The 288,358-nt window shown below is 39.9% G+C and overlaps 7 protein-coding genes across 13 annotated transcripts; 3 read left to right on the top strand and 4 right to left on the bottom strand.

The window, feature by feature from the left end:
• Positions 1-37,678: 37,678 nt before the first annotated feature.
• Positions 37,679-58,438, bottom strand: KCNS3 (potassium voltage-gated channel modifier subfamily S member 3). Its single transcript, XM_063150879.1, has 2 exons — positions 58,376-58,438; positions 37,679-39,863 (listed from the first exon to the last, which is right to left on the bottom strand). Exon 2 carries the CDS (start codon positions 39,812-39,814, stop codon positions 38,333-38,335), a length of 1,482 nt encoding a protein of 493 aa, XP_063006949.1. The 5' UTR covers positions 39,815-39,863; positions 58,376-58,438; the 3' UTR covers positions 37,679-38,332.
• Positions 58,439-78,128: 19,690 nt separating this feature from the next.
• Positions 78,129-88,904, top strand: LOC134415327 (zona pellucida sperm-binding protein 2-like). Its single transcript, XM_063150559.1, has 19 exons — positions 78,129-78,216; positions 79,449-79,576; positions 80,258-80,401; positions 80,996-81,079; positions 81,669-81,836; positions 81,906-82,002; positions 82,094-82,317; positions 83,062-83,215; positions 83,296-83,504; positions 83,592-83,709; positions 83,857-84,062; positions 84,537-84,654; positions 85,207-85,376; positions 86,153-86,226; positions 86,305-86,432; positions 87,241-87,430; positions 87,842-87,983; positions 88,482-88,578; positions 88,885-88,904. The coding sequence occupies exons 1-19, from the start codon at positions 78,129-78,131 to the stop codon at positions 88,902-88,904; spliced, it is 2,559 nt and encodes an 852-aa protein (XP_063006629.1).
• An 8,145-nt stretch (positions 88,905-97,049) lies between these two features.
• Positions 97,050-97,571, bottom strand: MSGN1 (mesogenin 1). The gene has a single exon (XM_063153416.1). It carries the CDS (start codon positions 97,569-97,571, stop codon positions 97,050-97,052), a length of 522 nt encoding a protein of 173 aa, XP_063009486.1.
• Positions 97,572-112,343: 14,772 nt separating this feature from the next.
• Positions 112,344-133,360, bottom strand: GEN1 (GEN1 Holliday junction 5' flap endonuclease). Its single transcript, XM_063150878.1, has 14 exons — positions 133,272-133,360; positions 130,226-130,423; positions 128,149-128,335; positions 126,605-126,781; positions 123,882-123,992; positions 122,763-122,836; positions 122,183-122,274; positions 121,228-121,378; positions 121,091-121,127; positions 120,909-120,989; positions 120,000-120,130; positions 117,076-117,137; positions 116,396-116,539; positions 112,344-116,193 (listed from the first exon to the last, which is right to left on the bottom strand). Exons 2-14 carry the CDS (start codon positions 130,384-130,386, stop codon positions 114,788-114,790), a joined length of 2,814 nt encoding a protein of 937 aa, XP_063006948.1. The 5' UTR covers positions 130,387-130,423; positions 133,272-133,360; the 3' UTR covers positions 112,344-114,787.
• Positions 133,361-133,673: 313 nt separating this feature from the next.
• Positions 133,674-172,414, top strand: SMC6 (structural maintenance of chromosomes 6). 6 transcript variants are annotated; one of them, XM_063150874.1, is made up of 28 exons: positions 135,273-135,616; positions 139,168-139,313; positions 141,189-141,306; positions 143,221-143,326; positions 146,851-146,987; positions 147,554-147,615; positions 148,474-148,554; positions 151,405-151,506; positions 151,691-151,810; positions 151,898-151,993; positions 153,148-153,294; positions 153,655-153,743; positions 154,263-154,427; positions 155,112-155,290; positions 156,361-156,562; positions 156,680-156,794; positions 158,126-158,286; positions 159,281-159,416; positions 160,337-160,417; positions 161,046-161,216; positions 163,317-163,454; positions 164,195-164,340; positions 165,011-165,136; positions 165,803-165,908; positions 167,689-167,841; positions 169,529-169,626; positions 170,849-170,976; positions 171,985-172,414. In XM_063150874.1, the coding sequence occupies exons 2-27, from the start codon at positions 139,173-139,175 to the stop codon at positions 170,955-170,957; spliced, it is 3,285 nt and encodes a 1,094-aa protein (XP_063006944.1). In that variant the 5' UTR covers positions 135,273-135,616; positions 139,168-139,172; the 3' UTR covers positions 170,958-170,976; positions 171,985-172,414. The 6 variants fall into 6 exon arrangements, with proteins under 6 accessions (XP_063006941.1, XP_063006942.1, XP_063006945.1 ...); XM_063150871.1 differs by lacking the exons at positions 135,273-135,616; positions 171,985-172,414 and adding an exon at positions 133,674-133,738 and having other exon boundaries at positions 170,849-171,291; XM_063150872.1 differs by lacking the exons at positions 135,273-135,616; positions 171,985-172,414 and adding an exon at positions 134,107-135,240 and having other exon boundaries at positions 170,849-171,291.
• Positions 172,415-176,713: 4,299 nt separating this feature from the next.
• Positions 176,714-263,414, bottom strand: VSNL1 (visinin like 1). Of its 2 annotated transcripts, none has more exons than XM_063150876.1 (4): positions 263,307-263,414; positions 223,280-223,448; positions 178,667-178,882; positions 176,714-177,763 (listed from the first exon to the last, which is right to left on the bottom strand). In XM_063150876.1, exons 2-4 carry the CDS (start codon positions 223,439-223,441, stop codon positions 177,566-177,568), a joined length of 576 nt encoding a protein of 191 aa, XP_063006946.1. In that variant the 5' UTR covers positions 223,442-223,448; positions 263,307-263,414; the 3' UTR covers positions 176,714-177,565. The 2 variants fall into 2 exon arrangements, with proteins under 2 accessions (XP_063006946.1, XP_063006947.1); XM_063150877.1 differs by lacking the exon at positions 263,307-263,414 and adding an exon at positions 262,443-262,582.
• LOC134415326 (basic salivary proline-rich protein 1-like) lies at positions 261,370-262,467 on the top strand. The gene has a single exon (XM_063150558.1). The coding sequence runs from the start codon at positions 261,370-261,372 to the stop codon at positions 262,465-262,467; it is 1,098 nt and encodes a 365-aa protein (XP_063006628.1).
• Positions 263,415-288,358: the final 24,944 nt, after the last annotated feature.

The following is a 288,358-nucleotide window of genomic DNA, read 5'->3' as shown; positions in this document are numbered from 1 at the left end:
CAAACTCATTCCTCAGGTCCGTCTGGCTTGAATGCTTCACGGTGTGATGGGGTCTGGATGATTTGCTGACCATTTGCTGTTTCCCTCTGTGTACAGCAAGACCCACGAGGCTCTTCCTCACGGCCCTGCACTCACTTTGCATTTTTGCTATTAAAAGTATCCCCACAGTCTTAGTACTCTGCTATGGCTTATTCATATTTGAGTTAACCACTTGAACACATCCAGTGAAACAGGTACCACAACCTTTCCAGGCAGCTGCTGAACCACAGTTTCAACAGAAAGCTAAGGAAAAATAAGTTTATTAATATCCAGCATAAATATCTCTTTCAAATACAAACAATTCCTGTTTTCTTCTACCAGTAAGATACTTGGAAAATAATCTATCATTGTTTCCTTTCTAACCACTTTTTCCAGACATGGAAACAGTGAAGAACATTTTTTTTCCTCTTAAGAAAATAAATCCATTTCCTCATATCTTTAAGCTGATTTGCCTGTTACAGGCAAAGTTGCTGTTATTTGACATACCCTTCATTTAAAATTGGAGGGGGGGGATAAATTAACATATAATAGAAGATGGCGCTAATAAATGAGAAATGGTTTAATCCACCAATTAGATACCAATTTCTGCCAGGTTATCTCAGGAGATGTTGGCCTGCTGCCTGTAAGCTACTTCTCAAACACTTTGCATGCCTTTGACAACATATACAGAATGATGAAGCTTTCAAAAAGAAAATATCTTCTGAATGTCAGAAGGGACTAATTTTCTCAGTATCCTGAACAATTTTCCAAAGCTGTAAAGTAGTATACAGGAGAATTAGCTCATAGCTGTGCTGTTATTTCCCTAGCCAGTAAATTCAAGATCTATCTCTGCATTTTAAAATTTTTTATAATAGGAAGTGAACTCCATAATTCATAATCCCTTTCTCTCCTTATATGAGTTTAAAATTCAGCTCTTCATCTTTTGTGAGGCAGATAAGCAACAGTGAAATCAAAATAAACTTTTTCATTATTTGTAAGAATTGTTGTATCCTTAGAAGGGTTATCTGAAAAACAAAAAAAAGAGCTTGTGGGTTACAATAGTTTAGAAAATGTAATTCAATCCTCATACTCAAAAGACAAGTGATACACCATATAAATGAAAAATGCCTGTTGAGAAACTACTTAAGCTGGTGTAGCCAGCTTTAGACACCAACAAGACACTTGCTGATAAAAAAAGCATATCAAAAACTTTCTGGCTTGAAGGACTTGGAAGAGGGAGTAGAGATATGCTTCAGATAGTTTTTGCCACAGTAATGTTGACTTTCTTTCTTTCTTTGGAACTGCATGTAAGACAAGGATCAGAAAAGAATATGTGGCTTCAGTGATGGAAACGATTATTCATTTCATATTAACAGAGTGGCAGCTGATTTTGTGGAAAAACAAAATAGCAAAAGAGTCACAAAAGAAAATATGATTTTTTTTTCAATGAAAACAACTTACAGAGCAAAAAATCTGATCAAACAGGAAAATGAAAAAAAATTTCTGCCTTTTGGAAAAATAAAAAGAAAAATATGTTTCCTGACCAGCTGTGATCAATTCATGCACACAGATATTGGTGAATAAAGGAATATATGGCATTACTTTGTGGAATGCATTACTTTCAGGCATGATAAAAATGCCATGTTAGGCCTTTTTAACAGACCTTGAAAAAATATACATTATTATAGCATTTAATGTTAGAGATCATTTTCTCCTTGTTGTATATAGTCATAGAAGTTCTGTCTTAAAATGTACATTTCACCCAGTTTTCTTTAGGCTTAACAAATGATTTGCCAACAATTATACTGAAGAAAGCTAAAAGGATCAGTTAATCTTCTGTAACACATGGGATCTCCCCAGTGGTCTGCTACTGGGAAAATGCAATGCTACCAAAATAAAACAAATCATAATGGCAAATTTGTACAACCACACTTCTTTTTTTTTTTTTTCTGTATAAAGTTCTTGTTTTTTCTGCACATTTACATCAAACAACATTTTAGACTTTTAGGATATTTCAAAGGGAAAGCAGAAAGCAGGAGTACCCATTTTCCTTTGGAAACAAACTTTATGCAATCCCTGTCTATCAACACTTCACCTTTCCTCCCCAACAAGAACTCAAACCTAGTTGCTTATCAATAATTAAATGCTGCAAGGTAGAATGGCAAGACCTGTAAAAGCCTGACACCATGTTGCTGCCATGTAGTAGGCACAAAAACAATTCCTTTCTGTCATGGTCCCAAAATGCTATGAGATTTTTGCAAGTACAAAGTTCATGGTGTTACTATTAATATAGAGCTGAATAGATCCAAATGGGCAGTGTAGTCAGCATGTGGAACCTATAGAATATGGCCTAAACAAAGTTGAACCTGAAAAATGCTCTTCAGTTTATGTAAATTATACAGCTCCAACAACGCTAAAGAATTTACAAACTTACGTCAAATCCCACTTGTCAACCAACTGATTCATAATCTGTACACTTCCCCTAAAGACTAAAAGATTGTGGTTGACGTGCAGAGAAAATGCACTAAGCAGTAAATAACACCTATTGCTTGACAGATATTTTCTTCTTACACATAATATCTAAATAAATAATAACATAAGAGTCTTATTTTCTTGAGGATCTCCCATGCAAATGAAAGAAACATATATGTTACTTAGGTTGTTCAGAATATCCAGTTCTGCAGTATGCCAGCAAAGCCCAGCTCATCTAGCTGATTCAGTGAGCATTAATATTCATTAAAAGGAATAATTAAGTGATAAAGCTCTGATTTAGATGTCTGGCAGGAAGATGATGGTGGCAAGAGTCAAAGCTGGCCCCAAATGCCCTGTCTTAATCCTGACCCAAGCAGGTGCGTGCACCAGCCCACAGCTCACTAGGTCCTGCTGTTCAAGTCTGCTCCCCATGAAGAGCAATGGGGTCAGGGTGAAAACCACTTCCATCCTCGTGACTTTTCACTATGACATGAAGCTGTGGCTTGCCATGGACTTGACAGTGTGCTTCACTGGCACACTGGGGCCAAAGTTTTAAAGACTGGGGAATGAGATGCTGGAGAGCAGTGCCATGGAAAAGGACCTGGGGGTCCTGGTTGATACAAAGTGGAACACGAGCCAGCAGTGCCCTGGCAGCCAGGAGGGCCAAACCTGTCCTGGGGCATCAGGGACAGCATGGCCAGCTGGGCAAGGGAGGGGATTGTCCTGCTCTGCTCTGCTCTGGGGCAGCCTCACCTCCTGTGCTGGGGCAGCTCTGGGTGCCACAAGGTAAGAACAACTTTAAACTATTGCAGTGTCCAAAGAAGGGCAACAAAGATGGTGAAGGGCCCTGAGGGGAAGCTGTGTGAGGAGTGACTGAGGTCATTTGGAGGAGGCTGAGGGCAGAGCTCACTGCAGTTATAGCTTTCTTGGGAGGGGAGAGGAGGGGCAGACACTGATCTCTGCTCTGTGGTCACAGTGACAGGACCCGAGGGAATGGCCTGAAGTGTCAGGAGAGGTTTAGGTTGGATATTAGAAAAACATTTTTCGCCCAGAGGGTGGTTGGGCTCTGGAGCAGCTCCCCAGGGAAGTGGCCACAGCACCAAGCCTGACAGAGCTCAAGGAGCATTTGAACAACACTCTCAGATACATTGACCCTTGGGGATGGTGCTGTGCAGGGCTGGGAGCTGGACTGGATGACCCTTGTGGGTGTCTTCTGACTTGGCACTGGGTGTGGGTCCCTTGATTCTCAGTAAGCAAGGTTCAGCCTTGAGCTGGGAACAGAATCTCTTTGTTACACACCAGGGGATACTTGTAGGCCTAGGATATTCTTATACCCACTTCCCAGTAAAGATTCTTAGATGGCAAGCTAGAAGTCATTTTGTTCTCAGGGTGTCCTGAATTTCTGCAGCAAGGAAGATTATCTGGGCCATCAGTAACACCAAAGCTCTCTGCCTTGAAGTCACAGGTTCCAGTCCCAGCTCTCTAGCACGTTTCTTTATTTTATCCAGTAGCTGTTTAATATTTAATATATAAATACTATTTAGGACAAGAACAGGGATTTGTAATTTACCCTTTTTAGGCAAATTTCCTCATAACATTATTAAAGACTTTTGCAGTTGTTGTGTTTTCTGGCTTTTTTAGTGGGTCTTAATATCTTTGCTACAAAAAGGGGAAGGGTCTCACAGATGCCAAGATCATCTCTAGTTTGGATAGTTTCCTGATTAATAGTTTGGCCTTCCTCATCATTAAGAGGTTTGTGTGAGGGTGTTGACTGTCCCCAGGGTGAATTACCCCTGACACCTGATCCAGGTGAACCACAAATTAGGTAATTTCTCTTTCCTGTAAATTAATAAGATGGTCTCATAAAAGTAGGTGATGCTTTTTTTCTCATTTTCACAGATATACTATAGGTATATTTTAAATACCTTTGATTGAGTTTTTCAAGAAACTAGATAGCAAAGCAAAACAAAAGATCTCTGAGCTTGGACTCACATAAGACACAGAGATGAAGGAAGGAGCATTTGGTGGGATGAACTTCAGATACCTTTGCAACTTCATCAGCATTTGCAGACCTGAGGATTTCTGATTTTTCCTCCTTAGGTGGCATCCTAATTTCCAACTACATGTTTTTTTAAAATTCAGATGAGAAGCCTTCAATGATCCCATGTTCCTCTGTATCAGTTTTCTGGTTGCATATAGCTAGCACCATTTCCTGCTTCTGGGTGGGGGTTTAAGAAAAACTACTGAAAATTTGGAAGCTTTTGTTGTGTTTAACATTTCCCAGGATGCAATTTTCCTTAAGCTTGCTGGAGTTTGACTGTTGCTGTTAAGTTAGATCAATATCAGAAGCAAGGACAAAGATTGAGAGAGAAAAGTGAAGGAAGAAGTGGGACAGTTTTGTCCTTCTGAGTCCTAGAAGCTCATATCCACAGCAATAACTTACTCATGCAATGCTTGGTCTTTTTAGATGGTAAAAAATAGTTTCCTGCAAAACTTGACTTTTCATGGTACTGCTTCAAGTGTGGTCCTCAATTTGAGTTGGAAATATAAACACTTATTGCCGTGATTGCACTGGAATGACAAATTGAAAGAAACATGAGATGGAAAAACAAAAAGTATGTGTTAAGAATGCTCAACTGAATTGAGAAAACAAGGTAGCATCCCTGCAGAAGAGACCACCTGATATCTCAGTCCTTACTGCTAGTAAGATGCTGAAAAGGTCCGAAAGCAAATTTTTCCAATTTATTCCAGCTGGATGATAAAAGTACAGCCTGTGCAGGAAGTGTATTCTACCAGTGCTCATTAAAGGAACTGAATTTAAGAAGAGTGCTTTGGTCCTGCATTTAAAAAACAAACTTGAGAAATGTTTCCCATATGAAAACTGATAGGATTGTACTTTGAAGAAAAAAATCCCTCCCAAACTAAACCAGACCTGTCCAGTCCTGTTCTAACCTGAGGTTAGAGGAATATTTTGCGTGGTTCCCTAAGATACATTACTTCTAGGATTCTTTCCCCATTTTAAGTAAGGAAGGCTGGAAGACAGTCCATCTGATTTAAGCTATTTTACTGAGAATTTCTGCCATATTTTGAGCATGTTCCAAGTAGCAGTTTAGATATAAATAGCAGAATAAACAAACAGCTGCGCAAGCAAAGTTGAAAAGTCAGAGACCAACAAGATTATCAGTTGTTTCTGCAGTACTTCCAGACTGCTAACATACCAAATGTGATATCATGTGACAAACAAAATCTGTATTGCCAGCAGCTAGATTTGGCATTTCTTCATTCCCTACTTACTCATTCTGAAGACTTTTTTCCATATTTTCCTCCTGAAAATAGAGAAAATTATATTAAAACCACTGACAATGAAAATCCCAATTTGCTTTGGTCAAAAATCCTGGCTTGTACTTTGCATTTCACTTGCTTTATGGTATAGTTATAAATATAAGGCAGTTATATGTTGAGAAATTAAAGTCCAGAGGTGAAATAAAATGTTCCCTCCCTTCCAAATCCACCTTTATTTAAGAAGTGGGAATATGTCTTTTATCCAGTATTTGTGTGCAAATACTGTTTATGATAATGAGCGGGCATAAGAATCTCTGTAACTCATATTTGATTATGAATACTACTCATTTGGCATTTCTTCCTGACTATAAACGCTAAGAAATAGACAATCCTGCATAATGAAACAGCTAGAATAATGAGAACACCAGTCTTTTAATGCTCTCTAAAAATGCAAATAAGTTAAAATGTATTTACTGATTTCTGAATAACTACCTGTCTTCACTGGGTTTCAATCTGAGTTTATGTCCTCTAGTTCACAGGAAATTTTTTTTCATTAAACTGAGTCAAAGCCTTTTGGTTTTTAATGGGCTATAGTGTATGTGACCAAAATGTTTAGATCTGTTAACATTTTCCAGAGCTCTGGTGCAGAAGATGATTTATGATTCTTACTTACAAGGACCAAAGTCTCTGCTGAAAGTACTGTGAAGAATCACATTCACTTTAATGCCTTGAAATTAAGCATAAAATTGAGCTTCTTTCATTTATTTTACTGCCACTTTCAATAGTGTAGTAGCAGCATCTGAATGCATTGCATTGGTGTTCAGGCATTTATGTGCAAAGGAAGTTAAAATGTATTTTAAAGACTCATTCCCCAAAAGTAACTTTTAAGCTGTTTTGAAATTCTTCATGTTTTGACATTATTTATGTGTTTTGACTTATTTATTTCAGTGGAAATGGTCATTTGCCCTTTAAATATCCCTGTCCTTTTCAGAATCCTGGTGGTTCATTTTCTAACTTGATTGTAAGTGTCCTCTGATTCAGGTTCTCATGTTGACACTGAAGTGCTCTTTCATTGTTGTTTTCTTGAGTGATGGTGGCATTTGTGACTCCTGTAAGCATGACTGCAGTTTGAAATTGGAGAGAGTTAATCTAGGAACACTTATTCTGCTACTATTATACCACAGTCTCATGGGATGAGCTGAGAGGAAAGTACAGGATGCCCAAAACATTTACTATATTGGACAAGAAATTGGAGCCCTTTGAGCTCTTTCCAAGTACTTGTGATGTTTGACCTATCCATTAGTCATATTTGGTCTATGATCTCCGGAGTATCTTTTATAGGAGGTGAGCTAATAACCGCAAAAGATGGAGAGTCAGCTAAAACACTTAAAGGGATACAGCCTATCAAAACAAGATGGAGTTTCTCTATATTAATAGTTGAAGTAATACACTAATATGCCAATTACCAATCTCAACATACTTAGAGAGGGAATGGGTTTTATTATTCCCCTCTGACAAAAATGATATCCAGCCTCCCAAGGTCACCCATGCCATACATCGCAGAGTTAAGAATAAAATGAAGGTGTAAGAACACATTGCTTGTGATCAGCCAACAACAACAGCCTCTGTAAGAAACTACTTACTATCTAAAGAGTTAAGGCATGGGGGAAGGAGGGGAGCAGAGCAGTGCAGTGAAGAGACAGAGAAGCAAAATGAGGTGACTTCCCCAAGGAAATTCAGTGACCTGAACTTCAGTGACCTTCCTTCAAGGAAATTCAAACTCAGAATTTGTGCCACCACTGGGGCATCCATGGTACAGTGCAGGAGAATGTGTTGTCCTGAGTGTTGATGTTTGTGGCACTGAATATCCAGGCCACCAGATATTTTAGAGGACTGTCCTCAGACAGTGTCAGGCAAGAGCTGGAAGATATTTCCATTACTTTACTCAAGGTCCTATAAATATTAATTTTTATCCCAGTCTCTCTGTGCTAGTTGCTATTCCCCTTTCATTGTCAAGAGCTTTCCTCTCTCCTCAGAAAACACCGTCAGTGAGTTCTCAGCTTAGGGTCCTTCACATTGCTCCTGAGACTTTTATTACTTAGAAATACCTTTATAAAATTGCAAAATTCCACTCAAAGCTTTTCTTTGCCAGAACACCTTACAGTAGTTAAGAAACAGCCTTCCCTTTTTAAATCTTGCTGCACAACTAAGTGTTAAAATATTTATCTTCTGTCTGTGCCTGGCAGTGTTCCCCAGATTTATAAACACTTCATACAAGACAATCCAGGTTAAACAAAAGAGTATCTGCGCACTATTGAAATACAGATATGCATTTGTTCATGTTTCTCTCTCTATAAATCTGTTTAATCCAGAGCATGATCTTTGGATACAGTCAGCCAAATATGAGATTTGTGTCAAAAGCACTGACTCAGAATTGTTCCTCAACCCTTACTGGGCAGGATATGCCACTGAGAAATGAACAGAACTTCAAGAACAACCAGTTTCCTCAGGTAATCTAACTTGGCAGAAAGAATCAGAATTGGGTCTGGTCAGACCTGTCAGGAGAACATTCTTTTTTGGTAGAAATGGTTTAGACTAACAGTAAATATAGATTATTGATGGCATGTTTCTCCTGATACTGGAACTAGAAACTAGTAGAATTAAGAGAAAATGAAGTTTTCTTAAACATTTTAAAAATTATTTCAAATATTTAATGTTTTTTACATAGCCATGTGCACTGTGTTGATTTATTCTGTTTACAGCAGCTAAGATATCTTCAAGATGATGATTCTAATCATAATGTTATATGTACCAGGACTCTTGTTTTGTAGACAGAAATTAGGTTAAAATTTGAAAATGCTGAATTTTTTGTTCTTCAGTGCATAATTTTGGTCACAAATATTGAAAATAAACACACGCTTTGACCTCTTAGTATAAAGTTACAAAACCAAAATTATCACAGACTTCTTTCTCTAGAGACATGATTGATATTATCAGGCAGAGAAACTTTCTGGTAGTATGGATACATCCTGACTCTAGGATAGCTAAAATCCATTTATAGAATTTTTCTTATGTCAGAACAGGCACAACAGCATGGCGAATCTGACACCTAGTGTAGACTTTAATTCTCATATAAAAGTAGAGTAAAAATCTTGAGATTTGCTTACTGGAAGATTTTCTCATCTTCCATAATTTAAAATATTTATTACTGTAATCTTTTGTCTATTCTACTTGAATGTCTGAAGCTCACATATCTGTATGAGAGACAAGATGATGTACCTCATGAAAAAACAAAGCTTAACACTTTGTCCAAAACAGAAGCATGTCATGCATGCCTGGGAAAGGGAGCCTGGCACTTTTTCTTCTAAACCCTCAATATCATAACATTCCCAGTAATGAGCCACTTTACACAGGGCTTTGATTACCTGGATGAGAAGGGAATGTAATAGCTGAGGTGGATATCACTGCACTGAGCTCTTCAGATATTATCTCTTCCTATCAAATGCAAATCTCCAGCCAGATTAGGATTTTCTATGTCTCTCTTTCTATACATTGCAGTAAATCATCTGAGACAGTTAAAGGAAGCAGAATTTTAGATTTTATTTCCTTTCACTAATCTTGTGGCCTACATTCATCTCAGCTTAAATCAAGCACTCAAACTGAGCTGTCTGTTTAGCATGCTGCTCTGCCTGTTGTCAGCAGCAAGCTGAATGGAAATCAAAACCTGTATTTCAATATTAGAGCAACTGTTGTTGTAAATAATTGCAGGAGTGCAGCCTCTTAGAGAATGACTAGATATTGAAGGTATGAGTGTTGTGCCTCTGAAGTGCTTACGCTGCTGCTTGTAGACAAATGAAAGACAGAACATATCAATGCAACAAACAAGACAGAAAGAAGAAACAAGTAATAAAATTTTCACAGTTCACATAAATATTTAAATGCCACCTATGGTGAGAATTGTCAATAACAAGGTTAATATCAGTAGCATTTCCAGGAAGAAGCTCCGATAAAGTTTGGAGGAAAATGTCACCCCGTGTCTTGTCATTTGCTCAAGTTAATCTGAAGTCCCAAGATGAAACTTAACCTAAAGAATTCAATCTTGTTTCATACAATATTAGGGCATTTTTTGTGACTATAATTTGGTCTCAGTTGACTTGAAAATTGCTCCAGGCCACCATAAAGTGTTTAAAGTTGATAATGCAAAATACTAAAAATCCACAACATCTGTTTCTCAATTTGATTGTTTTGCATAGTTCATTTTTCTCCATTCCCAGGCACTAACATGAATTTTTCAGGTCTGACAACACAATGTATCTTTTCAGGTTATAATAATAGAGAATAATATAATGGAGAATAATAGCTTTGTTTTTTAAAGTCAGCAAGGGGCTTGCATGTTGAAAGTGAATAATGTCAAATGAGCCAGACAAAATAAATACTTATCATTGGCTAACACAGACTGAATTCTGAATGGAAAGCAATTTTCAATTAACTGGTCATGCTGCACTTACCTGAGGTTATGTTGCATAATCAGTCATGAAGAAGTGTTATTTGCCTACTGTTTATGAGCCAATGGTCCCAATACTTATTTTAAAACTAAAATATTATTTTTAAAAGGTGGTGACTCAATGGCCAAACTTGACTCCCACTGCAAAAATTGAATAAAAGAAGTCTGTTGACTCTGTTAATGTAAAATTTCAAAATATTTTGAAAATAAAAAATTAGAGATGGTGGCATCTAACAGCAGAAAGCAACATGGCATTATCCTTCTGAACCAATTCCATGGTTACTTTTATAAAGAAAATTATTTCACTCTTGTTAATTACTGCAGACTGTGAAAGTCAAAAGAGGCCATTAAAGTGGTGTGTAAAGGGATGCATGTATATGTTCTGTATTCCCTCTTTGTATGCTGAAAGATGATCAACAGTCCCCTAGAGCAGCATTTATATTGCTTCATTTGTTGTCTTTTAGCATATGTCCTGAAGTGGTTTCTCTCCTAGGGGAACCAAAATTTCACTCCTCTGCCATGTAGAACTGCTTTGCAATGCTGCTTTGAGGCTTTGTGTTGCCTCTCCATGAGCCTGAAATTTTATGGAAAAAAGGCAACAAACTTGATGAAGGGTCTGGAATACAAGTCTGGGGAGGAGCAGTTGAGGGAGTTAGAGGTGCTTAGCCTGGAGAAAAAGGCTCAGGAATGATCTTATCACTCTCCACAACTGCCTGAAAGGAGGCTGGAGGCAGGTGGGGGTCAGTCTCCTCTCCCAAATAACAATTGATAAGACAGGAGAAAACACCATCAGGTTGTCCCAGGGCAGGTTTATATTGGATATAAGGAAAAATTTCTTCAATGAAAGGTTAGTCAAGTATTTGAACAGGCTGCCCAGAGAAGCAGTCTCACCACCCCTGGGGATGTTTAAAAGATGTGTAGATGTGGCACTTGGGGACATGGGTTAGTGGTGGACTTGGCAGTGTTGGGTTAACAGCTGGACTTGAGGGGCTCAGAGTTCTTCTCCACCCTAAAGGATTCACACAGTAAATTCTGTGACTGTAAGATGGAAAGGACTCCAGGAACAGCCATACATAAATCTGCTTTGCAGCACCTTAGACAGGTGCATGGCTGAGACCAGCAATGCTGCAGACACCACTGATGGTAAAGATGTCCTGGTACCCCAGTGGATCACCCCACACCCCACAGGCTGTTCTCACACAGAGACAGATGCAGCTGCAGGCACAATATCACACATTCCTGTACAACACAGACATAGTGCCCCATCCTGCATCTCCTTCCAGAGGGGCACACTCAAGCTTGATGGAATCAAGATTTGTCAGAAGGGATCAATGACTGGGGGTTCCTCTTGAACATAACTGTGCTGAGCTCATTCCTTCCCAAATTTAAAGCCTTTACAGTAATAGGGTCAATGGCAATTTATCACTGAAGGTATGTGTCAGACCTGATTGCTTTTCAGTCTCTTGAGCTTCCTTACTAGTCACCTTCAGAATTTCAGCCTATTGCCTACTTTTCACTAGTTAAACAAACATATTCTGCACTCAGGAGCACAGAATGCAATTTGTGCTGACTTTACAATTGCTTAGGGCAAAGAGGTTTTGTCTTGTAAAAAAGAACTCTCAAAACCTTTGTAATACAAACAAATATTAATAATGCTCATGTCTTAGAGCAGTCTACACTTCCCATGTCTGCCAGAGTATTCAGTTAAAAATTGATATATGCATGAGGCAATGGAAGATGATGTTCATAATAATTTAAAACATTCATAAAATTCAGCTTGCTTCAAGTAATAAATATAATAGATAATGGTATTGTTTTGATTTAATAAGTATATATATAAAGGTACAAGTGACTGTATTTGTAAAATATCAAAGAGGAATTCTGTTTTTTTTAAAATATAAATATTCCAAATAAGTTGAGAGGAACTGCCCATGTACTTACTTGTAAGCATGTGCACAAAGATCTGAGGAATGTTTACATAGTTGGAGTCATTCTTTTCAGAAGGCAGCAAAGATTATTTTTAATACAACCACTGAAACACCCTAGAATTTCCAGCATTTTATAAAAACTAGTTAATTATACTTCTTGTTTACTGAACTCTTAATCAGAAGAGCTCAACATCTTTTGCAGTAATTAATTTTCTCTTCTGACACCACAGTGAGGCAGGAAAATATTATGATTCCCTCTTATAATTCGAGCAGTGCCTCTTTTCAGTGATGCTGCAGTCTGTGCTGCCTCCAGGAGCTGCCTCAGCAGCACACTGAACACTACTCACTTGCTGTGTGCTTTTTGCAGGTAATGGAACTGTTTTCAGGCAGTGATATGTAAGAAAGTCAGAAACGGCACCTGACAGTGATGACTTTGAATCCCTGAGCTAAGCAGTAGGAGAACATTTTTGCTAAAGAATTAACGAACTTGTAAGGAGTTCTAGTCTCTTCTGCAACATCTTTATTAAAGGCAGCTTCAGACACTTAGCAATTGCTGGTAACAGTTCATTGACACCAAGGTGAAGAGAAGGGTGGTGCTAACAGAGACAAGATGTGTTACAAAGGGAGCTGAGCCCTGTGAAATAGAGAATTTCCCCAGGAAGTGCTAATGGGTGAAAGACATGCCTGCATCCCAGGATGTCCTGTGGCTGAAACCGTCCTGCTAACTGATGTTGTGCTAATTAAATAAGATGCAGTAAGTTTAGTGCCATGGTTATTGTGCATCAGAAACCACTTATCTCAAAACTTATGCAAGAATTTCAAAGTACTGGTGAAAGTGCGGTTGGTATACAAGGACATACACAGGAAACACACATTGTGTTTTGTTGGGCTGGAACAGCTTTTGTGACAGAACAGGAATAGACATTTTCCTTTAGACCCTGCCTGCAGGTACCAAAGGCTTGAGTCGCACACCTCAGTAGTTTTGGTTACTGAGTATTGTTCTTCAGCTGCTGGGCAGCACATCAGTGATGGGTCTGATGTAACTCACAGGCAACTTGCCTGGTGCATCCACTCACGCCTGCTGCAACATCTTCAGGCAGGACTTAGGGACTGCTTTACAAAACCGCCTTGATCTCACTGCTAATATGTTTCATTCCCCATTTATCCTTCTGTGCAGTTTTCTACAGCTACCACTAAGGAATGCCAGCAGTTTGGGAGATGAAAGGAAAAGCAATCCCTACATTCCTGATATTCCTGAAAATAATAGGCAATCATTGCTTATCTTCTGCTGTTAGCTGTCACCACAGCTTCCCTTAGGCACCTTTGCAGGGAAAGGGCAGAAATTCTGACTTGTCTCACCTCATAAAATAGCAGGTCTTTGTCTTCTAACTTCTGTACAAGGTCACACACAGGGAATATTTGATAAGAGTTAGCCAGTAATCTTCTCAGAGATAAGGATTCCCTCCTGCAACTGGATACTACAGGGGTTTCAGTGGCAGAAGAGGATCTCATCTGCTTTGCCTCTCCTATTTTTCCATCTTCCAAGAATGGAGCCATAAAAATAGCTTTGGATGCTTACAAAAATCCTTTGAACATTTCTGGGAGTCAATGGCTGACATGATCCAAGACTCTGTGGAGAAGAGAGAAAGTGTTTCCTGGGGTGATGTCAATCAAATACCTTTAGAAAAAGTGTCTTTGGCTCATGGCCAGCATAGGACAGCCTCTATTGCTGGCCCACTTAGATGGGGTTCATTGTTCAAGGTTGTCACATACCTTTCTCCACTCTTTTTTCACTCAAACCAACTCTGAACAATTGATACACTTTTCTTGCAAATACAGAATGGCACCTAATTGAGACATCATTGATGAATGTAAGGGACTTCTTTCTCTTCACATCCAAAGGTATATAAAGCCCTGATAGAAAAGATTATGCTATATATATCAAAAAATTAGAAAAAGTAGTTGGGGAAAAAAGATCTATAAGACTGTTTTGGAGCTTGATCCTCACCAAGTTCAGTCCTAGCTCTGCTGCAGAGTTTCTTTTAGGTCATGAAGAATTCTACAGTTCATACTGAATGAAGAATTTTCTAAAAACTCTCTTCCATCAAGCCATTTACATGAATTTCAGAGAAATAATTTAAAAGGTTCTTAAGAGTAGAAGTTTATTTTATGTGCATTTACTAAGTCAATTAAATACACCATACTCATGCAAAAATGTTGTATATATGTATGGGTATATGTATATGGATATGCAAATATATAATAGATGTAATAAATAAAAATCATCCCTCTATTTCATGATGGGTATTCCAGTCAGAACAGTCTAATACTCTGCCTTTTTTAAACTTTCCACTTTGAATTCAAAGAGCAGAAATGGAATTGCATTTCTTTTCAATTGTAAAGCTTATTCAGCACCTTTGGTTTCAGAGATGGGATTGGTACTTTGTCAGAGCAGTAATTTAATGCAGCTCCACATGCAGAAGCTCAGACTAAAAATGCTTCATCAACAATGCACTGTTCCCTTCTCCTGCAGTGTAACTGCTCTTCAATTTACTGAAACCCGAAGGTGATTCAGTAGTGGGAAGAGAGAAAAAATAATCTTGTTTTGACAGTTATTCATAACCCTAAAGATACAGGGACAAAGCCAAAGAGATCTTAAGGACCCAAACCAGTCATTTGAAGGACTGAGCTACAAAGATACAAAAGTACTGCACTGTAGTAACTTAAACTGGATTATCTACGTCCCCTCAGTGGCAACAAGGACATGTAAGTGCATTGAAAGCTGCAATAGGCCTAATTGTGTATTCTTTGAACTTGACTAATTATATTAAACATTCAGACCCTCCTTCTGTAATTCACCTGATAGTGTTGTAGAGAAAACTAGCTTGTGATTAAAAATAAAATTAATACTTAATACACAAAATCAATACTATCACTCTACTACTTGTATTTAGCCTGACAAGCTGTATGGTTTCTTTTTCAAGCAGTAAGATTCATGATTCAGCACAATCTTCACAGAATTTACTGTTTCTACATCATCTGAGCACCTTGCTTCAGAATTCTTAGATAAATGTGTGTACATGCATAGATGTGTGCCTGTAATTAATTAACAAGGGGTTTTTTGGTAGGATGAATCAAAAAACACAACCTAGGAGAAAGGTTCTTGTGGCTATTTCAGGGCCTTGATAAAGGTGCTTTACTTTGTATTTTCTCCACAACAGACATGCATAGCAGAAGAGCTGCCCAAAAAATTGTGAGAAACTCAGTTGTGAGAAACTTCTATTTCCCTCACTACCCTCCTAATGCTCTCCCTGCCTGAACATATCTGTAGCTGGATATAAGCTCTATTGTGACATGGCCTCTCAACAGGTTTTCCACAGGGAGACCTTGTTCCTGTGTTTAAATCCTCTCACAGGGTGTGCATGTTTAGGCTTAAGATTGTTAAATCCCTGGCTGAAGAGAATTTGTGCCTGGTTCACATCACTGCTCTTCAGGAGGCTTGAACTCATCAGTTATTCAACTCACCTCTTTTGCAGGCCTTTCCAAGGTCCTTCCAGCCTGAATCTCTTGCCTGACTCTTCTGTCCATCAAAGATGATGCCCTCCAAGATACCCTTTTTAGGAGATTCCTCAGCATCCATGCTGAAAACACCATGGAGACATGAAGCCAACTTATTCCATCACCACTCATTCTGTGAAGCTGCAGCACAGAGTCTGGAAGACACTCTATCCACACACTTTATTCAGGGGCAGAAACACATGGCTTTGGGAATGAAAGCAATTCTTCAACTCCCCCTGTGCCTGGATCACTGGGCTGGGAGGGCAACCACCCTATCTGCAACAGATTGGTGTAGGCAATGTTGTAGGCTGTGTCCAGGCCTTCTCTGTAGTAAATCAGGGCAACCCCCATGGCAGGGAGAAATGAGGTGGACTCCCTCTTATCAGAAGGCTAATTAATTACTTTATTATACTATATTATTCTATACTACATTACATCTAAGCTAAATCTGCACAAGCACTCAACTGCCCAGAATCCCGTGACTGTCATCCAACAGTCCCGACACACACACATGGATTTAATTGGTCCATGAATCAAAACACACCAGGATGCAATCACCAATTCCCCGTGAGGTAAACAATCTTCCACAATGCATTCCACTTTGGCACAACACAGGCACAGCAAATGAGATAAGAATTGTTTTGATTGTTCTTTTCTCTGCTTCTCTCAGGTTCAGAGAATGTGAATCCCACACTTCTCCTCCCTCTACAGTGCACTGAACACCTCTGGGGGAAGACTTAGCACTTATGGAAATACTGATCTTCTGGGACAAGAACTCAACAGGAAAATGCCCAAAGTCAGCACTCTGCTGGAAATGTGTTATCTATCAAGTAGAACCTACTCACAAAAGTTAGTATTTTCCAAGGTTACATGGCACAGCAGATGCTTGTCTGCACCTTTGGTTGCAAAGACAGATTAGGGGCTTATGAAAAGGAGAGTGACAGAGCCATTGTGAGAGCTCCAAACACAGGCAGTTCCCCTGTAAACAGTATCCTAACAAAATCCACTTTGAGTCTTGTTGAAGTTTGATCCTGTATTTGTAGTCTGAGAGTGTATTCAAAACATCTCATGCAGCCTGTGTGCCCACTTGACTCTGTCTGCAGCCATCAGCCAAATTAGTACCATAAAGTAATTTTTTTCTGTGAGTTCTGGCTTTGAATGATAACAGAAATGTGTGCAATTCCAGAGTGTCACTGAAGAGTATCAAGGAGGCCAGTTTTGGCCAGATTGTTTCCAGGATGATCAGCTTGTTTGCTGAAAAGAGTGACAATTCTGTCTGAGGATCTGATTTTCTTTCCAGGATCATCAGGCCACCTAAACTGCTATCACCACCAGTAATTAGAAAACTGGTTTGCAGGACACTGGATGCAATGGATGGCATAGTTTGGTATGGGAGGAGAGAGCAGGAACTGAGACTGAGAGGCTACAACACAATTCAGGACTGTAACAGGGCTCTGGACAAGCCAATACAAATTGGTCAAGCACTGCTCACCTTTGACACCTTCGAGATGCCTACATGATCCTGCTGTCCCACTAAGGCATTCTTTTTATCATGTTTTTTTTTTTTCTGCCTGTTCACAAGTTTTCAACAGAAAGATGAGTTTCAGGTGAGGGCTGGCCTGGGAGCTAATTTTTGAAACCACTGTGGCTGAAGGGAAAGTCAGACTTGGCTTTCCTGCTTCCTAGGGGAACACTGGAAGCATCAGGCTATTAGTTAGAGTTAAATATTGCAAAAAGACTGCAGCCAGCTTCCCCCATTTTCCTGTCTTATCCACAAAGCTGTGACTGAATTGTCAGAAAGACTCCAATACAGTTCACACAGAGTGTCCCATTAACTGAAGTTCAGGCATTTGGGAAAGACAGGCAGATCCACATTAGCTACAAGGCAGGCAAAATGTGGCTGGATATGAAATCACTTTAAACCCCCTCAAAACACACAACACCACACAGGTACTACTGCAAGAAAGTATCAGGTGAAGTTCAGTATCCTAAGTGCATACACTGGGAAAACTTAATCACCATTAAACCTATGCAGAAGACAGTTTTAGTGGTTTAATTAACAGTTAGTACAGCAGCTTTATTGATAAGTCATACACAGTTCACAAAACAAATTAAAGAAAAATGCTCTGTGAGTCACTGACCCCCCTGAAAATCCCATACTGTGATCCTTCATTTTTAGTCCTGTCTTTATTGTCCTTAAATATAAATATAGATTTGCTTTCATAAAAGTTCCAGAATTTGGCCCAGAATAACACTGTTGTAGACCAAATAACAAGGTTGGGTTTACCTCAGCAGTGACATCAAAGAGAATCGACAATTCACTAAAAAACACAGGGGAAAATACACAAAGAAAGTAAACACAGCATTTTGTTTGTGCTGAGGTAGCTTGTGGAATAGTCAGCTGAGATATTTGCAGTTTGTATAGTGGCATTTTCCAGTTTTATTGAGATTTTAAACAGTAGGAACAAGGAAATAGCAAGCAGCATCATTTACATGTCAGAGCACATCCAGATCACAGGGAGGCAGCAGCAAATGGCAGCAGTTACAGTTTGAGCAGCTGCAAAAACCCAGAAGCTCCGTCAGTCACACGAGCACTGCCAGTCATGCAAGCACCAGGAAAGTGACGCAAAAAAGGGAGATTTCTGATTTCATGTGAGCCCTCTCCTGACAAGGGAGAAGGATGCTTGCAGTAGTGAAAGGTGCATTATTGGATGGAGAAGTGGGTATTGGCAACAGGTTTTACTGGTGAATGGATCGTACCCATCACTGCTGCCCTCCTCACACCATTTCTGGACTGTGATTTTGGCCAACAAAGATGGGCTACACTGCTCTGCTGGATACTGGAATGGGAAGGTGCTGCTGGTTCTCTTCAGGTGCTGAGGAAGATTTTGCCTCAGTTTATGAGCAAGTTTATGATTCAATCACAGGTGGGCCCTAAAAGAGACTAAAGATGCTCTATGACAAAACAAACTCAAAACAAACACACTTTTAAAATGGACATCTGACATCTAAAGAATTAAAAACCCAATGTATCTTGCAGCTTCTATGACTTACTGGAGGAGGAGAAAACTGAAAGTATTTCAGTTTTCTGACAAAAAAACCTGAAATACTTTCAACAAAAAAAGCACTAAATTTAACCTCCTTGCTTATTTTTATGCTTTGTGCAAAGGAAATGATGCAGCTTACATTAATTTAGTAGAATTAGCATCCATAGTGTCTAAAGTAGTAGGACAAGCATGTGCAATTACATCTGACTGCAGAAAAAGAGCACGCAATCATTTTTTAATCTCTTCTTCATGTTAAAGAAAGAGCTGCAATTCTATTTTTTTTAGTGCTAGTGAATTTTTGCTGTTTGTAAAGCTAAATAAATGGTTACAAATGAGCCCTCATGTAACTTTTCTCAGACTAAGCTACAGAGAATAAATATTTAAATATTCTTAGCTTTCTGGTATTAATTCTGGATAAGACAGATGGAGACAGTAAAGTTTATTTTCAAAATTTAGATGTAAGCATTGTTATGTGCCTAAAACCTACTCTTTTCCTTCTCTACTCCTTAAAAACTTCTCTTCATTCAGGTGCATTACATAAACAAATTCAAAAATTGCTTATTCACATAAATATGGATATCAAACAGCTCATAAGATGATTACTATAGAACAACTACTGGGATTTTTTTGCAAATTATTGCTATTAATTAAGATGAATTCTTAAAAAGAGATATTGCCATTCCCTATGGCTAATTCTAAAATAAATAAAGTGATAAGTGCTGGATCAATTTTTGAAAGGTTAAATAGTCAAAAAACTTTGATCACATTTGAAAATCCACACTTAGACTCCTGCTTAGGAAAGTGAATTGGAAATTTCCCTAAACTTACAGCAATTACTGATTGCTCTTAGACTACTGCTAACTTAGAAGTAGTACTTTTTGGTATTTTTTAACCATATCCGAATGAAGAAATTCTTTGATGAGAAGCAGCGGAGCAAAGTTGTAACATGGCCAGATTTTAAGCCTCATAATTTGCTCCATTTATTAGTAACTCTTATCCTACAATATCAATTTCTCTGAAAGCAATGACACTTTAAGAACTCGACATCTTCTAAAGCTCTGGATGTAGTCAGTGGGTTTTGCATGGGAATTATCTGAAGGATTCCAAAGGAAAGGGGATCTTCAAGGTGGTGGCGAGTGTAACAAAGTGCTGAGCAACTTGTCAACCTACCCAAAATTATCCAGTCCATCACTATCCCTGCAGGACATTTCTTTGGGAATTACTAGCACCTCACTCCAGATTTCAAGATCAAAAGTACCATCAGTATCCCCACACACAGACTGTAGCTGATGTCATTATTTTTTTATTGTACTCAATATTGGGAAAAATAAAAAAAAGAGCTAGAAATTACATAAATTGCCAAGTTGGCAGAACACTACTCATAGGTGCACTGCCATCTTCTGGGAGATTTTATCCAATTTTTAGTCAGATGCATTTGTCACTTAGTCCAGTCTCTATCCAGTGAAGATGTTGATTTCCAGTTAGCCACCAGTACAGCTAAAAGCTTTGTATTTTGATTTTATGATCTCTTGCTTGAGTCAGCACCAAGAAATAATCACAGGCACAAACTAGTGCACCAACTAATGAGCACTAATGCACCAGACTGCTTAGAAAAAATCTCTCTCATGGCCACAGAAGTCAAAAGATCACTGTAAAACATTATTTTCAAACAAAGTGCTTAGAATTTTTAACTAGTGGATCTCCTATCCAACCAACCAAAGGAAAACATTAGAAAGTATTCACACCCAGTGAGAGATTCATTATGACTTTGAGACATGTTAGCCAATCTCAAAATAATTGAAGTTATTTTTCTTCATGATACACAGTGACCCTCTGGAGAAGGGTGTTAATGTACATTCTTGGACATATCAGTTGTAAATCAGCTTCATGAAGGGGTGTGTGCCTCTAAAAATATTTTAATTCTGCAAATAAAAAGTCTGGATGTCTCAGATGAAAAACAAACACTCCAGTCTTTTCCAACATTTTTTTTTCTCAAAATAATTCTGTTCTTTTTTTTTTTTTAGAGAATGTAGAAAAACACTGCCTAAAATCTCTTGCAGAAATCACATTAATCTGTAAAATCTTTAAAGCTAATGTATACCAAGTCTCCTCTTTACTAGGCAGGCTACGGAAGTTCAGTTTGTCAACCCTGCAGTGCAGATGTAAGGAAATAGAGAAAAGAAAATTTTACTCCATCCTACCAGGTAAGTGTTATTAAGTGAAAACCTGTTTAACAAACTTAAAATATCCATTTTACTGAGTTTCAAAGTCCTTTAGTAACAATGTATCTTGCTGCTTATATTGATAAGCAATGGACAGACCAGTTACTATCAGTAATACTAAAAAAAAACCCCCAAAAATTATTACAGTCTGATTTATTTATAATCAACAGGTTTCTTAACTCAAACTCCTTCTATGTCCTTTAGTCATGGGCTGGCTGGGTGTTTGTAGGGTGAGGAGTTGGAAGGACTGCCACTGGCTGCTGCTGAATCTCCATGCTAACGAGCCATTCCCAGGGCGGTTTAGCAGTCACTGCACTCAGACTCAGCCACTCCAACAGGAATCGCACTCATCAGAAGAGTTCTGAAAGGAAATGCCTTGTCTTGAAGTGAAATGAAATGTACAGCCAGTACAGCTGACAAATGCTGGTAAGCTCAGGACAGGATGCAAAGATCCCAGAGGGGTCAGCGACGCCTCCTCTGCCACCACCTCGTCACAGCTCAGGCTCTGACCAGGAACAAGCTTTCATTTGTTTAGCGGCTTTCTGCTTCCAGCTGCTTTTTCCATGTCTTCACTAACTCTGACCTCCAGAGAAGTTCAGCTGGGGTCTCTGCCCTGTGTCTTGAGGGCAAAAGTTAATTACAATCAGTTAGGCTACAAGGATGGCTTCTAATGAAAGCGTCCCAGGCACGAACCTTCAGACTTTCTGTGACCAAGAACATCTGTGATGTTCAGAGATGTCAACTAGAGGTCTGTTCCAACCACTGCTTTGTCAGCAACTTTGACCATTTTGTTCCTGAAAATGGGAGTCTCTGGGAAGCTCACAAAGATGAGTGTTAACTAATGGAAAAGGCTGCCAGATCCAAATAGCCAACACTTGTAAAATACCTTCTTATTCTCTACACAGTCAAAAGAACCTTGCAAAGAATGGCAGTCACTGGGCATAAAGAGAAGTTCACTGATAATATCAGGAATTAAATCCAACATCAGTGTTTCCAAGGAAAGCTTATGCACACAAATAGGAATTCACTGAAGGAGGCATGTTTTCCTGAACAGTTATTCTGTGCCATAAATACCCTTCAGAAAATTTAGAACCAACAGCTACAGTTGAAAAGTACAAAAGTTTGTTTTGGGAATGGAAGAGGACTGGGAAGAGTGGATTGTGATGCACAGAAATGAAATTATGATCCAAGTGTCCATGCTCACTCATGTCAAATAAAATGAGACAATTCAATTTGAAACTGGGACCAGATGCATTTCCAAGATCCAAGCAGGTTTCCGGGGCTGCAGATGAATGGAAATAATTTGTTGACCAGATAAAATCAATCCATTGTTTTTTCAAAGCCAGCCATCAAAAAGTAACAAAGCAAACAAAAATTGTATTTTTCTAATGCTGATAGAGTGCTGCTATCCACACTCTCTCAGGAAAGAAAAACAACTAACAAAAAAAAAAAAAAAAAAAAAAAAACAAGATTAAAAGGATTTAGAATTTAGAGACTAATTTCATTAAAAGAGGGATATAGAAGAGTAGGAAGAGTAGTAGATCTGGTTTTGTTTCCCAGACAGTATTACAGTAAGCCATAATGCCCTTCCCCTGGAAAGGCCAACATGTCCTGTGGGACAGCTTTAATATTCTCCTCTGTTGAGAGATGTAGGAACCGTGATGGACTAAGACACTGGCCCTTTCCAAAACCAAATTTACAAACACTTCCCATCCAGAGGGATCAGAAACAGAAGGACTGGAGTAGTCTGTAGTATGGGGATTCTTAAAATGACCAAAACTATGACTACTTGGGCTCCTCATCCCTCTTGGTTTCATCTGTAAATCTGATGGTCTTTGTACCAACAGTTCCAAAATTCAAGCAGTTTTTCTACTGTAGATGGCAGCTAACAAGAAAAGTTCTGAAAAGACTGCAGTTTGTAAAATAATTACAAATTGATTTTCTTGTTCATGGACAATTAACTGCTGATATCACTCTTTGGTTCCAGACTACATTTGCCTCTCTAAAGGCTTTGTCCTGGGCTTCCAAAACCACAAAGCTTCAGCTTTGTAGTGTGCTAGAATATTTTTAAGCAAGGGTCAGATAAAAATAAAGATGTTTTCATACAAAGTATTCGTAATTATTCTAACGCCTACAGTATTTATTAAAGGTACGCATTCATTTGGTACACAATGAAAATTCTGGGGTTTAAGAATTATTTGAGCAACACCTACCTGAATATGTAAAGAGATGAAAATGAAGCATCAAAAATCATTAGATACTTAAGCAAAAGAAGCAGTATATTTTTTGCTGGCATTTGATGTTATACCGTAAATAGCTTCCCAGTATTCCTTAAAGGAAATATTTTATGACTGAATAGGAATAGATGCTGGAAAAATAGTTGTTTCTTTACACCTTCAGAAATTGGAGTTGTTATTTTAAATGTTTACAAAGGCATGGACTGGAATACAGTTTCACAGTTTCTAGTGAACTAATCTAGAACAAAAATGATTGCTCACTTTCCCACAGGAAGAAATCCTTATGTTTCACCCATGCTCCCTTTCCTGCATGATTAACGGATACTTCTGAACCAACAACAGATGACCTCCAGTAACCATTCACAAGGGGCTAAAGTCATAAATAGATACAGACTTAAAAACACTTATCTAAAAGAAAAACAACTCTCAAATCAGCTGAGTGACATGATAGGTTTGCTTGGCACGCATTAAGATATAAGGACTGACTCTTCCCACAACTTAGAGCCTATGCAATTTTCTCAGCTAATCCATGCAAGAAAAGCAATAAAAGATCTAACAACTAAGAAAAACAAATCAGATACAGTTATAAATATCTAAGCTGGTAATGAATACAAGCTGGTTATATTTCACTGAGAGCAAAAAATAAAATTGCAGAGAAGCTTTATCATGACTTTCAAACAGTAGTGCAGAGTGCATTATTAAGCTCAGATCGCAACATTAACAGAAAACTCATCTGTATCAGAATCAACAAAGTCTATATTATATATACATCTATTAATAATAAGCAACTACAACAAAGGCATAGATAAATATAGCAAAAGACTATAAATAAAAAAGACTGCATATAACTGCCCAAATAGGCAATGCTGGAAGTTAAATCTTATTAATGCCTTAATGAAATGAAAGTTACCTTCTATCAGCACAACATGCTCTAAAAGTTAGGAAGCACCTGGAAATGCCTGTTGTGGGTACCAGCTGTCCTCTGAAGAGGCAATCTATCCCCAGAAGCTGTATTCCAAGCAGATCCATTTTTTCAGTTTTTCCCTTAATTCTATGATTGTTGTGGTGACAAAGCAGAGTTCAAAGGTTTGCACTGCCCCAATAATTCACTCTGGGCTTTATCCTGTTGCCAGTAACTCACATGTCAGGGTTGCTGGCTCTTCTCTCCTTTATCAAAGTGAGGCAGAAAGAAGATCTGCACAGGCAGGTGCTATGAGTGCTGCCTTGATTTGGTCTGGCAGAGAAGGAGTAATGAGTAGGGGAAGGTATGGGGACCTATTAGAAATATCTTCCTCTCTAATTAAGGAGCCATATATGTATTCCAGCTCAGCTGGAAAAGAACTGAGCAAGAAAACTGGCTAGGCTCAGAGAGGTACAACAGCATTTACAGTGTAAGTCACATTAAATACTGGCTGGTGGGACACCGAGATGGAACTTATTTCACTGATGCTTGTGGAAGGAGCTAAACAGGTAGGCAAAGGACAGAAGAGTAAGACTGTCATGTCCCTGACTTTCTCCTATCCATCTTTCACATTCAAACTTTAGAGCCTGCTTGAATTTAAACCATGGATCTTGAAGCTTTCTAGTACTTATGGCAGAGGTGACATCAGATGTTAGATGCAATCATCCTTTATACAGTGAATGATGAAGGTCTGCATACCGCAGATGTCTGGCATCTATTCAGGAATTAATTGAAGTATTTTGTTGAAAATCACAGGAGACTCAGTGCAAAGTTTAATGATTATGTAGCTGGCACTCTTCAAGCACACTCGTGGACTGGCTGATGAACATGTCAAACAATGCAAGATACATGAATTTACGCAAAACATGACAAAGAAAGTTAGGTCCGGACTTTAAAATTAAAATCGTCGTATTCCACAACCTTGAAACTAGATTTGAAGTAACTTCTGTGCTTAGAAGTAATCTAAAAAGTAATTATTTCCTCTAAGGAAAGAATTGAACTCCTAAGTATAAAATGTGGCTTGTATTTCTGCTATCAGCACACTGAACCGAACTGTGTCTGAAAAATAAAGAAAGTATGGAAAAGAAACCTGTCCTGACTAAGGAAAAAGATTTCACAGAACTAAAAGGAGTCAAAGGGTGAAAGGACAGGGGTTCAAAACACTTGAGGGGATAAAATGTAAACCGATGTATTCAAAAGAGCCCAGGGAAATTAGACTTTTGTATTCAAACACTGTCAGAAAACAAATTTTTCTGTTGCCATGGAAATTGAAACAAAACCAAAACCCATTCACAATCACAATGGAAGGGCAGGATTTGGAAATTTCCTCTGGAAGAAAGCTTCCAGGGAAAAACAAAAAAACTAATTCAGAGCCATAAAAATACATTGCTTCTGGCAGATGAAACACATACAGGTAAGGCTCAGGATTTCCTTTCAGTAGTCCAGCTCACCTCAATTTACATAATTAAAATGTTAATAGCTATATGATAACAAATAAACTATAAAAAATTTCTCAGTACTACATGCAAATATGTGCATGATAAATTGAACAGATCAAAAAGAAGGGGATTGATTGCACTTTGACTATTAAAATCAGAGAGGAAATAGGATTCTTAGTGATTCCTTACAACTGTGCTGAGGGCAAGACAAATCATGTGTGTATAGTGCTCACATATCAAAAATCATCTATAGCAAGAAAAATTAGGCAAATTCATTGAAGACTGGTAGTAGCTGTAGAATCTGCTCTCATGGCAGATTGTCCCTGTGTCTCACTCAAGTTCCCAAGGACCGTTTTACTGAGTAAAAAATTATTTCACTTTTTATCGACATGTATTCCCAGTTTTATCCTCAAAAGTCCTTCTTCCTTTTCCATGGGAAAATACTGGCCCATATCACCAAGTACATGAACTCCTCCCTTGGAGTCAAGACAGAGCGACAACAGCAATGCAATGTACAAGGCTGGGTCCCATCATCCAGCTGTTTTATCCTGGGCACAACTCAAGTTCTGAGGCAGGGACACCTCTGGACACAGGTAGGTAGCCCAGTGAAGTCCTTACTGAAGCCACAGAGTCAGAACCTCAGTGGAGCACATTTTCCTACCCCCAGTAAACTGAAAATTATTCAAGTCATATGTCAGACTCAATGGTCCTGGTCAGAGGTGTTTTCCAGCCTCACTGATTTTGTGATTCTGTAATTTGGTCTGCTGCTGCAAGTATGGAGTCACCGAAAAAAGAGTTGGGTCTCCATCAAGAAGGCAGTGATCCAGGGCCTTTTCAACTGCTCAGACTCACACCTGCCTTCTCCCACTCAGCAGAGAATTATTATTGTTATTCTAAACGTGGGTCATTGCAGCAATCTGCTCTACCTTTACCCAGATGTGGTTCAGCTTGACTGAGATAGCGAGCAGCTGGAGCTGGGGCTGAGCAAGGGGCCCCAGGCAAACAGGAGGAGTTCTTGAGCCACTTCTACCACCAACCCTACATCTTCATTCTCCTTGGCTTGAGCTTTGTGCCCTAAACAGTGCAGGAGAAAACCACAAACCTATCGTTTTCTTGCAAAAGGCTTTCATATACAACAAGATTACTCTAACTGCCCAAGCCTTCTCTTCTCTAGACTAAACAGCATGAGTTTTAAGTAATAATATTATAACATTCCCTCTTGAGCTGAGACATCCATTTAAGAACACTACAGTTTACCAGCCATTAAGCAGTTACTGGTTGGTGCAAGTTTATTTTCTGAAGAGTACTCTATTCAAAACATACTTGCTAATTAATGAAGAATACACATACCCATTTGTAATTATTACTTAAAAGAAACAATGAATTTCTCTCTGATCAGCCTTCAGTTAGATTCCCATCAGAGGAATCATATGAACAGATGGGGTCCACCAGGCTTTTCATGTGTTTTCTTTTTTTTTGCTTCATAATGAAGCTCTCCCTCATAAACTTGTTAAAATGGACTCACTTCCTTTACCAGGATGTGATTTTCTGGTAACTGCTTTTCATTTTCTGCCTTGAACAAAGCAGATAGTTCATTTCTCTTTACCAATAACCTGAGTGATTGGTAAAGTGCCACAGGCATCAATGGATCCGTGACAGCAATCATGGAAGGGACCAAGATTTTCCTTTTTTTTTCTCTGACTTCTCCAAGGAAAATGAGCATTGTCCAAAGAATACAGCTAAAACTGGATGAGAACAATTTTTTGTGAATAGAAAATTCATTGAAAAAAGCTGTGACAGAGAGAGAAACTGTATCTGAATCCAGCCCACAGTTGGTGGGAATTTTCTACAAAACAAACAAACTGAACAAAAACAAAACAAAAAAGGCAGGAGGGATTTTGGAACACTGCATATTTCATTGTGAAATTTTCTGAGAGCTTCTTGTTTCCAATGATGCTGAAATCTTGCATTTCAACATATTCTAAAAAAAATACTTTTTCATTGTGAAACTTTTTTTTCATGTCAAACCAGTCTAAGTTTAATTAGATGCAAAAGAATTAACTCCTCCAAATCAAATGAAACATTGAATCAAAGAAAAAAAGCTCAAAGGGTCTTAAATTACAGATTTTTTTTTAAATGAGTTGGTTCAGCAACCAAGCAAAAAGAAAAAAATCTATTGTTTGGTGTAATCAATTATACTATTTTTTATATAACTATGACAGGACAGCACAATTACTTTTCTTCCCCCTCAAACTAGTATGTCTTCCTTTTTTCTCATAGACATTTCATTAAAGACAGTTAATGTTAAATAACTTGGGAAAAGCAAAAATCAATTCTTCCAATAAGCATTCAACCTTTTCCACTTCTCTACACCTAAGTCACCGTTTTCCCAGTGATGAGCACTTGACTGCCTCTCCTTTGAGCACCACATACCCCTGCTAGGGATGGAATGCACAGACTGAGATCACTGCCACCCTACGTAGCTCAAAGGTCAGAAACAGAGGCAGAAGACATGACAGAGACCAGAAGTGTGAGATGACAGAATGGCTGGCACAGGATCACATGGAACTTGAGGCAGGGCTGCAGTTTGGTAGCCCTGAGCTGTCTCACCATGGGAAGTGATCCTTGTTCCGGATCTGTCCTGATGCCCTGAGCCGCTGTATCGCAATTCCCACCGTGGTCTCCTCCTGGTGGAAGCAGGATTGGCTGCTGATCCCTTCAGTACTCTTGTTCCCAAAGGACCACAATAAAATGCTTAGTGTCCACTTTTCCAGCAATTGAGCTGCCCTCACTCTGTCAAAGATAACTTTTAATTAAGGTGCCAAAAGCTGACAAGATTGATCACGGAAGTGGTTTCCTCCATGCTGAGCTGTCTCAGACTCCAAGCTCCTCTTTCAACTATACCTTTCAACCACTTAATTAACAAATGGTTCATCATCAGACTTGCCAAGAAAAAGGAATCTCAATCTCCACAAAAAGAGTCAGAGAGAGAAAAGAGGCAGCAACTTTTTTTTACTTTTCCTTGTGTTTATGTTCAAATGTCTATATAGCTTCTTTTTTGATGATTTCACCAAACAATGATCACTTTCATAACTGTGGAATTATTTGGCCATGAGAGTTACTATTCAAATATTTTTGCTTGCCTTTTTGCACCCCGAAGAAGCCAAGCATTTTTCTCTCTTTTTCATCTTCATCTGAAAATAAACAATCATTCAGCCCATGTAAGGCCTATTCCAATTTTTTTTTTTTTTTTTTTTTTGTATGGTGGACTAGATTTTTGATGGGGAAGTCATCTGCATTTTAAAGGAATGGGAAACTGAAATTATATGCAGAACAGGATTTTAGCAATACAAAGCATTTCTTCTGACCTTATTCTCTTCACCCTTTCTTTTAGTTTGCTGAATAGCTGGGAACATTGGATGGATTATAAAGCCTGGCACATACTGCAGGCAAAGAAGGGGAGTGTTTGTTGCCAAAGCCCACTTGGATGCAAAGAAGTACAGAGGCAAAAGGAAAACAAAGACCACAGAGCGAGCTAGACTGTTCCCTTCCCAAGACAAATTTATCTCCCAGGTTACATTCCACAGTGGTTTATCTGTTCCATAATGACCATAAGAAGGGAGAAAGCACTTTGCAAAAGCTGTGCTAAGACACACAGCCCTTTTACTTCCAAGCACAAGTGCAGGCTGGGCAGAGACTGGATTTAGAACAACCCCAAGGGGAAGGACTTGGGGGTGCTGATGGATGAGAAGCTCAGCATGGCTCTGCAATGTGCCCTGGCAATGGCCAATGGCACCTTGGGCTGCAGCCAAAGCACTTTGGGCAGCAGAGAGGGAGGGCAGCTCTGCTTCACTCTCATGAGACCCCCCCTGCAGGACTGCATCCAGCTCTGGGTCTCCAGCAGAGGAAGGGCATGGACCTGCTGGGGCAGGTCCAGAAAAGTCTACAAGGATCATCAGAGGGCTGGAGCACCTCTCCTGTGAAGACAGAGAGACAGCTGGGTTATTGAGCCTGGAGCAAAGAAGGCTCAAAGATGACCTTAACTGTGCCCCTGAGTAGACAAAGGGGAACTGCAAGAGAGCTGGAGAGGGACATTTTACCTGGGTAAACAGGATCAGGGAGAATGACTTTAAACTGACAGAGGGTAGATTTAAATTGGATGTAAGGAAAAAATTCTTTACTGTGAGGGTGGTGAAACACTAGCACAATTTGCCCAGAGAACCTGTGGATGTCTCATCTCTGGAAATGTTCAAGGAGAGATGGGATGGGGCTTTGGGCCACCTGGTTTAGTGGAAGTTGTCTCTGTCCATGGATGGGACTGTGAACTGAATGATCTTTAAGATCTCTTCCAATCAAAACCACTGTTTGATTCTGTACAGAAGATGAAGAAAGGAAAAGCTTCAAGACATGGAAGATAGGATTTTCCAACAAAGCATCTTTGCAGCATGTCCTCTCCACAGACATGGCTCTTGCCATCAGCCCCTCTTTACTACTTCAGCAGCCTTTCACCTCTTGTCTGTTTTCAGGTCTGAGGAAGCATTTTAACACTTGCAAAAATTGGCATTGGACTGAGAAGGACATTGTGGAGAGGGCACAGAAGGCTGCAGTAGTCAGTGCCACCTGAGCAGCAGAAATCCAGTGGTGCAGAGATGTTTTCTTCCCACCCATCACCTGGAGCACAGAGCACAAAACAGCTGTGTGGCACATCCTGCACACAGATCCCCTACCCCAGTCCCCAGATTCCTTCACTGCTTATTTTCATATGGACTCTCAGTGGCCCTAAAGTCTCTTGGAACTCTACAGTTTGTTATGCCATTCCCTTTCTTGCCCAGTCATTACTCCTATGACAAGGCAGAAAAGCCAGGGCAAGAGAGTTTTGAGCCACCTCTCCAGCCTCAGGTCAGTATTTGATTTCAAGGAACACTTGTGTTTTATAAACCCTTTCCAGATACCATAAATCCTCTTGGGATTAATTGACACATTAAATGGAGAACAGAAATGTCTTCAGCAGGTGACAAGACAGCGAAAGCAGGCCAACAAAACCCAGCAGTTCTGCTGCAAGTGCCTTTGGCAAAGCCCCACAGTCCCACTTGCCTGTTCTCCCTGCACGCCTCTGGAATGCAGCAGCTCCTGGCAGAATGGCAGAGGTTACCTTTGCTGACAGGCAGCTAAAAGCCTGCACAATAATGCTCTGACAGCTGTCCAGTCAGTCTGTATAAGGCTAGATATATGAAATTCCAGAAGCACTAGACTCCCATTTAGAGGCAGCCTAAGAGCCAAGAGTACATTACTGCACCAGAATATGCAACTAGAACAGAACCAGATTAACAGTTGAATTTTTATTAACCTTTCATTCACTGAACACTGCCAGAACTTTAGCTTTGTGGCTTGAGATACATTAAATGTGTCATACTTATGTGTAAATTTTTACGTTGCTTAGGAATGCTTTGGATGAATTTTTAAATTCACTGTCAAGACTGAAATGCTGAAATCTAACTTTTCCTTCACATTCAGTGGCCTAAAAAAAATCTACAGATAAAGACTGTCTATTATTTATTTTGATTCTTCAGCCAATTAAAAAAAATCCAGTGAAAAAGTGTGTGATGCCAAAGGCAAAAGCATTGAATATAAAAATAAATTATAAAAATTCCACACACACATACCCCCCTCCCTCCTACCCACCAGCCAGCTCTCTTTCTATAACTCTAACTGGAGCTAATTTAATCTTTAACATACCCAGCAAGGAAAACCAGTGGGGGTTTGGGTATCTGTGTTTTTGCCTTAAAGAAAAAAAATCTTGGAACAACATGAAAATTACTGTCCCAAGGGAAGCGAGGTGTTTACAAAAAAGTCATGCTCCCCTTTAACCACCTTAAGTTCATTGCGCCCTTCATTTCATTCAATGTTCTCCATCACCACAGAACAGCAAGGGTGTTATTCCACACCCCCAAAATATTTAGAGAAATAAGGAAAGTGTTTTGCTTTCCACAGAAGAGACTCATAAAGCCATGCTGTGTGACACCAGGATCATTCTGGTTCATAAGGAATTTGCTCAATGAGCATTCAACCAGCTTTTTGGCATTTGGAATTATTTATTCACTACTTTTTCCCCCAAAGATACACAATCCAAATATGTAAGTTTGAAACTGTGTAAACTGAAGAAATGAATACTTAGTTGTGTACTTGAGGTTACACTGCCTGGCATAAAATTACATCTCAGGACCTAAGCTGCTCTTAAAATACTTTATTTTAAAAAATACCTAATATACAAAGTTCAGGGGCAGGGAAAATCTCTTTCCATGAAATGCATGTCATTTGGTGCTGTCAAAAAATAACATTGAACCAGAGAAACTACTTTGCGCTCTTTCATGCTTATAGTTTCCAGGTTTCTAGGAAATGGGGTAGAAGCTGCAAGGATGATTTATGGCACATGCAACGCTTCAGAAAGATCCAAAGTCCAGTCAGCCTGAAAGGCAGCAACAGCATCACATCTAGAAACTGGCTCAGAGAAAAGCACATATTGTAGCTGTAACTCAAACACTGCGGGAAGACAATACATTATTCCACCTCATGGAATGGGTTCAAGGCTAAATACAGGATTCTATATTACCTGTGATTCAGTAAGAGCCCTTGGATTAACATAACACAAAGTAGCCTTCAAATGGCTGCTGTTAAATATCTGACCCTTCAACTTCTTCCTCATTTCTGCTTTCTCTCCCAGGTCTCATAGGAGGGTGGCAACCCCAAAGTCAGTGATACTATTTTACCTCCCCAAAGGCTATTTCATACAGACCTCATTATTTTCCTGCACAAGCACATTCCTCACTAGGGACAAGTGGCTCCACACTGGGCCCCAGGAAGGGTCTGCTGAGCAGCCCTTGATGCTACAGGGGTCTCTGAGCCTGTATGTTCAATGTTAAACAGGCAATGGAAGAAAGGGAAGCCTGCATACCACTTGTGCATGGTCCCTTGCTCCTTCTCAACACTGATGCAGCCGATGCAGCTGCAACAATAAAACAGCAGTGGCAGCTAAACAGTATTCCTGCAATTTCCCCAAGCCAAGATTTTTTTTTTCCATCTTTAATGCTGCAATTCCAGGACTTGGCTCCATTATTCTATTTGTATTAATGCACAGTGGCAGATTTTGCAACACATGACAAAGTAAGAATATTTTATATGGCTTACAAGCCAAGAAATAATGCAAATTTGGTTCATAAAAGTACTGTCAGCATATTGCGCCTGCCTCTTTGCCAGCACCAGTTTGCTCCCTCTCATATTTTATTATGTGTTTTTTTTAAATTACTACAGGAGGCTGCAGTAATTTCCTACAGGAGGAATTTCCACTTGCAGGTCATTACTGACTCTTAACAGACAGCTAGCTTTTTGGGGGAGTCCAAATGAGATCACATGAAATCACACAGCATTGCTTCTCCCTCACTTAATATTCCTCCAAAACCACCAGCCCTCATCCTGGGAACCCAAATCTTTGGCTAAAGATTCATGGATCTGTTGGGGATGCTGCAAAGTCTCTCCCTCCCAATGTGATTTGGAGAAAACTGATGGATGGGTTATGAGAAAACTGATGGATTAAAGAACCCTTGAGCTACAGTCCTTGACCTGATAAAAACACAAGCAAAGGTTTCTCTCTGCAATATATTCATTAAAAAGATATGAGATGTAGGTGTTTTCTCAGCAAAAGTGTCATACCTTATCTGATACTATATACCTAAATGAGCTCTGTCCAGAGGGCAGATACAATTACATATAAATTACATCCATCCCCAAGGAGCCCTGCCTTGACTCACCTACCTGTAACAGCCAGCAGCCCATTCCACAGTGAATTACCACTCTGTGCACCACCTGAGTTGTGCCAGTGAGCCGGGAGGGCATTGCCCTGAGTTAAAGTCAGGAACATCTTTTAACTCATCTAGAAAAGGTCACACACAGTGACCTTTACTTCTGCTAGATTGTGCCTGGACCATAGGCTCACCAGAAAAAAATAACTACAACTATGCACAAAATTAAAAGAGAAGGTCTCAGCAAGCCATGACATTTTGCTGTGCTTGGAAGAGACGCTGCAATTCTTGTGCAGCTGGAAAGTGCTGAGATGGTTTTAATGGCATCTGCTGTCTCTTGATTGACAGAGCATAAACATTTCAGAAATACAGGCAACAGCACTGCAGCCACACAGCACCAGACAGCATTATTTACTGACTGTGACCGAGCTCCTGCTATCAGTCACAAACTGCACATCCAACTCAGGGTTATTGTGATTTCATTTGAGAAATGTCCTCTTCTGGATGAAGAAGTATTAGCAGCTTCACAAACACTGTCAGCTAATCAAAAAATATTAGAGAAGCTCTCCACAGCTTAGTGGTTTTTTGTCACTTGCTCTAGATGTTAGGAATATGGGGAAATGAATAAATGCATTAATAACAGCAGCCTGTCAGGAGCCCTTGGCACGCTGTGAGCCCGTGGACTGCATTTGCCAGTCAAATCTGCCCGATACTCTCAGCAGTCCCTGACAGCAACCCATTCACATGGGAATCAACAACAAGTCTGCTTTTAAATGGTAATATCTGGCATTATCACAGAATCACAGAATCAGCTGAGCTGGAAGGGACACACAAAGATAATGTAGTCCAACTCCTGCCCCTGCACAGGACACCCCAGTTATCACATCCTGTGCCCAAAAGTATTGTTCAAATTCTTCTGGAGCTCTGTCAGGATTGGTGCTGTGACCACTTCCCTGGGGAGCCTGTTCAGTGCCCAACCATGTCTCTGGGTGACCATGTCTCTGGGTGATAAACCTTTTCCTGATATCCAACCTAGACTTGCCCTGACACCACTTCAGGCCATTCCCTCTGGTCCTGTCACTGTCACCAGAGTGAAGAAATCAGTGTCTGCGTCTCCTCTTCCCTTCAGAAGCAAGTTGTGGACTGTGAATTTCTACCTAAGCCATAAGTGGTATTTCATTTACAGGCCTGACACAAATGTGATGTTTATTTACCCCACATTTATGTTCCACAATGTGAGCAACACCCTGACTCTTCCTACAAAAAGCACTGCCTCTGCTTGCTAATTACATGCTGATAAATTCTGCTTGCTGCTACCCGGGTGGATGGAACATGCCTTTTTGGATTCAGAAAGACATACATGTATTTTTGGACATAAACAGACTGCTGGAGTACAGGCTGGTTGGGAAGGGGGGCCAGGGCAGGAGCAGGATGGGATGGAAGGGAGAAGGAAGGAAAGGGGAGAAAAGCACTGGTGAAAAAAACAAAGGAAAACAGGAAATAAGTGAAAAAATATGAGGACTCTTTCTGTCAACTTCTTCTTTTCCTTGCTTCTGAGGTTCTCTCATGCTTCTCTACTACCCTTCTTGACTGCTTCCTGCCTTCTCCCACTTCTCTTTTCTAATTACTTTACACGGAATTTTTTTCCTCTACTAACAAACCCCCAATGCCAATGCCAGAGCCTGCCCCAGCAAGGCAGGAGCTGTGGGCAGTGGGGTGATGCCCCTGCCAGCTGGAAACCTCTCAAAGAGAGCGGCAATGCACTGCAGTGCTGCCTTCCCTTTATACACTAGGGAAAGCCAGGCAAAGGTGGATGCTCCTGTGGAAATGATTTGTGGATATCAAAAGGGAAGAGTTTGGCATCAAAACAAAGAAAGCAACAACATGCCAGTAAACTCTTTTGTATAAAAATGAACAAATCTCTCCCATACAAAAAGGGATGCATGTCTAAATGGAAATCTCTGTGCTTTGGTGTCTGAAACAGAGCAGCTGGGTGGTGAGAATTTAGGAAGCATTTCTAAAGCAAAAAATGTGGTTCAGGAAAAAGAAAAACAATATCCAATATACTTCTGTTGACACTGATATCACAAATCAACAATATGCCACTGTAGACCAGGGAAGAAGAAAAATTCAATAAGAAACAGCCCCCTAGAATGTGCAGTATCTCAGACTTTGCTCTCATCTCTTCCTTCTGGCACTCGAGGCTTGTGGCACTGTCTAGCACCAGTGCATGTCAAGCACTGCAGTTCTGCCTTGAGAGGAAAATCCTTTGGCATGAAACACAGCTCACATCATGCTCACAGTCACACCTGTGTGAAAACAAGGCGCTGGATTTATTCCAGCAAGGGGTAAGGATACAAGGAAGCCATTTTTACGGTACAACTGATTCGAAAAAGACCAAGATCTCAGCACAGAAATCAAAAGTGTGTACACTAAATGATACATGGATATGTACTTCACCTTCTGATGTGTTCCCAAAGATATCTCACTTTGCTGCAAGCTGTATCAATGCATAAAGTCAGAGCACTTAAAAAGTGTAACAGCCTTAGGACTGATTCATGGGATCAATCAAAAGCTTATCCATTTTAGGGAAAATTGCCAGTCATAAAATTTAATCCACAAACTTGTATATTTAGTGATCCTTGAGTAATGCCTGATACACAAAACTAAATTTTTCAGTAGCACTTTTTCAACTATTTAATACAATTTCTTGCAGGTTTTATTGCATTACAGTATTTTCATCGCTTTTGATCTTCAGTGGCAATGTAAGATATATATATCTATACATATATCTTTACATGGACACCAAAGAAAGAGATTTTCTTTGCACAGTAACTTTTTCCTGTTATTCTGTTGGTTCCTATTAGATTCACATGAACATACATATTTAGTATTTTGTTATCATTGCATCTTTTTAATGTTAATTGTTCAGCAAGAACAAATCACATTTAGGCTAACTTTGCCTTTTGCTATTCCTACAAGAAATATGGGAGAATTATCTTTAACTGTCTGTGAAGCATCACATACCCTTACAACAGTCAGCAAGTAACAAACCAAATTTTGAGATTCCTCCAAAGCTCAAAATATTTTCTTTAAGTTCTACATCACTATATTGATGCACAGCAGTCCTGAGAGACACATCTTTACAATGTATAGGTTGATCCTGTTTTCTTGTTTCTCCATCTCAGAAAGAGGTTAGAGCTGGTGCCTCAGCAAATTTAAGTGCACCTCAGTTACTTACTTAATGCATTTGGCAGATACACGAAAAATCAAGTTTCTGCAGTGGCCAAAATCGTCATTTTCTGGCATCTTACTCAGTTCTGAAGTCAATTCCTATGGAGCTTAATCTTCTTGAATAGAAGTTCAGTACAGGCTTCTATATTTGACCCAATAATATTTAAAAAAATAAAATAGTCAAACCTCTCTTCAAGGCAAATATTGACATCACAGTGTCTTCGTTTCTCCGTTGCCCAGCATCTGATTTAGTCACTAGACAAATGAAAGAAAATGAGTGTTCAGAATCACTATGGACTATATGGTCCACATGACACTCTAAGGTCCTTGAGCTTCTCCAGCACTGCTCGAAACAGAGCAGAGTGAGCTGGCTGCTTAAGAAATCCCTGGAGAGGAGAGGAATGCACAGAGCTGCAGGACTCTGCCAAGCAATGAGCACGGCTCCAGCACATGGCACACGACAGGAAAGCTGCCACCACCAGCAGATGAGCTTTAGGAAAATGAGCTGAAATAGTCCCAATACAGATGCCCAGGTGCAATTCCCACCCTAGGTACCTGATGGGCAACACATGGCAGAGAAGAGGATGTCCCACATCTCCACTGCTCGGCACCTCAGCCCTGGACAGAGACCCAGCACAGCGGCCGAGCTGCTGCTCCCACCACCGAGGCAGCAGCCCCAGCAAGGGGCAGCTGGGCTGGCACTGGGGAGCAGACTTTTAAAGACCAGCACAGATGTTTGCTTCAGTGCCCAGAAATCAAAGTCCCTGGGGAAGCCACCAAGGTGGCCTTAACCACAGTGGGATCCCCTCCAGGCACCAGAATCGCTCAGGGTCACACCAGCATGAGAGGTGGCTAAATGGAATAAAAAGCTTCTATCCTGCTCACACTTCATCCTGGGACTTATGACTAAAAACCTTTATGACCTGATAGAGCTTGGCCATGGCTGGATCCTAGGAAAAATACAGGCACAATGGGAATAATTTATTTTAACAAACTAAAAATGTATTGTGCTTTTGGAAAGAAATTAATAAATATTATGCTTCCATGGAGTGAAAACAATATGTACCAATATATTTTCTGCCCCAACTTAGGAAATGGGTTCCCAACTCTAAAATTACACAAATTTGTTAGTGAACACAGTGTTACATGTACACAATTCCTTCATTTATCTAATGTATTTGCAGGTGAAAACTTCACTAACTTGTGCAATAGTTCTTACACATTTTTAATGTATCTCTACCAGAAGAGCAGCAAATTATAAAAGCAAATTCTGTGTAAGATATGAGACTGCTGCAGGGGAAAAAACAATGAACAAATCAAACAACAATACTCACAAATCAAAAAGACCCCACTTATCTCACATGTAAAACTCTGTAAAACTCTTTTCCCAGCTTTTTGTCCCCAAAAATGCATAACACTAGTTGTGTAAAAACTAAACCACTGTATGAGGCATATTTTAAAACCTCATATAAACAATGAAGCTTTTATGGCATCCTCAGAGCAAAGAATGTCCAAATATGGCTGAGAGTTAAGTACCCTGAGAATCAACTGCTCTTAATGAATTCACTGAAGTCTGTCAGTCCACATTTACCAAGAATCAGAAGAGAAATAAAGAGAAGCAAACGTGATTCAACTCATTTTCCTGTACCATTCTCTAAAGATACTGTGTTATAAGCATCCTCCATATCTTGGATACTGGAGGCATCTGTTGACTCTTGGTCGCTGACCACAATTCCTACCGAAGAAAGGCTAGAAATGAAGGAGTGCATCTTTTTTGCATAAATATCCCTAATGTTAAAATAGGGTAGGTCATTGCTTTTCTCTTTGCGATCATTGTTGCACTGGTCTCTATCAATAGCTTTTTGCTTTTGGTAGTACTTAGAAAACTTATTGAAAATAATGGTGATTGGAAGTGCTACCACCAGAATCCCACAGATGATGCAGAGGGTGCCGAGCAGCTTTCCAGCAAGCGTGACCGGGTAAGTGTCCCCATAACCAACAGTGGTCATGCTGATGGTTGCCCACCACCAGCAAATAGGGATGCTCTGCAGCTCTGATGAGTCATCATCTTTCTCCACTGAGTAGACAAGCACTGAAAAAATAGAAATCCCAACTGACAGAAACAAAAGCAGAAGTCCAACTTCTTGGTAGCTGTGTCTCAAAGTGGCGCCCAAAGACCGCAGTCCTACGGAGTGCCTGGCCAGCTTCAGGATGCGAAATATCCTCATTAACCGCAGGATCTGAACCACCTTCCCCATGTTCTCAATATCTTCACTCTCTTCTTCCTTCGTGTCCACAGCCAGTGTGGCGTAAAATGGGATAATAGAGACAAAATCAATGATGTTCAGTGGTTTCTTCCAGAACTTCTTCTGACTTGGAGCAGTGAAGAGCCTGATCACTAGCTCAGCAGTAAACCAGATGATGCATGTAATCTCCACAGCTTCCAGCACAGGGTCTCCAATCTCCCTGTCATTGGCATCCAGCCTTTGAAATTCTGGCATGCTATGAATGCACATGGCTACAATTGATGCCAGAACAACACTCAGGGATGACACGGCAATTAACTTGGCAGACAAGCAGTATGCAGGATTTTCCATCCTGACCCAGATCTTCTTTCTTATTTCACCAAAACACAGATTATCAAACTTTTCTAGCTCTTTGTCAAATATGGATGACTCTTCATTGGAGGAGTCCATACTGTCGTTGCTCTTCTGATCCCAGTCTTTTTCAGGACCTTCCTCTTTCCGTTCTTGGTACCGATTGCTGCAGCAGGAATCAATAAACAGCTCGTTTATCCCCCAGTACTCTATTTCCTGGCAGAAGGAAAAGACACAAAGTTCTTCCATAACGTGAAGTTTGCCCGTATAGTAGAAGTTCAGAACATATCGGAACAAGGAAGGATTCCTGTCAAAGTAATATTCCTTGTCCGCCACACTATAATCATCACACAGTTCTAGAATAGCCTCTTCTGAATGGCATTTGAGAAGTTTTCCAAGTCTGGTATGGGGAAATCGGAGCAAGGTGCTTTGATCCACTGATTGCTTAAAGCCACCCACATTCAAATTGATAAGTTCTGCATCTTTGCCAGGTCTGCGGAAAAATTCACCATAAACCATTTTGGACAGACGAATTCCACTGCTGTTGCCCAATGAGATTACATAGAACCTGAAAAGAACATAAGATATTGTTAGAGCATTTAATTCAGTTTTGCTCTTGTGACACATTCTTTTCTCCATCTCTAGGTACTGTGAAATGCTGTAACAAAACAAATAAAAAAAGAAATAAAATTATGAATACCCTTATTCAGCATTTCACAGGTGTAGTTTTAAATTAGGTTGGTTTACAGCTTTAGCAAATCTGAAACCAGTAGGTTCTGGTTTAGGTCTCCTTTTCACCAGGGTAAAGGAAGACTGCCAAATTCATCTGCAAATCAGTCTCTGTTTCACTACCACACTGAAATTAATAGTCACAAAATCCATGTACTTCAGTTATGTAAAAAATCTTTAAAGAGAAAACTTATCAATCAATCAATTTAGGATCAAACTTTTGAGCAGGTTTCTCTCAATTACAGTTTCAGCTGAGTTGTATTCATTTACATGATGTTGCAATTTATAATCCACTAATTCCAATGTTATTTCCTTGAATGTAGACTGCAATTACTTTTGCTGACAATTCATTTACTTCTAAGGTGATCCACACATCAGCATTCTGTGCTCTTGAAAACATATCACGACTTCTTTTGAAGATTTTCAATTCCTGACTTCAGAATGCTGTGGTAGATATTTGGATATCTGCACTCCCTCAGGCATTTTTCTATCTGCCTTCCTACTCACCTGAAGTGTCACAACCCTGTTACAACCTTGGTCAGTTCCAGAGGCAATTCCTGTTCTGCCACAGCCTAGCTACAACCCTACAGCAATGCTGAAAAGTTGGAAATATCATCTCTGGAAAAGGGGCTTTCAGAGATGGAACTTCCACAGTAGTTCTTCCTCAACAACTAACTGGACACCTGCAGATGGACAGAAGGGCATTTAAATGTTTCTATATTTTACTATCAGTATAATAAATAAATATAAATATAATTCAGCTGAAACTGAATTCAAAAGGCAGTTACAGTTACTAGTGAGTAAGTTAACTTTTACAGAACTGCTTTCTTGCTTTCCTTCCAAGGAGAAGCTGTTGTAAAGCCAAAACTGGCAGTTCTTACACTTGCCATCAGATTATATGTAACTTAATATCATGAGGAGAGCAAATGTTTTTGATCTCTGACACTTAAACACTAATTGACGCACACTAAGCTAATTTATTTCAATTTAGTATGGAAATCAATTCATTTTAAATGTGACAAGATAGTATCAAAATTCTCCTGTCCTAAAAGAAGTCACCTTATGGTGTCATGCTCAGCATGTAGAGCTGGGGGAAGAAGAGGGAAAGAGAGGTGACACTCGGAGTGATGGTGTTTGTCTCCCCAAGTCACCATTCAATGGGATGGAGCCCTGCCTTCCTGGGGATGGCTGGACACCTGCCTGCCCATGGGAAGGGGTCAATGAATTCCTTGGTTTGCTTCACTTTTGCTTTACCTATTGAATGCTTTTCATCTCAACCACAATTTTTGCCATTTTACCTCTCTGGTTCCCTGCCCCATCCCACAGGGGGTGGGTGAGCATGGGGTTGAGCTGCCAGTTGAGATTAAATCATAACAACATAGAAATGATTTTGCACCTTTAGATTTAGTTTGAAGGCAGGTATTTGCTAACTAATAGAGTGGTTGTAAGACACGTTTGCTCCAGGCATTTCCCAAGGCTCCAGTTCTTAGGAATCATTAAGAGGTCAAATAAGACCATTGATCTCTCCTCACAGAGGAAGGGCAGCAAGACTCATCTGATAAACATCACCACACTTCACTCATGATCTAGAGCCAAGCTCTGTTTTATAGCACTATAAATAATAATAAAAAAAAGACATAAATCTGGACTGGGGTGACTGGAAGTCAAAGTATATTCAGACCCAAGAAACCTCTAGTTATTGATTCATTTTAGTCAATAAAATCTCCACTTCAAGCAACTCATTAACATGAGAACCCTGGCAGTGTAAGTGAGCACTATAAAAACCAGGCAAGATCTCAGATCATGGAGTCATGGACCAATAGAATTGCGAGGGTCAGAAGGGACCTTAAAGATCATCTCATTCCCACCCTCTCTGACAGGGCCAGGACCACCTTCCACTAGACCAGATTGCTCAGAGGTCCATCCAATCCAACCCTGAAGAATTCTGGATGAAGTAGGATGAGACATCCACAGCTTCTCTGGGCAACCTGTGCCAGTGTCTCACCAACCTCACGGTAAAGAACTCCTTCCTAATACCCAATCTAAATCTACCCTCCTTCAGCTTAAAGCCATTACCTTCCTGTCTGGGGACACTTCTGATCATGGCAAATAATGACAAATACAAAGCAAGTTTTACTCAGAAATAACTAAAGCAAGAACTTAGTGCCCAGTAAATTCTTAGTACACTACACTGACTTACAGATGAGACAGCAATATAAAACCATATCGATGATGCAGATTATATTCATAATGGTACCTCCATGAAATTGTTCTGTATAATAAATTCAGTGGGCAATATTTTACTGCTTTATTTTGAGGGTACTGTAGTCATAATTTGTGCAAGATACAGAAAGAAAGTGGATCTTGCTTAGTAAGACCATGGTCCAGAACCTCCTTAATGTGTTACTACTATGAAGTGATTTTTAGACTACAGAAAGAGTGTACAGGAAAGATTCACAATAACTGTGTCAAGAGGAGCTTGATCATCTGAAGAATGAGTTGTTTGACTTGCAGAGACCCTGACTCCTCAGCCATGGACCGGGAGATTGTTCTGCTAGTTACTATCAGAACAACTTTAACAAGTGACTCAAGCCACAGGGCAATGACCACAGATAACAACTCCTGTCTCAGCACAACTTGCTCTCTACTTAAGGAAACCCTTCACTCACTCAGGAACCTTTTTTTCCTCAAGGGTAAAACTGTGTTCAGCTGGAAATGGTATTTTCCTGGAGTGCCAAGGCCTGTGTCATGAACATCCTAAGAACACAGAAATACCACAAACTTTGCAAAACTCAACTTGATGTGCAACATTAACCTCTCTGACCTTCTTCAAATATAGATAACATAATGAACTGGAAACCATTCCAAATCACACAATTCTTGCCCCGGAGAGAGTATAACAGAGCAAATAAACACATACCAGATGTTAGTTACTTGTTTGCTTTAATTGCTTCAGCTGTTTCAAGGAGCTACTGGCTAAGAATTCATATAGAATAGAAAATGAAACAAGACACAGAACAAAGATGGTAACTGGAAGAATGAACATTATTTTCCAAGATAACGAAAAAAACCCCCAACAAATAGAAGTTCCAAATGCTAGGCTTCAGGGCTAAATAAAAACCAGTCATTAGGAAAGCTGTGTGAAAAGGATACAAACTTTAGAATAAAAACCAGAATGACAGAATCTTCCCAGTCCAATTTGGAGATGGGCTCTAGCCAGTGCTTCTGCAGTCACACATTGTTGGTGAGGCCACAGGCCCATTGTCTTGGAAGGAGAATTGCAAATTTCTGGGCTTTTAGCACGCTGTGAAATCCCTAAAGCTCTCAAAAGAGGAGTCACGGAGACAGTTTGCAGATACAGTCCCTTTGAGACAGCTATGCCACAGATGTGTAACATATCACAAAGTGCTGTGGTTTCCAACCTCCTCTGGAACAAACCACTAAGAGATTTTTACTGACCACACGGATCCCCATACTACACATTTATTTGTCAGCAAAGTTCCTCTTTCTCAGTTATGTTTTGCATAGTATCTGCACACAGTCTCCATTCTTTGTGAGGTCATACACCACAAGCTTCAGAACATTTTTTTTGACGAGCTGAATTTTTGAACATGGTACCACATTGGTACCACTGGTAACTCCAAATTGGGGCAGTTTCATCTTTTGTTAGCATTAATCTGTGATTATCCAGGCACAACAGAAAGGAAGTTAAACTGGTTTACAATGGTTGAGCTTGGCTACTTAAAATACTCAAAGAGAGCTCATGCCTACAGATTTTCTACCAGTTTCTTTCAAGGCTATGTTGTTTTAGCCTCACCTCCTTCTTCCTGCACAATTACACTCCATAAACCTCTCAAGATTAAGTTCACATTTTAGCGTGGTTTCCTCTAAGTTGAAGGAACATTAATTAAAGGGCCTAGTCCTGCTCACAGTGAAGTCACAAGGGATGTAACACTGATGTGAACCTGAAAGGGCACACAAATCCTGGTAACTCTACGAAGTATTTCCAGAGCTCAAAGACATTTTTTCCCTAAGGAATCTGATGATCTTGGCAGATTTCCATTTTAGGGTTCCAAACCCAGGAAATTCAGCTGTGAGTAAATTCCCTCTAAAGAATCTTACTTTGACGCTCAGCCATGCCCAGGATGCAGATTTTGTCTCCTAATGATGCAGACAAGCACCCGGGCTGTTACTTCTGCTAATTTCCCCAGAATTGAGAGCTTTTACCAATCATCCAAGCTACACACGTGCAGATTTTGACACCAAGTACTTCTAAAATGCTGTGGATAACAAACCAAAACAACCTTCAGCTCAGGATCAACATTTCACTGATTTTTTAAGTGTTTGAATTTCTCCACTCATCATAGGGCAAACACTTGTCTAATGCACCACCTAGAAGTACTGCCTACATTTTCTGACTCACTGAGCAGAGAAAAACATTTAAATGCATGTATAATTTACTTGATCAATCATAATTAGGGATTTGGACTGAAATCCAGTTAGCATGACTTAAGTTGTTGTCTGTCAGCTGGACAGTAGTAACTGCTTTAGCACACTTAATTAAGCCTGGAAAAAAAAGGAAGGTAATACTGGCACAGCCTCTTTCACTATGATATAAGCTGCAACACTCAATTCATTGTAATACTTGACACAGCTAATTGCAAAGTCATTCACAGACTATGGAGGTGGAGGTTAACTTTAAAAAGTCATCTAGCACAAATAGCAAGACCATCTGAAGAAACCACTCTGTGGTTATGGACACTCTGTGAGGCAAAGAGGATAAATTAATCAGCTAAATTATTTTCTCAGCTGTAATTTATTTTTTGTATTCCACTGGCAGTGCCATCCTTTATCCAGAATATTGCATTAAAATGCCATGAAAATAATAAAATTATGCAACTACATTTCTTTTAAAATTGATTCAGTACAACCTCCAGAAGACCTCAGGTAAATAAAGTTTGAGTTGAATTTTGTTCTGATGCTACTCCCATGTAAGCCTATTTGGCTATGGTCACCCCAGTACACTTCTACTGTCACCAGGCTGTTTCAGACACTGAGCGTGTGCCAAATGTTTGTGCAACTTTGCAATACAATGAAGATCAGAAAGAAATGATCATCATCTGTAAACAACTACAGCTGTTAGAAGCACTACAGACATTCAAATGTAAAATTATTTAAATATTTATACCATTTTATTTAAATATTCATACCTGTAAAAAAAAACGGTCTTCAAATATAGGGGGTTAAAAAAAATCACTTCCACCAAAAGACTGATTAGGAAGAAATTAAGCTGTTACAACTGAGAGTAAAAGAACACAAGCAAGAATAGAAGAAGCATCTCTAGCCCATGGTTCTCACCACTCATCCAGGCACAGGTTTTTGGGAGTGAATCACCAGAGGTGGGGCTCACCTCTGCCATGACTAGATAAGCAGCCTATATGAGCAGTGCCATAAGGGGTGTAACTTCCATGGGACTAATACAACGTAAAATGAATCCTCCCAAAGTGAAATTCTGCTATTTCCACTATGAGGACGCTGGTAAGGACAGAGGATATGCCAAGGGTTGGATATGAGAAAGGGGCAAGGGAAAACACACCAGCTGTAGCCTGCACATGACAGAAGCTCCTTGGGAATGCAGTATGTGATCTCTCATATACATAAAGAACAAGGAGCAACACCTAATACCACCCAGTTATCAGAATGTCACCTTGTAAAATGATTAAAGTAAAAAAAAAAAAAAATTAAAGTTATTCTCTGACTTGAAAAGGCTCTGGAGATACACATTATGAGAGTTAACAAGGCTTGCACCTTGCAATATTCCCAAAGGCTCTGCAATTTATATTCTGTTCATATAAATTAAAAGATCATTATCCGCAGCTAAGGGGAAGTGACAGATTAAAATGTGCTGGCTTGAGAACCAACCTGTAAATCCCCACACTGAAGCACAGTTAGAATGCTGCAGTTCCCAAACCTGTTCCACAGCCAGCCCAGACAGACAGCTGGCCACACTAAACACTTCCTTGTGTTCTATCATCCCAAGGGCTGAAGTTCACAGAAATATTTGAGAAGATACCAAAGGCATTGTTACAAGCAGGTCAGCACTGCTGTGGTTGATGGTGAAATAAATTGTTTCTCTCCAGGTTATTTTGGCAATAATCTTGTTTGACAGGTCATACTAATGGCACCCATCAAGAGCACAGCCTCAGAACACAAAATACTATCTGAAGTGGACATTGCAACTTGTAGATCTAGGTACCTCTGTAATGAGCACAATTTCAAAGGATCCCTTCCCCAAATTATTTTTTGCACCCCATTTTCCACTGAGTTCTCAATTTTTTCCATTCAAGTACTTCTCCAGTGATCACAATGAACATAAAATCCTATTGTTACACTTACTGGAGTAATTTGTTGTCAAAAATATTTGATACATGATCCCAAAGTCAAATACTTCCATATAGGAAAAAATTATGCAGAATAAAAATATATCATTATACTTCTTAAAAATAATTCTTCATTCTCCATCATTGATTAGTCTAGAATCTAAGAAGAACCTCAGTGAAACTGTAATTCACTTATAAATGTTGTTTGATTTTGAAAGGTTACCTATCTAAGCAAGGAAAATAATGCAGATACCCAGACACAGAGAGCAGTGTCCCTGAAGTCACACAGCAGATCAGCTGCCCACAAACAAGCCCACATCCCTCTCACACCATTAGCTCCTTCACAGTCTCCCCGAAAGCTGTCACACACCACTCCAGGTACTGGTACACTGAGACATGCGGGCCTAGAGCTGCATTCTGACAGTTCAGTTAATAAAAAACAACAAAAACAACAACAATATTTATCTAGCATAGAAAATCTAAATACCATTCCTGTATTTACAGGGCTGTTTCAATGCCCATGGTTGTATCCAGGGGCTATGATGAGAGAGGTGAGAAACTGCTCCATCTATCCCACCACAACGTCTCCAGGCCTAACATAAAGGGATGAACAATTAGACAGGATATATTTTCTCCAATACACAGATCCATGAACCACTGAAGACTTTCCTGAGTTTTTAAGGAGGGTGTTAATGGTTCACAAGCACAGTGACAAATTTTACCCACATAGAGCCATAACTCTTCCATGTTTAGGAAAGGAATGCTGACATTGGTGCAATTCAGAATACTCTTATCTCTTGTGAAAGGCATACAGAGTTGAAAATAAGATTTAGCTCACTGCCAAGAAGACTGATCTGATACTCAAAATCTTCTATTTGTTTGTCCATCATACACTTTCTGATTTCTCATTCTGGAGTCTGAGGACCTGTCCTCCTATTCCTAGTACAGACGGCAGAGCTGTTGATCAATTCTGCTCCCAAATTATCTCTTCCCACTCATAATTTCTTTACCTTTTTTTAAATTGTTTTTTTTTTTGGAAGCAAGGTAATATTTTTAAAGGACACAAATCCAATCACAACAGTCAATTGCACTGGGTGAAAAAGTTGTTCTGAACAATCTAAAATCTATGCAGCACATAAAGTAGGACTTATCCTCCCTAAACTGGGAAGAGACAATAACATAAACAGCAGGATTATGTTGCAACACATTACAGCAGTAAAAACTGCAAGGGGACCTGAAACCAGTCCTGTCTGTGCTACCACAACACCTCCACTAGCAGCAGCCACAGGAGCAGCAGAGCTAAAAGGGCAATTCAGCTGCAGAGCACTCACCTGGCTACACACGACTTTTGAATCCATTAAACCTTTATTCTGCAAAGTCCTGGCTTTGGGATAAGCTGCTTGAACAAAATTTATCTCACTGTAATTCTGTTCTGGGTGTACCTCAGCCCATTTGTTGGAACCTTTTTAATTTATTTAGAAATAAGATGCTTACATTAGTAACATACCCCTGAATACAGAAAACAGGCTTAGAAGGGACCTTGAAGAGTAATATAATTCAGCTTCTCCCCCTCCTCAAGGCAGGATCAGCTACTTCTAGACCAATTTTGGCAGATGTTTATTTCATGTCCAATGATAAAGACTCTCCAGAGAGGTTTTGGAATCTGGTCCAGTACTCGAATGCCTTTGTTCTCCCAAAATTATTTTTCTAACATCTATTTAAGTACACTGTGCTGCAGTCCAGGCCCATGGATGCGTACATGTGCAGCAAATTTGGAATGGGATGGAGTCACTGAGGATGGACAGCAGAAACTGACTATCTACAAATTCTCCACAAGTCAGTTCCTTCCTTTGCTATATATTTAATTTTACTTGGCAGCCTAAGTAGATAAAGTTACGTTGTATTTATTTTTTAATGTGTTGAAAAAATTCTATTAATTTCAGAGATAAACAAAGGTTTTCCTGACCACAGTGAAGTTCTCCAAGATATTCATAGTCTCTTAGGCAACAAGAACACAAGCAATTGTTATTGTGAATATTCTGACTGAAACCTTCAGCTGAAAATCTGTAAAAACACTTGTGTTTGCAGCATGTTAATCTCACTAAAGGAGTCAGTACTGTTCAATATAAATTCTCTTGACCCCAGACAACTCTGAAGCAGAGCTCTAAATCTCACTTATATAAAATTTCTGCAGTCTGCTGTGATCCAACATTCACTTTCAAAGCATCCAAGTAAGTTTTACAATGTGCTAGCATGCGGGATTTGAGGCCACAGACTAAGGAAGGATATGTGGAGGCAGCTGGAAAAAAATATCTGCAAGGGACATCGGGTTCAGAGCCACACTGCAAATCTTACCCACACTGAGGCCTCTAGGAGCCTCCATTTCTTGGAGCACTCAGATTTTGGTACATGCTCAGCACTCAGATTTTGGTACTTGCTCACGGCTCCTACACTGGACATCATTTGGTTACACCACTCCCCTTGACTTTCCAGGAAGCATAACAAACGAATTTGTGGTGAAAGGATCCTTTGGAGGTCACCTTGTCCCACCCAGTCTCAAAGCTGGCTCAGTGAAAGAAGGCTGCTCAGGGCCAACTGTTTATTTTTTAACATCTCCAAAATTTCCCAAACTCTCTGGTACCCTGGTCAAGTCAGAGCTCTCTTACAGGGAAAATATTTCTCCTAAAGCCTAGTTAGACACTCTTCTGCTCCAGTCTGGGTTCAGTGACCCCTTCTGTGGACCTGCTGGCTACAGCCTTGCTGACAAAGCCCAGGAGGCAGCTGGCCCTCACTGTGAGGGCACAGTGCTCATTTGAGTTCTGCATGCTCCTTACCCCAATGCTCATGTCCTTCTCTGAGAGCTGCTTTCCATTCAGTCAGCCCCCAAACTGCTGCATGGGGCTACTTCATCCCAGATGGAGTTTCTCCAGGATGCCGACAGCCCTTTTAACAGCATCCCATCAGTCAACCAGTGTATTATTAGTCATCTCAGTCCCTAAAAAACAAAGGTGTTTTCCCTATTTGTTTCAACCAGGCTGTGCCCACAGAGCATTCAGGAAAAAAGGACATTTGCCAGAAAATGTGTGAAGTGAGGACGTGACAGGCTAAGACACAGAATTGCATCACTGCACCACTATTCAACTGAATACTCACAGAAGCTGAGGCATTGTCATTGCACACAAAAAGGAACAGCCAGCAACTAAGTTTTTTTCACAAAATAAATGTCAGTCCTAACTACTGCAATTCATTTCAGCACTTGTCAGCATTATTACCCATTATTTTTTCAGGAAGTGTTGAGTGGACACTATCACCTGGATTTACATATGCAAAGTAATATCACACATTGGCACAATTTGTAAGGTACTGGGGGTGCTGTGTGTGTGGGCTGGATTCTGGCTAGTACATGTGTTTGCACAGCCCTTAACAATACAGCCATTTAACTCAAAGGCAGACCTTATAAAATTACTCTGGTGCCATTTTCGCTATTGTCTTCCAATGGCAGAAAGTCTGGAACAGATATAAAGCCCAACTAAATTAGAAGAAATTCCAGAAGTCACAATCCAGCCCCTTCTCTCCTTACTTCTCCCAACTTTTTTTTGCAAATATATTTTTCTAACTTTTAAAATGACCCACACAAATGTCCAGAGAGAGAAAACTGAAGGTGTGTGGCTGCATAAATCCTAATCCCACAAAATTAGCAGATGTTTTGTGGAAGACTTTAAGGGACAAGGGATTTCTTAGGTTTTTGCCTGGGCTAAACATCAACAGATAGATTCATAAACTCCCACAAAAGGCCCCCAAGATTTTGAAGGCACCACACACCAAGAGGTCCAGAGGAAGATTTGAGATCCTAACTACATGTCTTCCAAGAAAGAATTAAGAGTTTATTAAGCATATATGCAGTGCATTAGAAGAAACTAAGAGCAAAATAGATTTGGGAGTTGTTGGTAGTTCCCCTTAATATGCTGCTGATGGAAGCAAAGCACCACTGAACATCAGTGTAAGCAAAAACTTGTTTAGCCTTAAGGGCAGTGCTAATCTAAAACTCTCTAGAAGAAAAAGAAGATAGAAAAAAGTATAATTTCAGCTTTCTGTCTACGTTTGAATGAGGTACTTCATTCAAATTCAATGAGGTACATTCACTACAGTATGTGCTCAGTAAAACTATGGAGAGAAAAATAACAACTTCTGCTTCTCACTTCATTTGTGAGGCAGTTTTACCACAGCCCTCAGACTTACTATCTGAATATATAAACCCTTGATATCATCTGAAATCAGTAATACTCATCTAAGAGAACATGTCTGATTGCCTAAAACCCAAGTCTCGAGGCCAGGAGCTTTTAAAGATGCCAGCTGAGACTCAGTCCAAATTTTCCAGAGAATTGGTCCACAGTTTTCAAATAGAGTTGAATACACACAAGCAAAAGGAGACTCTTCAAGTCACGTTGGACTTCTTACAAGTCTGTGCCTGAGTATTGCCTCAAGCCAGGGCTTTTGCTCAGCTCCAAGGATAAGTGATAGCCTAAGAAGACTGAAACACATCCCCTGCCTCTAGCAGTTACAGAAGACCTCAGGAAAGACTGGCTTCATGGTCAGGAAATGGACGGAGCATCCCAGAGAGCCAGGACCAAGCACTTTGCCTACCAGCAACTGCTTGCAGATTAAGCTTTTCTCACTTTCAAGATTCACAGGTTTCAATGTGAATCCACAATAACTCTTATTTGACCACCAAACATGCCATGAGCTAATTTTCCCTTTGTTTTGTTCTTTTCTGTCATCGTAACAAATTAATCAAAGTAAGTGGGAAAAACTTCTTTCTGCCTGGCCTAACATCCAGCAAACTGTAAAACAAAATCATGACTCCCTAAAAAGAACAGCTTACAATGAAAACATAAACACCATTACTGTTTCCAGACTAATAGCACTGAGTTAAAATACCACCAAGAACTCATTCTATCCCCCTTGTCCAGCTCAAGCTTTTACCAATTTAATGGGCGAATTAAAAGAGCAGTATTGATCTATGCTGGCTGCCCTTTTCAGAGCAAACATTGCACTGGACAGGAAGACACACAGATCTTCTTAGCTTAAGAAGAATATACAAGGCAGCATCATTTTCAGCAGCGTATTCAAGGGAAAAGGTGTCTGCCCCTAAAATGTGATGCTGAAACCATCATTCAATGCTTGTCACTAGCTACAGCTAAACCATGGAGGGCTGATTTACATTTGTGCTGCAGTAATGAGTGAGCTGTTTACAAAATGAAAACCTAACTTATGGTTCTATTTGCTCTTCTCTCAATGGGCAATAAAAGGAGTTCATAAAATTACCAAGCAGCTTTGGAATGGTAACCCAATTAAATCAGCAGTAACTGATTGAAATAACTGAAGAATTATATATATATATATATAAAAGATAAAGCCTTTATTAAAAAGGAGTCTTCTTTGGGACATACCCAGTCTTCCACCAGCCCTGTTTTAAACCTACTGATTGACAACAATTGTCCACAAAATAAATATTCTATATTTATAATTGCATCTCACAAACTATGAGGGTGATTCTTCTCTCACTGAGGCCAGGAGTGAGAACCCCCTTGCTCCCTGTAACACACACCACCATGGTACCAAAAAGGTTTTAGAGCTGAAGCCTCCACAGCAGTTAACACCACTGGAAGCAGCAACAGCTCCTGTCTGCTGAAGGAGAGGAGGTAGAAGAGAAGCAAGAAGCATGGCAGAGCAATCAGAAGTGCTTCCAATTTTTATGAAACTACCCAGGCTGTGTTGTAACTCCTCCATGCAAATCAAAGCTGTTATAGATTCTTCCTGAGTTGGTTATCTGCCTCCCACAGGTAACCTGCCTGTACTTATATGAACATCAACAGTCAATTTGTTAGGCTCAAACAACAAAAAAACAGAGAAATATGAAACTCTATATGGGGCACTAAATTGCCAATACTAACTTTTACAAGATTGATGTACAAGACAGTTTTTGTCCATAAATCTCATAGCACTTTATTAAGAGCTGTGAGGCAGATGCCTTGGGCTCCATGCTTTGGAAGCTGCCCCTGAGACTTGAGATGTGACCTTCTCGATGTCATGTAGCAGGTCAACATGTTCTACTTCAACATTGCCAAGTCCATGATGTCTGCCATTGCTTTGAGGAGAAGACAAGCAGTCCTCTGCACAAGCTGAGCTCTGAGCCTGTCATTAGAGCAGCACTGGGCTAGAATGACTAAACATGTGGAAGAATCAACCAGTTTTTAAGACATCGGTTGGCATCTGAACTGCTTGTCCAAGCCGATGAACAAAGGAGAAAAACGTAAAAAAGGAAGAAAAAGGAGGAAGCAACATTCTGCCCCAGATCATAAATAACCTGTCCTCCTTAAACCACCCACACTCCATTTTGTCCATGTGGCCTTTGCTGGTTTTTACTGACAGGCTGGTAAGACCAAAAAATTCCAAAAATGGAAAAAAGAGAAGTTAATTTCTTAGCCTTTACCCTGTTCAGAGCATACACAGCTCCAGCTGCACAGATGCAGCTCCAGAGAACTCACACAGCACAACACCTCACAGGACAAGAAGGGACAACTGCATCTCTTGCTGCTGCTGGCACAGGTGAGGATGAGTCAGGACCCAGGACATCCCCTCTGGCTATCCTGAGTAGCCAAGACCCCTGCCACGGGGCTCAGAGACCCTGGCACAGGGCCCAAAATGCCTGTGGTTTTGATTATGACCCGTGGAGCAAGTTACCAACCTTTGATGAAGATCTGCAAGCCATGACAAATTAAATAGAATGATAGTGAATTTAACTCAAGGTGAAAAAGTAGATTTTGGGGTTTTTAGATTGGGGCTCCAGAGGGGCAAGATGGAGGGATCTGGGCATGTCCAACCTTTCTTCTTCTTCTTCTTCTTGGCCTCCATCTTCTGCTGTGATGTTGGCACTTTTAGATTGGTTTAGAGTAGAAGCCCACTGTCTAACATAGGTGATAGATATTGGAAAGTAATTGTAAACACTGTATATGTAGTTTTTAGTATAAAGACATAACACCGCCCGGGGGCAGACAGGATGCCTCGGACTGTCTTGCTGAACGGACCTCGGCAGGCCAGGAGAAAGAATTTTATAGATAACATACAATAAACAACCTTGAGACTGAGAAATGAAGAGCCCCGACTCTTTCTTCAAGTGCCGGGCTGGGAAAGAGACTTTCTAACTTTCCTCAGGGTCACTCTGAGCATCTAGAGATCCCGACAAGGATGGTGCCAGGCTGCCCATCTGCCACCGTCTGCCCGTGGATTGATTCTGGATTCACAGTCCAGCAGCTCTGCATGTCCAACATCAACCTTTAAGACATAAACCTGCCTGGAGGAGATGGCAACAGACACTGCAGGCCAAAGTCAGGCTGATCTCTGCAGCCAGGGCAGGTGGCTGCTCTGAACAAAAGGGAGTCTGAATGGCTGAGCTGCAGTGGCCTCTCCTGGAGCCCCCTCCCAGAAATTCCTCAGCAGCTATGAGAGCTGGTACACCAAGACCCCTCACCTCAGTCCCCACTCACCTGTCAGGGATGGGAAGGCAAAATGGGTAAGACACCTTAGTGTGAAGGGCAAGAAGATGAGTTGGAGAGTTTGTGGACAAAAGAAAGGAGAACAAAAATTTATGCTATGACAAGGGACATCAGGAATATCCAGCAGACAGACAGCAGTGACATAAACAATTTAGAGAGGGCAAAATGACTGAACCCTTCCACACCTTTATATCAACCTAACCAGCACACAGAGACCAATATGTTTACTCCAGACTTACCTGAGCTCCTTGCTGAACAGTGCAAGAAAATCAAGGTCTCAGGCTTTACCTGTAACACAGCAAATGGCCCCAAATGTGCAGCAAAGTAAGCAGAACAAGAACAGTGACCACAATGGGACCTTCTAATACAAATCATAAAGCTCATCTTGCCAGAAGACAGATGTCTCTTGAAAATTACTGTGGAATGAGCTCCCTCAGAAACTAAGGACCAACACAGTCAACATCATCTTCCTTTGCAATAGAGATAAATATTCTAGAAGTCATCTCCTTTAAAATAGAATGAAAAAGCAAAAGAAAACCATTACAAGCAAGTGTCACATGCAGAACACCCTTGCAAGAGAAATGAGCCAGTTATCCACAAATGACAGATGACAGCAGTTTAACACACTGCAGTTAGATCGTCAGGTATAATATGAATGAGGCAAAACCAGCAGAACACATTCCCATAAAATGGAAAGTACAGTAATAAGGAAAGAAGCATCAGTAAAATATGGGAAAATGAAAAGGACCAGAAGGAAATGAGGTATAAAAAAGAAAAAATGGTAAAGAATGGAGCAACATACTGAGGTAGCATATTGAAGCAGATGACCCTCTAGCATTAACTGGTGCAGAACCATTGTCTGGAACAGGTCAAGGACAGTTTCTGTCAGCTGAGCATTTGGTCCTCCACACAGAACCAGGCAATGGCAATGACAGCATCCTGCCTGGTTTCCTTGGGATGCGTTCCCCCTCAGAAAATGAAGAGACAAGGCAGGAAGAAAATAAGATGATGCCATAAATTAAAAGGCAAGGCTTAACAGAAATAAAAAATTATATGAAGAACAAGAATAAAAACAAAGAGATGGGAGAAAGGCAAGATAAAAAGAAAATATCCACAGATTAGTGGAGTACATTTTATTTATTCATGATCTCTGTTTTATTATGTGTCCTTGGCAGATGTCCCACAACTGAAAATTTGCAAGGCAGATATTGATGCGAGTTTAGAGACTTGAGCCTTGTTTCTAGTCATTAGCCTTGGGCAGATCTTTTTAATAGATGTACCCCAATAGGAAGTAAACAAGTTCCTTAAATCAAGAGTCTTTGGACAGGAGACACGCTGCAAACAAATGGGCTGAGACGGGGACTCCAGGAGGTAAGACCAAAAGCACGGTCTCGACCTGTTTTCAAGTAACCAAGCTGAAGGTCAGGCTGCTCATACAGATATTGCCTATCAGGATACAGACTGCTCTGACAAACTCACAGCAGACCCTGCCTGTCACACACCCTCCCTGTTAAGCAGCACTTATTTCACCTGAGAGGTGCAGGCTGAGCCTGCCCAGCTGGCAGGACAGGGATGCCAGCACAGGCAGCCATGGCAGCCGTCTCTGGAGCCATCCCAGCAGCGAGGCAGGACACGGCAGGACACGGCAGGACACGAGTCCAGCACCAGCCTGGCCAGGGCCCAGCCAGAGCAAAAAGCTCACCTCTGGCAGAGGCAGCAGTGCTGAGAGCAGAAAGCTCAGCTGCCTCACTCCTCAGGCAGGTTTAAGGTGCCTCAGCAGCTCAGTCACTGCAGAACAGAACCTTGTTCTGCACTGAGGCTGGATGGCCTTGGCACTGAGTGTGAGTAGTTGATTTTATCCTGCCTGTGGGTGTAATTGCACAGCTAAGGTGATACTGGTGGCCAGACACCCGTTTACCATGTTTTCAGGTTTAAGGTGGTTTTATTCTTCTTGCACTGGGCAAGTTGCTAAGTGCTAGAGAGGGTGAGCAAAGATCTGCTCCTCCTTCAGGACCTCTCTGTTTCTACAAAGGGCATTCTAGTAAAACATCCGACCTCACCTGTCCCAGGAACAATTCCAGGAGTCACACTGCAGTTTGTATCAGCTCAGCTGAAAGCTGATTATTGATTTTCTTTTGCCCACACTCGCAAATAGGAAGTTGAAAGGCTGCTACAACTTCTGTGGGTTGCCTTAGTGCTGACACAGGTAACAAGACACAGACATTTATAGACAAGGAAAAAGGTCTCTCAAAAAAGAGCTTTAATGTCCTCTGCAATGAATACATATAGATTTACTCTTTTTTTTAATTGCAAGACCCACTTAAATCTGTCCAGACAGTATAAAGTACATCTAATAGACAAGTAAAGAACCGTAATTTAGGAGATCTGATATTACTTCTGGACCTTCCCCATACTTTAATTCCTGAAATTGAAATAAAAATCTAATGATACTGTGCCTCTTTTTAAAGAAAACCGTTTTGAAACCTACAGCTAAGAAACACCCTTGTAAAAGCTAGGTATGACTACTGTCAATTAAAGTTCTTTTATCATCATTTAGCTACCTACCTTTATTTAAATAACTTACACAATTTCAGAACATAAAATCATTTTTGTCTACCCACAGTGCTATCTCAGCAGAGATTTAGATACAGAAGCTAAAAAGTTTCTTCCTTACAATCCTTGTAATTGTCTTTCATTCCCCCAAATGACTACTGGTTTCAACACTACTGCAATGGGCAGCTTCCCCCCAGTAGCAGATATTAAATACATCATGCAAAGTTGAAAAGCCACCTCTACTTCATGGCTTAGGATATGAACTCAGATCAATTCCTACCAAAATTCTACATTATTTAACCCTAACTGATTAGAGGAGAGAAAGACTATGGGAAAGGCTGCAATTTTGACTGAGGAAAGCAAGAATGAGTGGTCCAGGACATGTTTCTGAAAATGAGGTCTGCCCCAGGTATCCCAAGTCAGACACCTAGAACTTGACTCATACATCCCCTCTGGAACTCCTGGCTCCCTACAAAAGGCATCTCTCTGCTCCCTCTGTCCCCTCAGGACGGTAGCCTGAGTGCCTTATGCCATCTATTGGCCTAGACCAGTGACAGGCGCTCGGAGGAGAACTTTAATTCTGGGAAAGCGACTGTGTTAAAAGGAATCTGTCGGCAGATCTGTAAATCCCGCTAATGGAATCAATACACTGCCGCTGCTCAGATCTTGAGATCTACCTTGCCTAGCAGACACACTGAGCTCAGCTCCCAGAATAACCAGCAGCTGGGCTTTGCATTAGGCAAATGAAAAATGGTACACAGCGATCTCGCAGGCAAGAAAAACCAGAAAATCCAAAAATAAGCGGTGAGAATTTTCACTGTCCTACACATGAACATTTAAAAAGTCATTCATAAAAAAAGAAAGTTCCTTCAAAGTCCACTTAGTTCCAAAATCTCGTTAACTATCCCAAACTTAGTAAAGTTTACTTTAAACAGGACGTACACAGTTAACAAACTTCTTCCACGTTTCCTTACCCACAGAGGCTGCTGTAGCCATTCACGGCGGCTTAAATCTAGTTTACTTTTTAACCTAAACGAGTTTCTAAAAGAGAAGGCAGAGCTGTGCCATGCGAAAGGAGTCAGAGGCATCGCTATTGACCCTCTCCCGCGCAGGCCATTACAGAGCAGCGGCGGAGACCCCGGCAGGACGCGTCCCCTCCGAGGGCCAGAGCGGTGCCCGCGCCCCCGCTCCGCAGCCGCCTCCCTGCGGAGGGAGTCCCGAGCAGGCCGGAGCAGGGCAGGACATCGCCGGGGCAGCGAACGCGCCGAGGCTCCCCCTCCCCAGGTGGCTTCCTGTGCACCCCTCTTCTTCCTCCTCCTCCCCCGCCTGTTTGCCCCGCGAAACGCGAGGAGAAGACACCGCGCCTCACTCCGCGCTGTCCCCTCCGAGCCGCAGCCGCTCCCGGGGCAGCGCTGCCTACCTGGAGCCGCGGCCGCCGCCGCCCCGCCGCGCTCCGCCAGCTCCGCGGGGCCGCCCGACGTGGGAGGGGAACACCGGCGGCGGCAGGCGGGCTCAGCCGAGTCCCCTCCCCGGCCCGGGCATCCCCCGGCCCCGCTCCCGTCCCGCAGCGCCCTCGGGGGCCCCGCTCCGCTCCCCGTGGTTCCGCACCGCGCCCGAGCGGTGCCGCCCTGCCGGTCGGTGTTCCCCCCCAAGTCCCGCTCCACGCCCCGGGGATCCCGCTCTCTGGCGGAGTCCCACCCCCACGGTTTCCTCTTCTCTCCCGGAGCGTCCCCGCACTTCGCCCGTCGGTCCCGCACAGCACCCCTGGCGTCTCCCCCGCTCCCGGGGCCGTCCCGCTCGGTTCCCCGGGGCAGTCCCGCAGCCGCCCGGAGCCCGTGCCCGGAGCCGGCGTCGCCACCTACCAGGCACGCCCAGGCAGCCCCGTTTCCCCGCGGCTCAGAGGGGGCAGCCGGTGCCGAGGGGCGATGCTGCCGAGGCGGAGGGGCAGGGCAGGGCTGGGCCGGGCCGGCCGCCTCCCGCCCGGGGCTGCGGTAGCTGTGCCCGCAGTGCCCGCAGTGCCGGCCGTGCCGCGCTCTGGCCGCGGGGCTCGCCCCGTCCCGCTTTTGTGCGGCGGCGGGGCCGGCGCTGCGCGCTGAGCTGTCAGCGCCGGGGGATTGATCTGCCATCGATTCCCAGGCGCTGCGCTGAAGTGGCACACGCGGCTTGATTAGCCGGCGGTGCAGCCTGAGATGCGGAGTGCCCTCCGCACGCTGCAGGGCGCTCCGCTTTATGGTTTGTGCTCCGTGTTATGCCCCAGAGTAGTTGCCTGCTTGTGTCGGGGCTCAGTTCTGCCCGAGTTAAAGTCAGAGGGCAATGGGAAGCCAGGCCAGCTCCCAGCGTAACTCGAAAGCACAGCTGCGACAGCGTTCCACGATTAAACACTTTGTCTGTTTCAGCGGTGTCGTTTCGAAAATTGCCGATAATGAACGGGATGGTTTATTCCTTCATTACAATTTCTGCACTTTTGCCAAACTTTTCAAAACTTTTGTCTAAGAAACTCTAAAACATCATCATCATCATCATCATCATCATCATCATCATCATCATCATCATCATCATCATCATCATCACTAACTGCAGGATTGGGGGGGGAGAATCTGTTTCATAACTATTTCTGTCAGTTATTTTTCTAATCAATTTTAGCTTGAAAAAAAATCTTGCACAAATATTGCATAAAATTCTCCTCTATTTTAGGGGGAGATTTTGTTGTAGTGATTGTTTTTAGAATTCATTACATATTTTAAGGAGAATAATTCAACAACCTGTTTTTCAGAAGCAACACAAATACTTACTATGCTGATGTGTTCTTGTTGCGGTAATAATTTTTTAGTCTTATAAGAGTCCTCAGTTGTGAAGACGGAGGAGAGGGAGGATCCTAAGAGAATACATTTCTCTCTGTGTTTACTGTTGTTCCCTTAAGATACTATTGCTCTGCAGAGAGAATTCATTTTATTACATGTTATGGCGTATAATAGCATTAATAAATTAAAAATTTTATATCATTTCTCTTTCATTAATCACAGAAGTTTTAATCACTGCAGAATATGTTTTGTCCAGATATTACATCAACACTTCAATGTTGTGCACTGCAATGTGCATTTATGCTACACATCTTTTTCAAAAACCGTAATTAAGCAGGAGTACAGAATGACATTTAGTTACAGAAAGTTCGTGAGAAAGCCATGCCCTGAGTGCAAAGTGAGTTCCTCAGAACTGTTCAAATACAAGAATGTGAACAGAATACTTCCCGAAGACGAATGAGGTCATCTTAGTGGGTCATTTGGAGATTTCAGCATAACATTTGAAAGATCCTGCAGAAATATTGTTACTGACTCTTGGAAATGACACTGCAGCACTGCAGCCCATCAGATGGTTACACAACCTCAAGTCATCACAGGCAAGAATGTGAGGTGCTGGAAATTGCCCAGGAAGGTGAGAGCTGCAGCTGCCTGGGCAGCAAGGACACACATGTTCCTAACACACAGGGACATCTGTAGTGACAGAGGGGCAAAAGGTAGGTTTATTGCCTGTGTCAACACGCCTGGTGACACTGGCGACTGTCCTCAGAGCCTGTTGTGGGCACTGGATGTGTCCCATGGTGCTGCTCTGCCTGGCAGGGAGGGCAGAACATGCTGTCTTGGCTGCTCATCAAGCCTGTCGAGCTGCAATCTGCATTATCATAACTTAGAGCTCCTTACATCAGCATCATCCTGCACTGCTCTTTTCTAAACAACAGACCCAGTCCCCTGAGGGCAGCACATTTAGAAAAGCCAGTTCTTTCCTCCCAGTGTTCTGCAGACCCAGGCATCTTCTCTATTTTATCTGCATCAAGAAATACCACAAAACAGGGATTGCATTTATTTTTGTATTTGATGCATCATGGTTTCTTTTTACATAAGCAGTGTATGAGCACTGAGATGTCTGAGGAAATATCTTCCCTTTTAAAGCAGTTTTTCACATGCTTCCTCTAAAACACAGCAGCTCCTCTGAGCTGTGATCATGCTTTTACATGGAGGGCTGACTTGTGGGGTTCTGGCAAGTTCTAGCAACTTCATTTTAAAATATGCCTTGGAATTTGCTTGACTCAATCATCTGGAGAAGGAGAGATTTCTATCTTCCTGATGCAGAAAAACTTATTGGCAGCTGTTTATGGTGGGCATGAGCCTAGTTCCTGGCAGTGAGAAAAAGAACTGAAGGGAAATCTAAGCTATAACGCCATCATCTTCATTGCCCTGCAGTGGTTTATAATATTGCAAAATGGTGTTAACTGTTGCTCACCAGCTTAAAAGGACTGTAAGACAAAGGCTGTTAAGGAAAGTGGCATGCATAAGGATGGCTCATCTTGTGCTCTAGCCAAGGGTCAACCAGAAATATTATTCAGGAACAAATAATTACAAAATGTCCAGATTAGTCTTTAAAAATATTAACTCCTTCAAAGTTGCTGTAAGAAGTTAATTCAAGACAAAACTGTTGCTTTAAATTTCTCTTAAGAGGCTTTTCACCAGTGGAGTGAATGGAGTGAGGAGTGAACATATGGCTGCATGGGAAGGGATTGTCACCCCCCATAAAATAGCTTACATCCTTTTTATGGCTCTTTAAAGCACGCAGTGGGCCTATCCAAAGTGAAGCTGCCACTGGCTAATCTAAACTGGAAACAGCAGTGCCCTGCCTGAGCACTGTTGTGCCTGTGTTTGTTGTGTTTGTGTAACATTTCCATCCCTAGGGACTGGCCATTATCCCCCCCCATTTGTTTTCTTCCCTGAATTGCCTTCATCCAACCAAAATATGTCAGCAGTTACACCAGGGGGACTCTATTAAAGACAAATGGACTCAATGTTCTTCCTGAAGAAATACTCATAATTTAAGCTGCACAGCTGTGGGACAAATTTAGAGTAACTCTGCCTTAGGTACTTTCTTGGAGGGAAAAGGAAAAAAAAGGTGATTAGAATGGCAACCCTCCTGACAGTGAGAGCTGAATCTGCTCCACTCTGCCTGCTGCAATCCCACCCTTTCCAGCCTGCCAGGGACACATGGGACAGGGACTGCAGCACCACTTGCAGCCCCTGCAGTGACCATCCACAGCCACCACAGCAGCCAGCACAGGGATTTCCACTTGCTGCACAGAAACAGATACAAATCACAGCTTTTCACATTCCCACTGACTTACCTGTGCCCCAGTGCAGGACTCTGGCTTTCATTTGCACCCTCTCTGGATGAAAACTCTTTCATTCAATGGAGTTTTACACGGGGTTTGCAGTACCTCCTCCAAAAGCTCAGTCCTGCCTCTCATACAAATCAGAGGAACTGCTGTTGCAGTATTTTGTTTTTGCATTGTCACAGGTAAACTGACCACAGGTAAACAGAGGTAAACTGAGCCCTCTTGTACTTGCTTTTGTATTCCAGACCCGGGGACTGTCTTATGCAGTTTTGATTTAAGAAAGTCAGTGGTAATTTTCAATTCATTTTATTCAGTTCAAGAAGATAAAACTTTATCTGTGAATGGCAGGGCCTCTCCTTAATTATCCTGAAAAAATGACTTCATATAATACAACATAGTGCCTTCAATTCATTAAATAGAATATTTCTAATAATAAAAAAAGTATTACCAGAAGAAAGTCAAAGGGGTTTAAATGGTTTGTGCGGCAGCATGATCCAGTAACTTGAGGAAAACCTGCATCTGCTGCAGAGCCAGGAACAGAACTTAGAGCTCTGGGGTTTTTTTTACTATTTTTTAATGCTGAAATTGTTAGTAAAGTATGAATAGTCAGAGGACAACACTGCATTTGAATTTAAAAGCATCTGCAAGTGTTGCTAGGAATATGTGAACCATAACAGATCTTCAATTAAGCAGAAGGTAAGAAATTTATCAGTGTCAGCTCCCTGGTTACCAGGCTATTGACACAGTTCTTAGAAAGATAAGTCAAATGTACATGTGCATTAAACATATTGCATTTCTGAAAATTATTTTTTCCATTAATTATGAAAACATATTAACACAGAACCTTGTTTAACAAAAGATGAACAGTAAATTACTGAATCACTACTCAGCAAAGTAGGTAGGAAATTCCTGGTACATTTTCTAACTCAAAGCAATTTCAAATTACAATGTGACCTGTAGCAGGATGTGTCTAAAGTGAGCACAATGTATAAACAACTCCTGTGGAAATGTTGAATGCAGCAGCTGTCATTACACAGGCTACCAGTACAGTAATTACACTTCAGATGTGTAACCTGACTTGCCTGTCACAGCTGAATTCTTGTTTACAACAAATACACTGGGGTTTACAGAGCTGTGCCTTTTTCAAAAATAATGGGAAAACATAGTTCCTAAGGTAAAAGATGAAAAGGTCTTTCAGTGGGAAAAGAATGTCTATAAAGAATGGTGAAAATGGCTTGTATGTAATCTTTTAATTCCTATTTACACATTTATGGCAGGGGAAGGAGTGGGTGTGTGTGCTTAGGAAGCTGCAGCAGAAGGTGGGGGCTTCTTTTGTCAACCTTTTTTCTCTTACTTTTTCTTTTCTCCTTTGCTGTCTTTCTTGTCCATTTTCAACTCCATTACTATTTGGCATTACTAAGGTAGTCCCACAGGAACCTCAGTCCAGGCACATAATTTCATTTGGATACTTGGGATACAGTCAAGTACAAAGGAAGAAATTCTGAAGATTGAATAAGACAGGGCTATATAAGAAACTAAAGATCAGGGTTTGGAAGGCAAGATAATACTAAAATGAATAGAACAATAGTAAAGCTACAGCAGTGTTTCAATTTTCCTTAATTATTTTCTTTTATTTCTCTTCAAATCTATAATACTTTTTCTTCTAGTTCTAGTTTCTTTTCATTCCTTGTGGGGATTTTTCATTATTTTGCATTTATGCTCAGCTCCAAAGTCCTTGACATGTCCATTTCTCTGACTTTCTGTCACCACCTGTGTAGGTGAAAAATAGGATTGCAAAGATTTTCTTCAGTACTTCAGAGAAAAATGGGCCAGGAATCAATATTGCTATACTGGCATAGTAAGGGTATTTACATCTGAAAGCATTCTACCTTGCTCTTCTCATGAATAATGAAAGAAATCATGGCATTCTTGTGGGGCTGGGCTAGCCAAAAAAATCTTTGGAGAACATGAAGGGACTGCTACATTTCCATCCTTTGTTCACTTATTGTGTTGTGGGGAAAAAAAATAGAACACTAAAAGGTAAGAATTTTGTCCCCATTTTGGAAAGTCTATATTCTGAAGAATCTATGGATGCAGACCATTGACACCACGACTACAGAAATTCCAAAGAGGTTTGATACAGAAGTCTTTCAGTTCTAGAGACACTGCATTTTAGTGAAATGATAAGAAGTTCTCCTATTTGCATCCCTTCAAAGGCTAGGTCTTCAACCTAAGATAAACAGGACCTTATTTTTATCAGTGATAAGTGGTTTATGTATTCTATGTATCTTAAACATGCCCCTGATAAGAAGAATTGTTTTTTTGGGGGGATGCTCATCTTCATGTGATTGAGTACAGGACAAGCTTTAGCCTAATGTCTTGGGCTAGGAACTTAAAATCAAAGGATTAAAAGTAATGTAGAGGAAATCACGTTCTATGTGATTAAAAAACAGGGAAATCTTTTTCTGATTAAGACAAAGGATATTTACATGACTTTGTTTTTGTAATGAAGCAGTTGCACAAGAAGCACTCACCAAAAAAGGCAGCATCAACAAAATGACTGCACAGCTCGTTGCAGATGAGACAGTAACATGTTCTTGATGACAAAAGAAGAAACACTGACATTCAAGAAGGAATGCTTGTTCTGCCCTCAAAAGAATTGATAACCGTCCTCATCACTGTATCTACAAACAGGGTTAAAATGTAGATGTTGAGTGGAGAAAGTGGATTAAATGAGGTGTCTTACTCTGCTTTGCCAAAGTCTCCTTTGGCTGCTATCTAATTTTCCATCAAACAGCAGTATAATCTGTTGCATTATGCTTTACAGTCTCCCCAGAAATCTCCCTGAACCCAGGACATGAACATCTCTGAAACCCCAGCTTTAAACTCATGTCAGGTCGAATTCCCAGCAAAGAATGACTAAGCAGGACACAGTCTGGTGGTCAAAGGGACTTATAACTGGCTTGCTTTTCATAGTTCACATGATTTTTTTGTGGAGCCTCTCTGTCCCTTCTTGTGTAAAGAAGCTACATTTCATACAGCTTTATGTTTAGCACAGCATATAAAATGTTTGTTACAGTTTTGTGCTGCTTGAAGGTGGGAACAATTTTTCATGCAGCAATTCAAATGCAATGAGTGGAAAGGCCTTTTAAGGAACCCATCTGCTCAGAGTTTAGACTTGAAAGAGTAGAGAAAGGTGTCATTAAGGTAACTGGTCACCCCATGGCTATGAGCCATGAACAGAACATGACCATAAAAATCCCAAGGTATCTTCGGCAGAGAGAAACTTTCCTATCGTTATGCACTGTTCTGGTAAAACCTCATCTGTGCTCTAGTGAACTCTGTTACAGAGAAACATGCTACTAGGATGCTCAGATGAATGGAGAATCAAGTGTAAAACAGGATATGAAAAATTAAGGTGCTTCAGTCCACAAAATGAAGAGTAGCAGTGTGAGTTCTCCTATTGAAAATGAGGCAAAAATCAGGAAGTGAATAAGAGTAAATTGGACTCACAAGCTGTATTGGTACAAGAATGAATCAATATAAACTGCTCAAGAACCCAGTCTACATAAAAATTACAACATTTCCAAATGCCAATGAAATAAAGGTCTGGAACATTCTTTCATTAGAGAATTTGGGGGAGGAAAAAACTTTAATGGTTTTTTGAGTGGATTTTTTGAACGTGGTGAAAATGATTGTCTAGAGGATTGCCTATAATATTGGGGTACTAAGTAGAGGGATTTATGCACTCACAAACTTCTGAGATTTTTAAGGATTCCACTGCAAGCAAATGTAGAAAACCTCCAATTTAAAGTAGCACCATAAAACATTTGCACAAAGGAAGCTGTGATTTGTCAACATGATCAAAAGTGCTTTTAATGCTATATCCAATTTCTTGTCCTGGTAAAAATCAGGTACTTTAAGAACTGCTTCCTTCAGCAACAAGCATCTATTTATATGCCCAGTTTGAGTGTGAAAGCACTAGATAAACATAGATGCAAGCAATACATCTGATGAGACTGGTCTTACCAAAGTCAAAACAGGCAGGCCAACAATAAATTTGGTATAGAGCAACCTGATTCCTTAATGGAAAGATAGATGAATCCCACAGTGAGCTTGGGTTTAATGGCACTGTAGCACCCTCCTGTACAAATGCAATAAATAGTACAGAACTCAGTAAAATATTTATCTGAATGAATTATGAAGGTTCTAACACAGCACCAAAACATGAGCTTTCATACCCTTCAAGTGTGTGAAAAATATTTTCCCTATAACATTTGGATTTTTCCAGCTGTCTGAGTTAAAGTAGTTGCAGCAGAATCTGTTATTTTATTAATACTTACTTGAACACCAGCCACTGCTCATTGACTGCATGAGATTAAAAAAAAAAAGCCACCTATCACCTTAAGGGGATGAAGATATTCAAAGCACATTGAAAGAAAGTAAACATCAGTGCTGCTTCCCAATGCTGAGCTATAAAGAGGCAGCAAGGGAGTTTAAAGCAAACTGCTTTGCAAACACAGGATTCAGTTGCTACGCACAGAAATTCTAAAATCTGGGACATCATCTGGATTAACATGCAATATTATCAGGATGATGGATAGTTTTGAAAGCTCCATCCTTACTCTGATGCAGATGTCAGAGTGCTGCTCTTTAATTTAACTATGGTACTGGATGGGATTTCACCTTATGTAAAATTAAGTCATATTACAAACTGTAACATGATTTTGTTTTATTGTAGTAGTCTTGTCTCTAATATGTATAAAATCTAGAATAGCATACTTGTATGTTGTTCAGGGCATGGCAATGGTACCATAAAAACATCAAGCCAGTACTCCCCAGCTGGAGCCCTCCCTGGCCAGGGCATTGCTGCTCTTTAGTTCTGCTGTACTGAGCAGGCTAGAACTCCAGTGGGAACTTGATCTGAAGGGACTGTGGCATGAATGAGCCCATGATGGAGCAGAGATCCACCTGCAGTCTGTGGAGAGTCCCCCACCAGAGCAGGTGGATGCCTGAAGGAGACTGTGACACTCAAAGGATGAGATGGGGATGTGTAATGAAGTTTTATGGAACAGTGTGGGACCTGGGCATGATGCAAATAGTATGGAATAAGGAGTGGAATGTGCTGGTTTGGGCTGGAGTAGAGTTAATTTTCTTCACAATCCCTGGTGTGGGGCTGTGTTTTGGATTCCTGCTGAACACAGGGTTGATAACAAATCTACTTTTGTTATTGCTGAGCAGGGCTTACACAGACCCAAGGCCTTTCCTGCTTCTTGTACTGCCATGCTGTCAAGGGGGTGAGGAGTACGTGGGAAGGTGGGAGGAGACACACCCAGGACAGGTGACCCAAAATGACCAAAGGGATATTCCAGACCATGTGGCATCATGTTCAGTATATAAAGTGGGGGAAGAAGGAGGAAAGGGAGGGATGTTTGAAGTGATGGAGTTTGTCTTCCCAAGTCACTGTTACCTTGATGGGGCCTTGCTCCCCTGGAGATGGCCAAACACTTGCCCAACCATGGGAAGAAGTTAATTAATTCCTTATTTTGCTTTGTTTGTGGATGCTGCTTTTGCTTTCCCTATCAAACTGGTTTTATCTCAATCCACAAGTTTTCCAGCTTTTACCCTTCTGATTCCCCAATCTCACTGATGGGGGAGTGAGCAAGCAGCTGCAAGGGGCTTATTTGCTGGCTGGGGTGAAACCCCAGCAGGGCTACTGCATGAACAACCTCCTGTTTAATTTGTTCAAAAGTTTGTTGTTGTTCAGAACCCCACTTTAAATTTTTCTCCCCTTCCACATGATAGAGCAGGTTTACAATCTGACTCTGGAGTATGCATCCTCCAAAAACCCTCACTGCCTAGGAAAGTTTGTCTTTCCTGTTTTCTGTTTGGTGAGGGCATAGTTGCTATTTCATAGATCATGTCCTTTAGAGTCTGGCAACATCCATCTTGCCATTTTTACTCCTAAAAACTGAATCACCTGGGGAGGTCCCTTGACCTTATTCTGCTTTATGGCAATACCAGCCTTTGGGAGACTCTGGATTATCTTCTCCCCTTTCTCAAAAACTTCTTTTGTAGTGTTGCCCCATACGATGGTGTGGTCAATTCACTGCAAGTGTTCTGGAGCCTCCCCCTTTCCCTGCAGTCTGACTCAGCTGCAGCCATGCCAGCCCAGCTGCTCCCTCCACCTCAGAACCAGCGTTACCCCACAGCTTCCCCTGCCACATTTGCACTACCCAAAGGAACCCCTTCTCCCTGGAAGAGACTCCCTTTCCCAGCTCCCAGCAATGACCTGAGATGGTAGAATAACCTCCAAGTCCTGGCCATGCTCCCTCCTGGCTACTGCAAAAATTAGCTCAGTCCTGGCCAGAACCAGGACACTGCAAAACTACTAAGTGTCCATGGAATTCTGAAATTATTGGTATTGGCATTCTATCATCATCCATCATGGTACCCTGTGGGAGCTGTGGTTCAGTTGCTGAATATCTTCAGTTTCTCTCCATGGAAAGGAGTCTTACACCCTGCAAAATCTTCCAGGATGCAGGACAGACTCATCAAGACATCAGAGCTCACTGCAGCTGGGGAAGTCTGGCAAGGGAATTTGGCCTGCTTGGGAGAGATGTGAGATCACAGAAACATAGAATCATTTAGATTGGAAAAGACCTTTACGATCAGCAAGTCCAATCCTAAAGACATTTAGTCTGTAATCTCCAAACGATATCCAGAATCTCAAAGAGACTTTTGCCCAACATCTAAGCAACCTGAAGAAAAACCCCTAGATTCTTCTAGATTGAATTTCTTCTGAATTCTTTTTCTCTCTAGACTGAAGTTCAGCTCTTTTGAACTTTCTCTTCTACTAAGTATTTCATTATTTTTTTCTCTCTATCTCTGTTTTGGAGTAGAACCAATGTCAAACTTATTACCAGGACATAATGCCATTTTTTGACTGAAACTAATGAACATTCAATGACATTTATTGTGGAATCCATAGAGTATATGAAACACAGAACAGATGTGATCAGTATCTCATTAGGCCACAAATTTTTCCTGTGGAATACATAATCTAGAGCACTTTTCCCCTGTATTCACCCAAATACAGTGTAATTGATTCAATTTAAAATAATGATGTTGTTGTAGATCACAAATGATCTCCCATTCTTACCCCTGGCCATTTTGGTGCATGTAGTCTGTAGTGTAAGAGCAGCTCACAAACTTTTTGTATCTTACTTAGCAGTACTGTGAACCATTATTACCCCTGTCTTATAAATGGGAAATGTAGATACTGGTGTCTAATGACACTTCCAGGATCACTTAGAAAATCTGAAACAGAATGCCCAAATCTCAGTATAATGTTCTAGTTCAGTGCAATGATCCCTGATTTGTCTTACTGCTCAAGATGAAGAGGGGGAAAAAATGGAAGAAGAGTTTGGAAGACCCAACAAGCTTCTGATTAGCACAGTATTTCCCACATTCTGTACAGTTCAGTTGGAGGTTAAGACCATTTTACCATTCTGGCCTTATTCATAAGTTGATCTTCATATATGAGGCTGGTTCCTTACATTTTCCGTTGGACAAGATGGGGATATTCCCACACCTTATCCATGTGTTTCATGGTCCTGCATAAAGGTCATTCATCATTTGGTTTTTATTATTAGAGTCTCTTTCCACAGAAGAAGGAAATCTGGCAAAAATACAGAATTGTTTCCTAACCATCATGAGAAAATGCAGTGAAACCTTTAACTTAACCCTGAACAGGTGCCAGTTCCAGGAACAGGAGATGCATCATCTGAATTTAGACTTCTGCTCTCCCCACAAGCAATGTGGAGCTCTGTAAGCAATGCAATACAGATAAACACTGATGACATTGAAGACAGTTATTCAAATTATTCAAATTTTCAAAAGAAATCAACCATTGAACCCAAGTTTTTCACTGATTACAGTGTGCTAGGAAAACATCCTCCATATTTTGGGACCCTAATCTGAAAGTCACCAAAATCAAAGAGGATCAGATTGTTTTTCATTCAAGACTGTAGTATCAAACATAAGACTTCAATAAATAAGCACAAAAGTGTATTTAAATAAATTACAGTTAGACTTACAAGTTACATTTTATGAAGACACTCTGGGAGGATTACTCTTCACTTGCTTATGTATGTTTTCATTTGAATTGCTAAGAAGAAATGGAATTACTGGAACAGATGGATCAAATTTGTTTATTTGCAGGTGATTACACACTATTTTCACTTGCTACTTCTATTGCTACAAAGTCTAATTAGTACTGGTGTATGGTTGTACACCAGAGAAAATTTCCTACCTTCTTACAGCACCAAAGACTTACTGGAGAACTAAAAGATATTACAAGGTCTCCAAGACTCTACATAAAGAAAGACAAGTTTCCAAATCAGTGAAATATGAGTATAAATCCAGAGAAGTATTGATAGTCACCAAGGAAATCTGTCTGAAGAGGAGGAGGATTGAAGATGAGCTAAAAATACTGAAAGGTTCTGTCTGTGTGACCCATCTGTATGACAGGAGCTACTTTATGTGTCCGTTAGTTTGAGGGATATAAATGTGCAATAGCATCTTTAAATATAGATCAAAGAGAGAGAATGGAAGGGAAGAGTAAAATATGTTTGTCTATATTTGAAATGGAGCTAGATCATAGATTGTATTTTCAATTTAAGAACGAGCCATTCTTTCCTTGTTTATTACACTCATCAAGTAACCATATATAACTACATATAGACAAAGAGAGGGTTGTGTGGGGGCAGCAATTATTAATGGACATTACTGAATGATAAATAAAGAGCTAGCTCAGAACTGGTATTCATTGCACACAGATGTCTGGACCATGGGCAGATGTCTTAAATCGTCTACACAAAGCGCTTTTGTGCTATCACAGTAATCTAAATTGCTTTGCATTCGGTTCCAGGCATTTCCACACTCGGCTCTCCACCACACATAAATTCCTATTCTCAAATCCCATCTAGGCTTCAAGGACCAAATTACTTCCTGGTGTAACTCTTTGGCTTAATTTGCCTCAGTTTTATTGATGCAGACAAACGTTAGCCTGGTGTTCTCAGTTACAGGAGATGTTGTCCATAACTTAGGTTGTGGTGCTGGCTCTGGGGAGGGCATCCACTGCTCCATGTTGGAGGGCATGAAAGCACAAGCAGGAAGGAGGAGGGGTGATGCCATGGCTTCTTGTGTGCTTTGTGTGAACTGTATAGTCGTGACCAACACTCCTGGGGGAAGCTTGCTTCAAAGGTCCTGCTGTTCCCTGTTCAGAGAAGAAAGGACTGCCATAGCCTGCCTTCTAAAGCTTTAACTCAGAACCTCTGTCCTTTTAAATTCTGTCAATCATCATACCTACTGCCCTGGGCTACAGGGGAGCTCTAAGAAAACCACTCATAACTCTGAGACAGGCACTTTCCTGACTCTCTGAGGTCTTAGAACTACTGCACTCCCACAGCAGGACTGTGCTTCACTGCAAATCAAGTCAGTGATGATTTAGGAAATAATTTGTATCCCCAGAGGAGGCATATCTTGCAGCAGAGACAGCCCAGCATAAGTTGCTGAGTTTTAGTTAATGGCCTGAGTCTATCTAATGTGTCTGCTCTTAGAGATTTCACTTACAGATGAACTGTGTGTTTTCTGTCTCCCCATTTTTTTTTTACATGGAAAACATTTGAATTAGGCTAGCACATAAACACACTGTCTAGGAACAGAATTGTGGGAGGAGGAGTTAACAGAGAGAGACAGATGGAGTAGTAGTTTGAATATATTATTTTGCACTGCAACCCTGTGAAGAAAATAAGTCATGCATTTCCTGGTGCGCATTTTACAAGGGTCACTTTATAAGGGTGAGATTGCAAAATCTCTCTCACTTTTACTATGCCTATTAACACAGAATTATCTTTGTCGTTAATTTAGCATGCATTTTGGCATGCAGTCAGAATAACTTTCAAGGTCTATTTAACAGCCATATTAGATTGTATGGACTGCCTTTTTTCCTTCTTGCTCACCTGCTTGCTGTGGGAGAGCTGCCAGGTATCAGCTGAAAGGCTGGTAATTTTAAGATACCCTGTACATACTTGTTGTTAGCACTGAGAGTGTGCATAACACCACATCCTTTCTCCCTCTTCTTGTCCTGATACAGATTGAAAGGCCGAAAGGAATTCCTTTTCTGCTATACTGGACATTTTGACCATACAGTTTGAGTAAAGCCTTTTAGATTTCACTTGATCTTTAGCAGCTAAAACTGTGACAGACAAGACTTCTTGCTTTCTTCCACAACTCGCAAACATAACAGTGTACAGAAATTAATCTACAGTTGATAGGTAAAAAAAAAAAAGAAAAATAAGGAAACAAAGAGTGACTGAGAGTGACTGTGTGGGTAAACTAGCTGTGTGATGTTTTCAGTAACTCTGTGATGAGGCTGTGCTGTAGCAGACTACTGCAATTCTTCCATTCTGGTACATGGTTGTTAATTATTGTGATGCTGTTTAAACTGCAAGGAGTGAATAGGACACCTCTAGTATGCCATTTTGCTCTATAACCTCAGCCTACATGTGAAGAATTGAAGGCTGGTTGAAGAATTAAAGGAAACCTGGCTGGAATCTGTTTGGGATGGAAAAGCATGAGCAACCTTGACACTGCCCTGAGCCAAGGCTACCATGACTTGTGATGTGCATGTCAACAGTGCAGATCTTCAAATGTCCAGTGGAGTTCTTGCAAACTAGGCAAAATCTCAGGCAGTTCCTTGATGGTACCTAAGATCAAATTTGGGGAAAACTGAGTAACTCTTTTTTAATATTGTAAAAGCACACTGCACAGTGAAACAAATCCACAGCTCAAATGGTCTCAGCTCTAGCAATAGTAAACAGGGTAATGCTGTCCAATATTTAAGACCTGCCTGCCTAATCATGGGCTTATTTATTATTAGAACTCATTATTTATATACTACCCTTGGTGGATAGTGCTTCTGAGGAAAACACCTTCTAAAGTTAAAAATCTATCACATAGGGAATTTCAGAAGGAAACAACTGCGACACAAACCAGTTGGGAATAACACTCGTTTCTGTAGCACATCAAACTTTGGTTTCACATTCAATTAATTTTTTTTATACTCTGGAAGATGTGCGAGAGGTTCAGTGAGGTTACCTTGATAGCAGCACAAATACAGGGCAGTTTGAAACGACGCTGTGCGATGTTTGTCGGGACCGAGAGCGAGCCCCGAGCAGCTCCCGCGCCCGGGCTGCGCTGCCGGGAAGGCGCCGGGAGCGGAGGGAGCGGCCGGGCGATCCTGCGGCTCCCTCTCCAGGACATCGGGCTTCATTACAAATAAACCCTCCGGCTCTGCGGCTCCTGCAGCCTTCTCATGGGCAAAGGGAGGAGCAAACCCCGAATGTCACAGGCATAAGCCCAGGACAGGAGTATCCCCAGTATAAGGTTCATTTCGATCCGAAACGCAGTGAGAGAGGGATGCAGGCAATTCTGAGCACTCCCTAGGAAACACTGGCGAGCACCTGCAGTGCTCAGCACTCACAGACAATGTGAACAGACACCACAATAACCCCTTTGTTCACTGTGTGACCTGGCCATGCTCTGAGCATCAGCAGCCCCAGGAGCATCCTGGTCACACACGTCACTCACCTGGTCCCATCAGGTCACCAGAGTGCACTCCTGCTCACACGGTGGGATACTGTCACTCTCCTGGACTCAGGGCCCAAGGTGTAACTTCTCTGCCTTCAGCATGCAGCAAAGCCGGGGTCCTTTTCTCAGATCTGTTTGTGTTCAGATTCACTTCTCCATTGGGTTAATTTTCTCCAAATTTGAGGATCATTTCCACTCTAGGTGTTCTACGCATCCCCCAATAAGATAGTTTCTTCATTTTGTTCTTCATCAGTCTCTAGCTATGTTCCCTTTTACTGTTAGTTTTGACCTCTTATTTTAAAGGTCAGCTGTTTCTTCCTATTTTGTTAACCCAATTGCCTTAAAACTGCATTTTATTCATTTGCTTCTGGCAGACTTCAGCTGTCCAGAGAAGGCTATGCAAAATCCTCCACAGAGGAGACAGGACGAATTGTCTCTGGGTAACAACATCTTCCTAGCAGGAGGACGACAGGGGTGCCTTCTGTGAGAAGTTGCCAAAAGTTTCCCTCATGTCCAACATCCAATTCCAGCCAGCTCCAGGACACATGTGCTGGCCAAGGCTGAGCCCATCGGGGATGATGAGAGCATCTCTAGCATAACAGAGTTAGGAAGGGGAAAGAAAGCCCTATGCCACTGCAGCCAGGAAGGAGGAGTGAGAACATGTGAGAGCAGCAGCCCTGTAGACCCTGGAGGGGCAGGAGGTGCTCCAGGTGCCAGAGCAGAGATTTCCCTGCAGCCCCTGGTGCAGCCCATGGTGAGGCAGCTGTGCCCCCAGAGGTCCTTGGGATCAGAGAGATTCACCTGCAGGAGGATCCCACCTGAGCTGTGGGTGCCTGAAGAGGAGGCTGTGACCCTGTGGGAAGCCCCTGCTGGAGCAGGCTCCTGGCAGGACCTGTGGCCTATGGAGAGAGGAGCCCACACTGGAGAAGATTTTCTGACTGGCACTGTGGGGGATAGTCTCTTCCTGAAGGACGGCATCCCATGGGAGGGACCACATTGGAGCTGTTTGCCAAGAACTGCAGCCTGTGGGAAGGACTCATGTCAGAAAAGTTCACACAGGACAGATTTCTATGGGAGTGGCAGAGGGGAAGATTGTGAGAAGTCCAGTTTAGGAAGGACATTGAGACACTTGAGTGCATCCAGAGGAGGGCAACGAGGCTGATGAGGGGAACACAAGCCCTGTGAGGAACGACTGAGGGAGCTGGAGGTGCTCAGTCTGGAGAAACGGAGACTCAGGGGTGACCGTATCACTCTCTACAGCTTCCTGAAAGGTGGCTGTAGCCAGGTGGGGTTGGTCTCTTTCTCCCAGCAGCAAGTGACAGAACCAGAGAACAGCATTTTAAGCTGTGCCAAGGGAAATATAAGTTGGATATTAGGAAAAAGTTTTTACAGAAAGGGTGATAAAGTACTGGAACGGTTTGCCCAGGGAGGTGGTGGAGTGACCATCTCTGGATGTGTTTAAATAAGATCGGATGTGGCACTCAGTGCCATGGTTTAGTTGAGGTGTTAGGGCTGGGTTGGACTCAATGATCTTAAAGGCCTCTTCCACCCTGGTGATTCTGGGATTCTGAATCCTCCCCTAAGGAGAAGGGAGTGGCCACAGCCACCATTCTCTGTTGTCCTGTGCTGCTGGTGGGGAAGAGGGAGAAAAATTGGAAATGGAGTGCAGAAAGAAGGCATAGGTAAGGGGAAAGTACTTTTAAGATCTAGTTTTAATTTTTCATTATCACACATTGATTTGATCGGCAGTAAATTAGATTAATTATCCCAAGTCTAATTTTTTTTCCCAAGACAGTCACTGTTAACTGATCTCTCCCTGTCCTTATCTCAGCCCGAGAGTCTTTCCTTATATTTTCTCTCCCTTGTCTAGCTGAGGAGGACACTTGGCATCCAGCTAGGGTCAACCCAGCACACAAGAGCACAGTAGCTGCAAAATGATGGATTACCTTGTGCTTTATCAGAACAGCACCAATTTCACAGAATCACAGAATACCTCTGAGTAGGAAGAACACCACAAGGATCATCAAGTCCAACTCTTAGGTGAATATCCCATAGGGGGAATCAAACCCACAACTTTGGCATTATTAGCAACCTGCTCTAACCAAATGAGTCTTGAGAACTTGATAGTTAGGAGCTGACAGACATAAAAATAGAGAGACCTGGGAACCAAGTAGGAGCAGATTCAATCAGTGAAACAAATAAGCAGGTGATGTGAATTACATGTTCATAATTAGGAGGATAAACAGCTGAAAAAGGGTCTCATCAATATAAATGTGGCAGCCTTTCTATTTAACCCAAGACTGAAAACTCAGAAGGGCTTTCATTTCTATGCAAAACTGTGAAAGGAGATTTTTTTTGTGTGTGTGTGGTACTATAAAGGAAAAAGCACCACACATAGAGGCTGAGCAAGTGAATGATGAAGCTGAACTTGGTGCAGAGGTGAGAGCTCTATGACTACTTAACATAAATGATCTTACTTAAGGCATTAAATGTATTCACTTTTCTGGTTTATCTTCCCTAATTTTCTAATGATTACTAAGGAAAATTCATTTTTCCAATTGCCTAGTCTAGAACTATTGGCCTAAACTTAAGGCTAATTTAATATTCTGAGGAGAACTTTCTGAGCAAGAAATTTGTTATCAACTTGTCACAGCTGAAACTGCTGCTAATCCCTGTCTTCTCTTATAGGTTATCACTAATAGTGATATTTTTTTCTGGGGTATGGACTCAAGAGACACAAGGTAATGTTGCTGCAAACTGATTTCGCATCAGTTTGCAGGCTTTTCCATAAGTGTTATCTAGGCTTATATATGTGCTTTAGAAGAGTCTGAAGCTCTTGTGGCAGCCTTACTTGCATGTTTTTCTGTGACATTTTTAACATGAAAGGATTTGCTGGAAACTGCATTTTTTAATTTAATGTGTCACTATATTAAGCAAATGTTTCTACCTTTCCTCACTCTGGTAACTAGTACTGATGAATTAATAAGGAATTTATTTTTATTCTCTTGAGTATAGTTGTTGTTAGTCTCCATACAGTATCTAAGGTCTTTTATCATAATTTAATCTAGCTAAGTACAAGGCAGCTGTTTGCTCATTCCTTGTCCCCTCCCACTCCAGCAGAATGGGGAGGAGACTCAGGAAAAGCCTCAAGGATTGAGAACAATATTTTAATAATTGCAACCAAGTAAAATATAAAAATACTAATTATAATTTTATTTTTTAATGTTATAAAGCCTAAGAAAAATTTGTGATGCACAATAGTCACTCATTACAACTGATGCCCAGTCTGTCCCCAAACAGTGATTGGTGCCTCCAGCCAATTTCCCCCAGTTTATATACAGGTCACGACAGTCTATTGTATAGAATATACATTTGTCTAGTTCGGGTCAGTTGCCCTGGCAGTGCTACTTCCTGGCTTCTTGTGCAGCTCCTCCCTGACAAAGCATGAGCCATTTAAAAGGTCTTTGGCTTGGTGCTAAGTGCTGCTCAGCAGCAACCAAAACTTCAGTGTGTTATCAGCATAATTCTTGCACTGAATCCAAAATACAGCTCTGTACCAGCTACTAGGAAGAAAATGAACTCTATCTCAGCCAAAATCAGGACAAAATAGTATAAAGATAGCAGTGATTCATCTTAGAGGAAACAGTTTTCCTAGCCAAAAGTCTTTCCTTACAAAACAGACCTGGTCCTGGAGCAGCAGATGCAGAGAACTGTTTCTAGGACTGTCTGCCCTACTCACTGTGGGTCCTGTATGAAATGCATTGGCCGTCCCCACAGATCAAAGTAAATAGGTTTTATCCCACTTGGAGCAATTATCTAGTTGGTAGCTTGGAGTGTGGGTGGAATAGGGTCATGTTCACCAGCATCTGTCTGTGCTCCTCAGAGTGACCATCTCTGACATAGGAATTGCAGCACTAGTAAATGTCAGCCTATGGTGCTGAACCCTCTAGGAAAAAGAATCCTCTCAGCTCCTAAAATGCACCATTATCATAAAAGGTCTACCTAGTGTTAGCTCATGATGCCATAGAAACTCCCGTTGAGGCAGCAAATCCCCATTTATCAGATGTGCATGTCAAACAAGAGGCCTTCTCTAGTCCTGCACTTAGGACACTGTGTTCCTGCCTCCTGCCTGGAAGAGGTTTGGGAGCCATGGCCTGGTTTATGCTGTGGTGATAGCTTGGGACTGGAGCTGTTCAAGCCATTTTCTCTGTTCCTGTGTGGTCCTTTCCCAGTTTGAGCCAGCTGGCTTCTGGTCCTGGTACTTGGGCAAGTGACCAGAGTAGGCTGATGGAAGGGCACAGCTTATGTGGCTGCTCTCCACCCAAACTGACTTTTGGCTCTTCTGAATAGAGGGGTACAGGTGGAAGTTTCTGGTTATTTTGTGGTTGGTTTGTAGTGTTTTGTTGGTTGGAATTTTTTTGGCTTACAGGTTGGGTTTTTTTCTCTTTTCAGGAGTGCGTGGGACTTTGACATTTTGTTTTACTTCATCTGAGGTGTTCAGATTGGGGCAGCCAATGTAGTACCTTTTTGACCATGTTCCAAAATTCTATTTCCATTACCGGCTGTTGCAGGTGGCATTGCCAAATCATTGAATGCCATTACTAATAGGATACTAATTTTGGAGCTGGCTTTTCTCCTGGAATTACTGCCAGTATAAACACAACCTCTCACCTCTCCTGACCAGAGATGTATGACTGTCACAACACTGACTTTACAAAGCAATCTGGGAAATAGCAGATTTGTTTGTATTTTATTTTGAATCCCCATCTTACCAGCTTTTCAATACATCCAACACAGGACCCATGAGTTCAGAGTGCTTGGGGGACTTCCTGAGGATAACACTGAGTGCAGAATACTTTGAAGACAAATACTTATCTCTTTTTGTTGTTGGTAAGTTGATGTAGAAGAACTTGGTGAGAGAATTACATATGGTAAAATGTTTCAAATACTCTGAGGTGCTTCTATACTAGAATTCCCTGGATACAATGCTAGATTATTCTATTGTTATAGAGCTTAGTAGGCTGGATCTCATTGTAAGTAAACCAAACTGCTACCTTGATTTCTGAGTAATCTATGTTGTTGACTTGTTTTTTTGATACCTTAGCCATGATCAGACTTGATTTTGGGCTCAAATTGAAATGCACATGGTAGTTTCTAGGCATGTTAAAGCTGGATCTCATGAGTTTTCTTTGTTATAAGAATGTTTTTTGTTAACAGCACACATACTGTTCTGAAAATTCACTAGCTGAAGCTGGCACAACATTATTTATTTTTGTACTAGTGGCTTCAGCTTGGTGGAGTCGTATACTTAATGAAGTTTTAAGAAAAATTAGCTGGGGCCTCTAGCTATGGACTTAGTAGTCAGCAAGTGGTACATTTCTGTGAAAAGCATCACAGAGTGCCCTGGAAGGGCACAGTGATGATACTTTTGGGATATAAACACCTGCTTTAAGATTACATGTATAAATGTAAATTTGGCCTTGAAAAAGCTCTCCATGCCATCCATTTTTCTAGAAGTGGGTTTTGTGTCAAAATCCACTTAAAACGTGCTCTTTGTTCTGACATCACACACAAAAACGCTCTGTAGCTGGGATACATATATCTTAAACCATAAAGAGATTTTTTTTTAAGGAAAAACCCAAAACAACTAAAACGCAAAACACTAAAAAGCTCAAAATCATAAAAATGGTTTGTATACTCAAAACATCCAAGCTAATCTTTAGTGTGTTCAACATCCTGGTGGTGTGTCTCCTGAAGAGACTGCGCTGGGCAGGCATCAGAGAAATATGAACTGCACCGGCCACAGGTCTGGGTCCTGATGTTGCTGTTGTCATTGGTCACCATATTGGTGGTTTGGGTTTTTTTTCCATCTCCAGTGCTTCAGCTGCAAGTGTTTCCTGTCTCAGTGTGCCTGTAATTTTACCACTCTTTTTTTCTTTACACTTAGCCACAGCTCTTTCCCCACTTTGCAATCCTCTGAGCCCAGGAAATACAGCTGGGCTGTATCACAGCAAGTTCAGCTGAATCCTTATGCCAGAGCAGGTTTCTCAAGGAGTTAGCAGAGCAGGAGTTGTACTTGTTAGTACAGTTAACACAGTTCTTTGCTCTCTGTTTGCCTGTAGATCAGCCTGGCACAGCCTGGGAGCTGGATGAGGCCATGGCAGCCCAGTGTGGCTATACAGTAACTCACACCACCTGCAGGAGCATTCAGCTCCGTGCCTCTGCACTGAGCTGCCACTCTCACTTGGAGGTGAGTCTGTTACAGACACTTTGACTACAGTGCTCTTGTACACTAACTTTATGTGAGAAATTAATGAATTAATAATGGACATTAAATGAGGCGTCATAATGTGTTGAGTATCTGTTAGCAGAGAATAATATCATTTTCTTCAAATGTATCCAGAGGTCTGAGAATATTCCATGGTACTGCCATTTGGAGTACCATGTACAGAAGAACACATGAAGTATATCACATGTGTCCTTAAAGGGCAACTATTTTCCTGTGGATTACAATATGGAATTGCATCTGGCAGCTGTGTTGCACTCTGCCCCAACAATATTTAATGTCTTGAGGCACTTCACAGTAAAAACTAAAACTTTGGTTGCTGGCTCACTTCAACTATGTCATAAACCACAAAATCAGCTATCTCTTAGGTTTGTTTGTTTATTTTCTTATTGTTCAGTTCTGGGACTGTGCAAAAGGAAGAAACCTGCTGCCCAAAATATTTATGTTGCTGTGTAGCAATACACCTATGTGCATATATCTTGTGCAGTTAATGAAATTGCAAGTGATAATGCTTCAGTATGGCCTTGCTCTTTTGTGCAGAGACTGGTGGGTGTATTTTGTAATTTAATTTAAAGTCACTAGGATGGGTGGTGCCCAGCTAGGGAAAAGCAGTCTAACAGGCAAATGTTCCATTTGCCCACACAGAAAGATGTGTTCACAGTAACTGTACAAATCAAAGCATCTTACACTCCTGATATGAGCAATGCTACAACTCATCTGAAAAGTGCAAGTTGCCATTATGGTCTGTGGAGTCCCAGAGAGATAAAATGTGAAAATAACTACATGGAGGTAAGTACTTATGGGAAGTGCTAGAAGTAAAGAGGTAGGTACTGCAAGATGCTCTCTTAGATTGTGTTTCCAATGCATATTCCTAGAATTTTGTCAGCTTCAGACTGCCTCATCATGAGCAGCTTGTTAGTGAGTGCACAATATGCATCTTAACTGACACATTTGTATTTTGATTGTGTAAGTTATATTAGCAGTAATAGTTAATAAAGCTGTAAAATCACATCAAAAAGGTTAAGATTGTAGATTGAACTCCTTGAGTGTTGCCCCAATAAATCTTATTTGAGACAACAGAGAATGTATACCTCCTGAAGGAAGTTTGCCTGCTGGGGAGGAATGCAGAAGGGGAAATGGACTCCTCTTGGAAGAGGATGTTGGAGTCAAGAACAAACTCTGGTCTTAAGTGGAAATAGAAAGTAGAAGATAGGTGGAAAAATAAAAAGAAAATTAAACTAAGCAGATTATAGGTGAATCACCAGGCATGGTGGCATCTCTGTCTAGGAAATTCTGGTTTCCCTTGAAAAAGGCTTGTAGGGTGTTGAAGACAAGGAAATAAGTGCTATCAGCAAACCCCTTACAGATGTTTTTTCTCCTCAGGTTTCTGTCAGGAGGGAGTTTCCACAGACCATAAAAGACTTTGTTCAAGATGAACCTGAGGACTGGGCTCTTGTATTTCCAGAAGTAAAACTACGGGTTTTCTTTCTAGCAAAAGCTAGTGCTACCTCTGGCACAACTATCTTTCTTTTCATTAACCAGGCAGTACTATCAAAAAGTACTTAAGTAACAATAACAGAACTTTTGTATCAAGTGGTTTAGTATATTTTTATAGATTAGAAGTACAGTTGTAGGCTATGTCTCCAAGGAAAAAATCAAGTCTTCCGCAGGCAAGAGATTGTTTTGGTTTTAGTTTTAGCAAAAACTAAAACTAAGAGATTGTTTTTGGTTTTAGCTTGTCTTTTGCACAAAAAAAAAAAAACCAAACTAAAATCCCATGGCCCATAAAACTGTGAAGAGGCTTTTTTCTTCTTGGATTCTTGTATGTGCAGAGTCTTCAGCAGTGCAGTTAGTGCCATTGGTTATTCTCTGTTGCTCTTAATATGGAAAGTTTTCTGTACGCATGAGGTGGGAAAAGCTGGAGGGATATCCCACTAGTAAAGTTCAAAGTAAGGCAACAAAACTGCTGGGCAAATCAACGCAGTAAATAATTCAATGCTATAAATATGTTATTTTTAACATTATGTTTAAACTATTGATACATTTCTCTGTGTAGGCAAAGGCAGAAGAAGCCTCACTATGGCAAATAGTATTTCATCAGCCAGAAGAAAAAAGGGCTCTGCTCATGAGCAATGCTTGGAGTGCAGGCTATGGACTGAACGCCTCAGACTCCAGGGTTCTTCTGCGAGTGCCATACACTGCTGCCCAAGTTCAGCTGGTCGAGGTTGGTGTGCTCCTTCTGGCCCAACAGCCTGCCAGGCTGTGCAGGTCTAACCAGATTCCTTCCTTACAGGATCAAGGAATTACCTTTTCTGTGCTGAGATCAAGTATGTTTTACAAATACCAGTGGGTGATCCTGATGGTGGATACTGCTGTGGCATGTCCTGTAGGTAAGGAGTGTGGTACCATGCTCCAATGCCAAAATGTACAGGGACAGAATCACAACCAGTGAGCTGAAAGCTTTCATCTCTTGTCCCTAAGATGGTGTGGACTACACAAACAAAACAATCACCTGGACTGTTCCAAAGTATATTCCACCACTGTCTGCTGGAATGACTGGCTTTAAGGATGTGCTTGTGGAAGCTGGTGTGGATCTACACAGGCTCTCTGCCAAGGAAATGGCTTCCAGGAAATACGTGTTATTGAATGAGTTAACAACAATTACAATGAAGATTCCAATAGGTGCAGAAGGTGGTTATTACAAGGTTGGTTACTTATATTAGGTGCCTGTAATATGCAAGCAATATTCTGGGATGTATCTTTGTTTTCTGATAAGGAATAATTCTTCATCTTGTGCCTTTCAAATGCAAGATAGGAGTGAGAGAGAACAAAGGATTTGTTAAAAACTCCAGAAGCCCTGACCAAAGATAGTATTTGTAATCACCACTTTATGAAGAATTTCTTTTCTTGCAAGCGCTGGTAGACAGAACCCTACACAGAACTATTGATTCATCAATTACTCAGGTTAACATGGAGCTTTCACCTATTCCTGATGTCGTACTCCTCTGAGATGGTTCTAACTGGATTGTAAAGCATTGATGGGTTCTGTTGTATTTCATACAAACCACTTAAGAGAGTGGGAATAACCCATTAGTCCAGCAGACCATGTGCTCTTGGATGGGTTGGGACTACACATCTAAATCTAGCTGCTTGGGGTGAACTGAGTCCTGGACAAATGTAGCAACTGAACTTCTGGTGAGGTTGCATAAGCAACCCTATTCACTGTGAAATAGTCCCCTGCTGCTTAGAATCTTGGGGAGTGGGAGATAATTTTCTAAAGGAAGTCTTCTGAGTATTCTGAGATAATCTAAACAGAGATACCAGAGTTCAGGATTCCTGAGCAAAAAGGGCAGTTGGTTGGGGCTGTAGATTTAGCTGACCTTGAGATGCTCCAACATAACTTTAATGCAAAATCAAGCCATACTAAAGGGTACTGATTTGAATTCTAGACTTCTGTGAGCAATGGACAGTTTGGAGTAAAATACACCATCAACCTGCTCTTGGAACACCAGTGGGAAGATAACAAATGGGGACTAACTAAATATACTATCATCAAGGAAATAGAAACACCATTTGAACAAGCAGAAGTTGCTATAACCAATAGTAAGTATCTGAACATTGAATTTACCAAAGGTTTTAGTACATAAGGTTAAGAGCTTAAATGCTATTTTTTTCCTTTTCAGATTTAAATCTGAGTGCAGGACTAATGAATGTTACAGTGGGAACATTCCTCCCAGATGCAGAGCTTTTGAACTTAACCATTGAAGGGGTTGTTGTGGCTGTACCCGAAGCTGTTCAGCATGGCTACCTAATACACAGGACCAGCTATGCTAATGGAAGCAAAGCATATGTACTACAAGTCTCACTTGATGCACCAAGTGTTAAAAAAGAGGTGTGTACTAAGGCACTGCAGAATCCCATGGTATAGAAATGATGGTATCATTTGGTGATTTTTCATGTCTAAATATGATTTTCCTAGTACATGGGAGAGGACATGAGAGCCTACACCCTGAATGTCACACTCACATTCATCACCTATCCATCAAGTGAGACCTTTGTTGTCCCAGTAGTTGCACTGTCAGCTGTGAAAGATGCAGGTAAACTTGCTGGAACTTAGACAAAACTGCACCAACCTGGCTGTGAACTCTGGCTGTGAGCTGGGCTGATTTCAGTCAGGGATGCTGCCAGGCCCAGGGAGCTGCACTAAATTGATGGCAGCTTGCTGACTCTTGGTTGTTTTGCAGTACTGCCCAGTGCCACAGGGTTTTGTGATGGGAGGAACCTTCATCTCATTGTCACTCGTGGGAATGTGGACCAAAACTGGCTCCCTTTCATCTCAGACTGGCACCTGACCCAAGAGGCTGCACAGAAGTACAATTACATTCTGAGGGACAATGGCACTCACCTGGCAATCTCTGTCCCTTTCCTTTCTCCCCATGTGAGCTATGAGGTAAGGCTGCCAACATGTAGCAATTGAAAGGCATGTTCTAGCTAGCTATGAGATATCAACAAGACACAGTATATTGTTGAAAGCAAAATAAAACTTCTCTTTGAAATAGTCTCCTAAGGTATAATGGAGGATTATTTTCTGCCCTTGTAAGAAAACCTTAATTTCCCGTAGTTAATGTTGGCAGAAATGGGCAAGAAAAAAAGAAACGTGTTCTGCATTTACTGTACGGCTGAGCATTTTTAAGGACAACTACACATGCAGTGGAGTTTGTATTGCATTCTTCTGCAAAACAACTGGAAAAGCTCACCCTGTGAGCTTCTGGATTAAAAACATCCTGTTTAAATACATCCTGTGGATCTGACTTTGCTCAAGCACCATTATCTTTGGCTTGTGATAACCTGCCCTCTTTAGTTTTTGAATGCTTTAGTTGAACAGTGTGTATTCTCTTGTTTAACCTGTGATTGTCATCTCTAGGGCTTTCATACCTCTGCAATAAAGGCTTCATTCTACTTAACCTTGAAGGATGACATCACCTTGGCTCAGAGGAGAGATTTCTCAGTTTCCTGCTTATTTTCACCTTCAGAGCTAATACGTAATAGCATGTTGGGGATTAGCTGTTAATGCTATTTGAGTTGCAAAACTAAGCCATGCAGTCTGAAATGTTTCTAGGTTTTAGAGTTGTGTGGCACTCTGTCTGCTTGTCAGATTTCCTACCAGTTACTCTGCCACAAGGCAGATATAATTAAACGTTGGAGTGGCTATCCTGCCTAGTACAGGAATGGGGGAAGGAAGTGGGAAAGTCTACTTCCCCACACACCTCCAGAATCAAGAAGCTATGTAAAGGGTTTTTGTGGTTGTTTTGAGAGTTGAATGAGGTGGGGAGGGGTTTGGTGGAATGTGGGGAGAATCAGCATATAAAACAGTCATTCTAAAGATGTCAGAATCCCAGATACTAAGAGTTTTAACAACTCATCAGTATTAAAATGTATGGAATATCTTGGCTAGAAAAATCCTTTTGAAGAGAGTGAGAGCTCCTTGTGGGCTGCCAAAAGAATTTGCCAGCAAATCCATTCGGAACTTTGTTGTTAGGCTACAAGAGGAGGTTGAATCCTGATTTTTGTGAAAATGTATATTTCTCTTTCAGAGTGCCTGCCCAATGGCACTGTGATTATTACTGCAATCAAACTAGTAGGTGGTGAAGATCTGGACACTGCTCTGCTTGTCTTGAGGGACAGACAGTGCAAGCCCAGTCTAGTGACAGAGAGGACTGCAACCTTCAAGTTCAATGTCAACACTTGTGGAACAAGTAGAAAGGTGAGGACTTGGTCACATCAAGTTTACTCTGCATTGGGGTAGGGTTATTGCTGGACCTGGCAGAATTTCAGAGATGAGCTCAAAGCTGCGTGGAAGTCGCAGCTTAAACTAGCACAGTAGTACATCTATGCTCTTTCTGAGCTTACTAAATTCAGTTGAGCAGAATTTCTTACTGAGTGGTAAAAATGTTTTTTCAAGATCAGAGGTGCTTTCTGAAACTTGCCTTCAGTTTGACACCTCTGAATTGTTTCATGGTTGGCTTGAATGGGAGTTTATGCTGATCAAATGTACTTGTGTGCCTTGCAGAAGCTCTTTGGATATTGCTAACGACTACATGCCCAAAGACTAGAGTGGGTACTATTCCTACCACCAAATACTGTAAAAATAGAAAACAAATGAAATAGCAAATAATCAGAACGTGCCTAAATTCAGATCATCATAAATGCAGTTTGTTTCTGCATTGCTGTATTTCCTTCTACTCGCTGATTCAATAAATAAGCTTAACTGTTCTTTTTCTCAGGACCCATGCACTCCCTTTCTAGGGTGCTCTGTCACATTCAAGCTAATAAACTTTCTTCTTGACTATGGCACAGCTGTGACCTATGGTCAGCTTTAGTTCAGTGGGCATTGGGCTTTTGGCTTGTAATTTCTGCCTATTTGTAAGCATACTCTGCTTAGTGCAATCTGGCAGTCAAGCAGAGGGATGTAGACAATGTGCCAAACACAAATCAGACTGTAATGTGACTGTCCTGTTTGTAATGATGTACATCCTTCAGTTCAACAGCACAACTGTGACATATGAGAACGAGGTACTCTATTTCAGACCTGGCGATGATATTCCCATATACCAGTAAGTGTCATTCCCTAACAAAATGTTGTACATGTTATTTTGGCTGCAAAACATCTAATGCTGAACCCTTTCTTTCAGACTGAAATTTCTCTGCTTGTATCCAGTCGAGCATACTGCTGATGCTCCATATGAATCCAAGAAGAACCCAGCACCCAGTATTCAGCCAGGGTCTGGCTGTCTCGCCCTTTCATTGAAGCTTTTCAAAGGTAACAACTATGATTAGACTCTATAAAATCACTGAATGGCTGAGGCCAGAAAGGACCTGAGATTAATCTTGCTCATCCACTCTGCTCAAGCAGGGCAGTGTAGAAAATGTTCCCCAGCACCATGTTCAGATGACTTTTAATTGTATCAAAGGATGAAGAGGAAAATTTTTAAGGCCTCTGACGGGACTTTCCTCTTCCAAAATTTGACACAAATGGTCAAATATCAGTAGAGGAGCAGACTTAGCATCACTGACACATGTATGGATTTCCTGCTTTGTCTGGGCATGATGTAAGTTTTGTGTAGTGAATGTGATGCCACCTTCTCTGTCCTATGAGCTCCTGAAGTGTTGCTGAGTAGGTTCAGCAACTCCCTGCAATGGCTGTAACCTGTCAAAGATACTGCTTTAAAGTGGTACCTATGCCAGCATAAAGGGTTAACTGAAGCCTGAACCAAACACTCACGATTACTGGAATGGCCATTATGATTTTTTTTTAATTAATTTTCCCTTCTCACTACCTTTTTGAATAACAATAACTACAATTTTGAATAACAATATTAATGGCTTTTTGCAGAAGGAGTGTTTAATTTTTGAATCCTCAGAGCTGGGGAATATGTTTGAGATTTTTCCTTTCATGGCTGATCTTGCTCTCTTGCCATTCTATCCCCAATTCTCGACATTTGTATGCTGTCCCAGGTTTTAGTATTACTGTACCAGAGTAAATGGTAGTGGAAAAAAGAGTGAAGCAGAAAGGTTGTGAATATTTCCTCCACAAAAAGGAAGCTCCCAATATCAATACTCTCTTGCAGAGAAATCCTATTCAGAGCCCTACCAGGAATCAGAATATCCTGTGGTAAAATACCTGAGGGAGGCTCTGTATTTTGAAGTTGAACTGCTCCAGCCTAAAGATGCAAGACTGGACCTAAACCTGGATGACTGTTGGGCTACCAATTCCCAAAGCCAGGACAGCCTCCCCCAGTGGCACATCCTTATACATGGGTGAGGAAGGCTTCCCTCCTCTGTTTGGTAACTGCTCAGCACAGGGTGCTGACCTCAGGTGGGAGGAAAAGGCAGAGGTGCAAGTGGCAGAGGTCACCTTGGAGGCAATTACTGCTAATCTATGGGGCATGTGTTGGTGTCAGCACAATGGCTGTGCCTTCTGGGGCCAGAAGGTCATGTGGGGGGCCAGAAGTGCTTCTAGCTAACAGTTCTGGCTGGAAATAAAGAGCAAGAAGCAACCCTGACTGTGGGCAAAGGCAGGGATCATGAACTGGGGAGATCCTATTCATTCCCCTACAGCCCAAGGAAAATGGAGAGGGAAGCTCTGCTGTATTTCATCTCTTGGCTGTGTTTGAAGATCTGGTTGAAGGTTTAGATCAAATACATTTCCTCTCATGTATTTCCAAACAGGTGTGAAAACAACAAAGACTCCTACAGAACTGTCTTCCACGAAGTTAATTACAGCCTCAGAGTAAAATTTCCCCAGCACCTCAAGAGATTTGAAGTGAGGATGTTCACCTTTGTCCAGGGCACATCTCTGTCACAAGAGCAGGTCAGATGTCTCTGTTCTGTCATGAGCTGTTGGCAGTCCAGTCGGGTGAGCCCAGGGTGATGCATGCAGCCAATGCTGTGTAAGGGTTCAGCTGGCCAGTGCTGCCTGGGGCTGCTGGACACCTCCTTGAAGGCATAACACCCTCCCAGGGATGAATAAAGGCCATCCACTTTTGTTCGGTTCACAAAATTATAGACTCATTCAGGTTGGAACAGACCTCCAAGATTCTCAAGTCTAATCTTTGACCATCATGCCTACTAAGTAAATATTATGAAGTGCCACATCAATTTGTCACTTTTTCAGTGAAAAACTTTTACCTAATACCCAAGCTGAACTGTTCCTAGTGCAATATGAGGCCATTTTCCCCTTGTCCTGTCGCTAGTTGCCTGGGAGAAGAGGCCACCCCACCTTGACACAATCTTCATATCCTTTGGGATCAGTACACATTGGATTCCAAATAAGACTTCCCTAAATAATCTAAATATTCTTGTCTTGTAGTTGTACTTCCACTGCAGTGTGGTGATCTGCAATACTAAGCAACAGCCTTTAGACCTCTTTTGTCCAAGGAGATGCAATCCTGGGAAACACAGATTTGGTAAGAAAACAGACATGTCTCTACTCTCTCCTGTGTTTTTGCTCAGCAATTTGGCACGTGCTCTCACTAATCATGCCAGGTTGCAGACTTCTAGTCCTAGGTTATGCTGTCCAGGGAATTAAAAGCTGAAATGTCTTACAGCCCACAGTGCACATCCACATGGGCAAGTGTCATCTGGACCAGTGCTTCTTAGGAAGTAAAACAATAAGGACAGGTTGGTGTCAGTCTTAAATTTCACTATTGGAACACCAAGTGTACTGCTGCTGCAAGGTAACAGATTTGTGTGTACGTCTCTTCTCCCTGCAGGTGAATGCACCAACTTCTGACACACTGAACAAGAACTACTTCATTTTATGAAGTCACAGTTAGGTGGCCTAAGCAACCACAGCGTGCTGCCCAGATTCACAAGTAAAATTGTTTCTGTGGTATCTACTGGGAAAATAGATTATCAGAGTCTATGGAGAAAAGGGTCAGTTAACCCATATTGGGTGTAACTCTAAGTTAAATTATTGTATTGTTCTTTTCTGATCCTCTACAACATTAAATTCTTAGTCTTTTGTGTGTTCATCTGACCTAGTCTGCTCAGCTAATATGTCTGAAACTTGTGTTCCTTTGTAGTTGGAAGCATCTGTTTTGGAATAGGGGAGGAAGATGGCAACAAGTGTGAACTTAATTGTAAATTACGTCAAGTTTTTTTTTTTTTTTAAACTTCTGTATGAACAAAGGACTGGGAGAGCTTAATGTCAGTAAAAGAATGTGGGGTTTTTTGGAGTAAGATGGGATGAACATCCTTGATCCTGTAGTGGCTGTTGACAGGAAGGCTCTAAACTGAAATTCTTGCAGGAGTGTTGTGGCTCTGCAATGTCAAGTTTCCTTCCCTAGGTGGGTCAAACAACTCACAGGTAACATCAGTGACTGCTTAGCTCAGTATCCTCACTGAGGATTAGATGAGGAAAAAAATTTTAGCAAAGACTTGTGACAGTAATAATGATAGTACATGGACTCTATCTGCAAAGTGTTAAGGATTTTTCCTTCCTAGAGAATGTGATGCTTAGGGGCTCCTGTCAGATTTTCCTCTGTGTGTTTTGTTTTGGTTTTTTTAATGGGTAAAAAATTTCTTGGTTTCCTCTTTGCCTCTGAACAGTGGTGTGAAAAGAGTTTGGATTCAATATTACATTTTTCCTGTTCTAATGAAAGTTACTGCTTAGCATGAATCTTGATCCCTTAGAAGGAAATACACAATAATGGGTGTCTGCTTTTTTACTTTAGATTAGGAAGAATTATACAAGAGAAACTTTCTGGGAAAGGTAACAAGCAAGAACATGTTTTCGGACTCTATTAGCACTTTGTGAGACAGCATGGAGTAGGAAAAAATGTATCTCTGTTGCTACCTGTACAGAGACCCCACTAAACAGTTTGTGCTGTAATTGCAGCTCATGTAAGTCTTGTCTTTTAGTTGCCTGCTAAGCATATCTATAGTAGATGTCTTGCTGTCATTTCTGGAGAAATCTCTGTGGGCTTTGTGATGAGAAACATGTCACGACTGTTTTCCAGCAGAGAAGGCTATTGTGATGAAGGATTCATTTTGCTACCCCTGTTGTAGGTGAAGACTGAAGCCACAGAGTTGTGATATTGAGGAATATCAACATGGGAATAGTGGGAAAATGCAGAACACATAAGCCTGACAGCAGATTTTACAAATCAATGACTTGGTGCCCAGTGCTTTCCCCTGTGTCAGCCCACTGGTCTGAGGACTGGGTAATGCTCCGTCTGCAGGAAAAACCCATTAAGAAATCAAGGGAGACGCCTCTACTGTGCTGCCAGGGTTTTGCACCTAAGAGAGCACAGCCATGGGAGCTTTAGGTGGTGTGGTGCCTTCCCTGTGTCTTACCTCGTGCTGACAACAAATGAGAAACCCGGTGTCTCCCCAAGAAATTAGACTGTTAAGCAGTGTTTTCTCCAGCTGAGTGAACGACAACCTTCATCTGCCTTCACCAGCACAGCACAGGCTGCCTTGAGGAGCCTGAGCCACTTTCTTATATTTGTGTGGGGGAAAAGTGTAACATTTAGAGACTGCTGTGAGAACCAAGCCTGCAGTTGGGCAGCCCAGTTCAGTTCTGTTAACTCTTTGTTATGGCTTCCTGGGTTTTCAGGTTTTTTCTTCAAACCAAGACTCAAGGACATAATCAGACATAGAAATCTGGTAATTACAATCTTGTCTAAGACATGTTCATTTATTTTCCTAGCTTAGTCAACACCTTGACATGCTTTATCTGTTGATGGGCTTTCAGGAGTTGTAGAAAAGCAAGGTGATGCCCAGGTACATTGTGGCTCTACTCTTCAGCTCTTCTAAAAGCACTGTTTAGTGCCATTTTGAAGGATGAGTTATGTAAAGAATCATCTTTTCTATTAACCTTTCTGATATGTGGGAAAACTCAAGGACATTTCCCTCTGTGGCTGGACAAGGACTTATATAAAACTTCTTGTCAGATGTTCCAACAGCCTGTGAGACACACAAAATCTATTTGAATATCAGTAAAATCTTTTAAAGACATGACAGTAGTACTCTCTCTACCTCAGAGGTGTCTGTTTATACTAAAATTCAGGAGCTGCCTTCCTGGTTATATATATAAAAAAGAAAAAAAAAATCTTCAAGTGTTTTATCAACACCTCTTTGCCTTTTAAGTGGATATTTTATGACCACATGCTTTTCCCCTGGTATTTGGGATGTTATTTTTATATCCCTGTTAACACAAGTTGAAAGCAGATCAATCTTCTTTGTTTATGCTTAAAGTCCTCTGCAATTCAACAGGTGAATGACAAAAGTGGTAAGGGAAAAGACAAGTCTGGTGTGATTTATTTTTATAGGAAAATAGGAACAGTAACAGAAATATACTGCAGATAGTTATTTCCATTTCAAGTAAATGTTGATAAATCACTGCTAATAAGTAACCTCAAATCTGGTCACTGATGGGCAGAAATCTCATCTGTATTCACTCATCTGTAGTCTGTATTCAATGACAGCCAGTACTTTAAAACTTTACTCTTTTGGTGACTTAAAGTAGCAACCACTTAATATTGAAAAACTAAGAAAAGTGCCATCTACTTTTTTGTCCCAATTAATTTCCTCTCCCTGGCATATTCCTTTACTTTTTCTTTTACATGCCAAACTCTTCAGTAAATGCTATGCACTTCCATCCAGAGGAAAACATGTTCTGACAATGCTCTAATGATTTGGAAAGCTTAAGGAAGTTTAGCTCCTGGCTTCTGCCACAAATCTATTTGAGTTTTTAGCCACTTCCACATCATTTCTTCTTTTATTTGTGTCTGTGAGCCTAGAAACACCTACAGTATTGGTGAGAATGCTGGAAGGACATGTGCTTGGAGAGAAATGCTTTAAAGCATAAATAAGCTGAGTTTTCCTCCTTATCATGACATCAAGCACTGTAAGAGTGCAAGCCTAGGCTGATGTTGGCGTATAAAGAAACAAAAAGTCAGGGGCTTGATCAGGGATGGGGGCTCAGAAGGATCCAGCTTCTTAGAAATAGACAGATTTATTGGGATCTGTGAATTGTCTTTCCAGTTTCCTGCCTGTTAAAGGCAATAAGAGGATTTGTGGTTGCATGGCAGATAAGTTGGGGAGCAAAACTCAGTCACTGGGTCCTTAGAAGCTGGAGGTGTATTCGTGTTGTTGTGGAGTATTTTTTAGCTACTGCTAGGCAGAGCTGGAAGCATAGCTTCTGGCTTCCCTGGTCGGAGAGGATATGGCAGCTCCCAGAGAAGCAGCTCTCCTAAGGAACTGGCTGAAGCCCATTTGCAGGAGGTTTTCTTTGTCCCAAGCACACCTATGTGCAGCCCAAATGTGTCACCATAAAACCTCTTGGCACCTACATGGTGCTCCTCAGCATAGAATTTCAAAGCCCTGTGTGTGTGCGGGCGGCCCCGGGCTCGCCTCTGCTTTGGGGGGTGGGGGGTGAGTTCCGTGGATCACAGAGCTGGGGCTTGCCTGGGGAGCTTCTTCCACTGTGAGCCCTTAACCATGGGGAATAGTCTCTCCAAGGCACTTATTCTTGTCCTCAAGAGGTGATTTGACCTCCTTGCCCCCCTCAGGGTCTATGTCTAGGTGTTGCTGCTGCTGGCAGCCAACACTGCTGTACAGTCCTTTGTACAGAGTGGGCAGAGGAGCTGTGGGTTCAGGTGGAAAGCCTGTCCTGCTGAGTGAGGCTGTGCAAGCCTCCTGAATCCTGGGCTAATCCTGCCTGCAAGGCCGCCTCCTTTGCACTGCTGTGCCTCCTGCTAAATAGAGCAGTATCTTCTCCTTCCAGCTGCCCCAGAATGGCCCCTGGTCCCTGAGGTAGGAAATGAACCCAGAGTCTATTGTCATATCCTTGGTACCAGCAACTGCTCCTTCCAGCAGCAACAGCTGGCTCACGACACCAAAGGAGTTAACTGGTATAAAATCCATTATATGCATCTGCCTTTTCTGCCCTTTTTCTTCCCTAATAAAAGGTTTAGGAAGGATGTGGGGCTGCAATCCCTTTTTTCTATGGCTTTTGAAACTTTAGCACTCTGTGGTTACACCTGGTCCCCCCCTCAGTGATTCAGCCAGAGAGGAGGCAAGGGCGCAACTCTCAGCATGAAGAACAGCTCAGGACTCAGCTGCTGGGGTCCAGTTTTCTCACCTGATTCGGTGCCACTTGCTCATTTCTCTTGCCCTCAGCCTGCTTCTGGGCTGGTCTCTGGCTCAGTGAGAAGTGTGTATTTTAAAGTGTGGAAATACTTGTTTAAAAGGCAGAAAAAGGTACTTCTGTTCAGCAACTGATGGTAATCACCTCCTCAGTAAACTGAGAGTAATGGACTGGTAGTTCAACAAATTGCAAGGCTGCCTGTATCTGAAGGCTTCTCCTGAGGTTCTAAAATCCACTTCAATTAATTAATTTCTGTAGAAGATCTTATAATGGACTTTATCCATTTTCTCTTTAGCACTTAAGGATTGTCCTGCTGTCCTTTCATTTTTATGGCTAGTATCACTTAAGAAGTATGATTTCATGTACCTGAGAAGATTTGATACAGTAGAAAACTATATTTTAGTGCTGATGGTTTCTTCTTTAGGATCCACATTCTGCTCTCCAAATCACTAAGGAATTTTAATGACATGCTAACCTGCAAAAGAGTGAGCTCTTGGGGACAGAAGAGTTAATTTAATTGTGTAGAACTAACCCCAGTTGCCTCTCCTGTGTCTTTGCAGCATGCTGAACTCTATCAGACAGAGTATAAATTAATTTTTCAGCCATGGTCTTTCAGCTATTTTAGCTTTATTTCCATGTATATTTTTAACACATGGTGTTGAGAGAAGGTGCTTGTATGTGAGAAATGTTCTCTACTTCTGCAACTTTTTCAGACTGAGGTTCACATTTTTGCCTCTTTTCTTCAGATTATTGCTGTTAGAATTAAATACAGCTTATGGACCTTACTCTCCTGAAAGTTAGATCTCATAACCATAGGTGGGGAATCTCTTGATCCCTTTCACATCACTTGGATATCCTAAACTCCTGGGCCTAAAGGAAAAAGAAGATGAACCTGAACTGTATTCAATTTTATTGAGAATAACAAAATCCAACATTTAATAGCAGCAAGCCTTGTACCATCTTGTACTGTGAATACAGTAATTCAGATGATTTTCTCTGGATCAGTGAAATGTGTGTCAAGGGGAAGAGTACAAAAAGTGGGGCCTATAGAGATGTTGCATGTTAGGCAGAGGAAGAATTAATTTCTTTTTGAAGGGGAGGAACAAATCTGTCACATCCATGGGCAGTACTAAACCTACTTCTTCCTATTCCCACACCTAAGTTGGTCCCACTATCCCCACAGGTGAAAGGAGAGATCCCCTGAGAGAGGATCAAACAAATTAAATTGTGCATGAGCAGAACCTATTCTAATTAAGTCTCTGCATTGTGGTTGTGGGCTTTGGCCCCACTGTGGCACAGGGAGTGATTCAGTGCAGCTCCTTCCCCAAGGTCAGCTCAGATGCAGCCCTGTCCTGCTGGGGCCATGGGAGTAGACACAGCCAAGGTCTGGCTCACTGACACAGAGCCATGTCCTTCTGGGACTCACAGCCTTGCCTCGTGGCTTACCTAGAGCTGCTGCTCCACCTTGCACTTGCAAGGAGAGGAACTTCTTGGGCATGTAAAAAGTTACAGCTCAGCTGCTTAGGGCCCTTACCTCCCCATTTCACTGGGGTGGTGGGGAATGCTGACTGAGCCACTTCTCCAAGGTGCAGGGTACCTCCTCCTGGGCCTTTCTCCATACAGCATCACCCAGCTTGTGAGCAGCAGCTTTGAGGCCATTAGTCTTTGTTTGCAGATAGGTAAACTGAGGCAGCAATGCTGAATGACCAGCCAAGGTCATTAATAAAATAACAATTAAAGCAGAGCCTTCTAACTCCTTGTTTCTCTGTTTTAACCATGACCTTATAGGCTTCCATAGCTGGAATAATCCCTACCTGTAGTTTCAGGTGTAGAACATTTAAAGGACAAGGTTAGAAGTCTTCCCACAAATATGTCTTTGAGAAAGAATCTATGATCAGACTTTCAGTTATAGTTCTGTGCAAGTTATCATGCAGTTTCAATCCTTTGCAAAATATTCAGATTGACTTTCCCTATGTGGCAAATCTGCTGAAATCTGGATAAGCTGCACAGATTTATACTGAGGAATGCTCTCCTGACATTGGTGTTGCCACCTCATATTTCTAATTTGACAATTTTATAAATTTTATAGGGCTTTAAAAAATTATTCTACTTATACTCTTGCTGGATCACTAAAGCCTGTAACAAATCTAACATGGGTTAGTTACAAACAGAAGTATATGGGATGTGCTTAAATGTGGTTACATCTGAGTGAGAGTAGTACCTGAATAAATTTGAGGGTAGTTGCTTATTTGTGATAGTGCTGGGTTTCATACTGATTGCCCCAATATGCACATACTATGTGAGAAGAGAACTGAATTAACCTAGGCTGATCCTTGGAAGAAAAAATGCACAAAGATAATTGTAATTTCTTCTAAACAAACAGAGGGGAAAGAAAGGGGAATGAAGTTTTAGCTTTCTGGTTCTCTGCTACAGGATTTATCCACAAATCTAAACCAGCTGTCCCACAGAGGCAGGCTGATCTGTGGAGAGAGAAACCTGTTACATTCCAGCTGCTGTGTGCTCTATGCCTTACATCTCCCCCAGCAGAAAAAGTTCATATTACTTATATGAGTAATTAGCTCCCCACAACTGGGGTTTGCTCCTCTCTGGCTTCTTTCATAGGCCAAGTCTTATGGCTGAGCCAGGCAAGAGATTTACAGAGCAGCACATACTTTCAGTGGTGTGGTGCCCATCACCTGGAAGTCGAAGTCATTAAAATTAAAACTACATCCCCAGTTGTTTTGTTTCTTTGGGGTTTTTTAATCCTTTGTGTGCATGTGTTACAGGACTGTGACTGGCTGTAGAAAACAGCTGATCTTTGACTGGCTTTTAATAAAATTACATGGTTACCAGAGCCCTCCTAGTTTTCAGGACACTTTGAGAATAAAACTTCATATCTTTGTGAAACCTAATATTTCATGTCAGAGAGAAAGATATCTCAATATAATCTTATTTGTTTAAGAAATTTGATGTAAAAGTCTTCCATCATTTATTGGCATTGAATAAGTGTTTTTTTACACATTAAATACAGAAAAATTATATACTTCTGTATATATTAATAAAGAAGAGAGGACTTATCAGTTTATCTATACAAAATGTCAGTTTGCTTATATTTAATTTTCAATATTTAGCAGTCATCACTAGATTTTATTTATCTGTCAATCAGATTTATAATACAGGATACAGACTATGACATATTTATTTGTTTACATGCAGAGATGTTCTCAGTTACTTCATTTTTAGGTACAGCGGACAGGTGGATAAATAGACAATACATGAACTAAACACATGTTTTTCCTCATCCTATGATTAAAGTGCCTACAAATCAATACACTTAGTATTCTTATGAAGCTGTTGTCATATTTTAAAATTCAGTGTAACACCTGTGGATTTACTATTGTCCTTATAAAACAGGCTCAGTCAGAAGAGTAATACGTAAATCCTAGGAAGATCAGCTGCCTCTTTTTTTTTTTTTTACTTTTGTATCAGACTAGGTTTAATGTTTCTCAAACGCTTATTAAAACAAACAAATTGAAAAAACAAAACAAAAACCAAACAAAAAGGCAGAGAGCAAGAGTTCTGTCTCAGCAACCTGCAGCTCAGGTTTTCAGGCAATCCTACATCACCTTCCAGCCTCGCGTCCCAGGTACAGCGGCGCTTCCCCGTCCCTCGCACCGTCCTCCTCTCGCACCGGGCCCCGCCGTTCTCTGACGAGGAAGAAGTTTCGATGTTTTCTGTTTGTAAAGACCCTGAGCGTGCCGGGGCAGGCGCTCCCGGCCGGCTCTACGCCCGCTTGACGCTGTTGAGGAGCTCGGTGAGCTCGCCGATGTACTTGATGGTGTACTTCAGGGTCTGGATCTTGGTGAGGGGCTGGCCGCGCTGGCTGTAGATGGGGGGCAGGTAATTGCGCAGCGTGTGCAGCGCGTCCGCCAAGGTCCTCATGCGCAGCTTCTCCCGCTCGCTGGCCTTCCTGCGCCGCTGGGCCGACATCCGCACCTTGGTGCCCTTGGGCAGCCGGGCCTGCCCGGGGCTGGGCAGGTAGGCGGCGGGGAACTCCACCAGGCCGTAGCCCGCCAGGCCGCTGCCGCCGCCGCCGCTGCTGTAGGGCGTCTCGGCCGCCGGCGGGCACGGGGACGAGGAGTAGGATTCGAAGGAGGGCGTCGGGGACAGGCTGTGCGGGGGCGAGATGGGGTGCAGCTCGAAAGGCCCGGCGGAGCTTTTCCAGTCCCAGGCCGACAAGCAGGCGGGGTGTTCCGAAGCCAGAGCATCTTCCATGTTGATCAATGTCTCGTGCAGCTTGTCCATGCTGGAGGAGCGCTCGGGAGAAGCGGTGCCCTCGGCCCAGCAGCAAAGGCTGGAGCCGCCGGCCGCCGAGAGCTTTTTATGATGGAGGGAGGAAAGTGACGGAGTGGGAACACGGGCTTGGTGCGAGGAGTTCAAAGGAGCGCCAGAAGTGCTAAGATAGAAAATGAACTCCTGATGTGCCAGTTTCTTCTCAGTGATAATTATCAACCTTCAGCTAAAAAGCCTTTAAGCTAACAGGCAACAGCAAGAAAGGGAGAAAAAAAGATTATCTTCTCGCAACTAAACCGATTAAGGCTGCGCATCTACATTGAGCGTTGGGCTAGGGGGAAAAGTGCTGCGAGAGGAAAAAGAAATTTAATCATTTTGCAAAACAGTTTACAGATCTAGAATTTATTGGTCGCTAACACAGACCCTAAATTTAGGCCGTTGAGCCCTGATTTCTGGGTGACTGAAGGTGATGGCACTGCAGCAGTGATATGTGACCCATGCTGACTGCTGCTGGGCTATCTCTTATCTGCATGTTAATTGTGAAAGTCAAAGATGGCTTGTTTGGATTTGTGTGTGTTATGGCTCTCTGTGGATTTTTCCTCTCATGAGATTGCAACTCACGAGAAACCAATCACTCTGGTTTTCAATATGAGAAAGGAGGAAAGAACTGCAGTACATTCCCCTGCAGTTTGTAGCTTTATATGCTATTTTAATACATGACTGGGAAATCAAAAAGGAAATGCGTGATTGTAAACAAGGTCAAAGTCCCATTAAAAAATAGGAAAATGTAATTAAAAAGATCTAGGAAGCAAAATATACAATGTATAAACTTTGGGTCCAGACAAATGTTTTCCATGGAAATTTAATTCAAAGTAATATACAGGCTATATGTGTGTTAGAGAAGAGTAGAAGCTACTTCTGTAAAATTTTCTACCTGTAGGAATCTGTTCTTCTGGCAAAAAAAGCCCTTTTGCAGCCCCTGTTCAATGCAACAGTAGTTATATGTTACACAGTTCAAGTGAAAATGTATAACCTATAAATTAATATCATTAATAACAAACACTTTTCATCTCTAGGCTTCAGTGCAGCTTCCAGTGATGATTAATGGTCTCTATTACTCTGGGGAAATGGATAAGTGGAGGCAAGGAGGAGCTTTCCCCAAATCACACAGCAACGCATTAGGAGAGCCAGGAAAACTGTCCAAAACTCCTGAGCTCTGAAGCTGTTGAGCAGCTTGGTTGCCAGCCATGACTTTGTGTTGGCACACAGTGGAAGCAAAATGTAATATTTAATGAAAAGAAGGGGAGAAGGAGTGTCAGCCTGGAGGAAAAATAAAAGTAGGATTTATTTTAGAGTTTCCTTCTGTGTAGTGATCTCTATATGCTCTGTAATCCACTCCAAACAAAGGCAGGCAATGCCTCAGAATTGAACACAGCCTGCTGAGGTTTTCTGGAACATGCCACATCTTTCTGTGGAATCCTCACTGCAACCACATAGAAAAAACCCAATCCAATACTCAGCGTAGTCCCTGGGAAGGCTTTTGTGAGTTTTTCTGAGTTACGTATCAAAATGTTAGGAGGCATCTTGTGGTTTAAAACTTACTGGGTTTATCCTGAGATGAGTAAGAAAGTACCAAAAAGTGAAGGATTTTTGTATTTCAAGTAGGGCTGAGAAAGTTTGACTGTTGTGACATCTACCCCACACAAGAACTCACAGCACAGCTCCTGCAGACAGGGCTGCTTTGTGTTTTCTGGGTACCTCATCATATTCTGAGCTCTTCTCTGGTCCTTCTTTAAGGAAAATGACATTAAACAGTCCCTAAGAAGTACAGAGATGCTAAAACTGCTAAAAAAGTAAAATTAAGACAAGATGACATGTATTTTCTGTAACTTCAGTGATCTGAAAGGTTTCACCGAGTATCCAGACAATGGTCACAATGTCACAATTTAGACATAGTATCTAATTTTACATAAATAGGGAACTTGTTCTTTCCCACTCTTTTTCCTTCTTCCTCTCTGTATTTGTGTTTATAGTGTCTTTTTCATTTGATAGGGCCCCTTCATGTCTTTTTTTTCCCCTCTCAACACAGCAATTAAAAGACTACAGATACAGAAATATAAGGAGGGGGAGGTGGAAAAGGAGGCACTTTTGTCAGGGTGTGAAAAGGAAAAGAAGCTTCCCAATGTATGTGTTCATATATGTATATATACATGTCTACATGTGCATAATATATACTTATTTATGGAATATAAAAATTTATTATGAATACACATAGTGAGCACATACATAGACTGTTGTGTACAGCAGTTTCATTTTGGAACCAAATAGCAATTAAAGCAGTCAAATTTAGAAGCAAAAACATCAACCAGTCACTTGTTTGCTGACTATAAATAATGTACCTCATCAGTTAATTTGTGGGTTAATCATAGAAAGTGTTGGTCAGACACCAAGGGGGGAAAGGATTTTGTGCACATCTAAGATTTTGTACAGATTTTTGCTGTGAATGAGAGATTAACTCATTCTGATTTCATCTCTCTGTTGTATATTGGGATTCAGATGAGATTAGCAGGGAAGAGGAATGCAAATTATAGCAATAGCTATATGTTTTCTTATGTCTTATGAGTAAATGTTTAAAGCAACCAAGGCAGGATATGAGAGTATGTAGATGATTATTCTAATAATTGCATGAAAAATCACTGGATCTTGTAAGTTTATGCTCCTGTGAACTGTTACGCATGCAAGAAAGTTTACAGGCTTTTCTATATTAACAGATTTTATGGGGCTACTGCCTTGCAGTTGCTGTGCATCCTTTTTATGACCATTGTGCTCCCTGACACTGTTTTAGCTTGGGCACACCTATTTGTGTCCCAAAGGCTGCCTGGCTATGGTCCAGGAGAGGCCACCAAGGGCACAGGGGTCAGCAAAGGGCTTCCCCAGACTAAAGCAAGCCTTGCCACAGCACATCTTCAGAGCCAAAGGAGGGGCTGTGCCCTGTTTGCTCTGCTGGTGGAGATGCAGACAGAGGTTCTGTTTGGAAAACCAGCCACCCATTTCTGGCCACAGCCCCCCTGTTCCCTACAAAGACTCAAATGAAGCGTGCCTCAGTTTAGGCTGGATTGGGAAGTTGTGTAACACCTCTCTATGATCTTGGTGTGATCCACAGCCTGGATAAGTCAGCAGAGTCTCGTGGCATGTGGCTGTTCTTTTTGGACAATTCTACATTTGCACCCACGAGAATGAGAATTCTCACTTAGGAAATTACCTTGCAAAATATATAAGAAAATTATAACACACAAAAATCGATGGGAATGGTAGAGCAGTTCTCAGTGTTATTTATAACACTTTAAAAAGTATTATACAGAGGAAGGTAAGGCTACAGGCTGGATACCAGGTTTATTTTTCTAAACCCTATGACAACTGGCTGCTCTCATTGAAGTACTAAGAAAGTCTAGTATTTCAGGTGGCCTCTTCCTAGACATTAAATACACAGAAAAAGGAAAAAAAACAAAGTTTTGCAATCTTTATTTTATTCTGCCTCCTCAAAATTTTAGGAATTTCCTTTTTACCCATTAATAATGTCAAAACATTGAAGGTAAGTGAGATACTAGGCTAACACCAGTGAAATATGAACTGACAAAAAAACAATAAGGCATTTTCTTCTTGACTCGTAGTTTGGATTTTCATTTCAATAATCTATTCTGCAGTACAAAGGCTAACATCTCAACCTTCATCTCCTTTAAAATGAAATGTTCCTTGCTCATATTTTTGAATTCATCACAAAAAAATGGATGCATGAAGGAGCAAAAATTTTTTCATTTAAAAAACCCAAACCACCGATGGCATAGAAAATTTCTAGACCTTCAGGTTTTACATTTAAAATAAGAAGTCAAGGTAATATGGCATGATTATATATAGTAAAAAAAAATGCATTTTTTGTGCAGTATTTTACAACTGATATATTTTTTCTATATTAGAATGTATTTCCACCATTCTGTGATTTTGATAGGAGAAATAAATAGTGAGTAAAAAACTATAGTGGCTGGGAAGAATGCAGGCTGAAACTGAGTTAACATGGATAAAGATGTCTAAATAACACTAATCTCATCACAGTCAGCCTCCTTCACAATCAGGACAGAAGTCTAGGCTTATTATTCACAAGAAGTAGATCATACTAACATCCTTGTATGTTAGGATGACATCCTTGTATGTCATCCTTCGATGATACAGTCTCATCTTGCAGTTTGTAAGGTGAAAAAAAAAAGAACATCTCCCAAAAGCTTTTAAAGTCACTTTGCCTCCTCTTTTCCAAAGGGCTCCCCAAGCATTGGCTGCAGCGCTGCCCGCTCGCTGGGGAGGTGTCTGTGGCCTTCCTGCACAAGGAGTCAATCGCCACATATAAACTGTGGGGCAAGCAGCTGCAGGTCTCACCAACTTCAGCAGACGCAGCAGGTGTTCAACACTTCTGAAAAACAGTCTTGAACACCTCTGTTTACATCCAAGCTGGCAATAAAGGAAGGAAAGGATCCATCACATTTGTTATCCAGACTCACCATTAGCCACCAGACAATGCTTCTCTCCTTTTTAAGACTTTGCCTCTGTTTGGGTAGAATAAATTATTATTTTTTTTTTAGAATTTTTAGACCTTGAAGCTCCCTTCCTAGTTGTGGAAGAAGGTTTAATCTGGGTCCAGCCTCAACTGAAACAAATAAGACTTCTGAATAAGCAAATCCATATATTTGGGGCTTTTTTAAGGTCAGTATGCTGAAGAATGCAGATGCATAGCCACTTACAGTTCCCAAAGAGAAAAAAGGCAATAAGAGTACAAGGACCAATTCTAAGTACAGTCGTATAACAGGGAGGCCAAAACCCTTCCTATAATCAATGAAAATAATATGTAAATTAGATATCTAATTGTTAATAGACAACTAGACCATCTTTGGTCACGCAAATCTGGGCTAGCACAAAAGAAACTGTTGTTATTAATTTGTAGTAAGATCAGAATGCTGTTAAAAATGTTCTGATGCTGTTAAAAAATTCTGCCATAAAGATTTAAAACATTTAATGTTCTCAAGGGTGCAACTCCAAAATACCCAGACTGGACCCTGCTCATGGAGAAGAAACAGTCAAGTGAGTGATCACTGATTTCTCCAGGGCTTTGCATAGTGAACAAGCATCTCTCTGGTGCTGGGTTGGTAGGATCAGAATTTATCTATTTGCTTTACATCCTCGAATGTAAGTATTTGATCCTCCAAATAGTGTCAGTCCCCATCGACTGACAAGTGACATCAGCTCCGCAATTCATTTGAAACATCTGATCTCCAAGCAACTGGCTCCCCAGATGAAAAGCCCTACGTGTGGAATTTACACCTACCCACCTTTTAAGTAGAGAGTTTATTACCTAGTGGTTTTCAGCTGATATTTAGGAATGTCTTTTTAATACCCCTGTTAACAGAAGTTGAAAGGAGTTTCGACTATGTGGTTGGTCTTTAATGTCCACTGGCTACTTCAGCCAGAAGGAAGGGGCAAAGCTGGGGGAGGAAGGAGAGCCTAATAAGATTAATTTTGCTCAGAAATGAGAAGTAACAGATACTATCAAAATAATCAAAGCCGTTTCTGCAGGAAAACTCTGTTAGCATTTAGTGCAGCTAATTATGTCAGTTTGCATATTTAGTTTTAAAAACTGTTGTGTGCTGTAATGGAGGAGATATATCTCAATTTTTCATGGGAGAGGTGGAGGGTTACCTGTTGAGAGTATTTCAAAATCAGCTATTCCTCCTTTCCTACCCAAAAGCATACATTCAAATTTAATAAATTGTGAAGTACAATATATTTTATCCCCAAGTGTTTCTCTACTGTCCCATGAACAGTGGGATGATTGCCTTTGGTATGTGTAACAGTGGTTTCACAGGCCTTATTAAAAACTGGAATAGCACCTAAGGGCTTGCACTCTTGTTTTCCTGCTATTAATATGGGCTTTCATACATTCATTTTGTAACCTGATGAATTTTGCAGAACTAGGTAAATATTACAAGAAATTCCTATAGCCAAGAAAATTGTATTGAAAGCTCAGTTGTGGCTGTAGTTGAGCTGCAGAGCTGTGTGTTTGTGAAGGGAGCTCTTTTTCAATTTCTGTGATTACATTTCAGCTCAGGCTGTTCCTTTTTGTCCACTGAACCTCCTCATCAGTGTCTGCTCATTTCTTCCTCCCCCACATCTCAGCAGTGATGGGCAGAATTGCTGTGTGCTGCTAACAGAAACCATGTTTCATCTCCATGCTAAATGAAGTTATGCTCTGGGCAAAGTCTCAGTTCAATAATTATAAAATGGATCATTAGTCTGGATAAGAGACAACATACAAGTGTTAGATTACAGATTTTATTTAGCATTTACATATTTCACATTCTGAAATAAAATGTTGTGTGTCTGTTTGAGCACCTTTCAGAGCGCATGGTTAGCCCTGGGTGAGGACCATTTATTTCAAACTGCAATAATAGATTTCTTGACAACTTGCTAAATCTTAAGTTTAGTCACATTCAATCTCACCAAAAAGCCCCCAAGTCTGTCTTTCAGGCTATTGTTGAATCTAAATAGGATGTTAATATGTTAATTTGGGTTGTTTTTTTTTTTTTTTTGGCATTTCCTCAGAGTGCTTCCATGAGTTTTGCTTACTGAATTAAACTCAGTCTTAGAAGAGTCCCATGAATCCATTTGAGTAAAATTGTTTGCATTTTTGTAGGTAATGCTGTGTGTGCAGAAGTTTCTAAATGATATTGAAGTGTAGGTGGTGCTTAATGTCTTGGAGAGCAGAGCTTCCATCAGAGGGACTGGAGAAAATTATCTGGGAGCAGCCCTGGGATGTGCAGAGAAAGCAAAAGCAAATCCCTGTGCTGGCTGGGATAACCCCATGCAGCAGCACGGGCTCAGGGAGACGAGCCAGGAGCAGCTTCTTGGAAGACTTGGAAAGCCTGGTGGGTTGAAACACTGGAGCAAGTCCAGAAAAAGTTCACCAAGGGAATGTGGTGTGTGGACAGAGGTGCTCAGGGCAAGCCTTACCTCTGCCTGCAATTGCAGCTACCTCGTGGGAGGGGAAAAGAAGAGCAGCCAAGCTCTTTGCACACTGCAGGAAAGAGGCAACAAACAGCATTTCTGAGTCTTAAAAGCCCTTGACCTTTCAGTGATGCAGTATGGGTTTGCTGCTGGTGATAGAAGGTACAGGTATTTTTCCTGCCTGATTATATTTTTGAACAGATTATTTTTTTGAACAAGACCATAGTGCAGAGGTCTGTGTTCTCTACCACTGAAGACCCTGCTCATTTTCTTTACTTCATAATCAGCTTTTATTTTCTACCCCTTCTCAAATTTTCTACTTCTAGTTTGTTCCATCTATCACTAAATATTATTCCTTTTCCTCTTTGTTTGTCGTTTACTCTCTCTCTCTTTAAGATTTCATCTACTTGCTTTTCTGTGTGTCACTCTTTTTGGTTCTTCTTGGTACTGAGAGTAGAAAATTATGCCTTTTCTTGACATCTGCTCATATAATCACACATCTCTCTTTATCTACTCAGTTGCATGGATAAAGTTAACTTAGAAGCAGAAAACAAAGTAATTATCCACTTGAAACAAGTTTTTAAGGCAGTTCTAAGCACAGCTTATCAAAGAGGTATATTGTTTTAGCATATAGTTACAGATAGGGACTCAGTTAAGGTTGTAAAGTTGAAAATAAAATTTCTTTAGGTCACTGTTGTTTAGAAAAATATTTTTTAATTTCTGTTTTAAAACACTAAACTCCAACCAAGAATACTTAAGTATGGGCCAATAAGTTAAACTTAGGAATCTATCATCAGGTCAAACAGAAGGTAAAATGTAGAACTAGAGGGAAAAAAGGATTACCAATCAAACCCTCAGCTTGCCTTCATTCTGAGAGCCCGTTTAGCTGTGTGCTGCTGTCCCCATCACTCTGAGGAGACACAGACATCTGGTTTGCACCCCGCCTGAGTTCCTGCTTAGTTAATGGTAATTGGATGTGTTAAAGTGGTGCATGCATGAATAAGCAGGTAGATCTCACAACAGCAGGTATGCAAATCCGGGAGGCAGCTGGTCCTGGCTACCACTCCACTCCCTGAGCATCCACTTTGCTGCAATCCAGGAAAAACAGTAAAGCACTTTCTGTGGAGGCAGCACAACCAGGTCACAACCAGGATGGGAAATCAGGTCACCAGTGTCCCGTTCTCCGCCCTGCCACTGACCTGCATGATCACAAAGAGGCCCTGTCTTCTGCTCTTGCTCCCCAAATCTCTCCCTTCCTTGGATGGAGGCTGTGCCAGGGGAGGGATTGCCTCTGCAGAGATCTCCACAGTGCCCACCACAGCGGTCAGCTTAAAAGACTATAAAATGGAGACGGAAATAGAAAGCAATTAAATCTAAATTCTCCGTTTGATACTGCTTTAAGCCAGTTGAGCTTCCAGAGAAGTGATTTTCTATAGTAAATATTGGCAAATGGGTTGTAGCAAAAATAAAAACAAAGGGAAAAAAAAAAAAAAAGGAGAACGTTGATTTCCCTGACATTGACCTGCCCTGTCAGGCTGGGATGCGCATTCATCAGTGTCTCGCTCTTATCTGGTATCTGACATTCTGTGATCAGTTGAAAGCAAAGTAACACAGATGGATGGCGTTCCCTTTTGAAGAACAAAATGTACCGAGAACTGAATTTTCAAGTACATTCAACTTGAAGTTAACTCTTAGATTGAAGGAGCATCTTTTAAAGGAGAGGCAGGGAAAAAACAAAACCAAAACCAACCAGGAACTCAGAAGGGCATTTGGGGTTTCCCTATTGATGTGCACCAAAGTAAGCTAACATTTACATAGTCCCTGCTACCTTCAGTGTGCTCCAGACAATGGCTAATCAGTACTCATTACACAGCTTTAAAAAGGCCGAGTATTCTGGGGTGGCGACCTGCATCCTCCCAAATAAAACCTGGAGCCTGAGGCTATTTGGCCACACGCCTCCATCCTTGGAGCTTTCCTGAGATCAGACTGGCTGTCCTCCTCCAAGGAACCTACCAAGCCCTGTATTCTTTCAGAGGAAAAGATCAACTTGTAGAGATATCATTTGCTAATGGAACACCAAGGAATTTGATCCAGGGAATTTTTAATTAATGAAAAGACTACTTTAGGAATCAAATAAGATGAGAATGAAATGGAGCACTGGCTCACACACTTGGAATTCATCATTACGATCCAGCGAAGGAATCAGCTAGTTATGTGAAATTTTAAAAGATCATGAGGGATACAATGTTCCTGTTTCAAATTCTAAGCTATGTTCCTACTAAATCCTTAGACCTCCTACTTACATTAGGGTCAGATAGTAAATACTAAGAACATCTTTTATATATCCTAGAGTTGTGTGTTAGATTATGCTCATGGTGCCAGGAGCACCCTGATTTTTTATTTAAACGCTTCCTCTTCTAGCCCAAAGATAGCTCTCGTCCAGAGAGTTAATTTTTTTCTTTTTTTTTTTTTTTTAGCAAAGCAAAAATTAAATAATATTTAATAAGTGGCACCATGGCTGCCACAGTCTTTTCTCACTTGGTGTCAAAATTCTTCAAGTGTTCTGCAGCAAGAAGTTCTTTTCAGTGATAAATTCAAACCTGTGGAAGAAGCCAATCTTAATAGCTAGTGGACCACCAGATTGTATTCTTTAAAATTTTCCATGAGGACTTTCTCTAATTTAAAATAAACTCTAATAACAGAAGTCTCAATGTCTTTTATTTCTGGTATTATATAAAGGCCACTCAAATTCAGCAATAAAGTATTTTCTGGACACAAATAGTTTAATTATTTTTTCTAGTTTAGGTCTTCAGGGTGACTCTCAGAGCTACTTTTGCTCTTAGGTCTTCCACCTGGTAAAACCTGATCGTAGGTGTCCGGCCAGGGGCACAAGCACTGAGGGGAAAAGATCAAAGCCTATAAATGTGTCAAACTTTCAAATGCAAATCACCTGCCATAACTCTGCTGAGAACAAATCCTTCATTATCACCATTCTGTGAAAGGCTTAAATTAGCCTGAATTAGCTGAAAAGAACAAGAAAAAGAAAGCCATCTATCTTCCTGTGAGTTTTATTACCTTTAGATTTATTTGGCTAATGGTTTGATAGCCCACTAATCCGAATATCTGCATAACCGATTCTTCAAATAATCCATAAATAAAATACGCGATCATATAATGTTGTTATTAAAGTGAGATCTGTGATAATAAATTAATAAAAGAGCACTTAAAATAAGCCACTCCTTTTCATTGCCAAACTATGAGCTACTGTGATTGATATAATAGCAATTATCAACTGGCTTCTTAGTTTGAATCACATTTAGAGGAATTTTTTAATGTGCGCTTCCTAAATTGTGTGTTCTCCAGACAGATGCTGCACTCATCTTTACTATTGGCTGTCATTCTGCAAACATAATTATTTTTCTAAGAGGTACTATGTCTTGGAGTTTTTTATGAATAGTTTTAGTGATGTAATAGAATATTTGATCAATTTAACTGACTAAAAGAGCAGGAGTTATAACCCCCCCCCCCCCCCCAATCACACTGTACTTTATTAGGGAAAGTCCTAGCACTGTATTTTGTTAAATGAACTGGAGAGAGGTTTTGTTAAGTGAACTTGATTTGGAACTTGAAAGAGGAGAGACTGCTGTGAGAAAGCTCTTGGTTGGGTTGGACAAGGCAATGTCTGGGAGGAGCTGGCTGGGGACCCTGAGCTCCACAAGCTTCTTCACAAGGTGTCCTTGGGTGGGTCTGGTGGGACTTCCCAGAATATCTTTCTGGTAAATTCTGCCTACACCATGGACACTTTGTACCTCACTGGCTCTTCTGTTGGTCAGATTTTTAATATATTCCCTCCCTGAAACATTCATCCCACAACAGTCACTTGCTTGGGTTGTATTTCAAGTTATCAATACAGTTAATCACAATATTCCAACTCAGGTCTTTTCCCCAGGCAGGAGTAACAAGGTTCTAAGATGTTCATACAAGAGGGCTATACCAGATCATATGGATGAGGACCCCACAATTTTGAAATCTTCTTGTTCCCTGTCATGTCAGAGCAGCTCCAAGTCTTTGGCTTTTGTGGTGAGAGTGGCCTTGCCATTGGAAGACACCAATGTTGATAGTGATTTTTCCTGAATCTGTAACTTAGAGCTTCCCAGCACAGTTTGTGTTGTAGTAGAAAAGAAAAAAAAAAAAAACCCACTTAAATTACTGGTATCTTACAAGGTAAACATACTATCACAAAGAAGTTTTTGCAAGATAACACCTCTGTTATTGGTAGGAATATAATCTTGGTGGATTTGTTCAGTTCTCTGTAAAAATTCCAACATTTTCAATGCCAGAGCCACACATCCATTTTACACAGTTATTCTTCAGATTATCACTGTGGGGAGAGGAATGTTCTCTCAGTAAAAGCTCAGTGGTGAGCTGTTGAGAACAGAACAAGCAAAGAATTACTGGCCTTTTTATATTTTTTATTAAATATGCTGGGTTGTTATACAGAAACCAATAGGTTATCACAAGATATTTTTCAGCCCAGTTTCCAAACCACTAACACCAGAGATTACAGTGTGGAAGGTGCTGGATTAGAAGGTTCTGGATAAAGGTTTGGTTGGTAAATAGAAACTTGGCCTTTGAAGTTGAAAAAGCTACCATGAACCCCAAATAGAAAATATCACTGTTCATCCTGCTTGGTTTCATTATTGTATCTCAGAACTCCTTATCTATCTGATTATTGTAGCATTTTCTTCTGGTATTGCTAAAAACAATATTCTTAGAACAGCAGAATAACATGTTCTATGAGTTTTACCATTACCATCCTAGAAACCATAGCAGGCAGCAACTGACTCTAATAGGGGGGAAAAACAACAAAATGCCATCAACTGAAAACAGTATTTCTTTAGAAATCACAAACAAAAATCATGAGGCTACAACTTTTCCCAGATATCTTTCTTGCAAATTCTAAGAAATCTGCAAGAAGAAAAAGGATTTTTAGAGAGAGAAACAAAGTAACATCCCCTTTGATGATGGCATTTCAGTAGGCACCAGAACAATGTTGTATTTCTGCTTGGAGATGCATGAGCACAAAGCCATCACCTTCCCTTGGACCTGACTGATAGGAAGAACACCTACAAATCCCACACATCTCATAATAAATAATAAACACAGAGAACACAAATCACTATCTGAAACCATGCCATAAAAGCTTGTATTTTTCAGGTTAAAAGGTAATAGAAAAGCAGGGGTCGATGCTGGGCTATGCATGACTCACTAAAAATCATTGTAGGAGCCATAGCAGTGAGGACAACAGTTTGGCTGGGTTTGTACAAAGGAGTACAGAGCTGCTGATCTGCATGCCTTGGGCTTTGCCGGGAGGTTATACCAAATCTGGCAACACAAGTGCTTGGGGATGCAGGATTCATATATGCCCTATGCCACCCCACTGTACTATTTCCTGCTTTTCTATTGGATTTCCTAAACTTCTCTCTAATATCAACACCCTCTTTTTCAGTTTTTTGATTACTCCTCAAGGCAAATCCTTTGCATCCTCATGTACCCCTGCTGTACCTCTGTATTCTTGGATGTGACAAGACAGCCCAGAGACAGCCCACATCCCAGCTTAGGGCAGCTCATGTGAGCTGGCTGCCCAGCAGACTGTCAGCAGAATCACTGCTGATTTCTTTCCATCAGGAAGGCACGGCCCTAATTAGAAGAAATCAGACTCTACTCCACATTTCTAACTGGCAGGTCTGATTTGGTAAAAAGCCATTCAATAATTAGAAAAACAAGTACCACATTAGTCTGGAGATAAAGTCCTATGAAGCCCCTGTACATTAGGTACGCATGTGGATGTCCATTTTTCCAGTTTGTTCCATTAAACTCCAGGTTTTGGGGATTCTGAGACTGAGTTCAGGGCTCTTTCCCATGCAGCTGCAGATCAAGCAGCAAATTTAACTCTCCAGTGCAAAAGCTTCAAAGCAAATGTCCACAGTATACTGCAGTGGGCTGAGAGACAGAAGCTTAAAGGCTAAATCTGCTCTGGGACGTGGCAGTCATGTTGGGCTGAAAGATAGCCTGAATTCAGCTTCAAAGGGGGCCACAAATTTCATGGTTTTGAGGCAGTTAAAACTTGGACTGTTTCTAGGGTTTTGCGACAGTTAAAACTTGGAGAGTTTCTAGAGTTGTGCCTATCTCATCTGTTGTTATGTGGTGTCACTGCCAGGGCAACACTGGGATCTTGGCATGGACAACTAAGCATGCAAGGGCTCATCTTGTTTGCCCCTGAAATTATCCAAAACAGACCACACTCACAATTCCTTCTACCATGTACCAAATAATACCCAAAACTTACCACAGATCCAATGTTTGTGAAAAATATTTGGTGAGACAACTAGCTGAGCTTCAAGCTGGCTGCAGAGGTGCTCTAGCAGAGCAAGTCGCATTTTAAAATAAGATATTCAAATAACAAATGCTAATGTAGAGCTACTTCTACACTACATTGGCATTTAAAATATTCCTAATTCTTTTCCTTAATTGATTTTTATTCAGGCAGCTACTGAAAATTAAATATCCATCAGGAATTTTAGTAGGGCTAGCTGTTTTTAATGGAGAAGATTTTCAAAGGTATGTCCCTTTCTCCAGTTGTGCTCAGTCTGAAGTGGCAAAACCTCTACAACTTGGTCAAGGGAAATTGGGGCAGGGGTGGACACAAGGCTTGGGCTTAAAGAATTTTAAAGTTTCTTATGTGATGAAATTAAATTCAGTACTGATGGTAGCTGTAATGCAGGATACACGAGCAGGAGAACTGTGCAGAGTGGTTCTGTCACCGATTGTAATTTTGTTTTCTTGAAACAGTTAAAGTGTTTTGTTTCCTGAAGGAAAAAGCGCCAAATCTAGCGCCGAGTTTACGGTTTTGTCAGTAGCACTTGGGTTTACAACAACTCCCAGTAATATTCTAACTGCAGTTTCCTTTTATCTGCTGTTATAATATGGCAGGGCCTGACACCTTTTTAGACATGAAAAGACTATCTTGTCTCAAGTAACAGCTGCCATTAGTCGCTTTTGCTACTCCATTTCCAAGGATCTCCCTTGACACAAGAACACAGAGCCAATGCTGTGTAAAGTTAAATAAATCCCTTCTCAAATTAGGAAATTTCTTGGTTGACTATCAAAACATTTATTATATTCATCAAATTTTTGTGTTTGTTAGGTAGGTTCACATGTGGGTAAGTATTTCAGTAATCTCCACCTGTGGAAAAATGACAATGGGATACAGAGACATTGAGAAGTGATCTTTTAAATTATATTTTTTTTTCTAGCTCTCTATGTATAAAGTCTATGTAAGCAGCATTTATTTTCCTTTCTTGTTGATTGTGGACCAGAAATAATAAGTTACAATCCTGAGGAATGCCAAGTAAATGCTTCCCTTTGTCAAGATGTGCTGAACAAATGAGCTGCATTTAGTGTTTAATACTGTTTGTAAGTGGAAATATTTACCCTGCTAAGAGGGAATCTCTGTGAGCATCATTCAAGCTAGAGGGATGCCAGCAAGAGCAAAGTACTCAGGCTGGGACAGCAGTTGTGCAGAAAACCTTTCAGAAAATGACTTTAAGAAGGATGAGCCCCTTACCTGCCCCACCTCCATGGTAGGTACATTTTTATTACTTTGTATGAAGCACCCTGGTAGAGCCAATTCACACAGATCAGGACAGATGATAAATGAAAATCTGTTCAGGCTCATGAGGTTGATGCATCAACTGATTTATTCTTACAGGCAGTTTAACATAATCCTGGAGAAACATTCTCTGCAGAAGAAAGTTATGTTACACCCCCTCAATTTACTTAAACATCATTCTCACAAGTGTGAGAGGTTGCAAAGCAGTCAGCACAGTAAAAAGCTCCAAAGAAAAACCATTCCTAATCTTTAGATTGAGTAAATTACATAAAGATGAGAAACCAAAACAATTTAAAAACTGTAATTACCCTTCTGTAATGAATCACAAGTTTAATTCAAGCAACAGTCATCCCCAATGATAAATGTTTTTATTTACTGTAATGAGCAGCTACAGCATAAATAGAGGGAACATTCTACACAGTTTTTTTTTTCCCCTACATCTATCGCTGCTTCTACAGCAGTGGTAGAAAACTGGCACAAAATTTGGATGCATTACATATGAAAAAATGGAAAATTTTCTGCTTTTCATGCTTGACCTGTACTTGTGAAATCCAATTAATTAGCAGGAAAAATCAGCAACATAATATTTTTTCCTCTGCAGTTCTTAATATCTCATTTCTGACTTTCATAATTCACATAATTCTGACAGTATTTTCACCTACCCATCCACTGAAGCAGTCATCTCAAGCAGACTTGGAAAACAAAGAAAATTCCCTCCAAAATCCACTCTGGCCCCTCGATTCTAAAGAAAGCTCTAAATCACAGAAATCCACACATTGTGGATGAAATTGAATAATACCCCAACAAAAGAGCACATTCTCATACCCTGGGAGGGAACAAAAGTGAGTGTGTGTTCACATGATGTTGGCATTTTTATTAATCAAAATTTAAACACTTGATTTCAAGTTTCAGTATTCAAAACCATCAGCAAGAAAAAAAAACCCCATACATAACCAAAACCAGTGTGTTTCTACAAAAAACCCCCACTCAGATCTCTCCATTACTGACCACTGCATAAGGAATTGTTCCCTGCCCATAGTACAGGGGTTGGAACTGGATGTTTTTAAGATCTGCCCCAACCCAAATCATTCTGTCATGCTATGAATCTCTCCCTTTAAAATTCCCAGGTGACTCTTACTCTCCTTCACAACTCTGTTCTTCCAGCTACCTTCTCACATCAGCTGGGTGCTTAAGAGGCTCCAGAAGTCAAAGACCTTCTTCAAAACTAAATTTCCATTATTTTCGATTTTTTTTCTCATTTCCAGAATACATCTCTCATTTGGAAAATCGATTATAAATAAAACTTTTCCATCTTCCCACAGAGTAAACTAAGAAAGTACCATTTTGTCTAATTACAGACTGTATTGGCTATAGGCTACCTATGTCTTCCTTATACACATCTGGAATTCAACTTCCAAACTTGGTCCTTGACCATGATGAAGAACTGACATTTTTACTAAGGCACAGATATTCTAATTTCTCTTGTTAACAATATGTCTTGGCAAGAATTGTTTTCCTTTTGGCTGGTGCACAGAAGTTACAAACACCTAATACAGACAAGGAGGTATTCCTCCAACAGGCAACTGTTGAGAACAACTTTTTTTGGTGTATGAACAGAGACTGCTTCTGCAGTAAAGAGGTAGGAAGAGCACTTTGAAAACTGTACTCAAGTTTCCCCTTCTAAAAAACACCGAAACATGATATTCAAAGGACTTGCAATATGATAACTAGATTGTCTGTAACTTAACTTTCACTCTGTTATGAATGGAAGTGAATTTTAGATGAGATTTCAACCTTCTTTAAGAAAAAATGCCCTAAGTAAATTTAATTAAATTAGTCATAGTCATATTCCTTAAATATTAGATGACAGCTACAACACCAGAATATCCTTACATGGCTTATCCCACTCTTTGGAAGAGGTGCACCTCCGAAGAACAGCTTATTATGGCGCATGGCAGATATAAATTCAGCTACTCTCTGAGGTCCATCTGCTGTGTGTCTCTATCTGGTCCTTCAGAGATGGTCAATACAACCAGAAACCCAGGATTTCAAAACCCATTTCAAAACTTGCAGAATTAAATTAGTAGAGGAGAATGGAGAATTTCAGTTTAAAAATGCTGCATCACTTTGTCTTATTAGGAAAGTCCAACAGCACTGCAGGCACTGTTCTAGTAAGTGTTTTTGTAAGCAAGACAAAACCTGCACAACTGATTGGGAAAAAAACCCCTTTTTCTTAAATAAATCTCCCTCATCCTTGCATACTGTATCCTGATGCTTATGTATCAAGTTCAGAATGTAAACACACACAGAATGACTGATACTTGCCTACAATCAACCGTTTGGCACTTTTGTTAACATTTTTGTTTCAAACTTCAGCTCCAGTGCCAGCACTTCCTATTCATTAAAACTGCGTCCACATAAGATTGATAGAGCATACTGCAGAAACTCTGAGAAAGAACTCTTTGAGAACTGACAGTTAATTGCTATCATAATCTATTTTATGGAGAACCTAATTCATTTTGATTCTTCTTTTCAGTCTTTCAGACAGGGGAAGGGGACTGTCTGCCCACGCAGAAGTCAGAGCAGCGCTTTTCTCTTGCTGTGTGGGATCAGAACCCAATCTTTCAATTGGTCTCTCTGGACTTTGGGAACAATTAACTTCCTCTAAAGAGGATGGTTTTGGAGCTACTTGCACTGAGAAACCATTGGCAGCTTTCTCTAAATTGGTCATTTTATTCTTCCCCTTAATTGTAAGGGCTGAGTCACTGTTCGTCCTTTTGCTAGTAACAATGCTACCCTTTTTCTTTGTAAAACATTTCTTAAACTGGCCAGGGTTCAGTTGCCTTTTCTGCTGCTCATAAACCAGGATTTTATCCACGTGCCCATCATCACTGTCTTCGCTGGAAGAGCATCTGTTCTGACAGACACTCTTCTTAGAAGAAACTTTCCAAGTAGTTTCAATACAAGCTTCTTTAATGTGACAGCCAGTTGCATCTGCTGGCTTTTGAGATGCTGGAAGCATTTCCCACCCAGGATGAAGTGTCTCTGTTGTTTTCCCACTGCAGGCTAGAGATGCTGAACCACTTCTGGAAGGGTCTTTTTGCACCATTTCAGCCAGGATGTCAGCTTTTTTGTATGCATCTTGATAGATATGTAGGCTGGATTCACTAGCAGAGTTTTCTGATAGAACATTTTTATTTTCCTGCACCGGATTATTTAACTGACATGAGGAAGAGACATGATTTCTATCAAGATTCAATGTTTCTTTTGTTTGTTTAAAACAATTCAAAGACTCCAGTTGCACTGCATCTTCAGACAAAGGCTGTGATGGAATGGGAGCTTTCTTAAGTATTCTCTCGCTTAAAGACCACTCCTGAATTTGTCCCACAGCGTAATTTGTGAACAAATCATCTTCACTATCAGAATGCATACCAGACTGTGTAACATCAGAATACTCTGAGCTGTTTCTTACTGTTTCATGACTTAGTGGATGTGAGTGTTTAATGCATGTGGCTAAGTCAGCTGCTGGATCATGGTCATCACCTCCATGGGCTGGTGTGGTGCTGAAGGAGGGTCCTTTCCCACCACTACTGCTCAGTTGCAGACCAGGCACAAAGGAAGAGGATGACATCCCTGAACACTTAGTGCACTGTGAGGGCACAGATGAATCAGCAAGAGCAGCTGCTGATGTTGACACATGAACTGATGTTATGCAGGAAGCTGAAGGTAATGCTACATCTTTTGATGCAGTACTTCTCTGCTGTGTCTGGTCTTCTGGAGGAGATTTTGTATCTGACATGGAGTATTGCACAGGAAGAATTCTGTGTGTAGGCTTTAAATTAATTTGAGACAGAAGACTGGTAATTTCAGCACAAGAATCTGGCAATTCCTTTTCTTGTGATCTGTCTTTCTTTTCTGAAAAGAAAAATAATAAAAAGTGCACTTTGAATGGCATATAAATCACAGTTCATATTTCTTAGTGCAAAAGTACAGAATACTAAGATTAAACCCAGTCCACTCATCTTGCTTTGGCATTATATTGTTCAAGAGTGGAAGAAATGTTTTTTGCATTCTGGCAAGACACATAGATTCACATGAAATAAGCTTCTGGACTTACTTTTCTGTTTCTTCTGAACAATGTCTGACTTTTCCACTTGATAGAGGGCAACGACATCAGGATAAGCAGCCTGAAACAAAGACTCTTCTTCTACTGTGACTACAAACAACTCCACAGGCTCATCTTCTGGATCAACATAATGTTCTGAAAAAATAATGAATGTACTTTTGATATGAATATACACATGTCAAAGTAGGGAATGAAAAACCAAACAGCAAAGACTCGAATACAAAGAAGATACATAAAAAGTCAACAGTATATTTATCTACAAGTGAGGTCTTTCTCTTCCTGACAGTCTTCTGGCACAAATGGACACACTACACAGAGGAGTCTGACAGCACAGAAAATTTTGTGGCTAGTAAACAGTGACAGCTTCAGGTACATAGTGAAATAAGGTATGAAACACACAGTTTAGGTCTTATTTACAAGTACCAGAACAAGCAGCTGAAGACTGAGTCCCCTCCTTTCTAGGTAAATTTGTTTTCTTTAAAGCACTGCTTTTTCTTTCAGGATATGTGAAATTTGATGCTTATTTCCTGTTATTTCCACAGAACAGTTTCCAATCTCACCCACATTCCACTGCCTTAGAGTGTTGCCAAACTCTTGTCCTCTTTAAAGCTTGATTTTATCTTTTTCTATGAACAGTTTTGTTCCATAATGTACATAGAAACCAGACCCACCTGGTTTTTGCCATTCAATTTCAAAACAAGGAATTCCATTTTTAATACGTGTCTTAACAATCCTGTAAGAAGAGGAAGTCCATTAAAAGAGTGAAATCTAGACTTAAATCTAAAAATATTTCAATATTCTAATTTGGAGTGATTGAGAGAAATAAAAAATCTTCTCATGAAATTGAAATTACTACATCTTTAAATAAAATACACTACTCTGTATACAGCAAAATCTGGAGTATAGATTTGACCACTGAAACATTTTTATTTGACACTCAGAAGAGCATTCACACAAAATAAAAAAGTTTTTCTGTAAGATACAAACATAATGCAGTCTCCTACAAACATCAGTTTGGTATCTTCAGCTGACCTGCCCGAAATGCATGTCCTGCTTGCCAACCTGATCTCCTTCTTTGACAGGGTGACCCATTTAGGGGATGAGGGAAAGGCTGTGGATGTTGTCTGCCTAGACTTCAGTAAACCCTTGATGCCATTTCCCTCAGCTTTCTCCTGGGGAAACTGGCTGCTTATGGCTGGGATAAGTGCACTGGATTAAAAATGGTTTGGATAGTCAAGCCCAGAGGGGCGGTGAGTGGAGTTAAATCCAGCTGGACATCAGTCACCCATGGGGCTCCCAGGGCTCACTGCTGGGGCCACTCCTGTCTAATGTCTTTGTCAGTGACCTGCATGAGGGGATCAAGTGCACTCTCAGTCAGTCCACAGACAACACCAAACTGGGCAGGAGTGCTGACCTGCTGGAGGGCAGGAAGGCTCTGCAGGGGGATCTGGACAGGCTGGACTGATGTGAGGCCAATGGTGTGAGGTTCAACAAGGCCAAGTGCTGGGTCCTGCCCTTGGGTCACAACAACCCCTGCAGTGCTACAGGCTGGAGAAACGTGGCTGGAAAGTTGTCAAGAGCAAAAGGATCTGGAGGTGCTGGTCAACAGCAGCTGAGCATGAGCCAGAGTGTGTTCAGGTGGCCATGAAGGCCAGTGGCATCCTGGTCTGGATCAGCAATAGAGTGGCCAGCAGGACCAGGGCAGTGATCATCCATCCACCTGCACGGGTGAGGCCACATCTCAAATCCTGTGTCTATTTCTGGGCCTCACCACAAGGGGTGGTACTGGATGTGCTGGAGCACACCCAGAGAAGGGCAGTGGGGCTGATGCAGGGTCTGGAACACAAGTGTGAAAGGAGCAGCTGAAGAAGCTGGGGGTGTTTAGTCCTGGGAAAACCTCATGGCTCTCTGCAACTGCCTGAAGGAGGCTGCAGCCAGGTGTGGTCAGTCTCTTCTCCCAAGTAACAAGTGATAAGAAAGGAAACGAAACAGCCTCAAGCAGTACCAGGAGAGGACTAGATTAGATATTAGAAACAATTTTTTCATGGAAGGGGTTGTCAACCATTGGAACAAACTGCCCAGAGAAGTTGTTGAGCCAGCATCCCTGGAGATATTTAATTTAAAAGATGTGTAGGTGTGGAACTGAGGGACACGGTTTAGTGGTGGACTTGTCAGTGTCAGGTTAATGGTTGGACTTCTCCAAACCAAGTGATTCTTTGATTTTAAGCTACTAATGCCAGAGAAGGCTGCTGCCCTGGACAGTAATGTTCTGAATGATCAGACAGGGTCATTTATCCTCATGCTCTCATGCAAAAGATAGAGACAACTTGAACTGAGCAGGGGACAGTCAGTCACTGAGGTTTTTCTAAAGTCTATCTAAACCCCAGTTTAGTAGCTTCCTGTGCATGAAGAGTAGGATCATGCTGATCCTGCTGAACCATTACTGCATTTTTAAACACTTGTTAACAAAAGAAATCTTCCAGTGCATGCACCATCTCTCTTTTAAACTCTTGAAACACCACAAAGTGTTATAAACAGAGAATGTCAATGAATTCATTCATAAAGGTAAATACCAGTAACTTATCTTGCCAATCTATTTTAAAAGCATTCTCCAACCAATCTCCCCAATCTTTTGAAAGGTAACACTGAATACATCAGCATTTCTAAAAGTACTAATTCAAGACTATGACACATCAACCCAGAAGTGATACTATCACACTGCTATTGACTGTTCTCCTGTGCCCCAAAATTAATGTCTAAAAACTGTGACTAGCATGGAAAAATTACTAACCTTCTTCCAATAAAAGAATTAGGGAGGCAGGGAGAATTTGGGTTTCATTTGGGAAACAAAATCATCAGATAAAGTTAAAATAAGTCACAATTCCCTTCACAAAGTGAAGTTCAGATTTGCCAACAGACACTGTAGATTCTAGAAGTTGACTTAAGTTTAGGAAGAGATTAGATCATTAAAAAAATCAATTACATTGAGGGCTGACAGAATAAGAAACTGCTAATTCTGGCACAGTAAATTCCTAAGTAACAGAAATCTGGATGGTGGGAAAGTATTCTGGGAGAAAGTAACTGCATGCTTATCTTGCTTTTTCTTCCCTGCATGTCCATTTTTACTAACTGTATACTTGGCCATTTTTCCATTCCTCAGTGTAGCAGTCCTGAATGAAAAGTAGCGTTGACACATAATGCAATGACAGCTGGTAGGTCTGATAAGCAATCAGAGACTATGACTAATTTTGCAGATGTGCATTTCTAAGCCTGAACTCTTATTTTGATACACAGAATTCAATCAAATGTATGCTAAAAACCTGAGAAGAGGACTGAGACAGATGTAAGGAAAAGGAACAAAGAGCAAGCATAGGAGAACACATGCACTGCCAGTTCGAAAGAAACTGCTCTATGTATTTGTGCAGTAGTAGTAGAATTGGTGCACTGATCTCAATTTTTACCTCTATTCAAAACAAGCACAAAGCCTGAAACAAAGATGGAAGAAAACCATATTTTTTTTTTTCAGAAAAGCTTTGTGGTTTTTATCTGGCATCAGAAGTAAACATTTTAAGTTCAAGAAATCAAGCCGCATTACCGTATTGCCTGCAGTTGTTTTGAATCAATGTTTCCAGATTTTCTCTGGATCATATCATAACGTGTCAAAAGTGCTAACAGCTTCTTACAAGCATAATGCTTGGTCCATTCCATCTTCTCTGAAGCAAATAGCTGTTTGTATAAAAAAAAATCCCAAACTTTAAAACTTTCTTTATTCTATTAGATAACATACTTAGATAGTTATGTAGTTGGGACACTGGGTTAAATACTTAAAACATCTACAGTACTTTTGTATATTGGTGTAATGCCCACCAACACCTCACTGCCAAGGGAGGGAACAGCCATCCTAGCAGGGCACATTCATCAGCTGTCAGTGACAAGCCAAGGGAACAGTTGTGTGGTGGCAGCAGCAGGGATAAGACAGTTGTTAAAGACCTTCTCAGGTTCACATCAGCTCTACCAGGAGCTGTGAAAGTTACGGATTTCACATGTGAGACAATGAACGTGGATTTTCATTAAAGCCACATTGTTTAACTGATCTACTCTACTATCCGTAATTCTTACGCTGTCATCAAACCAAAAAAATGAAACATTGTAAGAGATCTGATTTTGCCAATAAAAAATAAGTAAAAAGCCTTCCTAGAAAACAATGCTAATGTGCATATATTAACACACTCACCCCCACCTAGCATTATTGGACAATGAAAAACAAAACAATGACAGGTGAGCTTTCTCTTTCTTCTTCTTTTCTATTTAGTTATTTACAGCAACTGATTTTTTCCGAAGTCTTCAACTTTAGGCTTTCAAAACAGTGAGGTATACTGGGATGTTGTAGCAAGATTCTTTAATTCTTATTTCAAGTAAAATTACCAATGAAGATCACTATGATCACTTACTTAGGAATAAATAAAAGACTACAAAGCTGAATATTCAATATTTTGTTACATACCTGAAAGGACAATAAATTTGGCCTTCGACATTCCATGATCTTGATCAATTTATTCTTGTTTACAAGAAACTCTTGGATAACCTTGAGATAAAACATAAAAGAAACAGTTTAAGAGAGGACAAAATGCTGAAATTTAAACTAATTGATTAAGGCAATTGATATTAAGCAGGCTTGTTTGTTACCTCAGAAAATGGAAAGCCCTCACAGCTCATGGCTTTTCTGGAGGTAAAAACAAATGTGTTAGGAACTGAGAAAAAATAGAAAAAAATGATGCATCTAAATGGAGGGAAAAGCAGTTAAATTTTCAGGCCATTCCTACTTTCTGATACTGTCCTCCAACGCATTTGCTTGTTTCACTCGCTCCCACTGATGCCATGCACAGGGGCAGCAGTGTTTGGAGTCACTGGGTTTGCAGCATCTCACACTTGCACAGAATTTGCATCCATTGTGCTCATGTTCCTTGTGAGATCCTATAGCAACAGACACACAAAGTGAGGAGGAAAGGGGTTCCCAAAATCTCCAAACCTATAAAGGCAGTATTACAAATACAACACTCAGAACAAGTATGAATGTGATGTGAATGGCAGCTGTAAGCAGATCTGAGTGCATTAGTTGCATTTATGAATCTATAGTAAAAACTGAAAAAGACATGCAGGCTTCCATTTTTCTGAAGACTTTTTCCCTCAACAGTTCCAGCTCTTAAGCTGGAAACTTATTATCAAAAAACTACAGAAGGAATGTGTGATAACCTGTAAAACACACATAAGTAATATATTTGAATCAGGCTTCTCCTTCACCAAATGATGGATTTGAATGAGTTCACTGATTAAAGATAATACCAAAATCAGGGTACTTGGGATTAATTTCTTCTTGAAAAAACACTGCCACATACCTCATCAATGATGAGATTTGGTCCTCTTGATGCAGGACCAGTTCAAGCAACTAAAAAAATAGTTGCTAGGCAATATAGAGTACAGCATGCTGTCTTTACTGATCATGTTAAAAAGGCAACTATCTGGGATCTCACAACAGCATTATGATAACATTACATCTGCTCTCAACTAGTTTCACATTTGAAGAAAATTAGTCCCAAGCCTTGAAAGTGTTTATATAAGGGCACATATACACAATATTGAAAACGTGAAGATGGAAGCTGAAAAGCGCTTTTAATGCTAGCAGAAAATACCCCAAAACCCAGTAAAACAAAATCCATCATCCCAAAATAAAAGTAAACAATGAGGCTAAAAGTACAGCTCAGCACTTTTCACACTGACCTGGATGATGGCACTCTGAACAGTGAATTACCCTTTTAACAACCAAAGGTGGATTATCATCATGCCAAAATTGTTCCTTCCACTGCTCAAACCTGAAAGGATGATGTTAAAAGGATCAAGAAATATTTTTGGCTTTCACACTTAAACCACTGAGAAATAATTTCTTTATACTTGTCAAGCATTTATCCAAGAGACAGTGTTTCAACTTATGAAACAGGGGTCTTTTACAGCATTTCATGTTGGATTTCTAGCAGTGACACACACATTATGATAACATAGAAAGCACTTGGTTATCTCAAATCCTAATCCACAACCCAACTAAAAATCAGCAAGTCTCATCAGTCCCTACAACTTCCACTCCAATGCATCAACTTATACCTGCTAGATCAAGACTTAGGAGCCAGCTCATGTTTAAAACAAATATGAGACTTGCCTAGCAAAACAATTCCTTTAGCAAACAAAAGGTATGGAATGTGGTAATATCCTCCCTAACTTAAAGTATTACAAACTTTATCTTGGAGTTGAAGTACATACTCTTAAGTCTTTGAATAAAAAACACTTAGGGAAATTTCCATTTTACCTTTGCAATAAGTTTTGACCTTGCAGAGTCTCAATTAACTTTAAAGCTTGCTCCTTCCCAACTCCTGGAACTCCCTATAGTGAAATATGAAATATTATTTAATTACAAACAAAATATTAATATTCTCACAAAAACATCTTTATTACATAGTGCAGAGGAATGACGAGTGAGTCCAGATGTTGAAAATAAATTGAGAAAAAAATTTTTGACCAAGTTTAAGGGCAGAGAAGGTGACAGATTACAGCTGTATTGCCAGTGTAACACACAAGCTGTTCTTATGCTGAACAGCACCTGAGATAAAACAAGGCAAAGGAAGTAGAAAGCAATAATAAACTAAAAGAAGTTCAATTCAAAAAAAGAGAAGTTACAATGAAGTAGAGAACACTGGCACAGGTTTCCCAGGGAAGTGGTGGATGCTCCATTCTGGAAATATTCAGGGTCAGGTTGGAATGGGGCTCTGAAGGACCTGTTTTAATTGAAGATGTCCCTCACTGCAGGGGGGTTGAATTAAGTGAACTTCAGAGGTCCCTTCTGACCCAAACTACTGTATGAGTTTATTAAAACACACACATATTGCTTTCCAGCTCTTTCCATCTTCACCCTTTTTTGCAAAGAACCAATACACCTGATTATGAAGATTGTATTGAGTGTACTGCATCCAGAACTGCTTTTACTAATATCTACAGCTCAATACCATCACTACTAAGTCTTCCAAAGAGCACAGACAAAGCCCTTTCTTCTCATTTTCCACAGCTCCTCTGCCAGGGATGTACTTTTATGTGACTTGTTACAAAGCATCCTCATAAACAATGGAGTTCTCACACCTTGTCTCAATGTAATCAGCATCTAAACTTCTGCCTTCCCCTCCATTATAGAAAAGGTTTGGAACAATACAAAACACTCTTCAACTGATGTTCATGAACTATTTTGAATATCTTTAGCCTTTTAGAAGGCTAAAGAATAGAATTTACAAATAGAATTTACAGTGACTTCCTACACTTCTGCTGGATCTCAGTAATCATGCATTGCATAAGCTTTCCCAGCGTGCATATCTCCCTTGATAAATTTTGTTTTTCAAGACAGTGTAAGCACCAAATAAAAAATAATTATATTCCTTACCTTTGGAAGATAATCACAGCCCAGAAGAACTGCTAGCCCAATCAAAGACTCTCTGTCACAACCGAGTTTCTCTTTAATAGAGGACATTGTGTAACTGTCAAGATGTGGATCCTGCAAGAGAAATTTATTACATATTATTTCTGTTACAGGGAAGGAACTGCCCTGAGTCACATTCAGTTGGGATTGCTTACTCACCCCTATTCACCCACATCCAGAGCAAAGGGTTCTACCCCATAAGAGGGTAAATAGAAAAAAAAAAAAAAAATTGCCATTAAAATTTATGATGTAATACATGGATACCACATGAACAACTACAGTTCTGGAACTTCAAGTATGGGCATCAATTGTTGAAAGAAACTAAAATAAGCCAAGAGGTTCAGCACACAGCTGGATAACCATGTTACATGAGGGGTGTGCACCTGCCTCACCGGTCAGGCACAAAGAGCCACAGTGGACAGGGCTAAATCAAACTGGCAACCTCTACCAGAGGAGTTCCACAGGGGTCTTATCCTCAGCCCACTTCTCAACATCTTCATTATCATCCTGAACTTGATACCAAAAGGGTTAACTCAATTTCAGGACTGGAAGGAATACTAAACAAGTTTACCAACAACACTAAATTGGGAGGAGTTGTTGACTCCCTGAAGGGCAGAGAGACAAACTGGAGAGATGAGCATTCACCAATCCTATGGAGTTTCACAAGGGGAGGTGCTGGATTCTGCACCTGGCACGGGGTAACCCTGGCTGTGTGCACAGAGTGGGCAATGAGAGCCTGGAGTGCAGTGCTGGGGAAAGGACCTGGGGGTCCTGGTTGATACAAAGTGGAACACGAGCCAGCAGTGCCCTGGCAGCCAGGAGGGCCAAACCTGTCCTGGGGCATCAGGGACAGCATGGCCAGCTGGGCAAGGGAGGGGATTGTCCTGCTCTGCTCTGCACTGGGGCAGCCTCACCTCCTGTGCTGGGGGCAGTTTTGGATGCCACAATATGAAAAATTCATTAAGAATTCATTAGAGAGAATCCAAAGGAGGCAACAAAGATAGTGAAAGGCCTTGAAGGGAAGCTGTAGGAGGAGTGACTGAAATAATTTGGTCTGTTCAGCCTGGAGGACACTGAGGAGAGACCTCACTGCAGCCTTCAACATCCTCACAAGGGGAAGGAGAGGGGCAGACACTGATCTCTGATCTTTTCACTCTGGTGACAGTGACAGGACTCGAAGAAGCAGCATGAAGCTGAGTCAGGGGAGGTTTGGGTCGAGCATCAGGAAAATGTGTTTCACCCAAAGGGTGGCTGGGCACTGGAACAGGCTCCCCAGGGAAGTGGTCACAGCACCAAGATACACCTGACAGAGTTCAGAAAGGGTTTGGACAAGGCTCTCAGGCACATGGTGACTCTTGGGCTGTCCTGTGCAGAGAGACAGGAGTTGGACTCAATGATCCTGATGGGTCCCTTCCAACTCAGTATATTCTATGACTCTAGGTGTTTTTATTGTTTCTTCCCTGTAGAAAAAATGTGGCAAAACTAACATTATCAAATCCTAGTGGCTGTGCCAAGTCGTTTCAGGAATGCATGTAATCCTAAATATTAAAATGCATGTAAACATTTCAATGTACTACTTAAGTAAAAGAAAAGAATAAAAATGTTATCTAACATATTAGGCATAAGCTGAAGGAATATTTGAAAGGTAAAGGGACTCGAATACAAAATGGAATCGAGATTAACATGAATTAAAACATAGGCCACTGTCTCCTTCCTCAGTCATGACAAAAAAATCCCCCCAGAAGCCAACAAACCAAAGTGATCCATTTGCTGGAACAGCTGCCCCTGACAGTGTGGCCCCTGCACATTCACAAATTATTCTTTATGCTGAACTATATATGTACCTAAGTACACCTGAAAGATTGAGCTTGCCTTCTTCACTGTTGGTGATAAATGACAAGGAAGCTGAATGGAAGAACCATGTCAAGGAAAAACTCAAACATGGTGTCACCAAAGCAAATAACCTTCCATCAACCCTAATTATTTTTTCAGAGTTAATTATTTGTAGTGCGCTTCTTTTGTTCTATTGATTTTCTCATATCTCCAATGTATTTTTGCAACAAGTCTTTCAGATGAACATTATAAATTACAGAAATCTGGAGCAGCCTTTCCCTATTTCTGGAAAATTGTATTCTTAACAAATGAACACTTCAGTTTAAGGCCATAAATTATTTGGTTATTCAACGATCACAAAAATTGATTGTCATACAGATATACAATCCCTACACTATTCACATCCAATTGGGGCAAACAGCATTAATTGCAAGTATATTAATAATAAAGTGATCCTGTAAGATGCAAGTATGTGAACACTTATTAGACCCAGGAGGCTGGTCACTCTCATATGACTTAAGGGTAAAATTTATAGGAAGTAATTACTTTGCTCAACTCCACAATAAAGAAGGAAATAGGACAAAAATTGCAATTTAACTTTATATAAGACACCACAGGGTACTACAAACACAGGTAATATTACCCTGTTCTCAGTAGTTTTCCTCTCACAGCCAATACAACAATTACCAGTGAATCAAATAAAATGTTCCTGTCTTATATACACTATTTTAAACAAACCCAACTACTACAAGGCAAGTTTAATAACATATAAATATTTTTTCAAGTCCTTTCCTTCTATTTACATTTTTGTAAAGGGTCTATAGAAAGGGTGGGAACAGGGTGAGATACATTACCTTAGCATTCATGGCAAAGTTTCTATAAACTGTTTGAGCTCCATACAAGAAAACATCTCCATCATTGGTAATGCAGCCATCAACAAGTCCTTTAGCATTTAGGTAGGCACACATTGCCTCTGCCTCTCCAGCTGCTTGAACCCAAGGGACACCTAAACACTCCAGCAGTTCAAGACACTAAAAGAAGGAACACAAAAGGAAAGAGGTTGAATGTTGAGCTATTAAATTCACTTATTAGCATGCATTTTCTCAGACACAAGTGCCTCTAAAAACTGCTGCTGTTGTTCTGCTTATGTAACACCTCATCAATGAAAGCACTACTTCAGCAAAAAATATTTTCCTGTAACAGTGAAATAGTAGATATCCACAGAGAGCTAAGTATTAATTAGAGGACTTGAACACAGCATGATTAATGGCCACTCCTTCACAAAAATCTTTACACTTTAAATAGATATTTAGGATGTTTTCAGAAGAGTAGTATCAAAGGAGTATTTATCTTTGAGAAGTAATGCTGTTTACTCAAGCAGTAATGCTGAGCCAGAACAAACATCTTCCAACAGGTGCCAAACTTCCCAAGAGTATCAAGCAGAAAAGTACAATGCTGTCATCCTACCAAGACTAGACCACTGTGCAAGACACACCGATATATACATACAAATTTCAGAGAAAATACTTTATTTTAGGATTTTAGAACAAAACATGAATTGGTATGTACAGTCCAGTGAAGCCCTGAACGCCCATGAATTCTACTTCCTAGAATTTTGAATAGACAAAAATGGTTAATGGGGGTGGGAGTATATGAAGAAGTATGGATACTAACACCGTAAAAGAACAGCAAAGTTAAATTTTGCAATAAATCCTGTTATGGTTGTCAATCACAACAGCACAACATGCACAGGAAAATATCAATAAGAAAATTATTCTGACACTGTTTGTCTTCTATAACACTTAACAGCTGCTGTAAGGCCTGACTTCAAAGGTGCACTTTCCTTCAAAACATTGTTTACATTTGTTGTGTATAAAGCTGTGAGACACTGAAATATTGGGGGTTAATAACTCAAACAACTGGTCACTTGAAAAAGCAGCAGGTGCTTTGCTGAGGCCATGTTTGCACCCCCAGCCAAAGAGCAGGAGAATTTTTGGGTGTGTGATGGTGAAACCTCTGATGCAGGATGACACAGGGGGTGCACACCCACCACGGGAGGATGCCAACAATAAACCAGCCTTTGTTTAGCAACAAGCTGGTTTTTGAGCTGGGTGAGGCCAACAATAACCAGATCCTCTGAGGTGGGATAATGCCTTTTTTAATCTTGCCAATTTCCTCCTTTACACAACTGGCTCAGATGTAAAAAATGTACACACCAGTCATTCAGTGCCATTCCACCCTAATCTGCCCTGAAGCAATCTCTTAACAAGAACCTCAGTTACCTGGCCTTCAGGGGTGGGTTGTAGCAAAAGCTATCAATTATTTCAAGCTCCTGTATTTAATTGGGTTAAGATTTCTGTCTATCACATTAAAAATACTTCAACACTCAGTTACCCACCTCTTTTAACATGGCTGTAAATAAAGATCTCCCTGTTCTTACAGCTCCAGCTTTCTTCGAAGGCCCATAGCGCATCTCATTCCTCTTGCTCATGGTGTCTGCTTTCAGCCTGGGGGCCTCTCCCTCCATGACAAACACGAGTTTAATTCCCATTGATGTAAAGAAAGAGAACCGAAAAAATAGGTTTCTGCAATAAAGCAAAGTGTTCCATAAGCTGAACTATTTGTGAAGACTGATTTCTTCAGACATTTTCCTTATTTCTTTTATATTTTCCTGACCCTACCACTGGAAAAATCCTAGCATTGCCTTTACCTCTAATGATACTCTCAACCCCAATCTAAACAAACCTCTGATCTATATTCCTGTCTTTGGCTTGAGACAGAGTAAAAATCCATTTTGAATTAGGTAAAATGTCTAGGAGAGGTGAAAAGTCTGTGAGGCCAAAGCTGAAGGGAAAAACTGCAGGACAGAGATAGTGAGGAGACAGAGAGAAAAAACCAGAAAGACCACAAGGTCGATCTGCCCCGACCTACAAATTCTTTTGATAAAGAGAAACTGGTGATAAATGTCACGCGGAATGAATTTGTATGAACCTACTGTGAAACTGTATGCATATGCATTTGGAAGGGGAGATAAAAGGAGAGCTGAAATCCTCAGAGGTACGTGTGCCTGTGTGCCTTTTGAGGAGAGCGTTCTCCCCATGTGTCCGGCGCTGTAATAAACATACCAAGCTTTACAACTTTTATAAAGTTGTGAGGTTTCTTCTTTTCTCCGCAAAACAGGCTGAAATTGTCATACTATGAAATTGTAGCAGCTTTACAAAACTCCCAAGAAAATACCATATAAGGACAGAAAGGATGTTTTTTTGGGTGTAAAGATGTAAGCAAACTTAAAAGGCTTAATAAAAATATATTCACTGCCCAAAATCTGCCTCCAAACACATATTTACATTGATTATTTTATATCAAATATTAACCCCAGATCTATCAATACAGGTACACCCCAAGTGACTGAATGCTGTAGTATTGGACAGACTTCTAGATACCATTACAAAGCCAATTTTTCATATGCAAACCAGCACCACTGAGGGGTGGAGTTTTACAAGGCTGCAGTAATAAATACTTGGACTGTAACAGTAAAATTAACAGCAGTCATATCAAACAGCATATGCTTTAACCAGTAATTCCACTATCAATCTTTCAAAAGGAGTAGATCAAACATTTACATCTCTTTGACAGACATGGAGAGACCATGACACTAGATTTAATTTTGTAGATTTAATTTTACTACTAGCAAAAAACAGTAAGCTGGTCTTTTGAGGTTAGTTCTATTTTCACAAATGATATTAAAAAATCAATGTAAACAATAAGTTACTTGAAAACAAAACTTCTCAAAAAATAATATTTTCAACTGTCTGAAATAATTTTTTTGGTAGCAATCTGTTCAACTCCTTGTCTTGCTTTGGAGGTCTGGACTGATGCTTCCATTCTTGCACACACGACATCCTACCAGACTAATGTAATGACTTTGGTAATCCTGACAGTTTTATAGTTAATTATCCATCTGAGTTTGTAAGTATAAAACATTTTAAGACATTATTCTCAGAAAATTCTGAGATTTTGTATCATGCTGATATTTTACATCGTGCTGAATTCAACAGAAGTCACAGGAGTGTATAACACCATCTAGTAACTCAGTATTCTACACTGGTAATTAACAACAAGCACTTATGAAAATTTGTGCGTGTTTCCATTTTTATTAGCACTGTTTGCAGAGAACAGGGCTTTGAAGTTACAGATGCTTACACATGCTCATTCCTTAGATAACTCATTTAAATGAAAAATATATCCATTTTCCTTAAGTTTGTTCAAATGCCTGAAGAATGATTTAAACATATTTAATTCAACATGGGGGGTCTACTTAGAACTAACTTAAAACCCTTTACATATGTAGCATAAGTGATAACTGAATCACAACACCAGTCATATCAGAGCTACTCTTAGAATTCTATTGAATAAGTACCATATTTAAATTATACAGCTTGAAGACATTTGGCTCAAATAATTTATACGGATACCTGAGATGTGGCTTAGTAACTACTCCAACCATCTTTTTAACAGTCTGTGCTTCACAAACCCACAAACTTAAATCAACAGCAAGTGTTTTCCCTCTGAGACTGCTTATGTTGACAGGCTGCCTCACAGGCTCAAGGATTTGCCACAGGTGAGTCACTCCCATTGTTTTCGCTTCCTTGTTGTCAGAAGGTAGATTTTAACTGTGGAGACCAAAGAAAATAAAACAGTTTCAGCATATGGCATGAAGTGAAGCATTATGACTGTGAGGTTCAGAAGATAAATATATTTGCCACTAAAAGTTCTACTGTTTTGAGGCAAGAACACTGGCAAGTCCAAGTCCATTTCCAAATCTTCTAAGTATAGTGACTCCAGTTCACAGATGGTTTATTATCATCTTTGGATGGAACAGTTGCATTACTGAATAAGCTGAATAATAAATAAATATATTAATAAGCTGAAAACAAAACTCAGGGAAAAGAAAAAAAATAAACAAAAAATTATTCATTTCCAAGTCTTACGTGTCCCTTACACAAACACAATCCAAGTTTTATTAAAAAAACAAACCACAGAATTCTTAAGGAACTTACGTCCCGATTTGAGGTAGGAGTCACATTAAAATTCTCTGTTAAAATAGAAGTAGCTTAAAGCTATTTAAGGAATTTTTACAATGACAACAGAATTTAAACTTTCCTTGCATTCCAAGATGATACAAGAGGGGTCAACACCCAGAGATTCTGGCTTAGGAAATTCAAGTTGGAGTTCAGGAAAAAAAAGATGGTATTGCTGCTGTGGCTGCTCACAGGTTGCAGACATTCTTAACATCCAGCTGCCATACTGTCCGACTTTCAATCCAGTGCTGATGGAAAACTGTCTGAGCAGGGAATCAGCAGTGACTGAAATTTGTGAAGAGACCTCCAATGCAGTATTAAGGAGGCAGTACTTTATTCTGGCCCTGGATGCCTGGGAATAGCTCCGTGCAACGTGCACACCTGGCTCAGGATGGTGCACCTCTTTCTTGGCCAGGACATCCACGTTCATCAGAAAATTGTTACTTTTCTGAACCGCTTACTTAGGGCACAGAGTCTAAACTTATCACTTCAGGCAATCACAGAGCCCTTAAAAAGGACTGGGCCAACTTGTTACTAAGCTCTCAGTGCAACATGATGACTTCTGAATTTGCCTTCCAAACAAACGTCCTGGCATTTCTAACACTGTGACTGCAGGAACACACCAGTGTGTTTCACTGTGCCAACTTTGGTACTGCGGGACCAGCACTGCCTATAATGCACACCAGTGGAAAACCTACACCCACTAGGAGGTGTATCTCTTTGTCTTATGTAACTTTACTTACACAGCTGCACTCTCCGTGGTACCCCATTACCACACTCATTTTCTTGTTTTCATTATTCTTCTGGTTTTCACATCTTGCCAGTTTTGTACAAGGCCTCGAGCACATACTCAGCTTTCCACCCTCACAATACCAATTTATTCCTGCACTGTCTTATGGCACAAAGTTTGTCTCATGTTTATTTATTTTCTCTCTTCTCTCCAAATATTAGAATATAAAAATCAAATACAATGTGGAATGTTTTATATTTCTTTCTTCTTTTGACACTACTGTACAATCAGATAAATTAAAATGCTCCTTTGAATAAATCAGACTAGATGACCTAGCAGTGCTCAGAGATCTGCTTAAGACACATGAGGAGCTAAGCCACTGTGTGGTCTCACAATTAACACCAGAGTCTGTCAGGACAGCAAGCCTGCCTTTGGAGGGTGCATTCTTTCATACTCTAATTCTGTTTTAAAGCAAGGCAGCTATTCAATTCCAGGTTGTTTTTAAACCAAGTTGTCATATTAAGATTTACTTTCAACAGAATCCAGGCCTCTAATCCATTTCTTTAACTACTACAGTGACTGAACCTCATTTTAGTTGATGAGCATCGCTATTGTTGTTGTGTGTCAAGCACATAAAAATTAGTTAAAAATACAAATCAAGCTAACGGCTACAAAGTGCAATTTCTTGAAGTCCAGGATAATCAGTTTCTCTGATGCACAGGGGAAGTATCCAAACCTTCCCAAAAGACAAGCACAATAATTCACTTTCAGTGAGAGAACACCTAACAAAGAAGGGAGATGTCTTTTTGGTGTTATAATTTGGTTTCTGCTAGTCTGCATCAATACAATTTCTTAAAAAAAATACCTGTTAGTTTCTAAATATTATTATGGAGTGTCAGATAGCACTTAATTAATGGGAAAGACAAATACACTGCAAACACCCTACATCTGGTTAGATTACAAATAATAATAAAAAAGCATAAAAATTGAAAACTAAAAAAACAGTCGACTTTTTCATTGTAATAAAGTATAGCTATTTAAGGACTTAAGTTTTTCACATCACATTGAATATATATCTAACAGTGAGTTATGAAAGCCTGCAAGACTGGTAGCAGTCTTTGGTTTTTTTGAGTGTATTTAATAAAATATTTAAATCTGAATTCAGTGTGCAAATAGCTCAACTACTCTTAACATGAATGATCTGTCTACTCGGATTTTATTTAACAGCTTCGTTCATCACGAGCCTCCGACCCTAGAGAGATGGCAACTGCCAGAGAAGCAAGACCGAACTTGATTTCTTTGCATATACTTAGAAATCACTGAAGATGGTTAACAGTAAAAATAACCACTCACCTACAAAACCTTCTCAATGTCTCTTCAGGCCAGAATGTGGTAAACCTATGAAGCTTTTATGCCGTATATAGTGCTTTAAGACTACATTCTGCTCTACTAAGTTTTTTTACACTGCCAGAAATGCCAGTTACTTAAAAATAACCACAGAAAGCATTTAGCGCTGAAATTCAATTCATACAGAGATACTTTCACACATGACCAAGGTAACTTGCAAAGACAGCTAAGCATATATTTTATGTCTCACCCTTTAAAAAGGAGGAAAGACACGGCAGAGGAAACACGAAAGCCCTGACGTTTATAACAACTTTCCCTCTCTCTGCGTTACCCCAGCCCAGCTTTGCCAATAAACCTGCGCACCCGAAGGACAGCGGCGGCGCGCTCCAGCATTTGCCGATTCCTCCTCAGCGCCGGCGGATCCTTGCGGCGGGACGAGCACAAACAGCCCCGAGCGCTGCCGGCGAGCCGAGCGCGGGCTCCCCGCACGCAGCGTTTGAAACTCCCGCCCCGCCGCGCCCACAGGAACAGGCGTGCCCGAGCTGCCCCGGGCTGCCCGGCCTCGGCCCGGGAGCAGTCCCGCCTCCGCGGGGAGCAGCGGGACCGCCCGAACCCGTGACGGCCCCGTGAGAGCCCCGCCGGGCCCGCTCGGAGCGGCTCCGGAGCGGCGGGCGCTCCGCCCCCCACACCCGAAAATGGCGCGCGCACGGAAACGCGCCCCGCGGGATACGGAGCGCGCAGGCGCCGCACTCGCGGAGGCGGCTCTTCCGCCCGCTCCGGCCCGTCCCGCCCCGTCCGCCCCGCCGTGTGGGCATCGGGAGCTGTCCCAGGTAACGGGGCGCGGAGCGGGCGAGGGGCGGAGGGAGGGCAGACGAGGGACGGGCGACCCATGCCGGGCGAAGATGCCGGCGGGCCCTGTCCGGGCGCGCCGCGCTCTCTGGACGGCTGGGAGGGAGGGCGGCCTGGCGGCCGCAAGGCGGGGCAACCGCTGCCAGCCGCTCCTCCCGCTGCCTCCGCTGCCCCCGGCCTGGCGCCGCGCTCCTGGCGCAGGGCGCTCTGCGGGGCCCGTTAGCGGTCGGAGCTGGCGTTTGTCACCCGCTGCCAGCGTGGGCGCCCCGCCGGGTGTAAGCGCTCCCTCGGGTGCCCATCTCCGACGGCGGAGAGCAGGAGCGGCGGCCGCACGGGCGGGCGTTCCGGCCGCCAAGGGACCCGTGTCTCTTTTCTGGGGGGTGGGGGAGCCTTCCGGGTCGTGCCATGTTGAGAAAAGCAACAGGTAATGGAGGACTTGAGGGGATTTGTGCCCCGCTTTCGTTTTCGCTGTCCGTAGAGGAGGCAGAGCTGCCCTGTGTGCCGCAGTGCAGCTCTGGGCTCCTCAGCACAAGAGAGAGGTAGAGGTCCAGTGGAGGGCTGTGAAAGATGATTACTGGACTGAAATATCTCTCTTATGAGGAGAAGGCTGAGGGAGTTGGACCTGTTCAACTTCGGGAAAAGACTGCTGAAAGGGGACCTCAATCTGCGTAAGTGTTTAAAGGGAGGGTGTCAAGAGGCTGGACCAGGCTCGCGTTGGTGGTGCCGAGCAGTAAGACTGGAAGCAACGGGCAGAAACTGATGTTCAGGATGTTCCACCCGAACACGAGGAGAAATATCTTTGCTGTGCAGGTGAACATGAGCTGGAACAGATTTCCCGGAGAGGCTGTGGAGTCTTTCTTACTGGAGATATTCAGAAACTGCCTGGACACAATGCTGTGCTATGTGCTGTGGGAGCACCATGCCTAAGCAGGGAGGTTGGACCAGATGTTCAACCTGTGAACACTATGAACCTATGAATGCTATGTTCACTTCCAGCCTTACCCTTTCTGTCATCCTCTGGGTCAGGCACTGCTTCTCCAGTGTTTGATGGGATGGTATAGGCTTCTTATGTACTGGCTGCAAATGTGTTAGGAGAGGAGTTGTCAACGTCAGACATACAGTCTAACATAGAACATCTGGCTCAGATAGTCCCAGAAATGTAGAGTGCTCCTCCCAGAAATGTAGAGTGCTCCACTCTTGTGTCTTGAGACTGGGCTTCTGACTTCAGCCCTCTGTCATACCTCCCTTTAACTTCTGTTTGTCTGCTGTAAACCAAGTTGTCACTCCCGAAGTTAATGTTACTGAAATTCCCTTAGAAACCTCCTCCCCTCAGCATCCCCCTCACTGGTTCTATGACCTGGATATTAATTTGTAATTTCATTGGTATTTTTGTGACTGTTAAATGTAGTGTGCTATACATCAGCTAAAGACCTCAACTGTTTTCTTCCTCTCCTTACCATAACTGGTGTTCATCCTGCAGTAGGTCTGTTCTGATTTCTTTGCTTTACCTCTGTTTTGCCAACTGGGTGGGAGGCAGGGTTAGCCTGGACACAGCTGGGCTGTGTCCAGAGTGTTTAAAGTGGATGTCCCACAAGACACGTGGGATACTTTGCTACCTTACGTGGACACCAGGCCAGTGAGGGCTGCTGGAAAGGCACTCCTGTGGGTTTGGTGACAGCAGGTTGGTTGTGTCAGCCCTGGATGAGCCAAGCTGTGAGCAGCCAGGCAGGGAAAAGGGAAACAGTTGTGGAACTCCATAGCAGTGAATACTTTGGAAAGATAGGCCATTGATTAAGTTGAAACATGGGTGAATATCAGTGGATGCAGCCTCTGCCTTCTTATCCTTTGATGTGTACAGGGTAAGTACTTTTCTAACATGTAGCAGTCATTTTATAGAGGGCCTTTGGGGCTTGCATTTTACTTTTGTGCTTTCATTATATGCATAACAATTGCTTGTTGTAATTTGGAGTGATCCTTTGATTTTATAATTGAAGCTGTCTTGCTCCCAATTTGCTCTCAATTATAGATCCAGTTTTTATACCTAACTGTATACTCTTTACATTCCATGATAGTGAATTTTTATTGAATCAGTACTCTTGATTTCTCTTCCTAAATGATTGTTGGATTCTTGTTTGAATTATTAACTTGACTTTGTCATCACAAGTTTCCATTAACATATTCTTACTTTATATTGTAATATACTAAAGTATATTTTATACTTTAGATTTTAGGTATGATACTTGTTCCACTAAAAAATCCTTTTGTTAACATTTGTTAATAATGTCCTTTGTTGGCTTCTCAGTAGTATATTATATATTTTAAAATGTATTGATGTATTTTTTTTGCCAGTTTGTTTCCAGTATAGCATTGCATACTTTAATAACCTTCAAAAAGCTTCTTTTTGAAGGATCAGCTGCTTTTCCTTTGCCTTGAATAGTTATTCCCAAACTGTTGTTAAAGTTAGGCTAAATAGTGCAGAGACTGAAAGCAACTTTTTTTTCAATTAAAAACTTAATGTAGAAAATTAGGGGTGCCTTGGTGCAGGAGTTTTGGGAGCAATTAAAGTTAAAAACATTCTTTTCTTGTCAAAAATATCAAGATGACATGAAGAAAAAATTCAAACATGTCATTTTCTGTTTATTTATTTTTTAAAATGTTGATTATTTCTTCCTGTGCCTTTTAAAACCTTGTTTCTTGTAAAATCTTATTAATGGGTTCGTTGTGGTTGCGGTCAGTTTCTTGCTCCTTTTTGGTTTTTTCTACTCAGGGAAGGTTCTGCATCCACTGATATTTGTCATAATTTCTGGGGCTGAGTTTGCTTGTAGTTCCAGTTAAGTTTTGTTTTCAGTACTAGCTCTTTAACAGTTTTGAGGTGCAGATGGTTCTGGCTTTTGCTTTCATCAAAGTTAGATTACATGAGATTATTTTGTTCTGTGTTTCGCTCTTATACTCTCTTTTCCTTAAATGTTGAAATTGTATAGCAATGGAACTCACAGCCTTCATCTTTAGTTTGGATGTTATTAATTAAAACATTTAAAGCTTATGTGTGATGGATGCCAAGAGCTTCCAAGTGACTGATTCCTGGTCTCAGTAATTTGGCATGAAGGCATGTTTTTGTAGTAAAGCCAGAGTAGCATAACAAAAGGTATGTAAGCTGAATCATGAAGTGTATTTGCTCCTTGATTTCCTTGTGTGTTGTATTAAACTACATAACATAAAGTGGATATGATAGTTTTGCTGTAAATACTTCATGGGCATCATCATTATAACAATAATTGTAATAATAATCATCATCAGTTATAAACGCTTATGGCATCATTTTTATTCCCTCAAAGTACAAAGGTGAGGACTTCCCTTCTTCTCTTGCTCTTCTAATATTTGATAAAGAAATCCCTACCATACAAAGCTATTGCAGGAGTGTCAGATGGCAAGTTTATTGCATTTCTGCATTTGCTTTGAATTTTGTTCATTCCACACAATGGAAAGGGATTGATACTGTTTTTTTCTTTATCTTTTAGATGCTGTGTCATAAAAATTAATGAGGGGACCATAAGGCACTGTATTTTATAAAGCAGCCAACAAATATGTAGACTAGAAATTAGAAGGTCTTTCTAATGATGTAGAAAATTCTGATGTCTTGTGTGTCTCTTACAATAAATGCTGTTCTCTGTGGTATAAGCTTTCAGACCTCTCATCAGTTGAATTCAGGCAATAGTTTGACCAGAACATGGGGCTGACACAAGGAAACTGCTCAGAGAAGCCACTTGTTCTCCACAGTGACCCACAAATACAGAGCTTCATGCTGAGGTGGTTAGGAGCTCACCTAACTAATGTTAAAAGAACGAAGTTCTTTCCTGTGTTACTTTTTGGTAGAATCAAAGACTTGAGGTGATTTATTATTTTGTTGTGTAAAGAGCTGCTTGCACTCAGAGGGATGAGACAGAATGAGAGGAGGGAAGAAAGACTGCTCCCCTCCATTGTAATACAAGTTCTTGTGACTAAAGTTGTACTTCAGCAGTCTTTATTTAATTCAATTCTCTGTAGATTCTCCAAGTAACTAATCTTAAAACAGAGAGGATGTGGAGCAAGACATCCTCTCTGAGACGCTCTGGGAGAGCTTTGACAAGGGGGCCCCTGGGGATCCTGAGGCTGAGCGCTGCACAGCTGGATCTGCTGTGCTGACCCACCCAGCTTTCTCACAGAATGTGCCACCTCCCTCAGGAGATCGTGGTAGGGACTCTCAGGCTGACTTCTCTCCTGGGTTATCCCATCTGTCCTGAGGGACAAGGAAGTGCTTGCTTGTTGTCATCACCTGTATTCATGATGAGAAGTCTTCTGGCCTCCAAGTCCCCAGTGTGTTACCAACTTTGGGCATGCTAGCTCTCTAATGCTGGTCATTCTTTCCTACACCAAAACCAGTATTTTTATTAATTTGTTTTTATAAATAAGCAGCTCATTCTTAGGCCATGTGTCATTCAGTGATCTTTCTATAGGAGGGATTGTTAAGTACATTTATTGCCTCAGAATTTTCCTCGAACTGGTGCTGTGCATTAGACTTGGTTGTCATCTTTCTTACAGGGGAGCTCTACATGAAATTCCAGCAAACAAAGCTGAGTAGGAGAACATAATCCATTTCAGAAAAGTTTTGATGTCAGAAAACTGTGCAGCTGGTATTAGTTTTGGCCTGTTTTAGGTACTTAGCATAGCTGACTTAACTGCTGACAAATAAAAAGATTGTGTGTTGCATTTGTGCAAATAGCACCTTGCTTCTGCTTAGGGCAGGTATGTCAACTTCTGTATTTTGTGTAGGTCTTTGGGTCTGTAGGTATGAAGAATGTAGTATGTACTTTGAGGGAATAAAAACGATGCCATAAGCATATGATTACAGAAAATCTGAGATTTTTGTATGTTATAGTAAAGCTTGTTACTTTTGCAAGATTTGTTTCAGACCAGTCCTATTAGTGCTAGAAGTCTGTGCATTATTTATTGATTTATAGAGGAAATTTATACATGTGTCCTCTTTATAGAGAGAATAGTTAGTTGCCTTTTATTAGGAGCATTTTGTTTACTGTGATCATGTTATACTACCTTGTAGTGTAAGAAACAGCTCAGGAACAGTGCTATGAATCTTAAATTTCCCGTTATTCTACTTTGAGGTTGTTTTATTTATTCAGCTTGATTAGAATAATGAAGCTGTGTTTCTTTTGTTTTGATGCAAATCCTTCATAGCAAGCATAGCCTTAAATTACTGAGGTTTCAGTTCTGGGAAAGTATTTGTTGCAGTGTTTGCTGTGATTTTAATATTTGTTTTACTGAAGTAAATAATTTGGTATTTCTGTGTTATCACCTGTGGGTATGTTGTCACCTGGAAAACTGAAACCTATAATATTTCATTACTTTAATTTTTCAGTACTCATGGGTAAGAGAAAGGAAGAAAGTGTTCTAACTCCTGGGTCCCAGAAAAGGCAGAGAAAAGAACACACAGCTATACATAGTGATGAGTCTGATGAAGAAACTTTAGAGTTCTCAGCTAGTAGCGGTGCCCTGTCACAGGCGGTAAGTACAAAAAGTCATAGAGATGAAGATACAAGAAAAGTTCTGTGCCTGTTGAAATAAATGTCTTGGATGTAGGCATCAGTACAACAAAGATAAAAGGAACTAGGGATACTGTCTGTGGTGAGGACTTCTGCATGAGGCTGTTCTTACCTTATTTATTTTGGGTCATCTAGTTATAAGAGTCAATCATAACATAACAATATTCTGATTTAATAGAAGGAATACTACTGCAGTTGTGAAGTAAATGAAGGAAATGGATTTGGATAGAACTATGGAATGTTTCATTTATGGTTGTTGTAAACGCAGAAAAAAATATTTGGAAAACTATTTATTTACTAAAAGAAGTGCCAAATATATGTTTGTTTTGCATTGCTGACACTTACAGATATCTGAAAAAGATCTAGTGTTTGAAATGCACATTTTGATGGAAAAGAAACTCGAGAACGGGAATATTATTATTTTCTGCTTTTCTTTTAGTAGTTGAACTTTAGCTTGATGGAAGACTTAAAAAAAATATTTTTGAGATTGCAAATACTGTCCTGTGTATTTCGATTGAACATTAGGAAGCATTTATTTACCAGTGGTAGGACACTGGACCAGGCTTCTCTGGGAGGGTTGAACCTGTCTGGGTGCCAGGTGTGCACCAAAACCACTTTCACTGCCCTCCTTTCCTGGACAGGGGAGAGAAAATACAACAAAATGCTTGTGGTTGAGATAAGGGCAGGGAGAGATCACTCCCCAGTGACTGTCATGGGCAAAACAGCCTCAGCCTGCGGAAAATAAATGAATTTATTTACAATCAAATCAGTATTTGAGAGATAATGAGAAATGAACCCAAATCTTGAAACACCCTCCCTCTTTGGCTCTTCTTCACTCCCAATTTTCTTCTTCCCCCAGCCCAACAGCACAGGGAATGGCGGGGCTTTGGTCAGTTCTTTACATGTTGTCTCTGCCACTCACTCCTCTTCAGAGGGAGCACTCACACTCGTTCTCCAGTGTGGACCCCTTCCAGAGGATGCAGTCCCTCAGGAACAGCCTGCTCCACTCTGGGTCTCCCATGGGCTCACAAGTCCTACCAGCAAACCTCCTCCAGTGTAGACTTCCCATAGAGTCACAGGCTCCTTTGGGAATCCTCCTGCTCCAGCACAGGGCTCTCCATGGGCTGCAGGTGGATCTCTGCTCTGATGCCTGGAAGACCTCCTGCCCCTCCTTGGTGTCTGCAGAGCTGTTCCTCTCACATGTTCTCACTCCTCTCTTCTCTGGCTGCAGTTGCTGTAATTGCAATTTCCCTTTCCTGGCTCTTAGCCTGGAGGCACTTCCACTGTTGCTGATGAGCTCAGCCCTGGCCAGCAGTGGGTCTGTCTTGGGGGTGGCTGGGGAATGGCAATGGCTCTGTCAGACATGGGAAAGCTTCTGGCAGGTTCTCACAGAAGCCACCCCTGTAGCTTCCTGTCCCTGCTACCACAACCCAAAACCAATACAGCTTCCCAGAGAGGTGGTTGGTGCCCCAAGTCTGTCAGTATTTACAAGACATTTAGGCAATGCCCTTAATAACATGCTTTAACTTGGTCAGCCAACTATTTTGGACCTTTTGCCTTAATATTTTATGTTGTATTGATGGTAAGTTAGTAATAGGGAGAACTGTAAGTTACTGTGTGTGAGAGATCAGCTTTGGTAGCTTTTTATTTTAATAAATAGTTGCTCTATAGCAAGTGACTTTACACAGTGTCGTGAAACCCTTCTGTTTCCTTGTGGCTTGTATCAACCAATGTTTTATATCATACTGTCATTTTAATTCTCATTGTCTTTAAAATATACAAACTTAATCTCATTAAAATGCATATATAACTTGAGTTTTAATTGTTCATTCTTTAGTCTGACGGTGAGGTTGGGATAATTGAAAGTATCCAGCTGAAGAACTTCATGTGCCATTCAAATCTGGGGCCTTTTCAGTTCGGATCAAATCTCAATTTTGTTGTTGGAACCAATGGAAGTAAGTATTAATTGCATAGAATCTTTTTCAAAGAACACATCTTAATAATGTAGAAGATGTAGTTTTTTATTTGAAAAAGAATTTCTGGCCATCTTTTAGGTGTGGACAAAGATTCACTTTTGAAATGAGGTACCACACAGATCTATCCCAGTAGTTAAAGGCTGGTGGATTAGATCTTAAAATTGGAGATTTTTGCAAAAGATAATGTGAATATAAATATTTTAGTAGCTAAATAATGCATACATTTTTATTTGAACTAAGTGTACTTATATGTTTATTATTAAATGCACTATAATTGGCCAAGTGCCTGCAGTGCCCATCGCTGAGTTTGGAGGAACCACCGTGGTTGTAATGGGGGTTGAAGTACTGCTGATAGTTGCATAATGCTAAACTAGACCTAAAGCACATTCAGCAACATGCTGCTTCCCGAGGACATCCAGCATTTTGAAAAGCTGTTGGGGTTGGCCTGGAGAAGGAGGAGGAGGAGGTGTGTCCTCTCCCGGCTGGCTCTCGGCAGGGCGGAAGGTGCAATTGTGAGCCTGTGCCGCTAGGTGGCTCCCGCAGCCCGGGGTGAGGGTGCCGAGCGCACGGAGCCGGCGAGTTCCGCGGCCGGCGGGTCCGTCAGGTCATTTATTACATCAGGTCATTTACCGTGTCATATCTTATCAGCCAGCATTGCACAGTACTTCAAAATTATTGCCTTAGCCCAGGCGCCAAGGGTGATAAACACCAAAGGAGGGAGTGCCTGCTGTGAGAAAGGTGTTACATAATGCAGCTCTGAGAGCCAGCACAACAGCTCTGAGAGCAAATAAATCAGCATTGTGATCAGCAGCTATTAAGCTAATATCATGAATGCTTAGAGCAAATTTGTTTTAACATACTCTGGTCAGTTATATCAACCCTTTGAGCCCCACAGTGGGTGCTGGAAAGGACTGTTGTCATTTAATCCCTTTTAGCAACTAAATATGATGCAGGCACTCACTTCCCCATGTCCTCCAGTGAGATAGGAAGGAGAATTGGAAAAAGTTAAAACATGTGGTTTGGAATAAGAACAGCTTAATAATTGAAATAAAATAAAATACAGTAATGATTGTAATGACAAACAGAAAGAAGGAGAGGAATAAAACCCAAGAGAAACAAGCTATGCGTAATGCAGTTGCTCACAACCAGCCCATCCGTGAGCAGCAATCAGTGGCTCCTGGACAGCATTCCCCAGTTTATGCACTGGGAATGATATTGTATGGAATATCCCTTGGCCAGTTCAGGTCATTTCTCCTGGCCAGGCTCCCTCCTGCCTTCTTGTGCACCTCCTCAGTGAGACATTGAAGTGTCCTCAACTTTGCTACTTAACAACAGCCAAAACATGAGCATGTTATCAGCATTATTGTCATGCTGAACCCAAAACATGGCACTGTACAAGCTACTGGGCAGAAAAGGAGCTCTATCCCAGCTAACCCAGGACATAGAAACTATTATAGGAAAAGGAAGTGATACCTATTGATACAATTCTGTTTCTTCTGGAGAAATAATTTTTAAAAATAAACATAAATTTTGAAAGAGAGCTTAAAACTTTTCAGGTAGTTAGATAAATGGTAATGTGTGTTTGATTTCTTTTGTAATGTATGTCTTTTCAGTATGCTTTTAAGAAAGAGGAGTTTCCTTCCTTCTGACTTATGACATGGTGGATGCAAATTGCTAAACAGAAGTAACACAAGTTTGGGTCAGCATGTTGGGTTTTTTTAGGGAGACTCTTGAAAACGGCATTTACTAGCATTATTGTTATTTTATATGTTCAATAAGGACAGAATTTGGACTTCTAATGCATGAATATATAACAAGTCAAAAACTGTAATATGGGTGGCGTAGAAATTACAATATCTTCTCTTTAAAACAAGTTCAATGCTTCAATTACAGGTGGAAAAAGTTCTGTATTAACAGCACTAATTGTTGGACTTGGTGGAAAAGCCACTGCAACTAACAGAGGTTCCTCATTAAAAATGTTTATTCAAAAAGGAGAGACGTAAGTTAAACTTTAATCTAAAAGTTGCATTTGTAGTTTGCTGATTGTCATTGAGGTTAGCTTACTAGTTTTCTGTTTATGATAATTTTCTGCATCTTCTTATGGGATCCAACAGACTTGAATAAAAAGCATAACATTTAAACAACACTCCCCTCGCACAAAAACCCCAAACCCTGAAAACAAAAAACTTCAGAAGTTTTACCACTTGTATATCATTATTCCTGAATGTTGTATTTTGAAACCAACTGGAAATTAAACTCCAAACAGTTGGTCTCTGTCTCCTCCAGTGAGAGAGGGATAAAGGTGGAGATTACATGTTGAAATAAAAATGTATTGAATAAAGCCATCAACGAGATAAGGAAAACAAACAGTAACAGCAACAATACTAATAACAACAGTGTATAAAAGAGGGTGATTGCAAGCAAAAATGCTCACTGAGTCTGATGCAAGGTGACTGCAGCACAGCCCAAGTCAGGCATCTTCTGAGACAAAGAAGAAAATGGCAAGTGAAAGTGTTTGTGCGCATGTTGTGAAAAAAAGAAACAATGGTGGACAAATGTCTGCACCCACACTCCCTCCCCAAGCCCAAGATGAGAAAAACAATGACATACCAACCCCATTGTAGGACTGGAGCCACTCCACTGCTTCACTCACCATCCACTTTCCCTGGAATAAAGGAACAAAATGGTAGCAGTTCCACTTTGTGTTCACCTCTTCCAGCTGAAGCTGTGTCCCCAGGGATGATGTGTGAGGTATAGAATAACAGCACTCACATGGCTCTGGGCTCTGCCCTTCACAGTAATGGCAAGAAAATTACCTCTGTCCTACCTGAGGCTAGCACACTGAACTAGCTAACACAGTGATGTGTTCTCTATATTCCCTGCTCTTGTGTATTACTTCCACTCTGTCATTGAATATCCTACAGAAAAATGGGAGTCCACTAGAAAAATTCATAGGTGACTAGTTATCATTATTTTGCAAGCAGTGAGGTTAATTATTTTTCAGTCTTTCTGGTGATGTGAGTGAATGTAAAGACCTTGACTTACAGCTGGATATTTGAACATGTAAGAAGTGGATTTATGTCTGCTGTGAGATTGGGGGTAATGTGTTCAGAAAAACCAGTAAAAAGATAGGAGCCTTATGAGTTTACATTTACATGAAGCTCTTATTCAGAGTCAGATATCCCAGTCTTTTCAGAGGTGCTTAAGAGTAAAATTTTGGTAGTACTTGCTTTGCATGTATTAAGTTAATGTTTCAGCACTCACTTGAGAAATGGGAAATAGGAATTTGGAACTGAAATCACATCTCATGTTTTCTAGAAGAGTGGCTTAAGCATTCTGCTGTATATTACTTTGCTTAGGCTGTAGAAGCCAGACAACTGTTTCATACAGAAGCCAATTTGAAAAAAGGAGAACTACCAAAAAGCAGCTTGATTCTGCAATGTAAAATGAGGGTACTCAAGATGAGGAGGGAAGATGGAAGAAATCTTCTCTCACAAATACTGCTTTTGGCTCTTTATTTAGGTGAAGCATAGGAGGTGCAAGCAGTCAGTGTATGGCAGCAGTGTGTCGTGGTTATGGAGAAGAGGGCTGGACTTTGTGGCGGTGTTTGATTCCATACCACCGATGTCATGGCAGGGCTGTGCTGTCAGCACGAGGAGGCCGGGGCTGGAAGAAGCTTCTGCTGTCCCCAGGTTCGAGGGAGGGGGCGTGTAGGTGTCAGGATCAGCCCAGCAGACTTTGCCCATCTCTGCCACTGGCAGTCTCTCTTGGTTTAGGGACAGATTTAGGAAAAAACACTTTGGAATGAGTGTCTTCTCTGAAGAAAATGGCTTCAGTAATTCTTTTTGCCAATAGGAAAATGAATACCAGCGAATGAAAGTAAAAAACCCCGTTTATTAACCAGCAAAGTGCCTGCACAGCATGAAAAAAAATTGAACAAATGCTAGATATTGAACTTCCAGAACCTTGCCTCCCCACCCACACCACAACAAGAAAACCTCAGAATGCCAGGGGCAGAAATAAACAGACTGGCTGCAGTGGCAGAGGGGGGACAAAATGGTGGCTGGCTTTTGTCTCAGGGAAGAAGGAAAAATTCACGCAGCGGCTTAGGCAAAACAGGTGGAGCCTACTGGCTGGCATTGGTCCCCTCCTCAGAGCAGATGAAGCTGATGGATTTTGGTGTCCTTTCTCTTGTTGGTCCATCTTTGCCTGAGGTTTCAGGCTGGCTGGAGTGGCCCCCACTGCTGGTCTTGGCAAGTATCTGATCTTGGACCAAAACCAAGCTGAAACAGTTCAAGAAAAACTAAAAAAAAAAAACACCTGCAGAAGGATTGCTGTCCAGGGGAAAGGTGGTGGGGTGGGGGGAAAAAGGAAACTTACTGCTTAGCTACTAAAAAATCGAGTTAGCTAAGCAACAGAGCAACTGCTGCTCTCTGCAGCACCCAGCATGCTGGGGAGTGAGTCTTAAACATGAAGTCTGTGCAGGAGCCCCCCAAAGGCTCGTGCCCCTCCTCTGGACCCACCTTAAAGCCACAGCAGCCATTTCTGGGCATAAAGCAGACAATCAGGAATAGAGCATCATCATGAGATCACCCCAAGACAGGGCCCCTTTCCCCTTCCTCCGAGCCACGGCTTTTCTGGTTTGGTGCTGAAAGACAGCGCCGGCAAGCCCAGATGCCACTCAGAGAAAAAGAGAAGGGAGGGAACAGCAGCAGCGCGGGGCAGAGCCCAGCCAAGCTGTGTGGAGCCCCAGCCACCGTGACTGCAGCACTGCAGCACCACTGCTGCCAGAACCACGGAGCACTCCAGTCCCGCTCATGCACAGTCTAGGCCAGGAAAAGCGTCCCCTGACCTGATTGAGAGCCCTGTCAGATCCCACCAGGTTGTGTCTTATCCCTGTTTTTCTGTTGTTTTCAGGCTGGGGAAAGGGGAAGTTAAGCCATGAGCATCCCTGACACAGTATCTTTGATTTATCATACACTACAGGCCCAGCACAAGGCCAGTTGCCATTTTGCCTTTGTCTGAGAAACCATGCCAGGTGCTGTCTCGGGGACGCATTTTTGTTTAGTCTTGAATACCCTTCTGTGGGTGAAACACTCTCTGTTTTGTACAGTCTTACTAATACTGTTGTGGTTTTGAGATTTTGCAGTAAATTGGGATTTCCTTTTATAATCTCTGCTGTTGTTTCCTCCACTGTGGGAAGGGGGTGGAGGAAAGGGGACAGCTTGAGTGAGTTTACTTTTCCCTTTAATTTACTTTTCTTTTACTGCTGGGTACTGCTTTTCCCTTTACTTTCCCATTACTTTACTCCTGAGTTTTAAACCAGCAATGCTTCTAATGGTGTTCTGGCTCAAACCAAATAAATATATGTTTTTCTGACTGGTACTGTGACTGACTTGCAGTTGTGACCTGTAGTATACATGACAGTTTGTATGGAAAATTAAAATGTTCAGACTTTTTTTGTTGTTTTTAGATTTGAAATTAATTTCAGGGTTTTAAAATTATTTTTGTTTTTTTTTTTAGCTCTGCAGATATTTCCATTACTTTGCGAAACCAAGGAAGAGATGCTTTTAAACCAGAATTGTATGGTACCTCTATTACTGTGAATCAGCACATTAATCAGGATGGAAGCAGAACTTGCAAACTGAAAAGCAAATCTGGTTAGTGGTAGTTTGCTTTGTTCTCAGTCTTAGAAGTTCTCTAAACTTGTTCATGTTTGATGATTTGAATGCCTTGATGTTAGTAAAGGATGTTGTTTCTCTTTTCATAAAACCACTCAAGGATGATGACAATGTCCATTTTTCTTGTTTTTATCCCAAACTAAAAATATTTTAGCATGTCAAAAGCAATTATGTATTTATTGATATGTATTATTTAGTATGTCAGATGTAACATTATGTATTTGTTTTCACAAAAATCTGCTTGTGTGATGAAGCTGAACATAGTTTTTAGTCTTTTTTGAAGTTTTACTGAATTTGCTGATTTATCTAAATTCTGTCAAAGAGGGTTTATGAGGTAAAGAGGGACTTCAAGTAGAAGTCTTTCTGTGCAAATGAAAATGTATTGAAAAAAATAATAATTAAAAAAAAACCCTGATGTTTCTAGTTCAGGACTAAGTCTGTGTGACAAAGAGATGGAATTCATTTCTTAAATTCTCTACAATGAAGAAAGTACTCCAGGGCATTGTACCTACTGATATTTTTCCTTTCTTTTTTTTTACCACTAGGCACCATAATTTCTTCAAAGAAAGAGGAACTCATAGGAATACTGGATCACTTTAATATACAGGTAGTTGTTGTAGTGTTTAAATTCTGTGCAATTTAGGAAGACATTGGTATGTGATATTGTAATTTTTCAATTAAAAAGAAATGTACTATTCCTTAAAGGAGAGAGTTGCACCTCTTCCATATCATTTAAAGATCAAATTCATCAGCAAAGGAAAATTGAAATATATGCCTCATGCAATGCAGAATAGGATTCTGTCCCAGACAGATAAGTATTTGCTGTCATTTATGAGCTGTGAGTCATGTGTCCTCTTGATAAAAGTCTTGACATATGTAGGTTTCTTTTGTATCTGGAGAGGTTTTTTCTGCTGATTATTTCAGTTCTAGCTGTTTCAGAAATTTGAATGTGATTTTTCTGCCTAATTAATTAATAAAAGATCACGTAGTGCATATGAAGTTTAAAATATTCAACTGAGAATTTCAAATAATAGGAGTTGCAGTTAGTGTGTATTGATTTTATTTTGTGGCAACATCTGTAAGAATATATGAGTCAATTAATTGCATTTGTTGCCATACTTTGACACAACAAGAATTTCTAATGCTGATTTTGTTAAATAAATGGAACTTACAGGTACTGTTTTTATAGAAGTCACATATTCTCTTGGAAGCAGTTCCTTAGTTGTCCTTTCTGTGATTCTATTTTATATTAGATATAGTTGAGATTTTTAATTTTCTGTTTATTATTGGTTTTGTTTGTTATGTTTTGGTTTTTTTTGAAGATGTGAGAGGATTAGCAAGCTTGATTTTACCACATTAGCTTAGTAATAAGTTGCAAGACTAAAACAGGGTTCTCACTTCCATGGATTTGCAGTTACATGGTAACTTGTAATTAAAATAAAATGAAAATTATTTATTTTTGCAGGTAGATAATCCTGTGTCTGTTTTAACCCAAGAGATGAGTAAACAGTTTTTACAGACCAAAAATGAAGGGGACAAGTACAAGGTAAGAAAAAAATGTAGCATAGTCATAAAACATTAAAATACCAATTGCAAATTTTTAGAGCATTTGGAAAAAAAAAAATCAAATTCCTCGATTTCAGTCACCTGTTTTGGGCTAATTCAGGTAGGTAGCTAAATAACACACAACCACTTGCTCACTTCCCTTCTGTGCTGCCCCCAAGCTTGGGCTGGGGGAATGGGAAATAAAGAGTAAAATTTAAAAAAATAAATGAGAGGGATGAGATAAAATTTGTGTGATAACTGAAGTGAAAGCTGGAAGGAGAGAGAGAGCAAGAAAGTGAAGCAAAACAAAAGATGCAAAAGATTCACCACCTCCTGTTGGTAGACTGAGGCCCAGCCAGTGCCCAAGCAAAAGATGGCTAATCCCCCTAAACCCTCTCTTACCTGTTTTCATTACTGAGCATGGCTGTGCTGGTTTGGGCTGGGTTAGGATTAATTTTCTTCATGGCAGCTTGTACAGGGCTACTTAGTGGGTTTGTGCTGAAAACAGAGTTTATAATGGGGAGATGTTTTCCTTGTTGCTGTTTGGGTAACTGCTGAGCAGGCCTTACACAGTCAAGGCTTTTTCCTCTTCTTTTTCCACCCCACCAGCAAGGAGGCTGGGGGTGCACAAGGCTTTGGGAGGGGTCACACCAGGACAGATGACCCCAGCTGACAAAAGGGATATCCCAGACCATGTGGCATCATGCTGAGCATACAGAGCTTGGGGAAGAAGGGGGAATTGGGGGATGTTTTGAATGATGCATTTGTCTTCCAAGTCACCATTAGGCATGATGGAGCCCTGTTTTCCTGGGGATGGCTGAACACCTGCCTACCCCAGGAAATGGTGAAGGAATTCCTTGTTTTGCTTGGCTTGCATGTGCAGCTTTTGCTGTTTTGAACTATTTTTGTCTTATCCCATGTGTTTCTTGCTTATACTTTTCTGATTCTCTTCCCTCTCACACCCCAGGGGAAAGTGAGTAAGTGGCTGGGGCTAAACCATCACAATGACATTTTCTGAGGTGGCAGATCTTGTTGGCTGCTTGGAATAATTTGCCTGTTTGTATACCTCCCCAACTTCTTGCACACCCAGCTGGTCTATTCACTGAGAGGGCAGAGTGAGAAAAAGGAGGCTTCTGTGCAACAGCTAACATATGAGTGTGTAATCAGTATTTTTTTTGATCACATATCTAAAACAAAACACCATAACAGTTCCTGTAAAGAAATTTAAGTCCACCCCAACCAGAGCCAGTGCACTATCTGATTGCACCAATTATCCACTTGCACAAACAATGTTTTTGAAGATTCTTCTCTCTAAAGAGATGGATAAATTTAAATTTTAGGGCTCTGCTGATTTAGTTCATTATTCAGAAGTACCCCTATGGGAAATGAGTGTTCTGAGTCTCCTGCAGAACCACTGGCACAGGTATCAACAAAAGCAGGTTTAATATTAAAGTGAAAGTGTGGCTAGGTTTGTTGGCAAGGTTCACTCTCCTACTTACATAGATGCTCAAGAGGAAAATTGGACTAAAACCTGAAATTACTAAATCTAAAACCAAAATCAACATAAATTATCTATATGGAGGTTGGAATGGGAAAAAGGTATGGATAAAAAGGAGTAAAGGAGACCTTCCCATTAAGTCCCAAGGTTCAGAATGGATCCCCTTGCCAAACCTAGCTCTGGACTTGACCATGCTTCAGGCCTAAAGGTTTTGACAGTGCATTAATTTGACAGTACTTAATTAGTAGCCTGCTTTAAACAATTTGACAGATGATTCTTAGAGAGTTTACAATACTACAATGGTAACTCACTCATAGGCCTAATTTTCTTACTAATCTGAGTACTTCAGAATCTTAACAAACATTCATAATACAGTTGCTATACCAGATGCACATGTCTACATATGCAGACCTAAAGACTGTGTACAAGTTGTATACCTGTGAAAGATTCCCCTGCAACTCAGAGAAAGTACTCATGTCAAATGCCTTTGGATCTTCTCAGAGGATGAAGGCTGATCCTTGAGGAGTGCCATGAGCCCAGGCTCTGGCAGCTTCTGGCAGCTGTTCTCCAAGTAAACATGAGGGTTCTCTGGCTCACAGTGGTGTCTCACTCAGAGAGAGGTGCTATAAACGTGAGGGTTCTCTGGCTCACAGTGGTGTCTCACTCAGAGAGAGGTGCTATAAACGTGAGGGTTCTCTGGCTCACAGTGGTGTCTCACTCAGAGAGAGGTGCTATAAACATGAGGGTTGTCTGGCTCACAGTGGTGTCTCACTCAGAGAGAGATGCTATAAACGTGAGGGTTCTCTGGCTCACAGTGGTGTCTCACTCAGAGAGAGGTGCTGCCACAGCCCACTGTGGTCCAGGAGAGCTCAGGGGGTCTCACTTGCAACCATTGTTCATAGGGTCACAAGAGGGTGGGCTTTAGTCATAGTAATTTTTCACCCTGACCACAATCCAAGTCAGTAACTTTCTGTGACAATTTGATAACAAAAATGTTGTTCTATTTGGGTTTTTAGTCAGGCAAGAAAAAGAAGTTTCAAAGTCTCTTCATTTAGAAAGAGGAGCTTGTCAGACAGTGTAAGTTCCTGAGAGTAGAGAGTGTTTCTAATAAACTCAGGAGAGGCTGATCCCAGCTTCTGTTCATCAAGGCTGGGGCTAACAAACATTTCAAATACCACATTGTGGCCTGAGGAGGGGTGGAAGTTGTACCACCACAACCTGACCAGTTTTTTCACTTTGGATATCATTAAGCATGCAGGGATCTTGGGATGACTGGTCATTCTGTCATAATTATTGAAGGTCCACTTAGATAGGGTGCTGATCTCACATCTGCATCTTTTTATTCCTTTTTAGTTTTTTATGAAGGCAACTCAGCTGGAACAAATGAAAGAAGATTATTCATTTATTGGGAAAACTAAAAAAAATACCCGTGTTCAGATAGAACAAGGGGAAGAGGTATGTAAAAGTTAAAAGTAATTATTAGATCTGAGCAGTGAAGGAAGTACAGGAGTTCTACTGCGTAGTTTGGTTTTATTAGATCTCAGTGACATTAAATTTCAAAAACCCAAATATTTCCAAAATTTCATGTTATATCACAGCTTTTCACAGTCATGATTGAACCCCTATTTTCTTTTTTAAGCGTCTTGAAGAACTTAAGCAGCTTTATTTGGAAAAGAAGGAATCTTTCAAAAGCATCACGTTTGTGAATGACATGCAAACTCGTCTCAAAGATTTGAAACATCAAATGGCGTGGGCAGTGGTAAATGTCTTGCTAAAATATGTTTGTTCATGTGAAATGTGCTTCATTCCCAGTCTCCTGTGCATATGCTAATATGGGCTTCTTTAGGTGAGTGAGATGGAAAAAGAAGTAGAGCTGCTCAAAGAAGGTGTCAGAGCTGAAGAAGGAAATACAGAGCTCCTTCAGAAGGTCGAAGAATGCCAGGTAGGTGTATGGTCTAAACCATACAGCGCTCTAGCTGTAGTCACCCCCCAAGGCAGAGATCTGTTGTGAAGGTTTTCGTTAGTATCATTGCCTTTAGAAAAGAGCAGTGATTTCAGGAGACATCTGGAAGTTTTGGGATGGTTCTTAAGACTTCTGTAGGTAGCAAGAAAAAATAATTTTGTCATACATTCTGATTTGCATATGAAACACATTTTGTGCAGAGAATCTGGCATCATTATTTTGAATCTGTAATCATAGAATAGTTTGCGTGGGAAGAGACCATGAAGATCATCCAGTTCCAACCCCCATGCCACAGGCAGGGACACCTTCCAATGGATCAGGCTGCTCAAAGCCCCATCCCACCTGGCACTGAACACTGCCAGGTATGGGGCATCCACAGCTTCTCTGGGCAGCCTGTGACATTGCCTCACCACCCCCACAATAAAGAATTAATTCCATATAGCTAATCTAAATTTTTGTCTAAATAATTTTCTTTCAGTTCAAACCCATTATTCCTTGTCATATCAATACAGATAATGAAGAATCCCTCTCCAGCTTCCTTCGCCACCCTTCAGATACCAAAACGCTGCTATGAGGTCTTCATGCGACCTCCACTTCTCCAGGCTGAACAGCCCCAGAACTTCTCAGTCTATTAAAAGTCCTCCAAACTGTCCTTGTTAGCACTTATTTTCCTTTTAAAAAAAAAATTATTTTATGGTTTTTTATGGTTTTTTTCCTTTAGTTTAAAAAGTACGTGTTTCACAATTTCACATTTTTTGGTTTCTGGTCAGCATGTCTATGTAGCAATGAAGGAACACTGTCTAGACACTGGTTTCATTTCTTTTGGTGTCATGGTACTTGACCTTATTGTATTAAAAGTCCTGTGGTTGAGTAAACATTGAGATAGGAAAAAAGTTTGCTATCTCTGTCACAGATTTGGTAGCCTGTTGATTTCCCAAGAATGAACATTTTTGAGTTTTCATCTTAGCGTATCCATGGTGGCAATGTCTTGCTCTTTTTTTTGAAACCCAACAGAATTTAAACAATTGAAATGTGTCTGATTGATTCTTTTGAGAGATATTTGTCTTGTAACATTAAGATGTTTTGAAGAAAATTTTGTTCCATTATGACTTTTGTTGTTTTTTTCACCAAAGGAAAAAGTGAATGAAGCAGAAAAAAAGTACAAAGCAATACAAGACAAATTGATAACAGTAAGTGAAGAAGCACAAGGCCTTCATCCTCAGTGTATTTCTTTGAAGGCTGAAGTGCAGGCAAAAAGAAAAGCAGTCAATGAAGCTGAGGTAGGCAAAAAAACCACTTTCAAAGTTCATACCAATTTAAAGCTATAAATTTATCCATGCTCTGCCCATCTCTAATTCTACACCTGTATCTTGGCTTCTTAAGTCCATGGTGAGTTCAGAACAGGTGCAATTTCCTGCCTGACTGGCAAATAGTGTCTGTTCAGGAGCTCTGGTGTTTATGCCTTTACATAGTTACTAAACAGTGTTAAGCTTAGGTCAAAATAAATAAATAGATGTAATTTCTGAAAATCAAGTTATGTTTGTCTGATTTGCTGCAGTTCTGTATTTACTCAAAACTGTACTTCTTTCAGAAATTATTTCTTCTATTTCTTAAACCACTGTATCCTGTTTCCTTGATAGATCATTTATAATCGCTCCAAAACGGAGTTAAAACGTCTGGAAAAAGACAGGGAACAGCTCCATAAGCAAATTGAAGAACTGAAAAGCTGGTAAATATGGTGTATATTTATTAAGATATAGTTGGAAAAGAAGTAAGCTTTTCTGATTACTGAGAAAACCTGCAGCAATAGAAAATATTTATTTAGTCTTTAGCAGGGTCCAGTTAAATACCTGAATATTTCTGATCCTGCTCCTTTACATACCAAGATTTTGACTAAAAGGTCAAAAGAAGAGGCAACTGGGTCGCAAAAGTGGCGTTTTTGTTTGTTTTGGGGTTGTCTTGGTTTGGTTTGGTTTTGGTGATAATAGATATTCCTTACCTTTCCATGATAGTGCAAAACCAATATGTCTTAAACCAATTGCAATAGGAATGTAACTGGGGGGAGTTACATGTGATTAGAAATCTAAAAAAAATTAAAATTGGCATTATTGCTATGTATATCTTGCAGCTTAACAGAATCTTAAATGTAACTGATGAGTAAATCTTCTCTACACTACAAATAATGAAATTCATGTCACTTTTAAATCATCAATATGGTTTCAAAATATGGACCTATGTTCTTTTCTAGTGCTAATCAGGTTTCAGAGCCTGAGAAATTGGAAAGACAGAGGAGAATTGCATACTTAAGGGAACAGTTGAAGGCATTCCATGATGAAGAAGTAATGATTGGTCAGCAGTTGGATCAGTTTCAGCAGGCTATATCTAAGTGTAGGGAAGATCATTCTAGACTCAGGTAAGTTATGCTTTTTGGATGTAATCGTTTGCCTCTGTTTCAGGTTAGAGGGAATCCCTTCTTTTATGTATCCCTTCTAATGTACCTGTGATCCCTGAGGTATTAGACTCCAGTTTATTTTTCACATTATAAGAGATAGATACACTTAGAAGTAATTGCTGCTTCTATAGCTAAGGCAATTCACAGAGGCTTTGAGGCAAAGAGGTTCAAATACGAATTTAGCCCATACCCAAGATAGAACAAACAAAGCACTCTGGCTTTGATTTGAAAAGATGAACTTTTATTGTCCTAAAGGATTTGAGAATTGTTCCTTATTGCACCTGGTGTTTTAATGTAAATGGCTCTTATCAATTATTACAACCAAGGCTTACTCTATGTTTTGTTGAAGATCTTTGAAGACAATGAAATTGAAAAAGATAATTAGAAATAAAATAAATTCATTATAATTTATTAGAAATAAAAAAGTATTGTAGAACTGTTGCAAAGTACTATTTTTCTCTCTTGCTTTTTTTTTCTCATGTTTCTTGAAACTATAAAAATCTTACAGCATGTGTGTACCTAGCTTTACATTGAACTACTGATACCTTGATACACAATCCTATTAGTAATTGAAAAACAAGGCTTTATAATTATTTTAGTGCAATTTAGGCTCTATAACTACTGAAAAAAAATCTGTTTTCTTAGGAGAGAAAGCAGTGAAGTGCAGCAAGCACTGGATGCCCACCAGAAACAGCTGAGAGACCTGAAAGACAGTAAAACAAACGCTTTGAAAAGATTTGGACCATATGTACCAGCATTTCTTGAAGCAGTTGAAGTAGCCCATAAACAAGGACAATTTAGAAAGAAACCTCTTGGACCTTTAGGTGAGAACAATTTCTGAAACATACTTTCTCATGGGATATTTTTGTATGGCTGCTAATCTAAGTAGTGGTCTTTTAGAAATCTTTGTTCTTTATGGAACTTCAGATATATCTTTTTCTTCTGTACTTCCTGGACTAAAGGTTTTACCCTGGTAGGTTATCTTTTGCTTCTGTTATGCACTCACTTACATCTACTGGCTTTCCTCATTTTCCAGCCATTTTTGTTGAGATATTTTACAATGGTAAACTTTCAATGCATCCCTCCAACTCCCCCACATCCTTAAGGCATCAGAGAACTGTGTTTTGCCTGCTTGTTCCTCAGTGGATAGCACTGTCCAGATCATGGACAGATTTTGTTCAAAATGTCCAGTGGCTGACTTGTGGGTTTCTCAAACGTAAGATGTTTGGAAGGAACAGGTCAGACAGACACAAATGAGATTCTCTTGGAAAGCTGGCTTTTATTTGTCTTCTGTCCAGCTCTGACAATGGCTGTTATTTTCAGTTTGTGAATGGGAGGAAAGGTTTCAGCATATTCTGGATGTAAAGTACGTGGCATTTACTGCAGGGTAAGAGAATGTGTGCCACTGAAGACAGGTGATATAATGGAAATCTTGGTGTTTGTTTAATTTGCAGTATAGCTGTTCCACTGCCTTCATCCTTAAAGCGATAAATTGTTGATTAGCTGTCTTTGCCTTGATATATTTCTGCTAAGCTTTCAGAAAATTGGTACCCTAATGGAAGAAAATACAGGCTTCCAACTATGTGTAGGTGTCTCTAGCAGAGAAATTATATGTTTGTTGAGTCTTTTAACTTTTAGTCAACCTCTTAAATTTTTTTTTTCTACCTATAAGAAAAGTTTATTTTAGACTTAAAAAAAGGTAGGTCTGTTGTAGAGTCTTTTAACTTTTAGTCAACTTCTTAATTTTTTTTTCTACCTGTAAGAAAGGTTTATTTTAGACTCGTTTAAAAACCTGAAATACAACAAAACAAGAAACTTGAGTGGTAAAAATGCTCTACTGAACATTTTCTCATGGAACACAGCACCTAAAGCCTTGCTTCTTATGTTTATTTAGGTGCTTTGATTCATCCAAAAGATCCTGAACTGATCTTGGCTATTGAATGCTGTTTAAAAAGCTCTCTTCAGGCATTTTGCTGTGATAATCACAGCGATGAAAGAACTCTTCAGTCACTGATGTCAAAATATTATCCACGTGGACATAGACCTCAGATAATTGTAAATAAATTTCAGAATAAAATTTATGATACTAGTCAGAGGTAAGTATGTTGTAAATTTTATTTCTTAGCCTTGATGGTTGAAAAGAACTATTTGTATTTTTTTTTTTTTAAGAATCTCATGGGAGTTTTATGAATGTTTTTTTTTCTTTTCTTCAGAGCTGTTCATCATCCAGAATTCCCAACAGTTCTGACAGCATTGGAAATAGAAAATCCAGTGGTTGCCAATTGTTTGATTGATATGAGGGGTATAGAAACAGTCCTGCTGATTAAAGTAAGCTTTATGCTCCCTGTTGATCTTTAAAGAAAGAGCATGGAGCATTTATGGTGTCTTCACTGGTAGTGTCTGTAATGAATAAAAGAGGTCGAGGAAGTTCTGCTCCCCTCTCTGGAGCCCCGTGTGATTCAGGACTTTCCCTGTTTGTTTCTGGGTTGTTTGCCACTACCTTTCTGGGCCTCTAACTGGTGTAATTTCCCAGTCTAAATAGTCCACATGTGGGTAGTCAGCCTCATAAGTGCTGGCTCTGTCTCATGTCTCTCTGTTACTTGGTGGGTTCAGGATGTGCCGCTTTTGGGTAGTCTGGGAGTTAGCAAAATTTCCAAGCTGCCCCTACCAGTTGTACCTAGAAGCTGGTAGCTAAGTTTTCTGGCACTATCTGATTTCTGATCTTAATTGATTTTTGATACTCTGTTAGTACTGAAGATACCAGCTCCTGCAGATAAGATTACAGATAAAGTATTCAAAGATAAAAATAGGGTGTATATTTTTATTTAGAGAAGGCAGGATATTCTCTAAGTAAGCAAAACTAATGATCCTTACTTTTTGTGAATTTTATTTTTCTCCAAAATCTTTTGTCCCAGTTTATCCTCTGACGTTCTTACTGGGGAGAGGTGGTTCATGCTCTGTCTGAGGCAGAGCTGACTGTTTATCAAGCATGGCTGTCACTGAGTGGGTTATATAACAGCTGAATTTTGTAGGCTTTTGTCATGGCAGGAATACTGGGACTCTTCTTCCCCCTCTGCCTGAACTAATCAGTGATTTTCATAACATTATTACCTTTGAGCCCTACCTGAGTAATTTCCACTGAATCTGAAAGAAGTATCCTGTGGAAAAATTAATACATTGGAATAGATAACATGGTTGCCTTGACCAATGGCACTTAGTCTGGCACTGTCAATGTTGGGATTTTTTACCAACATCTTTCCCTGAACTTTAATTGAATCTTGTTTGATGTCCTTTATCCCTTGCTTTAGAAGCTTCTTTCCTCTATGTTTTTTTACTTTTGATAGTTGAATATATCTGTGCATAGTGACCTTCTGGTTAGTGATTTTTTCCCCCAAGGCAAATTATAAGGGACTGATTAGATTACAGAATTCACAAATAAATGACCAATTAAACTTAGTGGGTTCTTGAGAATGTCTTACTCAACTAAGAAAAGTAGATTCTTGATGTTATAGATAATATTCACATTCTTTCATTAATATATTTATTTTCATTAAGAATTGAAATTATTTCTGGGTGAAAACATCTGGACAACTTTTAAACTCTTCTCTTTAATTGTGGTTGCATTTCTGCTGGTGTTATAAGGGCATTTTGTTTTTCAGGATAGCCGTAGGGCTCGTGAGATAATGCAGTGCAATCGGCCCCCGAGAAACTGTAGAGAAGCTTTCACTGCTGAAGGTGATCAAGTGTTTGAACGACGCTATTACTCTTCCAGTTTTGTCAGACCCAAGTTCCTAAGTCAAGATGTTGAGGCAGAAATCAGGTTAGTATCTTTTAACACGTTTGTAGAAAGTGCACTTGTAGGTATGAACAGTGGAATTGCATATTTGTCTATTTGCATGTACACTACTCTCTAATCTCCTCCATTTTCTTTCTGATATTTATACTTCCTTTCTGAGAATTCTAGAAAATCTCTTCATTTCAGTGCCTTTTTGTGATAGGAACAAACTTGCATTGTATTTAGTTGTCTTTCAGCTTGTGGCATGTAGATCTTACCCACCAAGCAGGGATTTTCTTTGCTTAGTACTCCAGGAAATCCAGCTACCTTCTTTTGTATTCTTGGTCAAAAAGAGTATGGAGTCAAGGCTGTTTCTTAAAGTTATAATACTTGAACAGAGATGTTGTAGTTTACTGCAAGGGAGGCCTGACTATTCAAACCAAAGTTGTTAGCACACATCCTCCTGTTGATTTCAAACTTTGCACCTGTGTTTCCTCAGGCTTTTGACTTCATTCATGGTAGGTATCTCTGAGAATTCCCTCACCTTTTATATTTTTAGGGGTTTTTTCTCTCATTGCTTTCAAAATGGTAGTTGAAAAAGCAAAATATACTTCAACGATGACAAACTCTTGCTGTCACCAAAGAAATTTGTGACAATAGAATACTTTCATTTTGAGGCTCAGATTATATTAGAGACATATTAGGCAATTTTAGTATTAATAGCTGATAGTATAAACTGAATTGAATGTTGAAATTCATTTTTATAAACTCAGAAGTTTTAAATGTGTCAGTTACTTGTAGTTTGTTCATGTCAGTATATAATGAATTTCACTCAGAAATTATTTTAACTTTCAAAGTGTTACAGGCATTCCATTACCGATTTTGCTATGGGGGAATGATGTAGGCTAGTTAAAAAGAAGTGCATTTTTACCCTTTGTCTTGTAATGCATTTAATTTTTTTTTGTGTATTTCTGTATGTGTGTGTCACATATAATATCTGTGTAGTATGTAACATCTCAATATCACTTTGTTCATAAAGTCACTTGAATAAGGAAATTGAAAACAAACGGGCACAGTTGACAGCCTCTCAGCAACGCTTACATTCCATTGAAAATGAGATCAGGCAGAATGAAGATCATCTCTATGGTCATCGGCGACACCAAAAACAGCTACAGGTAAAAATGGGTACAGTGTTAGTTTCTAGAAACTCCTCAGTCTTTCCCTATTTCATTTTGACTTCTGCAATCTATCTGGAGTGCCAGATAGTTTTTAATTTTTCTCCTTAATTTCTTGTTTGCTTTCCCTTTTTTTTTTTTGGTTGTATGCTCTTACAATTGAGGACAGAATGATAGAGGCCACATCAGTCGTTACACATGCTGTTGTTTCTGTTCGGTATCTTTCCCCACCTTGTGCTAAATCTTACAAATTTATACTGCTATTTTTGACACTAGTAGTAAGTTGTTGCACAGAAAAGACACTTGCATCATATAATGCTTTTCTCTCCTTTATTTCTGTTGTGCCTTGCTTCTTCATTCCCGGAATCTTATCTTCATGCTCTTCTGGTATATTCTTAACCAATCTTGATATGCTGAATATTTCTTCTTTAAGTTCTCTTCATTTTAGTTTCTTTATAAACTATTTTACAGCTGTCAGCCTCCTTTCTGTGGTCTCTGGTACTTCTAGGTAGGATATATATTTTTGGTGGCCAGTGGTGCTCCTGGTAGGCAGTGTAAGCTAATACATATGATATAAGTTTGTATTCAGTAAATAATAAGTAAGAAGCAGCAAAAAAACCCCTAGCATGCAGTCTGAAATGCTGAAGATAAATTCTTGGAGAAAAAATAAAGTGTATTTTATTAAATTGTCATATTATGGAAATATGGTAACTTAATGAATTAAAGCACACGACTTTCAGAACAAGTTATATCTCATGAAAATGAATTCCACAGGTGGGTGTGAAGAGTTGTGTATCTTGTTAGTCACTAACAAAGCTAAAAAATAAAAGTATCTTCTTTCCTGTGATGACTTAAATAAACAAATGTGAACTTTTCTCTTTAGTTAAGCTTCAGAACATGTATTTTCTTTTTCTTCCCAGGCAAAAATAAAAACAGCAAATGCAGAGATAGCAGATCTTGAAAATGTGGAAGAGCACCAGTCAGCGGACATCCATATATTAGTAAGAACAGATTATGCAATTATGTCTAATTAGCATATGGACAATGTCTTTTAATGTTGGCAGTACTTTGAAATAAGCAAAGCTGGATTGTGAGGAATGGAATGCTTGCCATAATTCTAAACATTTCTGTAAATGGAGGGATTTTATTTAGTTTTGGTGATATAGTTTTTTTCCCCAGGTTTTGCAATATTTTTCTTTTTGAATCAGAAAGTATTTATGATGATAATTTAGGAATGATGTTATTTTCTAGGAGACAACAACAATTCACTTACTCTTCCTGCATTGCATTGTGTATTGGATGTATATTGGCCACAGATCCAGAGGGAAGTTACCTTGTTCTTTTCAGTCTTTTCATCACAACTCCGAATAAAATCCTCTTAATTTTCAGTCACATAAATGTGAAGTTCCACTTTTATTTTGCACTTTGATTTAGTGGTCTCCTACAAGGTCTGTAAGTCTCTTCCTTTGGGCTTTAGTGACACTTACATTGAGCTGCTCCTATTCTTATTAGAGTTACAGAGAACTTCATGTAATACTGTACCCTGATAGTGATAGTTAAAAAAATCTGGTACAGTAGTTTACAAATGTGTCTCTTTTTATTATTCTTAACTTTAATACCTTTTGACAGCAAGAAGAAGCTGAAGAAAATAAGGGTAGGATAGAATCTGTGAAACAAGACATGCAGCTACAAAGCAGAGAAATGGAAGAACTGAAAAATAATCTCCAAGCAGCTGAAAAAAAATTAGAAGAGGTGAAAGAAAAAATTCTTCAAGTGGAAGAAATTGCTGGCCCAATTAAGGTAACAATAATTTTATATTGTATTTTTGCATTGTTCAATTTGTGCGTCAAGGGGAATGAGGTTAAGAAGAGGTGAGGCAGGAGAAGAGAACTTGTTGTTGCCTGTTATACTTAAGGTGTACCTAGAAGATGGAAATGGAGCATTCCATCTAGAACATGTTGGGAAATGAGCTTGGCAGTATTTTAAAAGTGATGATGATTGTTATGTGTAGAAACTGTAGTGTTTTATGTTTAAAGAGAGTTCATTTCCAGGTATCTTTAGTCATGGAGTAAAAAGGCAGGAAAACCAGTTTCCTTGACTTTCCTTTCTCGTGCATCACATTTTTTGTTTTGTTTCTAAGAAACCTTGGCTAAGAATGTTCATAACTATTAATTTCTCAAAATATCATTTGAAGTTCTATATGAATTGGTTGTTATTTTATGAAGTTACATAATCACAGAAGGTACCAGTATATAGTTTCAATTATTCAAGACTACAGAAGGCACCTGGAAATAGCAGAAAAATACCAAGACTTAAGACAAATAGCAGAATAGTGACATGCAAAATTTGATATTGGCAAATGGAAGGCAATCTCACTTTGGCAAAAAGAACTTACGGTTTGAAAATAGGAAGCAGAAATAAGAGTTCAGGACATTTATAGTACTGTAAACTTGTAGAAGGATGAAATAAAGAAAACTTAAAAGATCACTATGGCAATCTCTTATGTGTTTCATTTAAACTGTAAATTGCTGTGTAGTCAGCCCAAATTAAAAGAGCAAACAAAAAGTAAGAAAACAGGGCAGCAAAGCAATAGATAAATGTGTTAGTTCTAATGTATCTAATATGGAAATTCTAGAGATATTATCTATTTTAAAAGAACTACTCTCTATGGAAAGAGAAGAGATTTATTCAGAATATGAAAACATTTCTTGTTATTTAGAGTACTGAATGCAATTGAGGGAAGCGGTGAAATTCCTGAAGAGGTTTTAAAATCAGATGTGTTGTTAAGTGTTCTACAGTTCTTTAATTAACTGTTGATATGTAGCAAGTTTTGGTTTTAAGATATAATTGGAAAAAAGTAAGAACATATTGTTGTTGATGGTTGGTTTTCTTGTTTGTTGTTCTGGGGGTTTTGAGTTGTTTCTTGGTTTTTTTCTGTTTGGTTTGTTGTTTTTATTTTTGTTAAGACAAGCCATCTAGTTGACAGGGATGAAGAAGAAAATGTGTCCTAATTTATGTCATTCTTTATACCTCTTTGCTTCTCTGGAAAGATATGTCACTTCAGTGGTATCAGTACATACATAGAATAGAGGTTTCTGGTGAAGGGTCTGGAGCACAGTTCCTGTGAGGAGCAGCTGAGGGAGCTGTGGCTGTTTAGCCTGGAGAAAAGGAGCTTCAAGGGGGACCTTAGCAGTCTCTACAACCACCTAAAAGGAGGTTGTAGTGGGGTGGGGCTCAGTCCCTTCTCCTGGGTAACAAGTGACAGAAGGAGAGGAAATGGCTTCAAATTGTACCCCAGGGGAGGTTTAGTTTAGACATGAGGAGAAAAAATTTGATGGAAAGGGTTGTAACCCATTGGAACAAACTGCCCAGACAAGTGGTGGAATCACTATCCCTGGAAGCGTATGCTGTTGTACTGCAGGATGTGGTTTAGTGGTGTGTATGGTGGGGGTTTTGGGTTGATGGTTGTACTTAATGTTCTCAAAGGTTCCAGCCTTAACTATGCTATGAGTCTGTGATTGTGTATTACAGCTATAGCAGGATAGTGAATTTCCACACAGAAATGCAGTTCTGACTGATATCACACAGACATCTGAAGTTCCAGATAGAATGTAGTGTAAAAAATAAATGCATTTTTTTGAGCTTTAGGAGAAAGCATAGCTTTTCTTAAAGATTAAAACATCACCTCAAGATATAATTCCTAAAATCATTGCATGTATTTGTTCCTTGTTGGAATTGAACATAGACTTTCTCATAAGCTCCTGTTACAGCTTCCAGACTCTAGAAGCAGTGTTACTGAAACCAAAATAAGTTAGAACAACCTCTGAGAAGTCAGTAAACACTAGAGAGATTCTCAGGAATCTACCCCAAACAGCTCACATCGTGATTTGTTCCAAACAGGCTGAATTAAACCAGGCTGAGTCAGAAGTGGAAAACAGTAAACGCCATTTGCAGCACTATGAGGAGAAACAGAGAGAACACGTGGCTTGCATAAATAAGCACAAAAATTTACTAGTTTCCAAAGAAAAGGAATTAGAGGTATGTGTGGTGGGGTTTTTTTTAGCTATTGAAGTCAGATGGTCATGATTCTTCTAATATTTAATCATAAATCATTCTACTTGTATAACATACAGACCATATTAATATACTCAGCTGCACTGAGTATTCTCTCAGCTATGTCCTACACTGACTATCTAAAGCAAGTAAAGGAATTTTGTGTAAGTGAATTGAGACCTCTTTTTTTCTGATAGGACACCAGTTCTCTCTTGACAGAGGAATTAGAGTTCATCCATCTAGGAACATTTCTTCCATGTTTTGCAATGAGAAGATTAAAATTACTTAAAATTTGTGGCTTAAGTTAAATTGAATAATACTGTTTTGGTTTCTTGGGTGGTAGGGTTTTCCTTGTACAGGCCCCATATCTGGTCTTTTGAAGACTTACCTAATCGAGCCTTATTAAATAACTCTGAAATCACATCCATAAAGACTTTTGGAAGACTGCCCTATTTAAATATGGTGATTTTGGTTCCTTATTTGTCTGCATTAGTTAAATAATTGTGATTGTATTAAAAATCGTGGATACAGTTCTTGGCACTGAAATAACTACTCATGTATAAATGTTGTCAATAAAATTGTTAACTGGGTTTGCTGTAATGAAAACAGAAAGAACACAAAAATACTGTTCTTGCTTGGAGTTTGTAGCATAAAATGCTTGTTGGGAAGAGTAAACAGATTTTTGAAAAATGTGACAATTGTTTGAGTTTCAAACATTCCTTTAGGAAAAAACAGCAAAAGCAAGGCAAATCTTCTCGGAGCCCATCAGGGTCAGCAGAACTGTTAAAAGTCTTGATGCAGAAATGAATCGCTTGAGAGAGAAGATAAATTTAGAAAGCAGTCACCGTGGAAACAGAGAAGAAATAATCCAGTAAGTCATCTTTACTGTCTAAAACAGTTCAGGTGGGATGGAAAAGAAAGGGGAAAGAAGAGTTTTCTTACTGACTCACTATGTGTTTATGTGTGTTTTTACTACTCAAGCTATCTATGAAGCTGTAGAAACGTTTTGTACCCATTCTCCCAGTACTGAACAGGCTTAAGAGTCCTGAAACACCTTCCAGTGGTTTCTCAGCAGCATGTGTGCTACATATATGATTTTACCAATAATCAGACACTCTCTTAATGTTTTGAAGTATCCCGGTTACAACAACACGAATTTAACTCGCCACATTGTTTTGTGATGCATTGAGGATTAAGCATAATTGTAGTTTGAGTAACTAATGCACAAGCTGGGAAGCTCCTTGAGTGTATTTCAAGGAAGCACTCCCCTCAGATATTCTTGACCGTGGAGAAACCAGTCATTCATTCTCCCTGGTGAAAGAATTTATTTTCAGAAGAATTCAAAATAGAATTAAGATTTAATTTTTGTCTACATTTCATTGTGAACAGTGTCTTACTTATCACATGCATTTAGCTTTCACATAAATTCTCACAAGAAGGTTTTAATTTGAATATTTTGGTTATCAAAATTATTTTCAGCATTTAAAACAATTGCTCAGTTTTAATGTAATGCATATTGCTCCAAACCTTGCTCCTAACAGGCAGTTTCAGCATGCAAAGGAAAGGTACGAGGATGCCAGCAATAAAGTAAAGAACTTACGGAGATTTATTGGGGTGCTGGATGAAGTGATGGCAGAGAGGCTCAAAGTGTATCGGCAGTTCTTAAGGTGAGTTTGAGACAGTGTTCACAGCAATCTTTTTAACCTGTGATTGCTACCACTTTCAAGCTTTTTGTGCCTGAGAGTTTAGAGGCAGCCTGGACTGACAGCTGGAAGAGCAGTGAGATAGTGGAGCCTGTATTTTGTTTCATCCCAAAGACCTCAACTGTGATGACTTCATCCAAGGCAGTTCTGTTTGAATGCTGGTTGTGGTCAGTAAAATGTTAACAACATACTAGGACTTGAAATAATCTGGGCTGTCAGTCATTTTTATTGATTATAATCACTAGTGCTGAACTCCTATAGTTTCATTTTAGGCCAAATGATTCTCCTCTGCTCTGTGCTGAAAATTTTGAAACTCTTGATTCAGATTCTATAATTCGACAGCTTTTTCTCCATTAATCTGTGTACACCCCTTCTTTTTTGCTTCAGTCCCTTAATATCTTGTGCCTATCCATGAGGAATTTTGTTGTTTCCTTTCTTCAAAAGGATTCTCTCCAGAATGTCTAATGTTGCCCGCTTGAGAGTGCAGTTGATTTTTGGGGGAATACTGTTATTGGAGGAGGGCTTAATACTTAATGATGTGGAACTGTTGATGAAAATCTGTTGTACATGAAAATCGCTTTTCATGTATTTAAAAACTTGCTCCCCTAATGTTTGCTTGCTTGATTTAAGGAGCCTTTCTATGCGATGCAAACTCCACTTTGAGCATTTATTACGTGTTCGAGGTTGCTCTGGACATATAATGTTTGATCACAAGAATGAGACACTTTCCATAACAGTAAGTTATTTTATATTTCTTCAGTTACTATAATATATAATGAATTATTATCTGTTTTAGTCTCAGATACTAGAAATGCATTGCAAATGATAGCATAAATTGTTTTTCCCTTTGCAAAAGGTGATACACGAAGTTGTAATGTTATACATATTCTGATCAAGTAATCAATTTAATCATATAAAAGAGGTAGTTATATTACAAGTAGAAAATTGTGAAGTATAAGGTGTAGAAATGTTAGGAGTGTTGTGCTTGAAATATGCAGCAAGAAATTGCTGGACTTTTATGTTCTGGTTAGGAAACTATGGAGATTGTCATGCATACCAGTTATGCTGCTTGGAAACCCCCTACCCTTCCCATCTTGGTTTGAATATTGCAGTCAGTAGGCCTCAGTAGAGATGACCAATGATTGTTTTAGGACAAGAATGCTGATGAAGTTATATAACTAACAAAACCAGTCATTGCAAAGGTTAAATTTAAGAGTGGGCATATTATGCATGCATAGTATGTAAAAGAACTTATGTAACAATGATTCAGCAGAAAAAGCATGTAAAAATGGCTGGATTTTGTCTGTGGAGCGGGACACACGTTGGACGAGTTTCCAAAAGCCTCAGTGAAGAAGTGTCTGCTTAATCACAACAAATAGATGTTGAATAAGTTTCTTTAGTCCCATTTGGTGACAGTAGGATGTTCTTGAAAACAAGCAAGGACAGAAAACGTTGCTATTTTAAATGGTTGCTAAATGACAAGGAATAAATGTAAATTGGTCATCCAGTCTTTCAAAATAACTCATTCCTGGATCATTGATAGGAAGTTCAGCAGTATTTGTGTGGTTCTTAATGGCTCTGGTTGTTATTTAAACAACTTAATGCAGGTAAACTTTGGTGGGTTTTTTTCTGTGTATCTTTTAACGTACATCTCAAAAAGTTCTATCATGGATTAATTTACTTTTGTTTCTGTGGCAGACTTCAGTTTTAGGGATTAAGGGGAAAAATGTGCAGTGACAACATAAATATATGTCACAGTCCTAATTAGACAGGTGAAGCACATGTATGTGAAGAACTAAACTCAGTCCATAAAATATGAGGTCTTTACTTGGCTTTATCAGAATATATTTTTTCAATGACTGATGTGTCACATATCTCACAAAAGAGATCTGTATTTAGTCAAGGAATATAAGTTGCAAAAAGCAAACAATTCCCTGCAAAAAAAATTCCACTTCAAAAGAATCCTTATTTGCCTGCTTAACTTGTTAAAGGCAATGCAGTTAGCAGGGCAAGAAAATGCCCAAGTTTCATCTTAGAGAAGGAGCACCACAAGATGTCATCATAATCAATGTAACCAAATGGCTGTTCACAATGTTTCCTGTATTCCATGTAAAGAATCCCTTCCTCATTTAAAATTCTTCTGTAAATCAATTACCTGTTCTTCTATTGTATCTGGTAACCATGGGAGTTTACTCTTATGTAAACATTTATGTTGACATTTATTCAACACCGTGTAACAGCTATTAGAAATAGAGATTTGAATAACAAAACTCTGGCAGAGTCATTTAATCTGTTCAGTGTGTATGACTGTGATTGAAGAAATTGCAGTGATCTTAGAAATGTGTTACTAAATGGTTGGGGGCCATCCCATTCTAGAATGGCAGTTGCAGTGAAATGCAGAAAAGTGTTTTCAAGTGATCTCTGTTCATGTATAATGTGTTTGCTGTTAAAATTATGGTTCTGTTAGTATGTCTTCATCTCAGATTTAAAAACTGGTCCGCTATTTTTATTTCAAGGTTCAGCCTCGAGAGGAAGAAAGAGCTGCCCGTAGTGATCTGAGATCCTTATCAGGAGGTGAACGTTCCTTCTCCACAGTTTGTTTCATTCTTTCTCTGTGGAACATTTCTGAATCTCCTTTCAGATGCATGGATGAATTTGATGTCTACATGGTATATAGTTTAAACTTAAACTATATCTTCCATTCTGATTTGTGTAAATTAGTAAAATAGTTGGGTTGTTACTTGTACTTGATTAAATTTAAAACCACTATGGTTGACTGCAAATTATAAAAAGATCCCATACCAAAATCAAAATCCCCCAAAACAAAATTTGTTAGTGATCTTGTATACTTTGTTTGATGAGTTTCCAAGCTTATTGTGTTTCTGAAGTTGGTATCCAGAAATATGAGCCTTTCTGTTAATTTACGTGCTCAAACCATTGTTCAGCACAAAAATAATAAATCAGCTGGTACTGTGTTGTCAGAGGTTGACTCTGCAGATTGCTGGGACATTCTGGGCTTGACATGTGCTTTGATTTCTGCCAATTTTGAGGTCAGTGTGGGTTTCTTTCAGAGCAAATGTAGCAATTGGGTTCACTGTTGCTACTCATTTTATAGAAACTCATACTTCAGCTAGGAGCATCTTGCAAGATGCTGGAATGCAGAATAATGAACAATAAATACTAATGTTGGTAAAACTGATAAATCTTATTTTTGTGCACAACTTCTGTGGGCAGACCACTAACCCATTTTGAAATTTACTTTTTTTTTTTTAAAGATTTATTTCCTATTTATTAAATATGCAGGGTGGTATGAGTTTGAGAAAATATTTACTTCTGTGAGACAAAGATTTGATACTGCCTTATTTAATTTTGTCTCAGTGTCCCTTCCTCATCAATCATTTATTTACTAGGAATAACTTAGAGGGAGCAAAGATAATACAGTTTCTATTAAAGAATTTTAAAAAGGACAGTACGCATCTAAGGTAGTGAAACAGTCGTTTTTCAGACAACTTTCAAATCTTAGATTCTCTTGTAAAAGTTAGTTGTGGAGAAGTTTGTCCATCTTTTCAGAAAAGGACGGATACTCAGAACTGTAGGCCTTGCAAAGAGCTTGCATGTCATCTATTCCATAAATTATTCCAAACAATTTGTCTTTCCACCCCAGTGCCAGTAATGCAGCCTTACTGTCCACACGTTCTGTAGTCTTGGTGTAGTCACAGAGGCCCACCACATGAGGACTCCATGCTGTGTTTTCATGGGAGACCTGTGCTTCCAAGAGGAGCAGGGCACAGCAGTAGAGCTTGGTTGGTCCCTCCTAGTAACAGCTTCCTATTGTGCATCCTTTTCAGTAAGCCTAATGCGTGAGGTTCCATTCAAAATAGTAATAGTGATATTAACAATAATAATCCTAATAAAAACAAGCTCCATCATATCATAGGTTTCATGGAACCCTTAAATCCTTTCAGGTGATTTTTCAGGCAGGATTTTACAGGAAACATTATTCAGCTAAAGTACAGTTCATCTCAGCATACCAATAAAGTAAGAAGTACATAAAAGTATGTATGTACATCAAAGATAATAGAAAAACAATGTAATTAGATGAATGTGTGTTGTTTCTAATAGAAGCTTTCCATTGCCCATGTATGCTAAAAAGTACAGTCTAAGAATTTCCTAGGCTTTTAGATTTTTACCCTAATGTTTCTCCAGGTTTTCTTAGTTTTTATTAGTCTTACTTAAATATTTTCTTTAGCTAGCCTTGACTGTATAGCAATTAATTCAGGTAGGTTTTCTAGAATCATGCTTTCTAATGTATTTTTTACTGTCAGTACCACTACATGACAAATCTTTTGTCTTTAGGATATGGTTAACAGAAGAATTGCCATCGACATGATTCTGGAGAGGGCTGATTTTCAGCCCTATCGACAGTTCATTTTGTTCACCCCCCTGAGCATGAGGTAATACTCTTGTGGTTTATCTCAGGATAGAAAAATTGCAAGGAGTGAAAGTTGAAAAAATTGAATGTGAGGAAAAAGAAATTTCGCTGTTTGTCACAGTAGAACATAAAAATTGAAGCAGTTCTGTGAATTTAAAGGGTTTTTTTAACATAATGGTAATTCAGTGGGACTTGGAACAGTTTATCTGAAATAACAACTTTTGGAAATGTTTTATTTTGTCAAACAGGCTCTTCTTAGCCTAGCTTTATATGTCCCTCTCCTGTCCCAAAAATAGCAAAAGAAGGAATTTTTCAGTTAGTACTATATTACTTTAAAGGGGTTTGTCATTTGAGTTGATTTCATTTTCTGGGTTTTAATGTTGCTGATCTAGAGAGTCATAGCTTACACCATCTTTTAAATTTGTCATCTAGTGGTTCAGAATTCTTTCAAAACCTCTGTGTAAAGGTAGAGCCATTCCCAGTTTAAGGGGACAGTCATGTCTCTAACCTGGTGCAGCCAGCTCCTCTCTATTAACCCAGTGTAACTAGTGAAGCCTGGGAGGGTAATTAAAGCAGTCTTCAAAAAGAAGTTGATTTATTCCTAATTGTCTTCCCTCACTAAAGTATATAAAAAGCAGAGTAGTGGTATCTGTTGTTATTTCAGTGGAAATGCTTTTGTGGAGATTTTCTGAAACTAGTAAACACACAGGGTTTTTTTGTATAGTTACTGTTTACATTGTTCCATGTTTCATGCTCAGCAAACGTTAAATTTAAGAAAAATATGGGGGCAACTTCAGGAAAAATCCATTTAGAATAATCAGTGGAAAAGCCTGTGTGAATTTATGTTTAGTAAATTAGCTCATTCTTGGTATGTTGGGATTGATTACATGTGTGTATAGTGTGTGCTACTTCAGTATCTGTAAGGCAAATCCTTACTTGTATTTCATCATTTGTTCATTTGGAGGTTTTGGTAAAAGAACCTTTTCTCTAGTTAAGGCAGTCTTAATTGTTAGAAATCACATGATTGAAATGAGTGTTTGTCTTTGCCTCAAGATTTTATTCAACTCGGGCCCAGGATCAGTTCAGTGAACCCTAAACTTCACCTTATGTTACTGTTTTTTAAAACTGTCGCAGAAAAAAGATGGAGTTATTTAAAGGAAAATACGTAATTTAAAGAATCAAATGGAAGTACTAAAATTCTTGGAGAAGGAACACTGTTTAAATGATGCATCCTTTATTTTTAGTTCTCTGCCTACGAGTCCCCATATTCACATCCTCCGTATGCCAGACCCTCCAAGAGACCAAAGAGCACTGACTTTCCAAAATAGGAATGACAGAGATGAAGATCAATAAGTATCTCTTTATGAATATGGTATTATATTGAGGACAAATGTGTAATAATATATGTAAAAGTATTGCTTCCTGATTCTGAAAAAGATGTTAAATTGTTAGATACTCTCAGGAAGATATTTCTGTATTGTTATTAATTATTTTTTAAAGGATTACTGTGTGTACACAGAAGAAGAATAAGCACAGTTTGGATAAGGAGAAAATTTTGAACATTCTGTTGATATTTTTAGCTACCAGTTGTAGAATTTTTTATCTGTTGTTCTGATTTTTCTTCTGAAAATATTGAAATATATTTTGTATAACTAAATAATATTTTAATAAACTGTTTGAACTGTTACTTGTGGTAATGTTTTAGTGTCTCTACACACTTAAAATCAGCATTAAGTTACAAATACTGTTTTCTTCCTAGCTATGCTTTATTTCTTAAATGTGCGTTAATATGTGCAGTAAAATATGTTTCAGTTATTTTCCAGTGAAACCACCCACAGTAGCTGAATATGAGCAACTGTTAGAATTTACACTTTCATAAAGAGAAAAGGGAATATTTTATATGTAGTATATTATCTTGGTGGGAAAATAGTTCTCTCGTTCCTTTCTTAATGGGTTTGAGTGTCTTTGGACATGAGCTTCTAAAACCCAGCAAGCTGTGTCTTTATAAACCTAGATTCTTAATTCCAGTGAACTGGTTCTTACACACTCTTGAGTTTCCAGGTACAGAATAAGTCTCCAAATATTAATTTTATTATAATAAATTACAGAGACACAAGTCTTTCCAATATATAGGAATGAAGTAGAATAAGAATTTTGGGAAGTAATACTTTAACTTTTCTACAGCATTGTAGAGCTGTGTTTTGTTGGGTCTGCCTGCCCTCTCTCCCCTTCCACATTTCCCTGAGACCAGAGTACTTAAACTTGATTTGTTTAGATATTGCAAGCATTTACTGGGGATAAGAGGGAGAAAGATGAAGCAGATTTTTCAAACTCATTCAAATTAACCTGTTTTTCTTGTCCTGTTCTTTTTTTTCTCCAGGAACTTGAAATTTTTGGCAACTCTTCAAAAAAACCCCACTTTTTAGAGTTCAGCTGCATTTCTTTTTTGTTGTTTTGGGGGATTTTTTGTTGTTGATGTTACATGGTTACAGGAGCCATTGAGACTACTCAGAGAACAACAATCAGCAGTTTCTGCACTTTCTTACTGAATAGCAGTTCCTCAATAAAACCTTATTACAGTGTAAGTTTTAACTTGACTTGGTAGCGTAATTTGTTTTCAGTCGCAGCACGGTATTAAACTTGTAGGTTTCTTTAAAATATAGAAGCTAGGTAGGAAATCCACCTTAGACAATCATGGATCCATAAAAAATGCTGATTTGTGAGGGACCCACCAGCTGACTTCTGGCAACTTGTCCCTTGTTTGTTTGTATGTCCCTTGATTCTTTCTTAGAGGCTTGCAATTGTGCCATTTCCAACTATAGGCTCCATCCCTGACTTACTGTGCCACCCCGGCCACTACTGCCCTGGCCATCCCTCCTGAAAAGCCTGTAACAATCCAACAGGGCACTCCAGTCACAGGACTACGCCCACAGTTCCACGTATGCCAGCGATACCAAATGTCTGGGATTGGGCCAAAGGCTTGAGATGGTCTTGTTCCTCATGCTATGTGCATTACATTCAGCTGTGGTGCTTTGCAGCCAACAAACCTGAAGGAGGTGGAGGGATCCCATTAGTTTTCTCTGAGAAACCACTCCATTCCATCACTCCCCACTGGCAGGCCTGGTTTTGTCCTTCCTCCTTCCAAGCTGGTTTAAATTTCTGTCAATGAGCCCTGCTGGTTCCTGTGCTAGAGCTCTTTCCCCCGCTGAGATAGGTACATCTCATCAGGTGTCAGTAGAGGAGGTGTTCAATAGATCGTCCCATGGTAAAAAAAAAAAGTTTTTTTGCTTACACCAGCCTTGGAGCCATGTGTTGACCTGGTGGATCTGCCTATTCCTGTCAATATTATTCCTTGTTACCAAAACGATTTGGAAACTATGTGTGCTCCTGATCCTTCAGCCTTCAACTCAAGCCCTGAAGTCTCTTTTGATTGTCATTGGAATTCCCTTTGTTTTTTCGTCATTGCTGGCTTGAACGACCAATAGTGGATAGTAATCAGAGGGCCTTACTAGACTGGAGAGTTTTCCAGTAATTTCTCTTATCCATGCCCCTGGGAGCCAGCAGAATTCGCCATAAGGTGGGTCTGGTATGCATGTCAGGCCCTCCCTCACGTCCCTCCTCTTAAAGGGAGTTTCCTATTACTGCTGCCCTTCTTTTGCTGTTATCAGAGGAGGTCTTGATGCAGGCTACAGGAGGTGTTGCTTTAGGAGGCCCCTCTGTCCCAATAGAACCTTCGCCCACCTCATTGTCTAGCCTTGTTCCAGAGCCTCATACCTGTTGTAGAAGGTTCCAATCCTACTTGTTTTCAGGAGGAGAAGGAGGAGGAACCTCCTCCCAGTATGTGGAGTGACCTGCTTCCAGCCTTCATCTTGAGCAGACCCTTGACTAAAACACCCTTGACTAATTACCCTGCAGGGTTCTGAGTCCACCTGCTTCTCCACTACAATGGACGTTTGAGACTCCTGGGAGTCTTGATACTGTGACCTCTCTGTAAATAACTTACCTGGTGCTTGTTCACTGGAACACCACATAGCCTGTTCACTTCCTCCTGAAGCCCCTCCACCTGGCAACAGCTCCTCAAGCATAGCACACCCTCTCCAAAATAACTTTTTGTCAGCCCCAGCCTCTCAGAGAGGCAGCAGGCACCCCTGTGACCTGCACAGCCACCTGTGCCCTCAGCACACCCCGCTGTCCCGAGGCCTCTGGCACAGCTTCAGGGATCCAGCAGCTGCAGGGGAGCAAGCTCTACACCGTCATCCATAACTGGGGAAGCTTCCACTGCTACACAGATACAGCTGGGGCTGAAGGGAGCTTTCTGTGCTCTTCTTCACCAGGCCCTGAGGCCGTTTGCCTCTCCTGGCAGACTTCAGACAGCCCAGGGTAATGGGCAGACTCCCGGCACTGTGAGGAGGTTACTGACAAACAGGACCAGGCGTCGTTAATGTGCATGCTGCAAGAGACAGAGCCGTGGATTGAAGTGGGGAGGTTCTGCCTGAGCAAACCAGGAGGGATTGTTCATGATGAAGGTAAGAGGCATTTGAGCATGTTACACAAGCAGGCTGTGAAATCTCTGTCCTTGGAAGTTTTTGGAGTCTATTGAATAGACTCCTGCATCTCCTTCAAGCGGGGAGCTGGGAAAGAGATCTATGAAGGTCCTTGCCCATCTGAACAATTCTATAATTCCATAATTCAAGGTACTTACACCTTTAGGACTATGTGAAGTGCATGCTTGGCAAAACTTGTCTGGAACCAGCAGGTTGAGGGAGGTGATTCTACTGCTCTGCTGTTGTGACATCCTGCATGGAGTACTGCCCCCAGGTCTGGGGTCCTCAGCTCTGGAAGAGCATGGACCTGTTGGAGCAGGATCAGAGGAGGCCACAAAGATGCTCAGAGGGCTGGAGAACCTCTGCTATGGAGACAAATGAGATTTTCATCTATTGAGTCCAGAGAAGGCTCCAGAAAGACATCGTGGCACCTTCCAGTACTTAAAGGGGCTATAAGAGAACTGGAGAAGGGCTTTTTACAGGGGCCTGTTGTGACAGGACAAGGGAGAGTGGCTTTAAACTGAAAGATAGTGGATTTAGATTAGATATGAAGAATAAATTATTGTGAGGGTGATAAGGCACTGGAATAGGTTATACCAAGAAGCTGTGGACACCCCATCTCTAGAAGTGCTCAAGATCAGGCTGGATGGGGCCCTGGGCAACCTGTTTTAATGCAAGATGTGCCTGCAGGGAGTTGGAACTTTAAGGTCCCTTTCAACCCAAACAATTCTTTGATTCTAGGACATGATCATGAGCCACATGTGGAGCTTGACTCGATTTTATGATTAAATTGGGGTAGGTTTCAAACCTTTTTACAGTATGAGATAAAATGGCATCACATTATTTCCTCCTGATTCTCTTCAGCATCCAAAAAAAAAAAAAAAAGGCAAAAGTGCAGAGGGAGGAAAGAGTAAAGCATTTATCTTCATTAGTCTTCTGTAATGAGTTGTGTGGAGAAAAGAGATTAAGGAAAATTAATGCATTCCTATGGAGCTAACACTTCAGCTTTCCCCCAAGCTTTTATAGACTGACTTGAAATATTGGAGGAGCTGTCAACAATTCTGGTCTTTCATTCAAATCAGTACTTTGTATTTATTCTACTATACCCCTGTACTTGATGAAGATGTGTTCTTGACTGTATAATTATTATAAGCATATTTTCATGGTAGAGAATGAATTCTGAATAAACAATTACTGAAGCCCTTGCATGGATGCACTTATTTTTGCAGTGATCCTGCAAAAGGATCACTAAGGTCTCCAACCTATCATATTCTTGGTTCTTTAAATACATAGTTTACTATAGTGGCTACCTAGAGAGAAGATTGCAGTGCTGATGTTACATTTTTGAGTTTGACTGTGTTTTTGAGTTGTTGGCCATTTTGGATGGCAGTGCATCTTAATGCTGCACTAAAGTAAATGGAACCTGTCCAGCTACATAAATTCAATGTGCAAGGAAACATAAAATGAGAAATTGCTTCTCATGTATGTAAACCAGAGGCATAAAATCTGAGAAGCCTCTGTGAGCATATAATTCTCAGAAATATGTAATTTCTAGAATGTGTACTTTAAGTTACAGCCAAACACATGAAGTGTACTTCTCCCTAATTTGCTAAGACTATTATATGTGTAGTCTGTAGTAAAATTCTAGTGTAAAAATTGTAGTTGACATTTGTGCTTTTGCTGTTTGGAATACAAAGCAACCCAAAAATGATAGTATGGCTGTGGTTGTGGCAGCATCGATTCTGTGATCCCCCCCCCAACAACTCCTAGCAAGTTGTGTAACACTGCTTTTTGTTGCTTGTTTCCTTTTCCCTTTAAGATAAGCTTTGCTTTTTAAATTTGAAAATACAGAGAATTATTTGGTTTGTGTCATGTTTTATTGTTTGATTTTTAGCTATTAAAAGTACGGTCCTGTTTCTTCATAAGGTAAGGAAGAAATATCAAACATGCAATTATAAGGTGTTCAGATTGCTTTTTTTTTCTTTTAATCCAGCAAGCAACCAACTGTTTAAAGCATCAGGGAAATGGGGCATAGGGAGTTTTTTCATTTGCAGTTTCTGCAGTCTGATAGTTCTTCATTCTTTCCCAAGGCTGTGCAGAATTTGTCACAGGATAGAGAGAAACTTGATTTGTGCACATAGAATTGAAGAGGAAGTTGGGTCGTCTCACTATCCCTCCTTTGTCATCATACTTGTTCATGGTTAATTTATCAGTAGTGATTTTTAACATCATGTCTGTTTATATTAAACACAGAGTAGTTTGGTATCAGATGGTAAGAGGGAACTCTCTTACTTCAGGAGGGAAAAAACATTAAAAACAAGGTTTAGGGTGATCAAATAAACTGTATTTCACTTACACCGCTTAAAACTCAGCACAGGTTTAGTAGCTGCGCTGGTAAATCTTAGCAGTAGCATCTTAGAGCATCAACAGCTGCTCCAGCCTTAAGTACGAGAACTACAACTTTTGGTTTTGTATAATATGACTCTTCTAGTGAGTGAGTGTAAAGTAGTTTTCTTCATGCTTCAATAATGAAATACATATTTCCCAGTGTGCAGTGACAGATAATTAAAGAGATTGAACTTTTTCTTTTTTTATTACCATGCTGAAGACATGAAATAAGAATTAGGGGAAAAGGTCAAATGTTATAAATTTATTTTGGGACATATATATTGCAACCTCTGTGGAAGCTTTTGAAAATTCTGGCAAAGATCAATACACTTCCAATAAAACCTTTAAACTTGCAATAAAACAATATTTTAAACATTATATATATATATATTTATATATATTCTTAATTAAAGGGTTAATTTTAGCAGGATTTTCTTTTTTTTTTTTAATATACTGCATTCCTCTGACATAGCTCTTTCCATATTGAAGGGATGCAAATGAGGTAAGAATTAAGGCAAACCTAAAAGGCATGCAAATGAAGTACATTTATATCCACTGACAATACAAGCACGTGTGGACCAGACCTGGGAGCCGAGAAGCTCTTCCCTTCTGTCTGTCCAGTACTACTTTACAGCAGAATGGTGACATGATTTATAATAAACAGTTAACATTACCATGGGAATTCAGTGTCACTAACATTACTCAGTCTAGGAGACACAGAGCTAGCATCAGTAAAACAGGAACAATAAATAATATAATTCACTGCAGCACAGGCCTGCTGCACAAGATTCAGAGGAAGAGGGTTGTTATGAAATGACATTGCACACATCACGTTGTGGCAGTTTATTTTTATAATATATACTTTTAAAATTCTTTAGCAAATGACATTCTCATGCACACAAGTGTTTCAAACACAAGAAGCAAGTCCATTTATAGGTAGTCCAAGCAAAATTTTGTGTGTGTGGAAATAGCTGCAAACTGAATGGAACATTAAACTTCTGTGCAGTCTATGACGCGTCGTACACGAGCTCATTTTTGAATGTCACACTGCAGGAGTAATACAATGGACGGATCACTCTTTGCAGCTTCTTTGAACTCATCCAGTGTGATCTGATCGTCTTTGTTCTTATCCATCTTACTGAAGATCTTGTCTACCCGTTGCTCAGGCGTCAGGCCATCCTCATTCATTTTCATCATTATCACAGTGCCCACCATTTTGTAGATGGCCTTTGGAAAAAAACCAAATGGAAAATTCAACATGAAATTCAATCTAATTTTTGGATGTGATCAAATTCTGGAAATATGTTCTAACAATAAAATGGTTGCAAGTTTCTCTAAAGATTGGTTTTAGGGGTTTTTTTTTTTTTTGCTTTTCTTTATAAGGATCCAAAGTCCAGATACGTAAAACAAGGAAGAATATATTTTACTTTCTTTAGATGTAGGTTTATTTTGATGGTTACATTTTGCATCCCAGAATGAATTTCTTTGGCTTCCTGTTTCACAATGTAAACTCTTGTAACTTACTCTCTTTATCAATTGTTCAGATGAAATATTGCACATAAATTCTGAATAATTTGTTTTTGAAGTCATTGCCCTTAAATAGGTTTCTGTGTGTACAGGTGGGCACAATCTGGTATTAACTACTGTGGCGACAAAGGTGGTAAACTTTATCCTTCCTCTTAGAAGTTGTGGTCATCCTAAAGCCCATCTGTGAGAGCTCACTTAAAATAGCGTGTTGTTATCCCTGCAAATTTCTGTAATCATCTGAAGTTAATCTCCAGTAAGGCTTCAGCTACTTGGGCTGTAGTGCAATAATTTCATGGGTGTCAAGTGACTGAGATGGGCTTTGTAATCCTGTGCTGTTCTTGTGATTAATCCATTCATCAGGGGAAAAAAATCTTTGGATATTTAAAAGCTTATATGCACATATGCACTCTCTGCAATTCTCCAAGATTGCATCTATTAACAAACACGTGAGTGTGCTCGGGCACCAGTCAGTGCAGGATTAATGTGTAATGTGCATTTAATGTACCCTACAGCCTCTGGTAAACCTAAAATCTAAAGTCTGAGTGAACAAGGAATCAAATTTTATTAACATTGTGACGTTCATGAGTGTCATATTGATCTCACCTCTATAATTTCCAGCATTTCCACTCTTGTAATTTTACCATCACCATCCAAGTCGTACATGTTGAAGGCCCAGTTCAGCTTTTGCTCAAAACTGCCTCGTGAGGTGATGGACAGGGCACAAATGAACTCTCTGAAGTCGATGGTCCCATCTCCGTTTTTATCAAAGGTTCGGAAGGCGTGCTGGGCAAACTTAGAAGCATCTCCATATGGAAAGAACTGCAAAATAAAATAATATATAGAACTGTGTTAATGCAAAGGAGAGAGTTGTATACGTGACTGCAAAACACCAAAGTGAGGCATTTATGAAGAGTGGCTGATGAGCTTTGTGGGAAACTGAGGATCTGCAATGTAAGGTTCCCTAACAATAACACTGGAATGATTATTAAAAACTTATTTCTACAACCTCAGGTTTCCACAAACTATAATACAAATATATATAATGCTACTTTAAAGCTAAATTAACTAGATTAATCTTAAAATGAAGTTGAGTATGAATGGTAGAGTGTAATATTCTCTGACCATGAAATAAAGAAGCCAGGGTGCATTCTAAGAGAATTTTAACCAGCCCTTGAAATGTTGCAACCAAGTATATGTGTGGGATTGTTGTTATATAATTTCATTTATTTAAAAAAATAATCCACATGTGGCATAAAAACCCACATGAACATATGTTCCGTTCTGCAATCCAGCATTCAAGTACACAAGATGAAAACACAGATTCAGTTAAACAATACAGTGCAATGCTTTTCATGGTTAATATCCTAATATCCTTCAGTGAACTCTTCAAATGACTGTAGCTTAACAGGGTATTTTAAATGACTATAACATGTAGGTTTTCAGCTGATATAATCTTTTCCCCTCAGGAAATGTATGGTTTAAGACATTTGAGCAGGTAGTTGTTATTTCTGTGGGCCAGACTCAAGAATACACACCCCTGAAGAAAGGGAGTTTTTAAGTGCTGAAGAAGTGCTATTACAGTGCAGGGACCATACACAAACAATGTTTGTTATTATTTTCCCAGCACAATTTCATGGAGGTTTTCCTGCTCCTAAAGTATAAACATGCATTACTCCCCATATGAGAGCCATCTTATTTTGTTCTTTTTAAAATTCCAATTCTTATTAAGTACTGCCTTTATAATGTAAGCTTGAAGGAAAGTCTGCAGTGACAGCTGAAGTGGAACTGCATTTTACAATTTTCCATTTCCCCATCCAGAGCTGTGTCCTGCCTTAAAAATGCAAAACTTAGAGCTCAGCCAGCTGCTTGCACTATGTGGCCATGTGGATCACATCAGGAGCCATTCCTGTGTTGCCACAGGGGTCTCAACCTGAAAGTTTCCTTTCAACTTTCTGTTTTCTCTGAAAGAGCATTTGGTATTGTCTCCTCCTGAAAATAGAACTTCTGTGCCTGTACTCAACTCAAGCCCTATTTCTATTTTGATAATCATAACTGATGGAGAGGTCGAGGTGCTGCTGCAGATCCTTCTGTACTTTCTGCTTTCTGGCCATTAAAAATGATCATGATTGGGCTCATCAACAGATACAAAGATCTTTGGGTTCTCTGATACAACTTAGGATTTCAGTGGCTGCAGTTACCAGACCTTGCTCAATTGTTCTTCTAGTGACAGCCTCACCCTTTTGTCAAAGCGAGGAGAGCTCCCTCGTGGGAAGGCTCCTTGGGCTCACAGCCTGGCATTCGGGGTCAGAACAAAGTTTGCAAATGTTATCCAAAACCTGAATGTTATTTTCAGGTTCCTCATTGCTTTCTCTTGTCCATGACCCAGCTCCCCCTCCAATTCCTGTTCCAGCTCTGAATGTTAACACAGGTGATATTTAATTTTATGTGTATGTGTAGAATGTGCACTTCTTCAGTCCCCTGCTGAGAGGTTAAGAAATGGCTCTCATGGCCTGTATGCCACCATGAATTCCATGTCCCCCACCTTTTATTCTTGAGAGTTTGCTGGCTGTTCAAAGCTGAAAGGATAAATCTTTTGCTTTTTAAATCTGTGCTGATGACACTGTCGTGTGACGCATGTGTAACAGAACAAAACACTTCAAAATTTTACAGTCTTTCCAAGTATTTTTGCTCAGAGCTGACTTCTGCCTGAGGTTGCTGCCATTTTTAAGTTGTTCTGGAACATATTTTTCAGTGTCCCACTGCAGCAGCATCAGCAAGCTGTGCCTGCCTCTTTGCTGGTCAAGCCATTAGCCTCATGTAGCAGTTAGGAAAACATCCTTCTAATTTTATCACATACAAGACCATGCTTTTTTTCTTTTCTGAGAAGCCAGTGGCACTGCTCAGCTAAGTCTTGGCCTTTATAACATCATGTGGAACTGATACCTGGTTTTAATTCTTTTTCTATTTGTCTTCCTGTAGGGAGTAAATGCAGTAAAATGTCCTTTAGGGACTGAAGGCACTGTTCTCCAGTCTGTACCTGCTGATTTGTATTATTTTTAGCCTAGAACAACCCAAAAACATTGTCAAAACTTGTTTAAAAACGTACTTGAAGATTTCCATTGGCCTGTTTTGAAACTATTCATAAATAAGACCTGAAGTAAAGAAAACTAAAACAATAACAGAGCAAAAGATGCCAGCTCTGGTAAAACATTTTTTGACTATTAAAACACAGTGAGACCTTAGTAAAGTATAAAGGCACAGGCTTTAACTACTTTCAGAGCAGCCTAAGCCAAGTGACAATGGCAGACAGGGATCTCTGTAAGACAAACACTAAGTTTTTGTCAGAGGGAATATGAGGAGAGTGGTTTAGTTTGCCTCTTGCATGAGCTCAGTGAATACTTCAGAAAAAAAGTAAAGAAACACAACTGGGATTTTCAGATACAGCTTCACCTTTCAGTGTTCCATCAAAGCCTTGACCAGGTGATCAATCCACATTTGAAAGCAAGGAGTTCCCTTCTACTGCAACATGCCACTGAAAAGGGCGCTCCATGCAGCAGCATTGTCTCCTGATTTACCCTTTTTGTCCAAAAATCAAGACAAACTATACCAGCCACTTCCATGGGTAACCCAACACTGTATACTGCTTTGTTTCTGCTTCTCTAGCCTTACCTATCCCTGGTCTAGAGAAAGGTGTCCCTGCCCGTGCCAGGAGGTTGGAAGTAGATGATCTATAAAGGCCCCTTTCAACGCAAACCATTCTAGGATTCATCTCTGGCTTGGCCTGTGTATTTTCTAACCAGTTGGATCAACATGCTGGGGTGTGAACAGTGTTATCTCTACAGTCAAATGCCAATTAAGAAAAGAAAAAGGAAGATTTAAAAAAATTCCCTTATCTGCTTCTAAATTTTGTATGAGGATTGTCTTGCAGATTCTTAGCTCCCACTGGGTTTCTGGACACTTGTCTGGTGTTTGGGGGGCATTCAATCAGTCCTGGAATCAGAATAGCTAATGAATAACACCTACAAATTGTACATAACTCTTGGGGAAACTGATCAAATACCTGGAAATATTCATCTGCTTGGCTGCAGCTGCTTTAGCCTCTTTGAAGTGATGCTGTTCACAGGGAACTCAGTGATCAATTCATTCAGATCATCTTGGGGAGGGAGTTATTGCAAAAGCATGAAGCATATGCTAAAGCATATGGCTAAAATTTTAGCATGTGGCTAAAACAAAATTTTAGTATGGCTAAAGAAAAATACCCTCAAAACAGACTTCCCCAAATTCCCCAGTGATAGGGAGGGGTCAGGAAAGAAAAGGTCTCTCCATCCTTAATAGGACAGGGTAGAGTGAATCTATAGACTGGCCTGAGCAGTGCTTTGTTTTCCACCTGATGTTTTATCATGGGATATTGGGATGCATTTCTATTAAAAGGGAAATTCTGCTATAAAACAGAGAAAACTAGAATTTCACTAATGTACAGAAAGCAGGGCGTGCTGCCGACACATGCCAGGTCACTGATGTAAGGTGACAGCTTGCAGAGCTGGTGTGGGAGCTGGAACCCAGAACAGGGGGTGGGAAAGCTGGAGATGGCACAGGGCTTTGTAGCCCAGGCTTGGAGAGGGTGGAAGAGGCAGCTGCTGATTCCCCTTTCAGAGCCCCATCTGGGGCTCAGCACCACCAGCTCTGCTGAGAGCTGGAGCAGAGAAGGGGAATGAGGGGGCACAGCCAGTGCAAGGAGCAGAACAACCATTGTCAAGGGCCAGCACATAAAAACAAGCCAAGCATTTGGCTCTCATGGGAAAAACCTTAAACATTTAATGCTGCTATGCCTTAGGAAGGAGTTACCTACTCTTCTTATCTACTTTGTTAGTGTTTTATTTTGTAAGTCTGCTAGGCATCCATGTTAACTTTGTAAGTGAAGAACATGAGCACTTTGAGAATTAGAAAGTTTGGCTGCTTTTGGAAGCTCAGACAGGTATTTTTTAATAGCCAAACCTCTTAAAGTTGAACCCAGATGCAGACAGCTGTTGGTCTAGCCTGGTCTTACAGCTGCTCAGAACTGTGCTCACTGGCGACAATGCCTGTGATGATGGGGAGAAAGTTTCTCCTTGCTTATTTTCCAAGGAGATGCAGTTCTGGATTCCTGCCAGCAGCACAACACGGGAGTTGATGAGATAAGAAAAAAGATTACTCTTTAGCTGTCTCCTTTAGAGAAAAACAAAAGAAATTTACTACAATGCACTGTACTCTTGCACTTCTGTTAAGACACCAGAAGGGGAAGTGGAATCCAGGCTGTGACTGCCAGGACCTGCAGGAAGGCTGTGCCACTCTGGTACCAGGGTGACCTGCAGGGCTGCAGCCTGTCCCTGCCACCACCTCTTTGTAAAAATGAAAACTGGTGTAACAAGGGCAGAACTAGGCCAGCACAAAAAAAACACAGCCACACATCTGTCCTTGTTCTGGAAGAGATCTGACTGCTGCACTCTCCAGCACATCTGCAGTGTAAGGTAGAAATATCCCACCTAAGGCAGAAATATCCCAGACACCTGGCTTCAATCTGCCAGAGGGTCCCAAGGAGAAGGGACCATCCACAGCTGTGGGTCTGTATTTCTAGCAGCAGCTAAAGCACAGGGCTGAGCCTCTGGAGAGGATAACCTTGTAGACCACCAAAGAATCTAAATATAAATCTAACTCCAACTCTAACTCTAACTCTAACTCTAACTCTAACTCTACCTCTAACTCTAAATCTAAATGTCTCTTTCGATCCAGGACTCAGTTCTCCCTGTGTAAATCTGTGAGCTGTCCCCACCTCAGAGGTGCACTGAAGATAATACAAAAAAAATATTTGTGATGATTTGAGATGCTGCAGCAGGGGAAGTCACAGAGCTGGCAGGAACTGGAGAGAGCAGCCAAACCTCATGGATGTTTGCTCATGTCTCTGCTCGGTAGCTTTAGTGCTGTGAACATGTGTGCATGCAGAGACACATGAGGAGGTTTATAAACAGCTGTTAGTTCTTTATATTTAGATGAACCAAGAAATGTAACTTCTTCTGCTGGTTCACCTGGAAAATTCCCAACTTGTACAGGCTGAAGTAGGATCAGCAAGGAGTTTGTGTCTCACCTAGACCTCACAGACTGTGCCTAGCCCTCAGATTATGGTTAAGGACTAAGCTGCTCTGTCTTGCAGGTCTTTTAACCACTACAGAAATGCTCATTTGAAGAATATGGAGAAGAAATATTTGAGAATTTAGGAGCTGACCATGAATTATCAATAGCAGCTCCTTTCAATTGTGTAAGGCATGAGTTAAGAGACCAGAGAATAAGCACAAATCACAGGCTAAGAGAAGACTCTAAATAGCTGGAATACTCCAAGAGATTGGAGGAAGATGAATGGGAAAAGAAGAGCCATGCTTCTTCTTCACAAACACTCATCTGGCAGGGTCTACCTCTAAAAAAACATTCAACATGAAAAGTTAATCTTTATATTCACATTTGTGGGGAATTAGTCATTAACTAGCAGGAAATGAATCGATTTTCAATCCCAGCTTTTCTCTGATTAGATTTGGACAATAAGAAACTTAATTGAGCTGTGGTAGTGCTATAGGTCAATACACCAGCAGCTCAGCTATTACTCAGTGCTAATAAAAAAAATCTTCAGGGAGAATTCTCATCAAAACAATTAGTATTGCTAGTGCTTAACACCACAACTACCACTGATTAAATGTTATTTCTCTTTGATCTTCCTTAACTGAGCAGCAGCACTGGAACACTTTATTTATTTTAAGTTTGGCATAGTCTTGCACTACCCCAAGGTCAGCGACAGGGCTGTCAGGATCCTGCTCTATTGTGGCTCTGTCCTGGCCTAATTACAGCTTCAGTTTTCTTGACACCATGGTATCTCTCCAGGAATCTGGGAACATACCAAATGGAGGATACACTGGGATATATCCTTTTTTTCCCCTCCTCTTTTTTCTCCCCCCTCCAGTAAAGATCATCTGATTTCTTTTCATTTCTGAAAGAGACTTATTTTTTCCCAGTGAATTTTAGTTCCCAAGGTTCAGAGTATTAACTTGAATGCTATGCCTGCTGTGTTATGAAGTCCTTAGTGCAAATTTCCCAAAAGAACAGGGCTGTTGAAGCATCAGTAAGTGCCATTTCCAGCCAAAAAGGGATTTGAAACACGAGTCACTAAAGTCTGAGACAGCCATCTCATGAATATACAGATGGAACTACAGGAAAAAATACTTGTGCCTGAAATATCTGACTGTCTCATATACTTATGTAATGTGTCCTCCTAAAATTCCTCTACATATGGAGTTGTTATAGCCTGGTACTGCGGAAAGGAAACTGCAGAGAGAGAAGGAAAATGGCTGTAGCTGAACCTATCAGAGAACTGATACTTCCCAAAAGGGAGAAGAGGTAAGAGAATGGAATGGACCCCAAAAGGGGGAGAGCTGGATGGCAGCAAAAGCAGCAATAGTTGAGATAATACAGAGGAGACAGGTGGGTAACAATGTGGTGAGGGCATTTTTTCCCTGTTGTCCCTAAGCATATCCTATTGACTTTGAGTTTCAGTATTGAGTTTGAAAGCAATCCAGCAATTCACAGAGGAACTGTGCTGAAATGAAGTCCTGAATAATTTAAAATCAGGCCTGCATTTTTAACTGCTGCAAGGTGTGTCTTAAAGCTTTTCTTCTGCAATAAGGCTGAGAGCAGATAGGTTTTCAGGTAGCCTTGCAAAAATTCTGTACAGCCTGACCTATGAGATTCATCCCTCTGTAACACTTCCAATTCTTTTCTTATGTAGAGTAATATTAATAAAAAGAGACTCTTTTACCACAGTGCAGTTTTAAGAAGACAGCTTTCCAAGATAATGTATTTTCGCCCACATCTATCCTTTGAAAAAAATAACATAAACCCTTCTAAAGGGTTTAGAAGGGGGTTTAAAGGGTCAAGTCCAAGACTTACAAGCCCAACAGGATGTAAAAACCTTGAAATATCAGCATTCTGGTGCAAGGGATCATGCATCTATACCTAAACATACACCTAGAGAATCTGTATGTGTGTATCTATAGAGACAAACATCAAGGAGATGGACTAAATGAGTAATGGGACAATACTGTTGAACTCAGTGATGTTTAAGAAAACCCACTTTTATTTACATGAAGTGCTGTGCACATCTGCAATTCCACATGGATAGCTGTTATTATTGCTGTTACTGACAGTCACTGTATATAGGAATCTTGGTGGAGCAGCATTTGGATAACACCTGAAGCTCAACATGTAAGAAAGAGGAAAATACAGTGCAAGGAGGCTGGAAGAAGTTTATTTGTGACTTGAAAAGATTTTCACAAGGCTGGGAAAGAAGACAGGAACAGTGCAACCTTTGTGTCACCTCCTGGTAATTAAGAAGCTGCATGGGCAGTCCTAGGATAAACCACAGGAACTCAAGCAGTGAGAGCTCTCAGGTACCCTTGGCTTTAACCTCACAGACCAGCTCCCCTAAGGGGAAGATGTCTTGAACAAAGACCTTCAAAGGATGATGTCTGGAATCATAAAAAGGAGCATCACACTCTTGTTCCTTGTGTGAAATGGTGCAAGAAGGGAAAATGCTCATAATATACAATTTATTTGTTTCTATCACATGTACATTCTTTCTGTAGAAAGAGATGTAGAAAACCTCCCTGTGGGCCATATGGGTAACTGCTTTCACACAGAGATGCCATCTCCCTGAACAGAACATGCTGGTGCTGTGCTGGTACTGGCTGTGCTCAGGCAATGGAGATAAAATGTGGATATTGATATTAGTGATGCTCAGTACTAGATGGCTCCCAAAGTGTCTCCTTTTGAGGGAACAGGCCAGCTGAAGAAGACAGTGTCATGCCACAGAGTAGAGTTCCTCCCAGATTTCATCCCAATCAACTCTTGGGGGATGCAGATTTTTGTGAATTCCATGAAGTGGACCTTCAGAGGGGGAAAATTACCCACAGATTCTGTTTCCTCAGTAACTTTTTATCAGGGTAACTTTGTATTATCAGCTTCCAGTGGGTTTCTATGGGATTATCCATTCTTCCAGGTATCAAACACGATCACAAGGGCTCATTTTCGGGAAATCCATAAACCTGAACTATGAACTGGAACATGATGCTTGTTGACTCACTGCAAATGAGAGTGCCTCCTCTCCTGCATTTACCTGCTGATGTAACCTTAAATCCTTCAGTGCATGGTAATTTTGCATTTCAGCTTCTTTTTCTCATTATTAAACTACCACTGATGCAAAAAACCCCCTATGAATAGAGTAACCTCTTCTGTTACAGAAAAGTCAACCAGCTATGGGCTTACCTGCCACTTGGTTCCTTCAAGGTCTTATAGTTATTTGTATACTTAGTCTATAAAAAACTTAACTCTAGAATGCAGTAAAACCATAAAAAGGGATAGTATAAGACAAATTCTAAAATCTGGAGATAATTAAAAAATTTTTTTTTGGTAAAATGTGAGAAGGACTATACTCACAAAAAAAGCATCAATATGCATGCTTAAAAGAAGGCTACTATCCATGCCCATTCTTCCAACACCAGGATATCTCATTGCATGCACTATTTGACATCATTACAGTGCCCAAAGTTTCAATAACATAATTGGGAGTCATCTGTGTGGAAAACACAACAAAAAGTACTTAAGCAGTACACTTCTCTGGTGTTGAGTCTTTGCTGCTTTATTTATCACAGGAGTTCAGTGTACCTACACGTTTTCCTTTGGATTAAGTTTCCCTCTGTGCACCAGACCAGCTGAAGGTCCCTGCATCAGCTGAGCACAAAATGCTGAGCATGACAAATGTAAAACTGACATCTTCACTGCACCGGTGAATGAAATGGTGAATGAAATTGCTTTTCAAAATCAGATCGATAAGAATTTTTCCCATCATTTTTACTAAAAACCTGGAAGCCCAACTAAATAAAATTGCAAGTAGCAAAATACAAGATCTATTTAGAGACATGGCAAAGCATAGAAGAATGTATTATAATCAATGATAGAAGGATGTATCATAATCAATGTTTCCCATTAACAAACATTACCTCAAAAACACGCTCAAAAATGTAGAATGATGCAATTTGAACTGCCCAGCACTATAATTACAGCAACTATCTCACACTGGGGAGCAACTTTTACTTTTCCATGCTGATTAATGAATATGAGTAATAGATTTGTGCTCCTCCGCCCCCTCCAAGTATTCTGGTAAACATGTTCAATAAATCAGACTTCAGGGTACACAACAACAGCTACTCAGTCCTTAGCAAGCATGCAAGAACACAATAACAACAATAATGGCAAAAAAGGAGTTCAATATGGGGGTGAGAACTCAAAGGAGGGTTGATTAGTCATATGTGCCTTCAGAGGAGTTCACTCTCCTATCTTGTGAGAGCAGCACACTGTGTCATCCTTAATATTCTCCTACCCCAGAGTCAATGAAGGTGATTAAAAAGCTGTGTAGACATTAATGGGTGAACAATAAACAGCATAATCACAGCCAACCTATTGTGCTACCAACTGCTTTCCTAAAGGATTCTGGTTTATGCTTGCCAAGAGGGAGCCTCCCAGGAACACTGTTCCCAAAGCCTCCTTTTAAAGTTTACAGCTGGGACATACAGCCCAGCTCCTGACATCCACGAGTTCTTTCTTATCTCCTCTGTGAGCTGCCTGCATCTAATGCTCTCTAGAGACAAATTGTTTCTAGAGGCACAGTAACTACATATATTTTACACTTACTTGATGGACTCACGTTTCATACCAGATGTAATTAAGAATAAAATATAATGAGTTTATTCTAGAAGGGTGTTAAATTCTCAAACAAATGAAAAATATCAAAACCAAAGTCACAAGAAGATGAGAATTAAACAAGAAAGCTTTCTCGCAATTGTTTGCTATTTCATAGAGGTGAGGGGTCTTTTCTCCAGCAGGGAGGCTTTTATGAATTTCCTCCTCTATTTCATTTTCTCAACACACTCCTATCTTAGAGTCTTCTTGATGATCAAAGGATTTTAGAGGTCAAAGACTCTAAACATTTAATAACCCATTTGTAAGAGGCATTCAATGAACAGCCATTCTTATGGCAGCTGTCTCTAGATTGTAATGAGTTTCACAGAGACACCATGTGACATCTTATTTAAAAATATATGACAGGGCTGGCATTTCAACTGCTTTAGAGTTCATGTTCTTACAAAAACAGGGCAACCTCCTCCTTCTTATAGCATGAGATCTTTATGAAGAAGTGACAACATCTTCATAAATAAACTTATAATCAGATTTCCTTATAAAGAAATCTCAAAATTCTTTACATCTTTCCTCAGTGACATCCAAACACCTAAGGGTGAAATATCCCCAGGAAATGACCTTCTACAAAGCAGCCAGTCTCTGAGGAAGTAAGAAATACTGACTGAACAAAAAATACAGGAGAATTGTGTCTAGTCCCTGTTAAAAAATAGGAGAGAAGAAACTTGAAGTATGGACAGAATGTGTCTAAGGAAAAACAATAGCCTAGCAAGCTAATGGGTGACAATATTTTCCAGTGCTGTCAAAACACAGACAAGCCTATGTGCCAGGCTGGGGTCTAGGGTCCAACTAGAAATCACAACTCTGGCATTTCATGCTGCAGCTGGGATGGAGCCCAGAGGACACCTGGTCCAGCTGCCAGGGCAGATTTAGCAGCATCATCTGCTGTGACCCTGGGAACAAACACTGCATGAAAAAGAAGGCAAAACCCTAAACCACAGCTCCAGAGCTCTCAAATTCAACATTTTAAGCACTCACCCAAGAAGACACCATTAGCAGGTAGGAACAGTATTTTAATTCTCTGAAATCTATGAATGCCAATCAGAGACTGCTTTCTGAGGTAGCTCTGCTCTTCCTTTCACACACAAGTGTTGGCAAGAGCCTGCACCTCCAATGGCTCAGTCTCTCCTGTTAGAATGTCAGCACACTGCCAGCTCTCGGGAAGCTCCCAGAGCTGAATGATATTTTCACAGAAGTCTGCCAGCTGGAGACTCCTTGTGTCAAGGTTTTGGCTCTCATCATTTGGGAAACAGTGAGCATATACTCAAAGCAAGCATTGAAAAAGGTAGATTTTCCACAACTGTTCAGATTATTCTTGAAGAAAATTGTCTAAATTCAATCTAAATAAAGCCCTGCTGGCAGAGAGAGAAGGTCTCAAATTTAATCACTTCTACCTGCAGTCAGCATCAATACTTTTCCCAGACCTAACCTAAAAAATGCTTATATCTAACTTCTCTCATTCAATAGCTGTGGAATAGTCCTGGTATCCAACTGGTGCCACAGGACCTACACATCTCACCTGGGAATATACCCTTTTTCCTCCAGTGGCACTGTTCACCTAAAAAAACTTTCTTGTGAGTTGATGTGTTTAAACGGTTTGACCCATTTAGCCCAACAAACACCAATTCAATGCTCATTTCTCAATGGAGAGATGTGCTGCCTCAGTGGGGTGATGAATCCCAAGATGGATTATAAAGCCCAACAGAGGCATGACCCAAATCCCATTCCAGGTGAGAACTTAAGAGATTTCTTGGGGTTATGAAGATCTGCATGACTACAGGCTGAATATATGAACATCTCTAGTAAAGAGTAGGATTTTAATTCTCACCTGAAATATAAAGTGCTATTTCCTCATTCGGTCCTCAACTGATGGATGTACCTATAGTTCTTTCAGATTTACCAATGAACATCAGTCCTGTTGCATGTCCAGAAATGTGCATAAATATCTGCAATCTACAGCTACCTATTTCATGTGCTGATCTGAAATTACAGGGAGAGAAAGGGATGGATGAAGTGGTGCTGAAGCTTGAGCACAATATAACTATGAGGCCACAGCATCATGTGTTTGAGACCTGTCATGAGGCTGAAATACAAGTGAAGCTGTCACAGCAACACAATGACAGCACAGTTCAGCATGCTCATGAAGAGACTAAAATCTCAGATGGCTGCAGAGCCAAGGGGAAAAAAAGCTGTTTTTTTCCCTACCCTGTGTACATAAATAGGAAAGATCTGGTTGTGTTGTCCTGTGTCACACTGAGATGTCAGTCTAAAGCAACAACTAACCTGAGCTATAATTATGGAGTGGCAGAATATGTTGACTTTTCAACTGAAATGTATCCTTGGCTGTTTCTCTTGCAGCAGAGCTGTGTTTTCACAAGAGGGCAATGTACATTTTCTAGTCACAGCAAACCAGTTTGTGCTTTTCCCCTGACAGATATCAACATTCCCATTGTCTCAGGAGAGACAACCATCTGTAGATGCAGCCAGCTATGCCAATTTGTAAGATGTACACTTAATAACAGGTTTTCAATTTAAAAAAGAGCTGTTTTCACACCTACAGAACTCTGAGTGATCCCAAAGTGCTTTGCTGGCATCAATCTAATCCCACAACCTACGCACATGGGTGGACACCAGAGAACCTGCAAAGCCAAGCAACAAAACAAATGAGCTCATGGGATCACACATAAATAAGCCATCTACCAGCTTTTATACCTGACCTATCACTTTATTATTTTTTTGGATCCATCTGCTTGGGACTATCAGGTGAAAACAGCATGGAATTTAAGTAGCTATTATGAAAACTCTAATTCCAGATAAAGCATCATCCTGCATTTGCAGGCTCAGTCCCCAATGAGGCACAGCCAGTATAACACGTACCAGGAGCACCAGGGTGGCTGCCCAGGCACTGCAGCCAACAGCACATGAACAATATGCCCAGGACTGAAGCCAGAAGGTGCAAAGCTGCTGGTTTCAGTGCAAATCAGTTATACAACATACAGACATCAGTTACACAACATACAGACATTGGGAGGAGGCACCTGCTATTCACACTGCGTGGTGTGGAAGCACGTGACTCTCCCCTGGAAGATTACTGAGAAGTCCAAATGCAACTACAAGAAACAGCATTTTTGGAATTTGGATATTGGAAACAATTATCACATCTGAATCATCTACAGCTCTCAAGCCATGAAAGCAAATAGCACTGTACTGAGAGGGAAGGCAAATTTCTGGCTGCTCTGAAAAGCCCAGGAATTACAGTTTCCATGTAAAGCAGGTGAGATCTTGCTTTCCAAATACTTTGGATCATGAATCTGATCTTCTTCCAAATTCTCCATGGAAAGATTGGTTTTTGGTTTTAGGCATTAGTAACAAATGCCAAAGCCAACTGATGAGCTAAGATGAGGCTTTTATGTTTCTGTTATGTTTCTGAACAAGTCCCAGCCACTTACTTAGTCATTTACATTTGAATACTGTGCCATTCATTGCTTTCCATGGCACTGTTTAATGCCAGGTTTTCAGCTTTACTTAAAGATTGTCCAAAGGTGAGGGAGAGTATGAAGTGTGAAGGACCTTCCAGGAGCTCCCACGGTGGGGGGCCAGTTTCATGCCGCCTCAGCATCTGATGCTGCTCAACACTTCTGGGCTGCTAAAAGCTAGGCAGCATCCCAAGAAGCTTCAGGGAACTGGCAGAGCTCTGGGGCCCTGCAAATAGCGACCATTTTCAGTGGAAACATTTATGACACTGGAAGGAAGGTCGCCCCATGATGTTGCTTGCATCAAAATCCTGTGGACAAAATCCTGCTCTTCCCTGCCTGGAGAGCGGATGCAAGGAGGCTACAGCAATGCTGCACCTTCAAAAGCCCCTGCCACCATCATCTCTTTTCAGTTTAACTTGAAAAGATAAAAGCAATTTAATCTTTCCTGCCTTCAACTTGAAGGTTTTGTTCTAAATATATTTTGACAGCAGAAATAAAGACAAAGTTTTAATAGAACTAACTGAACCACAAACTGAATTATGTATTTCCATTTCAGGAGACAATCTTGCTGCTAATAACATCACTCTCCTTCCAAAAGCATGCATGACAAAACTCAAAGCATTTCTCTGTTCCTTCACAGCATCTGGTGTCTGGCAGCAGCTCTGCAGCACAGAGGGCTGCCCCTCACACGTGTGTGTGTCATGTGTCACACACTCTGCCCAGGAGCTGGGGTGGAACCACCTCAACTGCTGAACCAGTCTGTCTGGAAAATTTGTATACTAGGGGATTGAAATGCATGCTGAACCCTGGCAACGTCCCTGCAACACTGGATCTCTGCCTAGAACCTTTATTTCTTCAGTGTTCTCTGGAAACATGCAGCAGCTGCAGGCTTTCTGTAGGACGCCCACACCAGCAATCTTCCCCCTGAATGGAAGCACATGGCAAGGCAGGTCTAAACTGCAATGACAGCCTGGATCATCTTCATTTTTCAACAGTGGATTCTTCATTTGGTTCCCGTCTTACAGAAACAATAGCAGTCAAGCAGCTTACTAAACCAGGGTCAAATCCTGAATAGATGCCTTGCTCACAGATTTGCTCTTAATTAGCCAAACTCTCTCTGAAGTCAACAAAAGTGCCAATCAAACAAAGACACATTTTATTTTGTGACCACAAGGAGAGGGATTGAAGGAATTTACATCGGCTGCTAAGCATATGCTCTAATGACCACGACTAGATTATTAGAAGTGACCTAGATGTAGAAAGCTTTGATCTTCTTACTCCTGGGTTTATTATCCAGTTTCTAGATCTCTTAAGGTCAATCAGAGTGAATAAAAATTAGGATGGGTAGAAATTGTGTGTGATCCAAGAAAAAAGACCATGAAATATCGATCCCAGACATTTCACTGACTAAAGCAGGCAGACACAAGTAAACGTGATTAATCAAGAGCAAGCCAGGAAATAGCATTACTTTTCAAAGAAGTCTAGGGGTGAATAGCTTGAGGAAATGAGATACAAAGTCTTTCACATGTAGGTCACCCCTTTTAATCCAGCTCTGCTCATAGCAAACCCCAGTCATTAATATCTGACAGCTGCCTGGCAGCCTAGTAGAACGAGATGGTGGTCTTTGTTTAATTGCCAGTGGTATCTGCAAAATATAACATATCAACAGAACTGCAATGCTGAAAAAAGTCTAAGCAGGAAGGTCAAGGACTGACTGGGCTTTGACAGAGGATCTCTACCCGCTTACCAAAAAGCTTCATTTCCTATTAGTGTCAACCTGATATATCTCAAGGGTAATAAATCTTTGTGGGTGAACAGAGGATAAAGAGAGCAAAAAACAGTTCAAAGAGAGCTGTGGTAATTCTGCTGCCTTGAACTCAGAGCAAGGGCCCGCTCCCCAGCTGGTGGTTCCACTCAAGTGCCAGCACAACGTCAGTCCACCCTGGCCCAGGGCTGCTCCCTGTCCTTCCAACGAGAGCAGCACAAAGGCAGGACCTGCAGATGCAAGGGCAGACACAGGGAACCAGGGAAGGAAGGCAGACAGCAGATCATGGCCTCAGATAAGAGACTGAGAAGAAAAAAGGTGCTCTGAACAAGACTAGAGGATGGCAGTGCACAAGATGACCTTAGCATGGGCCTTTCCCCATATGGAGCTGGTTTTCACATCTTGGTGCAGAAAGAATTGAAGATGTGCACTGTTGGTCCCACTCTGTCTCACAAGGGGCTCACAGGGGGCACCAGGGCTGCAGAAAGAACCTGACCACGTGTCACTGACCCACCCCTCAGCCCAACTGAGTACAGTGTGGGGAGAGGTTCAAGCTGGAATTCATGTGATTGGAATAAAGGGTCCACACATAAATGATGAGTAAACAGAATTCCTTACTGCTGCCTTTTCAAAGCCTTTTCTTTACAATAGGAGAAAGGTCTGGATTTCCAAAGCCCATGTGACATACCTGACATTCACCTTAGGTAATGACAGAAGAGATTATTTTACAGCTTGCAAGAAAAATCCTCCCAATTGCATATCAGAACAGAAAGCTCTGATTTCTATGCTTAACTAAAAAAAGAATATTATTTAGGTGGGGTTTTTTGGTTTGTTTTTTTCTTTATTTTTTAATAAAGGTCAGATTTAAAAATTCAGTTTTGATTCAGAAGAGCAATGGGGATTTTGTCTTTTCATTTTCTCTAATAACTGTGCCTTTGTTTTTTGGACAAAATTTATCTCACTTTATCTGTTCCGAACCCAGGTATTCCATCTTGGCTACTTATCAAGCTTCCCTCAATAGTGAATGAAGAGAAGCAGTCACCTCCAACAGGAGATTGTTCTTCTTAAACTAGGAGGATGTTTGGAATAGGTAGGATGAATTCTCCTCTCAGGTGGAGGTACCCAATGGACTTCAACATGACAAAGTAAAGTAAGTTGAACACAATCTTTTGTAACCTGGAGTGACTGTTGAAGCATTTAATGGACCTTTTGCATGTGTATTTTGGGTTCTGTCCTGACCAGTGTGCACTTGATGCTGTTATATAAAGCACAGTACTTTTAAGTGTCATAGATAGATTGTCTGAAGGGTATTTGTTTGTGAAAATGAAAAATCAAACGTTTCTAAAAAGGATAGCACAGAGTTAAAAATGATGGGTTTAAATACTTCTTCACAACTACCAATGTTGTTTAAACCGCTCAGAATAAGAAACACGCCAAAAAGGGAGGCATGGGTTTTGTTTGGATTTTTTAAAAGTATTTTCATTTTAAAACTCCTCCACTTGCTTTTGGAACTGTGTACATGACATTCAAGAGTCACATTTGCAAGTATTTTGCATTCAGCAGTATCTTATAAATACCAGTGATCTTTCATATTGCATTTTTCATTCTATACTGATCATTCACACGGCCTCTCCTGCTGTTATACAGGGATACACTTCCCAACAGATTTTTTTTCTTTCAATGTTTTCACTAAGTAAACAAATAAATTATGCAGAAATGTATTGAGGTAGAATAGCCTCAGGTGAGAATTTTCCCAGTTTCCAGGATAATCCTGCATAGTTCTCTCCAAAGTGCTGTCCATCAGAATGGGAGGTGACCACCACTAGATGGTGGTGGTGGATGCCACACACGGGGTACCTGGCACTTCTTGGCTGGCTTTCTCACAAGAAACACTTGGGCACACCTGGAAACTCTGGAAACTCCACTGTGCTGTAAGTCAAACATTATCCTGGATCCCACTCCAAGCAAGAACCAAGTGCTTTAACTTACTACAGGCTGTTGTATTACTGTCAAAAGCTGCATAATGGAAAGTCTTAACACTTTGGAAAAATGTCATGCCCAGTGTGAGACATCTGAGCACTGCAGAACATTGACAAAAACAAAAATCAGGAATTTGGGAGTTTCTCTAGATTTCATTTAAAATAATCACACTCTGCCCTGTCATGGTTCAGCTGCCTTTGTCGCATTTAGCTCCATAATTGGCAGTGGAAACCTCTTTGCTTCCTCTCTTATGGAATTTACATGTTCTCCTGCTCTTCCTTCAAGCAATGTAATTAAAAAGCCTGCTTAGCATAATTAATTTGCAAACAGGTTGGATGAAATGGGATTGTATCCCAAAGGCTTTTTCAGCATTAAGTAGAACTCCTTCTTCAAGTATACTTTAATCTAGAGTCTCCTCTACATAAATTTCTTGCGTTTTGCACTTTAAAAGCTCTTCATTTTAAAAGGTGCTACAGTTGGCAGCCCAGCTCTGACTTGTGCTTCTGCTATGGTCCTAGATTACACAGCTCATTCTGCAAACCATGTCCCAAGAGCACCCAGTCCCTGAGCAGAGGGAGGCTGTGCAGTCAAGAGCTCCTCCATGCTGAAGAGGGTTTTTTTTCTGAAAACAACTTATTTTCCTAAAAAATCCTCTCTCCAACATCATCTGAAACAGCAACATGGCATTTTAGATGTTAATGGGAATATTAAAATCAGTCCTGCACAGCCAGCCAGAGGAATACGGAGGGAACAGGGAGGGAGGAAACCTTCCCAGAGGGAGCAGCTGGGACCTGCCCTGTGCCACTGCTCGCATCAGCAGCTGTCGTTCCCCACGGAGAGCTGTTCTGCTGCCTGCACCAACACTTGGTATCATTCCTCCTTCCTCTGCAGGCTTTATTTTAAGTTAGATTTTTAGTTTTGTTTGTTTTTTGTTGTTTTTGTTTTGTTTTCTTTTTGTTTTGTTTCCTTTTTGTTTTGTTTTATTGTTTTGTTTTTTTTAACTGAGAACTTGTCCCCTTCACTCTACGCCAGAGAGATTTCAGCACCCTCCCATGATAAACTCATTTCCAAAGAGTGATAATAAATCAATCATTTATGGCATTAACAGCTTAACTCCAGAGACTTTTAATTCCAATACAATCGCCAGTAGCTGGCAACAGAAGGCAAATGGAAAGCCCTACCCCCCAAACCTCACTTAAAGCTTATCATCCCAGATTAGAAACAAAGAAGATTATTTCAGTGATCTAACCTGAGAAAAGATCATTTGAGTAGTTTGATAAAGAGGGAAGTACACTTGTGATGTGACAGTAATGGGCAAGTGATGTAATAAACAGTCCAGTCTCCATTACAATCATTCAACCACTTGAATTTACATGGATACTAACAGAGTTGGCCTGTCAGTGCAAACAATAAAGATTATTCTCTGCTAATAAAAACTGAGGTGCTGGAGTGAAGCACCTATTAAACTCAGCAGTCACACAACACAAGTCATTTAGCAAGCTCACAGTTTCTAGTGATTATTGATATTACCAGCCAATATTATCTCTATTCATGCCCTAATTGTACTGCTTTTATAAGCAGTTATTTTCTAATACAAGCTATACAGTTCATCAGGTAGTGAACTGAGTGATTGTGCTCAAGACATCACCAATGGAGAATATGGGGAGAGAAGTCACTGGACTTCATCTGTTGCTTCATGGAACAGGAACATGCAAGCAAGAACATGCATGATGCTGTCTGAGGCATGAACTGGTCATTCCTCAGAAATCAGACATGAATCCCAAATAAATGTCAATCTAACAATGCTTCTAAAACATGCAGAAATTTGAACAAAAGCATTTATATTATAAGAGCCGTTGCCTTTATTAATGAAGACCTCTTCCACACATAATCACTGTATCACATCACTGGAGAGTTACAGGATATGTCACAACTAAAAAGCCATGAAAAAAATCTGCAGGGCATACCTGAAGCCTTGAATTACACACTTATAATAGACATGAAGGTTTATCAAGATCTGGATATAAGGCATAATCATAACCTATTATGGTTTAAGCAATGAATTTAAAATCATAATGATAAGACAAAAATAATGTAATACATTTTATCTTGTTTTAAATTATTAATAGAATGGGAGAGAAACAAGTACTTGATTGCTTCCGTAGGCTTCATAATCTTAATTGGTTAATATCAAATACTTTATTGAAATCGTTAATAATTTAGTTTCATTATTAAATATGATATTGAACAAGTTATTAAGCTTGCTAACAGGGGAAAGATAACCTCTTGAGCATCAGGCTCAGAGAAACTCATCACTGCCTCTCACAACTGAGTGCCCATGGGAATTGCCTGACACACCAGAAGGTTGCAAGCATGCACACAGCTCAATCACATCATCTGCATTTTCCTAAGAAAGGAGACAGCAAACATTGCCCAGACTGACATGACAGACCGACTCCAGGCCCAGCCAGTGGCCCTGGCCAGCAGCTCTGACCTAGCACAGCCCAGCACTGCTGCCTTTGCTCAGCAGCACAGAGAAGAGGCTGAGGGAGACTGACAGAACCACATTAATGCCAAGTGTCAAGGAGAGCTGAATGGGAGCCCAGAAAACTACACTGAAGTAATACTTCCCAGTGGTGCTAAGATTGCATCTCAACTCCCAGGATACTTCATGGCACTTCTTTGTGTGCTCTAGAGGAGACACAAACACTGCTTTTGTGGACAGGTTTGATTTTGCTGTGGTGCCCTGCTCCAGGAAGGGTTCTCCACCCCAGGAATCAAAAACTGACAGACACAGCTGTCCTGAATCCCATAATTCCTGGGAGCACTGCTAGATCTAAACCTCCTCTCCTGTACATTTTTCATTGGAAAACCAGCTCTTCCCTGAAAAGACTGGCTCAGGTGACTGAGCTGACCCCCACATTGAGTAGGCACCTAGAAACACACCTTGTGTGAAGAAAAAAAAAAATATTTCCCCTTGAATCTGCCCAGTTAGGTCAATTGTACATTTTTTGTTTCTTTATCATCTCCATTATGCTGGTACACTCAAGATCTCCTGTGGACATGCTGTTTACACAATTTTTTCCCAAAAGTGCTCTTTATCTATACAGGCTGTTCATGCTCCTTTTCCCAAATTAGCTCACTAGAGCAATTCACAGCTCTTGCTGTGGAAGAGCTTCATTACTTTGAGACAGACTCAGCACCTGGATTTCACTTCTGAATTCTGAGTATAACAGAGGGATGCTTAACTCATAGACCTTCTTATCTTATCATCCATCCTGGGTCCCTTTATCTTGGCAAAGGCAGACAAAGAATGGTCTTCTCTCATGCTGGCACAGAGAGAAAAGATCAAACCCAAGCACAGATGCTGTAATAAAATGGACTCTGATTTGTAAAAAATAAGGCTTACCATACAGAATAGCCACTGCTCACACAATTTATGATTACCCACAAATGTGTTGAGTCCACCACTAGCAGTGGAAGGGAAAATAACAACCACATGCTCTTGGCTGCACATGGTGGAGGGACAGCTGACATCAGTAAGCCTTCTTGCCAGAAAGATTCTCTTATATGCAAGAGGAAGATATCTTTTAAAGACTAAGCCAAAGAGAGGAGGCCATCCTTTAAGAGTTAAAAAACTGTCTCACAAGACCAGATAATAATTTATTTCTTCTTAATTTAGTGATGGTTGATCCTCCAGAGGAGATCAAGACTGTTTTGGCAGCTGAAACCAGCTCAGCTTTTGGACTTTTTCCTCCAACCTGTTACCAGAACTGTCCATCACTGTGACTTTTCCTTGTAGCTGTAGATGGGTCCCATTTCACCAGTGGACCATTTTAGCAGGAGGTTGCTTCTGTTTCCTTTGCAGGTGAAAGAGCATTGCCAGCTTCACAGCACTGTTCCTCACTCCTTCAACACAGAAGAGCAATTTGCAAAGACACTTTTGGGGGGCAGCTGGAAGAGGACAGGAATAAAAGCTACCTGCTCTTTCTCAAGAGTGACATTACCCCTGTCCCCCGAGGAGTCCCAGGTGGGGGTCATGGTGAGCACAAATTCTGCCAGCACAACCATTGGCAAGCACAAGTTCCCACTGTCAGAGCAGGCGCAAGGGAGGCTCTGCTCTCATCCAGAATCAGGGGATTAATGGATTCATTCTCCTGGATACTTACCCCAAGGACACAGTTCCTCCATTCCAGCAGCACTACTGGAAAGAAGGATGAGTTGTTGCCATGATGGATGTCATCCAGATGTGTTTTTATGGAATCATAGAATCATTTAGGTTGGGAGAAACCCTTAAGATCATCAAGTACAACTATTAACTTGACTCTGCAAGACCATGACTGAATCACTTTAAGCACCACATCTACATGGCCTTTTTTGGCTCTTTTGGTTTGGGTTTTGTTTGTTTGGTTGGTTTTTTTATAATTTTAGTGGGTTTGGTTTTGTTTTTTGTTTGTTTGTTTTTGTTTTTTGTGTTTTTTTTTTTTTTTTTTTTTTTTCCTTACAAGTATTTTATTTCTGACCCATGATCCTATTTCAACTTGTATTTCAACTTCTCCCCGGGTATATTAGCTCAAATTCCTTCAGTTAAGTTAAAACATGTGGGCACAGGTGAGAACATTCATTGCAAGTGCTAGCATGAGGAATAATCAAAATATTAAGAGTTTTATTTTTTTCTCACGGTTTTTCTCCACTGGTGCTGATGACACAATCTCCTTTATTCCAAGCACTTCAGGTTGGCACCTTCAGGTGCTGCCATTCAAGAAGCAATATGATCCTCCTTTATGAATTATAATGCATGAGAAAAGGTAGCCCTGCTCTATGAGATAGCAATTACTGCTCTGAGATGAGCAGTAAGATTTTCAAATGAGATAGCCATTGCCTCTCCTTGCAGCTTTAAACATATCCTTAGGGGGAAAAAAAAAAGTTAAGACTAAGAATACATTGCCTTTCAAAACAGCATTAACATATTATAGTAAAAAAAAAAAAAAAGGATTGTGAGGCACAGAAATCCAGAAAATAAAGACCCTGTATGGATGTTAAAGTGAGCAGTTGAAAGTCTGGAGTTATCTGAGGTGGACTTGTTTCTCAAAGTTCCTCTGCACTCAGTAGAAATATTCTTGTTCTTGGTGATTCTAGGGAGAATTTTTATCTCTTTTCAATAACTTTTCTATAGGAAATCTAGGAGACACTTCGGTCTGGTGAATGTCTTTGCTAGATTCTTTGGAAAGTCAAGGAAATGGTATTAATCAGATTATCTGAACAGAGATGTTCACCTACCCCATCAGACACCTCTAAGAGGTAAGGAAAGAATGTTGTCTTGACTCTTCCCCAGCACACTGTAAATACATAAATAGCAATAGATATTTCAGACTTCATACTAGTGATACTAGACAGGGGAAGTATAGCTAAATTGGACAGAGTTACCTGAGTGCTAAAGAAAAAAAATTGTTCAGTCACACTGAGCCATTGATATAATCTGAATTTTTGTATGTCAATTTTCCATGGCATTTGCCATTTTTTTCCTAAAAATACAATGTGGGTTTTTTTATATAAAGATAAACAAATCCTAAGTTTTTTGAATTATGTTAAAAATCCAGTTCTGTTCTTATTGTGCACAGCTATAAATGTGAATGTGTATCTTTTTTATTTCTGCATAAAATTTTTTTCAATGTTTTTTCACAGTCTAAACATTTTGCCCCAAATGTCACAACATTTTTTTTGCCTTATTTCAATAGTTTTGTTAGTAAAGCAGTGTGTACCAAAATACAAGCAATACATGTGAAAATGCTTTGTCTCTTACAACAGTATTCCTAAGGGATTGCATGTATATAAGTTGGTTTCTAGACAACCAAGGGAGCTAAAGAATAAGGAATTTATCTCATAAACTGCCTGGCTAAAATGACATTTAATGATGTTATATTGTCATCAAACTCTGTCTTGAAGTGCAGGAAAGTGCAACCATTTTTTAGGAACACTTCCCTTAAAGGCTTTAATAAAGATTAATAAAATTTTAAAAGTTAAATGGTATATAGTGTTATTCTAGAGGAAGGAATGTCTTAAGGAATTAGAAAATGCCTTCAAAACTCGGGAAACATATGAACAAATTTTAGAGGAGAATAAAGAACTCCTGCTTCTGTTGAACATAATGAAAATCTGTCACTTTCGCTGTCCAAACAGTTTGGACTTGCTGACTGAAGTTTTTCTCTGTCCTACAAAATTTGTCTTCCTGCTGTTAACACCATGCCAACACTGCTGCAGAATTAATTTAGCTGTCCTGCCAGCTGAACTGCAGCCTTCATGGGACCTCCTTCTTCATTCACCCTACCAAGGCACAAATGCAGACTGGCTCTTCACTAAAGCAGTGGCTGCTGCCTGTTGCCAGTTACAGTTTTGCAGCAAGCAGCATTTCCCACTGCAGGATGGCTCCTCCTTTTCAAATGTCCCCTTGGAGTCTCTCTGCTCTTACCCAAGGCCTGACAATGAGCCAGCTGGCATTTGGGCTGTGACTTCTGGGGCTCTTGGTGTTGTTTCACTCTTCGCATTTATTCGCATGGTCCATTCCTCCCTGTGCACTGCCTCCTCCTCCAGTGCGGGCTGTTTTGCAGGATACAGACCATCTTTATGCCTTGTGCCGGTACCACACCACTCATCATGCACCCTTAGACTTAGATGCTAATGCCATTAACTGCAACAGCATTTCTAGCATCCAAACCATTTCCCAGAAACAGTCCCACCCAGCTGAGCCAAAGCTGACACCAAAAACACCGATGGAAAAGAAAGCCAATCAAGCCTTTGAAAAGCACTTGAGACTGACTCATTTCTTATCCAAACATAAATACATTTGTCTCTAAAAGAAGAAGCAAAATCACTATGCAAAATACTATGAATCAAAGTTGGTTGGAACTAGATGATCTATAAGATCCTTTCCAACCCAGGCCATTCTGTGATTCTACGATTTAGAAATACTACATGCATTAAATTAAATTAAATTTTCTTGGTGATGTTCTCCCTATTCCTTACTCCCCATTTTCCAACATTGCATATATACCTAACACTTCTTGGTAAGGTTTGGCAAAGCAAAGCTAATCTGACCACAGTGTGTTTTCAAGAACAAATCACCAAAATACAATAAATTGCTTGATTTTCTTAACTTTCTCTAACACATTATATAAGCCTTAGTCACATATTTCTAGAATGGAATTGTATTCTTCTTATACCTCCACATTTCTACATATTTCCAAAACCACATTCCTCACTTGTTATTTTGAGTATATTATACATCTGTGTTTCTATCCATCCTCTTTACAGATCTGGGATTTAACTCCAGGCTTTTGGCAGGTAACAGCCCTGTTGCTTAGCAGCAGCTGAGGCACATGTAAATGCCATAATGAAAATTCTCATGGTTTCAAAAGTGGAAAGCCTTTGCCTGCTGAAAATTGATGTTTATAAATCGTCTGGGAGTGGAGTGAGTGGCACCATTTCTTTCCAGCAAAGTACAGTTTTGAATACATATCCAACTGGCCTGACACAAGTAATAGAGACTGAGGCTAAAAAAGTAAGAGTCAATATTTAATTATGATTGCTTTTACATATTGATTATTCCAGCATTTTAACCATCATATGATTACCAGTAAAATAGGCCACTCTTAATTTCATTTCATGGGTAAAATAATAGAGTCACAAAAGTCAACCACAAAACTTTCACCACCTTTATAGAACTGGGATTTCTAATTTTCTAAATCTGTTTTCATTAACTCTTATTTTGAAAAGCATTGATCCAAGTGTTAATGTGGGTCCAAAAGCCAACTGCTTATCACTCCCATCTTTGCTTAAAAAAATACCTGTTTTAATCTGCATTTGACAGATCCATGTGCTCACAGAAACATGCAGATTACAACCTAAGCTTCTTAATTCTACAGTACCAGCAGCAGAAGGGAACCTAAAATGCTCTCCAAACTGAAACAAATTAACATGAGCATGATCCCTGTCAATGATGAGAATTGTCCCTTTCTACATGTACTTCAGTGTAGAAAGGAACAGTTTCTGCATTGCTGGCATGTAGCATGTTGAGGGGTGAGCCCACACTCCTCATGCAATTTATCTAATTTGCATCCAAGGTGTCTAAGTCTAAAAAACAGATATGAAACATGAAAATCCCTCTATAGTGGAAGGAGAATGCTGCTTCCATAGCATCATTAATTTATTTCACAAATAAAGGTTTATGGCCAGATTAATTCCTTTGAGAACTCTCCTTTGGTCCAGCAGCTATTAAAGAAACAAAGATGGTTCTGCATAAGGCAGACAAAATTAATAATCCCATGGAACTACCTCTGTCTTTCCATTGACTCTAGTGCAGCCTAAATAACAAACTGGCCTTCAGATGACAAAATTAATCCCAACCCTTGATTCTGTGCTGAAGCTCAATGGCAGAGGTGAAGGTGACTAAATAACCAATGATCTATTGGAGAATGCCCTGGATTTTAAATGACAGGCTCTGTATACCATCCCCAGAGGTGCAAGTAATCTCCTGAAAATTAATTTATATCTATTTCCACCTCCAACCCAGACTGATTCTTACAGTGTGTGAAACAGTTATTTTGATACACATATTTTGTTCAGGACTTCTTAGAAATAAAGACAATTTGAAACCTCGTATTTTGCTCTTCAGCACCACATTCCCTGAGTTCTAGCTCCATTTGTTGTTTATACATTGCATATTTATATATGGCACAAGATTGTTTTTCTTCACTGAACTCTCTACAAGAAAAGGATGAAATAACAGATTTTCCTACTCTAAATATTTGACAAAAGGTTTTATTTATTTCAACAGAATGCTATTTATTAATTATTTTTCCCCCGTTCTAAGTATGATGGTTTGTCAACTTGTGACACTCATCTTCTATTTATTTTCATCAGCTGTGTCTCTGGCTCCCATGAGAACACTTTAATTTTGTTGCATGGCCCAGAAATATGATAATCAACAAATATTTCTAGGCCAAATCCATTGTCACAGTGTCAGCAGGCTCATGTGAAATACTGATGCAATTAAACACTGATTTGCCACTCCATCTCCCAGCAAGACAGATATAAAATACAGTTTGGTTTACATAGATCTTTTTAAATTATCCCCTTTAAAAACCTTATGAAAGATAATTGGTTATACTGAAGCACTGAAACAGGAAAAATGCTTAATACTTTTACGGTGTTTTGCATTTTACTGCTGTACAAACATTAACTAATTAAGCCTCACAATACCCAAGTGAGGAATGGAAGGAAGCATTATTATGGTTATGTATTATAATTATACTGTCTCATTTAGAATTTCCTGGGTTTTGACTTTTAAAGTAATTATTGTAATTATCACAAAACTAATAAAAACTCAGAAACAATATTTTTTTTCCCAGCATGAATATGCTCTAAGCTAAGCAAATAAATAGTTTACAAATACCTAAAAGCACACTTTTTCCCATGTATCTCAGCTTTTGCTTTCCCTTTGTCCATCTGAGTCTACAGAATTTGATTTTGTTTCCAACAAAGGTGAAGAAACTCTTTCCAATGACCACAGTGGATGCTTGAATTTAACAACAACAAATATATAAAGAATGTGTGAAGTGGGATTATCTCTGGGATTTTTACCATTTGCTAAGAAAGTATTATGAGATCTTGATATAAAACATGCTTATACATCCCAAACAATATTATAAAATCTATATGATAGTTTGAAATTGGGATAAAATTAATTTTAATTATTATTGTTATTATTCAAAATTGCTTTTCTCTCAAATACCTCTTACAAAGGTCTGGGTTCCTCTTCCCAGTTGTGGACATCTAAGAGCTCACTGGCACCCCTTAGATACAGGTAGATGGGTTCTTTCCAAGAATGATTTCTGCCATGTCTCTCATACATCTATCCTGTAATGAGATGATTTCCCACTGAAAATGCCTTTGCTCTCTCCACTAGTAGCCAAGTCCCATGCATTTCTCCTATAATCCTGGAATTTTCAAGGTCTACAGGGACAAAATCCACTTTATTAGCTATATAAAATTGTCATACAACATTTGAATATTCAATTGGCTCCATCACAAATAGCTAGTCACTGCAAATTCTTGTAAGTCAATCACAGCTTGATTATACTCTGGGAGAATCTTCCTTATAAGGCCATAATGAACCAAATGATAATTTGGAAAAGGATCTCAAGTAATTTCTGTTTAGTTGGAGAGATAGTTTCCTTCTTCTTTTTTAATTATGTGGGAGAGATGTAATATTAATAATGTTTGTAGAGTGGATTGAGTAGAAGAGAAAAAAGAGAAGTTTAATGAACCCAAAATATGCAGAATACTCTTTTGTTGGCAAGTGCTGGAAAAATTAAAAAAAAAAACCAAACAAATAAAGATCTGATAATATATCAAGCAGGTCAGGCCAAGATTAATAGAAGACACAACAGACGGATGGGATCTCATCCAGAGGGACCTGGACAAACTTGAGAAAGCTTGGTCCAAAAGAACCCATGAAGTCCATTAAGGTCAAGTGCAAGGTGTCACACATGGGTTGAAGCAATCGTAGATATGAACAGAGACTGGGAGCAAACTCACTGAGAGCAGCCCTGTGGAGAAGAACTCAGGAGTTCTTCTAAACTATTAAATAGTTTAGTCTTCTAAACTATTAAATAGTTCTTCTAAACTAATAAATAAAACTATTTATTGTGCCTGTGCAGAAAAAATTTCTTGTGTGTGAGAATCTGGACAAAAGCCCAGCCCCAAAAGCCAAACGTGCCCTGGGCTGCATCCAGAGCCCCGTGGGCAGCAGGGCAGGGGGGGATTCTGCCCCTCTGCTCTGCTCTGCTCTGGTGAGAGCCCAGCTGCAGGGCTGCATCAGCTCTGGGCTCCCAGCACAGGAGGATGTGGACCTGTTAACAGCAAGTCCCAAAGGTGCTCAGGATGCTGGAGCACTGTTCCTGTGGTGGCAGGCAGAGAGAATTGGGGTTGTTCAGCCTGGAGAAGACAAGGAGCTGGGGAGACCTTATAGCAGCCTGTCAGTACCTTAAAGGAGGCTCATGAAAAGGAGGGAGAAGGACTTTTTATATGGGCAGATTGGAACAGGAGAGGGGCAATGGTTTTAAAGTGAAAAGAATATATTTAGATTAGATGTTAGGAAGGAATTCTTTACCATGAGGGTGGTGAGGCACTGGCACAGGTTGCCCAGAGAAGCTGTGGATGTCTCATCCCTGAAGTGCTCAAGGCCAGGTTGGATGATGTTGGGGAGGATGAAAGTTTGACAAGAAAGACTCACAGATATGTATGCTTGGCAGAAAGATTTGTAAATGCAGAAGCTGATGAAGGAATAGAGATAGAAGCAAGTTTTGATATAGAAGAAAAGAATTGCTGAGCTAGTCTTACTGGATAACCAAGAAGGCAAAGGGTGTATTAATTAGAAGGGGTTTTTTGACTTAGAGCAAAGGATAAACCCACCTCAAACAAGAAGATGTTTTTACCAAGCAGGAAGATAGCACACACAAACAAGCCTGCTGATGTGGCAAGAAAAAAAAAGGTCTCAGAATTTTCCACTGCAAGAAAACTGAAAAACATCTTCTAGCTTAAACTGTAATGTACTAACTTTTAGTGATTGGAGAATAGTATCATGAATATGGTAAATATAGTAGTTCTGATAGGCTACAGATAATAGTTAAGGTATAGATTGGTTCTACTGTATTAAGATGCTAAGCAAAGTACATAATGCAATGTAACCAAAACCAAAGGGTCTCCAGGCCTGCCTGCAGCTGGAGCTGACAGCTCTAGGCACAGCTCTGTCGCCCAGGACCCTGGACTGCTGTAACCTCTTGGATGGAATAAAATGCATTTTGGAGAGCTGCCTGGAGTCCTGCATCCCTCATTTAGGCTCTTATAGGATGAGGCTTTGAGCAAGCTGATCTAGTGAATGGCATCCCTGTCCACAGCAGGCAGGTTGGAGCTGGGTGACCTTTAAGATTCCTTCCAACCCAATCAATGCTATGATTCTATTATTCTAATACATTAATAATATATTAAATAGATTAGTGTTCCCACCTTGCAATCTAGAAACCAACCATGTCTCTAACTCAGCTTCCACCTACCCAAACCATGGCTGGAGATGGTGCTCAGCTCATTTGCCTGTTGGAAAAGGAAACTGCCATCAAATACCATCAACAGGGGTTTTCTGTAATGTAACTCCTTTTCTGCATCAAGTTGTCAATACAATCCTTGATATAGACAGTATTTTGACTGCACTTTCCTCATGACACTAGAAAGACCATCTGGCTAAACAGATGTGGTAATCTGATTTGTTTGGCCAATGAACTGAAAAACCCACAATGGCTTGAATGGGAGTTCCCAGGAGTGCCCAATCCAGCTTCTTCTCTTTGCTTGCAGATATTATATTTATAACTTCAAGAACAGTTTGGTAATGGCTTATTTGCTTGTGGGAGTTACCAAGAAAGCAGGATTTCCATACAAGAGACATAAAGTGACCATATTTTCATCACAAAAAAAATTAGCCATATGGCCATCTGTTACTCTTTTGCAGTGTTTCATATGTTATAGAACAAGAAACTGGAAAAATGCAAGCCAAACCTTGGTCCCTCAGAAGGTGTCAAATCTCCCATGGATTTGAACAGCACCATTGGCTATTTCATCTGTTTATTTACAACCTTATATAAAGGCTGCAAGTGCAGGTCTTCTCACAGCTATGTGTTTTATTATAGATGTACAACCATAAATATGGAATGGCTTGTCTAGATAATGTCCCCCTGACAACATAATCTTCATCATCTGTCTTAATTTTTAAACCCATTAGGTTCATAAAAATAAATGTAAAAGTCTACAGCAAATTTACACTTACCCAAGCCCAATTTCTTCTCTTTCAAATTTACTTTCATGTCTCAAGCCTCTTCTGCTTGATGCCACCTTGTATATCACTTGCATTACTGCCAAATTAGTTAAAAAAATTAAAAAATTACAACGAATGACCCCCACCCAATCTTTGGCTTTATAAATTAGAAATGTATATATGTTTAAAGATCAAAAGGAAGGCATTTCAAAAATCTCTCTGGACACATTTCATTTTAGTTCAGGTAGTAGAGTCTGGATAGTTTCTTTCCTCAAGTGTTTCTCAGCAGCATTACAATGAATAACAAACATTTATTATGCCCATTCATTTTGCTTTGCTATGCAGCATCTTGCCAGAGCTTTTAGACTTATATTTATTTTAGAGATGTTTCCAGATATAAGGTTCTTCTTTGATAAAGGATTGGGCTGGCTTTCTGATATTGGACTGCCCTTGTCTTGAAGTAAGGAGAGAGACAAATGAAAATAAAATGGCCAAGCCCCAATCACAGACTGAATGAGCACGACTGACAGCAAGCTTCTCATTATGCTGCAGTCACAAAGCCCAGTCTGCAGAAATTCAGAAGCTGGAGAAGAAAAGGACAGAGGTACAGACATCCCATCAGGCTTCACCACTCACCTAGCTAGTGCTCTAGGGAAGAAAGATATGAGCTGGCTGGGAAGAAAAGAAAAGCACATTACAGTAAAGAAGAAGGTGGGGATGAATCTAAAGATTCCACATGCCTGACAGCCAGGATTGTACAGGAATTTGGAGATGCCAAGGCTGCACCTTCTGGTGCACTACAGGAAGAAGGGGGATACTTGGTTCCTTTAGAAGGAAAACATTTATTTTTTCATTATATTGCATTTTGTCAATTTAGGATAGCAAGATAGCAAGAATTGAGGCTTTCATGTAATAAATGAGTTCTGGCAATTTAAAAAGTACATTTTAAATCCATCATGGATTATATTAAGGGAACTATCCTCACTTTGGCAAACTCTTACCCTCCACCATAATGCTCCCACTCCACTGCAGAGGTGACATGTCCTGTCACCATTCCTTTGGTTATGCAGGAAGCGATCCACACGGTAACTAGGGACTGCATTTCTTGTAAAGAGTTTTCCCTTTGTTTTTCTTTTGGCTCCAAGACATCCTGTCTGCATAGCAACACGACTTCAGCTGTCCCTTGACCCAGCCACTGCGCCAATGTGCTGGCAGTAAAAGCTGCGAGGCTTCTTCAGCCAGGGAGCCAAGGGAACTCACTCACAGCACCCACCCAGAACAATGCCACGGGGTTGGTTTCCACAGCGTGTCCACACAAAAGGGAAGGAGAAAAGGCACAAGGTATCCTGGCCCACCGATGTGCTCTGCAGTGACATGGGCCACTCCACAGAAATCAGTGGCCCCTTTAGGACTATGTGCTGCCTTTCACAGCATTATACATGTAGAACAATATTTCTATGAAGCTGGAAATGCAAATATAGCCCAAAGTAGTCTGGCAACATGCAAGATGCACACGCACGAGCCCAGAATAGATGGGAGCAAAGAAAATGATTGAGATGAACAGTCACGTGGAAATAAAAACACTGGCTACATGTATAGAAAATGGAAACAAATAACTGAAAACTGCCTGAAGGCAAGTACTACTGGTGATAATCCAGGGATAATGTTTTTGTAGGGATTAACTGTTCTGGAGCACTTTTCCCATGTGTAAAGCACAACATACTTTTTATTCAGATAGGTTGATTTGGCAGTCTCTTTATTTCTAGCAAAAACTATTTATTGTGCCTGTGCAGAAAAAAATTTCCAGCCTTGGACAGCCAGAATAAAGGGTTTTTTTCTCTCCCACTGACAACTGCCTTCTGGATAGAGCTCAAGAGCTAATTTCCCACAGATAGTCCACTTCTATAGAGTTATTAGAAGCTTGTGTGCCAAACTAATAATTTTGAATCTTGTATTTTTAATAAATTTGGCTACAAGTTAATGTAATTTTTATACTGAATGTGTTCAATTCATTCTTTGGAAACAGATTTAATTTCTTTGACAAAATGTCATTATTCTTACAGAGAAATAACAAAGAGGTACATCATTTTAAAAGAAACTGCTGTGCACAAAGACCAGCATTTACCTTTTGTTAGCACTATTTTTTTACTCAGTTTTATTGCTGTGGACCTGCTGGTGATTTTCTGTATAAGAAACTAAATTTCCTGAGAATGAAAATATGCTTTCATTTTAGGTTGTTTCAGAGCATGTGCTCTTTCTCATGATTTTTCATGTTTCAAAGATACCCCAGGGTAGTAGATACAGGAAGTAGAAATATCCTTATGCCTACAATTCTTGGCTGTACATTAGAATAACCCCAGAATTTATGTCTCTGTGAAAATAACCTCAGGCCCATTAAACACCATTTTTGTGCTATACAGAAAAGCTCCTGGGGAAAAGAATCTTAAAAATAAATGAGTGGATAGACTAACACACCATAGGGGCTAATTTCTGGCACTGAGCAAGCAATTCTAACACAAGGTCACTAATTTTTTGGGTTTCCCTTGTCATATACTTGCCACAATTGTGGCAAGAACTAATCAACAGATAAATAATTGCTTCTTCAAGCCAGGACTCATATAGCACCTTTACAATTAAATATGATGATTATTATTATAAACCACAATTTTCAGCATCGTGTTCTAGACTTTAAGCACAGGTTTCTTGCTGAGCTTTTAAGAACCACTATATAGAACTCAGAAAGTGTACCCTTCTCAGTCCAGGTGTTATTGAAGTATTACTTTGTTTAAAAAAAACCAATCAAACAAACAAACAAACGTAATGCATGAAAATTATATTTCAAAATAAATAAATATATAAAATATTTAAATATGAAATATTGGGAATTTTGACTTCTAAGAGTAACAAATGTAGTGTTAAGACATCCCTTGTTCTGTACAAATGTACAACAGAAGAGATGAGATGAAAAACAATTATGCATGAGTTCAAAACTAATGAAGTTCAGCTGTTTGCTGTGGCTCTAGATTTACTACAACTGTATTCCTCCAAGAAAACTGTGGGATTTGGTCATCACTAAGCAACTGTGAGCTCAGAAGTGATTGCCACCTAAATCACTTGTCCTAATCAAGAAGTTTAATGTGTGTATAATGTTTGTACTGAGTATACCAATGCACATGTGATAAATGGCTCAATGTGCTGAAGGTGCTTTGTACAGAAATGTAGAAATTGATCCCTGAGGAAAGGAGATCTGTTTTCCTCCTGAATGAAATTAACATTGTTAATTGAGCACAAGGGACAGGACCTGACCTGCCAAGGTGTTGGGGAGGAGGGTAAATGGGAAGCAGAAGGTAGATGGGCAGCAGTGATTTCACAACTCCATCCTTTCCTGCCAAAGCTAAGGGGGGTGTGTGTGTGTGGATAGAAAGGCCCAGAAGGAAGCTAAGGACATCTGCATTTCACCAGGACCACATCCAAAGAGCATCACCTCCCAGCATTCAGCAGCTGGATGAACGGCAGCTGCATGGAGTTTATTCTGGTGAAAACAGATCCATGCTAGGAGGAAGCACATCCTCTAAATTCATCTGCATGCCTCTGATGTCCTGGGAGGCTTTCACAACACAATTTCTTGTTTTAGCTGATCCATTCTTAAACACCCCCATCATTTAAATGTTTTTAGCTATAATTATCTCACCAACACATATAATTAGGGCACAATAATTGCTACATTAATAAACACCAACACAAAGTTTTTAAGAACCAAAAAGGTATTTAGAAGAGGGACACAGGTACAGCCAACATGGATATTAGCAGTACAAGCTGAAGCCTGTGAACACAAAAGCAGATTCAAGGACTCTTTCCTTTGATCAGTCCCTGTATATCTGGTGTTGGCACCAGGGACAGGAACCACATTGCCAAAATTCATCTATCTTGGAATAGGGCTTCATCATCTCCTATCCTGATGGTTTGACAGGGAGAAGCAAACTCGAGGATATCTGTCAAAGAAAGCTCTAGAGTCATAAGTATCCATACAGGTGTGTAATATCCTAATAAGGGATAACAGCAACCCTAGGGCATGTCCTAGGGTATAATGAAAGGGGAACTCTAGAGAGATCTAGAAATAACTTCATAATTGAAATAACTTCATGTATTTCTTGTGAAAGCTGCTGACAAGGTCCACATAAAATTTTATTTCAATTAATAGGAATTTTTAATTCCTTTTTTTGTTAACATGGAAATAATCCCCAGTTGATATTCACTTTGAGGTGAACAGCAGTATTTATTTAGACTTTTGTTTATACTGCTCTTTCTCTGGACTACTGGTGATTTTATTTAAAGCTGCATGTTCAGTTTTGGGCTATTCATGTAATCAGGGAGCCAACCTTCACATCTCCTTCACCTGGTGGACTTCACACCACATTTTTCTGAGAAAGTTTCATATGTATTTTAGTAAAATGGCAAAATCTCCTTCTGTCTAATTTTCCTTCTGTTGATTACTTTATCTTCCAAACCATATGTTTTTCTCATTTTGTTTTGTTTGTGATTGAATATAAAATTAAGATAGTTACCTAATTCTCATGCCAGGTAGCAGTAAGTCAACTCAATTTGGCAATCACTAGGTTTGTCAGTACAAATAGTCTATTCCTGTGAGCTGTAATTAAACATGAAAAGATGGAAATTTACTCTCATTGAAGAAAAAGGAAGTTGATATCCCAAGGTACTGGAAGCGTTCAGACTACGAGCAGTAGAAATCTGACTGGAATGGCAACTAATGTCTACATGATAATAGAAACTGTGTTTGACTTGATAACTAGCCAAGCTCCCAGATGCTTTCCCATTCCACAGTACCCTGAAAAAGCACTTGTTTCATGAGCTGCATGGCTGTAGCTCCCCAGAGCAGCACGTGCTGCAGTGCTAACAGTGATTTATTTGCCATCTCAGCACGCCACAACAGGAGGAGCAGGCTGACACAGGCTGTGCCTGCCTGTGAGCACCACGGTTCGCTCCAACGAGTCCCCTTTCATTTTTGAGATTTTCACACCCAGCTGCAGTGACTCACTCCATCAAGTACATATTAGCATGGTAAATTAACTTTCTGCAGGACTGATGAGTTTCCTGGGAGGAGAAGGTGAGGCAGGGAGTCAGAGACAGCACAGCAAGGTGCAGGACTGTGGTTCAGAGCACCAAGTTCTCGTCCATACCTTTTGAAATAAGAATGTTGTTTTCAGCTCCAGGCCTGTGTGCAAGTGAGATACTGAATGCATACTTTGATACTAGAGGAAAGCACTTTAATGTTTAAAAGTAAAAAAAAAAAAATTAAATCACAGTAATTCTCTCCAGTGCTGAAATGAAGTGCCCTGCTTTAGTACTTCCTTCAGGAACCCTGTAAAACTAAACAGCTTTTTATATATATCTTAAACAAACAGCAATGTTTATAGTTCAGGAAACGTGATGAGAAGAGGTCCCTAAAAGACCCTAGTTCACTTTGTCTCAAGTAACAAAAACACATGATTTCTAGCCTGCAGAATAAGGCTGGTATCATCCAAAAAGGAAGATCTGCATTTCAAAATCCAGGTCACTGAAGACCTAAAATACAGGTTTCCACTAAGACACGGTCAGACTTTAGCTACAAGGCCCCAAAACCAGTGTAGATCTCAACTAGATATTTGATTAACGTCTGGCCAGAAATGCCATACTGTTATGTATAACTCCAGGAAGGCATTGCTAATCCATCCTATAGGAAAAAAAACCAAACCCTCACTCCAAAGAAATGAAGTAAAGGACACTTATATTTTGACCATGAAGTAATTGCAACCCTGACTTTGCTGAAGACATCAACCAAATGGTTTAAACTTTCAGTATTTCAACTGTTCATACATTATATAGGGACTTTGTGTGCTTTGTTCATGACAATTTTATTTGATTGAAGAGAAGATCTCTGAAAGAAGTACAGTTAATATTACCTCTCTCTCTCACCTGTGCATCCCCAAGGATCTTCACTGGTTTTGTGAATATTCTTCCTTGGGATGACAAGGAAACACTGAGGTGGGATGAAGGGAAGGAGTAAGCAGAAGTTTCAGGATGACAAAATTTTGAAACACTTGACTTTTGCAACAGATTGTGTAGAGGTTGTGAACCACTGATCAGTCTTGACAGCTGCTGTGAGGACCATGTAACAATGGCAAAATAAGCATTGCTACAGCAGCTAGTAGATGTGAACATGATAACAGCTATGGGATGTGATACTGACTTTTTCACTGTTTTTTTATCTTGAGCTCTTTCATTCTCAGCATTAGCAATGGCTCTCTCCATCCAAGCTGCAACACTTTATTACCCTCCCGATAACCTTATTAATGAATTCAGTATTTCACTTCAGAAATAATCACAGGATCCCAAATTCATTGTTTTGATTTCTCAGAGGAATAAAACATAGATCAAAGGTGAACTGCAAAGGAAGAAGGTCCCTTATAAAAATGCATGACAATTTTGGGAACTGGTGAACTTCCTTCAAAATAAAAGATGAAGTGAAAGTAATTTGCATGTTATTGTTGGGAAATTTACCCAGCCTGCATTCTTTTATCAGGCTATGCTGGAAACTGGGGCATGCATGTAAATGGTGATATTTTTAAGCATTCCAGGCTGGATCATCTTGTCCTGTCTGGATGAACTCTCTTCAGTGCAATGGAAGTCAGTTTCAAATGCCTCCAAGAACCACATATAGCCACAGAACTACAGATATATTCAATGCTTGGTAATAATCAGAATTTTGGACTAAATATTTGCATTCCCACACATCTGCTAACTCTGTAAGCCCTGAAGATGCCTTTGGACAATTGGACTGCTTCTGGATTCATGTGACCATGATTCCTGCCTCTTCCAGACAGAGTGTAAGTCTATGTTACTGATTTGTTCAAGCATTAGGAAGATTCATTCCACTAGCCTGGATACTCCACAAGCTACTGTCCAGAGAAATTAAGATTTAGGTGTTTAGATTTCATCTCTTAAAATTGTCTGACTTCCTCATTTCCCAGATTTAGAGTCTCCAGAGGAGACTGTCTAGAGGATATGAGCCATTATATGCTCTGCAACAGAAGCAGGAAAAAAAAAAAGGTATTTTAGCCTTTGAAACTAGCCACTAGCACTAATACTGCAAAGAGAAAAGGACTTGTCTTTCTTTACCTGTGAAACTTTTTTACCAGCTTTAGGACCCTTAATTTCACCCTTTTCGTCCTAGATTTAGGTTTGAAACCACTGCTGCCTTTAAATGACAGCTCCCAGCGTGCACATCTTCACATGTGGTGAGAGAAGTTCTCCAGACTCTAGATCCAGCTTGTAGGACAGGACACTAATGGTTAAAGGAGCTTGCAGCAGACTTCACAGCACTCGGGTCTCACAAAGATAAACAATTTCGGGAGCTCAGTACAGTCCTAAGCGCTTAAGTAAGGATCAGGAATGAAAATTCCCATTAGCTTCACTGAGATTAGTGTTTCAATCTAAACTGACTCCATTCCACGTTGTTAAAGGCTCTTAGTATCCAGTGTTGTGATTTACAGCCATATTTTCAGAACTGCTTGCTACCCAGCATGCTGGTCCTCTTCTGGAAATTACTGTTTTCAATTTGCTTTGCAGCTTAAATGAGAATCCGTGGTTTTTTACTGGTTTTTTTTGTTGCTGTTGTTTTTTGTTTTTTGTTTTTTTTTTTTTTCTATATGGTTGCTGATCTTTAAAGCCCTGTTTACTAAAGACAGATTTTAAAATCTGTTCCACAAGATGATATGAAGCCCAGACATTATTTTTCCTGGGATAAGCAGAGAGACAGAAATGCTGCAGAAAGGCACATTACCAATATCCTCCCCTTCCCTGAATTGCCCTAAGTCAGCTTCAAAGTTAATGCTGCCTTCAGGGTTTGTTTGATTTTGGTTTTATAAGTAAGGAGCATTCTGGCCCTTTGTTTTAAAATTCATGGAGCACAATGTCAGCTTTTCTTTGAAATATATAATAAGCCTTTTATGTGGTTTAGAAGTAGACCTGCATTTTGGCACAGAACCTGCCTATTCATGTCTATAAGGAGAAGAAAAATTATAATGGCAAAAGCAGTTTCGTATGGAAAACATCCAGGCAACAAGACCATGCCTTTTTTTTTTTTAGCCAAGTCCTCTCTGAAAAGCAGTTGCAATCACTTTTGGTTTTAAAGTTACCAGAACCCAGTTTTAATACAGCTTTGGAGCACCATGAAGATTGCTCACCCTGAAAAGCACTCCCCAGTGATAGTGCTGGGCCACAAGCCCAGTTGCTTTTCAGCACACTGCCATTTAGATTCTCCTATATTTATTTCTTTTCACAGCAACTTCGCTGGACCTCTGGTGAAAAAGTGATTTTTTTCCTAACAATTTATAGTAATTGTCTCAGATGTGCAGATCTGTATTAAGTGCTTCAGGAATGCATTAAGAATCTCTACCTCATCCACTGTTTTACTACTCCACACAAGCAAAGCTTCTACTGAGGCAAATAACGTTACTGTCATTCCTTCCCAGACTTACCTGCCCATCTAGATATGCACTGCTCCTTATACAGCCATATTGTGATGCCCCCAAACCAGTGCTATTTGTTGCTCTATTGGTTTGCATCAAATTCCTCAAATAACAGCACTAGTTTTATTATTCCATATCAGTTTGAACAATTAAAAAAAACAGCAGTAATATTAATAATTTTAAAGAGTTTTTAAAAGTAATCTTTATAAATAAATACATATGATGTTTTGTGTGTTGCAGTTAAGTTTAGGTGATTCATGCAAGCAAATATTCTGTCATACTCTCCAGGAATACTGCTGGCACAGCAGATGTAATCTTCTGGAAGGTAGAAACTAGGCTAAAAATATTGTGTGGGTAGATAAATCAATATTTTTTATAATCTACATTATTTCAAGACATGCTGAAGTTCTATAGCAACACAGGATTGGTATAATATGCTAAATATATAAATTATATTTGGTGTAATACACTTAACATTGGTATAATATACCTTAAAAGTATTCTTGTTATAGGGAGAGCTCAAGTGGCCAAAGCACACTCATAAAACCAGCACAGCTCTACCAGTTAAGAGATGATCCCAGGAAACATCAATTTCTGCCAGTACAATTGCATCTATGTTTGGGACATCTGTAAACACAGCTGTGCCATTCTGGAATCCTACTTTTTTACAGCCACTGAAAGCCTGAAATCCAGCTCTAACCTGATATTTTGAGGAGCTCTGTGCCATCTTTAGAAGGCTGCTAGTCTGTCTTGAAAGAGGCTGCAAATACACCAACTTAATTGCAATAGATTTTTGAGATTCTTTTGTTCTACACATATTAAAATGAAGGACTAAAAATCAATTCCCTTCAAGGCCAGAAATGTGAGATAGAATCCAAAAACATAACAAACCATTGGATTCCAATTAATGAAATAACTTTTAGATGAAGGGTGTAAAAAAAAAAAAAAAAAGAAGAATGCTATCTACAAAACTCCAAAACATATCTAAACAATACAGGGGCAATAAATTTACAAAGTAAGTTTCTTTATCAATGTTAGCATTATATTATGATCATTCCTATCTCTACTCTTCCACCTAAAGGACCATTGGTTCTTGTTTCTATTAGAGCAGAGATATGCCTCTCATGTTCAGTGACCCAGTTCCAAGAAGTATCACAATATAGAAGCCTATTTTCCACTTAATAAACATGCATAATTCCTGTGAATATTAGCAGCGATTATGCACACTTACACACTCTAGGGCATATTCATCTAAACCCAGTGAATTCAAAAGATCTGAAGGAAAATGTATTTGGCCCTTCAGAGTGCAAGAAACCCTAAAGAATGATAGGAACACGCAAGAGGTTTTTATTAGTATCTTTTATTTTAATGACAGGTTTGTATATTAAATTCTTAGCTCTCTGCCTGCAATGATAATTAAGTTTTATGCAAGATAAAAGAATTAAGGACTTTTTAGGAGAGAAGAAGGAAAATTAAGACAGCTAGTAGGGATTAAGCTTAACAGTTAGGATATTCTCTTTGAAGAAGGAAATTTTAGGTTTCAGCTTGTCTGATGCTATTTCCTACAGAAGAATAGGTTAACTGGGATATTGCCAGCAGCCCAGAAGGTCACATCTCATCACAGGTAGATAAATGAGAGGGCAATCAGTGCAGATTCAAACAGAGACATGATAATTCACAGAACAGGTAAAGTTGGAAGACACCACAGCAGATCATCTGCTCAAGCAGGGTTATCCCAGAGCACATGGCACAGAACTGCATCCAGAGGGGGTTCTGGAATATCTCTAGTGAGGGAGACTCCCCAGCCCCTCTGGGCACCCTGCTCCAGTGTGTGGTCACTGCACTGTAAGGAATTTCTTCCTCATATTTGGGAGAAACTTCCTGTGCATCACGTTCTGCCTCTTGTCCTATTGCTGGCTGCCACAGAGCAGAGCTTGGTGCTTCCTCTCGACACCTTCCCCTCAGGTACTGATAAACATTGATGAGATCCCCTCTCAGTTAGTTCTTCTTGAACAGTCCCATCTCCCTCAGCTTTTTTTCATAGCAGAGATGCTCCAGTCCCTTCATTATCTTTGTCCCCTTCTGCTGGACCTGCTTCAGGAGCTCCATCTCTCTCTTGCCCTGAGAAGCTCAGAAATGGACACAACTCTCCAGATACATCTCACCAGGGTTGAGTAGAGGGGCAGGATGACCTCCCTTGACCTGCTGGCAATGCTCTTCCTCTAATTGATTCAGTTTTATACAGCTTAGAGTACATAAACCACTGTGATAATGGTAAGGCAATTACATTATTTTTGTCACCTAAGAGAGAAAGCAAAAGGCCTCCAGCCAGGTGATTTTGCTTTTTCTACTGTCCTAGATAGTTCTCTGCAGTAGGAAGATGTAACTCCCATACCCCAGAGAAACTTAGAATTTAGCACCAGCTCCTGTCCTGAGCAATACCTTGTGGTTTTGCATGTTACTTTACAAAATGTTGGCTTTAGTTTTCTCAGAATGCTATCTACAGATTTCTCCCCCTCCCATGCTCTGTGCAGACTTTGAGGACAGCTATCTCAATGTTTCAGTATTGAGGATGCTTTGTGGCTCTGGGCTTGCAGTACATAACCAACTCTTCAATAACTATTTAAAAAATTGCAGAACATTCACTTCATTCAGCAACATGGAAGGAAACATGAGCCCTAACAATTTGCCATAGATTTTGTATCCCAAGAAGAATCTATCTACCCAAAAATGGATTGTTTTCAATGAACCTACTATATTGCAGAAAATGTTAAATATGCAACAATATGAAGTATATTTCTGCTTATTAGCTGCTTATTTAAAAGTAGTATTTTGGCTGAAAATTTTTATAGACACTTGCATTAAAAGTGCTGCAAATAATTTTTCTGTAGAGTCCATTGGTGAAACTATTTATTTTAAGCACTAGATGATTTGTATTCATAATGGAAATTTCAATAGCAAATGTTCCCAAGCCAAACTAGAGTAATTTCCCCTTTAGTCAATACAGTATTTATCTACATCAGTAAACAGCACAGTACAATTGATGCAAATATGTAGAGCTGGAAGGGTTCATGTTGAGGACCTGACATCCACATCACACATGTTCTGGAGGTTCCCTTTCAGACTAACTCAAGCTTATTAGCAGCAATTAGATACAGCAACACAAGGTGTGATCCCAGGACACATCTAGTTATGTTTCACAAAAAAACCCCAAAACGGTTTCTATGCCCTAAGATTGTGCACCTCACTCCGTAAATCTGATGGAAGAGAAGTGCAGATAACCAGGAAATTCCCTTCAAAGTATTGCTAATATAAAATGTTTTGTCTATTTAAGTTGATAATATTTTCTATTCTGCATTAGGAAAAATAAAAAAAGTTTCCTTTGCACTTAAGTTAGATGACCAACACCCTTCTATCAACACACATGAAAGTGCTCCCCACAGGTCTCAAACAAAGAAACAATGTCACCTTAAGTCAACCTGAATTGGAAAGGGAAGAAAGTCTTTTATTTCTTTTCAAAATATATTCATCTATGGAAATCTTCCTCAATAAAACCCAGTTCAGACAAACAGATGAACATCATCCCTCCCAACTAGAAGTTTATGCAGAGGAATCACAAATCAATACATGTTTCGTGCATTTTCACCCTGAATATATTTTAATTGAAGTGAGAAGCCGTAAATGTAACCACAAAGATTTGGGTCTCCTTCTGGTGGCTCCTCCTGGAGAGATGAATTTCACATCTGGGGGTTTATCTGCAGCCAGAAGCCGGGGTAGACAGAATGTCCAACACAAGAAGTTGCCACCATGGCCAACACTCAGACTATGAGCTCCTCAGAGACATTATTTTACAAGCATTTCTGTGACATAAACAGAAGTAAAGCTCTGGATTTACTACAGATAATATTTCTCCTCACAAAATTAGTATTTTGCCCCATATGGACATTAAATATAGGATGACCATGAACTAGACTAAATATATGGCAGTGCCATTACATAGCAAAATCAAATCCCACAACTACCAAAGCAAGGCAGAGAACGACATTTCATGTCCATGTCTAAAGATACATGAGGCCATAAAACTAAAAGCTGGATATTGCAGCTTAGTAAGATTACAAAGCTGTCTTCAAATTTCAGGAGCAAAATACTGCTTGTGCTCTTCATGTTATTTTTTGCACTACCATCTCTGAAAACATGATATTGAATTTACTCTCTGATATGTCTTCTATCTATGAATGCTTCAAACACCTGTTTGAAGGAAGGAAGTCCTGGAAGTTCTGAGTTATGTCCTGATGTTTTTCCTCACAGCATACCAAATCATAAGAAAATCCAAACCAAATCACCACCCCACCAAAAAATCAACCAAAAAACACCCAAAAAAGCCCCAAACAAACAAACAAAAAAAACCCCAAAAACACAAAACAAAGCAAATCACCAAAAACCCACCTTTACTGTGATTTTCCAAAAAGAAAAAATTATTTCTGAAGAGTCGACATACTTTATTAAGAATTTTTTAAAGCAGGTTTACTTTTTCCAGAAACATGTATAGGAACAACTGGATGTCTGCTCTTGTTGGATGTGCAGTGAGTACTGTTTAACATGGAACTTATAAATGATCAGTCAATAACAAGTAAAACACCTGAGGCTGTACAGATTCTTTCATCTAAAAATATAACTCATTACAAACTCATTTGTTACTTAAGAATAGGATTGTGAGGCAACACCTTTAGCCATGAATATTAAAATATGAAGACAGAAGCTTATTTTGTAAGCTGAATTACAAGTTTATGCTAGAGCCATTCATTAGAAAGAAAAATTGTCTAGGTAATATTTTGCAGAGTGATCTGGTTCAATTTTGAAGAAATTTAGGAAAGAACTGCAGAGTGCATCTGAGGAAAACAACAGTCCCACTTGTCTGTAAAAATTGCCCCTGTGCTCAACAGTAACTACTTACAATGTGAGGCTGAAGAAAAATAAAACAGCCTTTCAAATGTATTTATGATCCTACAGTTCATCATTGCCATTCAATATTTGTCCTAATTAACAGTACTTTGAAGTGTCTGACCTTTAGGTCAACACTCAATTCTGAATTAAAATATAATTATCTTTTTAACATGAATACATTTTTTATGCTTCCCTCATGTTTTTCTTGTTACAGAATAAATACATAATAAATGTAAGGGAAAGACTGCATTGAACATGACAAAGTAATGAAAAACAAGAAGAAAATAAACAGATCAGCTCGCTTTCCCTTCCCAATAAAGTGAGAAAAAAGTGACAGCAGAGAAAAAATAAAGGCAATATCTAAAATTTATGGAAGAAATTCTTTGTGCACAGTGCATAATTTATCTGCAAGTCATACTGCCATAAAAGTTCACCACTTTTATATAAATATGTCCAGCAATCACATTGTTTATATTGAACAGGACCATGGCCATCCTTTAAAGGTGAACAACATCACCTTTAAAATTTGAAAATCACATCATGAATTTCAGAGCACAGAGAATGTATTATATTTCTTGTGAATAAAGCACAGCTTTTTTCCTAAACTTTTGGTTCCTGTCACTATAGTTACACAAATCACTGGTGTGATGAGGGTAACACTTCCCACTCATTGTCTCATCTTCACCATTGCTTCTCCAAGCAAAGTTATTCCTCAGTCCAAATGACCAGCAGCTCTGGACCATATGTTTGCTTTAAATTACTTCATAACTCTTTCTACAGTCAAACAACTTACTTTTAAGTTAACAAATAACTTAGTAAATAACTTACTTTTACGTAGAGCTGCTGAAACTCCTCAAGGTTCAGTCTGCCACTTGGACAGTCCTTTAGAAATCCTTTGTACCACTGTTTTAGCTCATGTTCATTGAACTCCGTGCTCTTCACCAGATCCTCCATCACCTCAGGGGCCAGCTTACTATTTTGTTTCCCCATTTTTTGCCTTAGGAAGAAATAAATGAATACAATTAGCCAAATGTGAACATTTTAAACTGGAAATAGCCACATAACTTGAACAATTGTTTTGTATTCACTGCTGCCTTCAGGCAAAGGTAACTTCACAGATTTGCTAGTGAACATGAACCTAAGTTATGCTTGATTATTGGAGGCTAAAAATAGTGAAAAAGGCAACGTTCTTCTTTCATTCAGGAATCTTAAGGCCTGGAGACAGATTTCTCTCATTTGCCTTAAAATTTGGCAATTTACAGCTTTTCTTTACAGTAAGACTGAAAATGATTACTTTTTTTTCTTTGAACATAACTAGAAAAAGAATCACAGATTCAAGGATGTCCACAGAATTCCTCTTTATCTTGAAAATATCTTCTGATATGACAGCTACATTAGCAGCTACTCCTAACATGTCCAAGGCTGTGGACAGACAGGCTTGTAACATACAGCATTAGGTATTCCACCGGGAGGAAACAATGCAAGAGTCCACAAACTTGGTCTCAAACAATGACAAAAGCAAACTGTAAAAATAAATTTAATTCATATGCATTTATACACATACATGCATACATACACATATGTATAAATAGATGTGTATTTATTTATTATTATTATATTTATATATTTAATGCATAATCGATAAACAGACTGTTGACATTTCATCACTGTTTACATTTCACGATCATTAACTCCAAAGATATTCACTGCATTTGTTATATACATTTTGTATATATTTCAAATATTAAACAGAAATACAAACTTTGTGTGTCTGTATAGATAAATACCACAATTTCAGTACTACTCATGTTGGCCCTTCGAGATACTTTCAGGCTGACATTTGACCAAAGAGGTCCTTTGAGAAACTTTCGAGAAAACCTCATCTTTAACATTTTCCAATTTCACCAAAGTTTTTTCATGACAGATCTTTTAGTTTCTTTTTAGTCAGATGATAGACAACACTTAACTTGTCCTGTAGAGAACTGCAAAGCAACAAATAATTTCTTTCCAGAGCCGAGCTTTACATTTCCATTTTTATCTCCAGTTTAGCATCTGTGTCTAATGACTGCATCACACCATGCATTGATTTCTAGTCCATATTACCACCCACTCCCAATTTTAATATATTGCTTTTGGCATCTTCCCCTATTTCAAAGCAGAAGTTTTTTTTCCTCCTCAAAAGGACAAACATTGTTCTGCTCCAACAAATCAATATATTTATATAATTAACTTTATGGGAATATTCCTTGAGCAGGTGCAAAGTTAATAATTCCTCATGGTCTCTGTGTGTGGTGAACATGTCCCCTGGTGCCACAGCACCAGGTCCGCTCCTAAGAGATCTCATGGCACCTCTCCCTTCTGGCCATGGTCCTCCCCGGTCTAAACTTACTCCATGCTCTAAGCTCAGTTTGAGGCTCTTCCAAGCTCCTGTTCACAGATTTCAGTAAACTTAGCGCAAATATGTGAAAGTTCAATCTTCCAGTTAAGTGTCACAGCTAAAACTGTGCAGATGTCCAGAAATCAGCTATTTTGACTAAATGATGGGTTTGCACTTTATGGTATTTAGAACAACTGCCCCAGCCTTATCTCTGAAGTCCTCATTTTCTCATGTATGACAATGACCCAGTTTGGCACATTCTGAATTTAAATCCCATGGAGATTAAAGTACACTAATGCAGTTATTTCTCTCTAATGCAGTTATTTCTCTAGCTCCCACTCAGATAGGTTTTACAAGAAACAGTGACTTCTTAAAATTTGTTTTATTCTTTATGGGCTGTGTTTTCTTCCTCTTTTTCTCTTTTATTTACACACTGTTATGTTATCATATAGATTGCAAGAGTTCCATTGTCATTACATTGCAAGGGTTCCATACTGCCAGAGTTTCACACCTCCTTGATGTTTCTTGTGGGCAGCTCCTCCAGGCACTGACTCTCCCTTGCCCTCACAGCAGCCACTGACTCCAGTTCCCCTCAGCCACCCAATCCACTCTTTTATAACACTCTGCTGACTGGCTGCAGCTGCAGCCTGTTAACATCAGGCCTACTGCTAATCCTTAGTAATTGGCTCAGCTGCAACTCTTTAGGGGGTAAGATTACATTCTATAACACCTTCATTTACCCATACTGTATCGCCCTACACTGTTACCTTCTGAAGTCATAAGGTGCTTTGCTTAGGATCCAGAAAATCCCTAAAGACACTCAGCAGTTATAGTAACTATCCTAGGTAGATTCAAAAAACCATTCTTCACCAGGATTCATATCCCCATAAGTATTTAACTCAATATTTATGGATGAAAAAAAGCATCCTCAATGGGCAAAAATCAGGTGGTTTTGACAGACCATTTCTCTGTTATAGCAGCTTTTTGATCCATGTTAGCTTTACAGCCCTTGGGCCTGGCACTACAGAGAGCTGGAACAGAACAGATGTGGTGAATTGGTGAATCTCAGCCACATCTGCCAGAGTTACCTTTGCTGTTTTCAGTGATGGGAACATAATCCACTGTACAACACTTACAGAGCATGGAGTGGGCCTGCATGTGTGTAAGAATACATGAATAAAGACACACATATCCACACATAACCTATCATCAGAGTCAGAGAAACAAGTCATCAGCCTTTGCCTCCGTGATCCTGGTCCCTAATTTTGGGCAGCTGCCTGTCACAGGTTGTCCAGTAAGTGCCAAACACCTTTCAGCCATTTCTGATGTACCTCACCACAGAACATCTCCTAGTAAAGGAAACCACAGTTGGCATTTTGATAAACACACAGAAACCATTTTTTCCACAGAACCACACCAGTATTTGAGAAAGGTACAATTTGTGATTTCTGGGTTCTGCATTATTTGCTGCTCCAGCATTATTATGGTGAATAATCTGCTGGGCTCTGTTTGGGACAGAGTCAGAAAACTGACCAAGCCAGTCACAATGCTTTCCTAGAATTAGAAGCACTCATTTTTTCTTCATGTCTTAAAGCTCTTTTCTCAGAGAAATTGAATTACAATCTGCAAGAAAGCTCAAGAGTCTCATATAATTATCAAATATAAACTCAGACTTCTGGCTCTGGGAGATCCATCTTATTTGGGAATAAAACTCAAATATGTAGATTATCTAGTTAATCATATCCTAACATCTTCTAAAGCTTCATTGAATCTCTTATTATTATTGAAAAAGTACAATCATCCATTAGCAATGAGTATGCTACTACCGACACATTTAGTTTTCTAAAATGAAAACTATTTTTAATTAACTTACAATCACAGTTTCCCAAACAAGCTTTGTCCTTGTGAAAATCTACAAATATGCCTTAGGAAAAGACAGGAGAGAGCAGCTGCACAGTGTTGTCATTACATTGCAAGAGTTCTATTATCATTACATTGCAAGGGTTCCATATTGCCAGAGTTCCATACCTCCTTGATGTTTCTTGCAGGCAGCTCCTCCAGGCATTGACTCTTCCTTGTCCTCACAGCAGCCACTGACTCCAGTTCCCACCAATCCACTCTTTTATAACACTCTGCTGATTGGCTGCAGCTGTGGCCTGTTAACATCAGGCCTGCTCCTAATCCTTAGTAATTGGTTCAGCTGCAACTCTTTAGGGGATAAGATTACTTTCTATAGCACCTTCATTTACTCATACTGTATCCCCCTACAGTACAGTCACTAAGATTTCAAGAATAGGAAAGATCACTCTGCAAGCATTTTTTTGTTTAGTAAATTTTATAATTTTCAACTATAAATTTGTTTCTAAGTGCCATATTTCCAACCAAGCGCTGCTATTCATAATCGGTTGTGTTTTCTGGCAAAAAAAATCACAAAAGTAAAAAAATAAAGTCTTCATTTGGGGGAGAGATTCCCAATTACCAAGGAACCAGGTATGTGGGTGCCACATAGCATGGACACAATGTCAGGTCTATTCCCAGTGAGATTACTCTGACAGGAGAATGCTTATTAACACTAGCAAGGGCAACATAATCCATATTAGAGATCAAGAAAAACACTAAAACTCTACTGTTGTGATACAAGTAGCAAGAGCAATGAAGGTTGAGTTTTAAAACATATCACTTTTGTGAAACACTTGCAAAGGCAGTCATCCATCCAGAGAAAATTGCTTTTCAGAAATACTTGGTAGGCTACTCCAGTATTTCATTAAGTAACACCTTAATTGCTGCTTGTACAGGCCCACAGAAAAGTCAGATTTTAAAGATGGAATTTTGTTAAACAGCCAATCCCCAACCTAAGGCAGTCCAGCAGCAGGTGGGGCAGTGTGAGGATGGATCTGCCTGTGTTTTGCCTTGCTGGACCTCAGGAGGCTCACACCAGACAGCTCCTCCAGCTTTGAGGCCTGATATTGTTTGTGTGATGTATTCCCTGCAATGCTATCATGTCCCACACATGCTTGTGTTGTTTCAAAAGCTCTCCACTCCATCATCATCCAGACCTCCTGGACAATGGCAAGGCTTTTTCCCTAAAATATTTCACAGCAGGTCCTGCACAGGTTTATCAGGTCTGCCTCTCCCATTTGGCTTGCCAGCAGTAAACTATCAGTGTGAGCACAGTTTTGCAAAAAAAAAATTTAAACTGCACACCTAAGAAATAAAAAAATTAATTTGAATAACAAAACATGACTTATAGAATATTGTTTGCTTCTTAATGATCTCAAAAGACCTCCCAGCTGTTGCTTACACAGCTCCATTCCCAGTCTTCTTTCCCCTCCTCTCATTCCCCTTCAGCCTCCTTGGCATCTGCTCACTGTTCAAAGGGACCAAGAGCAAACAAATTAAATTTGTCTGTTCCTAAGGAAGAGTGAACTGCGTGCTGCCTGAGATCTCCTATTTGTGCTGAAAAGGAACCCAAATTCCACTGAGAAGACAGCAGCAACAATGTCCAACAATATCCCTATAACCCAGCTGTGTGTTGTTTTGCTTGCTATCCTTGGACATAGTTACATAACCCATTCTCTTTCCAAGCTGCTTTAGGAAAAGTGTTGCCAGCAGTTTGAGGGAGGTGATTCTTCCCCTCTGCCCAGCACTCGTGAGACAGCTCTCACCATTCCTCAGGTTGCTGTGTCCAGTGCTGGGTTCCCTACACTGGACAGACATGGACTTACTGGAGTGCAGCAAAGGGCCACAAAGGTGATGAGCACTGGTTATAGGAAGGAAACCTGAGAGGGCTGGGGCTGTTCAGCCTGCAGGAGAGAAGGCTCAGGGGGTCTTGTCAGTGTGGGTCTAAATACCCAATGAGGGGAACAAAGACAGCAGAGCCAGCCCCCTCTCAGTGGTGTCCAGTGAGACAAGGGGCAATGGGCACAAATTCAAATTCAGGAAATCCTCTCTTGATGTAAGAGAACATTTCTTTACAGAGCAGGTGATTCAACACTGAAACAGATTACCCAGAAAGGTTGTGGAGTTTCCATCCTTGAAGATATTCAAAACCCATCTGGAGCAATCATCTATAGTGGACCATGCTTGAGCAGGGGCTTGGACTTGAGCATCTTTGGAAGCCCCCTCCAATCCTGGTGATTCTGTCATTCTGTGAAACACAGGGAATGTGTTTCACACATACATGGGCCAGTCACACCACCTATTTTTGATATCCACAGTAGCTGCTTAATTTCACTCAATTCCCACATGGATAGCTGAGAAAAAAAGTGCTCTTTCAAGGCAACCTTTGGAGAAGAGGTACTGGTGACTCAAGCCACCTTCCTCCTGGTTGCAGGAGTGCAGAAAGATTCACCTCATAACCCTGGGCAAAAGCACCAAAGTGATTTAGGCTACCCAACTTATTCCCATGTACTCTGGCTGCTTTGAAACGTGCCCATTGTTCCCATGCTCACTTTCCCAGTAATTCTGCAGGAGTTAGGTAGCTGCTAGTCAACCAATACCTCTGCAGCCTCGTGAGGTCTGTGTATTAAATGAATTCCCCTGTATGGTGCATGTTTTTCTTGCTCTTCCCTGGCTTTGAGAAGTGGGAATGAGTCGTGTGGACTATGCCAGAGGCAAATGACAACACTCACTTTGCCAGCTCAGCTGTGCTGGCAGGCACTTATTAGGGTGGAAGGTGGAAGGAAAACTGTGGTTCATCCCCACCCCTGTGCCCACTCCCAGCCCACGGGCTCCCACAGGAATGTGCTGACTCCTGGGCACGACATGTGAAACCCAGGCACTGAGCAAGCAGGAGTGGAGGGTGCCTTTGCAGTCTTTCACCCAACGCAAATCTATAAACAGCACACCTGTGTATAGACTCCAACATACACACATATACACGGGCAACAAAACCCCGAACAATTAATGCTGGGGAAAGCAAAGACATATGTCTATAATCTACAGTAGCAGAATAATTTCCCCATGATTTTTAAGCAGACTGTTTATCAAATTTCCAGCCTTGTGCTGATAACTCCTAACAGCTCCCAGCATTGTTCCTTTCTCTTCAGGCTGTGTCAGATACTGCCTTTTCTCTCCTAATGCCAGCATGAGGGATAGATAGAAAGGCTATCAAGCCACACAGATGCCTCATTCCTTCAAATACATTTATTATTTAACAGAAGAAGAAATTTGGAGCTAAAGTCTGCCTTTCGCACACAAAATAAACAACAGCCTCACACCCAAAGTCCCATGGAAATGAGTATCCAAGGACTGATATGTTTGGAAAATATGAAGAATTTTGCTATCCCCATGGAGAGAGACTCTTTGCTGGGAGCTGCAATGACATGACAAAGGACATTGGTTTTCAGCTGAAAGAAGGCAGATTTACCCTGGATATAAGGAAGACATATTTTACAGTAAAGGTGGTGAGGCACTGGAACAAGTTGTTCAGAGAAATTGTAGATGTTCCATCCCTGAAAGTGTTCAAAGCCACGTTGGATGGGGCTATAGGCAACCTGTTCCCTGTTCTAGGGAAGGTTCCTTGCCCATGGCAGAGAGGCAGGAACTAGATGATTTTTAAGTTCCTTTCTGTCCCAAATTGTTACACAGTGATATTTTCCCTAAGCAGATAGTGAAGCACCTCTTCACATCAGTTGTTGATACAGTTTCTAAGTCAGCTTGCATGTAACAGGGATGATGCTGAGCCCTCTCCTAACCACTCAGTAAAACCCTTTTTTCTCCCAACACATGCAAAAGATGAAGGTATTTTAAAGGAGGTTCTGGCACGGTGGCATGATATCAGCTCTTAAGATTCTGACAAAATATAAGTCTCTGCACTATGATTAAGCCTTCTGAAAAAGGGATCAGCCAGCCTAGAAGGGACTTTCTCCTTTCACTGTCTCTCCTTTGAGTGGCCTTTAGTTCATGATGTCATGGCATCTGCAGCTCTCAAGATTCCCACAGGACAAGAACTGCCTCACTCAGCTCATCCCATCTTCCTACTCTTTTCTCAGAACCCCTGGATCCAAACCCAGAGCAGCTCCACACCTGCACTTTGCCCACGAGAAAGAACCACTGCAACAACCTGTAGGAGTGGAAGATGAAAGCAATCCGGCTGCAGGTGTTTGCTGTCAGGACAGAAAAGGCAGGCAAGGAGCAGCATAGCAGACACTGGCAGAGGTACCGGGGCAGAAGGTGCCCAGCACAGTGACAGCCAAATGGGGCAATGCCAAGCAATGGCCCTGCTCTGGCTGACCCTGCTAAGTGGGCCTAAGCACCACACAGTCTTCAGAAGTCCCTCCCAACCTTCACAGTTCTAAGATTCAAGAACTGCAGATATCCTTTCAGTAGCTGTTGTGGGAGAAAATTGATTATCAGGTATAGGTAGATTTATAATTTGTAGACTTTCATGTTGTTATATAGGCCGTAGTGATATCAGGACCATGGTTTTCCTTTTACCCAGACACAAAACTGACCCTGAACTGACCCTGAAGCTCCCTGCTTCATACAAAACTTAGGGCTCTTTTTTAAGTTTTTAACCTGCCATGATCAAAAAATAAGAATTGACATGTATGTGTGTATGAGGAATAACCTCTTTGTTGTGTAGGTGACCAAGCCCTGAACAGATTGCCCAGAGGCTGTGGAGTCTCCCCCACTGGAGATATTCAAGAACCATCTGGACACAACCCTGTGCCATGAGCTCTGGGATGACCCTGCTTGAGCAGGACCAGATGATCCACTGCAGTCCCTTCCAACCTGATCCATTCTGTGATTCTGTGTTTGTGTAACACCACACTGAAATTAGAAGCAGCCATGATTTACTGATAACATAAACCTCAAACTACGCATGAAAAAATAGGCTAGGTTCCAATTTATGTGGCACTACAGCAAAAATTGGAATAAATCCAGTGATTTCAGATTACTTTACTGGCTTTACCAAATATCAGATTCAGGCCTGTAAGCTCTCTCTGTAAAATAAATGGGGGAAAATAGAGAGTAATGGCATTAAGGAATGCAATTATCCAACCAAATTGAATAATGAATGCAGAAAAGAGGCCTAAGCAAAAGAAGAGAGATATATTTTTAAATTTTATTTGAAATGAGATGGATATTCAATTAGATTCAAGCAATAAAGAAAGCATTTGAAAGGGTAAAACCTGTACAGGGGGATGCTCTAACTTAACAATGACTGATATGTAGGGTTTTTCTCTCTAGGTGACTAGAAACCTAATATTGAACTTATTTTATTAAAAGTGTTTGTTTTCTGTTAATTGTGGAATAAAGCAAAAGAGTGTTCTCTACATTTTCAACATGAGAATCAAGGGCCATTCCATACCCTCAAGTAGCTCCACTGTTGATGCAGCCCTGTGAATCACAGCAGGGATCTATTCACAGCCCGAGGCTGAAGCCAGCAGCTTGGGTAGAAACAAACCTGCAGACAATGGTCTGAACGACATGGCAGGGTCTCATTTCTGCTCCCTTTTCTCATTTGGATTGGGAAATTGCTTACAAAAAGCCATAGCTGGCTTTCCTCCTTTACAAGTGGACAGAGATGACAGGACAAAGTGTAACTTACTTGCATTGTCTAGTGAGAAACAAGTGCTTAGAAGAGTTCCCAGGCTCTACCAGTTAGTTTTAAACTTGGAAAGACAGGGGCAAAACCCTTCTTTGGTTTGTTCTTTCTTTCAGGCTCTTTTAGATCACATGGAGGAGTGTCCACGTTTCTGGAGAAAGCTTAGACTCTGAATGCTCAGTCCTCTTTAAGAAAAGTTTTGCTTCCCCCTAACCTCCTGTTATTTGGCTTTGATACATCGTAGCTCAAACTTGTTTGTTTCTGGTTTATTTTCTTCCAAGTCCCCTTTTTCCCAATATTTCAATAAAATTTAGTAATTTATATATTCTATATAGTGAATTTAGTGATTAATTTCTGACAAGAACAATCAGCTTGTTAATGTTGAGTGTCAGACACATCCGTGAGTAAATCTGTTGCCATAGTTTCATTTTGCTATTGGTCCAGAGTCTGTAGACAGTGGTGATAGTAATTAACAAAGAGGTATGATTTGAAGAGGAAGACTGATTTTTCAGCAATGGAATGAGTATTTTCTTCACTGAACCATTGTCCAGTAAATTCTGTCCTTGTAAATAATAATCTTAAAATGCCTGCAGAACATTTACCTTTCTCTAATAATTCATATGATGAATAGCATTGCAATCACCTAATTATCCACAAAATGCTCCAACATCAGAGCTTTGCTATGACAGATTTGTTTTGTACCTTATATGAAATATAAGAGTTTTTGACTGCTTTCTCTGAGGTTTTTTTCTAGAATATGGTTTCCAATAGTCTTTCCCTCAAGAGATGAGAAGTCTGTAACCTCCTGGACATTACAACTTCAAAGTGGCCACAGGAGAAAATTGCACAGCAGCATTACATAAAGGTCACTTGCTGAGCCTTGCATTTCAAAGAGTGTTTTATACAATTTTAGATATGTCAGAGATCTGTGCAATATTCAGTACTGAACCTTTTCTGGGATAGTTGCTGTAAACATCTCTTTTTTGAGGGAAGATTGACAAGGCATGCCTGAACATTATAGCTTCCCTGAGCACGTTCCAGTGTTCTGGATCCATTCTACACTTGTGTAGAGTGTAAACAATTATTTTCTTTTGCTATGCCAAAGTGTATCAACATTTCCTCTGCCCGAGACACAGATTTTTTTGTCAATTTGTACAGACTAGTGTCAATTCTAGCACCAATTAAAATGCTGCTTTTCTTTGAGATAAAGATTATTGAAGGTTCACGCTTGGGGATACAGTTTTTTAGACTTTAGCCACTGCCTTGACTTAATTTACATGTATGCACAATTTTTTTTCCTTAGTTTTCATTTGTCTGTAAATAAATATTCATCTGTAACAATGCTATTAAAAAAATAAAATAATGTTATCTAAAAAGTTAACATGTGCTTTCTCTCTTAAATTACAGGATGTTTTATTTGCTATCAGTTTGTTTTATTGTTAGTTTGAAATGTCATTTTACTCTTCTGTCTGATACATGCAAAACCAAATTCCCTAAGGTGATATGCTTACCAAGAAGTACTTTTACTGTTCACCTTCCAGCCTCATTTCAATTTGAGTTTGACTCCATCAGGTGCCTTTTTAGAACTCTGACTCATAAGTCATTGTCTTGATAGTACACGCTTCAGTCTTCTCTTATATACATTTTCCTCATCACAATAACTGCCCTGACTCCTGCAAAGGTGGATTAATCAAATCTTTGCTGTTTAAAAAGTCAGTTGTCTTTGGTCCCTCTGCAGTCAATGGAGAGGGCCAGAAATTTCAGTGATTCACCCCGTGCAGAAGAGACATCTGAAAGAGGCAGGATGAATATATGTGTGTGTATTTTAAGACAGAGTGAATCAGCAAGCATCTCTTTCCTTCTGCCACTTGTAGAGGCAGCCCTCTAACCCTTCTTGGATCTGAAACTGGATTTCTAAATGCTTAAAGTGACGCAAGAAAAGTCCCACCTTGCTCATTGGCGGTGGATAACCTAATGCTGTTCCTGATCTCACTAGGAAAAACATACATTTGCCAAAGTCCATTGCTATTCCTATGCATCACAACACTTATTCAGGTGTGATTAATGCCATTACAAGTACAACATGCTGGTGTACCAAATGCAATCCTTCCCACAATGCTATTTATGTCCCTCATAGCAGTGGAAAAACTCTCTGCCGCTCTTTTCCAGGCCCCCACAAAACAAAATAGTTTTAAATAGCTGAACTGCAGAGATCAAATTGTTCAGGATTGTTTCATTATGCCCTTGTCATTTCCTGCTTTTTCCTCAATATAGTTTTTAACCAAGTAATGTACTGATCTCTAAGAAAAATCTTTTTTATTATTATTAAATACAATATTCTTTTGCAACAAATTTCACTCTGACCATCTAAATGCTATATTAACTTCTCCTTCCAACTCATCTCTAATATCCACCTCCCTCTTTACCCAACAGAGTCCCTTTAGCAGCCATGTCCAGTGGTGCAAAGCCTTGTCTTACTGCACTGGATTCTCAGGGAGAAGCAGGTATGGTGAGCACTGTATGGCCCTCCTCCAGTCTGCTGGGAATAACAGCAGCCAAGATCAGTGCTCAGACTGGTTTCTCTCTGTTCCCAACTCACACAGTAGTGACAGGATCTCTTTTTCATCTAGCTCATGCTCCTGTGTCCTGTGATGACAACTGTGATTCGCAAAGGGTGGAGTAAAACTGAGCAGTGATATCAGCACACGGTCTATAAATAGTGTTGTGATAACTGAAATAAATATAAGCTAACACATACAGACACATTTCAAACCTTCGTTTCCATTCCATTTCTGCATGAAAAGGAGCACCCCAGACCCTGGTGTTAGCTGGCTTTTGCACACCCATGACCGCTGTACATGAGCTGATTTCAACAGATCATTTTGACCTATGGGCTAAACTCTACATTACGAAAAACCATGTGGCTGTGTTACAGCTGATGTTAACAGGAGTGGTTAGCAGGAAAGCAGATTACAGCTTTTTATTTTACTAAAAACCTTTCAAATTCAAAATAAAGTGTTTTATCATTGTGGCTAGTGATCCATTGACGCAACGTTCCCCCCAAACTCGTTACAAATGAATCTCCAGAACTGTCCCTTGTGACTGCTTCAGATGGAGCGTGATTAAATGCAGAGGAAATATATTACTGAGAAGATGAATCATAATCCTGCAGAATGAAATCAATGGCTTTACACCTTTGAGTTGTACACAGGGTTGATCAAAAATGTTATTCATACAAATGAGTGAACAGATGAATTGTGTACACAGCTTGGACAGGAAAAAGGTTGCTAAAACTCAATCAGAAGTAGCCTTGACTATGACAGAAAGCCAGAAGAAAAATTGAAAATGCTTTCCCTAAGGTAGAACTTTCAAATAAAAATTCTTTCTTTACCCTGCTATGAAATGCAGGTTTTTTTCATCACTTTTGATACTATGGTTTGGAATAAATGCAAAAATTTTACTTAGAGTGGTGGGATGGCTCATTTGAAATAACATTTTAGTTTCTCCAATCTAGCTCTAGGCTGACAGGTTGTTAACAAGGATGAGATGCCCTAAGAAGCACCCACCGGTATGACTTCAGCCACTCCAGTGAACTCAGCTGCTGAGACACAGGGTGGATGTCTCAGACACCTTAGGTCCTTTCAGGTGGCACTAGACACCTCCACTTAAGCAGATGGACCAGCCAAATGAGATCTTTCCCTCCAGACTTAGACACCTAACTTTGAATCATAGAATCTTTAGCTTGGAAGAAACGTCTAAGATCAATTCCAACCTTTACCCCAGCATCACTGTGTTCACCACTAAACCATATCCCCAGGTGGCACAACCGTGTGCCTTTATGACACTTACAGGAATGGTGACACCATTACTTCCCTGGGCAGACTATTCCTATGTCTGACCACCCTTTGAGTGAGGAAATTTTTCTTCATATACAATCTAAACTTCTCCTAATGCAACTTGAAGCTATTTCCTCTCACCCTGTCATTTTTACCGGGGCAGAAACCAACCCCCAACACCAGCTTGAACCTAACAGTTAAATGCTGCAGTGCCTTGTTTCCATAGCAGAGATAAGTCATTGCAGAGAAACCTTGCTCAGTGAAATTGATTCATCAAGATTGCATCTAAAGGCTCTCCCTCTGGAGTTTATGAAAAATGTTTGCCTTCCCTTAATCCTCATTTATGCCATGCAGGCAGCATCTGAGAGCTGGGAGGGAAATAAGGTGTTTCTGATGCCACTTAACACACTGACACTGCTGTGCAATGCTGTGCTAGACATCAAGCTGTGAGCCCTCTTGCCCCCTCCAGCAGGCACACACCCAAGCAGCAAAGAGGGCATGTGCAGCCAGGTGCTGTGCCAGCAGTGCCCAAAGCAGGGCTGCCAACTCACCTGCTCTCTGTGCCTGCATGGATCCAACCACAGAACCACGGAATTGTTCAGGTTGGAGAAGATCTTTAAGAACATTGAGTCCAACCAGCACCACCAAGTCCCCTCTGCTATTTCATAGAATAATGCACAAGAGGTCCAAATCACAGCTGACCTCATTTTTCAACGTTGACTACAATCCTTAATGGATATTGGAGCAAAAAGGTCAAAGCTGGGAATGTGTGAAACTGAACTAGTCCCACCAGGTCTGAATTTAGAAGTATTTACTGACAACTGTGCTTCCTCCTCTAGGACATTCCCTTTCCAGAGCAGCCAATCCCATTTCTGTCATACAGCACAAAATTGATTCAAATTTTAATATGGCTTTAATGCAGACTGAATCTATTGGAAAACCCAGCATCAAAAAGCAATTATGCATATGACTATTAGTTTGACGTTTCCTCATTGTTAATTAATATGTGTTAATTAACACCTACTAGTAACACTTTGAAATCACTCATAGGTAATATAGATGAGCCTCATAAACCCTTCTTCCTGGAAAAATATAAGTATTTTTACAGGTGATAGAACTACTAGCAAGGTTATATATTGAGAGGAAAAAAGGTTGTATATTGAGAGGAAAAAAGAATGCACTCTGACATTAATATTGATAGAAACTGCAAAATGAGCAAAAAGGACAAAGCAAAAGGAATGCTGGCTGTCTCAGAGGAGACTCTATGTCCCCAGTACAGGAACCTCATTATTATTTAATGACCTTAATGGCAAGCCTCTGAGCCTTGTGTATGTCCTTCATAACTAAAGACTAACTACAAATACAACCCAGTAAATCTCAGCCATGAAGCATTTGAAAGCTGTTAGCTATTTCCTCGGGTTTTGACTTCATTTATACAGTACAATAGTTCTGCAAGACAGCATGGTAAAACATGCAACATTCCATGGGTCCCAAATACGAATCACAGCATATGGTCTTTCTGCTAAATGATGCCAGAGGGAGACAGGGAGGGAGAGAGAGAAAGCCTCTCGTGCTAAAGGACAGCACAATTTCATCATTTCATACATTAAAAGTAATTGAAACAATTTCTTCCAACTGTTTTTCAATGAGAGCTCTACTGGAATAAATTTGTACAAAAACTGGCTACCATTGCTGTGCTAATAAAACTGATAAATTGCTCAGTTGAATCCATGTGTGTGCAAACATGTTTTTTTGGGGTTTTTTTTTTTGGGTTTTTTTTTTTTTTTTTTTTTTTTTTGTGAAATAAGAAAAGGTATACAAAATGAAAAAACAGAGAGAGATACAGTCTAAATTCCAGCAGCATTTACCATGGCTAAGAATAATAAAATCTATACCAAAGAAAGAAGAGAAAACAAATGAGACCACTCAACACACCACACATTTGTAGTACCACATCATCCATTTTCATCCAGCTTCTGTGCCTCATCCTGCAAAGGACAACAGGTTTGTTGTGTTTTGGGCTTTTTTAGTTTAAAAAGATGCCTATTTTTCAGACCACTTTGTAAAATGCTTGTTTTTCTAGGACACAGAGTTCAGGAGTTATATTTTTGGAGATGACATAAAAAGGTAAGCAACATTTTGATCCGGGTTGATATCAGTGTGTGCAGAACTCCTTCAGCAAAGCACATGGAAAACTGTTACAAAGGAACAGCTATGGGACAGGCCATAGAAATACATTCAACAAAACAGAAAAAAAGCAATCGTGAAGCAGATAAAAATATGGAAGAAAACAAATGAAGTTACATAAACTATGAAATTCACATAAACTGTTTGAATTCCTTCAGTTTAACAACCATGAGGATAAAGCAATTGATGGAGGTTGCTAAGCACAGACAAGCTGACTCAGAAATCTTTCCAAAGGTCTCAAAATTGCAAATCTAAAATAGCAGCCTACAGTTCCATTAAATTGTCTAGGAAAATATAATTTTGTTCTGATTCACTGTCCACCTTTGGTAGATAAGGACCCACTGAGGAAACTATTTTAGAAAAACAAGCAAGAAAAAGACATTATTGTAGGCTATGAATCCTGGAAAGCATGACATATAACTCTAATTCTTAAGGGACAGGATGTTTTTTCCCTAATTTAGGGCTGTCTGTCACTGAATTGTCCATGGGAATAGTTGAGGTCTGTGGAACTGAAATACAAAGGTGCTGGACAAAAAAAGGAAAAGTAACCATAAAAAGGCAGTTTTATTTTCTAGCAGATCTGCATTTGCAGAGACAACATCAAGGCTTTTGCCAAAGCTGATCAAGGAGGATCTTTCCAAATTGAGGGGGAATTGTTGGAGGTAACAGGCAAGGACAAAGAGCCTGGACATGGCTGAGCCTTTCACAGAAACTGCTGCTCCCAGGTGACAGGAGACAGCAGTGGGTGAAATATTTTTATTCCCAACCATGATACTAAGCAGGAACTGCACTGGCAGCTACCATGGACTATTTAAGTCTGTTGAATCTGGAAAGCTACAAATATCAAACACTGCCTTCCTTGGCATTACCTCATGATTACTTCACTCATCACTGGAGAATGTGGAGGTAAAAAGGTTTAATATAAAAATGGTTGTTGCTCTCTCTAATGATTCCAGAGGCTAGGAATGATATACTCTCTTTGGAGATGATATAATCTCTTTCATATTTATTATACTTCTGCTATAAAGCATACAAATTAAACTGATTGCAGGAAAGAAAAAGAAATCTTGAGTGACAAATAGGAAAATATCCTTTCTTTATAATCAAACACCCTCTTCACCACTGGATTGCACCCACATCTTTTTTAATTGCAAAAATGCCCCACATCTTTAGTGCAGGAAAATAACATCTATCGTGGGATTTAAATCAGCTTGCTTTAATGCTCTCAAAATTTTGGTGTCTGTAGTAAGTTAGTAATTGTGACCAATAAAGACACAGTCATCTCCAGGTAGAGACTCAGCAAGTTCATCTAAGACACTTCTCCTGGGTTGGGATGAGTCATAGGTTGGAGGTGCTGTCCTCTCTCCATAGATTCTCCAGACTATCATGGCTAATAATCACTGATTAAATTAGCTCTCCTGAATTCGCCTGATCCCTTTTTGGCCACATTTATATCTTGGTCTCCACAGCATCCTGTGGAAATCAGTTTTGTAATTTAATTAAATGTTATACAATAATTTCATTGGTGACCCTCTTTCTGGCACTGTGAGAGTGACTATTTCTTATTCACTTGCTCATCATCAGACATGAAATAGCCAGACTCTGTCCAGCCTATGTGCCACATTTCTAAACCATTTTACTCCCTTTTTCTAGGCTTTTTACAAACTTACTAATTCTTTACCATACAAGTGACTATAATTACAGATGGAATGCTCCACATGCTTATAAAACAGAATACATTTCTACATTTTCATACTAGTTCCTAGATATTTTAGCTGCTATTTGATACGAATTGATAATTTCAGAGATCTGTCCTCATTGATATTTCCATTTCCTCTCCCAATTTCTACTTGTTATAGTCATCAATGTATTTTGTCCCATAGGCATTCCCTTCCTCTTATTCCAAATAAATCCACTTGACATTTTATACTCCCAATATTCAGTATTTTATAATCATGTTGTAGCAATTTATAGTCAGATTTAAATCCAATTGTTATGAGTAATCTCAAATCATACACAAACCTTCTCACTTCACTAGACAATTCCACAAGTAATTTGTGAATACTTTTCCTTTTTTTATCCCATTCTTCATAAATTGCAACAATGTGTGATAACTGTTTTTATATCTACTACATTTCATCATATTATATGTATATAAGCACTACCCATAACTTGGAAAATTTAAAACTAGAAAGAAAATGCCTTAAACATATTGTTATCATTAAAGGCTAAAAACTTGATAAAATATTTCCTACAGTCCTATATTTTAACAACCTAGGAAGGGAGAAGTGTTGCAATCATTAAGGGTAGAAAAAGTATGATTTCACACCCAAATTCCTCGCTCATCTCCAGTATTTGTCATTGAACAAGAATGCAGTTTTTGGCTAGGCACCTGGTCTTGATTCAAAGCCTTGATTGAAAGCAACAGATAATCCACAGGTTAAATGCTGTGCTGGTAGAGCTGTTCATTCTCTCTGGTGTGACAACACAGAATAAAAGTTAAAATAAATTAAGGCTGCAGTTTAGGAACAAGACAAACAATGGAATAAAATATGATAATAACAAAAAAAAAAAAAAAATCCTCAAATCCCCAGAATCCAACATCACAAAACACAGTAATGTTAAAAACTGTAGTGGCACTTTGCAGGAGTTTGGAACACGTACTAAATCAAATCAGAGGACATAATATAAGAAGAGTTCCCTGCCAGAAGGCAAAACTGTTTGAGCTAGTTATACTTGTAGCAGGGTTTGGGGTTTTTTCCTTTTCTTCTTTTTTATTTTTTAATTTTTTTATTTCCCTCAGCTACTCCCAAAAGATTCAGTATAAAAAGAACCTGTTACATACAGAATGGCCTCTGGAAGTGAACAAGGCTCCAAATGATGGGCTTCTGATAGTGGTATTTTTCAATCTCCAAGACAAAAGGGAGTACAGAACAAATGATAATCAGGAAACCTGCTGTTCCACAGTGAAAAACAATCCCTTTATCTTTCCTGATCAGAGTAGCCCTGTTACTGTGACCAAGCAAGAAGGGAGGGGAGCGAGTGTGTGTCAAGAAATAGATTCAAGAAAAGGGATCAAAAATCTCTTTTTTTGCTTATAAAAATCTGTATTATTATTTTTTTTTTGTGGGAAATGTGTATATCTTGGAAAGGAAAAATGTAGACTTCAGAACAAGTGATATAAGGCCAGCTTTACAAAAACATGTAAGTGCTTCTGTGGGTCTGGACTACTGGCTAATGTAAGTACAGTTGCCTAATTGCACTGGCTCATTTCTATTCAAGTAAATCAAGGTGATGCTCAGTACAAATGTATCAAGCATCCCTCTGGCAGCTTGAGTGCTCTTCAGAAATCTCACCAGGTACCTAAATAGCTATGCAAATCTCATCTCAAGTATTTAGTTGCTGCATTCCCTGCTCAAAATGCAACTTAAACTCTGTCACCTTTACTTTCTAAGAATACAACACCAGCATACAAAGCAGGCTAGACACTGAACTTTATAAGGCTGTGAATCTGTGCCTTGGTACCTCACGTGGTACCACTTCTGAACATTCTGAAGGTCCCAGTTTCTCACACACTGCCACTGCAAACCTGTGAAAATTCAGGTTGGCATTTTATTCTCCATGAAAATAGCCAGGCCTGTGAATAATCCTGTATTCTATCAGGGTTATTCCTGGATAACTGTGAGTGCTGAGCTGTGAGTGCACATTGACAGAGTGTGGCACAGCACGTGCCTGAGTAGCCTGGTGAAAGGATGGGCTATAAGCGCTGCTGAGAAACAAATATCACATATAGAGATGTACACACACAATAAATATAGGCTAAGCTGGTTTTATTATAGAGATGTGCTTAGCATTAAGGGTGCCTGCACAGCATTACCATGGCTCTGCTCTGAGACAGACAAGTAGGTAACAGCAAATTGTAAATCCCAGGCCCAGGTTGTCCCTCTTCTTCTTCCTTGTCTAATCCTTATCCTGTACTCCGGCTCCCTAGATTGCATCTGTACCAGCCAGCTCATCCTGACTCTTTCTCCCACTTTCCTTCCCTCCATCCTTCCTATCTGGTTCTTACTCCCTACCCAAGGCCAATTCTGATCACCCTTGGTGTTTTATTTGTACTTTGTCTTTTCCTTCTCTGACTTTCCATCAGCAAAAGCAGCGAGAGCAGTGATGTTCATAGCAGGCAAGATGGATGCAGAAGGACAAAAACCCAGGTATGCTTGTTTAAGCTACAGTGGAATTCACCTGGGCAACATCTTGTTGACATTTAAAGTCTTGGCATCTTCAGGCAGAAAGATAACACAACCACTCCCAGAGAGCAGAGAGGGATGCGTGCCCAGGCTGCCAGCAGGGCTGTCAGCATCACTCAGAGAGGCAGAGGCTGGATGGGAGGCATGACAGCAGGATGCAGCATGTTTAAATGATGCTGAAAACTCTAAAATACTGGAGAGGATTTTACGTCAAAAAATAGATTGTGAAGCTTAGTGAGTTATGTTGTGTAAAGCCTAAGAAACCCAAGCCAGCCAGAAAGAGAAAACACCATGGTTTACAGGATAGGGTAGGGGTGCAGATGAAGCTGCGAGGATGAGACTGATAGGAAATGTTTCCCTCACACATGGGCACACAATCTCCAAGTACCCTAAAGCACCACAGACTGGTCAGAGGAGAAAACACTGAAGAAGAGAGCTGACATTTCCCAGTAGAGGCTTAAACTGGTTGTGTTTGTTTTCCCCAGAACAAATGCAGAAATGAACCTGACTTGCAGGTGCTGATGCCAGTCTGCCCCGATCAAAGGACATAATGAAAATGGAAAAGGCAATGAGGCCACAGATGTCACATCACTAGCATTTGTACTTTCTCTTTTAAAAACTAACTATACTTCTCAAAAAAAAAAAAAAAAAAAAAAAAAAAAAAAAACACCACAAAAAAAAAAACAAACAAAAAAACCCAAAAAACAACAACAACAACAACAAAAAAAACCCACAACAACAAAAAAACCCACAAACTTTTCAGAGCATCTAGGAAAAACCTTTTTTAGGTTAAGAGCAGCATTCAATTTACTCCTTTGGTCTGTTTGCCATATAGGTCTGTTTCAAAAAAAAAAAAAAAAAAGGAAAAAAAATCTTAGATCTGACATGCATGGAAAAGCCCTGAGGAGCTACAATCTCCAGAATACCCAAATAATTAGTATATTGAAGTTTCCATGAAATTAATGCCTGCCTCCAAATAAAGCCATTTGACGGTTGGCTTATTCTTCACTAATGTCATGGTCCCACCCTATTTCACTATCTGTGCTCCAAACTTTATTAGAAACATTTTTTTCTTTAACTTGAAAAGAGTTACATTGATTTATGACTCCAAGAAGCTGGCCAGAATCCAGAAAACCATCCAACAACCAGTCTTTAACTTAATCTGTTCCATCATGAAAATGAATTAGTGCTTTTTACAATATTATTAATGATTACAGTCAATAAGAGAAATGCCACAATTTAAAAAACTTTCATATGATCAGGAACAACAGAAAACTGAGCAACTGTACTATTAATGACAAACCATTTAAAATTACTGCAAAGAAAAACAAGAGAAGACTCTACTCCTCTAACACAGTATCTATAAATCATACGGAGAATAATAACAGGGAAGTCATTATAGTCAGTAGCAGGGAACTTGATTAATCCAAGTTATTCCTACCTGGGTGGTAGCCATTAGAAGTTGGATATCTAATCTAAACTAGTCATCAAGGCTCCAATGTGCAATGGAGAGAAATAAGCACCCACTTCAGCAAGAAGCAATTCATTCCATGCTAAACTATATATAAAAGGTGACTGGCATTAATTGCTCTCTGGAAATACTTACTCTTGTTTGACTAACAAAAAAAAAATCTACACAATTAGTTTAAACATTTAACTCCTAGACAGCTAGAAAGGCATGAAAAAACATTCTACCCCCTGAGCTCAGACTGGTATGACTCTCCCAGTTTGGGAGCAACTGCAGAGCCTTCAGCCAAACTGTGCTTCACACCTTGTGAGCCAAACCTTGGCACTGCCTGGCTGGTGGAGCCCAGTGAGGGCAGTGGAGCTCTGCTGAGCTTGTGGGACAAAACACCAGCTCAGCATTACAGCAGCCCCTGCCTGGGAAGAGTTTCTTCCCAATAAACTCTTTCCACCAATACAGCCAATGACCAACCAGCTTCAAACAGCAGACATACTAAAAAGAATCACACAGATTTCTCTGATTTCTCTGAACCAGGTCACATATTCATGCAGATAATAAGCTTCTCTTAGATGACAGGGGACTACGTTAACTTAATGATCTTTAAAGGTGTTTTTGGCAGGTTAATACCATTGCTGGAACTTCCATGGGGAATAACTTAATATCAAGGACTGGTTCCAGTCCTTAGTAATTAATCTACAAAAAATACAAAAGAAAGAAAACAACCATTTCTACAGTATTCCATTTCTGTAATTCTATAAAATATTTTTTTATTAATGCCTCAGTAAAAGTTAACTTTAGAAAACAGCATCTATCTGGTGTTACATAAAGAATTAGTTGTGACATCCTCACTGCATCTACAATGCTTAGTTTGGAGCACCAAGAGATAGGGAAGTATCCTGAAAATCCTATTTCTCCAAACAGCACAGGTCATTTTGACATTTTTAAAGAGGACTAACTTACTAGGCATCTGAGCACAGTGTAAATTAACTAAATGTGTTGAAGCACATCCAGTCACAGCCAAGGGTTCCAGTTCAGACACCATGTAACTCCACTTCCAATTCTTGTGACATGTTTCTCAAGATTCTTGTTTTTCTTCAAGAATTGTCCTCTGAATACAGAGGCATACAACCATCCTTAACTTCAGCCTTACTTAAGCTTCTTTGACTTGCTTTCAACCATGACATATACTCACTTTGTCCTTGCTTTTGTTCTCTAAAGCAGTTTATAAAACTTGAAAAGAAAAGGAGTGCTTTGTATCATATGGAAAATAACTGTGCTGTAAGGAACAATACCAAGGCTGAAAAGCCTAAAATTAGACCTGCAAGCTTTGCTTTCATTGGCAGCGATGTGTGAACATTCATATTGTCCCAATCCCACATTCTGCCTCTTTATTCTTGCTAAACACACTACTTTCTGTAAAACACTGAAGTTTAAAATTAGCAAACCTGTCTGATTCAAGGGTATACTGACCTTGGTGATGGGCTATTTTGATCACCTTTAGGCCTTAATAGTGAATTACAAGATCAGCTATTTTCAAAAGAAGCAAAGAAAAAGCACTTGCAGAACAAAAAGCTGAACATCTCTGAAATGGTGCCTGGAATAATACTGCAATTTCTAGCTCGCTTTTTTTTTTTTCCTCCTAAGAAAAGTCAAAAGCAAATCTAATAGCTGTATTTTTGCTGAAAGCAAGCTAGCGAGGAGATATGCACTGTATAAAGTTCCTGGGGCTGGGCAATGTGGGACTAACAGGGATAATTTAGTCATAACAGCTTAGCATCTATGATGTACCCATTCCCTTCTCAGCTATGCTCCTTCAACTCCTACTGCAGTCAACAGGGGAGATAAATAAGACCAAAATGTATTCAGAAGGTCAGACTTCATGGATTTTCAAGAAAGCCACAGAGAGGCTAAAGTGCAACCAATGTTTGCTACTGCCTTAAGTATAATTCAAGCAATTGCTAGTGCAGTGTTTATTTTGAATGTCTCCTTGTGGAATTTCAGGATAAAATATGAGATTGGCAGTGAGCCTGAAGGGGGTATAGTCAGAGCAGTCCAATTTCAACAGACTATCAAGATGAACTGTGGGGAGTTGTTTTACAGGTTTATGGCTATAGCTCACTTTGAAGCAGAGTGTTATTAATATTTGTAGAGCACTATGATATAAATAGCAACACTACATCCACCACCTAGATACCTGTGGTATGCTCTGACAGAGCACTTTTTAGATTACTAAATACCATTAAATGTGCCCCAAATGCAATACTTGAGATAGGATCTTAGATAGAGATGTAATGCAACAGTTATTTATGCATCAAAAATGCTTATGCAAAAATGCAGCACTAACATTAGCAGCCTTAGGCACTAACTCCAGGATGATTTTCTGTCAGAAACCAGAATTAATTCTAACACTGTTACAGCACAAGGAGCCAAATAGTTTCTTGGAGTTAGGACCAGTGGAAGCCTAGATAATGCTGGTCCTGAACTGTATTCAGGGTTTCCCATTGGAAAATCTGTGGCCATAAAAAGTAATGTTTTCAAAGTAAGACAAAGAGCAGCTGGAGAATTCTATTTATTTCATCACACTGATCTTGTCAGTATTTCCTAATGTTTCCTACACCCTGGAAACAGCATAGGCTGTCCATCAAACTTTGCTTACCAGCAGCAAGCTCCACGGGTCACATGGTGGCATTTCAGACAAAGCTGAGCTTTTGGAAAAAGAACGGAGGCTGATTGTGCCACCGAGACAAAATGGAGATGTTAACTACCAATTAACCACCAATTGCCTCAGGAGCAGCAAGGAAACCCTGAGAAAGGTAAATACACCTTTCTCAGGATCAGAGAGTTTTTTTTTGTCCTAGTTCCAACCTCAAGATGAGGTAATTTCTTCCTGGGACAGCCCTTCTTTTGTGCCTAATAAAGCCAGGTAATCGCATCCTGGATTTTGTGGGTAAGAACATGATGTGCAGCAAGACCATTTATGGTGCTGTGGCTTCAGTCTAAGGCTTAGCTTTCTATTCTTACATATAGAGGAGTAATTTTACTCCCTTGGTAACTGGCATTTTTCAAGTTTCTGTAATTCCTTTAAACACTTCTAATGGTTTAATCGTTATGAACATGCCTATACTTGAGCAATAGTTCAAATTAAAATCAGTAGTGGATATAAAATACACAGGGCATTTCTGAGAAATTCAACATGACAATATTCTCACTCCTTCCTTATTCTTCAGAAAGCATCTTGTTAATACAGTTATGTTTCCAATGAATAATAATTCCCTAGAATAAGAGTATTTGTACATGGAAATATCTTCGAATAGCATTTCTCAAAGAACATCTGGAACAGGAGAACTTCTCTTTGCAATTCACTTTACTTCCAAAAATGTGGGCTCTCATTTTTCATAGAATCATATAATTTGGCTTGGAAAAGACCTTAAAGATCATCCAGTTGCAAGACCCCTGCAATGGCCAGGGACACCCTTTACTAGATCAGGTTGCTCAAAGCCCCATCCAGTCTCCTTGAACATTTCCTGGGCTCTGGCACCTACAACTTCTCTGGGCAACTTATTACATTGTCTCACCATGCTCATTGTGAAAAATCTGGTGTTGGCACAGCCAGCCAGCATGAGATGTGAAAAATTGGTGAAAAACTTCTTGCTAACATCTAATCTAAACCTGTCCTCTTTCAGTTTAAAGCCATTACCCCTTGTCCTATCACCCCATGCCCTTGTAAAAACTTCTGCAGCTTTACCTCTTTTGGTGCTGGAAGGCTGCTATAAAGCCTCCTTTATAGAAGGTATAGGATACACAGACCTAGATTCTAACAGTAATAAATGTCATATTATTTATTAATTGTTATAAGGGATTGTCAGTAGTAGGATTCTTTACTGTGAGGGTGTTACAGCACTGAAACAGATTGCTCAGAGAAGTTGTGGATGCCCAATCCCGAGAAGAGTTCAAAACCAGGCTGCATGGTGCTTTAAGCAACCTGGTCTAATGGAAAGGTCTGTTCCACTCCAAACCATTCCACAATGGAAGGAGAATTACCACATAGAAATAATCAAAAGAGTTAAAGATTCTGCAGTGAGCTATAGAATCCTTTTGTAAATATTTAAATTAAATTAAATTAAACCTACTTTAAAAGAATCCCCACAGATCCCTAAATCCCCACACAAGCTATTCACACTGGTGCTGAATACTTTATAAATTTATATACTCCATACCATACCATATGGAGGTTCTGCACAAATGTTGGAGGTAGATCTGCAAATTCCTTCATGAATAGTGTAGGTAAGTGTAATTTAGGCTCTCCCAGAGCCAACTTACAGAGCAGAGGTAATGGCACAATATTCTGAGTCTGTGTGTGACCCAGACATGCATGGAAATTTTTCTCCAAGGTTCACCCAGACTTTAGGAAAATGCAAGGTTAAACTTGTGACCTGGGCATAACTGATATGGGATGTTTATATCTTAGGGAAAAATGGTTCATTATTCAAGGTGTCTGTGCAGTCTTCAGGTCTGCAATCTCTTGGAGGATGTTCATGGCAGGCGCCAGTTGTCACCAAGTGGTGGGTGCTGAGGTGAGTGGCACTGGATTTCAGAACTGCACTGCATTTCAGAACTGCCCTGCATTTCAGAACTGCACTGGATTTCAGAACTGCCCTGCATTTCAGAACTGCCCCAGCTCATAGGCTTGTCCCCAGCACAGCTCTCCCAGCCTGCCCAAGGCACACACCTGATGCTGGCTGTACCCACAGCAGATGCAGAAACAGGACCTCAGCAGATCCTCTGTGCTTCACGGCACACCACCTACTTCCCAGCCAAGAAAATATGTATTCCAGTCAAAAGCAGTCTAGACATAAGGTAATATATGCAATACAGATGCACAGGAGATCATACCTGACACAAAACTCAAAGAAATCATCTGATAAATTTAGGAGAAAAAATTGAGATAGGTTGAGTAAGCTAGTGACTATATTCCTATCATAATCTTTTTTAAAGCTACTTCATCTGCTCACCACAGGAAGAGTGCTTGCCACTTCCCACCAGCCATATTCTGCTTTTCCACTACTTGCAGCTTGTTTTGATTTTGGCTGAGTGGAAGATAGATATGGAAAATCCTTGCAGGAATGCCAGAGTGCAGGGAGCAACCTTGCCTACTAATCGATGCAAGCTGCCCAGGAAGAGAGGCAGGCTGATCATTTCCTCCCTGCTTGTTCATCCATTCCCCTGGGAACAACTTATACTGCAGTGACACATTAGGGCATGTGCTGTCAAAGTGCTTCTGGCAGAAAAAGTCAGTGAAGTATCAAGTGACTGAGCCCTTTCAGCTAGCCATGGGATGCAGAGCTGTTCCAGCCAAAGCAAAGTCTCACTACAGCTGAAGCATACATTTAAATTTTTCATTTTTAGTGATAAAAAAATCCCATTGAATAGTCTGCTACAGGAGCAGAGTAAAACTGGCAAGTTTGTTTGTTAAAAAACAACCAAACTTTGCAGATCTACTTTTAGAATACACACCTAAGCTGAAAAGTTTTCTCTATGAGCTCCTGAGTCCTAATGTGCTGAAAAAAACTGTATAACCAACTCTTAAACATGGCAAATCTTCTTTTGTCTTCCATAATGTGGACTTGGACAGCACTTAATAACAACTTGATGGAGTCTGATGGAGTTGAATTGGCTTATATCCAGCATGACTGGTGCTCAAATGACTCCATTTTTAAAAATGATTTGCCATAATAATAAATGGGAAGTTATGATCACCCACAGCTGGCCAAAGAATAAGGGATTTTTCAAAGGCAAAACAGGAAGTACACAATTTAAGGACCATTCCACATAAAATACATACTTTTCATTTTCTTTTCCTCTAGTACTTTTAAAAACACTATTTTTACCAGGTACTAGGCTTTATATTGTCACACCCATGCCCCTCTGAAACAAGGAAGAGTGGATAATAGCCACTCCTGCCAAGGCTTACTGCAGAGACAAATCTCAGGCACAACCCTTGGATTAGCAGAATGCAACTGGTTATGCCTGTTCTCTGCATTGTACTGAGAAATCCTCACATTTCTCCTCATTCAAAGTCAAACTGAGTTCCAGGTAATGCCAATGTCCAAGGGGAAAAGCTACAAAGCCTGTCTAAAATGGATTTTTTCTGTACATTATAGAGCTTTACCATTTAGCTGTATGGTGCAAAGCACAGGGATCAGTCTCATTCTTCTTTCTAAAGGATAACTTCAAATGCAAATGAGAAAGTGGTCCAACCTTATTTTTTCATAGTACTTTTGACAACATTGCATACATGTGCAATGAGCATGTTGACACCTGTATTTTTTTATGCAAAAGCCTAAAGAGGAAAAATATGTCAAGGACTATGGCTTAACTAATAATTGAAACTGACATAAGAATTGTATGTAAATGCAATACAATGACGTAATTAATCCAATGCAATTAAACCCCAAAGATAACAGAGAGGTGCACCTCCTCACTACCTACCTGAAGAGCCCAGTCCATGCTCTGCAGTTCACCCCTCATCAGATTTAGTTATTATCACAACACCACCCAACAGATCTCACCAGCAAAAGCACAGGAAACTGGGAGACATGTAAATACCTGCTTGTTTCCATCTCATAAACATTCCAAAATTAGACTGCTGCTGCTACTAATGATTTAAATGTAAGCTATACAATATTTATTATTTTCATTACTTGTTACTTACTATTGTTATTCAATAATTTTGTTAAATCTTTAGTTCATCGACTACACACAAGCACGTGCTCCCATAACAATTTATAAGGTTTGCCAATATAACTAAACTGCAATGTTTAGCTTCCTACCAAATAACTCAGAGAGCCAAGAGGAAAGCCAAGCCTCAGGAATGGGTCACAGGCTGATCACAGCTCTGTATTGCTCCCATTGCACCATGGGATGATTACATACTGATTTTAATCTGACACAATCCAGTTCTCCTGCCAAAAAGGGTTATACTCTCCAAAGAACCATATTCACTTTTGAAAAGAACGCCTTACCTAATGTCTTGTGTATATCCCAGGATTTGTGTGGCCATGTGCAAGGTAGATAAGAAAAAACTGGTCATGCTTCTTTACCCAGAAAAGTTAAAAAAGGGTCATTTGGGTGAGATAAACCACAAAAAAAAAAAAAAAAAAAAAAAAAAAAAAAAAAAAAAAAGTAGGCCATAAAGCCGTGCCAAGAAAGGCTGGGTTAACTGAAGGGAAAGTTCAGCTTAAGCTGGTGCCATGTTCCCCCTCCTGCTTCCAGAGCAGAGATCACCTGGTGCTGGGGCAATCAGGCATAGCCCAGACAGACGGGGGCACACCAGTGTCACACCAGAAATCCAATGGGACCCTGCTTCCATCCAAATTTCTAGTCCTGTATCTTTTTTCTTTTAAAACCCCAGATGTGGTCACACCCCCAGCGAATCTTGTGCTACTTGTCTCTGGCAGAAGATAGTCATAGATATGGGAATGATACCAGAACTGTGTGAACAACTCTTCTGAGACAAAGATTGACCTTTACTTATGTATGGCACTGAAATACTTAGAACTGAAAAATTTACACAAGTTGCCAAATGCTTTTTCACCTTGACTTGCAAAAACTAGAAAATGTTTGAAGTTTTGTACAGCCTCTTTAAATTTATCAGTGCTAACTGAACTCATCCCATGACAGGAACATCAGTTTTAGCACTGTGGTCAAGCACATGCATAAAAGAGGGTCTACAGTTCTCTGAGAATAAGGGTTTGGGAGTCCATCCCTGCTTTGCCATCAATTCTCTAAAAGCTCTTGGACAAGGTACGTTTCTGCCTTCTGCATCATCATCACGTAATACTAAGTGAATGAAATCATGTTAAATTCTATAAATTCACCAGTATTGTAGTTGCCATATCCCATTCAAAACTACCATCAGCAGTGAAAAAATACATGGCACATAAATACAAATGCAAAACAATGAGCAACTTGTCACATAAATTCTTCAAAATCAGCTCTCCAAACAGAAAAGAAGAATTTTTAAGAACAGCTGTTCAGTCATAAGATCAATGAATCATATGATGAGAGAACATATAAAGTCTTATGCAAATACTTCACATTTTATTTTCCAATCCTTTTCCCCACTTAGTTTCACGTCCCAAATGCCTTTGGATGAACAAATTCCCCTGCACCCACACAGAGCTCACTGTCAGAGAGAGTCTGCACTGGGGGTGTTTCTGTGGTCATTTTTAGGACTTGTATGTGACTTAAAACCATCTCAATTCTCCTTCCTTTTCTCCAACAGCTACATCTATAACCCATCTGACACACAGTTATCACAGAGAAGTTATCACAGCTCAGGTAGGCATTGGCAGGTCAGTAGGAGCTTCCTCTGAGCACCTAACTCAGATGCTTCTGCCCTGGCACAGCTCTCATTCAGCTTTGTTACTACATCAGAAGGAGCAGTTCAGAGAAAAGTGGCAAGAATCAGATAGATTTATCATTAAATTCAATGTTTCCTGCAAATTCAAATTTTCCCTATGGAGTTTTCTCACAACACCTAAAAAAAATCACAAAAAGTAGTGCATCTGTTAGTACTTTTCATATTAATCACCCTTTTGGTGAGAGACTCCACTCAGTGTTTCCTAGATGTTGACACCTTTGCCTTCTGCTATCTTCAAATGTTATGCTACTCCTTTTCCTTGCTCCCTCCTTCCTTTTTGATTCATTTAAAATGAATCTCCCTAGCACTGAAATCCTCACAGATCTGATCCTGCCTACATCTCTGACATGATTCATGATCACACCTTCTCCTTTCCCCGAGTCTCATCTCCTTTAGGCTAAGAGCTTGCTGAACACTTACACCTACATTTCCAGTCAACTCTGTGTGTTCAAAGCAACAGACTTCCCCATGTATTTAAATCCGCTTACTCACAGACATGTTTTGGTGGTTTAGCATGTACTCTGCAGTATTCAAATCCATTCCTTGATCCAAATTTTTTCTAGTAGGGATCAGACAGATCAGCTCAGAGAAGAGTCCTTACATTTGTCCAGAGGCCTTGGACTTTGGTCCAGTTACTTCAGGAAGGGATTAACCCAGAAGTCTCCATTTCACATTTAACTCTATGGTAATTTTTTATAATGACCACCAAGCCATCTTTTCATGTGCTCCTAAAGAATTCCTGATGTCAATATTTGTCAATAATGCTGCTAATGTGTCTGCCCACTGATGGCACAGATTTCTTTTCACTGTACAACCACATGTGACTTACTTTCACTGTAATCTGAATTTTTAAAGCATGGCAAAGTAGCATAGCATAGTTGTCAGAGGGTGACTTTGCTTTTATAACTTGTATGAATTTGCTACCTTTTTAGTTTGTTTCTTTCACCCAGACTCAATGTTTATGGCAGAGTACCTCATTAGTCAAGTGCCCAGAGTGATGCCACTAACTTTGCCCGTTCAGAACAAACCAAAAAAGCCAATTTCTGCAAATGTCTTGAAGGTATTTTCAAAGAAAACAGAAGTACAAGACTGAAATGGCTGCAAGCTACCGTGTACTCTTCATAGACTTGAGAATCTCGTAAGTTAGAGTGACAAAATGCAGAGTTGGAAAAATAAGGGAATATCTTAGTTGTCTCACACAGCTTCAGATGTTGAAGACCTTCTGAATACATCAATACTGTCAACAGTAAATGGATGGGTTTACTGGGCAATACAAGAACTACAATCTCCAGCTATCTCTGCTACATACAACAACAGAACAACCTTGAACATTTCATGAACTTTCTTTTATCTGGAGATGAGCTGACATTGATATATTGTTATTGGTCTTCACTAATATACTCCTGTTGGCAACAGGGAGAAGCTAGCAGCTGAAATGAGTCATATACTGCAAGACCTTGCAATTTATATGGAAAGAAAGTGCAATTTAAAAAATATCTGTCTCCTCCTCAGCTGACTGTGCAATGCAAGACACCCACTAAAACTCAAGTCAGACAATTATTTTTCATGTATTTGAAGCACAAGAAGTTGCAGTGTTTTATTTTAAATTGACTAGCTTTAATTCACCAACATTAAAAAAGCAATACAAAGTAATGCTAGGAGCATTTGATACTGAAATAAAAATTGGTCTTGTATTTTATATATATCATGGATTTTTTAAGCAAAAAATCAGATCTTTGTTACACTGTTTTCATTTATTTATAGTTGAACATTATGAAAAAATCTACAGTTGGTTACAAATATTTGAAGAACATAATAATTTAAAATATATCTCACAAACAACAGAAGCAACTAGCCAACTGTTCTTTAGCTCATTCTCATCTGAAGAAAGCAAACTGCTTTGTAACTGAAGGACTTGCAGTGATAGGTTTTGTTAAGCAAATTGACAACAATGGCGTTAGATGGTAGGTACATACAATAGAACTATTTATAGCACTGTGCAGGAATAAAAACCACAGAGAATGTTATCATAAATTACTGTAACATTTTCAGTCTCTATTGAATATTTTTACCCCAACATTCCCCATCCCAGGAGAAAAAATAAAAAAGAAAAAGAGGTATATAGGCTGTGTTTCTACTCTGCAGATTTACAAGAACATCTTGGGTCTTGCACTGTGATAAAGAGTTAAGGTGCTGAAGAGAGTGATTCAACAGAAAAAGCAGACAGACAGACACACAGACAGAACACAGCTGTACTCAACATCTGTTTACATTGTACTGTGACTTCTTACAGACTTCTCTTTGAAAGTACCAGATACCTTGTACATATCTAGAGCGATCTATATACAAACCCAGCTGTTCAGGACATATTCTAGGGTATATCTACACCACAGCCCAAGAGCTGGAGAACAGTGTGTGCCTCAGCCAGCTCTTCACTCTGGCTTTGCCGCCGTGAACAGCCCCACGGGGGGAAGCAGAACGCGTATGAATGTATCCTAATTAGCTCTGCAGGAGGCAAACCCAGTCCCTGCTACCAGGCATGGATTGGCTGAAAGTCATTCCATTCCACCCCTGTATTGCACCCTATCTTTCTGCACAGGCTGTAGGCAGAGTACATGTCTTGTATGTTGTTAGAATTTTAATAAATTTACCCTTATAGCACTGTACATACAGCTGCACTTTCTACAACATATGCAAAGGCCAGACCCTTGTTTTATAAAGCTCACAGTTTAAAAAACAAACACAAAACCACAGCTAAAATGCAAGATGAAGGAGGCATCCAACACAGTTAAACACGCACAGCCAGTATTGCCAGGGAGAGGGAGGCTCTTAGGCAACAGGAGACTTTGGAGCAGAGTCAAAGACAGGAAGCAGAGCCAGAGAGGGAGGAAAAAAGGGATCAGCAAAAGCTAAGGATGAGATAAAACATGAGGCAGTTAGTACCTGTTGACACTTCAGGATTATAGTCTCATATAACAGAGTAGGAAGCCTGACTGAGTAATGTCCACCTCTTAAACAATGTAGAAACAAATGTTACTTACTGATCCGTGTTCCAGTAGCACCTCTTTGTGGCAGACACATGAGAAAAATGTAAAAACATCACAGCCCCTTCCAACTGTGCAACCTTCCCAAACAGGAATTTAAATGATTAAACAATAGCCACTGAACTAAGTAGCCAAGAACTCACCCAGTGTGGGGACAATTCTTGCAAACAAAACCTATTTATGAAGAATGATCAAGGCTACTTTGTGGTCTTCTTACGATACCTGAGGAGGAAAAGGAGCCTTAGAAGCTACTTCTGTTAAGCACTTTGACATTTCAGTAATAGTGGTGTGTTGTTAGGATTTCACTGACAGACAGCAAGAATATTTATGCACATGGAAAAAACAGTTTGTGATTATCTGGTTCTCTTTATTTAAGAATGCATGATATAGTTTTAACATGTAACATACTGATTTCATACTATTCTTCTAAATGTTCTCATTCCGTATGGATGGCAAGGACCAGTTCCAAATCACCTGGAGCTCAATGTCGAGCATTGTTCAACCTTACAATGTGGTTGATGTGACATATCTAAGATTAAAAAAAAAAAAAAAAGACCCAATGATCCCCCAACAACAACAAAATCCTCCCCCCCCAACCCCCCCTTCCCAAAAACAACAGATCAAACTTTTTTAGACATTTGAAGATGCAGTCCTTTTGTACAAGCCAGTCTGGTTAGCAAAAATCATCAGTATCATCAGATGTTTCATGCATCAAACTAAAACCACTTTTCAGGCTATCAGTCTTCCAAACTGAAAGCCTTTTACGCCATTCAAAACATGAATTTTAAGAACATTCACAAATACTCATTTGTATGATTTAAAAATTGTATATTTAGAAAGAAAAATGACTGTTTAAAGAATAGCATCTATGCTGGTGTAATGAAAGATCATTGGCTGTAATGAAATTGACTGGATATGCACTGGATGTTAACAATAACTGCACAAATAATTTTTTGCAGCTTTATCCATTATATAAGCTAATTTTATTTTCAATGCTAAAAACTTTCTTAAATGTTCACTTTCACTAACTTTAGAAAATCGTAACTTTTTCCTCTACATATACCAGCTTCTACTAAAAAACAAAAGCATTTTAATTCTAACTACTAACTGATATCTCATATTTCATTCTCTAAGAGTCTTCAGTTACTTTGTATTTCTAAATATAGCAGATAAGAGTACAGAGAAATATGCTGTATTGTAAGAGCTTTTATAAACAACAGTTTCTAATTTTAGACTACTCCATTCTGAATAAAGTCTAATTAAACCACATATATTCTCAAATGCAGTTCACAAAAAGGATAATATTCATGTCTCCTCACTGCATTTGATTCCATCTTACAGTAAATGACTTAATATCTACTTTTGAGTAAAAATGTTTTCTATAAAGTGGAACACTAAACTTTCATTTAAAAAATAAAATTTCAGTAACATATTACCTTTGTGAAATTATTTTCAGATATTAAAACCAAGTCATAGGTACTCTACACACACCAGGCTCAACAGCTGATCTATTTTAAGATTTTTTTTTAACTGCTTTGGGGATTGATTGTTCAAGAACTCGTAATTAAGTCCAGAACCATCACATTCTAACACTAAGGATAATTAATTACTAAAAAAGCTTAGTGAGAACAGAGATACATTTTCCATTCTCCATGGTCTTTAAATCAAGACTGAATTTTTTTTCCCTTCCTCCAAATTTGTATGTAAAAGGAGAGCAAAGGCATGACTGAGTCAAATGCTATGGCCTCTGCTAGACATGCTTAAAATGGTCATTAATCTTCCTTGTAGATTTAAACATTTATGAACCTAAGAGCTTTCTGGTCTAACACACAACTTTCTATTTAGCTAGAAGTTAAAACTAATAAGAGTAATTTTCATCAAAAGTTTTAGAGCCTTATATTTATTAGTCTAAAAACTCTGTAAATTTCTGTCACAATCTGTTTTCTTTTTGAGTATATAGTTTGTACAAAGTTTGAGTAAACAAATTAATCCCACTGGTTGATATTATATTGGTTGATTCAACTCATTAGAAGTTAAAACAAAATATACTATTTTTTATGCCTAACTACTGTATGAAAATACCTTGAGAGGACCCAAACCAAGTTTTTCAACACCACTTGTAAGTTTTATTATTATGGATCTCCATTTTTAGATCTTTTCATAAATGAACTTTGAGAAAGTCTAACTTAGTGAACAAGAAATTAAGTAAAATGTTTTTTTTCTGTTATTTAACAGTGCTGCATGATGCTTCTCTGAAATCATCAATTATTCAAGATTAAATCTGCTTTAAGCCAAAAGTTATAAAAGGTCATTTAAACCAAAAAGTTTAGTATCTTATATTTATATTGGTGTAAAAGCAATAGGAATCAGCATTACATCTTATTTCCTGCACATCAACTTAGACTTTTTAAATACAGATTATGTAGATAATCTTCCTCAAAAGGCTTTGTGATGGAAAGTGATGTTAAAATTCTTTATCTTCCTATTAAGAAGTTCTGTTATGATAATTATCTTAAAAGACTCACTTGGTAATCTTAAATTATCACTTCTCATTATTTCAAAGCTTGTAGGTTCTTGACAAACTCAAGAATGTAGCAAACTCTTGATTTTTCAAAACAGTGAAACTGAGAAAGTTATTATACATTCCACTAATTTTTACAGTCTGGGATTATATATATGACTTTATAAAAAAACAAAATCTTCAGAAATATCTGTAATGTGTATTCCTTTGTCCTTGATATCATAATTTCAGAACACATAATGCTTAGTTCAAAAAAAGATGCAGTTGTCCTTTCACTCCCAAGGAGCACAAATTATTTCAATTAGCTGTGGTTTTACAAGTTATTTTACTAAACGTATTCTGTTCCTTACTTTCCTCAGGGGAATAATCACAAAGAAAAACAGCTTGATATTTTATAAACAGTGAATTTTTCTATCAAGTGGCTTTTATCTTTTTCTCCTTCCACTGTCACCTTGAAACTACTTGCTTTTTTCAACTTTCATCTATGAGACCATCTCTAATGATCTGCCTTCATTTCTTACAAGTGTACTATTGTCCTTTCAGTCACATTCACATCCCAATGTGGAAAAGCTCTTGAAAGCAGAGACCCTGTGAGTAACATCGACATAGTTAAAAAAATAAAAAATACATACATATTTTAGCTTAAACTTAAAAAGCAATAAAAATTTGTAGCACTACTCTGAAATTTTGCATTACATGAACAAATATCCTTTTTATCGTCTGTTTAATTTTCTTTGAAAAGTTTTATAGCTATTACTCTCAGACCAATAGCATAAAAATAAAATTATAAGATTCTCTCTCTATGAATAAAGACAAGTAGCTGGAGCTGAGGTAAGAAAGCGCCGCCCTGTGATGGGAGCCCATCTGGATCCTGACATCTTCAGCACAGCAAATGCTCACAGCCTTCCTGTATTCCTGTACCACACAGAGCTTTCAGCAATGCCACGGAGAGAAGCTATGGGGTAAACCATGGTCTTTCCCAAGAAAGTAATATACAGAAAAGAAAATAACTGGTCAGGTGGAAAGCGATCAAAAAAAGCAATGAACATGCACAAAAAGAAGGAACAAAATTACACTCTGAAGGAAGAAAAAGCCCAAGCATGTAGAGAATGGCAAAAGGTGTGCAAACGCAGGTAATAGTAACCCAAAAGAAAATGGGGACAGATTAAATAGTCTAGGCTCATTATAGAGTAGTCTGAATCAAAATTAGGCATGAGAAATAATGCAGGAAGATCACACACGGCTTTTCTCTGTTAATGTAAGACAAAATTAAAGAAAGCAAAGCATCCATGGGCAATCAAACCCACCTGGAAACAAGCTTCTTTACAGACCATTCAAAATCAAAGGGTATTTAGCCCCAATGCACACTGCTAAAACAATCCCTATGAAAAACAAAAGGATGAAGACCGGTGCTGACAATGTTTAACATCACAGACAAGGAACACAGCTGCTCAGGGTAAGTGCTGCGTGTTTCAATTCCTAAGACTTTAAAACCAGATCTGTCTACCATACTTTATATTTTCTAACTCTATCTTTAATTAGTGTACATTGCTGTTTGATTCATAATTAGAGGATGAGCCAGCACTTTTTGGCCAAGTGACATAAAATTCTGGAAATCTATGGGAATCTGCAAAGGTCGACAGAACTGAATACCTAAAATGGGAGCGTGAGGCACAGATACAATACAAAAAAAGCTTAGGAATCCATTGCGCAGACAGACATAACATTACAATTCCAAAACTGAAAAACAGAACCAGGACAACAGCTTGAAATGTAAACAATTACAGAATCACCCACAACAAAGTTCACCACGTTCATGTGCTTGTTAAGGGAACCTGTATCCTTAGATTTAGATCCTGCAGCTATATTGAGTGTACAGACAGAAAGAAAAGCCAAGAGGCCTGTAGCAGCACAGTGGTGCTGCAGCTCTCCAGGAGGACCCTGCTGGAAGGAACATTGGGATCCCCCCAGACCCCAGACACGCTGCAGTCAGCAGGATGTCGCAGCCTGGGACACGTGGCGCCTTTTCCAAAGCAGCACCAGAGCCAGCGGCATTGCACCGCTTCCATCCTGCACAGCCGCCTCATTCCCCGGCTCCGCTCTGCCCCAGCCTGCCCTCCCCACCACAGCCCAGTCCGACGTGGCCTCAGCATTCCGGCCAGAGCACAGTTTCCCTTGGGCTGGTGCTGTGGGGTGGCATCAGCTCCGAGTGTTCTGGTACACTACAGCAGGGGAAGGCACACAGGGAAGCGCACAACGGAGCGGCAGAGACATCTCTGGCATTTGCTCTGTGTTGTGAGTTACATAACGCTGTGGTACTCCGGAGTAGATGCCGCTTGATGACACAACTGATCTGCGGGCAATACTGCATGTTCCAGAACAAGGAGCACGTTGAAAAATCAGTGTTATGCAGGTATACCTTTGTATCAGTCAAGAAGACAGGGCAGCCTAGAAAACTGGTTAAATATTGCAGCCCTATGTCATAAAAGTTTGTGGATAAATAACAAGATTAAGGATTCAGTCCTTAATTAAAAGGCAGGGATAACACATAACCAAGATGAAGAACATGTTTCCTTACTTTTCCTTGACAGCAACATCAGCCAGACTACTTCATGCTTTGTTGGAATGGAGAAAAACATAATTAAAGTTTTAATTAGAATTGATCGCAGTCCACAAACCAGAAATGGATTGTGCTGTATGAACACTGTACTAGGAGATCTTTCAAGCAAACTGATGTTCTTAAATGAACTATGGTCTTTAAAAAGGAAAGGCATTCTGTCAAGTAATAGGGTAGTAGTGAAAACTAATGACTCTGAAAATGTGTGACAGAAACAACTACAAGGAAGTACGCATTCTGAAAGGGACAGAAATTGTGTATTCTACAGAGACTGAGCTTCCACATACACTTATTTCTCTGTGTGACTAATCTGTTGCATATAATATTCTGGTTATAAAATATGTCCATCTTTTTATTCTTCATAAAGAGATAGTGATACCTCTGAGACCTGAACTTTCCAATATCTGAAGGAAGAGAACGTCTATCCAAAGCCACACTAATAACAAAACATTGCTAAAAATATATTGCCAGCAGAATTGTTGGGAGAAGTATCTGTATTGCTTAAACCCATCTGTTACAATAACATCTTCTGTACAAGAACACGGAATTTACTCATGTATTTGGCCTTTTGATAATTGACTATGGGTTTAATGCCCCAGCAATCACGCTTCAATTTCAATGTAAAGGGCAGGTGTTTTCATCACGCTGTTATGTGCACGTTTGCTTGTCAGCCGAAAAGCCTGGCGGTGCAGGTAAGCCCCCCTCCCCGCCTTGCTGCACCGCTCCGGGTCGTGCGGGATTCGGGAGCGCGGTACCTGCGCGGCAGCGGAGCTCCGCCCGCTCCGCCTCCAGCCGCCCTTCGCCCGAGGAAGCCGCAGAGCCCCGTCCCACCTCCGAAAAGCGCCTGGACAGGCTCCTCCAGGGCCGGGGAAGCGGAGGGTCTGCAGTTGCGTAACATCAACCCCCCCCTCCCCTTCGCCTGTCCCTCCCAATCCCCGACGGTTCCTCCGCAGCCGAGGCCGGAGCAGGCAGCCCGGGATGGGGCAAGCCGGGGAGGTGCCGGGGGAACCCCCAGCAGAGGAGAGGGGAAAGGCTCTGGGCTTTGGGGACGGGATGCGAAGTTGGGGCGAGGGGAACCTTGCAAGTGGCTCCGTGCGGGAAGGGGCCCGCCTGGCTGGGGCGGGAGGAGGGAGGCGTTCCCTTGTGGGGACAGTGGGGAGAGCGGGGGACTCCGGGGGGTGGGGACACCTCCGGGCGGGCGGGAAAAGCCTCGCACCGGGGGAGCCGGCGGCACGGGCAGCGCGGCACGGGCAGCGAGCGGCGGGACCGAGCCGTGCGGGAGGGCGGCAGTGCTGGGGTCCCCTCTGGCGGCGCCCCGCACGGCGCTGAGCCCCTGTCCCGGCGCGGCACCACGGGCGCCGGGGAAGCGTCCCCGCCGCGGCGCTGAGCACCGCGCTCCCCCCGCACCCCGCGGCCAGGACCCGCTCCTTCCCGCCGGGGGATGGAGGAGGAGGGCGAAGAAGCCCTCGGGGTACCGGCAGGCGTTCCTCCCCTCGCCCCACACAAGCAGCGCGTCTCTCCGGGTGCGAGCAGCTTATTTCCAAGCGATGCTGCCGCGCAAAGTGGCGCCGGTCGGGCAGCGCCCGCCCGCGCTCCCTCCCTCCGTCCCTCCGCAGCCGCGCACATCCCGGCCCCGCAGAGCCCCCGCGCTCCGCTCCGCTCGGGTCAGCGCGAAAATCGCTTTCCGCCCCGGCTGCTCACGATCTGCCTCAACCTGCTCCACCTTTTGTTTTGATCTTTGGAAATGAAATTCTCTCTCCTGCCGTCTCCTTTCCCTCCTCCTTCTCACGCCTTCGTGTGGGAGATGCCCAGGATCGCACACCAGCTTTTGTTATCTCCTCCCACCTCCATCTTCACTCCGATTGATGCCCTAGTAAATAGCAGGAGCGCGGCACCTCCGCCCCGCACCTACCCCGCTACCACCTGCAAACACCTCGCCTGTTAAATAAATTAAACGATAAAATAAAAACATCCCTTACAGGCACTGTGAAAAGCGATACAGCGATCGCATGGATCGCGAGCACTTTTGCCTCCCTCGTGGTGTGATGACCTTGTGAGGGCTGCTCTGGCGCTTGGTTTCGCACAGTCTTTTTTTCCCTTTTATTTTTTTTTTCCACTCCCTACTGGAAAAAAATCACGCCCTTTTCGCTATCCCTTTTCAAACGAACACGAGCGCCAGACTCCCTCTTCCACCAAAGCGTTTCCAAGCGCAAATTGTTACGCGACAGCTCAGCTGTTCCTTTGGATGCTGTCGGTGCTCATATCCGGATCGGTGGGGGATTCGGTCCCATCTCTCCACAGTTAACCGCAAATCGCCGCGGGTACGATTTCCCTCCATCTCGCCAGCGGAACAACTCCCGCACACCGACCGCGCACACCAACTTTCCCGGTGAGGATGGTCTCCGACCGCCGAGCGGCGCCGAGGCCGCGCAGCCCCCGCCTCAGCCCCGCCGCGCCTCCATCCCGCCGCCTTCCCGGGAGGAAAAGCCCCGCGCGGGGCAGCCCGGCAGCCGGTTCTCGCCCGCACCTCGCGGCTGCGGAGCCCGGATCCCCCCCCTTTCCCCCTGCGGGCCCTCCCCGCACTTACTGCGGGCGGGGGTCTGTCCGCGGTGCGGAGGAGGGCGCAGGGCCCGGGGTCCCGCGCGCTGCTGGGGCCGGAGGGACACGCGGCGCCGCCTCGGTGCGCGCCCGCCGCCGCTCGCGCCGCAGCTCCTGTGCGCGCCCCCGCTCCGCCCCGCGCGCCGCCCGCCGCCGCCCCGCACTGCAGGACCGCCGCCCCGCGCGCCGCCCCGCGCTCCGAGCATGCGCGGCGCGGGCGGGAGCGGGGGAAGCCCCGGGGCGGGCGGGAGCGGGGCCGGAGCCGCGGGGGGCGCGGGCTGAGGGCCACGGCCCGGCGGGGTCGGCGCCGGCACCGCGGCCCGCTCGGCCCCGTGGCCTCGGAGTCGCTCACGGCCGAGCGCAGGCTGCCTGTGCCCGGTGTCGTCCGTGCCTTGCCCGGCGGGCTGCGCCTCGCTCGGCGGCTCCTTCGCTCCACGCGTGGAACCGCGCTGCGCCCGGCGTGCGGGGACAGCGCGGGCGGCGCGGCGTGATGGCAGAATCACAGAACCAGTTAGGTCAGGAAAGACCTCTGAGGTCATCGAGTCCAGCTTGTGACCAAACATCACCTTGTCAAGCAGACCGTGGCGCCGAGTGGCACGTCCAGTCTTTTGGCACCTCCAGGGATGGTGACTCCACCGCCTCCCTCGGCAGTCCGTTCTGTTATCTAATCACCCTTTCTGTGAATATTTTGTTCCTAATGTCCAACCTAAACATCCCCTAGCACAGCCCAACGCTATGCCCTCATACCCGCAGTTGCCTGGGAGAAGAGGCCGATCCCCATCTGGCTCCCATCGTGTGCAAGGCGAGGGCAGCGCTGTCCCGCGCCCCGAGCCGCCTGTCGCTGTCACACGAGTGTGTGTAGGCGTCACCTTCCATGGCAAGGCACGCTCACACCTCTTGTCCACAAGCTTCTTATACTATCGTGGAAGTTGATGTTATATAGCTTAGCTTTAGAACATCATTCAGCCCCTAAAATGTGAAATTTAGGTGGTTTTGCCCTTCAATATAAAGCCCAACTGAGGCTGCCCTGTCCTCGCTTTTGTCGCTGTCACTGCAGCAGTTGCTTTGGTGGTAGGAGTAAACCATGAGGGCTCCTTCACAAGACACTGCACTGTGTAACTAACCGTAGGTCCTTTCTAAGGCAGAGACATACATCAGTGTTTACTTTCATGCATGACAAGCTCTGTCACTGACTGTTTACATAAATTAAGCATATTTAGCATGTCCTAAGCACAACACTGCAGAAAGCAGATGGATACAGCAAGGAGGTGAAAAGGAAGGCAAAATAATGACATATATAAAAAAGAGTGAATTACACCTTGCCTGTTTTTAACTATCTACTCATTATTTCAGAAAGACAAAAGCATGAAGATTGTGCAGTAAGTGATAGATGGAAATAATGTTTCATTTACTGTTGAAATGCATGCACAATTAAATTATAACACAAGCTGATGCGTACAAATGTACAGGAAATGACAGTATTTTCAGTATGCTGATGTAGACAATTGAATTCATGGGTTATCTTTTTGTAATTGGTGAAAGTCACCAATTTTGCTCCCAGAATTAATTTTTTTGTGTGTCAGCAATTTTATGATTTTGTGCCTTTTATTTTTTAATTTCCCAGTGCACCCCTCTCTTCAGTTCATGTTTTGATTTTCTAGATGTGTAAAAAACACCTGAAAATGCTAAAAATTTACTTCTATCCCAGGCTTAGCAGAAAGAAACAGGATTTGATACACTTCACTGGGTAACTCTGAAATTCATGTTTTATTTGTTCAGATTAATTCAAATTATTTTCTGTCATCCTCATATTGTGCTGCCTCGTTGCTTCCTTGGCCTGGCAGATCATTAATAATCATCTCTAGCATAATGAAAGTTAGAATGCCATAGCATCTGCTTCTAAGTTTTAACCGCATTGCTCCCTCATATTTTCTGTCTCTTGCTCCATTCTTTATAAGTTTGTCTTTTACCACCACAGCGCAACACTCACTCTGTGTGACCTGTTTTGATTTTGTCCATATTGCAGTTATTGCATGACTTCATCTCATCTTTGTAACTTTTCTAGTGGCAGCAGCTTAGCTATGGAAGTGCAGAGCTCTGGGGTGACTCTAGACTCAGGGATGTACTTGGTGTCTCAGCTGAGTTTTGTGTCTTCCTCCACAACTGCCAAGGTAGCAATATTTCAGGCAGCTGGCAAGAAAGCTGCCTTAGACTTGATTGTCTACTGTGTGACTGGGACATAGAGAAGATGCCCATTTCCTCATCATTCCAGGTCATCCTTTGCAAAAACTTGAACATTTGCTTACCCTCAAAAAGCAGAAATAATAGGTTGAATTAAAAAAAAAAAAAGTGGATAAAAGACATTTAAATTGGACTTTTAAAACATCATAGTATTTTTTAAAATCTAATTCAATGGCAGAATTCCCACCAGCTACAAAAAAGGTGTAGATTAAGCAACATAAACTATGTAGTGTGTTTTTATTTATGACTTTTCCTGTCTACGTTTATGTAATTCCATATAAAATCAGGTTACTTAGACTGCATTTTCAAATGCATTTGAAAACTAGATCATCCTAAAAAAGAGGTACTCTACAGTATTACTCTAGAAAAATGGCTTATTTTTACATGTACTACATCACAGAAACAATGCAATTCAAAATCCCATTTGAAAAGTGTATATACTTAGAATACCTCTCCATTTGCATTACTAGTGCTTAGTCCAAAACTCCCATAAAAAAGCTTCATTTTGGTGTGGATCAACAATTTAATAAGTTGCCTCTATTCTATTCATGGTGTTATCACTAGAAGAGTAATAATGACATTACCAGTGTGTGCTGTTATGACACTGTTATGTCTTACGTGGTGCTGTCCTACACTGCATGCAATTCCCGAAGGCTTTTGTAAGTTGGTTGTAAAAGTTTACCAGTTCAGATTGTTGGCATTTTCAGCCACTTAGCATTCATTTTTTTTATCTGTGCAAATACTGTTGTATTTTATACTGTGGAGAATTACATTTGCTACACTTGTTTCTCAAGATAGATAATGGTAGAATTTTCCATTTTCTTGCTATACAGTTCTTTGGATGTTGCAAATGCAACTTATTGTTGCCAACTAATTGTTGCAACTTCAGATGACTTTTTAACCTAAATAACATGATGCTCATAATGGGGCTACAGCAATTTAAAAGAAGTCAGGGTCTGACCCAAAGTTTTCTATTTAAAGTGTATATTTTTTATTTTACCCTCATTATGTACAGTGTAAATATAAGAATTCTTAATTTATGAATGAATAGCATAACAACGTGGGTACGTGCTCTGTTACAGTCTTCCATGCTTTACATGGGTCTTTTGGCTTTCAATCTCCTGAACGTGCTGCTTGTACCTTTGAAAGGAGCCAAGTGAGGCCCTAAGACTCTGATCTTGTCAAGGGAGATAGATAGGCACCTCCAGAAGGAAATTCAAAATCTAATGAAATCGAGGATCCTCCTCCCCTTTTTCCTCTCCCTCCTCTGCACTCCAGAGTAGACAATTCAATATTAAAAGACACAGTAGTCTCTGAGAGGACTCACTATCTCAGCAGGTGGCTTACTGGTAATGAGATTTTTTTTTTTTTTAATTTAGCATGATCTCCTGTTTTGCAGACATCAGTTTAATTGCAGAATACCATTTTGGGGTTTGTATTTTCCCCTCTCTCTCTAATGCTCAATACTTGCTAAGAATATATTTGCATATATATTTTACGAGAATCAACAGCGGAAAAAATATAATTAGAAGGAGTTTGAATCTCTATCTACATCTCTAGCTGTATGCTTTATGTTCTGCCAGGCCTTTTGAAGGAATGATTTTCTTTCTTCCTTCTGTGCTCCCTTGGTGCAGTTTTTGCACACTGAGATGTGCTTGTCTGTTAGATGGGGAGCTGAAAGCAGCAATGCGGCTGCAAGGATTGGCAGAAGGGAGCTGCTTCAAGGCTCTGTGATTAAAGGAAGCTGCTGCAACACACTGCAGTTGGAAAGGGGTGAGATTCTTGATGCTCAACAGCAAACAATGAGCATGGCTGATTTTATCACTTTCAAAGTGACTATAGATTGTCTTGCTTCTTAATGTGCTATATATAATTACATGAAAATGACATTTATATATATATATATATATAAAATCTTTCATTTTCATCTCTCATTTTAAAATATCTTTTTCAAAATAATGCCCCTAAGAAAACAGATAAAACAAAATGAACTTGTTTTACTAATAAATGCACTTTTTCTTTGTGAAATGTAGTCATTTGTGCAGATCATATTTGTTTGTGTCAGACAAAATAAATTATAATTCAGCCTTTTTATTAATAAGACCATAGTCTTCAATTTCTTAGGCTCATGAAATGAAATGCAAAGAAAATACCATTTATGTAACATCATCTCTGATGTTGTATAACACAGCCACAACTGGGGAGTGTGTGCAATGCCTGACTTTAGAGCCTACATTTTGATAGCTAAATACTTGTCTATTTGCTTGAATTTTCTTTCATGTCAGTGAAAATAAAAAGAAACTGTAATAGAGTGATTCAGGCTGGGAACCTGGCTAGCAAGAGTCAAGAAAAGAAATATTTAAGTTCTGGCACCTAAATGAAATGTCTGAAGCTAAATGGCATGAACCCAGGTTTCACTCCAGTGGGCTGCTTCCCACAGAAGCTCTTCCAGTTGTTCTTCTTAAGTGAGGCATTTGTTCAAGCAGAAATAAAAGGCTGACATTCTGGACCTGAGAAATATAAGCTTCAAATAAATAATGGGTGTTTAGAAGGATAGGAATGACAAAACTTAGAAGCATTTCATTTCTACAAATGTCCTAAACATAGCTTTCCTCTGCCATTTAGCTCAAGGCAGAACTTTTACATACACAGAATAATTCCTGTGAAGTCACGCTGGTCATGTGGCCTTGAGATGTTCCAAATTTGTTTGGACTTTGTTTGCTTATTTGATCTGTGAGTGATTGTTCTTAGCTAAAATATTATAATGATGACATGGAAAAATTGGAACACAGCTGTAGAAGTAATGGCAAATCATTAAATTAAAAATAGAGGAAAAGGCCACAAATTGCAGCTAGGTTAGCAGATTTATTACTAATGGAATTCTTACTTTAACCAGCACACATCAAAGCAAACAAGAGTCTACCTAACCTTTTCTGACACCAGATTATCTTCTTACTCAGTTTTTTCATTCGTGTCATTATTTTTATTATTAAAGTTTTTCATAGATCTGTATAAATCATAATACACTTCAATGCTGTGATATGAGTGTATTTTCTACTAAAAATGGTGGGAAGGGTAAATGGAGTATAAGCAGACTGTTTATTATAGACAAAATGAACTCACAACTTGGTGGATACATAGGTAGTTACCTTTGTGTAATTAAACTGCCCTGTGAGACATGATGACTTCATATAATAGTCTTTATTTCAGAGGTAATACTTTTTAATATGATTTGGTTTGAGAGAGCAGCAATGAATCAGCACTCTTGGACCATAATCACAAGAGCAGGATGTACTGCTAAGAGCAGAGATGCATCTCAGAAAATGGGCTAAATGGGCTACTGGACATAAAATCAGTTCAGAACCAATAGACAGAAAAGAACCATCAGAAAAAAGAGATGTAAAAAAATGTTGAAAACTTATTTCATAATTCTATTTGCAATGAAATCTCTCAATTTCTAATGCTAGGTCATCTTTTCCTTCATCTGTTAACGCCTAACATAAGTGCAGTCCTCTGCCCACACCTTTCTAATTGCCAACATCTCTATTTGTCAAAATCCCGCTTCTGCTTCTCTCCCCAGAGAACATCACACAGTATCTGGTCTTGCACCTGGTATCAGAGCTTAAGCAAAGTCTTAGCTTAAGAAAATCTTATCAAAAGCAAAACAGTTACACAATGTTTCTATTACAAGAACTCCTCTCTTTGTAGTAGTTTCAAATTTAGGAACATGCAGAGCTGGAGTACACTTTTGGATCAGGAACCTTAACAGGTAACTATAAACTACTTAGTAATGAGTCTGTCTCATTACTAAGTAGTTTATAGTTACCTTTCTCATTACTAAGAAATTTATGTCTGTGATTTCTCTAACTTCCTGTTGCAATGAGTTTTACATTTAACTAAGTTTTAGATATGTGAAAAAGATGTTTACCCATACCATTAATCTAGAACCCATTTTTCATATTCAGTGATGAAAAATGTACTGTCACACTGAAAACCTGCTGAGCAATAACAACATATTAATTTGAAGTAATGTTGAAAACGCTAATTTATAAGTATTTATTAAAATGCATAGTATAAAAAGGTAATATATTAATACTGAACTAACTGTGCTGATTCTAATTAAAAAAAAAAAAAAGTTAAGCTTCAAAACAAGTGTTCTGTAGTTTATCCTGTCACCATCTATATTTGCTACAGAATTCATGGGCCTTAGCCCAGTCAGACCTCAAGTAGCTCCTGGGGATTGATTTATTTGTTTGATGTGGAAAGATGAAGAGGGGAAGATGAGGAGGGTTTGTGTTCTCAGAACCCACCTCCTGAAACACTGTACTTGAAAATCATTTCTCTGTGACAACCATCCTAGGTAGTTTAGCCAAACATCAGACTCTGTTTTGAAGAGTTTCCTCTTCCCTGGGCCTCCCTGAATACATTCCACTCCCTTTTGAAGCCCTATGCGTTGCTCTTGTTAAATTTCCATTCATTGTGACTTTTGTCTCAAGTCCCTGTCTGACCATCCTACATCACTGTTTGCTCCATCATCCCTGGCATGTCCTGTGCTCTCTGCTGCACTGAGCAATCCCTTTCCATTCCCTCTTCCAGAACAGCTGCTTCCTCCCAGAGGAGACTCCTATCAAAAAGTGAGAAAGGATGACTGTGTACATACTCTATTTTAAATTTAAGATATAGCTTATTATCTTAGGTATGTATCTTGTTATGCAAGAGAAGGAGAATTTTAATATTTTTACTTGCTCTTGTGACTTTTTCAGCATTGTTGAAAACGTAAACAAAGCTGAAGGGAGAACAGTCAGGTGTGGCTGTCATAAACAAATAAATATGTAGCAAGCCAGAACACTTAAAACAAATGCAGCAGATACTTTGCAAAACCGTTGTCTCAAATATGCATTCTAAACTTCTCTAGTTATATTTATTGGTCTGAGATATCTCAAATGTCTCTGGAGACTACTGAAAAATATTTACATACTTGCTAGCTTATCCAATTTAGGAATAATATAGCAATAATAAATATTTCCTGTGTGCATTTTTTTTAAATTTCAATCTGGCTACTTAGTTATATTTTTAAATTTGGTATTTAATATTTGGTAGTTTTTGGTATTTTATATTTTATTTGGTATTTTATTTTTCATTTAGTTTATTTCTTGTTTTACAGCACTGTACACTGCATTAACAATTTTCCTCCAATTTTCAGGCCATTTTCATATGATCATGATTTTTGTCCCCATAATTATTTTTTATGTGATGTGTAATGTTCTGGTCAGCATATTTCAAGTCATTCTCAGGTGCTGTTTAGTTCAATAATGAAGCCATCACTGTCTGTAATTTGGGAGGTGAACCAAAAAATCATGGAGTTAGCTGCATTAGTTTTAAAATCAACTCACTGTGAAAATAAGGTTGCCCCTAGTTCTCTATTATATCACTGCAGGCTGCTACTAACTGGGCAGTACATTGTAGCACAACACTGTATCACAGCAGGAACAGCAAGGAATTGAAAGCAATATTGACTTGGATGAATTTTAATTTTAATCTAGATCATTCTTACCAGAATCATCCCTTTCAGAAGCAACGTTATAAGAAAGCAGAGGTTAGGTTTTAATATGGTGTATGGTCATATGGTGTTCTAGATTATTTGTCTTTACAAAACAGATGCATTCATGATCCTTAACTGCGATGCCATGTCTAACTGTGATGCCATGTCAAACTACTGAAAGTCCTAATAAGCGTTTTGTCCCATTAAATTTAACATGAGCAGTAGTGTCACTGAGATTCTGTTGCTTCTCTCGAGAAATTTATCTCATGGTCTACACGAGTTGAGAGAATCACCAAATGTGCCAGGCTGTTTAAATGTGGGTTAGCGTATATACATAATTTGTGTGTGTATATGCACATAAACACAAACACACACATACTGTTAAAGCTGTATTATTTACTGCCAAATTTCATGTGTTAAATGATTTATTGTCTTCTTTACAAAATTTGTTTAGAATTTTTTAATTGACTACTTACCCCCCTCTTAGTTGCTCTTTAGGCAGATGAGTAATTTAAAATAGGCCTTCCTATATGAATTATCTTTCTATGGATTGATCTCTTTTACCAATTTGTTGATGTTTAACAAAATATCTGAGATATTTCATATATGTTTTACAGGACATCTGAGCTGTTTCATAGATATTTAATCAGCTTTCCTCATGTTGAATCTATTAATTTCTATCCACAGGTGAATTGGGGGTTGAATGTAGGAATTTTGCAAAGACTTACTGGAGAGTAATTTTTAATTTATACCTGTGTTTACACATAAGAATGTCTCATATAAAATTGTATAACTGTACATAACTGTGATATACAAAAATATCTATGATAATTTCATACAGGTATAAAGCCAGCATATATGTCAATCTTATATGTGAGACTAGATGATCATTTTACAAGATATTTTAGAATAAACACCTGCAGACTTTCTCATGTTGATAGTTGACCATGCTTAAGACTGGGCCCAGCAGGAGCCAGAAACTCTCTTATTTTGCAGTTGTTCAGCATGAACCCCCAGAAAAAATTTCACACTTTTAAGGAATTTTACCCCCTAAGCTTTAATTCAACACATATTTCTGATTCATATTCTTGAAAAAAGGACATTAAATTCTTCCTGTATTTCCTCCACCAATATTTTTTTCCTAAGACCTAAACGTGACAAACATTTAAAACAGAGATTCTGTTTTAAATAATTAACTGATCCCTATTCATACCATGAGTATTAATGAAAATCCATGTCTCTTTCAAACTAGCAGCACCTGAATAGATTAAAATAGATTAGGAAGAATCATTGCTGAATTTAAAAGTGAACTGCTTATTAAATCAAAGTAGTCTACGAGTTGTTTTAGCAGGCAGGCAGTGTGGAAACCATTTACCAGTTGCTAGCATGTCTCATTTCTAGTGTCGACCTTCAGCTGTATCGAATCACTGCCTGCTGCGAAAGAGAGGAGAGGAGCAGCCAGCCTACCTGTGCTCTCTGCCTGATTCCTGGGGCTGGCTGAGCCCAGGCACAACGCTCTGGCACTTTGCAGCAGTGCCAGGCATGCCTGGGATCACAGGAAAATGTATTCCCATTGGAAACTGCACTCCCATCCAGCCCACTCAATAGATGAGTGGAACTGAGTGGTGATGAGTGGACATTTTACCTTTGTGTTTGTCTACTTCAGCAACTTTTCCTGTCTTTCAGTGTTTTTCTGTGTCTGTGGAGAAGACTTTTGTAAATAAATAGATGTGTGTAAATCAACACTACACTGTGATTTCATGGTATATATCAGAGAGCATCTTCTACATGAAAACACATGAACAAAGGGCTGCTATTTTTTCAAGGTAATGAGACAAAGTCAGTAATTTTTTTTTAATATACTAATCTATTATCTGAATACAGAAATAATGAAATAAAACCACAGAATCATGTATCATCTTGTTTTTAATGTTGTATAACTGGTATTTTACACTGTTTACATCCTAAAAATGAATATAGATTTTATTTCTTTTTATTTCTTTTGTATGTGTTTTTAACCCATGAAGTATGACTCATATGAATGGGAACATAGCAATTTTTATCATCATTCCTATTCCTTAATGTATCATGTTAGTAGTTTATTTAGACTTTTCAGTCTTGCACACTAACAAGTTGAAACAAGCACTTTTATCTAAAGTTTTATATGTGTTATTAAAATTAGACTATCTTATTAATATCAAATAGCTTTAAAACATGCTTAGAGACATCCACTATGTTTAAAATTGATCTGGAGAAAAAAATTTAAACTCATTTGGTTTCACCTTACTAATACTGCACAAGAGGTCAAAATCTTATTATTGACAGATCATTTTGAATTGTGCTTTCACAGGGAAAAATATTTGGATTTTAATTATAAGACATTTAGAGTATTTCATCATTATAACCTACAGTTTCCTCAAATACTATCAACAGTGTTCCTGCTTAGGAAGTTAGGGGAATTTCAGCTTTGCCAATCTCATTTGCATAATTCATCTTTTAGTCAAAATTTTAAATATAGAAAAAAATTTATTCACGGTAAGCCACAATATCCTTCCAGTGGTTCCATATTATATTAATAAAAAGGTGTATGTTACTGAATGTGTTTTATGCTCACATTTTATGCCCACAATTAATATTTTGTGTTAGATCAGGAAGGTGAGGGAGAATAAAAAAAGAAAAATAATGCATCTATTGGTTAAAATGTGCCTGTTCCCTGAGAGTATAAGCATTTAATTAAAGAATTCAGAAAATATTTATCATTGCTACTATATAGGAACAGAGGAACATTTATTTGGAGGAGAGCTTTAGCCATGGATTGCATATGTAAATAATTGGGAGTAGAGATTTTGGTAAGAAATGCGATTTATTAAAATGTAGTCCCATTACAGGAAACAGTTTCTGAAGTCCAAATAAGAGATTTTAATTTTGAAAAACCAATGGGATGTTAATATGTAATGAAAGCTCCCTCTGAAACATTTGCCATGGAGTAGTGTGCTCTTCAAATTCCAGTCAATTGTTCTCAAAGTCAAAACTGTCTGTCATGTCTATCATGAGAACAAAATGTACCAGTACGCTGTTCTGTCTGCTGAACGATCAACATATCTTCTTTTTGTCATTAAAGAGGTACATTTTTCAGGAAATTTCAAACAGGAATGATCAAAAAAGCAAGGAAGAATTCATTCAAAAATATTTACCAGATTTAAAGAGGGATAGATATTCAACCTGTATAATGGACATTGGGTTTTTAAGGCCAATGATTTATTATTTCATAAATATTTAGGCTTGATTGCTTTTCATTAGTAGCACATTTCATCATACAGTGTCTTCTGAAAATGAAAAAATACAATTTCAGAAGATAGAAAAGCACAATTTTGAAACATAGAAAAAAATCTGAAATATGTATCTAATTAAAAAAAAATAAATGTCCATAGTGGATCAGTTGTTTGTATTTGCCCTGGACACTGATGGCACAGTACATTGTCTCCAACACTGACCAGAAGCTGATGCTTAGAGGAAATGTGTGAGAAATGATCCAAATATAAAGTAATCCTTCACTTGGCACCTTGTAGCTTCTGATGATCTACATTTTGCAATTTTTAAAATCTCAGTTTGCAATCAAATCATTGTGTTTAATATATTATGGAGGTCTCTTCCCTGAATTTTTTTAATTGCTTTTTAAACCTTTCATATCTTTGATCCTCATAACTACATGCAACCATGAGTTCCACAATTTAATTATATATGAAAAGTATTATATTATGTTTGCACTAAGCTTCTGAAGCAGTAATTTTTGTGATATGTCCCAGCTCTTGTCCTGCAAGGAATATGGAATGCCTTATTTGATTCATCCAGAAATTATCTGAAAAGAGGAATGCATAGAAAGGTGATTAGGTTTGCTGATGATATTGACCAATTTAGAGTAGCAAAAAAGACAACCACAAGTGAAGGACTGAAGAAAAACCTTGTGAGGTGGGGCAATAAACTGGGAAATGAAATTTTGTTTGAAGTAATGAAAAATGCAGCAGAGAGGAAAAAATAGTCTTAGCTTCACATTTACAATGATGGGCTCTGAAATGACCCTTACTGCAGAGGAGCCAGCTCTTCAAATTATGATGGATGGTTCAGCTAAAACGTCAGTGATCATCAGCAGTCAAAAAATCAAGCTAAAAGTTAAAAATTATTGGGAATAGAATAAACCTTAAAATGAAATAATATTAAAATGCAGATGCTTAAATATGTGAAAGACCTGCAATTTTGCTATTATATATACTTCTGATCCCTCATCTTACAAACAGAATGGCAAAATTTAAAAGGGCTCCAAGAAGGGCACCAAGGATTATTAAAAGTGTGGACTTTTTCTTGTAGTTGCCTCAACCAAATAAGGCTCTACTTCAATCTGTAAATAGATTCCTCATCATGACGTGATAGAGGTCCAGGAAACATGAATAGCCTGTCAGGGTTCTGTAGGGATTGAGTGTTCACTGTGTATTTCTAATGCAAGACAGCAGGGTGGTAAAGCACAGAACTGGTTTCACATGGATAGAAAAGGAACTTTTCATAAAATTGTTGAGGTGAAGCTAGTACTGCAGTTCTTTGATCTTAAATCTTGTAGGTGCTAAAAGTTTATGTGGAATTAAAAGGAGATTGGAAAGAAATCATAGAATCATAGAATGATTTGGATTGGAAGGGACTAAAGATCATTTAGATCCACCCAACCTGCCATAGACAAGGACACCTTCCACTAGACCAGGTTGCCCAAAGCCCCATCCAACCTGGACCTTCAACACTCTCAGGAATGGGGCATCCACAATTTGTGTGGACAACCTACTCCTGTGCATCATCATCCTCACAGCAAAAATTTTCTTCCTGATATCGAACTTAAAGCTACCCTCTTCCAGCTTAAGGCCATTGCTCCTTCTCCTGTCACTACACGCCCTTGTGAACAGTCCCTCTCCAGCTCTCCCCTAGGCTCCCTTCAGGTACTGAAATGCCACAGTATGGTCAGCCCAGGGCCTTCTTTCCCCCAGGCTGAATAATCACAACTCTCTATCTTTCTACTGAATATAGAAAAGAAATCCATGGAAATCCTGATTATGTAGACAGTAACTGAACTAGAAATGGTTGCATCCTAGGAGATGTACATGCTGACCCCAGGCTTACCCTCTTTACATGGGCCTGAGTTTTTTGTAGCTGTCAGGATTCTGGGCTGGGCTGACCTTACTATTTCCCAATATGGCCTCTCTTCATCTCTATGAATACTCCTTTTCTTGTTCCCTATTTTATACTATCAAAGATTTTATGGACCCATATCTTCTTCACTACTAATGATCTCCTTCAGTTAAAACATATACATTCAGTTAAAATATATATTCTTTTTTCCATAGGAAACTTCTTTTACACTGATCATCACTGTTGCTTTTTCTACATTTTCCAATTCTATTCATTTGGGGTTTTCTTAAAGGTGGGATGACTGGAGTAAAACTCACTCTTAAAGATTTGAACATACTGTGGATTTTAGAAACATAATTTTCCCAATAATTTCTTATTTTTTCTCTTTTTTTTGACTACTTGTGAGTGTTGACTTGCTGTTTTCAGAAATTTTCTGTAGAATGCCCCATATATTTTTTTCAGACTAATAAATAGCTAATAAATATATATTAAATGTACCTGTAAAGAGAGGGTTATATTTCTTTTATATATTAACTCCCATTTTTCAATGATGAAGTTGATCAATTTTATTATTTTGCTGTTGTTTAATATTGGAGGATGATTCTGGGATTCTTTCCAACCAGTGATATCTTTGAGTACCTCCAATACCTGTGATTTTTCTTACATAGTAAGTAATTTATGAGTATGTCAAACAGCATAGTTCTCAGCACAGGTTTTTCGGAAATAAAAAGAGAACTAATAAAGGGTTTGTCAGGCACATCAGTTTGTTTTCATATGAAGTTTGATGCTCAAAGGTAAACTAAATACACAATCCTCAAAAGTGCACTTCAGTTTTTTAGATTCTCCTTCAAAAGGCACTTTCATCTTGCACACTTAATTTTCATCTGTTCTTGCCAACAAAGCAGGTATTATAATCCTGATAATTTTAAGAAGCTAGATGGCAAGTGGCAGAACAAGACTTCAGAATTCCCCTGATAAGGGAACTAGACGAGTTGATTATTTTCCTGTTTCTGATACAGCCCCAAACTATCATGAAAAGATGCATAATACCACTTTTGCCAAATACCTTTGTGTGAGAGTTCAGGGACCCAAGTAATTAACCTGCAGTGTTTTTTTAAGGCAGTAGAGTATCTATATTAGTTGTCAATTTTTTTTATACAGGAGCTGAGGTGCAATGGATGTAGGGAAAGTACCTTGTGAAACTCCTCTGCTGCCCCATGGATACTTTGCACTGTGATTATGTGCCTTGGAGGAGCATTTTGTGGGTGCAGATCAAACTTTTGTACTGCAGACCCCCCAACATAAACTGTACTTCCCAAGAGTTTCTGCATTACTTTATAACCTCTTGTCTGAGAAGCTGCTTGAGCAGCTAAGCCCTGCAACTTCTACAATATACCTGGCTAGTAATGGCAGAAGTGGCACCAGGTTTGTTGGCAACCAGGCTTATTTCCAGGGGGATAAAGATCTACTGATAAGCAGATATGACTAATACTAAGTTTTACTCTTTGATTCTGAAACATCACTCATTAGCTGTAAAGAGTATTCAAGAGCAAAATAAGAAGTCCAGATGTTTTATATCTTCATGATGTGCTTAAAGAAAAAGAGATGATTTTTAAAGGTAATCTGTTATTATTAAAAAACTTGTGATCAGAAATATTTAATTCTGTAAGACTAAGAGCAGAGCTATGTGTATTTCTCATGTATTACACATGGTTTAGTTAATCCATATGTGATCAGCACAGACTAAAAGAATTGAACAACAGTAGAAAAGAGAATATGGATTACTTAAAATTTAGCACTATAACCAGCTTTAATCGCAAACACTTCAGAGGCACTGGGGAATCTCTAACCCTAGAGATACTCAGATCTTGACTAGAAAGGCCTTAAGCAGCTTGATGATGAAGGACTCAAGTTATATGCAAATTGAAAACTGGCTATGCTCTAAGCAGAGTGGTCCAGATGATCTCCAGAGATCCCTTCCAAACGAAATTTTCTGTGGCTCTGTGAACAAGCCTTACATTCTATGCATCTAGAGAAAAAGTAAAATAGGATTAGGGATCATATAGACTGAGTTAATTGTCCTGCTAGTATGAAAGAAAGAATGCTGCATCTCAATGCCTCTGGATGTGTGTGACCTGAATTCAGCAGCACTGCAGACTTTCAACAAACAGGTTTTGAGCCGTCTGACAGGCAGAACTATTTTCACTGCCCTTTAAGAAGAAGATGGATAGTAACAAATAAAATTTGATGCAGAACATTTGTATCTCTATGTTTAGTGCTCTGTATACAAAGGGCCGTTTTTGCTGCTTCTGTTTTGAAATTAAACTGCAAACAAGGTGTTTTAGCTGGAAAAGGAAAACATCTTTGAGGTGTACAGGGGCTCATATAACAGAGAATGATATGGTGACAGCAACGGAGCAGTATGACCAAGCAGTGTATCAGGTGAAAGATAATGTGTCCAAAATATCAAGTCCAATAACCAGCAGTTTTTATTCAACTTGACAGCTGTCAAATGAGTAGGACAATGCAGTCAAGCAGCAACTTCATTGCAGTGGACAAAATAAAGGGGTCATGGAGGGATATGACTCACCCTCCAGTTCAATAGAACTGGTTCAAGTTCCTAAACACCTTTTAAGTGTGTTCATTTCATATCCCTCAAGATGAAAAAGAACTCCCTTTGAAAGCAATGCTGGAGCCCTGTTCCCACTGGAAATCTGTGGGAGTGGTAGTCACGCAACAGCGAAGACCAGTGCAGGGAGAGGGTGCTGTGGGCCCTTTTCCCAAAAATTAAAGAGGGAGCTTTGTCTTGTACTTCCCTGTTACTCTTGGCTTTAGACACAGTACCTTCTGAATCTCTTCACACCCTTTGTTCCTTAATCCAATTATATATAGCAAAAGTGCTTTACTTGGGTTGTGCCAAGCTTCTGGAACAGTGCTTTTTCTTATATGCCCCAGTTCTAGTCCAGAAAGTAATTCAACACAGCCACAAATTATTTGGAAAGGGTTATGATAGCAAGGTAACAAAGTTTCCTGATGATACGGACTTAGAGGAGTAAAAATGAGAACTACATGTGAAGAATTGTAGAAAGACTTCGTGAGATGGGGCAGTAAACTGCGAGTTGAAAATCAATTGGAATAATGTAAAATGCTGCATAGGGGAAAATCTAGTCCTACCTTCACATTTAAGCTCATATTTTACATAATTCTAAAATTCCTTTGCTTGACAGAGTATTTTTCTTTCATTTTAGCTTTATATGGAGCTAGAAGAAAAAAAAAGATTTATGGAACAGCTTCCTTCTTTTATGAAAGCTACTTTTGTGTTGGTCATAAAAGGGTTTATAAAGACAGAAAAAAATGAAAATGGGAGGAAATAATAAAATAATAGCATCTCAAGAAATGTTACTGAGCTGTTAGTAAACTTGTACTAAATAACTTTTCAGAGAGTCTGTGATTTTCAGGGCAGTTTTATTCCAGACCCAGCTTGGAAGGACTAACATACCACTGAATCATTGCAGGACTGTTTCTTGCATATACATGGAAGCTGATCATACCACAAAGTGTCTTCCATATGATGTTTTTTCTTTCTTAATCAATATGGATACTCTGTTGAGAATATGGAATTAATACCTGCAGTGCAAACAGAAAAAAATTAGCTTCCTTACGATTTAAAGTACATTGGATAAAGATGAGATTCTTCCTCTGTTATAGCAAATAAAAGGTTTACTACCAATAAACAAGTGTGTCAGTATTAGTTATTGGGGACAATATGAAAAGTTCTTGAGCAAAAGTAAGGACTAAAGTTTTTATTTAAGCTATTTCAAAATTACATGGATACATAGGAAGCATGTGCATTAAAGTTGCGGAAAAGGTTGAAAGTATTTTCACATCCCATTTTTTAATAACTATTTTAAATAATTGCTTAATAAGAATGGTGGTTGTGTGAAGTGTCAGTAAGATGAATAAAAAGGTAATTTATAAAATGCAACTTCATGCAGTTGATGACCAATATCCTGTTCATAAAACTAGTATCAAATGGAACCTTTTCCTAGTAAAACAGGAAATTCCCATTGGAATATTAATAATGACCTTTGATGAATCAATGTTACAAGGTGAACTACTTTCAGAGCGGAAATATTAGCATTACAGTGCATGATACAAACATGATGGATTACAACAATCCTTCAGCCTTGAAATTTCAGGTTCTGAAAAGGCAGTTTACTCACAATGAATTCTAAGCACAAGGCTGCAGTCATTAAGCCAGCACAGCTAAATTGAGACAAAGGACTTGAGCCAAATTGCACTGTTTCACTTGACAAATCAAGATTGTCAGAATTTAGTGTCTTACAGATCACATTGAAGAGCATAATTGGTTTTGGTGCTGTCTTTGTGAATATTTAACTTAATTTAAAAAAAGTTATTCCTGACCTTTCTTTTAATATTTTGCAATGCTTTCCTTTGCTAGTTTCCAATAAAAAGAAAAAAATATACAAAACCTTTTGTAAGTTTTAAGTAACGGTTTGAAGGGAAGGAATTGGCTGCTGCATCAGTACCCAAAACTTCTTGGATGTCTTTGTCAAGAGACTGCTCTACAACCCACTTCATCAACTTGCAAGCACAGTGTAAGGGTTGAAAGAAAGCAAAAGCTGGAAAAATAGCAAAATTCTACAATGAAAGCATGGTGTTTGCATCCTATTAAAATACTATTGAACCAAGTAGTGGGGAAAGCAATTATGTCTTTTTTTCTACTCCATTACAAAAAATATGCTAAACCAAATTTGTACTAGAAGTAAACAAGTGTTACAAATAAATCTTCTTCATGAGTTGCAAATTGGAAATTGCAGAGCATGCAAGATATGCTCTACTGTAAGTCTGTCAGATGCAGCAAAGTGAGCCATGGATGTGGAATAGCTGGATGGACTTTCATAAACAATTTTAATTTATAGCTGTGTAGATGCAAGAAAAAGCTGGTTTCTTTATTGTTCACGTAATTCTGGTTGGTTTAACAGGCCAAACACCAGAATAATTTTCAACTGGTTCCTATTTACTTGCAATTCACCAAACACAAAGTAAGGGACTGTAGGCAGGTGGGAGAGGAGGGCAATGTTCTGTTCAGAATATGTTAGAAAGAGTGGTGAAACCTCCAGCATTTCTGTTCAGAGAAATGCAATACTTTGCTTCAGGAAAGTAGATGCTATTCCAACACCCAGGAGTAGAAAACATAAGCAGCATAGTAAATCTCTCTTATACACCTTAAAATCCTGTTTCTGGTTTGTATGATGACCTTCATTCCATATGGTATTTTAAATATTTTAAGATTTGTATGTACTCTTGATTTAATAGGATCTATATTTTGTTAAGCAAAGATTGATTAATTAATTATATTTTTAACTACAAGAAGTAGATATTTGACTGGCTTTGCTTATAAAAGCAGAACTGTTAAAGGAAAAGCTATTTTAAGGCTCAGTTCTATACAATTCCCGTGTGTAACATTCAATACCAGGGACAATGGATCTATTGGGCTTCAGTGAATTTGTTTACTATAGTTTGGATGACAAACCTTAAAAAACCATATATTTGCAGCAACAGGCCCCCAGGATGTTTCTATTTTTACTGCCCATCTGTAATGGTATTACAGTGACCTGCTAGTTTAGCGCCAACTTTGAAAAATAACCCTTTGGACATTCCAGTGTTTGGAGAGGAAATGTCTTTTTCAGAAGCCCGGAGCTATATGGATACTGCTTATTTTGGGAATAAACTCCTTGGTGGATCAGTGCTTGATACGGTGAAGATCAGGGATGCAATATCTGCTCTGGAAAGGAACGTGGACATAACCTTTCGCTCATGCAGGACCTCATATTTCTGGAATCAGGGCAAAATACATCCCGCTTGCGGAAATAATCAGCGATGCTCCGCTCCGCTCCGGGGCACGCCGTGCTTAGGCAACAAATGAAGGATTTTCCATCCCAGCCGCAACCTCTCGGCCGCCGGGCGCCTCGACCCGCAGTCTTTGGGGCATGAACCCCGACCGGCCCTCGGTGCCCGGGCCGAGGAGAAGCCGCTGGCCTCGTCCCCGGGGCAGGGACACCGGGACAGGGCCTCGTCCCCGGGGCAGGGAGATCGGGACAGGGCCGCCCCTCACGGCGGGCGGCCGGGCGCGGTTTTCCCGCCTCGGAGGCTGTTCCCGCCGCGGGGCGCTGGCGGCGGCGGGAGCCCCCTGAGGGTGGCGGCAGGACCCTGGCCCGCGGCTTCGGCTTCCAGCTGGGCAGTCCCGCGCCCCGAGCCTGAGGGCAGGGGAACGCTGGGCACCCCGAGCCCCGGGAGGAGAGAACGCCCGGGGGAGGCGGGGGAGGCGGCTGGGCTGCGGGAGAGCCCCTCGCCCCTGAGGGATGCTCCGCCGGCGAGTGCCACAGGGCGGGACCGGGGCTCTCGGATAAACACTGCGGAAGGCTTAAAAGGGAAAGCTTATAAGAGGTTATACAAACCGAGAGGGAGAGACGGCTGCCTTCACACGTAATTCTCAGAGAGGGAAGAGGGTGGGTGGCTGCCAAGAGGGAAATCACCTCGGCGACAGGACAGGGGAGTCCTGTCCCCTGCAGCGAGGGGAACCCCTCAGGGAGGGACAGAGCAGCCTCAGGGGAGGCGGAAAAGCCCCGAACGTGAGGATTCATTTTACAGGTATATCCCTCAGTCACTGTGCTTCTTGCCAAAGTAATTTTCCTGGGCCATTAAAAAAGTAAATCTGTCAATTTAGGAATAGTACGTGATTCCCATACTGAATCCCATAGTCCTGGTTAAGAAAATTATTTGTCTTAATTATGTAGTTAATGAAAGGTTTTGAACATGTTCTTGTCGTCTCTCAGGTGTCAGCCCTGCGCTGTGACTGGGTTGTTCAGAGGCATTGACGAGGCAGGCTGATACAAGTGTGATAAATCCTCTCAATCGCCATACAGAATTTAATTCAAATTATGTTCTTCACAAGAGGCAGATCACTTTTTAAATTAAGCTGATGAGTACATTTACATTGAAGAAACATGCACTAATCATCACCAGCACCAGGACATTTCACAACCCAGATTTGTGCCTGCAACAGCACTGCCTCTTTGCATATGAGGATAAAACCTGATACAGTGTTTTGGCATACCTGAGAGCTTTTGATCAACTTTCCTACAGTTGCACTTTACAACTTGGCACACAGTGAAGACAAGAGTGGAAATTTCTTTTAACAATCGAAATTTTAAGAGTTTGAAAGAATCTACTCTCAGATTTAGAGGAGTTCATCAGTGGTTATTACTTTCTCGATATTTGTTCTTAGTATTCAGGGTTTTTTTGGCAAAAATACTATGTAACAAATGCATTAGAAAATGGAATTAATCTCTCTAACTTGTCAACATATCAAAATATCAATTTTATTTTTGCAAAAATCTGCAATTTTAGTAAACCTGTTTTTTCTTAAGTTCTACATCTTGGCTTTTAATGTTCAGTGATTCTGCCTTTATCTCAGGTCTGTAATGTATATATATATATATATATATATATACACAGCCACATATAAATGTGGTAATAGATTCTATAGATGATAGAATTTTTTTTTCTTACAGAGTTAGGAAACCATTAAGATACAATTTATGCCTAAATCTTTAATATTTTTAGCTTTCAGGATTGTCTCTGCAAATATAGTACTGATTTTTGTGAGCATGAAAAGTGCATATTCCAAAAGATTTTTATCTGCATCGCCAGATGAAAGGGAATGTTACCTTTATGCAAAGAGAAATAAAGCAGAAAGTGGTCAAAAAATCAGAGAGGAAGAGGAGCAGCAAAAGCTAGAACAAAGCATACCGTATGGGAGCAAAGACCAAACATCATCACATGAACTCCTCTATTCGTCAGAAAGACAAAACAACTGGGCATTAGAAAAACAGAGTTGTGATACAGCCACAAAAACTTGTATGAGGGAACTTTTCAGTTCTAAAACTTGTAGTGATGAAGGATTAGCATGTAGAGTATCAGAAAATGAATCATTCGCCAAAAAATGGAGTCCTGAAAATGAAGACCAAAGTCCTACAGAAGATGACATGTCCCTGAATGTAGGTGGACAGCCCCTTGAAACAGAGCTGCTCAATGTGTCAAGCACTGCTGATACATGTCAAAATCCACCGGCACTAAACCCACCCCAAGTGCAGCAGAACAACAGTGCAGAACAAAATAATAAAAGAAATGAGGATAATGAGCTCAAACAAAATTCTTCAGTTACATCATTGAACACACACATGTTTCAGACCGAACTGTTCAGTCAAAAGTCTGTCTCCAATAAAAAGTGGCAGCGATACCAGCTTTTTCAAATTCCATTTTTGAGTGGAACAAATTCTATGTTTTCATGCGTAGAAAATAAAAAAAGTAAATTTCTGAAAAATGTATGTTTTGCAGACTATAAAAATTATTCCAGTTGCAATAAGGAAACTACTGCAGAAAAAGATAATAAAGAGAAAAATAATTCAATGTATATAATGCGAATATTGAAACCTCTTAAGAGTATACAACCACTGGAAATCCCTAATTTTCAATTTCCTAGGATTTCAAATAAAATAAAAAGTAAACAATCATCAACTAACTTCAGGGAAACAGACTGGAAGAATTTTGAAGGTGAACCACCTTTAATGCAATCTAAACAGATACATGGTGTGCAAAAAATGTCTGAGATAGGGAAACAAAAAATGCAAAATGATAAAAGCAGTTTAAGTGCTTCAACTGTTGGTTCTGAATTAAAAGAAATAAATTGCCCCCCCGTTAACAAAGAGGAGCACAGCACTTTGGCAGAAGGAGAAGTATCTGGAACTTATGTCAGATGCAACAGCACTGACACTGAATGTAATAAAATATTTGCTGAAAATGACTTCAAAGATAAAATAATGGAGAATTCAGAGAGTGGTGATGACCAGAAGTCAAAGATTCACATTTACATTAGTGCTAAAAATGTTCAGAATGAGAAATGTGTCAGCTCTAATGATCTTTTGCAGAGAAGGGGGAGGAAGAGCACTAATGAGAGTGTGGGAATGTTTCATATGCAGATCAGTATTCCAGTAACAACAGAAGCATTAGAGAAAAATAAGTTAAATGTACACTGTGGTGTGCATGATTCCAACAGGGATATTTGTTTGTATGAAGCAGAATCAAAACTCTCCACAAAAAAACCACTTGATTTCCAAAGTTATGTAACAAAAAATATTATAGTTAAAAGTAATTATTCTTGCATTACTGTGCAGGATTTACCATATAAGAGAGAAAGCTGCAATGTATTTGTGGGGAAGGAAATGCTCAAATTAAAGTTTTCATTTGAAAACATGTTGTTTGGGTGGGTCAGAGTGTGGACTGAGTCTTTCCATGAAGATATGCCCACGTGTCAGGATGACAGTGTTACACCTTGGTCTCACTGCCGTGCCACGTTAAAAGAGCAGTGTGTTGCTCAAGAATTAGTAAGGAGCACTATAAATAGGAGCCACAATGATAAAATATTCATGTGTTTGCTGGCTGTTGTTTCAAAGCATCTGAAGGTGGAGGTACTAAAGAAAATGCTTGCTTCCTTTTTCAGTAGCACAAATGCTATATTGACAACTGAGGGGAAGTCTGTGCGAGGAGAGAAACAGTCCTTATGTGGCAGAAAGCAAAATCAGGTAAACTCATGCACAGATGATTATTTGAGGCAAACCACAGGATTTCTTAAAGAAAATGAAACTTATCCAGGATTTGTAAGTTCTAAATTTGTGGAAAGCATTGAGTTGCATAATGGATACCAGAGAAGATGCTTTTATAGAACTTTAGGTGAAGAAGAGTACCCTTTCCTTCAAAGAGGAGCTCTCTTTCGTAACCAAAAAAGCAGATTATGTAAGGGAAGACATGTCAGGAAACACCACCTCTTATCCAGAGTGACTGAAGGGTTTAGCTCTGATTTGAGGTCAGTCAGTCACAAAAACAGTATGAAAAGGCAAATTTTACCTGCTAAATACATTATCTTGCTGCAGGGCTCTTCTGATGGTTCTTCACTACACAAAACCTATTGCTGCAATATCACAAAAGTACAGTATCTGATAAGAGCCAGTCTTGGATACCAGAGTTACTTTTCTGCTGATTCACAACCAAAATTTGAAAAGATACATAAGAAAAGTACAAATCAGGAAATATCAGTAAATACTGTAAAGCAGGAGAAGAACAAACCAAGCATAAGGCTTAATAGCTCTTTTCATGTACAATTATTTAAAACAATCCCTTTCATTTTATATGAAAATAAGAAACACAAAACAACTGGATACAGAAATGGTATAACTTCTACAAATGAAGTTACTAATGAAATAACATATACCATGAAAAAATGTTTGAGTTACTCTAGTTATAGAAATACTGATGAAAAAGAATGTATTAATCAAAAAGAGTTGCAAATGAATTGTCATGATTTTCTTTATAAAAAATCTTTTTCTATTTTTGACACATATGAAAAAATTCCCCTAGCCATTGATTCTGAAGATTTTGACCAAATCCCACTTGTAAAACAAGACAGTTCTATCCAAAAAAAGTTGTGTGAAGAAAGTGCAGTCACTTGTTCAAAAGAAATTCAGTGTTTGTCTGTTAAATCAAACGATGTCTTAATTCCAGTTGAGCAGCCAAAAGCAACCACAGAAGAATATAATTCTCTCCTCTTGCTAGATGGACAAATAAACAAACATGAGAATTGCAAAGACTTAGATACTTGTAGCCCACATCTAGCAAATGAAAAAGTAGACAACCAAAATTATTTATTCTCTGAAAATTTATTTCCTAGCTCCTCAAATATTTATCAGTCTGTCACTTTGCCACTGGATAGCAGCTCTTTTGTCAACAGAGACATAAGCGAAGATGAGCACGGCAGGAATTCCTCAAGTGCCGGCAAACGAAGGGCAAGTGAAACAATTCCTGCCGAGGTACAGTATCTATCCGGAGACAGTCCTGCCATGACAGATACAAACTTGCAATTACAGGGGAAAGAAACTGCGCCGCTTTCTGTACAAGGCCACAAAGAGACAAATGAGACTGGCATTTCAGAGCCACCAACTTTGAAACATCTTCAATATGTAAAAGAACAGGAAGAGAGAAAGGATGAACAAATGCATGTAACTAATGAAAGTCAATGTGAGACTGTAATGAATAACTTGATTATGTCATATTCAGAAGATAAATCTGAAACATTCATTGCTCCAGACGAGGAAATAAAAATGCCTTTATCCATAATGAACAATAGATGTCTTGAAGATGTAAAAGATAAGTATTTACCCTTAGAAAATAAAATCACCCACGAATTTGAACTGAAGAGAAAATTTGATTTAGTGCTAGAAGAGCTACGTATGTTTCATGAAATTAGCAAAGAAAATGTAAACAATTTATCTAGTTTGGAAACAAACTTGCCCAACATTTATTGCGAATTAAATAAGGCTGAGGGAATGGATGAGAACCTGGCAAGGGATTCTCAAAGGAAAATAGGTATTTCTTCTCCAATCTGTGGTACCACAAAAGAAAAACACATAACTGACATTAATGAAAGTTCACTACATGAAAAGATTTTAATTGAAAATGAAGACCAGAAAGTATCTAAGGAATGTTCTATTTCAAGAATGTCAAGCAAAGAATTGCTGCACTCTCCTGCAGAAGGTAAGCACATGGAATTATAGTCTTATGTAATTCAGAAAATTTAAATATTAGGCAATACTTAATTTGCTTTAAAGGTATATTTCTCAACTCAAATAATTTTATGTTTTCATGGAATTCAGAGTTTGGTGGAGAAATGTACTTGCATATGAATAGCCAAAACAAAAAAAATCCCACACTACTGCAGCTACCTGCACACTGTGCTGGAGCAGGTCTAGCTCAGAATTCAGCTGGTCAGCTCCAGGCTTGCTCCAACCTGTATTAATGCACATTCTGCTTTCTATTATTTATTTTGTCTGATTTCACATTCTGCTTCCTATTATTTATTTTGTCTAATTTCATCACAATGAGCCCTAAATTCCCTAGAGGAGTCAGAACCACATCAAGATGCACATACAATGTTTACAAAGGAGACAATT

The sequence above is a fragment of the Melospiza melodia genome, chromosome 3 (assembly GCF_035770615.1).
Source record: "Melospiza melodia melodia isolate bMelMel2 chromosome 3, bMelMel2.pri, whole genome shotgun sequence".
In the NCBI taxonomy this organism is placed as follows: Eukaryota; Metazoa; Chordata; class Aves; order Passeriformes; family Passerellidae; genus Melospiza; species Melospiza melodia.
The sequence above is the reverse complement of the archived record's forward strand: the minus strand, read 5'-3'. Positions and strand labels throughout refer to the sequence as shown.

What these genes read in the sequence shown, in the direction of transcription:
- MSGN1 (XM_063153416.1), bottom strand. Translation starts at nt 97,571, where the DNA reads ATGGACAAGCTGCACGAGACATTGATCAACATGGAAGATGCTCTGGCT.
- KCNS3 (XM_063150879.1), bottom strand. Translation starts at nt 39,814, where the DNA reads ATGGTTTATGGTGAATTTTTCCGCAGACCTGGCAAAGATGCAGAACTT.
- LOC134415326 (XM_063150558.1), top strand. Translation starts at nt 261,370, where the DNA reads ATGTGCACGTTTGCTTGTCAGCCGAAAAGCCTGGCGGTGCAGGTAAGC.
- LOC134415327 (XM_063150559.1), top strand. Translation starts at nt 78,129, where the DNA reads ATGAGTTCAGAGTGCTTGGGGGACTTCCTGAGGATAACACTGAGTGCA. An exon ending in CACCAAGTGTTAAAAAAGAG is followed by an intron (nt 83,505 to 83,591) that starts GTGTGTACTAAG and finishes TGATTTTCCTAG; the next exon opens with TACATGGGAGAGGACATGAG. An exon ending in TCCTGGGAAACACAGATTTG is followed by an intron (nt 88,579 to 88,884) that starts GTAAGAAAACAG and finishes TTCTCCCTGCAG; the next exon opens with GTGAATGCACCAACTTCTGA.
- GEN1 (XM_063150878.1), bottom strand. Translation starts at nt 130,386, where the DNA reads ATGGGAGTGACTCACCTGTGGCAAATCCTTGAGCCTGTGAGGCAGCCT. An exon ending in TTACAGCCATGTTAAAAGAG is followed by an intron (nt 126,782 to 128,148) that starts GTGGGTAACTGA and finishes TCCTTCTTTTAG; the next exon opens with TGTCTTGAACTGCTGGAGTG. An exon ending in GGTCAAAACTTATTGCAAAG is followed by an intron (nt 122,275 to 122,762) that starts GTAAAATGGAAA and finishes TCATCCTTTCAG; the next exon opens with GTTTGAGCAGTGGAAGGAAC.
- VSNL1 (XM_063150876.1), bottom strand. Translation starts at nt 223,441, where the DNA reads ATGGGGAAACAAAATAGTAAGCTGGCCCCTGAGGTGATGGAGGATCTG. An exon ending in TTCAGCAGCTCTACGTAAAA is followed by an intron (nt 178,883 to 223,279) that starts GTAAGTTATTTA and finishes TTTATTTTGCAG; the next exon opens with TTCTTTCCATATGGAGATGC. An exon ending in AAATGCTGGAAATTATAGAG is followed by an intron (nt 177,764 to 178,666) that starts GTGAGATCAATA and finishes TTTTTTCCAAAG; the next exon opens with GCCATCTACAAAATGGTGGG.
- SMC6 (XM_063150874.1), top strand. Translation starts at nt 139,173, where the DNA reads ATGGGTAAGAGAAAGGAAGAAAGTGTTCTAACTCCTGGGTCCCAGAAA. An exon ending in GCGGTGCCCTGTCACAGGCG is followed by an intron (nt 139,314 to 141,188) that starts GTAAGTACAAAA and finishes TTCATTCTTTAG; the next exon opens with TCTGACGGTGAGGTTGGGAT. An exon ending in TGTTGTTGGAACCAATGGAA is followed by an intron (nt 141,307 to 143,220) that starts GTAAGTATTAAT and finishes CTTCAATTACAG; the next exon opens with GTGGAAAAAGTTCTGTATTA.